We start from the raw sequence: 288,358 nt of genomic DNA on the forward strand, positions 1-288,358 counted from the left end.
AAACATTTCCTGCCTCACCAACTGTTAGAACTTCTGATAAAGACACAGCACTACTTTAACTAGAAGTAAAAAAATGGCTGAGAAAGGGATCTTTTATTTTTTTTTTTTTGGTGAAAGCAACAAAGTTTAGAACTTCCACATTTAAAAAAAAAAAATTAAAACATTTAAAATACTTCTCAGGGAAAGAAAATTAAGTTGCACCAGTTAATAAAAATTACCAACACAGATATCCTTTATCCAGTTGCATTATTACTAGATGCTGGATACACAGCAAGTGTGGACTACTTGTTACTAACAGTGGGTTTGCAAGAAGCAGCCTCTAATACTTAACAGGGCATTTTTATGAGTGCAGGTCTACAGCTCACCTGGGGATCAGTATGTCCTCTGCACTCATCCTTATTTGTGTCATACCGATCTAACCAATAACGAAACACCGCAGAAGCAGCCTGGATGATTCAAACAATGCTTTGAAGCCAGAATAATTGATTTTGCTTTTGAGAACACGTTTTCTAATTAAGCAAAATAAGCTCTTTTCCCCCAAAAGACTCATGTTTCCTTGTGCAATTTCATATCAAGTTATACTCTTCCAAGTCTACCAAATAATCTGTCCTTAAATTCAAGTCAATTAACCAAACACATTTTGTACTTGTTCTATTTACTTGTTCACACAAGAACTGAACCAGACCAAATGAGAAATAAGTTAGAATTAATTTTGAGCAATTTATTCTCAAGTCATTACAGTGTTCAACCAGTTTGATGTATAAAGATGTCAGACATAAAAGTAAACAATGGGAAGCACACATATATTCCCATTCTGAAAGAAGACATGTTATATATACAGAAAAAAATGCAGCAAATATTAAGGTATTCAAAGTAATTCTTTGACAATTCAGATGTGACATATTTACAGGAAAAGTATAAGTTTTAAAATAATTAAATAATTTTCATAGAATTATAAAAGTATTGAGATAAATATTAGGAGACTCTGACAATCACAAGACCATTTCCCTGTGCTATTTTATACAAGGGTAGTTCTATAAAAAGTCCCAAAATAGAGCTAATATTTTGCCACTATGGAATATATCAAATTACCAATACCAAAATATTAACATGAACATGCAATGTAAAAGCTGTACCAAAGAAAACAGCATTAGGCTCCTGAAATAGCCAACTGTCTACACAAGATTTCTTAGGTGTGTTCATGAAAAAAGAGCTTTCTAAAGGAGCTGCTGTAATGGATATATCTGCAGAGAAAGTGATAACTACTTAAAACCTTTTCATTCTATCATTCTCAAATGTAGCTGCAAAAAAGGAAAAATCTAAATACAACTTCTAAAAATATTAGCTTATGAATAAAAATGTTGAGTGGTGCATTCTTGATGCATTCGGATTTTTAAAGTGATGCTATGATAATTCTAGTATAATAGACAGTAACCTCTGGACCCCACGACTGTAATAAGAAATCCACCCTCCCCTCTCTTTCTCAAACAAGAAGTCATCTTAGAAAATGAAAAGGAGAAACAGTGACATTTACGAATTCAAAACAACACAGTACTGTAATACGGCAAAATATCATAAAAATAGCAGCATGTGAAATTCAAGACTATTTTCTTAAAGCAAATGTTTAAGAATGAACCGTAAAAACAGTACTTGGTCAAACTGATCTATTACTCAACACCTGAAACTAACGATCTTTTAGAGAGGTGCTTATACTTATGATATCCCCATGATTAAATGTAAAGTCAAATATGTGTTTTAAAACATATATTGCACAGATAGTAGAATAACAACATTCTGGTATCTCTAACACAAAATCGTATGTTATTTAGTACATTAACCTATGCTACTGAAAATTAATTTTATCCTAATAGTTTAAAACCAATCATGTAGGGGTTTTGAGCACATTAATCTCAAAATATTCCTAAACAAGATGAAAAAACACAGGCACTTGAATACAGGCTATTAGTGACAAAACACAGAGGTTACAATCGCATGACTAAGGGCAGTATGTCTTTACACATAAACTTGAGGTCTTTCACTGATCCAAATATAGAAATAAGAACTATTTTACAAAACTCTGACAAGAAAATCAGATCTCCAAGAAATTTCGTATCAAATAATTTTCACTGAATAAAGCAATGACTGCTGCACGTCTTAAGCTTTTACAAATAAATGTCCGAGATACGGCTGTTTGAATTCTAATTCTCCCCTTCTCTCCATCCCAGTACAACACACGACCCTCACTAACTGTCCAATAATATCCTCTATGCAAAACTCACAGCTCACCTTGAGACCCAGAGCATCAAACATGGCTACCATTTCAGAACTGCCCACACTGCACTGTAAATGTTACAGCACCACAGACGTCGTGAGTTTAGATCCTTTTGTCTGGCAATACTCCATTCAGTAATATTAACCGGTAAGAATGTGTAGAGATTGAACATTTAACTGGAAGTCACAGTAGCATTTTTAAAACAACCAAAATAATTAATAAGCATTTTTCATGTTTTAAATTGTGAAACATTTAAACTGTCAAATTCGCTTGGAAAAAATATCACACACACTTTTATCATCCCAATGAGAACAAAGCTTCAGACAGCTGATACTGAGATACTTCGGGCTTTTCTCTTTCTTTCTTTCTTTTTTTAAAGAAATTGCATTGAGTTTGGCCACACCCTAGCTTCTTGGCTTACCAGCTTATAAAGAGAACATCGATGAGGCAGTATACTATATGCATTAAAGCCCCTTTCCCCTTTATCATCTTTGGCGAGAAGCCTCTTGAAAGGACACTGAGGGCGGATGAGGCGGGTCAGGCTCCACGTGCTTCCATCTCACACATCGCTGACTGGAAGGCTTGCATCATCCAAGTCCACGGGGTCACAATCTTGTTCCTGAGGGCCATTTTCACTTTGAGGTTTTAGCAGAGCTTGTTCAGTCACTTTGGTAGCTGGTTCTCTTGGAGAGACAGTCTGGACCTTGAAGTTCCCTGGCTTGACCTTGGCAAGAGATTCGTAAAATCCTCGCTTCTCCATGGAAAAGCTTGAGACCAGACAGTCGCTGCGAGAGGCTGTGGATCGCGGGGTGGCTGCTGTGGCACCGGCAGAGAGGAGAGCGTGTTTGGGTTCGGAAGGACAGCGGGAATGCTCCTGCAAAGAGGGGTGCTGATCAGACACGGGCAATCATTAACGGCAAGGCTAGTAACTCAGTGTGAGACTTTATTCTCTGAAAAACAAACAGAACAAAACACACACACACAGAGCAGAAGCATGAGCCATGCAGCGTACATGTGCAAGTTCCTTCCCAAAGCAATGCAGTTTTAGGAGTGAGTTTAGAGCGCTGACAGCCAACAACCACGCCCAGTAAGAACAACAGTTCTTTTTTCTGAAGCCAAAGTTCGTAGCTGACACTGAAGACTCAGCCTAAAGGGGAATGCAGTGTGCCAACTGCAACTGAACTGTGTTTAACAGCGGGCCTACCAGCTTTACCATTTTATTTAAGAGTTTATTCTCAATAAACACTAGGAATTATCCCACACATTTTAGAAAGATTAAAAAATGAAAATGCAGAATATAAAAATAAAAGGCCATTATCTCTTTAATAAGCAAAACTCAACATTTTTCAAACCTATTATTTTGTCTGTCAGCCTCACGAACTTAAGTTTTTGGTTCCCTGAATTTCACTGCAACCAATAATATCATAGTCTTTTCACTTCTTATTTAATTGCATTTATTTTTGCATATGGCATACATTCATATGGTTTAAGATTTTAAAGGCAGAGAAGGGTACATATTTAAGCATTTATTAAAACTGTGGTGAAATAATTTCAGTTGTGAATATTAATTTCAATACGCTTCTAACTAAACCAAATCTGAAGACAGCCTGAAATATGACCATTCCAAATGCATTGCCATATAGTTCCTAGTATATTGTGTTCATTTGTGACATTAGTGGCTTTGAAAACAAAGTGCTACAAAACACTCTAGATTCCCATTAGATGGCTAAATTTCACCTGAGATTTAATACACCATGCACACTATACTAATGTAGAGTTTATCCAATGCATGTGCACCTGTGAGTTTGAGCAAACTGTTACCACAAAGGTGCATTTTAAGTGGTGTAGTATAAAAAATTTCAAAATACAGGAAATACAGAAATTGAAACTTGTGGCAATTCAGTAAATTAAGCTTTAGTAGATATGACTTTTTAAATTAGTAAAGTTGTCTCTTTTTTTATTATTTATTTATTAATATCCGTATCCAACCTGATAACTGTAGTGAAATAGTTTGCGTTAGTGTTGACAAAGTCAGTTATGATAACTGCAGAAGGCAGTTTAGTTAACTCAACTTTCCAGAATCAGTTGTTAAGTAGTGAGTAAGTCCAGGCCCTCTAGTAAGAAGGCACGTTTGCGTGAGAGCCCACATACGTGCTGCATTCCCCAGTTCTGGACGTATACCTCTGTATACAAGGATTCGACAGCCTTCTGGCCTGCCGCATCTGGAACACAGTGCAAAGCTAAGATTAGAGTTAACCTGTACTGGAAGGGGGGAAGAGAAAGTTCCGCTGATAGTTACAGCTTAGAGAGTCCAATCTGCCCCCACCACAAAGCACAAAACACAAACGCCCTTCTCCAACTTTTCCTCTTCCCAACAGACATTGTTTTTGCAGAGAGTCTCATACTTGACTGCTGAAAAGGTCACATAAAACACAGGCAGTTACAAAATTAACACCTATGAAAATAATTTCTGAGACATTCCAAACAGGATACAAGAAGAATAACTTTAAAAGTGAGAAAAATGGATTTGTATTTACTGATCTAGAGTCATTTCTAACAAGAAACGATTAAAAGACAATATTACTGCAATACTAGAAATGCAGGAAAATACTGGAAGTGCAGACTATCCAGCATCAATGAGTCTAGATACTAAAGGCTCTCATGCTCCACGTTAGACCACCTTCTGCAGACCAATGTGCTGCACTTCAAGGCGATTGAAAGTTTTTCATTCCTTAGTAGAATTTGTATTTTCAGATCAGAGATCAGTGGCCAAAGTATTCCAAAGCTAAATCTTATTCCTATATGATGAACTTGTACATGATAAATTAAAAAGTAAAGACATTTTCCTTACTGAGAATGTTTAGCTGTTTTAATTTTATTATTATACTACCAAAAAGATAATTAAGATAGTAAAAAGCAGCCTTTTAAATTAACCTAGTAAAAAATGAGAATGAAATGGAAAATACTGACTGAGAACACTAGATTCTATTTAAAGTTCCAGCTGCTCAACTGTCTTCCAGCACTAGTGAGGCAAAAACCTAAACTGAAATCATAGGAAGCAAAAAGGAAATTGAGACCTTCACAAAACTGTGTAATGCTACAACTAAAGGTGCCTCACATGATTAGGCCAAATACCATACTAAGAATTGGTAAAATTATACCAAATCTGGACCTACTGACAAGTAAGAACTCCTAAAACAAAACAAGGAAATGTTCATTCTTTAGTTGCCCTGCTTGTGCATTTAAGACAATACAATGCACAGAAAGTTATGTATACATAACACTACAGGAAGCATTAAATTAGAAATGCATTATTTTTTTTGCAAGTCCAACTGGTATGAAAGTCAACATGCAGATAAATCTCAAAACAGAAAGAAACTGTAAGGATTAGGGGGAGAGGAAGAAAAATAACTTGACAGGATCAGGGGACCCAAGGGAGTATCACCCCAGAGAACAGGAAACATACAGAAGACGCTGATCTGCCAGGTCCCCGCTGTGCTACAATGGCACCAGAGACTGCTTTAATCCAACTGTGCATCTCTTCAGGGCTATCAGCCTAAGGGGAAGGAAGGATTCATTCAATTTTTCCTCAAAATCAGCTCCTATGTCTATAAATCCAATGTATTCATTTTGGTAATTAACAGTGTCAACAACAAAATCATTCTAAGGCAATGGTTTCCAAAAACTTTTAGAAATCACTTTTTTAAACCAGGTTTTGCTGGGTAACTTACAGAGATGTAAGTTGGGCATGTAATGTTTTAAGATGAGACACATCAAAAAGTGTCAATATGAATAATTATGGAGAGAAAACAAGAAGAGGAAGAAGTCAAAGAAAGATCTTCTCATTTCTACTGCTATATTGTTTGAATTTTCAAGATGAATATTTATGTAATTGTGCAGTTAAAAATCCACTGTGACATCATTTTATATGTTATTTTTCTAAAAATAATTTCTAGGGCTTCCCTGGTGGCACAGTGGTTGAGAGTCCACCTGCCGATGCAGGGGACACGGGTTCGTGCCCCGGTCCGGGAAGATCCCACGTGCCGCGGAGCAGCTGGGCCCGTGAGCCATGGCCGCTGAGCCTGCGCGTCCGGAGCCTGTGCTCCGCAACGGGAGAGGCCACAACAGTGAGCGGCCTGTGTACCGCAAAAAATAAATAAATAAATAAATAAAATAATAATTTCTAACAATACCCTAAATCATCATATTCCAAAGCATCATCTTCCTTGATAGGACCATGACTTCCAATGTGAATTAAAAACCTTACTATGACTTTAATCCAATTAAACAAGGCCCTCAGAGGGGTGGAGAGGTACTGCCCTTTACTTCTGGATTCTACTATCTAGTAGTTTAAAAATTTTAAAGATACAAGTAATATTTTTGAACCAATGATATTAACAAAGAGTTTTTAAAAGGAAAAACTCAAAGTAGGCAAAGGCAGAGTATACTTTCATTCACTACAAACAGGAGCACCAGTCTAAAAGTCAATTTGGCAAAATAAAGAGGTTTAAAAAAGCTCACGCTCTGATAGTTATCCTCGATCTAAAAACGTATTGTAAAGAAGTAAGAAATTCAGGCAAATTTATGCACAAAATGTGCACTACCACATTAAATCACAGTAAATGTACAAAAACTATGTAAATGAGTGATCAGTAACAGTACAGTAGAGAAACAGTTTAATTGTGAAACATTCATATAAGAGAGCATAGTTCTAAAAGGTTTTCAGAGAATTGGTTTTTGTGTGTGTGTGTGTGTGGTACGCGGGCCTCTCACTGTTGTGGCCCCTCCCACTGCGGAGCACAGGCTCCGGACGTGCAGGCTCAGCGGCCATGGCTCACGGGCCCAGCTGCTCTGCGGCATGTGGGATCTTCCCGGACCGGGGCACGAACCCGTGTCCCCTGCATCAGCAGGTGGACTCTCAACCACTGCGCCACCAGGGAAGCCCAAGAGAATTTTCGACGTAGAAAAAAATGACTATAATATAGTAAACAAATAGGATATAACACTGTATTGATATCATATAATACCATTTGTTATAAAAAGATATGCTCTAATAAAGGAAAAAAAAAAGAATGGTCGCCTGAATGTGGAATTCTACATGGTTTATAAAACATTTTTTCTTCATATTTCTGTATTTTCTAAATTTTCTGCAATAAGCATATGTAGTAACTTTTATAAAACAAAACCAAATGTTCTTTTAAAAAACTTCTAATCTAAATAAATGTGTTAAGTAAAAAGTGTATTTTAAACTTAAACATAGGATACTATCTACCATTAGTGAAATGATACGATATACTGTGTACTTTTATTATGGATATTTGAGCCCCCCTTCTTATAAAATTACCAAAAGGTGATATAATTAAAATTCCAAAATATGTGCAAAAATAATCCAAATTGAAAGTACACTTAGCATCTAACTTAAATAGCATTTCCCTTCCTCCAAATAAAACTTAATTCCATCAAAGAATACCCCTATTGGCTGAACACATGACCTGCCAATAATCTTACATATAACATTTTTTATTAAATTGGCAATTATATTTGTCATATTTTTTGCTTATTTTTATGAGCAACACATTTATTTATGTTTATTTCACCTCTAAAATTATTTATTTCTCGTTAGGAGGATCTATAATCTCCAAAGAAGTATCCTACCTGCACATAGAAAGTTCGAGACGATGTTACAATTTCAAAGAGGTTGTCTCTCATCATTATGTCACTGTTAACAAAAAAAATTTTCCAATTGTACTTAAATAGCAGTTGTTTGATAGTTTCCTTTTACTTCTTTACCCAGTACCAAATATGTGTCAATGAGAAAATAAATATTAGAGATAAAATACTGATTTAATTGAGAAATACTAAGTGATCATTTTCCAATTTATTTTTGCATTAAATTTTACATATTTTATATAGTTGTATGTATTTTTAGAAAGGTTCATAAAACAACTTTAAAATTCAAAGTTTTCAACTGTGAAGAAATCAGTTTGCTCAAAGAAACAATGGCACAGTTAACATTCTTACAAAGCTCTATTGCAGCAACCCTGAAATACTAGAATTAATAATACATCAATTTGTCAAATACGATAGCTGTTCACTTTAAATTTTGTCCTTTCCATTAATAAGCTTAAGAACTGTTTCCTAATTTGTAGTTTTCAAACAAAAAAATCTCAATATTCTGTTTCATCTGAAGGTTTTGAAAGTTTTAGCATAACCCACTAGCAATAACACAGAAAAATATCATCTGTAAGTACATCAATTAAACTAAGGAATTATATATTGTGTAATAATAAGTTGTGTCAGACACCAAGTCAGAGGTGGTGCTTACCTCTGCTTACATTCCTGGACTTTATGAACCTCTTTAAGTGGTATTACGCGGAGAGGTTCCTTTTCCTGTCAAAAAAAGCAAATAAACAGATACATGACATACATTCTTAAAATGCTTTTAAGCATTAGTTGTTTTATTTAGAGGTCTATGCGAAAATCATGCTTCTTTCCTGAAGCACATCTAAGACATAAATCTACCTTCTTGAACCATCCAGCATCAGAATAGCTCAAATACTGTAACCTGATACACACTGTGATCTGAAACAAGGAAACTGGCATATAACCCATGTTCACATTATTTATGCGCTAAATGACAGTGTAGCTTATTAAAAACCATTAACCACCAGACTTTTCCTTGGTGAACCCCTATATACCCAGTAAGTGGAGTACTTCCTATTTTGGAATGTTATTTTCATACAGAGGGTACCAGAGTAGTGAATACCCAGCTTCTTTGAGTTAAATTTGTCATTTTAGGAATATCACTTTTATATGAACACATCATTTTAACAAGCACAATTTATTAAACATTTACTAAGTGCCGGGACATCTGCTATGTTTTAAATGTGTTATCTCACTTTCCACAACCCTAGAATACATGCACTATTACTCACCTGAGGAAACAGGATTAGCCATATTAAGTACCTCACCTAAGGTTACAAAACTAGATATAAGGTTCACACATAAGATATAACTAGCTCCTAGTTAGCACAGTACTTACAGTAAACATTTCATGAAATACTATACACTGTATTTCACTGAAAACGACACCATGAGTTTAAGACATACCATTACTTTATGCAGTACTAAGAAAATAATTAAACCATGGCTGAACACTTTTTTAAAACCAAAATCTATTTTTTAAGTTTTAGAAAGTAACTCATTTGCAGGTAAGCTCTAGGACGGCCTCTTCATCTGCGTGGCTCTGGCCGCCCACACTGGTTGCCACTCCAGACACTCCTTCCTGCTCCTGCACCACCACCTGGGACACCTGCACTGATGTGCCTCGCCTAGAAAATTTACATCTGAATTGTAAGGAACTGATGGGAGGAAAAGAGGGAAAACAGGGTGACGAAGGATCCCCCAACTTTTAAGGTTCTTTACATATTACAGATATTAATGTTTTATCTGTGATATATGTTATTAAATATTTTCTCCAGTTTTTCTTGTCTGCTGAAATCTTTTATACCTACTGAAAGAAACTTTTAAATTCTTATCTTTCAGAGAAACATACAAAAATATTTACAGATGAAATGATATGCCTAATATTTGCTTCAAAATAGGAAGGGAGAAGTAGGTGGTGGTACAGAAGAAACAAAACTAGTCATGTGTTGATAATTATGAGATCTGGGTGATGGCTATATAGGGGTTCAGAATACTATTCTATCTATTTACTTTATGTTCAAACTTTTCCATGATCAAAAGGTTTTGTAAAAGAGCCCTTTTATACTTTAAACATCAACTTTTATCATATATTATCCTTGAGCATATATAAAAATAGGCAAAATAAATGGGTTAAGGTTTTTTAAAACCTCACATTCAGACCCCAGCTCACTTTCTGACTAGAAGCCATCAATCGCAGTGCTTTTCACTCCATACTATTCTCCGGGCCAGAAAGAGCACTGGTGATACTACAGCATTTCCTAAGAATCTCCCACTGTGTCCCTGAGATTTTCTTCCAGCTGCCAGCACCCTTTTCTGCAGGTTTTGGTGCTGGTGTCTTCTGATCTTACCCAAAGGTGCTGTGCACACACAGGCAATGACAACACAGCACAGCTGCTGCCTGGCTCCCTCACCTTCAGCATCCCTAAGAGACCTGAAGATTTCAGAAATGTTAAAACGGGGGGAGGGGATGTGCATCTTAGTAACTGACAAAGGTCAATAATTATATTTAAAGTGTTCAGCTTTATCTGTGTTTGCTAAATACTTAACATATTCCTGAATACACATAATATAATTTCCCTACCTCCTATGATAGTTCAAGTATTCTTTCATCTCAAACTTTATAGCATAATATCCACATGCAGGTTTTCAAATTATAGTAAATATTTCTATAATAGTTCTTGTCTCATTATAACTACTGTGGATGACAAGGGGACATGTCAATTTCTCTGGTAAAACTGAACTCCTGAAGGCCAGAACATCACTGACTGCCCTCTTTATTCCCAGTTCCCAGTGCACCAGGGCCATGGAGAGCTCAATGAACGTCTGGTGCAGGAAGGACTCCTCCCAGAGGACTGGCATTAACCGAAAGCAACGAATCAACCTGCCAACCAAGCACAAGGGTAGCTTCTGAGACACCAAGGCTGGTAGTTTTTGAACCAAATAACTACTGCTTCCAACTGAGGCTCTTAGGTTTTGAAGTCTAAGAAAGGGTCCCATGCTAAAATGGCTATTCTTGTTATGTTATGTCATTTTTTTATTCATTCAAAAACACTTATTGATTATTTTCTAAGTACCAGCTGCTGTGTTCATAAAAGGGTACAAAAGAGAATCTTTGCTCTCAAGAAGCTCATGCAATTAACTGGTAAAGACAAGTATGCAAACAATTACAAAAGCCAGTGGGAAGTATCATGACAGGTGTGGGCATCAGCTTCCATGTATGTAAAGAGAAGCCGCGAAATCCAGAGTCCAAAAGCCTTCCAGAAGAACAGACACCTGAGATGAATCTTAAATATTCCCTTCCTATTCTCCAGTGCTCTGCTGTCCAATAGAGTAGCCACTAGCTACGTGTAACTACTTGAATTTAAATTAACGAATACCAGATACAACCGGCTTTACTTTTAAAGTTAAATACGGTCAGGCTCCTCAGTCGCACTAGCCATAGTTCCAGTGCTCAAGAGCCACATGTAACCAGCAGACGTGGCCAATGCAGATAATGGAACATTCCCATCAGTGCAGAGTTCAGCTGGACAGTGCTGCTCTGGTACCGTCATTCAAATAAAACGTATGGTTCCCCCTTCAAATGTCCCATAAAAAGAAGAGGTAGGATCGCACTCAATTTATGCAACAATCTATTGCAGAGCTCAGTCACACGACAGGAGTATTTTAAATAAGGATGTTACTCAAACAAGTGAAAGATGGACCTTCAATCTTTGATTCTACCTTCAGATAGGACAAAAATATCTTATATGAAGAAACTTAAAAGTCAATCTGAAATGGAAAAGAAAATATCAAGAGAGGGCAGGGAAGAGAAGGCAGAAGAAATCAGAGGGTCAAATGTTGACTTTCAGAGACTTAATTCTTTCTACCACCTCCTCCAATGCTTTCAGAGGAAATCTGTAGACTGAGGGGTTCTGATATTTTTAATTCTTTCAAGGTAGAATGCCTTTGAAGATACACTCTTTTTATTTAAGATTTAACAAAAATATCATTAACCAAAAGCATCACAACAAAATAAACTGAACTGCATATACCTCTCAAAACCAGATTTTAATTATTTTAAAAATAGAAAACAGGACAAGAAATTATATAATCACCACAGTGTAACACTTGTCAAACATTTTTAAAGCAACATTCATGACTCAGCAACATACCAGTTCAGATTTGAAGTAGCCTATTGTGTTTTCATCCAATTGAAAATATCTTCTCTTCCAGTTTTTCATCTATCAGAGATGAACACAGACATAAAACTTATGTTTCTAAGAATGTCAAATGTTAATAACAACTTAATTATTCTGATATGACCCCACAATCAGAAATGTCAAGCACTGGAAAACCTTACTACCATCCCTTAGCGAGGAGATACAGGAAATTTCATCTCTTTTGCTACTCAGGCCTTGAACTAATTCAACTCTGGTGGCTGGCTTTCAGCTCTTACTGTATGATTTTATAATATGGTCTTATTTTTTTTATGCTCTAAAAGTTAAAAAAAAAAAAAGGCACTTCCCCATCCCCCACAAAGTAAATGCCACCAAGAGTTCAACAGCAAGCACAGGAAATGTTGTTAAACCACATGAAGCTTCTCGTCTGTAAAATGCATGAATCCTTCTACAGGTACTTTATAATACTAAGAAGGAAAGCAACACGTATTTAATAAAGTGAATATGCTTTGTACAAATATCTTCTGTCAATGAAATATAGCTTTTGTGAAAGTACTTCAATATCTCTAAGGGTTAGTTAATATTTTGGATTTAAGAGTAAAACAAAAAGAAAGGAATGTCTCTTTAAAAGCCCTAATTAACACTCGACCTGATGAGAATTCTGATTTTACCCGTAGACATGCTGGAATGAAAAACCTTCAGCCCTTACCTTCATTTCCCTTAGCCTAAAGAAGATCACACAATTAGAGCTGAAAGAACCTTCCTCTGGCTGACCTAAGCTAATCAGACTTGCCAGGAGTGATGTGAGGTCAAGCAGAACCGCCAGTAGACATTTAAGTACTTCTTTACTCACAGAAATTTTTAAAATTTTATTTTTAAACTTTGAAGTTTATTTTCTCATGAAAGTCTATAGATTTAGTTCACATTTTAGAAAGGTATTCTGGATTCATAAACACTGGTAAATTTACTTGCTCTTCCCACAATTCACCATTATGGATCTGGTTGTGTGAGAATATCTGGGCCAAGACGTAATAGCTCTTACTAAGGACCAGGTGCTATGCTAAGTGCTTTCTATTTATATCTTTCAAAAAAGACCTCTGGATGGTAGGTTTTATAATATAAGTTTCCATAAAAAGAAACTGAGAGCCTGAGAGGTTAAGTAAGTAGCCCAAGGTCTCAGTGTTTTCAACTGGGGTCGCCCAACCCCATATCAAGTAAGTGATCCTTCCACACCCTGCTCCCCTGGTCTCCCCTTTCCTGCCAATCTCCCTACTAGAGCTCCCTTTCCCTGACCTATTCCCAAGGGGGGTAAAAAAATCAACAGAAAAACTTTCTGGAATTTAAGCTGTTAGGAAGCTCAGTTAAAATTGAAGGTTAGTGGTAATAAGCATTAACTTATCCAGCCACCCACAGACCAAGAAAATAATAGCACTGAGTTTTGAACACAGAATAACCCCTATTCTATCCGATGACTCCTGGTCAGTAAGCTGGTCTTTCACTTTGGATCTTTCAAAAAACAAAGCAAACCCTAACCCTAACCCATTTTGAGAGTTTGCTAATATATACTCATTTTTCATTACTTCACATATTTTGTTAAACTACTCACCACTGCTCCTTGTTTTACACAATATCCAGCTTTGATAACTGCACTATCTGAAGATGGTTTAGGAGTAAAGTAAGGAAGATGGCTTTGTGACCGCTTCAAATTATTTCTGTCAATACTTTCACCACATTCATTTACTTCTTCTTTCTAAAATGAAGCAAAATAAAGATATTCCTTTTTTGCTTGTTTACCTTCAAAGCATACTTGTAGTTCACGGTGTCATTCTAGTAGAAAAATCTTAAAATCCATCTTAGTTCAGTTAGAAACACGGATCTTGGAGTAAAGAGTTTTCTAATTAATTTGAGATACTTAATCATAACTTTCAATACCACTGATTAAACCACAGATTTCTATTTCTCTTTTTCTGCAAAAGTCCTGCCACCAGTGTTTTTTGGTTTTTGTTTTGCTGGGGGGGGGGGCGCTGGATGGGGGGGTATAACTTTTAATTTTGAAATAATTATAAAGATTCACAGGAAGTTGTAAAAAAACAATGTACAGGAGGTCCTATGTACCCTTCAACCGGTTTCCCTCAACAGGGAAACTGTATAACTATAGCACATTATCAAAACTGACACCGAAACATTTCGCAGACCTTATTCATATCTCACCCATTTTACATGCATTCATTGTCTCTGTATATATCATTCTATGCGATTTTATTGCCAGATCTGTGTAACCACCACCAGCGCCAATGTACAGAGTGTTCACGATAGGATCCCCTGGGCTACCCCTTTAGAGCTTCTATCCCCAGTTCCTTGGCAGCCGCTAATTTGTTCTCCATCTTTATTATTTTGACATTTAGAGAATTTAACATAAATGGAATCATACAGTAGGTGAGCTTTTGAGATGGTCTTTTTTCACTCTGCATTCACTTTGGAGATTCATCCAGGTTGGTCCTTGTACCAACCGTCTGACCCTTCTCATTGAGAGTAGTATTCATGGTTTGGACGTACCACTGGCTAATTCACCCACTGAAATGGCACTTGGGCTGTTACCACATTTGGGCTATTAGGAATAAAGCTGCTGTGAACATTCATGCTGTTTCCGTGTGAACATAAGTCTTCATTTCTTTAGGATAAATGCCTAGGAGTGCAAATCCTCGGTTAATACACTGATTGCAAGTTTACTTTTATAAAGAACTGCTAAACTCTTTTCAGAGTGGCTGTACAATTCTACATTCCCACCAGTTATGTATGAGTGATTCAGTTTCTCCTCATCTTTGTCAGCATTTGTGTTATCAATAATTTTTAGTTGAGTCATTCTGATAGCTATATGGTGATATCTCATTGCGGTCTTAATTTGCATTTCCTTACTGGCTAATGATGGTGAATATCCTTCCTAGCACTTATTTGCCACCTGTGTATCTTTTATCTTTTTTTTTTTTTTTTTTTGCGGTACGCGGGCCTCTCACTGCTGTGGCCTCTCCCGCTGCAGAGCACAGGCTCCGGACGCACAGGCTCAGCGGCCGTGGCTCACGGGCCCAGCCGCTCCGCGGCACGTGGGATCTCTCCAGACCAGGGCATGAACCCATGTCCCCTGCATCGGCAGGCGGACTCCCAACCACTGCGCCACCAGGGAAGCCCGTATCTTTTATCTCTTGATGAAATCTCTGTTCATGAATTTTGCCCATTTTCTAACTGGACTGTTTGGTATTTTTACTATTGAGTTTTGATATAGTTCTTTATATATTCTAGATACAAGTGCTTTGTTGTATATGAGGTTTTACAAATATTTTCCCCCAGCATGGTGCTTTTCTTTTCATCCTCAACAGACAAAACATTTTTAATGTTGATAAGGTTCAATTTATCAATTTTTTCCCTTTATATAGATTGTGCTTTTGATGTCAAGTCTAAAAACTCTTCACCTAGTCCTAGATCCTCAAGATTTTCTCCTTTGCTATTTTCTAAAAGTTTCGCAGTTTTAATTTTTTTTTTAACAGTTCAGTCCAGTGCTTTTAAAAACCTAACTATACACAGGTTTTCATGTTCCCCAAAGCATTGGCCTCCTGTTTATTTATAATGTACAACACAGGTGACAATCTATTCTACAAATCAACCAAAGGTGTATTTTCAAGAACTCCTAAATCTCAAGAGAAAAACTAAGTACTCAAGTCATATCTTAGGGAATTTTCAATCTGTTCTACATTTAGACAGGTCAACAGCACTAATTATGTACTTAACTTTGTAATCCTAGCACTTAACCTGCTAAACCAATAGTTACTGAATAAATTAATCATGCAAATGAGATGTCATTTTGTTACTGTTATCTGAATGCTTTTATAATGAGTAAACACTACTTTAAATAAACTATATTGTAAAATGATAAAGCAATACAATTCTTTGGGATCTTTTTAATATTGCACCTGCCATACGCTCTTAGAACCTACTGAATAATCGATACCAAACTTAAAACACAGATCTTAATTCTATACAAAATTAAGACAGCCACAGGTACAAACAACTACAATATCTTAATACAACTAAAGACAAATTGTCTTAGCTCTTCTATCAACACAAGACATAATACAGGTGAAAGCAGCTTAGTCTAGCTCTATCTTAACCAGAAGTCTTACAGGTTAAAATCATTACTTTTTTAAAAAAGTAAATACACACACACACACACACACAAATTCCTAGTTTATTTTTTATCCAACTTTGGTGAAAAATGTAACCTCCCATTAGGGCAGGGAATTTTTGCTCATTAATACATATATCCTCTGTCTAGCATAAAGAAAGCACTCAATAATTAATGAACTAATAAGTCTTTTAAGTAAAAAAAGGCACACAGGTAATGAAAATGCCTAACATTGGCAATATCAATTAATTACCTTAAAATTCTTAGTTTCTCAACTGCTAGTAATTTAATTTGCATTACAAACTCATTTACTTAAGAGCAACCCAAGAAATTTAAGTGCATACAAGTTTTAATTTCATCAAAAACTTTAAAATAAATTTATATTTTCCATAATACCCAAGAGTAAGAATTAACTCAGCATACCAGTACTTTGGGGATAGAACTGACTTAAAATTCCAGTCTTCTGTTTAGTTCATCTAGGCCAGGTTGTAGAAAAACAGGTTTAAAAAATTACACATATTTACAAACACTTTGACTTGGCAATTTTCTCTCCAGGAGTTTATCCTTTAAAACATATTATCTATGGCTCTAAAGTTTATGCTACAAGCATGTTCATCAAAGCATTTACGAGATAATGGAAAATATCTCATTGCCCCCACCTGCCCCACACTTCCTGGCACAGGGCTCCTAAAACCCTTGTAATTTCCTAAGTGATAAGAGCACTAGAAGCATCTTTTGTGCTAATATTTGGTCTTTGACCCTGCTTCCTGACAGAGTTCATAAATCCCTTGGAATTTCCTGGGTGACAGCATGTCTTTTGTTCTAATAAGGTGACTCTTGGTGGACTCCTGAATGGGGGATAGTCACCAGAAAGACCAAGTCATGATTAAAGGCTTGGAATTTTCAGCCCCATTCCCTACTCTCTAGAGAGGGGAGAGGGCTGGAAACAGAGTGGATGATCAATCATGCCTACGTGATGACGCCTCCATAAAAATCCCTACAATATGGAATTCAGAAAGCTTCTGCGTTAGTGAATTAACGGAGGTACTGGGAGAATGGTGCACCCAAAGAAGGCATGGAAGCTCCACACCCCTTCCCACATACCTTCCCCTACACACCTCTTCTATCTGAATGTTCATCTGTATCCTTTATCATATCCTTTTACAATAAACAGGTATACAGTAATTAAACTGTTTTCCTAAGTTCTGTGAGCTGCTTTAGCAAACTAATTGAACCCAATAAGGGGGCCACAGGAACCTCGAATTTATAGCCCATCAGTCAGAAGCACAGGTAACAACGTGGACTTATGACTGACATCTGAAGGGGGTGGAGGGGCAGTCCTGTGGGACTGAGCCCTTCACCTGTGGGATCCAGATAGGCAGTGTCAGAATTGAGATAAATTGTCGGACACCCAGCTGGTGTCACAGCATTGCTTGTGTAGGGGAAAAAATCCACTCATTTCATGTCAGAAGTGTTGTGAGTGTAGCAGTGTGAGAGTACAGGAGAAACACAGGAGGAAGAGTGGGTTTTTCCTACTTCTGTTAGGGGAGCCACTGACCAAAACCGCCCACTCTGGCCAGGCACAATAGTAACCACTTGCATGAGTTCTTACAACAGGAGGTCCTGGCATGGAACATAGAACTAACAAGCTACCACCAACCAGAAGAATTCGGGAAATGTCAAAAGGACAGAGGAGAAGCCAGTCCGTATACCCTACCAACCTCCCAGAATCCTTCTCACTGGAATTCATCTTGGCTGAGCAATGCACGCGCCACCAGGAAGAACCCTGAGTCAGAGTGATTGTCCAGAGACCACCCCGAAACTAACCCCATCACCATAAACCCTGAGACCGTGAGCCACGTGCAGAGCAGTTCTCCTGGGTTCCCTCACCCTGCCACTCTCCACCTGGGCGCCCCTTCCCAATAAAGTTTCTTGCTTTGTTAGCACGTGTGTCTCCTCAGACAATTCATTTCCGGGTGTCAGACAAGAGCCTACTCTTGGGCCCTGGAAGGGGTTCCCCTTCCTACAACACTTACATTGTTTGTAAAAGAAAAAAGGAAAGAGAAAGGAAAAAGAACTCTCCAACAACAGAGGGTTTGTAATTTATAGTAAATTCATGGCAAAACTACTACACAGTCATGAAAAATGACATGAAATAATTTTTGATGACTTGCAAAATGTTTGAGATGTAAGTGAAAAAAGCTGTTTACAAAGTATCCCCATTTCTAGGGGCAAAAGTACAAAGAAAGGCTCAGAAGAAAACATGAAAAGTGTTAAATGTTGTTTATCTATGCTTTCCAGATATTTTACAATAAAAACATACTTCTGAAATAAGAAATAAATATAAAATTTTTGTATTAATTATTGCATTAATTCAGTAAAGATGTACTGTTTGACTTTTGATAGCAATACAAAAATCAATATGCAGTAGTTAAACCATCACACAATAGAAGAATTAATTTATTACCTGAGTTGGGGTAATGATGGGCACACCACCAACAATGTCAGTTCTGTAAGACACTTGCTTCTTCCCACATTCACCTTGGCGACTTGGGTTATCAGAATGAGGTTGTGAGTCTGACTGCTTTGGTACCTAAAATAGTAAGTCAATGAATCATTTTGCAACAAGCATTATATATGAGACCCTCTTTATCACAGAATTTCCAATTTATATATAATTGGCATATATAAAAATTATTTTTAGTATATGCATATACCCCTTTAAGTTCTCATACTAATTTTTCTTTTACAGTATTACTTTAGGACACAGCCATCATTTACTGAGTGCTTACTTGGGCAGGTACTATTTCATATATTTTCCCATTTAACCCTCCTGTCAACCCCTATGCATAGGGGGAGCATCGCCACCGTAGCAGTAAGAAAACAGGCTCAGGGGCATTAGGGAACATAAGTTTTTGTTTTTAATTAATTAATTTGGTTGTGCTGGGTCTTGGTTGCAGCAGGTGGGCTCCTTTGCGGCTTGCCGGCTCCTTAGCTGCAGGATGTGGGCTCCTTAGCTGCAGGACATGGGCTCCTTAGTTGCGGCACACAGGCTCCTTCGTTGTGGCATGCAAACTCTTATTTGCGGCATGCATGTGGGAATCTAGTTCCCTGACCAGGGATCAAACCCAGGCCCCCTGCATTGGGAGCACAGAGTGTCATCCACTGTGTCACCAGGGAAGTCCCAGGAACATAAGTTTAGATCCTGGCTGTTCCACTTTCTAGCTAAGTTCGTGTAACTCTTTTCCACACTTAACCGCTATACTACATCCCTAGTTTATCAGAGCACTTGACATTGTATTACCTCTCTGTGCTGTTACTTTTCCCTTTCCTCCATTCCTGCCCAAGATTTTGCAACATCCCGAGGACAGGGGATCCTGTCCCTTTAGATGCTTCCCCTAATGACTCTCCCCAGGCCTTAGGCCAACCCTCCACCCTCTCTCCATATTTAAACTACAATACCAGTCGTGGGCAGAAACAAAAGAAAGGGGGCTTCCCTCGTGGCGCAGGGCTAAGAATCCGCCTGCCAATGCAGGGGACATGGGTTCGAGCCCTTGTCCGGGAAGATCCCACGTGCTGCAGAGTGACTAAGCCTGTGTGCCACAACTACTGAGCCTATGCGCCTAGAGCCCATGCTCTGCAACAAGAGAAGCCACCACAATGAGAAGCCTGTGCACCGCAACTAAGAGTAGCCCCCACTCACTGCAACTAGAGAAAGCCCATGGGCAGCAATGAAGACACAACGCAACCAAAAATAAAAAACAAATAAATAAAATCTAAAAATTAAAAAAAACTTTTTTTAAGTTAAAAAAAAAGAAAAGAAAGAAGGAAACAAAGGCAGAGAACAGAAATGAATTCTGGAGGGGAAAGCCTGAATTCTTCTAAGAGTTTTTTTCTAAGAGGTTGCACATTTTGGAGTGCTTTTTTTTTTTTTTTTTTTGGCGGTACGCGGGCCTCTCACTGCTGTGGCCTCTCCCGTCGTGGAGCACAGGCTCCGGACGCGCAGGCTCAGCGGCCAGGGCTCACGGGCCCAGCCGCTCCACGGCATGTGGGATCTTCCCGGACCAGGGCACGAACCCGCATCCCCTGCATCGGCAGGCAGACTCGCAACCACTGCGCCACCAGGGAAGCCCTGGAGTGCTTTTTAAAGGCAATATGATAATGGACAGAATTTTACTTGACGAGATTTGCAAAAATACTTAAGAATGAAAGGGCTATAAAGTTCACTGCACTCAGAAACAATTTGCTAAGGAAGTCCCAGTGTTTTCTAATGAACAGCATCATGTATTTCAATTATTTTGACAATGTGGCCAAGTTATCCTTAAGAACAGAAAACGGCATTAAAAGAATTTGAAACCAGAGACAGAATTATCTATTCAACTTATGTATTAGCTGAAATGTGCTGTTAAAAGGTGACCCATATAAAAAGTGGCTATTCCCTCTCAAGAAGTTGAGGATTTAATCATACATGAGAATATCCTAAAAAATACCTTTAATATCACCCTAAAAATATACTAAAATTTACATTGGTTTTTCCATTTTTCTTCTAGAAATGACAGTATATTAAAAATCCTTGGGCTTCCCTGGTGGCGCAGTGGTTGAGAGTCCGCCTGCCGATGCAGGGGACACGGGTTCGTGCCCCGGTCCGGGAAGACCCCACATGCCGCGGAGCGGCTGGGCCCGTGAGCCATGGCCGCTGAGCCTGCGCTCCGCAACGGGAGAGGTCACAACAGTGAGAGGCCCACGTACCGCAAAAAAAAAAAAAAAAAAAAAAAAAAAAAAAAATCCTTCCCTATGCTTTTAAACCTACTGCTTCTCATTTGTCCTTATAATAAAATAAAATGCTAAGTATAGCGTAATTCCAATGTTACAGTTCAACAATTAACTTAGAATTGCATTTTTTTTTTAAAGTGACCTCCCTAGACAGATGGCAAATGTCAAAGACATTGAACATGCTTGGTTTAATTGCCTATTGCCTTTTTCCCCTCTCCCTTGCTTCCCTATCCTTTATTGTTCGGACTGTTGTTTTGTGAGAGATTTGAATGTATTTTTGGCAAGCATTTGTACATGATCCTAACAGTAGGAAATTCTAATAGTAGAGAAAAGAAGAGGTAAAGATGACTAGAGAACAGATGAACAAAATGGAGAATAATGGCAGGGCTTAAAGACTGAAACCTAAGGCATGCAAGAACAAACTCTTGGGTGTTAGGATCTTTCTGAGGGCTCTACCCATGACCTGCAGGCTTTGGGGCACACACTTCTGTTAGGACTAAAGTCCTGTATTCAGCTTATTCTGTATACTCCCAGTTGTCAATTAAAAAAAAAAAAGTTTAGAATTTTGGCCATAATTTAAAAACATTAATTTTTAGATTAAAATCTAATATTGAGGGCTTCCCTGGTGGTGCAGTGGTTAAGAATCCACCTGCCAATGCAGGGGTCACGGGTTCGAGCCCTGGTCCAGGAAGATCCCACATGCCCCGGAGCAATTAAGCCCGTGTGCCACAACTACTGAACCTGTGCTCTAGAGCCATGAGCTACAACTACTGAGCCCGCGAGCCACAACTACTGAAGCCAGCGCGCCTAGAGCCCGTGCTCTGCAACAAGAGAAGCCACCGCAATGAGGAGCCCGTGCACCGCAACGAAGAGTAGCCCCCACTCGCCGCAACTAGAGAAAGCCCGCGCGCAGCAACAAACACCCAACACAGCCAAAAATAAATAAATAAAATAAATAAATTTATTAAAAAAAATTTTTTTTTGATTTTCCAAACTCTAGTCAATACTTCCTTCAGGGTTGTTCCTCTACTATTGCTCTTCCTCTCTTTTTTTTAAATAGGGGGAAAATTTTTTAATGGTAGCCACCAACACACACTCAAAAAGACTTCATGAAAGTAAGGAAAGCCATAAACTATGGTGTTGGATGATGGTCCATTAAGACGGCATGGTACTATAATTAATAAGTAGATAAATAATCACCATTCCCTTACCCACTGCCCTCTAATCACCTCTATTCTGAAACCACATACGTCCAAAATCTAATTTGGCATTTCCAAAACTTTTAAGTTTACATATTACATTGTACTCAGCAGACTACTAAATTACATAGGTTCACCAAAATGTCATTTGGAGTGACTCCACAGAAAGGTAAACTGCACATATATTAAAATGTAAACTTGAAATATTCAAAGAAATCTATACGTAAATCACCAGCAATTTCCATAGTAAAGTATGACAAATTAAAGATTCTGCACTGAAATGTGTAAAATGCATATGCAATTAAAACTGGTAAGATTTTTTAAAGAATAAAGTTAAAAATATATCTCATTAAAGCATGGGAAATTCTTTCATTGCTATTCTATGAGTTAATGTGTATCTACATAAAACTGATTTTTAGTAAGTGCTATCAATTCTATACTCACTTTAATATAGTTATAATCACTTTGTTGACTGGCTACGGATTTCTATATCTTAAATATATATTCTCTAAATGTGAATTATAAAAACACAAATATCAACAGATTTATCTTAAAAACTATAAAAATTCGACATGTAACAGCTGCAAGACCACAAAAGCTATTTAAAAGTCCACATACTTTGAAACATTACCCAATTCCTAATCAGTTTCTCTTGCATTTGAATAAGCTGAAAGTGTCACTTGTATAAGATGGTTTCACACCATTAATAAATTAGACATAGCAATTCAAGAATCTCCCAAATGGTAAAAAGCCTGAGGCCATTCACTACTTCTTCTCTTAAAGCTCTAAGAAACCAGTGCTGCTTATCACCGCAAATGTAAAAAAAATAGATTAATTCAGTAAAGTTACTACATGTTGTCGTTCTAAAGAAATTTTCCAAATAGGGAATATTTATTTATTAAGAGTCAAAAACAATCAGTTAAAACCTTTTAAGAAAATGAACTTCTGAATCAGTTTAAAATTGCTTTCCTGAAACTGCACAAACCTAAAATAACTGCTGCTCCACGTACAGATCAGATGCAGTGCGTGGCTGTTTTCTGTCATGTGGTAACAAGCTGTTCTGGTGCAAGATAAAAAATCGACTTAACTCTGAGAACAGCTTTAATTATATTAACTCTTTATTGTGTTGTGACATAAATACGGAATCACTTATTTAAATGGAAACGAACATATGCTGTCAGGGCATATGTTTTTAAAGAGTAAGTCATTTAGGGTCAGTAAATAACCTCATTTTAGTAAAAATACACTTCAATTTACACAAATCTCACACAGGACCTCCTTGCCCACACTTCCCATGCGGGCCTGCTGTGTGTGTTTTCTCCACTAGTGTGTAAAGAGGAGAAAGGGAAGGAGAGGCTTCATCAGGGAACAGTTCCTGCCTACTTGCTCATCAGCAGCAGTAGTAAACTCGCCCCGAAGTTTGTTTTCTGCTTCAGGGTCAAAGAGTAAGGAAGGAGGCTCTTTTTTTCAGGAAGCAGTGAGGTGCTGCACTTCAGGGTTAGGTTCCAGACTCAAGCAGATGGGGTGGCTCATGGCTCCACAACTTACCAGCCATTTAACCCATAAAAGTTACTCAATCCTTCTAAGTCTCACTTTTCCAGATACTTTATATAGAACCTTCAGTGCAAGGCCTGGCACACTATAAATAATCAAAACATATTGATTTCATCAGAAAACCAAGAAGAGAAGCCCAGGTTGGAAGCAGGAAGCTACAGCACAGGAGGAAAGTGCCCGGGAACTGGAGGGAAAGAAGCGATGCCTGAGACAAACCCCTCAAGGACCACGCAGGCAGGACCCTCTGGTTGCCACAGCTCTTCTAATCAGTCCCTATTCTATCCCCATATGTCATTTCTAAGCCCTTTGTCTGCCTTGTCCCACTCCTATCTTCAACTCCTACCTACCTAACGCCAGTCCCAGTCACGGCTTAGAGGAGAGACGGAATGCCACTCCTGTTCCCTGGGTAGGTGGCAGGAAGTCTCTTAATCTTCCCTGGGGGTAAAAACATATCCTCAAGGTAAAACTCTACATGCATTTTCCCCTAGAAACACTACTGTAAACAGTGGTTAAAATCTACAGTAAGGGACTTCCCTGGTGGTCCAGTGGTAAAGAATCTGCCTTCCAATGCAGGGGACACAGGTTCGATCCCTGGCCGGGGAACTAAGGTCCCACATGACGCGGGTTAACTAAGTCCAAGCGCCACAACTACTGAACTTGCGCGCCTCAACCAGAGAGCCTGCATGCCGCAAACTACAGAGCCCACGTGCTCTGGAACCCTCACGCCACAACTAGAGAGAAGCCCGTGCGCTGCAAGGAAAGATCCCGCATGCCTAAACGAAGATCCAGCATGCTGCAACTAAGACCCGAAGCAGCCAAAAATAAATTTTTTTAAAAAGTTAAAAAAAAAAGTATCATAAATAATTTTTTAAAAAAATCTACAGTAATATAGACCCTTATTAGGTACACAATGGGTTAAAAAGGCATCTATGGGCTGATTTTAGGGGCCAATAGTTACCATGTACAAGAAAATTCATTCATATTATAACCTGTGTTTTAAACAAACTTTGAGTAACTCTGGGACAAACTGTTGGTAAGCTGAAGACACTCAGTAACTTTACAGTTACAGTTACAGTAACTTTACAGTTACAAACTGTAAAGATCACATCCACACATTAAAATTTTTTCACACAAAAAGTACAAATACTTACTGTAATTTTTATAGCTTTGTTCAACACATTTACCCATTCTACTAGGTCCTGCTGATCATTGGCTTGTAGGAAATATTTCCTCATCCCTGCATTCATAACTGTTGAGAGACAAAACAAACTACAACATATGAAATTTTGCACTTGTTACCTCTAAATTTATGTCTGCAGCAGCTGAAAAACCTTGCAAGCTTCAGTATTGTGACTCTCTCGAATTTGACAAAATGTTAGACCATATATGATACTTCTTTTATCACTCAATAACATAGGTAAAACTCTCATTTTTAATGGCCACGTTTTTCAGTGAATGTAAAAATACCACAGTTTATTTAGCCAATCCTCTGTCAATGGGCATTTAGGCTATTTCTGATTTTTGAAACTATATAAAATATCCCAATGAAACATATACGTATACTTCTCCACACTTGGGATAGCACTAGCATAGGATAAATTTCTTAACATAGGCTTACTGGGTCAAAGAAAATTCACATTTAACATTTTTATAGATATTAGTAAATTGTCTTCTCCAAAGGCTGAATCCATTTACACTCCTACCAGTAGTGTATCCAAAGGCCTATCTTGTCTAATAGTCCTCACCAGTACCTCTTGTTTTCAGCCCCAAGGCTCTGTGACATTATTTCCTAGACTTCCTTGCCAGCACGGGCCATGTTCTGCTGATGGGAGCTCCTGGCGGGAGCCTGGAAGGTGGGAGGGAGATGGCGGAGGGGACTCCCATGCAGAGTCCTGCTCTTGCTGGTCTCCCTCCAGCAGCAGCCAACACACAACGGCCACTGCTCCAGGCTCTTCTGCTGCTCCCTCCCTCCATCAGCCTTGCAGTCCCCTCAGAGAGTCCTAGGTTCTGGTAAGACCATCTCCTCCCTTTCCTCTCTCCAGCCCTGGGGACGGTAGCTGCTTCATGCAGGTTCTAATTTGTGGGTTACTTCAGCATTCCCTTTGTGCTCCTTCAGCCTTTCAACATCTGGTTATCCAATTCCCTGTAACAAATGCCCTGGGTTTGAAATGTCAAGTGTGGTGTGTTTTCCTGACTCTCTGTCAACCTAACTGGTGAAAAATTATACCTTGTTTAAATATGAATTTCTTTGATTACTGAGACAAATTAGCTTTATATGTTTATTGGCCACCCGCATCTGTTTTGTGAGCTGTTTATTTTCTTTACCCATATTTCTACCGAGTTGTTGATTTATTTTTTACTGATTTATAAGCACTTTTGTATTAATCCTTTGTTTTATCTCAAGTACTTTTCCCAGTCTATCATTTGTCTTTTCACTTAGTTCATGGTATCTCTGATCAATCAGAACCAGTCTATCAATCTTCTTCTTTTCCTTTAATGATTCTAGCTTTCACATCATATTAAGAAAGTCTCTCCAACTCAAGATTATAAAAATAAACAGCTTTATTTTTCCAGCACTTATGCATTTTCTTTATGTTTATAATCTTAATACATTTGGAACTTTTTATGCAATTTAATTTACATATACCCCTTTAGTGACTACCGACTTCTATAAAGCAAAGCACACCTGCATATAGTTGTTGACAAACTACGAGTCAATGTTCAAATTAAAGCTTATTAATTATACATCACACGATTTATTTTTAAAAACAAACATTATTCTAGGAGATAAGGCATCTGAATAGCTACAGTGCTGCAATTTTTTTTTTTGGTAAATATACAAATAACTTCCAAAAGTCTCCATCAAAATTTTAAATGGTATACTAACAGTTGAATGTGACTAAGGGAAGCGGGTAATGAAAACCCTCAAGGGAAAAAAGCTTATTTCTCAAATACACAAGATTATGAAATTGAGACTGAGACCAAGACACTAAACAAGAGCTTCCTTGTATTGATATGAGAGTCTTATCTTGTGAAGTGCTATAAAACAATTAGTTTGGACCTAAAGAAATTTAACACACTATAAATCTGTTCTTTTATACCTTACTAGAGATTGGAGAAATTATAAATGCCATAAATATAAATTAAGATAAATTAGTAACTCACTAGGCTATTATATATGTCAATATATAGCTTCTGTTTTTAATTTCTAACAATCAGTAAAGCATCCTTTCATAATCTTTTTCCAGCTCCGGCTAAAGCTGAGCTCTCCTCATAACAGCTATTTTCCTCCTCAATGTTGTTTTGGGCAACTACCTAAAACATCTCAAGAGTTTAAAAATCTAAGCTCTTGGTAATACACTACACCTGCTATAAAGTGCTTAACACACATATTTTTGAATAAATAACGTTTATATAAGGATCTCTTTGAAGGGAAAGAAGAGAGGCAAATACACCTCTAAAAAGACTCTCAGCACACTTTGCAGTCTGAATAAAAAATCATGTGCTTTAAGCATTATTTAATGGCAGGAAGAGGCACAGCGATACGACAGGAGGGAGAATCAGAGCCTGGAGCTGGCAGACCTGACTAGCTCATGCACTTACTAGCAATACCATCTTATGAAATGTATTTAATCTCTGACTCTTGTTTTCCTCATCTATGAAGTGGAATGCCACCCATCCCTGCCTTGGGGGGGTGGAGGTGATCTGTGTAAAGAAACTAGCACAGTGCCTGGGATAGAACAGATATTCTTTTTCACCATCTTCATCACCTTCATCATCATCATCATCACCATCATCATCACTTGGAGGTTTCCAAGTAAAGAAGTATTGTGGAAAATGTAAAGCAAATTACTAAAAACTTATATTAGCAATGCTGGGGGAACAGTGGACAGGGAAAGGAAGGAAAAAACTTTTAATAATAATAATAATAATAAACTGTATGAAACCTGTAACTTCCCATGCTTTTAAAGCAAGGGTTTCATTGTGTATAATGAATGCATAGCAGAGGCTTGTGTGCTTACCATCTTTTCACTTAAGTACTCCCTTATTTCATTTCAAGTCTTTACCATCAAAGTGAATGTACCAAATGGATAAAACCTGAAGCATAAACATTAGCTTGACTCCAAACAAAAATCATTTCACAACCCAGGATCAACTGGTTACGGTTCAAATATGGTTATGGGTCAAACGGTTATGAGACATTTTATTATATTTCTTTGCCAGTTTTCTCCCGTTTTCTCTATCTCTACTCTTTCTCTATCCTTTCCTTCTCTATTAGTCAGACGTTGGCTTTCTTAATGGAAACTCTAATTTTCTTATTTCTCTCCTACTATCTATCTTTGTTTTATTTTTAGCTTTCTTTGACTTCTTCTTTGGAGTTTTGCATTGTCTCATGTTCTCTTTCCTATGTGACAGTTCTTTCTTCTCCAATGTCATGCAATCCTGGACTGGCCAAGACCAGGATTGCATTTTGGTACCATATTTAAAAACGAGGTAACAAAACCCGGATGGGAAGCTCTCTTGAATACATGCAGGGTTTCTGGCTGGCGGGCTGTGCTGTGCAGCGCTCTCCTCTGGTGGAGAGGCCCAGCTGCCAGTGCCTATGGCTCTCTTCTCGGGGGTGTTCAGATTCTTGCCCCACCTCCACCTGGCTGCCTGGTGCTCTGGGCCTGGACACGGGAAACAGTTGCATTCAGCGTGCAGACGTTTTCATTTAATCCTCCCATTTTCTGTTTCATGCCTCATCCCCCCACTTCTCTGAGACTACTGTCCCCACGCACACAGCCTCACTGATTCTATTTCTGGAGATACTACACATGCCATTCCTCGCTGGGATGGGGGAAGGGTGGCTGCCTGCCGGAGCCAGATGGAGGTAGGGACTAGAGGTTGCTTCTACGTAGATATGCAAACAAAGTCCCTGTGTTGGGTCCCTCCTCCCTGTTGCCTCCCCAGACCAAAGCCAACACCTAGTCTATCCAGAGCTGGCGTGGGGGCAGGACATGGAAATAGCTACCTTCCACTGGTCTCTTCTACTCTGTCAAGTCGTTTATTCCTCCTCCACCCACTTTCCATCTTTATACACTGTGGATTACAGAAATCTGCTAGTTTCAGCAGAGATGGTTTGGATGTTTCTTGTTCTCACTGTTTGGGGGCAATCTGAGAGGAAACAGGGAAGGAAAGTCTTTATGTTGCCATTTTGAATGGAAGCTGTAGTTCCATTTTAGAAGCCAGTGCCTCTCTCTGAAGGCAAACATTTTATGAATCTTTACTCCCTCTAATATAAAGGACCAATAAACTGTTGGCAGACCAATAAATAACTGTTAATCTCTGATTTCAACTAAAATCACTCATTCTAAATACCCCAGTAACTGAACAGCAAATCTTTTACTGTCTATTGCTAGCCCTTCAAACTGTATGTTTGAGATTTTACATTAAAGACCTGTCAAGAGTATGCACATGATACACTCCAAAATATAAAGTTCTCTATCACTTGACTTGCCCCCAGTAGCCTTCCATTCAACAAGGTTCTGAGGCATTTTCCTATTTGGCAACCAAAAATTATAAATTTGTAATAAATACATGACTTTTTATTAGTTTCTTAGTGGCAATAAAAGCATTATAGAGGATTCTCTGAACAGCTATACTACATCTTGCTCATATCACATTTCCTTACTGGATATATATGATTGCCATCAGATGCTATCCCTAACATACTGCCTACAGAAGAAACCTGCTCTTTTCAAGCAAAAGAAAACAAAGAAATTTAACATCAATTCTACCCCAAGAAGTATCTTTTTTACTTAATGTAAAATAGTCCCTATTGATGTCTGCTGGAAACTGACATCAATAATTTCATCACTAATGTCCACTAACATACGCTGTAACAGCATATCGATCCTCCCAGCTTCAAGTACACCCACTATTTTAACAGATTCTAAAGTTTTCCATTCTTGATCTTCAAGCTCCATCCAGTCCTCAATTACTGTCACCAGAATATTTCCATTTGGACGTTTCCCCACCATTCAAACTCCTTACCGAACATTTCACCCTATCTAATCTGCTCTCCTGGATCCCTCATTTCTTTCCTTGAAGCAAACCTACTGGACACCTCTCTCTTCCCTTCAACTCCCACATATCCAGTCACCGAGTCCTTGTGCTTTTCCTTTTGATGTTCTTCATACCTCCTCTTTCCCCCAATTCAGGCTCTATGTTAGGAACAGCAGTTCAAAAGCCACTTAACTAATGTACTTGCATCAAGCTCTCCGATCCATAAAAAAAAAAAAAAACTTCCTTCACCCTATATCTACTTTCTAGATGCTCTCTAATTTCTCTTCTCTCGTTTTCCAGAAAATAAAAGAAACAAACAAAAAAAAAATCGCTTGTCGGGCTTCCCTCGTGGCGCAGTGGTTGAGAGTCCGCCTGCCAATGCAGGGGACACGGGTTCGTGCCCCGGTCCGGGAAGATCCCACATGCCGCGGAGCGGCTGGGCCCGTGAGCCATGGCCGCTAAGCCTGCGCATCCGGAGCCTGTACTCCGCAACGGGAGAGGCCACAGCAGTGAGAGGCCTGCGTACCGCAAAAAAAAAAAAAAAATCGCTCGTCAACACGTTACACCCTGACTCCTCTCTTTCTACTTTTCAGTCTCTCACCATTCTCTCCAGCTTTACTGAGTGTTCAGTTCTCTGCTCACACCTTGTTCCTCTCCCCTGCACGCCTCTGTCCTCCCAGCTTTTCTCCCCAGTGATAAAGGATGATCAGGTTAGTCTCATCCAGTGTGGCTCCCTTCACTCCCAAGATCTCCAAAAAGGATCTGAAGCTCTTCCTTGAATAGACTGTACATTGCTTTATCTACCGCCTGTGATAAATGCAACGATAACTCCCTGGTACTGTATCTGTCTGTGAGACAGCCAGCCCGTGAGATTCTTAAGGGCAGCAATTGCTTCTTATTACTCTCATAGCCCCATGGCAAGCACAGTGCATACACCAGACATTCATTAAATGTTCACTGAGCACTTAATCAAATACCCTCAACTACCCTTGCTCCCAAACTGTAAACTTCTCATTACCCATAAGCTGCAAACTAAATCCTTTCTGTTATTTAAGTATTGAATATCAAATAATATCGGGTAGAGCATTTAAAATTAATCTCACTGGACGTGATCACTATAAATGTCTAGATAATGATTACACATGGGCTGAGTGGGAGGAGGTTGTGACTGGGATGGGACACAGGAAAGAGGCTTCAGGGGTTGGGGAGCAGTTTTATTTCTTCACCAGATGATAGTTTCAAGGGAATTTGCCTTAGAATAATTCATTACCCTATAGGATTGTGTTGTGTGGTTTTCTGTGACTGTTTTTTCTTACAATATGATGAAATTATATTAGTCTAACTTAAAATAACTAACGTATAAAATATGGCTACTCACCAAAACAGAACTCAGCCTTTGGCCTTAGCTTAGTTGCATCGCTAACCTAACAAGAAAGAGAGATGAATCACTCACTTCTTCATGTGCTACTATAACCAATCTTAAACACTATGTGAATTCCACATGTATGATTTCCCAGTAATCATACACATTTAGCACACAGATCTAAAATTAAACTTTAAGGCAACTGAAAAAGAACTGTAAATTAAATTTAGAATATGGGTCCCAACTTTAAGATGTTTAAAACAAATGATACTTCCATGCTCTCTTTGAACAAAATTGTTTTTTCTTCAAAGGAAGTGCAAAGAAATTGAAAATAAACCATTAAGTTTTATGTCACACATACACATATTTTTGGTTTAATGTAGTTTTCAAAATACCCTCAATGACTACTCCACAGAAACTATGAATTCTTGCCAAATTGCATATTTCTAAATTAGCTGTGAACTGCATGAGGAAATGGTGGTGGGTAAGGGGGAGATTGTATATTTAATAAAGTCCAAAAATCCAGAAGGCATTAACCTGCAACGAGGAAATCAAAATGGCACTGGATTCCCACTTGTACATTAAAATACCCTAGGATAATAATGGGCCCCTCCTTTACTAAAAGCAGCACATGGTCCCGTTTAGAAGGTGAAGCAACTAGTTGCACCTGGTTGCTGCTAGCCCTTTAAATAAAGTAGCTCACATGGAAGCCCATTCATGACTGTTGCCATGCTGTTGCCCAGTGTTAGAACTTACAACTGTAGCATCTGTTCTGTACCTTCAGAAGGAATTCTAAGTCTGGGGTTCCTGACTGATCTCAACTACAAATTGAGCAGTGAGTCACAATGAAATTTGTTCCAGGAATTAATTCTGGGGAAAAAGTGGCATGTCTAAAGTAGAGTACAAGGTGTACAATTCAAACTTCAGTAAGCTGTGGGACAGAGATGAAACCTAACAGAACTACACAGGGAAGGTTATATTTTAAAAAGGAAGCAATGGAGGAGGGGAATGCAGCTGGCCAGTCAGTCTGCCTGCTTTGCTGAGTTAATACCTTAATTTTTAAAAAGACCAGGCAACAAGCAATTGAAAAGATACAGGCACATGGGCAATTTCTACCTCAAATGCCTATTCCAAGAAAACAGGCCTTTCCACATCACTTCATTAAGAGTCAAAGGTCCCTGGCAGCATATTTACATTGTAGTATACCTTTACTGTAGGCAATCAAGTAAAGGGGAGGTGGGGGCCGGAATTATCTACAATTTATTCTACTATGTAATTCTACACTTGCTTCCTAATGATACTCTCTATAGAATTTAAGCTGTAAGATACCCTGAAGTATTACTAAATGTCTTAAATTTACAGGAACACTTGAGATATACTTCAACAATATTTGTCTTTTGCAAATTTACATAATATGGCTTTAACATAAAATGGTTCCCTTTAAATATGTAATTTTTTTGGTCAATGAGAATGAACAGCTCTATTATGATGCTGATAACAGCTTTTTTTTAATCAAAATATCTTTCTTTTAAATAGAGGCACACTTGTAAATTGTTCTTCTGTTGAAGACCTTTGCTAACAAATCTCAGTGTATGCATAATAGTATGTATATGCATATTAATCATACTGAGTTGCTACTTTTCCTATCTCATCTTAAGTCATCATCAAGCTTATTACTTTGTGTAAAACAAAACTAGTTCCTCAGCATCTCTCTATCTCAGTTCCCAAAACACTAAGAAAAGACAATAAGAGGGCAAAAACTACCTAATACCAAATCTAAATTTCTGAAAAGAAAAGAAAAACAGTATCGCAAAAATTCCAGAAAAATCAACAAACAAGAAAACAAGTTAGTAGAGACAAAGTCAAATGAGGGAAAAAAACCCATCTTTTATCATGAAGATGGTTCATATTTTCCTCAAAGTAAAACATAAAGGAACAAACAAAGGTAATGAGATTAAAAATTACAGTTTAAATAAATAAATACAGACTTAGAAAAATCTTCTCCAGATTTCCCAAAGACAGAACCTAATTGTTAACAGATGAATCTCCCCTTCTGACGTTCATATACCTGATCATAAAAGTTAATGTTAACTTTTCAATTTGCCACATCCTGTAATTGAACTCCATATTCTTCCTAATTTTATCAAAGAACTTCCTAAACATAGTAATCAGGTACTGTTTTCAATGTAATATGAAACAGAACATCATCTTAAATGGCAAAGCGAGGAGATGGCTCCTTTTATTCACACTCTCATTCTAAGGGATTTTAATTCATGCATGAATGTAAGACAATACAAAGAGACTACCTTTGAAATGTAGGTAAGTTTAATGGCTCCAACACGTGATGATCCAGAAGGCAGGTTCTATAAACAGATTATTAATATATAATTATTATCCAACACTACAAATTTATTTCATATAAAATATTCTACACACACCAAAAAAAGTTAAGAAATCAGATTTTTTTAAATGTCACACTTTACAAATTAACTTTCCAGTTCAAGTATTTACTAAGTCTGAAATCAAGTGGACAACATGGATAACAAAACTGAACTCTAGTCTGTTCCACCACAACGCATTTTATAACTAAAAGGCTATTTTGTTAGCACTGTATCTAAACTTTTCTTTTTCATAAACAAGATCAGATTTTACTCCAGAAAGCAATGGGGAAAAATATTTAGACATAAACACAAATGTAAGAAATTTCAAAAGAGTATACATGTAACTTTGTTTTATTAAAATTTTTAAATCAAATATATCTCTTGAAAAAGACTGAATTTTCCCTCATTTAAATTATATTAGTACTTATTACACCATAACTAATCTACATTTATACCATTTTTCCAAAAAATTATTGATACTTTTAAAACCATATTCAAGGAATGTATATATTGGCACTTCCATAAAAAAATATTTTTATTCTTCCCTTAACAAGTTTAAGATGTAGTTTGTGTCTTAAAAGAGCTAAGGGTAAATTAAGAAGGAGAATCATTTCATGCTGAGGCTATCAGGAAAGACTCAGTGAAAGAATGAAGGGCTTTTAAGCTGTACTTTATTAAAGAAAAATTCTGAAACACAAAAAGCAGGAGAGAGAATATTCCAGGCAGAGAAAACAGATGAGCTACAGCAAGCAGATGAGGATGTCCAGAAGCTCTCTACTGAAATGGGAAAAAGGCTGTGTTGGGCCATAATATAGAGTCATATAGGGCTGAAGAAAGAAACAGCAGTTTAGGAACTTGAACTAAGAACCTAATTATACAGGACCTAAATAAGAAACAAACTAGCAAGCAATTTATACTGTTAAAAATTTGAAAACATTAAAGAAGGCTTTGTGAGCAGTTCTGTAATCAAACTGTGTTTTAATTAATATATCTTATAACAAACTGGATGTATTATATAAAGGGGGAAGATGGAGGTGGGAAAATCAGATAAAAGAATCTGGAAAAAAGTAATAAACATAAACGTAAAGACTGACAGATTTCAAAAGTAAAAGTAAAACAATCTTGATTTTGAATGTTTCCTCCACTGTAGATTAAGAATCAACCTTTTGGGACCTTCAAGATGGCAGAGGAGTAAGACATGGAGATCACCTTCCTCCCCACAAATACATCAAAAATACATCTACAGGTGGAACAACTCCTACAGAACACCAACTGAATGCTAGCAGAAGACCTCAGACTTCCCAAAACGCAAGAAACTCCCCATGTACCTGGGAAGGGTAAAAGAAAAAACAGAGACAAAAGAATAGGGATGGGACCTGCACCTCTGGGAGGGAGCTGTGAAGGAGGAAATGTTTCCACACACTAGGAAGCCCCTTCACTGGAAGAGATGGGGGTGGGAGGGGGGTGGGCAGGGGGGAAGCTTCAGAGCCACGGAGGAGAGCACAGCAACAGGGGTGCAGAGGGCAAAGCGGGAAGATTCCCGCACAGAGAGGATCGGTGCCAACCAGCACTCACCAGCCAGAGAGGCTTGTGTACTCACCTGCCGGGGCAGGTCAGGGCTGGGAGCTGAGGCTCGGGCTTTGGAAGTCAGATCCCAGAGACAGGACTGGGGCTGGCTGCGTGAACACGGCCTGAAGGGGGCTAGTGCGCCACAGCTAGCCGGGAGGGAGTCCGGGAAAAAGTCTGTACCTGCCTAAGAGGCAAGAGACTATTGTTTCAGGGTGTGTGAGGAGAGGGGAATCCTTCCCTGTCTGCCCACAGAAGGCAGAGCACTGCCTTAATGAGCTCCAGAGACAGGCGCGAGCCACAGCTATCAGCTCAGACCCCAGAGATGGGCGTGAAACACTAATGCTGCTGCTGCAGCCCCAGGAACCCTGTGTGCAAGCACAGGTCACTATCCACACCCGCGCTCAGGAGCCTTTGCAGCCCGCCACTGCCAGGGGTCCCACGATCCAGGGACAACTTCCCTGGGAGAACACACAGCACGCCTCAGGCTGTTGCAGTGTCACGCCAGCCTCTGCCGCTGCAGGTTCCTCCCACGTTCCAACTCTAACTACCGTACCCCTCCCACCCCCTAGCTTGAATGAGCCAGAGCTCCCTAATCAGCTGCTGCTTTAACCCCGTCCTGTCTGGGTAGGAACAGAAGGCTGAGGGCTACCTACACGCAGAGGTGAGGACAAACCCAAAGCTGAACCCCAGGAGCTGTGCGAAGAACGAAGAGAAAGGGAAATCTCTCCCAGCAGCCTCAGGAGCAGCGGATTAAATCCCCACAATCAACCTGAGGTACCCTGCATCTGTGAAATACCTGAATAGACAACAGATCAAGCCAAAATTGAGGCAGTGGACTTTAGAAGCAACTGTAGACTTGAGGTTTGCTGTCTACGACTGACTTGTTTCTGACTTTTACGTTTATCTTAGTATAGTTTTTAGTGCTTGTTATCATTGGTGGATTTGTTTACTGGTTTGGTTGCTCTCTTTTATTACTTTTTTATTTTAATAATTTTTTTTAATTTTAATTATTTTATTCATTTATTTACTTACTTTTTTTCCCCTCCCTTTTCTTCTGAGCCATGTGGCTGACAGACTCTTGGTGCTCCGGCCTGGTGTCAGGCCTGAACCTCTGAGGCAGGAGAGCCAAGTTCAGGACATTGGACCACCAGAGACCTCCCGGCCCCATGTAATATCAATCAGCGAGAGCTCTCCCAGAGATCTCCATCTCAACACTAAAACCCAGCTCCACCCAATGGCCAGCAAGCTCCAGTGTTGGACGCCCCATGTCAAACAACCAGCAAGACAGGAATACAACCCACCTGTTAGCAGAGAGGCTGCCTAAAATGATACTAAGTTCACAGACACCCCAAAACACACCATTGGACATAGCCCTGCCCACCAGAAAGTCAAGATCCAGCCCCACCCACCAGAACATAGGCACCAGTCCCCTCCACCAGGAAGCCTACACAACCCTGAACCAACCTTACCCACTGGGGGCAGACACTAAAAACAATGGGAACTATGAACCTGCAGCCTGTGAAAAGGAGACCCTAAGCACAGCAAGTTAAGCAAAATTAGAAGACAGAGAAATACGCAGCAGATGAAGGAGCAAGATAAAAACCCACCAGACCAAACAAAGGAAGAGGAAATAGGCAGTCTACCTGAAAAAAGAATTCAGAGTAATGATAGTGAAGATGATCCAAATTCTTGGAAATAGAATGGAGAAAATATAAGAAACGTTTACCAAGGACCTAGAAGAACTAAAGAGCAAACAAACAATGATGAACGACACAATAAATGAAATTAAAAATTCTCTAGAAGGAATCAATAGCAGAATAACTGAGGCAGAAGAACAGATGAGTGACCTGGAAGATAAAATAGTGGAAATAACTACAGCAGAGCAGAATAAAGAAAAAAGAATGAAAAAATTGAGGACAATCTCAGAGACCTCTGGAACAACATTAAACGCACCAACATTTGAATTATAGGGGTCCCAGAAGAAGAGAAAAAGAAACGGACTGAGAAAATATTTGAAGACATTATAGTTGAAAACTTCCTTAACATGGGAAAGGAAACAGTCAATGAAGTCCAGGAAGCACAGAGAGTCCCATACAGGATAAATCCAAGGAGAAACACACCAAGACACATATTAATCAAACTATCAAAAATTAAATACAAAGCAAAAATATTAAAAGCAGCAAGGAAAAAGCAACAAATAACATACAAGGGAATCCCCATAAGGTTAACAGCTGATCTTTCAGCAGAAACTCTGCAAGCCAGAAAGGAGTGGCAGGACGTATTTAAAGCGATGAAAGGGAAAAAGCTACAACCAAGATTACTCTACCCAGCAAGGACCTCATTCAGATTCGATGGAGAAATTAAAACATTTACAGACAAGCAAAAGTTAAGAGAATTCAGCACCACCACACCAGCTTTACAACAAATGCTAAAGAAACTTCTCTAGGCAGGAAACACAAGAGAAGGTAAACACCTACAAAAACAAACCCAAAACAATTGAGAAAATGGTAATAGGAACATACATATCGATAATTACCTTAAATGTAAATGGATTAAATGCTCCAACCAAAAGACACAGACTGGCTGAATGGATACAAAAACAAGACCTGTATATATGCTGTCTACAAGAGACCCACTTCAGACCTAGGGACACATACAGACTGAAAGTGAAGGGATGGAAAAAGGTATTCCATGCAAATGGAAATCAAAAGAAAGCTGGAGTAGCAATTCTCATATCAGATAAAATAGACTTTAAAATAAAGACTATTACAAGAGACAAAAAAGGACACTACATAATGATCAAGGGATCAATCCAAGAAGAAGATATAACAACTGTAAATGTTTATGCACCCAACATAAGAGCACCTCCATACATAAGGCAAATGCTAACAGCCATAAAAGGGGAAATCGACAGTAACACAAGGGTAGGGGACTTTCATACCGCACTTTCACCAATGGACAGATCATCCAAAATGAAAATAAATAAGGAAACACAAGCTTTAAATGACATATTAGACAAGATGGACTTAACTGATATTTATAGGACATTCCATCCAAAAAAAACAGAACACACTTTCTTCTCAAGTGCTCATGGAACACTCTCCAGGATAGATCATATCTTGGGTCACAAATCAAGCCTTGGTAAATTTAAGAAAATTGAAATTGTATCAAGTATCTTTTCCGACCACAACGCTATGAGACTAGATATCAATCACAGGGAAAAAACTGTAAAAAATACAAACACATGGAGACTAAACAATACACTACTAAATAACCAAGAGATCATGGAAGAAATCAAAGAGGAAATCAAAAAATACCTAGAAACAAATGACAATGAAAACACGACGACCCAAAACCTATGGGATGCAGCAAAAGCGGTTCTAAGAGGGAAGTTTACAGCAATACAATCCTACCTCAAGAAAAAAGAAACATCTCAAATAAACTACCTAACCTTACACCTAAAGCAATTACAGAAAGAAGAACAAAAAAACCCTAAAGGTAGCAGAAGGAAAGAAATCATAAAGATCAGTTCAGAAATAAATGAAAAATATGAAGAAAACAATAGCAAGGATCAATAAAACTAAAAGCCGGTTCTTTGAGAAGATAAACAGAATTGAAACCAGTAGCCAGACTCATCAAGAAAAAAAGAGAGAAGACTCAAATCAACAGAATTAGAAAAGAAAAAGGAGAAGTAACAACTGACGCTGCAGAAATACAAAGGATCATGAGCGATTACTACAAACAACTATATGCCCATAAAGCAGACAACCTAGAAGAAATGGACAAATTCTTAGAAAAGCACAACCTTCCGAGACTGAACCAGGAAGAAATAGAAAATATAAACAGACCAGTCACAAGCACTGAAATTGAAACTGTGATTAAAAATCTAACAAACAAAAAGCCCAGGACCAAATGGCTTCACAGGCGAATTCTAGCAAACATTTAGAGCACAGCTAACACCTATCCTTCTCAAACTCTTCCAAAATACAGCAGAGAGAGGAACACTCCCAAACTCACTCTATGAGGCCACCATCACCCTGATACTAAAACCAAAGATGTCACAAAAAAAGAAAACTACAGACCAATATCACTGATGAACATGGATGCAAAAATCCTCAACAGAATACTAGAAAACAGAATCCAACAGCAGATTAAAAGGATCATACACCATGATCAAGTGGGGTTTATCCCAGGAATGCAAGGACTATTCAATACATGCAAATCAATTGATGTCATAAACCATATTAACAAATTGAAGGAGAAAAACCATATGATCATCTCAATAGATGCAGAGAAAGCTTTCGACAAAATTCAACACCCATTTATGATTAAAAACTCTCCAGAAAGTAGGCACAGAGGGAACTTACCTCAACATAATAAAGGCCATATATGACAAACCCACAGCCAACATCATTCTCAATGGTGAAAAACTGAAACCATTTCCTCTAAAATCAGGAACAAGACAAGGATGCCCACCCTCACCACTATTATTCAACACAGTTTTGGAAGTTTTAGCCACAGCATTCAGAAAAGAAAAATAAATAAAAGGAATACAAATTGGAAAAGAAGAAGTAAAAGTGTCACTGTTTGCAGATGACGTGATACTATACATAGAGAATCCTAAAGATGCTACCAGAAAACTACTAGAGCTAATCAATGAATTTGGTAAAGTAGCAGGACACAAAATTAATGCACAGAAATCTCTTGCATTCCTATACACTAATGATGAAAAATCTGAAAGAGAAATTAAGGAAACACTCCCATTTACCACTGCAACAAAAAAAGAAAATACCTAGGAATAAACCTACCTAAGGAGACGAAAGACCTGTATGCAGAAAACTATAAGAAACTGATGAAAGAAATTAAAGATGATACAAACAGATGGAGAGATATACCAAGTTCTTGGACTGGAAGAATCAACACTGTGAAAATGACTATACTACCCAAAGCAATCTACAGATTCAATGCAATCCCTATCAAACTACCAATGACATTTTTCACAGAACTAGAACAAAAAATCACACAATTTGTATGGAAACACAAAGGACCCCGAATAGCCAAAGCAATCTTGAGAAAGAAAAATGGAGCTGGAGGAATCAGGCTCCCTGACTTCAGACTATACTACAAAGCTACAGTAATCAAGACAGTATGGTACTGGCACAAAAACAGAAATATAGATCAATGGAACAGGATACAAAGCCCAGAGATAAACCCACACACATATGGTCACCTTGTCTTTGATAAAGGAGGCAAGAGTATACAATGGAGAAAAGACAGCCTCTTCAATAAGTGGTGCTGGGAAAACTAGACAGCTACATGTAAAAGAATGAAATTAGAACACTCCCTAACACCATACACAAAAAAACTCAAAATGGATTAAAGACCTAAATTTAAGGCCAGACACTATAAAACTCTTAGAGGGTAACATAGGCAGAACACTCTATGACATAAATCACAGCAAGATCCTTTTTGACCCAGCTCCTAGAGAAATGGAAATAAAAACAAAAATAAACAAATGGGACCTAATGAAACTTAAAAGCTTTTGCACAGCAAAGGAAACCATAAACAAGATGAAAAGACAACCCTCAGAATGTGAGAAAATATTTGCAAATGAAGCAAATGACAAAGGATTAATCTCCAAAATATACAAGCAGCACATGCAGCTCAATATCAAAAAAAACAAACAACCCAATCTAAAAATGGGCAGAAGACCTAAATAGACATTTCTACAAAGAAGATATGCAGATTGCCAACAAACACATGAAAGGATGCTCAACATCACTAATCATTAGAGAAATGCAAATCAAAACTACAATGAGGTATCACCTCACACCCGCAGAATGGCCATTATAAAAAAATCTACAAACAATAAGTGCGGGAGAAGGTGTGGAGAAAAGGGAACCCTCCTCTGGAGCCCATGCACCACAGCTGGAGAGAAGCCCAGATGCGGCAACAAAAGATCCCACATGCCGCATCTAAGACCCCGATGCAGCCACATAAATAAATAAATATTTAAAAAAAAAATCTGTGGGCTTGTTCTCAGGAATGATTAGGAGGTACCTTTCTCAAACCTCTATAAGCTTAGCAGAAACATTTAATTCTATGGAAGCCTAGAAATTTAAAAGACTTAAGATTCACAAACATGAACTGATTATTGTTTACAGGGACAGGTCTTTTCAAAACCTGTAGTTTCTATGTAAACTACAACTCTATTATGTTCTGCTTTAAACTACAGACTATGTACAAGCTTCCAAATTTAAATCTCCATAAATATGTATATAAAATAAAATTATAATTTTTAATATATACCTTTAAATGGTTGTGTTTTTATATAAAATGTTTTATGTTTAAAGGTTTTTTAAAAAAATTTGGATAAGAAAACGAAATGTTAAAATATCTTCAAGATCTCCTAACCACTACCAATGTGATTTTTTTTCAAACATTGCTATCCTTCCATTCAAAATCATTATTTTTCTTTTAAGTCCTCCATAAGTCTATTATTTGAACTAGCTGAATACAGCTCTAACCCTGTGTGTGAGGAAGAGAAATGAGCAACTATGTCATCACTGCATGACGTAAAGGGTCACAGATTAAATAGTGGCACAGTAAAAGGAAATATAAGTAGCTGGGAGATAAAATGATATTCAAAATACCTAGTTTCTAAGAACTGGTACGATTACTGCCAAGTTCAATCAGAAAAAATGTGGGTTTCAAAATTTGTTACTTGACAATGAACAAGAAATAATAAACCAATCTGACATTTAAGATAAAAAGGGAAAGAAACCGTTTGTTCTCATGAGTTCCTGTACTCATTTTGCCAAAATACTCTTTCAAGTTTTCTCAAATTCACTTCCTAATAAAGCTACTTAGTTATTTAATTCTCCACCACTTCTCATTCCCTCAATAAAACACAGAAAGCGCCGGGACTTCCCTAGTGGCGCAGTGGTTAAAAATCCACCTGCCAATGCAGGAGACACGGGTTTGAGCCCTGGTCCAGGAAGATCCCACATGCCGCGGAGCAAGTAAGCCTGTGTGCCACAACTACTGAGCCTGTGTTCTAGAGCCCGCAAGCCACAACTACTGAGCCCACGTGCCACAACTACTGAAGCCCGAGTGCCTAGAGCCCATGCTCCACAGCAAGAGAAGCCACCGCGATGAGAAGCCCACTCACCACAACAAAGAGTAGCCCCTGCTCACTGCAACTAGAGAAAGCCTGCGTGCAGCAGCAAAGACCCAACACAGCCATAAATAAATAAATAAATTTATTTATTTTTTAAAAAACAACACAGAAAGCCCCAAATTGATCCCTAGTAATACACTACAATGGATTTTTAAACCAATGGTTAGTGGTAAAGAAAGCAGTGATCAGAGGAAGAACGGCTCCCTAAGGACAGGTGAGCCAAACTAACTTCTTTCATTATCAGGGTTACTATGATCAGTAAAGCAGTCAGTGTTACAGCACTTAACATAGCAACCAGATTGAATCATATGAAATTGCCATTTTTTAGTAGATCAAAATGGTGGTATATTGGCAATTTCATGTGGTTCAACCACAATAATCTTATCAAGACATTTTACTAAAGTTTTCATGAAGAGATGTGCCTTAATACATTTTAAAGTGACACAAAGCTGGTATTGATGGCTAATACACTGGACGGTAGAATGCAGATTGTAAAAGATTCTTATCAGTTGGAATGAAGAGATAAAATTATTAAGAACTGAATAAAAAGACAGATTTAAAATTCTATACTACATTCAAAAACACTAATGGGCTAATTACACCACAGAAATCTGGCTTTAAAAGAGTTCATGTGAAAAAGATCTAGCTGAGTCCAAACTTTAACATATACCCTCCCTGCTATAGCCAAAGTGAACTATTTTCCAAATACACTACAGGGTTTCTTACTTTGATTTCTTGCCCATGCTATTCTTTGAGCACCAGAATACCCACTTCTCCACCTCTTGGCCAAAATCATACCCATTCTTCTAGATCAATTTCAAATGTTACCACATCCATCAAGACTTTCACTCCCTCTGCTAGCTATAATCACACCTTTCCTCTGAAATCCAAGCTTATGGTTCCTTCACTGTAATAAACATATTCTATTTTGTACTTTTCTTCTTTTAGCTCTGTTTAAGTGGGAAGTACCGACAAAAGGAGAAATTCTAAGAAGACTCTATTATATATAAAGACAGAAAAACAATCAAGGAGTTGTAAATAAAATTCAGGAGAAACTATATACGAGTCAGCCAGATCTTATGAAGCCAAATGAGGGAGAGCTCAGAGGCAGGACTGAGCAGTGGTTTGCATGGGGGAGGAAAACCGAAACTGGAATCTAATAAACTGTAATCAGAGGGAGTCAAGGGGGGCTAAGTTACTTTCCACCTTGGGAAAAGGAGTTTGGGAAGGGATTGTGCCACAGATAAAGGGATGGGTAGTAAAAGGGAGGAACTGGATTTATGTTTTTAAAAAAAGGAAAAAGAAGGTAAACATGAACTTTTGATTTCTGCTGACTTGTTCCTTCTCCCAGTGACTCTGGTCAAGTAAATAAAGGTATTAATCATGCAGTTGCATAGACAGGTTACTATCACCCAAGAAAGTTGGTCACACCCAGAGATAAGGGAGTAAAACAGGGTGTCAATAAGCTCAATAAGGATAAGGAGAGAGAAAAGACAGTTCCTAGCAAAGAAAGTCTCATACAAAGTCAGCACTCAAATAATATAAACTGAATTAAAATACAAATTATCTTCCAAAATTTGAAAGGCTGCATGTGGATAAAGGACTAAATTTATAGAGAATCAGAGGGGGAAAGTAGATCAGTAAGTAGAAGATCCAAGGAACCAGATTCTGGTGCACAAAAAAAATAATAATTAAAAACTGCCTCGAATATAATAAACACTTTTTTTTTGTTTTTTTAGTAATATATAGTTCAAACAACAGTTAAAGTGAAGATCAGGGATAGATGGGTTTCTTGCATTAAGGAGGAGGTTGAATTAATACTAAGGACTAAGGTCCCTAACAACTCAAATTCTTTTTTTTTTTTTTTACGTTTATAATTTCTTTTAATTATCAGTAGAAGTGCGAGTTGTCAGTATTATCTGGTGTAGGAAATGATAAATGTATAAACTCCAAATCCAAGATATATGACACTGTATTTTCTAAAACTTCAACTTCTTGTATTGTGTGACCTTGGGTATATTTTAAACCAGATCGCTGGAGGCTGCCCTGATCACCATCTTATTACCTTTTGTATAACAGAAGGAAAAAAAACCTGTCACAGGACTTCCCTGGCGGTCCAGTGGTTAAGACTCTGCGCTTCCAATGCAGGGGGTGCGGGTTTGATCCCTGCTCCAGGAACTGGGATTCCCCATGCCGCATGGCGCGGCCAAAAAATGGAAAAAAGAAAAAACCTGTCAGAAGCCAAGCTCCAATTTATCATCTCTCCTTGGTCTGTCCCCATTACAGGACAGGATGAGGGGATGTTTGCTTCCTGACTGGACTTGCTTTTCACAAAGTCCTGCTGGGGGTTACTCAGTACCCTGTGGCCTTCAAGGGTATTGCCAATTGATTACTTTTTCAATTGTCTAGTATTTATCCTAGTTCTCTTTTTTTTCCTTTTTTATTTTAATTTTTTTACTGAAATATAGTTGATTTACAATTTTGTGTTAATTTCTGCTGCATATATATATGCCATATACACACATATACATACACACTCCTTTTTATATTCTTTCCCATTATGATTTATCTCAGGATATTGAATATAGTTCCTTACATCTCAAATTCTATATAAACAAATATAAATGCATTAGCACATATTTATTTTGTCTAACCTAAAATCAGTACTGGGGAGGAAAGAATACCAGACCAGTTGTTAGGGGATCTGGGTCCTGCTCTGTGACACAGAATGGAACCTCCTACCAGTCCCTGCTCTTCCCCAACTTTTCATTCCTCACCTGCACAAGTCATCCACTAGACCAAATCAGCTTAGAAGTTTGCTAGGGACTCATCTCTTGCTTTGCACATGCTTCCTTGCAACATACTTCTCAATTTGAATAAAGAGTTTCACAGGCAGAGAAAATTTAAAACTACTCAACAGATGATCTCTAATCCAAGGCCACTCACAGATCTTAAAACTGGGATTCTAATTTTTAATATATGACATTTACCTCCAATAATTTGCAAAACAACAATAAAATCAAATTCACGAGTGGCCAACACTCAAGTCTGACACTACAAGATGAAAGACTATACATGTGCAAGAGTATCAGCTCGTTTAAGTAGTTTATTTACCAAAAGATAGTAGTCTCTATCTTAGAGACAGTATCTTAAATTTAAACGATTCAAAAATTTTCTACCAGAGTTAAGAGTTGCCCCTCCCAAGGAAGGGAAAACATAAATACATGCATAAATTTTTATCAAATAAACTTAGTTTCATCTTCTGAAATTTATTTAACACAGTAGGAGTTGGGGGTACAGGGCAAGGAGAATACAGTCAGTAGAAATAAATCTAAACATATTTTGTTTAGGAAGACAAATCCTAACACCTGCATAGTATATCAAATACTTTCATAATTAAAACTCTTGTATGCTTTTGAAGAGGTAACCCTTTGGATTTTACAAACCTGTGGATTATCCATGTACCATACAAAACTATCTTCTCTGGTATCCAGTATGAAGTACCTCCGAAGAAATTTCCCACTGTTTTCATTTTCTTCAATGTCTAGAAAACCACAAATGCGATTCTGACGATCCACATAAGGCATTTCTGTGCTTGAACATTACACTGTAAAATAAAAACATTAACAGTAAGTACTTCTCAGTGGACTTCAAGCATTAAATGTGCTATGGTATGGTTTATTCAACAAAGAGCCCACTTTCCAACATTAGGTGGGGGCTGGTTAATGTGAATACATAAAAGCATGGGCAAAAATCACTTGAAATTAAGCTTATTGTGAGTGGTTACTAAATGCAACTATATAGAACTGATGCGGACAAGGGACAGCTATTCGTGTCAGCTGAATAATTTACTTAACTTTTCACTATGAGTAGGCATCGTCATCCCCATTTCATAGGTAAGAAATATAACACTGAGAAGGGGAAGTGCCTTTCCAAGATTAGTGAACTAGCAGGTAATGAATCAAAACATGAACCCAGATTCTTGGACTCCAGAGCTTATATCTTAACGTTTACATCATCCTGTCACTCTAAAATCCTTGGTATTACTAAAACCAAAATGAATCAAAATAAAGTAAGCTAACATCATGAAAAGAGAGATAAGCAGGTATTATATGCCCCCCGAATGGAAGACACAAACATCACCAATAAAGAACATATAACAAAACAAACAAAAAAAAAAGGTTTGTCTCAATCTGATCAAGTTTCTAGATTTCCCTAAGTCCAGCTTCCAGTTCACAGGAAACAAAGAACACAGAAGAACATATTAAACTTCACCACAGGTATTCAATCAGCAAAAGTGGACCGTGGGAAACATCAGGACCAAAAGCCCAGTTTCTTCAGCAAATAAACTACTACAGGGGGAAAAAAAAAAGGAGAGAGAAAGAGAAGTCACAGATTAAAAGAGACTTCAGAGGCATATCATATTCTGATTCTGAAGTACTGAAATTTTTGTTATGTTCATTAAAGTTAAAAACCATGGCTTGGATAAAAAGCAGTGTTTCCATCCATTTTTCTCTAAAAACTGTAGATATGTGATTCCCTCCTGATGTGATGCAAATCTGCAGACTATTCCTACTCCAAAGGTACTTCTACAGCCAGCGCCAACATCTTTCGGCAGGTTGAATTATTTATGTAACTATTTTTTCGTTTAACTCACAGTGAAAATTCAATTAGAATATGCCCTGATATACTGTTTATCTAAATCACTATTCTGTATACAGCCAGAGAAATGGTGAAACACGCCAAAAAGTTTTCTTTAATTAATTAGTTTATTTATTTTTGGCTGCATTGGTTCTTCATTGCTGCACATGGGCTTTCTCTAGTTGCAGCGTGCAGGGGACGCTCTTCATTGCCGTGTGCGGGCTTCTCACTGTGGTGGCTTCTCATTGCAGAGCACGGCTCTATGTGCGTGGGCTTCAGTAGTTGTGGCATGCGGGCTCAGTAGTTGTGGCTTGCGGGCTCTAGAGCACAGGCTCAGTAGTTGTGGTGCACTGGCTTAGCTGCTCCGTGGAATGTGGGATCTTCCCACACCAGGGATCGAACCCATGTCCCCTGCATTCGCAGTTGGATTCTTAACCACTGCGCCACCAAAAAAGTTCCCCAAAAAGTTTTAAACAAAAGTATAAATTAAGTTTGTATGTGTGTGTTATTACAGACCTGGCACTTGGAGATAATTTTTTAATGAACTTACCCAAAGTTCTAAAAAATTTCTAAAATGTAATCAAAGCTTGGAAAATTAATACACTATACTAACACATACTGCAGGTAAAAACTGTCAACTTGTGTGGTACGCCATGAGAAAAGACACAGGCCAAAGGAACAGAATTGAGAGCACAGAGACAAACCCATACATCTATGGCTAACTGATTTGCAACGACGGTGCCAACATCATGCAATAGGGAAAGAAGCCTCTTTAACAAACGGTGCTGGGACACCTGGAGAGCCACGTGCTGAAGAATTAAACTGGACCGCTATCTTACACAATATACAAAAAATAACTCAAAATGAATTAATCTAAAAATAAGAGCTAGAACTATAAAACTTCAAGAAAACATAGAGGAAAATCTTCATGGCCTTGGAGTTGGCAATGAATTCTTAGATGTGACACTGAAAGCACAAACAACAAAAGAAAAAATAAGACAAATTGGACTTCATGAAAATTAAAAACTTTTTTGCATCAAAGGACATCACGAAAATGAAACTACAACCTACAGAATGGAAGGAAGTATTTGCAAATAAGGGTCTAATATCCAGAATATACAAATAACTCCTACAGCTCAACAACGAAAAAACAAACCCAATTAAAAAATGGACAAAGGACTTGAGAAGACATTTCTCTCAAAGAAGATAAAACAAATGGCCAACCAGAACACAAAAAGTTGCCCAATATTATTTGTCATTAGGGAAATGTAAACCAAAACCACAGTGAGATACCACTTCACACCCACCTGGATGGATATAATTAAAAGAGGAAAATAATAAGAGTATAGGCAAGGATGTATAGAAATTGGAACCCACCTACATTGCTGGTGGGAATGTAAAATGGTACAACAGCTGTGTAAAACGGTTTGGTAGTTCTTCAAAAGTTAAACGTAGAATTACCATATGACTCAGCATTTCCACTCCTAGGTATATAGCCAAAAGAATTGAAAACAGGTACTCAAACACTTATACGTGAACATTCACAGCAGCACTATACACAATAGCCCAAAACTGTAAACAACCCATATGTCCATCAACAGGTAAATGTACATACATACAATGGAATATTACCCAGATACAGAAAGGAATGAACTACTGATACAATACATCCAATCAAAATTCCAAGATATTTTATAAAAACTGACAAGGTGGTTCTATTATATATATTTAAATGCAAATAACCTAGAAAAGCTAAATCTGTTTCCCAAAGAACAGACTGACATTACTTGATTTCAAGACTTACAACAGAGCTACAGCAATAAAGATAGTGTAGGACTGGTGAAAAGATATAATAAATCAATGGAACAGAATACCATCCAGAAACAGACCCATACATATACTGTTAATTGATTTTCAACAAAGATGTCAAAGCAATTCCAAATACAGTCTTTCAACAAATGGTGCTGGAACAATTAACTATGCATGTGGAAAAAAATTAACTTGAAATGGATCAGAAACCTAATGTACAATTAAGCTTCTCCAAAAAAAAAAATACATACACACACACTGATATATTTTTTAAAGACATTTATATATACATATAAATGAAGTCCTCATGATCTTAGGGGTAGACAAAGATTTCTTAGATAAGACACAAAGAGCCTAAACCATATAATGGTTGATATAATGGACTTAATCAAAATTAAAAACTGCTCTTTGAAAGACACCAATAAGAAATCAAAAGATGAGCCACAGAACAGGAGAAAATATTCAGTACACATATATCTATCAAGTAACTGATATCCAAAAACAGGCAAGGAATTATTACAACTCAATAAGACAAACAACCAAGTAAGAAAATAGGCAAAAAAATTTGAACAGACAAGTCAACAAAGAAGATATACAGTTTTTTTTAAATAATAAAAAAGAAAGAAAAAGGAAGACATACAAATAATAAATAAGCACATAAAGATGCTCATCATTAGTAAGATGATACAAATAAAAACTGTGAGATACCACTACATACCTACTAGAATGGCTAAAACAAAAACAAACAAATAAAACCCTGACAATACCAAATGCTGGCAAGGATGTGAAACAGATGACGAGTCTCTCATGTTGCTGGTGGGAATGCGAAATGGCACAGTAGCTTGGGAAGACAGTTTGGCAGTTTCTTAGAAAGTTAAACGTACCCTTAACGATATGACCCAGCAATGCCACTCCTAGGTATTTATCCAACTGAATTGAAAACTTATGTTTATACAAAACCTATATGCAAACATTTAAAACAACATTATTCATAACTGGCAAAAAGCAGAAACAAACTAAATGTCCTTTAACTGGTAAATGAAGAAACTGTGGTACATCCAATACAATGGAATACTACTTAGCAAGATAAAGGAACAAAGTATTGATACACACAATATGGGTATTTTGTTAAGTGAAAAAAGCCAGACCAAAAGGCTATAGGGACAGAGAACAGATCAGTGAGAGGGACTGACTTCAATGGGTAATTTATGGAGTGATGGAACTGTTCTGTATCTTGATTGTAATAGTATACACAACTATGTATTTATCAAAAGTAGGCTCAAATACCACATACAGTGAGCTGTATTGCATACAAATTAAAAAAAAAAACAACTACAGTGATAAAAACCAGATCAGAGTTGCTAGGGCTTGCGATAGAAGAACAAGAGAGAACAAGAACAAAAGAGAGAAAGAACAAGAGAGAAATTTTTTTGGCAACATAGCTGTTGCACATCCTGATTGTGGTAGAGCTTATATAATTACATGCATCCGTCAAAACTCATAGAACTATACACTAAAAGAGGTAAAATTTATTGTATGTAAAATTGTACCTCAATAATGCCGAATTTCTTTTAAAAAAGATGCCATATATACTCACCAGACTGGCTAAAATTAAAACAGATTGACAACACCAAATGTTATTAAAGGTGTGGTGCATCCAGAATTTATGTACTGTTGATGGGAATGTAAGATGGTACAATGACTATGGGAAAAGTTCTGACAATAAAACCAAACATACACCTACCCTATGACCCAGCCATTCTATTCCTAAGTATTTACTCAAGAGAAATGAAAACATATATTCATGCAAAGACTAATTCACAACCATTAGTAGTAGCAGCTTTATTCATAATAGCTACAAACTAGAAACAACCCAAATGTCCATCAAAAGGTGAAAAGATAAATAAAATGTAGTATGTTTATACAATGGAAAAGCAGTCTACAATATAAAGGGACTCCTACTGCATGCAACAATATGGTCAAAACTCATCAAATTGTAAACTTTAAATGGATACAGTTATTGTATGTAATTTAAACTCCAAAAAGTTTTAAAAATCCAGCATAATAAAAAATTCATTAAATAAATTTGACTACAAATAACTTTTTAAAAAATATTTTGCATGGCAAATCCTGATCAGCAAGTCAAACCCAGTAGAAAATACTTGCAGCTTATATTACAAAGGGCTAATCTCCCTAACATTTAAAGAGTCTGCAAAAAATGTCAAGGGAAATATATCAAAACTTCAATAGAAAAGTGGGCAAAAGACATGAACAGACATTCCACAGAAAAAGACATAAAAATGACCCTCAAACATATTAAGAGATGCTCAATCACTCATGATAAGAAAATCCCAAAATGACACACGATACTGTAGGCATTGCTACTGACACCACAAACAAAAAAAGGCAACCAGACTTCATGTGCCTCCTTGTGGAATTTATACCATCTATAAAACACTTATGAAAAAAAAGTACAAATACCTGAATCTAGATCTAACTACCAATTTATAGGAAATAGAGAAGACAGAGAAAGAATACGTTAACCTATATCACAGAGATTCAAACAGCAAAATTCAAACTATAATTAGTTTCTCAGGACAAACAACATGGCTTCTTCAGAAATAAATTCCAAGGGAGTAGGGGGAAAGGAACTGGAGGAAGAACTTATAAGTTAAAAGACCTAAAAAGACATAATCACAACATGTGGGCCTTATTTAAATCTTGTTAACAACAACACTGAGTTATCTAAGGAAACTGGAAATTTGAATACTGCCTCATGATATTAAGGAAACATGTATTTTTTTTTCAGTGTGGTGATGGTATTGTGGTTATGTTACTAAGAAAATGAATTCGCATCATTTAGAGATATTTATTCATACAGAGACAAAACATTATCTGAATACTCTGGAAGGAGGGCTGGATGAAGGAGGGATGGCCTGGGTGGGCAGTTGTCGGGGCTAGATGACTTCTGTGGACGTTCACAATTCTTCATCACAAAAAGAAAGGTTAATAAGAACTTTTTTTCATAAGAAAAGTTCAAAACAAGTCTGTACTACACAGAGATACCATTTCTCATCTATGAGACTGGCAAAAATTCAGAAATCTGACAACCTACAATACTAGTAAGGCTGTAAGAAAACAGTAACTCTCTTATATTGCTGGTGGGAATGCAAAATGGTATGACCCTACTGAGATGAATCTGGCACTATTTAACATGTGCATTTACCCTATGACCAGCAATCCTACTTGCTACTGTAATTCTGAAACAATTTTATGCAAATGATAGTACTTCAGGTGCATCACAGGACAATGTAAACATACTGATGCTATGATTATATGTAAAGTAAAATTAAACAAATTTTGTTATTAGGAACCTAGATTTTCACAGTAAGGGAAAAAACGTACAAATACAAAACAAAAGGAAAAATTCTATACAATGCATCAGAATCAGTTAGTATGAACTCATGATCTTTGAAAATATGATAGTAATAGAAAATTACCACTTTGCAATTCCAATATAATCACTGATTTAAGCAAGAACCTTCAATGAACACCAATACCACGAGAAAACAGGTTGTTAGGGAACAGAATATTCAGTCTCAAAATTTCACCCCAGTGCTCTTACCAATTAAAAAGAGCAAAATGTACGTATATGTATCTTTACAGTGGTGAGATCTTATAGTCCCCACCTTTACCAAATGATTTAGCATCTAATGAATCTAGAAGCCAGGGATTAACGGATATCACTTCTCTCTAAATAGATCACAACACTATATGATTCCACTGATCTGAAATATCCAGAATGAGCAAATCTATGAAGATAGAAAGTAGATTAGTAGTTGCCTAGGAGGATGGGGGATGGGAAGGAATGAAGAGTTGCCTAGAGATGGGAGGGTTCAGGGTTTCTCTTTAAGGTGCTAAAAATACTCTAAAACTGACTGTGATAACAGTTGCACAGTTCTGCAAATATATTAAAACCACTGAATTGCACACTTTGAGTGAATTATTCCTCAACCAAGCTGTTTAAAAAAAAAAGAATTATAATTGTCTTTTATCTTTCATTCCAGAGCACATCAGAAACCTTAAAAAACATTTCGTCTCCTAGACCTCTGAATGTTGTAGTGTCCCAGGGGATGGTCCACGGACCTCTTCTCTATTTACACTCAATCTCTTGGTGAGCTCACTCATTCACATAGGTCTAAATACTGCTATCTCCAGCCCTGGACACTCTGCTGGACTCCAGACTCATGTATACAACTGCCAACTCTATGGATCTACTTACTTACCTAACAGGCCTCTCACACTTAGCAAACTGAGCCCAGATATACCCCCTCAGCAATCTGTTCCCCTCTGTCCTTCCCATCTCAGTAAAGTCACTCCCTTCTTCCAGCTGTTCAGGCAAAATTTGGAGTCACACTTGATCAAGACTTGTTTCTCTCATTCCATGTCCAGTCCATAAGCAAATCCTACTGGCTCCATCTTCTAAGTATATCCAGAATCCCACCATTTGCATTGCTGCCACTCTGGTCCAAGCCACCATCACCTCTTAGCTGGACTACTGCAAGGGCTTCCCTGCCCCCTTCACTCCATTTTCAATACAGCTGTCAGAGTGATCTCATTAAAACATATGTTCGAGTGTTTATTCAATATTTGCCAAGCAAATATTTAAAATTAATTTAATCCTTATAATAATTTTACAGATGAGAAAAACAAAGCACAGAAGATTTTAAAAATAACTTGTACAAGGTCACATGATTAGGAAGTGGCAGAGCCAGGATCCAAACCAGGGGAATCTGGCTCTAAAGCCCATGCTCTTCAGTACTATAAAATGTCACTCTGCTCAAATCTCTTCAACTTTGGCTGCTTATTAAAATTACCTGGGAGTTTTTTTGAAAATCCTGATGCCTAGATTAGAGCATTCAGACCAATTAAATCAGAAACTCTGGAGATGGGATCTAAGCGTCAGTACATTTTTAAAGCTCCCCCAATAATTCCCACATTCAGCCAAGGTTAAGAACCACTGTTTTAATGCAATCCCATCTCATTCAAAGTAAAAACCAAAGCTCTTACAAAGACATACAGGCTTCACCTACCCCCCACCCCAAACTGTCCCAGTTCCCCCGCTTGATTACTCATCTAGTCACTGACGCCTACCTCACTAGACAAGCTCCCCACTCGGAGCCTTTTAACTCAAATGTCACTTTCTCAGGGAAGCCTTCTTGACGCCCCATCTAAAACTGCAAATGCTCCAAACTGTCCTGCCACTTCCCATCTCCCTTCCCCACTTCATTTTTCTCCTTAGTATTTACTGCTAACAAACAATATCATTTACTTATTTCTTGTCTGTTTCCCCACACTGGAATGTAGGCTCCATGAGATCAGGGACTTTTTTTCTATTTACTATTGTTTCTCCAATGCCTAAAACAGTGGCTGGAACATGGAAGGGACTCAATAACAATTTGTTGAATGAAAAATTAAGGAACCCATAATTATTGCATCAAATATTAATGTTTAAGTTTCCAGACAGAAAGCCGCTTTTGCGTCATCTGATGAGAAATCATTTAGCAAACGATTTAATCGACTGGTTTGCTTAGATGATGGAAGGAAAAAGGTTCGATAGTATATTTCTGTTTGGATTCATACTTTCAGTAAAGCTAGTATGAGGTAAGAACAGATAAAACTGTGTAATTAAAACCTCTACAAAATCTATCCTTCAGCTTTACTTGTGCTCTAAGGGCATAGTTAGATCATACAAACATTCATAAATTAACACACACAGTTAACACTTCATCAGTCAGGAACCATGAAGCAAGTCAAAAAAATAAAAACAAAACAAAAATCAAAAAGAGAGAAAGAAAAGAAAAAGAAAAATTAAATTCTGCACAGTGAGACTTCATTAGGCCCACAGGACTTCACTACTGAAGTCCTGATTAGATGCTGAATGAGACTACTCTTGTCCCAAAACTTCTGACAACACAAAGCTTAAGATATACAGACATCAAGGATCAAATACCTGTGGAGTCTGGCCCTGACACCCCACACACACCTCAGGGCTATGGTACTCTAACCAACGTCTTACCGTCATTCCACTCTACACGAGCAGCTGACAGAAGAGAGGGAAAAACACAAGTATTCCAAGTGTTCAGGGAGAAGGAAGGTGATGGTCACCCAAAAGCAGTGGTAGGGGGCCCCAAGAGAATCATTCACCAAGATCAGAAGTGCCTACAAGAAGGACAAATTGTCATCTCTTTCTCCAGTTCAATGTCTGCTTATGAAGTAGACTGAGTGACCCTGTGCCTATTTGAGCAGGGGGACAAAGAGAATTGATGAGAAACGGCAGGGCACAGAAAGGGAGCAGACTTAAGCAGGCTGCAGGCCACCATTTGACATCAAAAGGAAGTAAGTTTCCAGTGTATTAAGTGTAAATTACAGAAGGTAGCTGGACTTGAGCTGTCTTGCTGTTATCAAAAAATCTGGCTGCAGAGAGAAACCCACCTTACCCCCAAACACTCATAAGAACCAGCAAGTAGACTGAGAGGACAGAAATGAGGAAGGAGTGTAGATTGGTAAAGGTTTACCCACAGCAAATTTCATATCCAGGGACTGTGCAGTGGGGACTCTCCCTGCAAGATCTCACCAAAAATTCCAGTTTGGAAGCCTACCACTAGACATTAATGGCTCGCCACTGTTAATCAAGAAAAGGCTTTAATAACACCAGGTAAGAAAGAGTTGCCTTTTTTCATTTTTCTTCTAACTAGTCTCTATTCAAATACATCCACAAAGAGGGAAAAGAAAGAGGTATCCAGGGAGCATATCACAATCCCTCCCCACTCCAAGTGCCTCAGGGAATAAGTGGCCAGATACTGGGTTAAAGGAGGAGTGGAGCTTTAATAGGAGATTGAAGGTTTAAACTGAAATAGATTAGACTGGAGCTTTTAATAGCTGTAAATGATAGAAAAGCTACCATTTGCCCATGAAATCATGAGGAAGCAGGGAGAGGGAAGATCCAACAAAGCATAGTTGAAAGCAGTCAATGTGGAAAAATATAACTGTCTTAAATCTGTTCTCACCAAGCTCAGACCGCTCAATAACCTGACGACATACGGCACAGCATCACTGCCCTCAGTAATGACAGGAACACCTGATGTGGAAATTCCCATGGGGGATTTACGGGACCCAACAAGATGCTACATTAGAAGTCCTCTGAGACCACTTCCAATTCTAAGTGCCTGTGATTGTCCTTTCTTCAAGAAGAGGTTAAACTGAATCCAGAATCCAGATTTCAAGGGTTAAACTATTAAAGGCTAGGCTACCCAAAGGAGTAAAACCACAACTTTCTGAAGAATAAAATTATCAGACTGATAAGTCTGATAAGGGTTCCATGTAGGAAAAAATATTTAAGACTTCAATATTTTTAAGACTCTAAAGACTTAAGCATTAAAATAATATCCTAAATGACTCTGATTTTTCTTTTACATTCAACAGAAATTCCAGTTCAAAGAATGTTTATGATTTAAAATCCTCAAAATACCATCTTCCTAAATCAAAGCAATTCAACTAATCAAAGGCTTACCAAAATAAACAGCAAGCACATGTTTGCTTAAATATCTTCTAGGAATTACAAACTCACGTGTTCTTTATCATACAGCAACCACTGGGAAAAAATATCACTCAGAGTTCAAATGGTTTAATGTCACTCATTAAGCATAACAAAATCCTATTGCTGCAACAAATACCAACAATTTTTATTTTTAAATTAAAAAAAAAATCCACACGTTTATGTTTCTAAAAATAATTAAGCATTGTAGACAAGCATCTAAAGCAACAGAAAGTTTCTACCCTAGGAACTCTTTTCTGATACCAGTCAATAAATTTCCAAATGCTAGGTACTTACAAATGGCTAAAAGAATTAAAACTAAACGTTAACATTTATCTCCTAATAAAGCCATTTTATTGTATCATTGCAGATCTAAATGAGAGAATCACCTTGAAATTTAAAATCAAATTTTAATATTATCAAAAGTAAAATGCTCAAGCATGTGAAAAAGTAATAAAGCTGAGGCAGTTACTGCTACAGAACTTGAAATTTTCTGTCTAATAAAGGCAGAGTGTGAGTAACTACTGTCACATCTGAATAATTACTACATTTTATTCAGAAAACTATTTATCTTCCTTGTTCTTAAATGACAGTTATTTAAACAAGAACAATTATTTAACATCAAACAGTACTTCAATGTCAAAGGCCGACTTAAATTATGCTAATAAATTACTTCATGGATTTCATTCTGGATTACAAATTATCATCGGTAGAAGTAACTATGGGTTTTGCAGTAGGAATGTAAGAACTTTCAGGCTTAAATAAAAGTCTTTATTTTTTAAGCTGCATTAAATGTTTTTTGAGAAAAAGCCCTATAAAAAGATAAAATGTTTCCATCTTTCCCAAGTTATTCTCCTAGGGGTCTTCAATATCACAACCTATATATTAACAACCAACATGTGAGTGTTGCCCACAGTGACTTTTTAAAGAAAATAACTCTATGCTATTCTTAATGTCCTTAAACAATTCTAAAACGGTCCTTCCGGCTTATGAACTCATGGCAGTTTCCTAACAATTGTATACTTATCCTGTTTTACTGTCTCTCCTAGTCTATGACAAACTCACATTTACACACCACCTCTTTCCTATTTTGCTACATTGCTAAAACTAGGGGGGAGGGGGATACAAACCTGCTACTTCCCCCCTTTCTCAAAAGCAACAATAAAAATACTAATTAACAAGATAAAATGAGGTGTGAAGCAGTTTCAATACATATAAATCACATCTCCTTAATGCCACGAAGTTATCCTCTGCTTACCACAAAGGACAAATGCATGGCTATATCCTTTGATACAGGTACACTCTTCAAGAGAATCCTGTCAATGGATACACTATAGGGTTTACAGCACTATAAAATAAATTAATTATTAACTCAAATTCTGCTAACCTTAAATACTCTTGTTTAAATACATAAATATTTTAAAATGTAATTTCCCCTGGGAAGATATGGCCAAGTTAAGGATTTAAACTAACTCTACTTGGGGAAATATCTTTTGCCACAAATGTGTTACTATGAAAATTTGAGTAAGAAACGCAATAGGCTTTTTAGTCAGAATGAATCTTACTATTTTTTAAATAACAATTCTTCAAGTTCTTCTGTGAAAAAAAATTTTAGTTTTACAAAATGATTTTTTCAAGTTTTTCTCTGAATCATATAAAGCTTACCCCAATTTTGCTGTAGAGTTTCAATGGCTTTAAACTAACATAGAAAGTGTGTAAGCTGAGTGCCTGGGGGGAAATAAAGCAGACAGATGAGTAGTTCTCGGATAAAAGACTATGGTATAAACCGCATAGTGCGCTATTGGTTCCAGTCGTTAAGCACACAGGAAATAAGGTTTTCTAGTTAAAAAAACGAATTGACAAACGGCAACGACTCCGTTAAAGCTAAGAAAATCTTATCAAAACCAACAACGATCAATCATAAAATAAGAAAACAAGCATTATAGGATTGTAAGGTGAAATCGGAGGGGGAAAAAAATGGCCCAAATTGCCTTACTATATTATCTTCTATAACCTCCTCTAGGACCTGCCCCCAACAGAGCGATCGAGTTTCATTATTCAGGTGGCCAGCCGCGCGCAGATGCTCTGCTGTTGGGCACAGCATAACTAGAATTCTACCAAAGGCGGTAAACACGACTTTCATTATGACAACACTTTCCCCTCTGATGGTCTATCCAGGAGGGTCAATAGAAAGAATCTGAAATAAACCACAAACCACTCAAGACGGTCCCAAAGCGGTGAGACTGGCAGCTGGCCTCTAAGCTTAAAGACCTGGGTTCTGGTCGCCTCCTTGGTCCTACTTGCGTGACCCTGAACAAGTCACTTCCAACTTTCGCACTGGTCACTGCACCATTAAGGTGCTAGGGTAAAGCACTAATACTGCAGGATGCTACGGCACAGGGCGGAGTCGACTTCTGACTCGGCGAGTCCTAAAGTGAAAGCGCACTAACATAATACAAGACGATGCCCCTAGGCAGCTGAGCCCCCGTGAGCTCTGCCCTTAAGTCTAGCCACTCGACAGGCGTCGCCCGCCGGGAATCCCCCGACAGCTGGCCGGCCGGGCGTCCGGGAGGAGGGCGCGACGGTACTTTTTAGCAGAGCCACCGCACGGCTCCTCGGCGACAGCGACCGCCGCCGGGCTCCCCACCATCCTCGGCCGGACGCCGCCGAGGGTCGAGGTCAGGAAAACAATAAAGGAAGGAGCCGCGGGAAGACGCCGCCGCCGCCCCCTCCCGCCGCCCAGAACTCGGCGCGCGCAGGTGAGCCGGCCCCGCGGCCTCTACCAGGTGCAGCCGCGCGGGCCGACCGGCCAGGAGAGAGGCCTCGGGGCGCAGCCCGGGACCCCGCGCCCCCCACCGCCCGCGGGCCCGCACTTACCAGCGCCCGCCGGTCCCTCGAGCCTCCCAGCTCGCTTCAGCCGGCGCCGCGCTCCCGGAGCCCGGCCCTGCTCACCCCGCCCCGGCGCGGCCGCACTCCTCACGCCGAACTTCACGGCGGCCCTCGCTCGGGAGCACCGGCGCCGCCGCGGCCCCTGGTCCCACAGGCACCGAGCTGCCGGGAGCGGCGCCCACGACGGCCTGCCCGCGCACTGCGCACGCGTGCCCGCGCTACCTCAGACCCCAGACGGCGGCAGAGATTCCAGAGCGGGCACTCCCAGCCCAAGGAGACTACAAGTTCCGGCAGGCCCCGCGCGGGTCCTGGAGGCGTGGCGGGCCGGGTTAGGGGGCGTCTTCCTGGTTCAGGGGCGGCGACCTCGGGCGCGTTGGGGAGGACCGCGCGCGGAGCGCTGGGCCCTTGCGCTGCGGTGCATCCTGGGATTCGTAGTTTTCGAGGACCACGGGGTTTGGCTCGGGGTTGGAACTCAGGGTTCTCTTGTGTCACCGCCTAGAACTTCCAGGCACAGGGATCTTTAAAAATAGGCTTCATTCGTTTGCAGATAGTTTGTTTGCAAGCTGTCCCATAATCAGTCCAGGAAGTATAAATTCACAGGCTGCTGTGTGACCTGGGGAAAAACGCTTTACAGCCCTTCGCGCCAATTCTAACAATTTCTCTCTCCCTAGAACTGTATCTGCACCTCCTACTTAATAGGACACGAGGCTTAGAGAAACTTAAAGAATGATTAGTCGAAATTCGATTAGTCATTCGATTAGTCGATATTCGATTAGTCGAAAGGCTGGAACATAAATATGTATTATCATAAATATTTATTCGTAAATATTTAACCTGTTTATTGAGCACCTACCATGCCAAATCCCGTAAGAGGCATTAGACACACACTTGAGAACAAGATAGATGCCGTCCTGACCTCATGGAGTCTGCAGTCTGTAGCGGGAGCTAGTCCTTAAACTAGCAAGATAAATACAGATTTTAATGCAATGGAGAAACTAAGCAAGTTAAAGAGATAGTGGGGGAGGAGGGGCTCTTTAGAGAGGGTGGTCAGGGAAGGCAGTCTGACGAAGTGATTTTTGAGCTGAAACCTGAAAAAAAGAATCATTCAGATCCGCAAAGAGCTGGGAAAGGACTATATGCCACGGCTTTGACAGTGCATGGCACACGCTAGGCTCGCAATAAATATTTGTTCCGTTTGTGTCCTTCCTTTCCTTCTCCATCAAAATCTTTAGGAACACCTTTCAGAACATCCTTCCTATGCAAACATGTACAGGAGACAAATCAATGTCCAGCAGTAGCACAGGCTGTACGTGTACAGCTGCTAGGACAGAAAACACAAGGTAAATGCCTACGAGCCTGGAACCTTGACTACTTAACGCCTTCTTTATTTGTGAACTGGGTCAAAAGTCTCAGCACTCAGCCTGGCCTCCTGACTCACTTCTGTTTATGAGGTAGAGAATCGGATTTGGAGTTTACCTCCATTAGGATTCTAAAGGAAGCTTAGATATTATCTCATCAACATCAGAGGTGGAGCGAAAAACAGCCCTAGACTTACCTGTGGACACTTACCTTTGTGACCTTAGGCAGAGGGTGACACTTTACCTTTCTGATGCTCAGTGACCTCAACCGCTCACCTTACAGAATGTTCTCAGAGTCTGATAAGCTGATAGAGGGGAAAACCGCTCCCCAGCCTGCGTGGAATGCTCCCGCCCTGTTTCTTTCAGACTGCTCGTCTTCAACATTTCCAGGATGATTGTTCTGTTATCTTTTGAGAAACCTTAGCTGTGTAGCCCTGCTGACAGCTGTCTTCCCGAGGCCTCATTTCCTCATCTTTACAATGCTTGAAAGGATTTGGCCTCATCATAGTTTATAAACTGGCCAGAGCTGTTTCCTTTTGTCCACACAGTGGGTTTTATTTTTAACTGAATGTGTAGCTAACAGTTAAAAATAGGGAGATTTCACATAAAAACCCAGGTGTCACCTGCCTGGTCTCTCTGGATATTTGAGCTTGTTGTCCCTGGCTAGGGGGTCTAGAAGGGTCTCCAGCTCCAGAATCCTAGAAGATTCTAGATGGCATATTTGGGACATATTTAAACTTAAAAAAAAAAAAAGATTCCTTGTTTATCTGAAATTCAAATTCAACCTTAATGTCTTGTGTTTGATCTGAAAACCCTAGCTCAGAGATCAGACCACTGAAGCAGAGAGCTCTCACTCCCTCCAGACGGAACCCAGAGGGAATCTTTCTCCTGAGTGTTATTATTATTAGACATTACTGACTGAGCGGTTTTAAATTATTCCTTTGCTGTTTTTGCCTAACAAGCCCCAAAGGGTGTTTGATTTTGACAGTCACATTTACAGACAATGAGGAAAGCCAGAGAAGTGACTCAAGTTGCCCAAGGACACACACCAAGGTAAGGGCTACTTTGAGGTTGCAGTGTAACCAGAACCTGTTAGCATCCCTCTGTGTGGAAGGCTCTGGATCGGCCAATGAACACAATGAGAAAAAAAACAAATAAACAGAAACAGAAAAAAGAAAAAACAAACAGAACAAAACAAAAAAAACACTCTCTGCTTTTCCTCTGGTCTTTTTTTGGATGGAGAAGTTTATTACATAACAGTACTTTCAGTGTTATTTAACAACAAAAAAAGTATGTGGAATATTCCCTTATTGAAATTACAGTCTGGGAGCAAACCAAGAACGTTCAGGACCCACAGACGGCATTGAGGAATGCTGGAATATTCCATGGATACTTGTCATCTGAAGAAAAGGGAGAGGACTCTGAATTCAAGAATCTGCAGTTTACCTTTCAAACATCCTTGTCATCATCATCATCCTGCCCTGCATGTGCAAAGCACTTGTATGTTTCCAGCAAAAATATTTATTGAGCCCCTTCTGTATGCTTACATGCTGGGCCCTGGATCCTCCAGACAGGCGTTAGCCTCTTTGACAACATAAATTAGAACAGTGAAATCAGGAGGATGATCCAAAGTCACAGAAAGGGACTGAGCACTTGACTTTCCCTCCCCTCACAGGCACTTCCTAGCTCCTTCCCTGCTCTATTTTTCCTTAGCAATGATCACGTTCCCACACATCATATATTTTACTTATTTATCTGGTTTATTTTCTGCGTGTCGCATTAGAATGTCACGTCCACACCCACAGGGATTTTATCTGTTTTGTATCCTCAGTGCCTAGAACAGAAATATTTGTTGAATGATGGATGCCACCAGCCCCCTTTATGAACAGAGTCAGAATCAGAAGTCAACAGAAGGAGCAACTCCAGCAGTAAACTCCTGTTTTTACTAGAAATCAGAACGCAGAGAGAACAAGAATCAAACATGAATCAAACATTCTCTGAACCCAGATTTCTTCCTTTCTTATTCCCTCCAGAAACTGGGTAGCAGAGAGTTAAAGACAGCTCTTTCCTATTTTTCAGGGTAAAAATGAAACTCACACCCTGGGAAGGGAGTTGGTGGGGTTGCTTTTGAGGTTAAGGAATCAGAAGAGTGGCCCTCCCATGTACCTGGCCTTAGCCCAGCCATAGGAAGGGTGATTCTCAGTCATCACCCAGGATGGGGTGGGATTAGGTGACCTGCGCAGAATACAGATCAGGTGACTGATTCTCCTTCTGGAGAATTCTTGTGTCCCAGGGCTGGAACACAATCCTCCTTCAGGGAGGAGCTCTGAGGGACCGTCCATATGCCATGCTTACTGGGATACAAGAACAGGATTTCCAAACAGGTCAGCAACCAATCTCGAATTCCAGGCTCACACAGGAAAAAAAATCGAGGGTCAGGGGAGATGATTGCCTCCAAGACCTTTAGAGAACAGGACCACCTGCCCTAGGTGCACTTTCCTGCCTTAGGACGAACAGGCAACAAAAAAGGGAACCTGGCACTGAATATCGCCTGATACCACAAGACCCCTGAAGGTCCCCAGCAACCCACGTGATCTCTGGGGTCTGGTGAGGTTCCAGCCTCATCAGACACCCCAGTTAGGTCATACATTAATTATCCTGACTACCTGTGGCAGGTCTGGGATTCTGGGAAGCCCTAAAATTGGGGAGCACACAATGCCTGCATCTTCCAAGCACGTGGACTCTTGCTCCAGCGTGGCGAGAAAACTTGAAAAGGAAGATTTTCTGAAGCCAAGGTGCATGTCCAGGGCCACAGCCGGGTAGCTAATTGCCATACTGAAGTGGGGAACACTCATGAGGGTGAAGGGCTCTTTCCAGACAAAGCTGGGGGAGGATCTGGGCATGAGTCCATCTTGGGCTCTGGGAATTCCTCCTCAGACCCCGGCAACTCACCTGTCTAATGCTAGCCAAGTTCCTCCTCAAGTCAGAGGCCAGTGGTTTCTCTCATCCATCTTGCCGTTTGTCAGAAGTGTTTGTTTACGTTCGACAAGAACCAGTGCCTCAAGTGTTCGGGAAAGCTGACGTGTGCCGTGCTGTGACCCCCAGGGGAAGGGAAGCAGAGGTGACAGCTTCCACCAGCTGACCCTATGGACACAAGCAAAAAGCCTGGTCTCCGGAGTCCATCTGAGCTGACTAGCCATGACCTTGGGCTTGTTACCTTGTTTCTCTGAGCCTCAACATTTCCCCATCGGTAAAATGGAGTTGATAACAATTCCTACTTCACAGCCTCTGCATATGTCTTAAATGATATAATGCACGTAAAGCTCTTAGCCAAGTGCCTGGCACACATTACTGGCTCCATCAGTAGTACCTTGTTTAGCCCAATTCCTGAGCCCACCTGAGCAAGGTGGATGACACATTCAGAGTCTCTCACCTGGGCAGTGGGTATGCTGTGGACCACCCACATATCTGGATGACCAGGATAGAAGTACTCATTGTGGTCTAGAACCTTGGGAAATTTGATATGGCTGGGGAGCAGGGCCATGTGGATATGGTGCTGGGGAATAAGGGGCCTGATTTGGAAGGACCCAGGATGCCAGTCTTGGGGGAATGTGATGACTGATTTTATGTTTCAACTTGACTGGGTTAAGGGATGCCCAAATAGCTGGTAAAACGTTATTTCTGGGTGTGTTGATGAAGGTGTCTCTGGAAGAGATGAACATTTGGATCAGTAGACAGAGTAAAGAAGATCACCCTCTCCAATAAGGGGGGGGGGGGGCACCATCCAATCCGTTTAAGGCCTGAGTAGAATGGAAAGGCAGGGGTAGGGTGAATTCACTCTCTCTACTTGAGCTGAGACATCCATCTTTTCCTGCCCTCAAATATTGGACCCCTGATTCTCAGGCCTTTGGACTCATTCTGAATTACACCACTGGTTTCCTGGCTCTCCAGTTTGTAGACAGCAGGTAATGGGACTTCTCTATAACTATGCAAGACACTTCCTATAATAAACATGCTACCATAACTCTACCTATCTATCTACCCATCTCCTATTTGTCTTTTTCTCTGGAGATCCCTGACTAATACAGGGGGACTTCAATTTGCTTTCCCAAGTACCCCCCACCCCCTTCTCCTGGCCACAAAAATGCATAAATATAAATAGATTAGAGCAGGATTGTGAAGACTTCTTCATCATTTTCGATCATCTTCGCTCCTTCAGAAACATTTCACTTTCACCTGGAACCACCTCCCCTGGCCCCTCCCCCATCAGCAGACCTAACAGCAGGGCAGCTCTAAAAATAGCTTGCCTTCCAGACCCCCTGGCAAGTAAATACATCTTTGTTCTCGGCTGGCATTTAATAACTGTACTTTATGGTGAAACAAAAGCTGTAATCAGAGTCCAACAATGGAAGCTGCAGCCAGCGCTGAACAATACTCAGAATTCCCATGGTGATCCCCGCCCCCAATCCGCAGCTGTGAGAACCAGAAGTCTCAAGCATGAATTCCATTCACAATTATTTGCCTGGTCCTAGTCCCACTGCGGCTTATTCGAATCAACAGCTTTCCTGCCTCCTCAGCGGGGGTTTCGGGGCTTTCGAGAAGCTGAAAAGGGATGCCAAGCTTGAGCCCCTGCCAAGTGCAGCCCGTGCAGGTGTGCACGAGGGGGCTGGCCCTGAGAAGTCTGCACGGTTGCTCGGTGACAGGGCCAGACTGCCGCGAGGCTGGAGGCTTCAGCAGCCGTCTCAGAACCAGCAATTCATGCAAGACTTCCTTCAGATTAAAAAGAGCTTTGCACTGATTTTCTTATCCAGCACTGCAGTCTGTGCATTCCAGGATAAGCCCAGCAGCTGGCTTCTCCTGCCAGGTTCAAGTCCTAGAACCTCGGAGAGAGAAGGTCTTCAACAGGGACTATTCCAGTGGGTCTCAAGCCTTGTTGCATGTTAGGATCATTGCGAGTGCTTTAAATAACATTCTTAGGACAAGACCCCATCCCAGACCAATTGAATCAGAATCTCTGGCAATGAGGAATTGACCTTAGTATTATTTTTTTCTTTTTTCTTTTGTTTTGTTTTGAAGTATAACTTAAGAATGTGTCCCCCCAAAATTATATGTTGAAGCCCCCATTCCCAATGTGACTATATTTGGAGATAGGGTTTTTGTAGAGGTAATTAAGATTAAATGAGGTCATAGAAGTGGGGCTCTGATCCAATAGCATTAGTGTCCATACAAGAAGAGACACCAGAGATCCCACCTCCCCAAGATGTGAAGACTCAGCACAAAGGTGGCCATCTGCAAGTCAGGTAGAGAGCCATCACTAGGAATGGAATCAGCCAGCACCTTGATCTTGGACTTGCAGCCTCCAGAACTGAGAGAAATAAACTTCTGTTTAAGCCACCCAGTCTGTGTGGTATTTTGTTACAGCAGCCGGAGCTGACTAAGACACCTAGTAAAGTCTAAGCTCTTAGATATAAAGGCCAATAAACTATGTAAGCACAATCCACAGAGATACATTTCTCACACCCCAAAAGTCTTCCTATGCCAGCCAGAGGAGGCCACTGCTTGATTTCTATCACCATAGATTAGTTTTGCCTGTTCTTGAATTTCATGTAATTGTAATTACACACCATATTGTATACTCTTTGGGGTCTAACGTCTTCTGCTCAACATTGTGTTTGTGAGATTTATCTATGTCATTGGGTGTTGTAACAATTTGTTCTTTTATTGCTGTGTAACATTTCATTTTGCGAATAAAGCACAATTTACCTATTCTATAGGTGGCCAGTTTGGTTGTTTCCCCTCCTGTTTCTCTTTCCATGTTGCTGCCTGTGCCCAGAGTGACTTTTCCCTCCAGCTCCATTCGGCCCCCTGATCTCTTACAAATAAAACCTGCCCACCACTAAGACCCCAGTCGAAACTCATTGTCTCTTAGAATCTTTCTGACCTTTCATAGAGAAATGACCCTCTCTCCTCTGTGACCCCACTGCTCCCTAGGTTGAAATTATAGGGGCATCTCTGTAAGGGACCATGATTTCCTCAAGTGCAGGGACCATGTCTTAATTATCTCTATAGTCTCAGCGCAGTGCCCTGGAGATAGGAGGGGTTCAAGAAATAATGGCTGACTTAACATTGTAAATTAATTAAAAATTAAATTAATTTAAGGAAGAAAGAAAGAAAGAGTGGCTGGTTTCTGGGAGGCAGGCCCCCTACTAGGGACGGTGGGGACACCTGGGGTCAGATCTGGCTTTGGGAAGGGAGGCCGGCAGAAACTAAGCAGGTTCCAGGCCTAGAAATGGCCCAGAGACCACGAAAGACACCTGCCAGGTGGGACACCCAGTGGGACAGACTGGGTGTGAGCACAGCGTGCAGCTGCCCAGGGCTCACACCCAGTAGCAGCCCCAGTGTCCTAATTCCAAGCCCCAGGCTTATCTCCGGATGCTGAGCCCCCTGCGGCACCTGTGGAGATGGGCTCAGGAGGCTGGGAGAATGGAGCCCTTAGGCAGGGTACCAGTGGGCCCAGCCAGCTCCGAGGGACTGGGAGCGCCTAAGTCCTGACATGGCCCGGAACTCTGTCTTACGAACTGCCACGTGGCCCTTGATCCCTCATGATTGCCACTCCCCTTCCAGTGGGACATGTGGAGTTACCCAGGAAGCTGGGTTAGAGGAGCTGAGTTAGTGGGATTCATTGGATTTGCTGCTGCAGGATTCCTTTTTCTGATTTCTCTCTAGTCCTTCATTTAAGTCACTTACATAAGGCCACCGATATAGTTCTCAGTCCAGTATGGCAACCCAACAGCACTACTCAGAAAGCTCAGTCTCTGAACGAACAGCTCTTCAGCAATTCACGCTTTTTGTCACAGAAAGATGGTTAGCATTGTTTAGAAAATCTGCTCTCACAAAGACTTAAATGATTGCATGTCTTAAAATGATTAGCTCACTAATGGTTTATAATTTTATGTCCTTCACATGTCTGTGATCTAAGGTTTTGACCCACGATGCTGTGGCAAAGGGATGCTGTTTGTGCCAGAGAGACCTGAGTTCAAATCTACCACTTGCTGGCTGTGTAACTGAGCCACTCAATTGCATGTTCTGAGCTTCAGTTTCCTGTTTTCCAGATGATTCTTCTGCTGTGTAGCGGTTGTGAGGATGGGGCTTAGTGCATGGCAGGTGCTCAGTAACAGCTACCATGATGGTGTCCACCTGGCCATTGAAGAAGGCTCACGCCCCTCCCCTCCTCAGCCCCATCCCTGGATTCCTCGTCTTTACTTCCTTACAACAAACAAGCTTTGCTCTGGAAGCTTTCCTGGTTATCCTGAAATGCTCTCCCCCATTTCATTCTCCTGCCCACATGCTGCCCGCCAGACTGTTTGTTTTGGATGCAGGAGGCCAGCCAGGGAGTGGCAGGCCTGCCCATGCAGTTCCTTGAAACCAAAGTTGCTCCCTGAGTCATTGCTGGGAGAAGCCAGTACATCCAAGCACCTACACAGGCATGTCAGAGGTAGGATACCCTGTGGGTGCACAGGCAGAGTTACGGGGTACAGAGGGCCTATAAGCCAAGCACATGGTATAGGCTTTATCTTGGGGGGTTCGGAGAAGGGGCAGTGAAAGTTTTTAAATAAGAAAGGGACATGATCAGATTTGTGGGTTAGAGAAGTCCTCCGAACTCTTTGATGGAAACCCCACCTATATTCTAGCATCTTCTTCCTTTGCCCAGTACAGGTTTTCTGCTCTAGCCAACCCCCTACACAGACTCTCTGCACCTCTGCCCCATTGGAGTGCTCTCCACATGGCAACGTTTTCCCTGTACTTCAAGGCCTGGCTTGGTTCTTCCGCCTCCAGAAATCCTTTCCTGTCCCTCAGCACGTGTTCATCGCTCCCTTCCCAGAACCCAGGGTTCTTTCCCACACACCCAGCAGCCAGGGCCACCCAGAACTTGCTACTCCATGTGGCTAATTCTTGGAGCACACAACGCTGTGGAAAGAACAAAACTTTGCAGTCAGAAAATCCAAGTTCAAGTTCAGATTCTGTCCTTAGCAGTTTGTGATCTTCGGCCTCTCACTCAGCTTCCCTGAGCCACACTTTGCTCATTTGCTCGACAGACACCTCCCAGGACTGGGGTAAGTATCAAAAGAACGTAAAAGCACTCTGGGAACAGTGATTTAAAAGAAAGAAAGAAAGAAAGAAAGTGATCTTTATTCCTAGATAACATGATTGTCCACAAAATCCAAAGAAATCTACAAAAAAAGCTAGTAGAATGAATTTAAGGTGGCAGAATACGAGAGCAATACAGAAAACCAATTTTATTTCTATATATTAGCAAGTGAGAGAAGCCAGACCCTATGCAAGGAAAACATAAAGAGGAAAAGAACATTACTCTCCCATGAAAATTCCCTGGCGGCCCAGTGGTTAGGACTCCACACTTCCACTGCCGAGGGCCCAGGTTCAATCTTGGTTGGGGAACTAAGATTCCATAAGCCGCGCAGAGTGGCCGAGAAAAAACAAACAAACAAACAAAACAAACAAACAAAACACTACTCTCCCTCCAAAAAACATACTCCATGATTCCTGTTCTACTGGATAAACTGTAGAAAATGCAAACGAATTTATAGTTACAGAGAAATCAGAGGATGGAAAAGTAAAGAGGGGCAAGAGGGGGGATTACACAGTTTGGGGGACAATTAAAATGTTTACTATTGTGATTGTGTTGTTGTGTAAACAGTGATGTTAAACAAAAAGGGGAAAAGGCATGGGCTGTAGAGCCAGGGAGACCCGGGGTGGGACCTAGGCTCTGTCTCCCACTGGTTGACTGTCTCTAGGCAGGCCATCCAGTGTCTCTGGGCTAACTTTTCTCCTCTGTAGGTGGGAAGCTTAGTACTTGCCTCCGGGATTAATGTGAGGATCCAGTATGTTAAGAGGCTGGCACCTTGCCGGGCACATGGTAGCCTGGCAGTGGATGTTAGCGCCCTGCCCTCCCCTGTCCAGGGCTTTGGACGTGGGAGTACGTATATGTGCACTGACTGCCTAGCTGATTTCATTACCGACCAACCAAATAAAGGGATGGATGTGTTGGTGGATAGATGGGTGGGTAGATGGATAGATGAGTGGACTGGGAGACAAATATCTAACTGAATCAACAAATAAATCCATGGGTGGATGACCAAATGGATAGCTGAAAACATCAAGGAGCAAACGAATGTCTGAATGAATGACTAACGAATGGAGTGAGCACATCCCTAAATGAGTGGCAAGAGGGACATGGCAGTAAATGACCGCCCTCCTTCAGCCCAGAGGCCCACCCTCCCCCCGGCCTTTGTGCTGTGCGTACGGCACCAGTTACCTTGCAGGCTCTCTCTTAGCGGCAGGCGGATGCCCCTGCCAGGTAACCAGGGTAACCTGGTGCCTGAAGAGAAGCAGCATCTGGCTCCTTGGAAGTCCCGTCTCGGCCTATCTTGGCAACAAGGACAAACGTTCTGGGACTGCACAGACTGGAGACAGTGCCGCCTCTGAGCGGCCAGTGGCCAAGCTCAGGCCTTGGGCTGGGGTGGTGTCCTTGGTGGTCACCGACCTCCCGCTGAGGAAGGGGGCGTCACTAGTTCCACTAGAGAAGATGCAATGGCCTGAGCAAGCTAGGGAGGCGGGTTGGACCCCCAGGAAGGGGGGATCTGCAGAGAGCTGGGGCCTGGCCCCACCCTGCTGATGGTGAGCTTGTGGGTCAGGAGACGGCTCCGTCGGTCACAGCATCGCCCTCGGGGCAAGGAGCAAAGACCCATCTGTGAAGGCACCCTGACTGAGAGCCATTCACAGCGCGGGCCTCTTTCTTATAACCTCACTGGGAGGCAGCTGGGCAGTGCTTGCCTCTCCGTCAACCCATTTATAGATAAAGAGGCCCAGATAGGAGAAAAGGCTTGCCCAGGGTGCGAGAGAAACAGCAGAGAATGAAAAAAAATTCCAGTCTCTCGATACCTCCACCCTTCTCTACGGGCTACAGGGGACTCAGTTACAAAGCGGGAGGAAGACACCCTCTGGCCACCCCAAAGAGGTTGCTTTTTGTTGCTGTTCCTCTAAAATTGTACTGAACCTGTTGCCTGGGTCACTTCCCCAACTAGCTGAGAGGAATCTGTCTCTGAAGCCTCAGGTCAGTTTGTTCAGGTCCCTCTTTTCTCCTCCCTGAGTTGCAGTTATTTAAGTCCTGTCTTCTCTGTGCTACTGGGAGTGATCACCTCAGTGGAGAGCCCGGCCTCTTCCCCCTCCCCTGTCCTCCCCCCATGCCTGGCACATGTAACACAGTCTGCAGTAGCCACCAAAGTTTCCACAGCAAGTTAGGGAAAGAGCTGGGTGGCCCAAAGATACGCAGCCCAATAAGACATATTCCGTTTTGTCAGGAGGTGAAAACAGAAGACTTCTAGAAACAACAGTGTCTTAACCCAAAAGTACAGATTTCTTTTCTTTTCTTTTTTTTACTTTTATTTGCATTTATTTTTTGCGGCATTTATTCCCAGGCCATAAGTTTTTGTTTGTTTCTTCTGGGATATCTTTTTCTTCTGGGCAACCTCCACTTCTGGTTTAGGAACCATCTGTTCTTTTTCAGTAAGGAGCATCTCAGTGTGGCAGGGAGAGCTCATGTACGGGTTGACCCGACCATGAGCTCTGTAAGTCCTGCGCGGCATCCTGGGGGCTTTGTTCACCTGGATGTGCTCCATGACCAGAGTATCTACATCTAAGCCCTGAAGTTCAGCATTACTCTCTGCATTTTTGAGCATGTGAAGTAAAAAATTCAGCACTCTTTTTGGGCCACTGACCCTGCGTCCAGCCCCACTGTTTGGCCTGGGCACACCTACGAGCTCCACCATTGCCACAACAGAACGGCACACATTGCCTCTTTAAAGTGACATCCTTCAGATACTTGGTGGCTTTTCGGATGTGCATACCCTTAATGGCCTGGGCAGTTTCACGAGCGATCTTAAAGTGAACATGAAGATTTGAACCTCTTGACTTGCATGATTTTGTGGGGTTTTCTGGGTCAAGTGAATAGCGAACCATTTTTAGAGGTCACCTCAGGCCACTTACCGGGAAAAGCCAGACTTCTAAAGGTGGGATTCTAGGCAGTTGGATGGGCCTGGGGACAGATAATTAGGCCACAGGCTCTTTTCAGAGGTTTCATCACATGGCCATTACTAACTCCGTCCAGGCATAATTCTCCCTCAAGTGTATCACTTTCCATTTTTCTTAGGACAAACGTGCTCTTTTCTGTGCTCTATTGGCTTTTCATTCAGGAAGAGAGGGCAAAAATATCCTTTAATTTACCAAAATTGCTTTTTAAATGCATCAACCAACTCAGGACTATCGGGAAGATAATGGTTCTTTCCCCTCATAATGATGGAGTAAATTTCAGCCAAAATGAATTTAAACATTGTTCGTGGGCTATAGTTTTTTATTAATTTCATCAATCATGAGTAAGCCATTGACCTTCCACAGCTCCAAGCTGTTCTTAGAGCATCTCTTGCCTTGTTCAAAGCCAGCCTGAAACATAGTTTTCAGCTGGATAACAAGAGGTGGGTCTTTTTCTCCAGCAGGGCAGTGGCTGAGAGTTCTGGAGTCTGACAGTCCCAGGCTCATGTCCTGGCTCTGCTGCTTCTTGGCTCTGTGACTTAGAGATTGCTCTGTGCCTCTCTCCTTCCCTTATTTGTCAAGTGAAGATAAAGATGTTATCTGGAACTTTGCAGGGTTGTTTAAAGATTAAATGAAATGACGTATGTGAGGCACTTATCAAGGGGTCTGTCACATAGTAAACTCAATGAACTTTAGTTATTGTTATTATTCTAATACAAACATGGCATTATGTTTATTTTGTTGTCACAAGGTCTCATGGTGTATCTCTCCATCCTTTATCCCTTTATCAAGCCTTTATCTCTTATGGTTTGGCTACTCCCTCCCCACATCTTCCAGTGGTGGTTGGGTTGCTACTGAGGGCAGGAGAACCAGGCAATGTTCCCTGTCGCATGGCATAGGAGGTGCAGCTGGAAGATGGGCTATGGGCCCTGCCTGTGGGCTAAACGGGTGTCCAGCATATCCTGGTGCGTGTGCTTGGAGCTCAATTCCACAGGCGCCCAGTGAGGCCAGATGCACCCAGCTCGGAGATTCTGCAGGAGAATCCTCCAGTCCCAAGCTTCTCCAACCACTAAGTACATCACTTCCCACCAAGGATCCGAGGTGGTATGTTGGGATACAGGAAAAACATACAATAAATTTGGTTGCTTTCCCAGAACACTGATGACTCTTAAAAGCTGGGGGGGGGGGGGGACACAAACGTAATTATTAATATTAAAACAAAGGGGCTTCCCTGGTGGTGCAGTGGTTGAGAGTCTGCCTGCCGATGCAGGGGACACGGGTTCGGGCCCCGGTCTGGGAGGATCCCACATGCCGTGGAGCAGCTGGGCCTGTGAGCCACAACTGCTGAGCCTGTGCGTCTGGAGCCTGTGCTCCGCGGCAGGAGATGCCGCAACAGTGAGGCCCGCACACCGCGATGAACAGTGGCCCCCACTTGCCACAGCTGGAGAGAGCCCTTGCGTGGAAGCGAAGACCCAACACAGACATAAATAGATAAATACATTTAAAAAAAATTTTTTTAAAAAAGAAGACAGCACTTGGACCTATGAGCCTTTGAAAATGATTAAAGCCAGAAAAAAAAAATCTATTAGCTTCAAAATTAAAAAATGGCAATATTGGAATTAATAAACATTTAATTATATGCCCACCCATAATGTAACATGTTGTCAACTTCCTTAACTGCTGAGTTCCTTAATTGAGTGGTCGAACATCTTGACATTTAAAGATAACAGAGATTAGATTTCTTTCACTTCCCAAAACGTTCCCAAACATATATGACTACTAAGAAATCACAGACATTATACACTAAATATTTATCACAGCTAAATAATTTCAAAAGCAAAATGATAAAAACTCTTTCAAAATTTGTAGCAAAACAGCTTAGCTTTGATGTGGAACGGGCTGAGTTTTAATATATTTGATGTGATAAGGAGCAGAGCCTCTGAAAGTAAGATTAGGTCCAAGATGATCTTAAAGTTGTCCTGCACTTGTGGCATGATCCCACAAGAGCAGGTTACGTTTCAGGCTGGTCAGTCAGTTGCCCAGCCACAGGCAGCACGCACCCCCTGCATGCAGGATTGGGATCCAGTGCATTGAGTGACTGAGCTGAGGCAGTGCCGAGCTGACTACCTGATTTTCTTGCATAAAATTTCCATTTCCATATGGAATCTCATTTTCTGACTGCCTTCCTTGTCATCTCTGGGCTGGGTTTGTACATCTCCCAATTCTGAAGATATTTAAAAGGGGATGGGGGAGGAGGAAAGTATTATCGGCTCTTCCTCCCACCTGGGCAATATACTGGAATTCACAGGATTTGCTCATTGGAGGGAATCTACCGGGGCATTTAGCAAACACCTACTAAAGGCTCAGATCAAGAACGTTTGGCATTTTGACGACTGGCTCCCAACTTCCAGAAGGAGATGACCTTGTATAAAGAAAGGAGTCCTCAGGCTCGCTCCCCTCCCCCTGGCCTCTCATGGCTCCACACATTTTGAAATTCTAGAATCGCTCAGGATGCCCTGTTCTGAGAATGGTGTTCAGAGGAAAACTCATAGTGATGTTAAGACCCTTTTGTGAGATCTTCCTAAACACCGAGTGACCAGGAGGAACTTTCCAGAGTCTCCTTAACATTTGACTAGAGGAGGCAGCCCAGCTTGAGAAGAGAGAACAGGCAGAGTGGTGGTGAGGACAGAAAGATGCCATCCGTGACAATGCTACAAAACCAGGCCGCGGAGGAAGTGGGGAGAGAAAGACCCTGAAGGAGACACACTTCCCTCTCCCGCCCCGGTCTCTCCAGCCCCTCGGGGAAGAGGAAACTGTAGTGTGGCAGGAGTACCAGGTCGATTCTTGCAGCATTCCGCTGACCCTGGCTCAGGCCATCCTGATGGAAAATCACTTCCCGGGTTTCCTGTGCCTTTTCCACTTGGCTAGTTTCTGAGATTTTCCAGCCCACTGAGCAGTGGATTTAGATGTGCAATGAGAAGAAAATATGAGAGAGTGATGGGGCAGAGAGAGCCTGGAGGGATTCAGGGAAGCCATCCTGGGGGTGACCCGGAGCTGAGACCTGAGAAGTAGAGGCCAGCTGTGTGAGGATCCGGGGAAGAATGTTCTAGGCAGAGAACAGAAAGTGCAAGGGCTCAGAGCAGGGATTCAATGTTCAAGCAGCAGGAAGAAACATGGGGTGGTGGGAGGTATGGAGAGCAGGTGAGGGCGTAACGTGAATCCACCAGGATGGTGAAGCGGGCCCCCCAGGATCGTGGCGGCCGAGGCAAGGGGTTGAGATCACATTCATCGTATTCGATAAGGGTTGCCAGATAAAATATAGGACACCCAGTTAAATTTGAATTTCAGATAAGTTTTATACTAAACAATTATTCATGTGTTATCTGGAATTCAAATTTAACTGGCATCCTGTATTTTTACTTGGGAAATGTATTTCCAAGTCCTACTTGAAAGGCAGTAGAGGGTTTTAAAGCAATGAAATGACAACCTGATCCAATTTATAGCCTAGTTGGGTTGTTGGACCTGCCATGTGGACCGTGGGCTGTGGTGGGGCAGATGGAGAAGTGGGAATTGCAGACAGGGAGGGAGAAGAGGCTGCCTGAGCAGGCGCCTTGACCCAAGGAACGCAGGTGAGGTGAGTGTACGCTCACAAGGAAGAGGCCCGAGGCCACCCACTTGGGGTTTGTTGACTGAATAATTAAGCAGAAGGGACCCCAATCCTTAGTCCAGCCCCTGGATGGCAGGGCGCCCTTGCCATCAGCTGCAGGGCTGCTGGGTTAACAGAACTGTCCGAGGCACCTGGAGCACGAGAAGCCTGTAACATCCAGCGTCCCGCTCTGCCACCGTGGTTGACGGTTCTCCAAGTGGACTCAGAATGCATGTGGCCAAGAGGAGGAGGAATTCCCAGAGACTCATACATGAGTTCCAGGGAATAAGCCAAGTTATGGCATGTTAGGTGTGGTCACACCTGTGCAGGGAGGGGTGGCCGTGAACCAGGTCAGTGGAGCTTCCAGGGAACAGGTGTCCCGGAGAGAAACTTTGATGGGTGACAGGAAGGCCAGACAGTAGCCTGAGGGTCCTAAGGCCCCATCAGTGGCACCATCGCACGCTGTCCAAATGCCAAGGGCTGGTGTTCACCACCCCTGCAGGGCTCACTTCATTATTTCTTTGAGGAAGTTTCAGGGGAAATTTGTATCTTCTGGCGCAAACCTCTTAGTGATGCCTGCGGCCCGCAAGGCCCCAAGGGGGACGTTTCTCCACTGCCACCTGGACAGTGACCCAGGTCGAGGCTGAGATCAGCCAGCGGTCTTGAGCTGCAGGCTTCAGGCTGCAGGACGTGCCAGGCAGTGTCTCCTGCACTGCAGCCAGGCCGTGGTGCGTCTAGAAGTGGGGCCAATGCTCCCTACTTCCCCTGTGTCCTGCCTTGTCGCTGGGCCTCAGAGCAGCACAGCCGGTCCCATGCAAATAGACACCTGCAGGCTGCCACCCTGCTGGCTTATCAGCCACACCCACTGACATTGGCCTCACCTGCTCTGGCCACATTACAGCAAATCCTTCCATTTGTGGAGGACTTTATATTTACACATCATCCTGTATTCATTTCCTGTGGCTGCTGTAATGAATTACCACAATCTCAGTGACATAAAACAACACACATTTATCCTCTTACAGTTATGATGGCCAGTGTCACTGGGGTAAAGTCAAGGTGTCAGCAGGGCTGGTTCTTCCTGAGGGCTCCTCACCTCCTCTACCTTCTAGAGTCTGCTGGCATTCCCTGGCTTGTGGCCGCATCACTCCAATCTCTTCCTTCCACAGTCTCCTCACCTTCCACCTCTCCGACCTGCTGCCTCCCTCTTATAAAGACCCCGATGCCTACTTCAGACCCACCTGGGTAATCCAGGATAACCTCACCAGCTCAAAATCCTTAATTTAATCACACCTGCGAAGTTCATTTTGCCGTGTAAGGTAACATTCAGAGGTCCTGGGGATTAGGACATGGATATCTTTGAGCCATTATTCTGCCTACCACACACCCCCATTCATCATCTCATCTCATCTTCGCAGTGGCTCTGGGAGGATAAAAAACTGAGGTTCAGAAAGGTTAGGTGAGTTGCTGAAAGTCATACAGCTAGAAAGTTGTAGGAAAGGGGAGGTGGAATCCAGGTCTTTGTGATTCTAACTGAATTTAACAGGTTATGTCATCATGTAAGAGGAAAACAAGGCACTTCAACATGAAAGAGGCCTTCGGCTTTTCCCTCTGAGATTCTGCTCCTCAACGTTCCCCGGGCAGGCCTTTGTCCCTCCTTCTTTTTTCAGGGGTTAAGAGTTGAGTGTCTGTCTGAGCACAAAGGGAACACCTGCAGCCTGTCCTAGTTCAGGGAGTGACCCACATTTGAAGAAAGAGCTCAGCAAGCCACAGCTGGGTCTCTGGTCTTTATGGCAGTTTGAGGGTTTCTCACACGCATGCTCACATGTGGTTTGGTAAATGATTTTCTCAATTAACCCATGAGTTAATAAGCTTCCTGTTAATTAAGGAGATGTCCCAGACCCCAGGGACCTTCAGCCTTGATTCAATGGCCAGGAGAAGGGGGAAAAATAGTGACTCATCTCTTGGGTACTGAACCGGCAGAAAAAAAAGACTCGGGGGCAATATTATTTTGTTTTAAGTAAGGCATTATAGATTCAATATTTAGTTGGTGTTAGAGGGGGGACAGCAAGTATTATTCACTCCTCGGGTATCTCAAGGGCGCATAAAGGAACAGTTGCACCTGCCTGCCAGGAAACATGCTCAGGTCCCAGTAAGACACTGGGTGACTCACGCAGAGCTTGCTGGGGAAGCCAAGCAGTTGGCCATGCTGTTCAGTGATGCAGAGATAAAGAGAAGTTAATCACTGTGTTCGAGACTCGCTGAACCCTTTCTGGTGTTCTGGGTGGACACATGACAGCTCCCCTGCCGCCAGCTGCCATCCCATCCCACGCCCATGGAGCCTGGCTTCCTGCCGGTTTTGTGTGATGCTGGGCCTGATGGGTCCCTCTCCTTAAGGGAGTCCAGGAGCCTATCAGGCCCCTTTGTTCGGGTGAGAAATGGGTCCGGGGAAGATGTCTCTGGGTGGCCAAGAAACCAGGAAATCTTGTTCAGTGAAATAAATGTTAAAGCTATCTTTGCTTTATGTCACATCAGCTCCGAGAATGGACTCACCTGCCTCTCAAACGTGGCTGGCAGGAAGGGACTGGGACACAGAGAAGCAGGAAAGCTCATCGCTGCTGGCAGGAAGAAAACCTGTGGCATCCACTGTAGAGAGCGATTTTATGTGATCGAACTGAAGTTGCACATGCCCTTGGACCCACCGATTTCATATTAAAATATATTTAAAATATGCATATTTTAAGGGGATCATACATGCTTTTAGAATTTTTGTTTTTCCAGTTATTGGTATATTCTGGAAATCTTGCCGCTCGAATGCTTCAACAATAGCTTCTCAATGATTGCATAGTGTACAGTATTCTAATTCCTACTGTTGGACAGCTAAGATCATGCTGACGTTCTGCACTATAAACAATGCTGCAAGGAACACCTTCGTAACTAAATCATTGGCTCTTTTCTGGATTTTGCTTTCACCAGTATAAATGCCTAAAGTGTATTTGTTCAATCAAAAGAGCATGTTTTTCAGTATTATTGCTGGGTAATAAGCTGCCCCAAAACTTAGTGGCTTAAAAGAACAATTACTGGGCTTCCCTGGTGGCACAGTAGTTGAGAGTCCGCCTGCCGATGCAGGGGACACGGGTTCGTGCCCCGGTCCGGGAAGATCCCACATGCCGCGGAGCGGCTGGGCCCATGAGCCATGGCCGCTGAGCCTGCACGTCCGGAGCCTGTGCTCCGCCACGGGAGAGGCCACAACAGTGAGAGGTCCGTGTACCACAAAAAAAAAACAACAAAAAAACCCAATTATTTCTCAAGGGATAGAGTGGGAGGTTGGGGTGAGCAGATGTAAGCTATTATATATGGAATGGATAAACAACAAGGTCCTACTGTATAGCATAGAGAACTATATTCAATATCCTATGATAAACCGTAATGGAAAAGAATAGTTAAGAAAAAGAATGTGTGTGTATATATATATATATATATATATATATATATACATATCTGAATCACTTTGCTGTATAGCAGAAATTAACACAACATTGTAAATCAACTATACTTCAATTTCTTAAAATTGATTAAAAAATTAATTATTTCTCATGATTCTGAGGGTTGGCTGGAGAAGTCCTTTTCGGTGGAATTTCCTTCTGGGGTCACTCACGTGGCTGTGTTCCTCTGGAGGGGGCACTAGGTTCCTTCTGGGGTCACTCACGTGGCTGTGCTCCTCTGGAGGGGGCACTAGGCTGGAAGGTTTCAGGCGGCCTCAGTCACAGGTCTGGCTGTTGGTGCTGGTAGTTGGCTGAAACCTCAGTTCTCCACGTGGCCTCTCAGCCTCCAGCAGGCTAGCCCGGGCTGCAACATGGTGTGGTCCCGGGGCTCCCAGAGGACAAGGGTGGTGGTGCAAGCCCATTATGGTCCAGACTCCTGAACCACAAGGGGTTCATGATGTTACTTCTGCCACATTCTATTGGCCAAAGCAAGGCCCAGGGCCAGCCCAGATTCAAGAGGGTGGAGAAATGGTCTCCATCTCTTGATGAGTGGAGCAGCGAGGCCAAGGGGCACAGACACAGGGAGGTGGGATTCACTGGGGCCGTTATTATAATGATATACCACAGTCGCTTACATCCTAAGCCCTTTTCTAAAGTGTTCCAAATAGGCCTCAGAAAGACAGTACCAATCTATACTGCCACCAGCCAGCGTCCTTCGGGAATATTTATTTTTTAAAAAACTGGGGCAACCACTTCTGGAAGAATGCACACAATCTGTGATAGAAGAGGAGGTTTCTGTCTCCTGAGTGGCCACAGTCATACCCCTGGGTGGTCACCTGGGGACCTGGCAGCACAGCCAACATTCACGCAGGGCAGTTGAGGGATGGTCATTCCCTTTGGGCAGAGCAGGAGCTGAGCTCCGTCTCTCCCCGTCTGTCTGTTTGGCCACCATCTCCACGGCTGTCACTCCTGCCCAAGCCCCCTCACCTCTCCCAGATCACCACAAAAGCCTCTTAAACGTTAAGCCTCATTCCCACTCTGCCAGCCCCCCACTCCTTTGCCATGCATCGTTCAGAATGACTTTTTCAAAACACAGATTTGGTTCGCAAGTCCCCCCGATGTCCAATCCACCACGACTCCAGCTGTTTCTGCCTGCTCCCCTGCCTCTGGCCACTTGGCCTTCTTCCTCGTCTTCTAAAGGAGTCGGCTCCCCAGCCCACGTTCTAGTCTGGACCGAATCTTCTCCTGACCCCCAACTTTTCCTTTTTTAAAAAACAGCTTTGGGACTTCCATGGTGGCACAGTGGTTAAGAATCCACCTGCCAATGCAGAGGACACGGGTTCGAGCCCTGGTCCGGGAAGATCCCACATGCCATGGAGCAACTAAGCCCGTGCGCCACAACTACTGAGACTGCGCTCTAGAGCTCGTGATCCACAACTACTGAGCCCGAGTGCTGCAACTACTGAAGCCCGCATGCCTGGAGCCCGTGCTCCGCAACAAGAGAAGCCACCGTGATGAGAAGCCCACGTACCGCAACGAAGAGTAGCCCCTGCTCGCCGCAACTAGAGAAAGCCCATGTGCAGCAACGAAGACCCAACACAGGCAAAAATAAATAAATAAAGTAAATAAATGAAAAAAAAAGAAAAAAACAGCTTTGCTGAGATATAATTCATGTATCATACACCTCACCCATTTAAATGTCCAGTTCAATAGTTTTTTAGTATATTTACAGTTTTGCAACCATCACCATCAGTCAATTTAGAACATTTTCATCGTCTCAGACGGAAACCCTGTACCCTTTAGCTGTCACCCTCCCTCTCTCCCCAGCCTCTTCCTCCCTCCAGCCCTAAGCAACCACTAATCTACTTTCTGTCTCTGCATATTTTCCTGTTCTGGACATTTCACATGAAAGGGGTCATATAATATGTGGCTTTTTTGTGACTGGTTTCTTTCACTTAACATCATGTTTTCGAGGTTCATCCACCTTATGGCATGTATTGTACTTCATTCCCTTTTACAGCTGAATAATATTCCATCGTATGGATCTACCACATTTTTTTTAACCATTTGTCAGCTGATAGACATTCGGGTTCTTTTCACCTTTTGGCTACTATGAATAGTGAACATTTGTGCCCACGTTTCTGTAGAGACATATGTCTTTGTGCGTCTTGGGTATATACTTGGTGGAATTGCTGGATCATACGGCAACTCTATGTTTAATCATTTGAGGAACTGCCAGACTGTTTTCTGAAGTGGCTGTACCATTTCACAGCATATGAGGGTTCCGATTTCTCCATCCAAACCCATTTTAATTCCACTCATGAGAATTCCCTGGTGGCCCAGTGGTTAGGACTCTGCACTTCCATTGCAGGGGGCGCAGGTACAATCCCTGGTTGAGGAACTAAGATTCCACAAGCCACGTGGCACAGCGAATAAAAAAAAAATCTCACTCATACTTCATGTCTCAGCTTAAGGGCTACTTCCGTGCAAAGACCCCTCCCTGGGCCTCGCATGCCCTCCTGGGCTCTAGGTCAGCTTCTTTGCTTTAAGCTTTCAAGCAACTGGGCTTCCTCGCTTCAGGGTGCTGAAGCATTGCTCAGTGCAATGATTCCATCAACACCTGTCTCTCTCCACACTGTGGGCTCCATGAGGGCAGAGGCTGTCTGTGTTGTTCACCTTTGAAGCCCTAACCCACGCCTGGCCCACAGCAGCCAGCCGCCCATGAGAAATCTGTAGAATGAATGTCAGGGGCTGAAAGCGCAAAGGGCACATAACTCACTCAGAGTCACCATGTGAGCCATGGGAGCCTTGCGTCCTATTCCACCCTGTCCAATACGGTAGCCACCAGCCAAATGTGGCCACCGAACACTTGAGATGTGGCCAATGCCACTGAGAAATTAAGTTGTTGATTTTATTTCACTTTAATAAATTGAAATTTAAATAACTGTCAGTGCAGGTAGGAGTGGGGTAACACTGGGACTCCTGATAGAGAGCTGAGTTCTGCTTCCCTGGCATTAGAACCTTCCTTTCCCCCAACATGCTTCTCCCTGCCCCTGAGGAGGTAGCCTTCGCCCAGCAGTCCAGGCAACTGTTTGTGGTGACTGCAGGCTGAGCCTCAGGCATGGCCACTGATGCTTCCTTCTCCGGGCCTTGGGGAGAGACTAAAAGACTCAGTACTCTGGAGGGTCTCTAGAAATTGGAAGGTCCCAGTCCTGTTCCGTGGCTGGTACCTTTGCTACCCTGTTCCTTCTACTTGCATTTATGGTGATTTAAACGTAAATACGTTAAGATGAAATAAACTTAAAAACTCAATTTCCTAGTCACACTAGCCACATTTCAGTGCTCTGTGGTTACATGGGGCTAGTGGCCACCATACTGGACAGGGTGGATATAGGACATTTCCATCACTGCCGAAAGTTCTACTGGATAGCACTGCCCTAGAGGTTTCCCTACAGAGGGTTCTCTCCTCTCTGTCTCCCACAGGATACTCTGTCCTCACTGCTTCTCAGCTCTCACGGCCTCAGATCCTGTAGGCCAGCCTCCAACACATCCTATGCCATCCTCCTGTGTGCACATGGGGCTGGGACTTCCCCCACCCAGTTCCTGGGGAGCCCGTCTTTCTCCCTAGCAGCTTGGCAGGCCCCAGCACATCCCCTTCTCATCTTAGGCTTACAAGAGCAAAAATGTCCTCTCTCATCTGGTACTCTAGCCTCCAGGATACCAAACCCCCTAAAGAAGAGTGAGGATAAAAGCCCTTCTTGCTCTTCCCGATGAGCTCATAGGAAAATAAGACAGTTCATTTCTTCCCCAGGTCCTACTTTTCCTGGTCATAGGCACAGCCATTCACTTCTGTTCTTCTGCTCTCCTGGAATCACAGGACTCAATGAATGATTGCAGCTGGGAAGGTCTACCAAGAGTGCCTAGCTCGACCTTTCATTTTGCATGAGGGGAAGAAGGCCCAGAAGAGAAAAAGGACTTGCCCAAGATCACAGAGCATCCATCTTGACCTAATAAATACTGAATGACTCCAAATAATGAGGAGGAACAGAGATAAATTGTATCAACCTCCTACTATGTGTTGGGTGCTTTACCAATCACGCATCAACTTATTTAACACCACAGGTCTTATGGCCCACTTCAGATTAGACTCTGAGGTTCAGAGAGGTTAGGTGACTTGCCTAAAGCAACACAGCTAGTAAGGGACAGAGCTAGGACTCAAACCCTTGTCTTGCCACTTCATGACTTAGAAGAGTTGCTGGGCCATCTTTGTTGGAGGGGAGGGTCCGGGGAGGTGAGCCAGATGGTGGGTGATAGGAGAAGCAAACACAGAGAAGGTCATGGACATGGCACATAATATGTTAGGCTGACCAACACTCATGGTCACTGCTTTTGGCCTGGTGACTGTGGACTTTTTAAATTCTAGTCTAAGAAGTTCTCACTTGTAAGGAGGGCTTGTAAGATCATCTTAAGAATTTTTGTCTCAAGACTTCTACTTCCCAGGTTCAGAGATTTTGTGATGTGAACATTGTAGATGTTTGAATGACCACAGTCTCATCTGGGATGTAAAAAAAGTTCACTTTGAACCACTAAGCAAGGAAGACCCTGCAAGATGAGCTTTTAAGTTGCAAATTTCTGCCACTGAAATTCTGGTTCCCAGTTTTGAGGCAGACCTCGCCCCCTAGTGGAAATGGGTGGACTCTGCATTATAGTAAATGGTCCACCCACAGGAGGGTGCCTCCTTGAAGTTCTATATTTCATAATACAGGAAATTTGGTTTTAAAAATAAAATCATCCAGTGTGGTGAAATAGATTCACAGCTTTGTTGTTGTTATTGGATTTTTTTTCACTGGAGAAGAAAGACATTCGGGTATGTGGGGTACGGTGGGGACCCCTGCTATGGAATCAACGTTTTCAGATCGATCTGAGTTGTTTCTGGGAGTGATCCCAGACCTCCCGCATCAGGACTTCCCCAAAGCCTGGGAGTTAAAGTGCAGGTTCCTGGGTGTCTCCTAGGCTGCAAAGTCAGCCTTCACAGCTGGGGGGCCAGGGGTCCATTTGCACCAGCAACCAGGAGATTCTGGTGAAGATTCAGTCCAAGAGTCCTGGACCTGGACATGAGCCTGTTCTCAGCTGTTGCAGCTTCACCTGTACCATTTCCCAGCAACCCTCCACCTGCAAGGACACTGCTCATCCTCCATGGCCCATTTACCTGCCACCTCCTCGGTGAGACCACCCTTGCCCTGTCCCAACGCCCCCAGCGGAATCAAATGTGATTTCCCATGTGACGGCACCCTGCCCAGCACGGCCCAGCATGCCCAGATGCTCCGCACACAGTTCTGTCGGGCATGTAGTAGGTGTTCAATAAATACTTGAATTGAGCACCTTAAAACTTTTCCCCTCGGGACTTCCCTGGTGGCGCAGCGGTTAAGAATCCGCCTGCCAATGCCGGGGACACGGGTTCGAGCCCTGGTCTGGGAAGATCCCACATGCCGCGGAGCAACTAAGCCCGTGCACCACAACTACTGAGCCCGTGCACCTAGAGCCCGTTAGCTGCAACAACTGAGCCCACGAGCCTAGAGCCCGTGCTCCGCAAAGAGAGAAGCCACCGCAATGAGAAGCCTGCGCACCGCAGTGAAGAGTAGCCCCTGCTCGCCACAACTAGAGAAAGCTCGCGCACAGTAACAAAAACCCAATGCAGCCAAATAAATAAATAAATAAGTAAACTTTTCCCCTCTTCTCAGTGGCCTGTGGAGGGAAATGGAAACAGGTGAGCCCTGTGGCCAGGCCCGTGGTGGCCCCGGCTCTGCCACTCTGAGGAACCTGGATGTACAACTTCCTCATTCTCTGAAGCTCAGCTGCCACTCTTTTTAAAAATTTAATTACTTACTTAATTAATTAATTATTTTTGGCTGCGTTGGGTCTTTGTTGCTGTGCGCAGGCTTTCTCTAGTTGCGGCGAGCGGGGGCTACTCTTCGTTGTGGTGCTCGGGCTTCTCATTGCGGTGGCTTCTCTTGTTGTGGAGCACGGGCTCCAGGCGCGTGGGCTTCCTTCGTTGTGGCACATGGGCTCAGTAGTTGTGGCTCACAGGCTTAGTTGCTCTGCGGCATGTGGGATCTTCCTGGACCAGGGCTTGAACCCATGTCCTCTGCATTGGCTGGCGGATTCTTAACCACTGCACCAGCAGGGAAGCCCTCAGCTGCCACTCTTACTGACGTGGAAAATACACCTACATCACGGGGAGGGGGGGCAGTTGGGAGGATTCAGTGAGAGGGTGGGCGTCAAGTGTAACATCTTTAAACCAGAACTGTCACTCCAGCTCCCTGGGCCTGATTCCCCGCTCTTACAGTGAGGAGGTAGAAATGACATCATCTCCTGTCCCTGACGCCCCGAGTCCTTCTGCCTCAGGTGCCTCCATTCTCTGGCCCTTGAGGCAGGGGACGCAGCCCGGCCCGTCAGGCCCTTACTCCATCCTTTCTGGGGTTGCCTTTCTCCTACATCCCTGCCTTTTGGACCCTCACAGTGTGACTGGTCACCTTAGGGAGGCCTTTTTGGAATTGCTGTTCCGCGAGGTTTTCCCAATCCTGCAGACTCCGGGAGCTTGACATTGCATATTCCAAATAGCTGAGCCAGGACAGTGGTTTCCCATAGAAAGTGGACAGTCATTCATGTTTCAGCAGCGCTTCCAAACAGCCTCTTCTCTCTTGGACATCTACGGACTTGCTTTTCAGAAGTTTTCCATTCTTATCCTCCCCATTATCCCCCAGGACCCTGGTGAAATGCCACAAGGCTGCTCTTTCTCCAGAGCCAGTGAGTCGAGCCGCACCCCGACATCTGCCCAGGGGCTGCTTACCGAGGGGCTGTTACACAAGTCGTGGCCGCAGGGATCATAGCCCCGAGGGAGGCCGAGGGGCTGCCTTATCCCCTTTTTATAGACAAGGAAGCACAGTTCACAGAGGGGAAATGACAAGTGACTTTTCCGACTTAGCGCCATTAGTTTGGAGGCAAGGCAAATTCATCACCGCCTTCTTCTCCCAAGGCTGTGCTTCTCTGTTAAAGAAATCATCTATCTGGAGAGAGAAAAAAAAATCAGCTTCTAAGGAAAAACACATTGCATAATCCCATTTTGAATGGGAAGAAAACTCCAAGTGCATCTAAAGGTAATTCGGGAAGGTCACCTGCCAAACTTCTGAATGATGGGAGTCCCACTGGATTTTATTGTCTTCTTTGAATTTTCTCATTTTTCTTCAACAAGCTTGTTATTATATAGAAGTAACATTTCGTGTTATAAAAGGGGAAACGATCCTTATTTGAAAACAAACTACTGCTCCCTACGAAGACGTGGATGAATCTCTTAAACGTGATGTTGAACCAAAGGATGCAGGCATGGAAGAGAACAGGCTGCACGACTCTCTTCATTCAATATTCAAACTAAATGGCCGTTGTAACGAATGTGATAGTCAGATAGCGTTTACCTTCGAGGAACAGTGACTGGGAGGAAGTACAAGGAGGGGGGGGGGCATCTGGGGTGGTGATCGTGCACTTTCTGGTTTTGATCTGGGCGCTGGAATATGGGGGTGTTCATCTGTGGTAATTCATCAACCTATGTCACAAATTTTTGGCATTGATTTTGATTTTTTTAAGATAGTCCACTGAAATACTATTAATCTGAATGACGGTGTATTTTGACACAAGGAGAGTGTCTCACTTGCCTTGCCCTGACCCGGCCCTGCAGGGGTGGGAGGAATAATCGAGGCTGTTTTCCAACAGCCTATGCACTGGGTCACACCTGCCAACCCCTCAGAACCCTTTATATCAGGGACTTGTCTGGAAAGCCTAAAATACTCCAGGGATTTCAAACAGAATAAATATAATAGAGAACAGATCACACAGATGAAGGAAGACCTGAGAAGGCAAACAACGGGAGAATGAGGCACCCAGAGACCGGCAGGAAGTCTTCACCGGCCTGGAGCTGCAGGGGTACACAGATGAGGAGGCGTCACCAGAACAGAAGCAGAAGCAGAAGCTGGGCCATCTGATGGATCTGGAACCACGACAGGAGGTTGCCAGGTAGGAGCTGGGACAGCAGAGCAGAGCTGGAGCCATAGGGGGGAGACAGCCACTGCTGGAAAATGCCCTCTGCAGCCGAGAGGGTGAGAAGTCCCCTGGGTTCCCTCAGTCTCTTATTCTCCAAGCTCCCATCACCATTTCCTGTTGGCTGGGCCTGGCCAGATGCAAGCTAGGGAACAGAACTTGCAGGATGGGGGCTAGGACAGACCCAACTCCCAGTTCGTTTGTCCAATTCTTCCACTGGTTCCCCTTCTCACCTTCCCACCAGCCTTCCTCTCTGCCAGCTCACTCTGCCCAGGGCATCAGTCCTCTGCTGGGAAGGCGGCTCCCTTAGCCCATGTCTGATTCTACGGTGATCATCAGACTAAATTTACCCACATTGTTGTCTATACGGCATCAGCTGATGCTCCATCACTTTCCCAAAGACACCGGTTAACAGGCTGTGGTGGACACACCCTAAATCATCACACACCTTGTATAATCCTCTCCCCTTGAGTGTGGGTAGAACACATGACTTACTTCTAGCCCCGAGAACATGGCCAAGGTGATGTTATGTCACTCCCAAGACTACCTTGCGGTACGCACGGCTCTGTCTTAGCAGTCGACAGTGAGAGAGACTCTCCTGCTGGCCTTGAAGGACAAACAGCCATGCTCTGAAATGTCTGTAGAGAGCACCATGTGGCAGGGAAGTACAGGGGCCTGTAGAACCTGGGTGGTCTTCTCTCGACAGCCGGTAAGCAGTCAGGCCCTCAGTCATACAGCTGCAAGGAAATGAATCTGCCAGCAACCTCATGAGCTTGGACGTGGGTTCTCCCCACTTGTGTCTTCAGATGAGAACACAGCCAGCTGCCACTGGATTGTAGACTTGACCCTGGGCAGGGGACCCAGCAAGGCTGCTTGGACTCCTGACCCACAACAACTGTGAAATAAGTATGTGTTGTTTAAGCCACTAAACTTTTGGTACTCTGCTACACTGCAACAGAAAACTAATCCACAAGGTGGGAAAAAAGACTCTCTTGCCTTGCTTTTTCCAAAACCTAAAGTTCCATTCAAAAAGGTGGGACAGTAAATAAGTCATGCCGTACCTTATAACTGTTTACTTCCCTTCCTACCTCTTGTTCTGGCTGAGCCAAAACTGCCAGGGACAATGGCAAGGTGTGTTGTTCTGTGTGGCAAGCAGAGATGTATCACAAAAAGGGGAAGCTTGGCGCTTCCAGTTGGAGTATGTTGTTACTGTTGATGCCCCCATAGGAGTGCTTCTGAGAGTGCATCAAGTTACGGCTGGACTCAGGGAGCTTTGGGGTCAATGATGGCAATGGACTCATGGCTCTGATACTTTCCATCCTCCAACGATATAAATGGGAGTGCTATGGTCTGAATGTGTCTCCCCAGACTTCATATGTTGAATTCTAACCCCCAAAGGTAATGTCATTAGGAGGTGGGGCCTTTGGGAGGTGATTAGGTCATGAGGGAAAGGCAGGGCCTTCGTAAAATGGATTAGTGCCCTTATTAAAAGAGGCCCCAGGGAGCTCCCTGCCCCCTCCGCCATGTGAGGACACAGCGAGAAGAAGCCGTCTATGAACCAGAAAGCAGGTTCTCATCAGACACCACGTGGAATCTGCTGGCACCTTGATCTTGGACTTCCAGCCTCCAGAACTGTGAGTAACAAATTTCTGTTGTTTATAAGCGCCCAGTCTGTGGTGTTTTGTTATAGCAGCCCAACAGACCAAGACAGTGGGCCAAAGTTCTGAGACCATTACTAACTCGGAGAGTCAGCTGAATATTTGAGCAGTCCCTTTCACGTCGTTTTATTTCCTTTTACATGGACCAGTGGAAGAAAAAAAATCCCATAGATTCTTCTGAAAACCGTTAAGATAATGAGAAGATGAATGAAAAACTTGCATAGATTGGGATGCCCACAGTTTGGATTTTCAAGGCCTAAAAGACGAAACAAAACAAAGCAAACGGGACTTTCAGGATAAACGCAATCATCCTCTAGAAGGGGAAAGAGGAAGGCCTAGCAATTGTATAAGATGCTGCTTCTCAACTCTGGATGTCCATTAAGAATCATGTAGGGAAGGTTTTTAAAATAAACCTTAAAAAAATTAAATACAACTTAAATACAATGAAGTGCCCCAATCTTAAGGATACAGCTTGATGGATTTTCACAAGTAAGCACTCCTGTGTGACCACCACCCTGATCATGATAAAGAACATTTCAGGTACCTCTGAAATCTCCTTCCCATCCCCTCCTGGTCAATATCGCAGCCTCCCCCACTCCCACCTCCACAAGGAAATTGCTATTCTGATTTCTAACACCATAGAGAATAACTAGAGGAGCTTTAAAAAATACTGATGCCTGGGTCCCACCACGGAATATCTGGTCTTATCTGGGTGGCTCTCGGGCCTGGGGAGTTTGCAAAGGGCCAGGTGATTCTGATGTGCAGACAGGACTGAGAATTACTCACTGGTTTAAGGTCAAGTCCCATTTCCTGCAGGGCAGCGAGGGCTTAAATTCACAGACCAAAGAGCTCCTCCCAGCACTGCAGACAGGCTCTCTAGCAATTTCTGGATTGCAGCCGTCAGGAGCCAAGCCAGGTACTGAATCTACCGGGATGCTGCGGTGGCCCACTGAGGCAGATGACCTCAGTTCTCCTTGGACGAGCCAGGGGCGGGTGGGCTGGGCCATGGATTTTGGTGGAAGGTGATGTCCCGGCAAGAAAGGTGGTGTTGGCAGCAAATACGCTCCACCAGACATTCCACCTCTCCCTAAAAGTCCCCTTCGATGTTTATAAAATGATTTGGGTGTGACCCAAATCAGGCAGTCTGGTTTGGCTTATCGTTTTCAGTATGCCCAGATTTCATCCTACAAGGTTTTTCTTTAGCATTATTTGGGGCTGTGAAAATCCTTAAGAAACTGAGCAAACTTCCCCCCGTAGATCGCTGGAGCTACAAAGTCAGTGATCCCCAAAAATGTGTGGAGGAGAGAACGAGCAAAAGAGCAATCAGAGAGAAAAGAAAAGATAAGCACTCACGTGGCTTTTGCAGGACGACTTGACCAACCCAAACTTTTGCTTGATCTGGTTCGTCGTGAACTCTTGCCACTTGCCGTCCACCAGGGTCTGGGCTCTGATCTCGTACATCACCAAGCGCTCTGCTCTCAGGCTGATGGGGCTGTGCTCATAGACGGAGGAGGCAAATTCCAAGTTGGTGTGCCTTATTCTCTGCAAGGAGGGTGACCCACCTTAGGTGGAACTGAAACCAGGGTGACCCGGAGTTGGCGAAACGTGGTCCCTGCCACATCGGCCCTCCTGTCTGATGTGTACAGGGCGGGAGGGTTTCCTCATGGCCCCATTTCCTACATGCAGCTGCTGCTGAATCAGTTGGCATTTGAACCCTCACCATGAGCAAACCACTGGCCAACGGACTGGGGTTTGGCCAACTCAGGAAAGCACCATGAAGTCAATCTATATTGAACGGGAAGGTCTTCACATCGCTTTGCCAAAGTTTAAAAAACCAACATAGTATTCATATGAGCACTTCGACTCCTGTTGTTACATAATTCATCTCTTCCATCCAGTAAAATCCATTATGTAGGGAAACGCGTGAGTCACTGAAGGCCAAGGACTGGCCTAAAGAAGAGATGTGACTCGCTCAAGGACACATAAAGAGGTAGTGGCCAAGCTGGACGAAACCCCAGGTTTCCCATTCATGCATTCATTCATTTATCCACTCATAATACAAACATACCGCCCCTACGTTCCTCTTCTGTGATTGGCAGTGGTAATAAAAAGATACGGTGATATTAAAGATATGGTTTCTCAAGGAGCTTAAAGTTTTGGAGACTTACAATGAAACCCTAAGTGGAAGGTAGGCGTCCACCATCATAGCTGTCACCATCATCATCAGGGCCCTGTTCCAAGCCCTTTGCACAAGTTAACACATTTAATACTCACAGCAACCTAGGAAGGTAGGTCTTATTACCTTGTCCAACTTAAAGGTCAGAAAGTGGACACAGGGAGGCTCCTGGGATCACCAAGATCAAACGGCTCACCAGGTGGTTTGAATTCAGACTCTACTCTGAAACCCAGCTCTCCTGCCTCTCCTGAAAGTCCAGCAGGAGCATGGAGGTGAAGGCATCCACCCTCCTGACTCTTCCAGCGTCCTGTTCACAGCCTCCGCTTTGCCCCCCTAGAGAACACCATTCCCTCTGCCTTTACGGGCATGTGCGTTACCTCCACAGAAGAATGGCCATCTGTGAAGCATCCCCCAGCATGTACAAACTGAAAATGAATTGAGCCCCACACGTGGCTCCAGAGGACTATCATTTGACCTTGGCCTTACAGCAGAGGCCATACAAACACGAAGACACTCCGTTTTGAGATCCTCGTCTATTGAATGGGTTAAGAGCAGCCTCACAACGTGGCTGCAAAAGTCAAATGACATCACGACCATGAGGAGGATCAGCACGAGGCTTACAACACACTTTACAAATGAATTCGTGACTCATGTCTAATCAATTATTATTAATTCCATATGAATTGATTCTGAATCTAAGAGGCTGTTTCAGAGACATAGCTCTCCTGTGCTCTCTGTCCTTCTTACCTGCATATGAAAACTATATGAAGTAGTATCATGTTTGATTCCCTTTATCTCAAAGAAGAATCCATACATGGCAATCACTTTTGAATGTGTAGTATACTCCTAAATGGGGAAAGACAAGCAACAAAGTGACAGGGGTAAAAACCTTCAGTAGTCAAAGGCAAGAAAACAAGACAACAAGACCGATTCTAGTTACAACTACTAAAATGACTAATTTGTGATTTAAAACATAACAGCAATGTTAGCCTGGGAACAAAAGAAGAGACAAACTGTAGCGACTTTACAAATCCTGATAGGTTGGCACTCAGTGGCAATACTATTTGCTCTGCATGCCCCCCTTAGTGGGGAGAAGAATGAGTTAGGCATATTCTTAGATGACCCGTGGTCTGCAGACCTTTGAAACAAAGCATTTTGCTCCAATCTGATGGGCCTAAGAGACCCGCCATGCCCACGGTATTGCAGGGTGTCCCGGCCACTGTGGTCTGCAATCTGTCCACTTGGGCAGGTCCCTGCAAGCACAGCCCATCCAGGCCTGACCCAGAGGGGAGTCTCTGATGATAGACTCAGGGCCCCAAACCCGTAAAACATGAATTCTTTTGAGATCACTACTGGGGTGGCTTTAGTGATGTTGGAGGATCGCAGCCATTGCTTGGAGAATTGTACCTATCGAGGGAGCCCAAGACAGAGGGCAGCCACCAGCCGCTCAGGCTCCCCTGGTGACTGAGCGCCCAGAGGCTTTGCAGCCGAGCTCCCTAACTCACTGCCGCTTTGATTCTGGGCTCCATCTAAAGAGCTGCTCAGAACAGTCGCCCTTGCAACCTTAACCACGGGCTCAGAGTGGAATCTCTTCTTGGGCAGTTGGCAGCTCACCATGTTTGTGGGGAGGAGGATGACCAACTCATCCCAGTTTGCCCAGGCCTTTCCTGGTTTTAGAACAGAAAGGTCCTGCATCCCCAGGAAACACCTCCAACCCTGGAAAGCTGAGACATTTGGGTACCCTCATGGGAATCGTAGATGTGCCCATCAAGTGACTGAATGGCCTGTCCCAGGGCCCCGTCTGTGCATTTTCCCTTCTAAGGGGGTGGCAAGTGTGCAGGAGAGACCCCTATGATTCCCTCTTCTGCCCCGGCCTTCCTACCAGAGGGTGGAAGTGAGCACGGCCATTGTACAAAGGTCTCTCACCAAGCACGGGAAGGGATGTTTCTTCCCCTGGCTCAGGCCCAGTGGTCAGTACCTGGTTAAAGAGCAGCCCGAATCTCACCCCCTGGGTGGTAAGATCTTTCGCGTGGGCCATGTCGCCCCCATTCTCCAGCTGAAAGGAAAACACACGCCACTTACCAGCAGCCCGACCCCCCAACATCACCTCCACTACATTGATCCCTACAACCCCCACTGTGCTCGAAAGAGTTCTGTCTCTGGAGCCTATGCTCACCCATGAATCCAGTCCACAGTATTTACTGAAGACCTACTAGCCAGGTACCATGCTCAATGCTCTCAGAAGATGCAAAGATGAGAACCAGAAAAATGCCCCAGCATTTTTTTCTTACTTGAGAAATGAAATGTGTACATCAGGAGCCCGATTACAAGGCAGAGAATATTCATGGCTGTCAAGTCAAGAGCAAGTACGGCCCCATAGGGCAGGCTCCACGTGAGGGTGGGGGCCTGGAGGGAGCAAATTTCAGGAGGATGACATTGGTGGCGGGGGGCAAAAGGAAGGAGGTGGGCAAGGCCAGAGGGACATGAAAAGGGAGGTGGGGGACTTCCTGAGGTGTCCAGCCCCAGCCCCGAGACTGTCCCCTCTCTCTCTGTTGCCCCTCCCACCCTCTGCTCTGTTAGAACACAATTTTGAGTTATGTCCCAGAGAAGCACAGTTCCACGGAGCGGTTATCTACTGCGTACGGGGCACCGAGCCCTGTGGTTTGCACATTACAATAGGTATTTGTTGAGCTGAATTTAATTTCAACCAGTGACTCATAAATCTTCAGAATTCAAACACTGCCCCACTTCATCTCTGAAAATGCATGATTGGAAACACATAAGAAGCACAACCGTTTGCACAGACAATTCACAAAGGGGGGAATGCCACGTGGACAAATATTCATATTTACTAGTAATAAAGGGAATGCATATCCAAAAATGAGACGCCATTGTTCACTTCACAATTGACACAAGTGATCTGAAAGGAAAATGCTCTATGTTGCTGAGCTTGTTCAAAGAAAGGCACCTCGTTTATCACTGGGGAAGGAGTAATTTGGTTCAAATTTTGCTAATATGTATCAAGAACAAAAGTGCACATTCCTTTTGGGGCCAGTATTTTCTACTCTTCAGATTCTCCTATAAGAAAATAATTCTAAGTATAGTAAAATAAACCATTACGTGCAAATGCATTCACCATGCAGCCTACTTATAATAGAGAGCAGTTAGAAACACCACGACTTTTCTACAATAAAGGAAAGGCCAAGTAGCACTGTTTGTAGCATATCCTCTTGGTGGAAGAGTTTGCAGCCAGTAAAAATGGTGATAAGAAACACATTTCATTGAGTGTATTTTTTTAAAAAAGACCTGAAGGCAATAAAATGCAATAAGATGTTTGCGATGGTTGTTTGGGGAGTGATGGGTCTGAGACTATGTGTCTTCTTTCTTTCAGTTTCTCTGAATTTTGAAAAATTTCAATAATAAGCACCTGACATTTGTATCTGTGAGGGGACTCTGTTTGCAGGGCCGTGTGGCCAATCGTCCCCGACTCTCCGGGTCAACAGGACAGATGTTCTAAACACCTGGGCTCCAAGGCGGGGCCTCCTCTCTCCTCCCCTCCAGGCTTGGCTCTTCCCACTTCCCCTGGGGAAGGATCCAGATACTTCCCCACTTCAGAGGCCCAGAGGTTCCAAATGCAAAACACATCTCCAGAAAAAGCAAAGGCAATAAATTTCGATAACTGTTTCCGCGCTGAGCTGGCGACTCACCGCGAGGTAATGGTTGGCTATAACCCTGACGAGCCAGGATTCAGGGAAGAAGTTAATGTGCCTTAGCTCCTCCAGATCCTTGCCTGGAAGAAGCACAAAGGGGACATTCTTACGGATTTATTCATAAGAGAACTGCAAAAACCTCATTTACGGAGGGACAAAGGAGGAAGTTGGGAGCTGAGGACTGGCGGGCATTCCCGGGCCCCAGGAATCGTTAGATGTGTGGAACCCAAGTGAGACGTCCCATGGCCCTTTCCCCCAAAGGGTCCACAGCCCCCGGCCACAATCCTGCCCAAGGAGGGAGGGTTGAGATCTGATAAACAGTGTCTTTGGAGTGTCTAGAAGCAATTTGGACAAACTCTCTGGGCTCCATCAACCATTTGTGGGTTTTGGAGCTACTCATTCTATCTGGATAACTGGAAATGGCTTTGAAAAAGTTCTCAAATATCTTTTCAGATGCAAAGCTCTCACTGGTGGCCACCTGGGCTGCCCCAAACACACTCCCCAAGAGTTCCCTCTCTTTCCTAGTCACAGCTGCCTTGTTCTGGGCTCAGAGCACGAGGAAACTCAAGCCTGGAGCACAGACCCACAGTTTTCTCCCAGACTGCTGAGTACGCGAGCGACCCAGAGGGGACGCCACTCTAGGAGGCAGGGCGTGTGGTTAGATGGCGACACGCAGCCCTGGGCGCTGAGTGCACTTTCACCATCGGTAAGCCCCTTCCATTCATCATCATGTTTTACAGGAGCTCTGATTATCCCCATTTTACAGACAAGGAAACTGAGACCGGGCAGCCAACTGACTTTCCTGAAGTCACACGCCTTGGAAATGACAAAGCCAGATCTCAGCTGATTCCTTTGGAAACGTCTGGTGGGGCTTCCTCAGGAGTGGCTGAGGGGTGTGGCAGGTCCCCAACAGCCTCCCCTGGATGCGCTCCCACGGGCTGGGGCTTACCTTTGGCGATGCCGTGCAGACGCAGGCAAAGGAAGAGCGGCATCCAGTTCTGTCCCACATCCCGGTCCAGAAAGCAACACTTCTTGGGGAAGCTTAGCAGAGGTGCAAAGAGGAATAAAAGGCCTTCAGAACCCTCCTTTCTGGAATTGGCCGGGGCTCGTGAAAGTCATGTCAGAGACCAGCAGTTTCACCAGCCAGGGGTAGATGGAGCCTGGTTCTCTCTGGATGGGTGGGGAGTGTGGAAGCAGAGGGGGGCTGCCCCCCGAGATTGTAATGAGACAAAGGGTTATCTTCCCCTTGCATCTACCGCATAGTAGGTGCCCGACAAATACTCATTAAATGATGATGGGAACGCATAACTGTACAGAGGATTTCAGGATACGTTTTCTCACTGAGTCTCACAAACCTCTCAAGGGGCAGACAGGACAAGTACCATCGGCTCCATTTTACAGATGGAAAAACAACGGCTCAGCCAGGACTTGAACCCAGGGTTTCTGATTCCCCCTCTACACATGCTGCCCTTTGAGTAAGTGGCCAGTGTAGGCACTTCCAAAGCACTTTCTGGTAGAATCAAGAAGAAAGAAAGGTCGGATGAGTGCGTAACTCGTTTTAGCAGCTGGTTCCAGGATCAGTTCTGGACAGTGTTAATACTAAACTCTGGTTAATTTCCACACGTGGCTGAGGTCAGGGCTGGGTTGAAATCACATTCCCCTTGAGAAGACATGTACACACAGGCACACATCCAGTCTTGTTTTGAAACAACTTGCATAAAATGGTCACTTTTGACAAATGGGGACGACAGGGGATAACTTTTCCAGTGACTTTGGAAACACAAAGTCATTCCCTCAAGTCAGATCCTGTATGAGACCGGCCAAAGGCACTTTTAGAATATTTTTCCATGAATCAAGAGTGATGTCCAAATCACACCCTGTCCCAGCCAGACTGAACACTCCATTGGCCCCGTGTCCCGCCTCTGCTGGGGGTGCCCACCAACCTGCCTGGGGGCCATTCGTTTCCACAAGATCTGGGAATTCCTGAGACGCTCCAACTCTTCCTCGTGGCACCGGTCCCAGGAGAGAAGTTTAAGGATTCTGAGGCGTTGTGAGGGGGGAGGGGCGCGAAGACAAATGAGCGAATTCAGAGTCGATGATTATTAGAATCCACTGGGGAGCTGCCTCTGGGGGTGGACGGACCAGGCGTAAATAAAGGAGGGCCGATACTTCCAGGAGTGCAGGGCTATTGACCCTGGATCCAGCCCTCCATTACCCAGGGCAGGTGGAGCTGGGCTAGTGTGGGCCGTGCCGGTGCCCTGAGAAACACGGATCTCTTAGCTGGACAAATAACGCTCGCTTGACTCCTTTCCCAGACGTGAATGCCTCCTCCTTCCCTGCCTCTCTCTCACCATTTAACGGAAGAATCGGCTAGGTGGCATCATGGCGGGCGCCGGCGTCAAGGAAGAAAGAAGGGGCTGAGCTGACGCAGAACCCCCAGCCCAGCTGCATGCTCTGGGGAACGAGCCCGGACCCTCGGCAAGGGCTCCCACAGCCCGGAGTGGCCCCTGAGGAGACAGAACTTGCTGGAGCTGCAGGTTAATACAATTTCAGCCCAGGAGGGAAAGGACCATCTAGAGGACAGATTTCCCCTCCAGCTCAGAAGCCCCCAGGCGCCAACTCCACAGCTTTGTGGGAAGGATGCTGGGAGAGTAGGAGGGACCCAAGGCCCCCGAGTCTCCCTATGAGAGGCACTCAGCCAGATGACCGTCAGCCAGGACCTCTCCAGACAGACATTCTCCCCGAGAAGATTCTGAATGAGCTTTGCTGAGACAGGTGATTGGACTTTATGACCCCTTTGGACCACAGGAAGTGGCACTGATGATGGCTGATTTGGACAGGTCACAAGTCAGCTCATGCATCGCCCAACCATGCTTGGGGTCCCTGAGCTTGGGCCCTGGAGTCAGACAGACCAGGTTCCAGTCCTGGGCCAGCTGGCCGTCAGCCGTGTGACCCAGCCTCCCCAAGCTTCCTTTTCTGTCCGGGGGCACAACAGCCACACGTGCTTCCCTGGGTAGTCGGGAGAAGTAAAGGTGACAGAGCTTCTGATATGTCGGGCACAGCTGCTGGTCCTAGTGGTACTCCAGGCTTCATGATTGCCACCGTTGTCCCCTCACCCCAAGGAAAGTGACCTGAACTTGAGCCGGTCAAGTGCATGGCCGTGTTCTTGCTGGCGTTATCACTGCCACCCTCTAACTCGCCGGAGCCATGGGCCACCTCAAAGGAAGTAAACGGTGGCCTCAGCCGCTGATTTTCTAAAATCCCAAAGCATCTGAGCAGTGTGGTCCAGCGCCTTGAACCAATGGGCGTAACCCTGCCCCTGGAGCCGGGCGGGTGGATGGCTGCAGAGCTGGGACGCTGCCCGGGCCTCCAGAGAACAGCCCACGTGTTTCCATCTAACCCGGCTCAACTCCGCTGCTGGGTCGTGGCATCTGGATTCTCTGGGCCAAGGATGAGCACGCTCACCTGATGTAACATAAAGTGAGGGAAGCTGGCTGCTGCGTCGGGACCTCTTTGCATGGCTGTTTGGTGGAAACAAAGGCTGGCATGGCTTCCCCGGGCGCTGAGCTCTGTCTCTGCAAAGACTTTGGGTTTAGCACTGACTATTATGGGACAAGCTTCCGGTCATGGTGTCTGCCTCCTAAAGTTCATGGGAAACCCTTGGGGCATGACCCCCTTAGGGAGGACAGTTCATAGGTCCTTGATACTGAAAGATACACCCAGGTCGGCTCTGGGTTCTGCTTGCAAGACCCTGGGGACAAATCCTCCCTTCTGACCTCCTGAAAGGCAGTGCCAGGAACAAGTCTCTGTCAGACTGGCACAGGTTGGCATTTTAGAGCTGCCATCAGCCACGACCTTCTTGCCTCCTCCAGCCTGTCATCGGTCAGAGTCATTTACCCTTTCAGACGCAGAGACCCATCAGCCCAGCACTTCAAATTTTTGCCTTTTAAATGCATACTCTAGAATTCTGACATGTGCCACAGCACAGATGAACCTTGAAGACATTGTGCTAAGTGAATTAAGCCAGACACAAAAGGACAAATACTGTACGATTCCACTTACGTGAGGTTCCTAGAAGAGTCAAATTCACAGAGGTGGAGGTAGAGTGGTGGTTGCCGGGGCGGCGGGGACGGGCAGAGGGGAAAGGGGACTCATTGTTTAGTTTGCGTGGAGTTTCAGTTTAGGAAGATGAACAAGTTCTGGACATGGATGATGGTGACTGTTGCACAACAGCGTGAATGTACTTAAAGCCCCTGAGCTGTCCACATAAAAATGGTTAAAATGGTCATTTTTATGTTATGTATATTTTACCGCAATAAAAAAATTAGAGTTAAAAATTACTTAGTTTCTATGAAAAATATCTGAAAGAATAGTTTATATTTTAAAGTGAAGTTTGAAAAAAATTACACACTTGGGGGAAGGGAACAAGGCTTTTTTCAAAAGGTAACTCGGTGTGGAAGACCTGGACGCCTTCTGAAACCCAAGAAGCAGGAAATGGTCCTCTTGGCTCCTGACACCAAAGTGTGGTAAGGAAACAACAATTCTGAATGTCGCTGCCACCACCATCACCTAGCGAATGTCACTGCCATTCAGGACGTCCTGCCAAGGGCTGTGCCGGGCCTTTTCTTTGAGTCAGAACGAACATACATCAGACCCGACGAGGGGGTATTGTTAACCTCTGCAGCCAGTAAATGGCAGTAGTGGGACTCAGACTCAGGGCCGCTACCTGCTAACACACACCTCATTTACTGAATATGTTGTTTGTCTCTGCTTCCTAGATTGTAAACTCTGTGAAGATGGAGATCTTTGTCTGTTCTGTCTACTCTTGTATTCACAGCACCCTTTGCAGTGCCTGGTTCTCAGGCAAGTCAGCCTGCAATAATGTTAAGTGAATTAATTGGATGAATGAGCTGGTCCCTGCCAACTCACCAGGCTCAATCCTACCATCCCATCCCTCTGCTCAACCATACTTCACCTTCTAGGAATGCAGTTCCAGCCCAGTGCATGTGTGGGCACGCATACACACACACACACACCACACACACACACATGCACAGACCAGGCTATTCTATGCCAATTTTCCTATGCTCACAGGGTCCTGTCTGTTGTTACCACGATTATTTGTCAGGCCAAGTCCTCTGGGTCATTTGTCGAGACCCAGTCAATGTCATCTTGACTATGAAGATGAAGATGGTCCTGACCTTTGCCCAAAGGCAGAACTGCGTCTAGAAACTCTGTGTAACGATGATGCTACCTGCCCTCTGCAAGAGCCTCCCGCAACCAGACGCTTATATTCCTTGTGTTCCTCCAAAGTCTCCACTCTCACCACTGAAGAAGACGTCTTGGGGCCACCCAGTTTGGGTGAAAGGCCAAGAAGCCACACATGAGGGAAGTGCAGAAGTAGTAAGGAATTGGGACCTTGAAGAGAGGGAGATTCAGCTTCCAGGGAGCCAAGCTAAGGCGGATAAGAGCACTGCTGGTCAGAGACACAGAAGAAATGAAAACGGCAACGAACACAAAAGAAATATATCAACCTCCCTGCACAGGGCTTGGTGGAGAGATTCTGACAGAGAACAACTGAACCACCCTCATGTCCATGACTCATGGACTACTTCAAAATGAATGTTCTGGTAAAGAGATCAGAGTTGTCACACCAGGGGTGCCCAGTTTCATGATGACTCCGTGGTTATATCTGCAAATGCCATCCATTAATCACAAGAGACACATGGCTGTGTGCCCGCCCTGGCACACAGCATCACAGTTCATTTCCTTCAGACACCTGTGGGCTGCGATGCTCGGAGTGCAGGGCATGGCTGGGCCGCTCTCCTCGGAGGCTCCCCTCCTTTTATATATGGGAAGGTGGTGCTGGGTTTGTCGGGGTGGTGCTCACCCACACAGCCGGCACATGCTCTCGTTCTCTCTCCAAGAAGCTCAGAGAAGGAATCTGACCAGTGCACAGGTGAGATCCAGGAAGGCTTCCTGGAGGAGTCTTTGGCCAGCTCCATAAAAGCTGGGTCAGATTTGGACAGGGCATAGGAGGGAGGAGACTCTGCTGCAGAGGTCAGGGAAATCTAATATTTGGGATGGTGTGGAAATTGGATTCACTGACTGCTTTCAATGACCTCCTTCTGGTGAGGTTGCCGGAATCCACCCTTGCAGTGTCTGAAAGGGACCCATTTAGGGATTAACAAATCAACTAAGGACTAGAACTACAGGTCCGTTCATGACTTGCCCTTAACTCGAAGTCCTCAAAGTAAAAGGATGTGTCTGATGATCTAGGAGCCCCAGGTCCACCCAGCTCCACCACCAATTTGCAAAAGGCGCCCTTGTAAGCCCCTTACCATCCCTGCATGGATTTTACAGACACACTGTTGAGTGAAAAAAATCCAGACCTTTAAAAGTCTACGCTATAAGATTCTATTTAAAATTCAGAAACAGCCAAGACATCGCCATAGTAAAAGAAGCCAGGATACCCGTTCACCATGGTGTGCGAGAGGTAGTGACCGAAATAAGGCACATTAGGGGGCTGGTCAGGTTCTGTTTTTTGGTCTGGGTGCTGGTTATACAGGTGTGTGCACTTTGTGGAAATTCATTGAGCTGTTCACTTAAGGTTTGTGCACTTTGCTGTATGTATTTTATATTTTGATGAAAAATGTACTTAAAAAAAAATGTGCCGGAACTTCCCTGGTGGTCCAGTGGGTAAGACTCCGCCTTCCAATGCAGGGGGTGCAGGTTCGATCCCTGGTCGGGGAGCTAAGATCCCACATGCCTCGGGGCCAAAAAAACAAAACATAAAAAACAAGCAATATTGTACCAAATTCAATAAAGACTTTTAAATGGTCCACATAAAAAAAAAACTTTACAAAAAAGTAGAAAATTTGCCTGTCTCTGGCTCTTCTCCAATTGATGAATTTTTACAGCCCCCCTGGACTTCTCAGACTGCTAAGTGGAACAAAATGATGACTTCCTCTGTGGACGAATGAAGGCAATGGTTTTGCTTACAGTTTTTGTTTTTCTTACAAGGAAATGTTAAATTAAATTCTGGACAGCCTATTTGTATTTCTAAATTAACCACTGCCAGGAAAACAGCTCTGTGTGTGTGTGTGTGTGTGTGTGTGTGTGTGTGTGTGTGTGTGTATACACACATGCATGTTCCCTTTCTATATTGATGTATTTAGACAACAATGAAAATAAGCTTTGAAGATGTTCTTAAACATGGAGCTAGGCAGAGAAACTGCCCCTTTCACTGTCCATCGGTGCCCCTGGCATAGAGCACATGTTCAATAACTATTTGTTGAATGAATGAAAAAAAATCAATGAATAAAAGAATACAGATGAGTAGAAAAGGCTTGGACCTATGTCTTTATTTGCAGGTACAGCGGTGCTGAAGGAGTTAACTATTCAAATACCTTCCCTCCTAGCTCAAGACGTTGCTAAGACAGCTGAGAAAAGGAGTATTTGATCTATTTCACTCAACTGCTGCTCTAAACCCTCCTTTCTGGCTACTGGGCCAGCCAAGGCCACACCCAGAGTTGCAGCTCTGCCTCATTCCTGGTCGGTCTAACATTCGGGCAGCTTGTCCCGCTGCTGCCACATTATGAAAGCACAATCCCATTTTGGAGGTCCCCATATTGTGACGGTCCACTCTGACCTCTGCTCCCCCACCTGGGAGATACCTTATAAACCACTCTGTCATTTCAATTATTTCATCAACAGATGAAACTTTAAAAATTGGGCCAAACAGCCAACTTCCTTGGCTCTCATACACAAGCCTGTGTACTGTCTCCCAGGGTCTGCTCATCTGCCCCACCTCCTAATGCTCCTGGAATGTCCCTGTCAGTGGCTGTGGAAACTTCCTTGACTAGCTGTTCCCTCTGTCTTCACTGAACTGTGGAGCTCAGCTCCTCTGGTGACTCAGTTCCGGCCCAGGCTGACCGTGACTTCCCACACTTCCACCACTTCCACCCCTTCCACCACTGGAGCAGAGGTGCCTTCCTGCAGCCCAAGCCCTCAGGCCAGCAGCTCTGAGGCTCAGCCCCAGGGATCCTCAGGCCAGCACAGAGCCTGGGCACCACCGCTGCCCCCTCCCATGTCTAGGGTAGGCATCACCAAACTATCGAGACATTATTTCTCACTGAGCCTCGAGAAAGCCTTAGAACTCTTCCTAGTCTCGTCCACCGAACAGGCCCTACCCATCAGTAAAAATGGAAACTTGTCTGCCAGCCCTCCTATTTCGAGCTGCCGCAGACATGGTGTTCTCTGAATTTGGCGTTAGCATGGTCAGACCCATTTCTCAGCTGGGGCAACCCAGCTCTGTAGAAATGTTCAATGGAATTTCATCATTCCATAAGCTGTTATATGCGCGGTGCCAGGTGAGCTGAGGATGCAATAAAGGATTGTAAACCCTTCCTACAAGCTGCTCACAACCTACCCAGGGAGACAGGACGTATGCACCCACCAAGGTGTTCATAAGGGCCTGGCTGGCAAGCCTCCTAGGGAGGCCCCGCCGGGATGGACTCAGAAGAGGAAGCAGAGCAGGCTGGGGTCAGGGGAGCCGGGGCAGCAAGTGCTGACCCCTCGGCTAAGGAGTCCCTCGGGGACTCAGGGGACAAGCACTTGGGAGGTGGAGGCCATTGACCATAGAGCACCTTATGGGCAGAAGAGTGAGCTGGGACGGGAGGCGAACCACCCGCAGTCCTAAAAATGGACCACGGTCCTCTAAGTCGGAGGTAAGCCTGGGTGACCACGGAGCTCCAGAGAGTTCCAGACTGTCTCATCTTTTCTCCCAAGGGGACACCAAGCCTGCTGGAGGGAGGGAGAGGGAGTGAGGGAAGAAGGGATGTAGGGTAGGAGTCTGAGAACATGGCTCCAGGTAGAGGACAGCATCCCAGCTTGGGCAGCGAGACCATTTGGAGACACACGAATGGTTTCCAACAAGGGAAACCTTGCAGGCTCAGGGGGCCTTGGGGAAATGCGTGTGGAGGGCTGAGGTCTGGGGTCAAAATGGAATCGATGTCGATTCAGGAGTAATGCAGAAGCTATGCTGGTAAGGAACACCCGAGGACGGGGGGAGCCTTGGAGACCCGAGCTCAGGCAGGCCACGTGCCTTCGCTCTCTCACTCCCACTTGTTTCTCTCACAGTAAAAACACAGTTCCAATGAATCACCCACATTCTAGCTCATTTCCTATCTCCCAGTTCTAGACATTTCCAGTAGGAGAGCTAACCTGGTGCCAAACAGCGACTTTTCCTGGTGTGCATGACTCATCAGAAAAAGTGTCTCCTGGGCTATTAAAAGAGTGGGAGAGGGTGTATCTAAGACACTTGGGTTCAAAGCAAATTATATAGAAACTAAGCAAGGACATGTCATTCTGGCAATGAACATTGCTTTCCCCAAATAACGAGACAGGAAAAAGGGGCTCTTTACTTGACATGGTGCACAGATGTTCCAGAAAAGGATTAACTGCTTCAGAACAATGCAAGCAAAACTTGGCTTAAACAGGTTGATGTGCTGACGAACACATGGAAGATGTGTTTATCCGCTAAACTCATATGTGCAAAAGAAAAGGAATCTCTTGACTCCCCTGAATGCACCTTATCTTGCTTGGAAGCCCCCGTCCCTGCCGATATGGGGAACAGAATGTAAACCTGATCGTGAAGGTAAGCCTGCCCGTCTAGGGCGGATCCTCCTGGCGCTGTCTTTGGCTACGGGGCCATCACACTCTGCAACCAGCCTGGATGATGCGAGTGTATTTACAAAGTTTTAACAGAAGCTAAAGAGACACCAGATGGATTACTGCTTTCACCCTCACCCCCACCCTGTCCCCCTGTCCCATGCTGCCACAGCTGACGTTGCCAGTGGGGTTGAACAGACAGAAAACACAGGCAGAGGAGGACACAGGGAGGGGAAGAAGAGGCACTGCCAGGCAATTTTAGAAGTAATTGGCTGACAACAACACTGAGCCTAGAGGCAGCCTCAGGATCTTTCTAGACACCATGCCCAGGGATTCACGACTGAACCAGCTGCAGCGGGCACAAGAGAGAAACCCTCCCTGCCATCCTAGGAATGGGCAGCAAAATGTCTTGGGATTTGGCAAGTCTGGGTTCAAGTCAGGCTCCGTCCCTTATCACTTGTATGATCTCTGACAAGGTATTCATCTCTACTTCAATTTCCTCATCTGTAACATGGGGATAATAAAACCAGCCCCTGAGTACTAGGTAGATTAAATGAGATTACAAATAGAAAGTGTTTATCAGAATTATTGCATTTAGTAAGCATAATGAAATGGTGCCCATTCTTACACGATAATTGTTATTTTTCACTTGAATGTTGAGATATATAACTTTTAGAATTTATAAATTTAGAGACTCTAAGAGACTAGATTAATGCTATGAAATCTTTGTACATTCAAATGCTTTTTCATTTGTCCAGAAAATTCAGAATGTTGTAGGCTAACTAGTGAAATATAAATGAGAACGATCTGGTCTGATTTAGGTACGTTTTAAGTATGAAATTTTTAAGGCCAGTACGGTATGGTAACTTTCCTGAATAAAAAGTGTACCGTTTGCATCATGTCTTTTACTGGACACAGAACATGTGCTCAAAGGCACAGGACTATCTCATATTATAACACCTATTATTCACTTTTTCAAGTAATCTAGTGGTTCAAAGTTATCCCATAATCTTAGACCCCATAAGAAAACTGCATGCTATGCACTCTGAATGATGCTATGAAAAATAATATCACTGATGCTTTCCCCCATGATATGATGAGCAAACAAAACAGTGTATGTACCATTCATCAATCAACAGTAAGTCACGTTACCTGCTAAAAAACGAGAGCACAGTTTCGTACGTCGGCATCGTCTGAGTTTTGCTGTTTAGTTGCAAGTAGACCCACAAAAGAAGTGTTTTCAGAAGGCGAAACTCGCTGAAAGTAAACAACCTGGCCAAAAGAAAAGGTTGAGAAGTAATTTTAGGCACAGCCAAAGCCACACTGTGTGTAAGACACTGAAAAATTATAAGTGAGTTTAGGAAGGAGGCAATACCGCCCTGAGTCTGTAGGTGGACTCACATATCGAGTTATTTGCTCAGGGTCACTCAGCTGGTAACCTGCATGGCTGGACCCTGAACCTCAAGTCACCTGTCACCACCAGAGTCTGTGTTTTCACCCACTGGCTGTGCTGCTGTTAAACAATGGCTATCACTGAATGAGCTCCTACCAGGAGACAGTGTTCCCAAGGTGCTTCCGTACTTTTTAAATTTAATTCCACACAGCAACCCTGCAGAGCTGGGATATATTCCTTACTTTTATAGATGTGGAAATTGGACTGACCCTACGTTTATTTAAAAATTTAATGTTTTCTTCATCATGGGGTTTTTTTGGCATTAATTCTCACTGTAAAATATTGCATTAAAATACATTTTATCTCAATGACTGAGGTTTTTACGTGCCCCTTAAATTTTGCACCTGAGCTGAGTGCCTCACTGGTCATATTCCAGTCCCGGCCCTGACTGAGGGCTGAAATGTGAATAACTTATCCAAAGTCACACAATTCTGAGGTCAGACCTGGGCAGGGGTCAGTTCTGCCCCAGACTGGCTGTGGAACCTCCTGCAGGCTAACTGGCCCTGCAGCTGCAATTCCCTCATCTGTAACGCAGTGATTATAGCAGTTGCTCAGAGGATACTTGTGACGGCCATGTGAGGCGACACGTCATATGAGTTTCCTATTGCTGCTGTAACAAATTGCCGCAGAGCGAGTGGCTTAAAACAACACGAATTTATTATCTTATCGCTCCAGAAGCCCTAAGAACAAAATGGATCTCACTGGGCTAACATCAAGGTGTGGGCAGGGCCCTGCTCCTTCCTGACGGTCCAGGGGAGAATCATTGCTTTGCCTATTCCAGCTTCTAGAAGCCACTGGCACCCCTTGGCTTGTGTCCCCTTCCTTCGTCTTTGAGTCAGCGGCACAGCATCTTCAAATCTCTCTCTGGTTCTGACTCTTCCTCCTGCCTCTCCCACGTTGAAGAATCCTGTGATTACATTGGGCCCATCCGGATTATCCAAGATAACTTCCCCATGCCAAGCTCATTCAATTAGCAACCTTAGTTCCATCTGAAAACTCAATTCCTCTTTGCCGCACAACCTAACATATTCGCAGGTTCCAGGGCTTGGGATGTCGACATCTTTGGGGGACCATTATTGAGCTGACCACACATAGAGCAGTGCCTGGGCACAGTAATGGGCTCAGCGGGCAGCAGCTCTGACTCCTGGGTGGCAGGGCTCCGAGTGGCCCACCGAGAGGTTTGGGTCCTGGCTCCAGAGCCCACACTGTGCCTGCAGCCGCACGAGGCATCTCATCAGGAAGAAGGGAGAAGGAGAACTGGGTGCTGCTCTCCATGGAATCAGCTCTGTAAAGGATGTTTCCCAAATGGCTCCTCTAAGAGCTGCCGCCGACTTGCTTCTCTGAATCATTTCAATGTTTCTTAAACCCACTGATATTTTCTGTCTCTGACCACGGAGATGCATCCTGGCTTCAAAATATACCATAGCCTCTTCAACCACCACTTTAGTGGTCATGGTGGGTGGAAACCAAGCTAAACCGTGACTCTAAAGAGCAATGGGAATGTCACTCTCCCGCCCCTCTCGCTATTTCTGGACACAGTAGAACGGTCTCTTTCCTCTTATTTTTTTTAGGCACCTACAATGCGTGGGCTTTGACTCTGGCCAGACAGTGACCAAATTTGTCACTGTCTGGGCAATAACGGTGAGCCAAGAGGGGAGACATCACAGAATCACTTGGTATGATGTCCCCGCAAGGAACTCTTCCACCACTGCTGGGCTGGGGAGCTACGTATCTTCTGGTGCAGAACCCACGCTTGAGGTCCTCAAGCCCAGAAAGTTCTTTGAGATCTTACCAAAGAGGAGCTTACCAACACAAGGGGAGTAATTGGGAGCTCCATGAATCAAGACCCTGGTTTTACTTTTATGATGAAGGGTAATTATTGAAATAAAGCCCTCTGTCTTTAGGCCAAGTATTAGTACTCTAAAGTATTAGTTCCTACAGGAAATAATCACGCTGAGGACATTCAAACATATTGCCATTTACCTAAGAGCTCTGATGATCTGAATCAAGACGGAACTCAGAGAGATCCTAAACTTCCCCCCGACACAGGCGAACATCTGGGCTGTTCTACATGTTCTTATTGGGGCTCACAAGTAGCCATTGGGATGTAACTGGTGTAAAAATGCCTTTAACAAGACATTGTCCTCTATTTTTATTGAGAAAACTGTGTATAAACAATAAAGATCTCCTTCTGAACACAGACCATAGAGAAAGCCGTGCCCAAGTGAACAAGAAAATATGAACAAGGATGTCCACTGCAGCTCTGACTGTCATCACAAAAATGAAGCAAAATAAAACAAAAGGCCAGTAGGAAGGGAATGAAAATACTGCTGTCTATTCATTCATCAGAGCCCTGTACAACAATTAAAATTTAAAATGCTAATTAGGTACATACATATCAATACGGCGAGAACACGTCGCGTGATGTTAGTGAAAAGAGTAAGCTGCAGGAGGTCACAATCAGTGCAATCACTATGAGGAAGTTGATTTGAAATTTAAACCTTTGCAAAACCATACTGTGCATTATTTTCGCATGTACATATATGTAACAAGAATATAATCTCATGGACTGGATTCACACAAATCCTCCACTTTTGGGAGGGAGGGAGGCCAAGAGGAAGGAAGGGGAATAGGGCTGGGCGGGGAGTTGGGCGAAGCACACAGCAGACTTCTGCTTTCCTGGTCATGTTTTATTTCTTAACTTACGACAAAATGCTACCATCTGTTCATTTGGGGAGGTGGGTCCAATTGTGTTTTGCATTATCCTCCTACCTCTGTAACTTTTTTTATAATCAAAAATATGACCTTCCATGTCCTTATTGATCTTGACCATCAATAAGGAATAAGAAAGCCTGGAGCAGAGCACACCAGTGGGCTGGTAATGACCACGGGCATTGAGGCCACTCAGACCTGGGTTCAATTCCCAACCCTCTTGCTGCATGGCAGGAGCAATCCTTTCATGTCCTATAATCTCCATTCCGCAGGGGAAAACACGAGGAATACCTCCCTGGGTTGCCGTAAGAATTAGACCTGAAAACCCACTCTGCGTGTTCTGTATACCCCAAGTGCTTCATAATTGATAGGTATTGTTGTTATTAGCCAGAGAAGCATTAGCTGCAGGAAATACTGTTTGAGAGGGCTGCCCAGTGGTGTTCCAAATGCCGTGGAGGACACGGTGGCTTTTCTCAGGGAATTCCTGAGCCCTCAAGACTCTTTGCATCACAGACAGGAAGTCTGGGGGTGGTGGGACACGTGCCTCCCTGGTTGCAGGGCAGCCTTTCGTGCAGGTAGAACTAGACAGCCCTCTGAGTCCTCCATTCTCCTAAGTCTACAAGGAGCTTGGCTTCCAGAAAAACAGAATTCAGAATGAAGTTTTCATAATATTAGAGTGAGTGAAACAGGGTCACCGAGTGGTGACCTTTAAGGAGAAAACTGACTGAAAACCAGAGGCCCAGGAGGTCAGGGAAACTGTGTGTTTTACCACAGGTCATTTACAAGATGGAAAGAAAACTCAAAGGAAGATGAGGTCAAAGGGACTTCGGATGGGGAAGGTGAATGGCCTTGAAGTTGAAGCACCTGCTGAGACAGATGTTGTTCCCAAAAGGCTTAGAGACCCAAGCACCACGCCCACAAGCAAGGGATGGGTCACAGTCTACGCTAAGTGGGGCTGAGGGACTCTCCATACCTGACCCCCGGCTGGCCTTTCTGCACAGATGCCCTGGGGCCATGTGACTTCCCAGGACAACCCAGTGCTCGCTGAGTTCTGTCTGCTGGGAAACCTGGCCTCTGTTACAAATGAGGAGATGGTGCAGCAGTGAGGGTGGGACCTGGACTTTGGGAACTGGAGCCCTGAGCTCGAGCCTAGCCCTGTCTTTTATCATCCCTCTTATCTTAGGGACAATAATTGTACCTACCGCACAGCGCTGTGGGGATTAAAAGGGACAGTGCACACAGCACAGCACACACCCAGAAGTGCTCAGTAAAAGTTAATTCACCCGAAGCTCCTTTCTTAAGCAGGTGTGGTCCGTGGTGTCAGGCCCACCAGCCACTAAGATGAGAAGCCTGCTAAATTTCTAACCATCTCCCCGGGCGCTGGGCGCTGGGTGTGGCCCAAGGCCCCTCTTTCCATGCCCTCTGTTCCCCACCTCCCTCAGCTTCAAGGCAGCTGGATGTCAACCAGGCGAGGAGAGTTCACCTCGGAAGATAAGACGGCAGCATAAGGTCCAGGAGCTGAGGGCCTGGTCCCTCCGGGGCACACATGCTGACGACATGCCTGAGGCCTCCCAGGCTCTTCCCTCCCTCCAGGTAGCCCGGCACTGTCTGTGAAGACAGACAGCTCCTGGGGTGAAGCCAGAGGAGCAGGACCCAGTGTCCACATCAGTCATGTCTCCCCAAACTTGTGAGTCTAGACGCCTGACACGTAATGTTCTTGACCTCTTTTCCTGCCCAGCCAGCCTTTTCTAGGGCGTATCCCATCGCTAACATTCTGGTTGTGGTCAGACATTCTTTTTCCCTTCCTTGGTTAAATGTTACCGGGGTGAGACAGCTCAGGCTTTCCAAGGGAGGGACAGTGTCATGAAAAGTCTAAGGGCCGTCATGTTTATCTTTTCTTCAAGGGTTGCACAACCTTTGCTCCATGGAGGGTGGGGAGAAAGCGCTTGTGGAAAAGCCATGGAGAGCAGGGCAAAATGACCCTGGGAGCCCCTGGCTCCCCCCTGGCAGGGCCTGGCATTGCTCTTGGGGCCCGAGTTCCTGAGGTCTTCTTAGATAATACAGAGATTAGAGGTCTCCCTCAACACCAGAACCCAGAACGTTGTTCTATCAACCTCATTTCCCTGTAAGTCTGAGGGCACTGCCAGCTACTGAGTCAATTCAAACCAACAGGAGAACAAATCCTTCCAGGTCTAATTCCTGAAATCGGAACGCTTTCCACCACACATGCATGAGGAAACATTTATTTTCTAATATACCATCATAATTTTTCGTAGAATTTTGTCTTCAGTTTTGTAATTCACCCAAAGGGAATACCATCTTGGTAACTTGGCAGTGGGTATCAAGAACCTTTTAAAAAGTCCCCCAAAGACACAACAACTAAATGCAATACATGTTCCTGACCTGATCCTGCATTGGAGGAAAAAAGATGCTATAAAGGACAGTGTTGAGTCAATGTGTCACATTGTGTAAGGTATCACATCAATGTCAAATTTCCTGAAGTTGTTAACTGCACTGGGATTATAACAGAAGAATTCTCTTTATTAGAAAATATACATTGAAGCATTCAGGGGTAAGGGAACATGATATATGCAACTTTCCCTCGAAGGGTTAAAAAATGTGTGTTAATAGATACACACACAGATGCAAATGATAAAGCAAACAGGACAGAGATTGAACGAAGCAGGGTAAGGGGTACTGAGATAGTCTTTGTACTTTTCTTGTTATCTAATTTGTTTGAAATTATTTTCAAATAAAATATTTTTTTAAATACTAATAAAAACAAAGTCCTTTTGGCTTGGTAATTTCACTTTTAGGAATTCTCTGTGGGAAAATAACATGAGATGAAAATAAATGTACGTTGAACGATGTCACGAAGGTACTATTTATATCAGTGAAACACTGCAAATAACCTAAAAGGCCAGGCACTGGCCGGAGTCTAAGGAAAGCCCTGTGGTTGCCACATGGGTAACACAGAGCAGCCGGATAGGCAGAGCCAAAGCCCCCTGGGTTAAAGATGCGACTGGAAGGGGGTAAGGAGCAGACCAAGACCCTGAGGTAGAGGTCCCTGTGCTGGTCCAGATGAGAGACCTGGAAGGTTGGCCTCCAGCTGGTGCCCACGCAGAGGCCCACAGAGATGGGTTGCACTTGTGCGGGAGGATGAAGTGGTCTCCCAGGAGCTTGAGCAGCTCGTCAAGGAACACTGGGCGGGGGGTGCAGTAAAGGGCAGGGCACCAAGAGTTGGGTTTTAGCCTCAATTGTCAGAGAGCTCATACCGGCAGTGGTATGTCTGAGTCTAGAGCTGTTCAGGGTTGGAGATAGAAACTGATTTCGGGGTGTGAGCTTTTTCCTTTTTCCCTTTTCCCTGGTTTCCAAAGTTTCCACAATGAATGTGTCTTAATATTGACAGAGTTTTAAAAAATTATTTAGGCAATTAATTAATTACCAGGTGGGTAATGAGACAGCGGGCACCCCGAGGGTCCCTACTCTGATGAAGAGCACCCCTCCCCGTGACCGAGTACAGTACCCACGTTTGGGCCCCCCCCCGAGGCCAGGCTGTCCAAGAGGGAGGGACGTTTGGGATGGAGAAGGCACTGCACACTGGGCATGTCCAGCAGGGGTGTGGACGCAGGCCCCCCTAACACCTCCCTCCCCCCATCCCAGGGGCAGCTCGCCGGGAGCCAGCTCTCACCTGGGGGACCTCAGCACTTTGTGGAGCAGCTCCTGCGGGATTTTCCGGAGGTGGATCTGTGTCCCCACCAGAGGGACCAAGTTCATCTCCATCCACTTCTCGCAGGCAGTGGTGAGCGGCTCTTCCTTGTACTGCGAAGGCAAGAAAAGCGCACGGAGAAAGGAATCCCTGAACTTGCAGCGCCCTCTGCTGGAAGGCGACGATGCTACACGCGTGCTCTCGGGAAGGCTGCGCTGCAGCCCTGCTCAAAGCGCTTCTTCAAAACATAAATGGCAGCAGGTAACCCACGTTATCTGAGTGTTTGCTATGCTCAAGGCACTGCACTAGGTTGATTCAAATCAATCCTCAGTGCTACCCTATGAGGTCGGTTCATTATTATTCCTATTTTACCGAGGGAAAAACTGAGGCTCCAAAATTCCTGCTCTTGCCTGAGGTCACACAGCTAGGTAAGTGGTTTGACCACAGGGCTTGCAAGCTGAAATCTCTGAGCTGAGGTCTGTGACTGAACACAGACGCCGCTCCCCGCGCACCTCCGCCACCCCTTGGGTCTCAGTTTTCTCCTCTGATAATCAGAGTGTTAGATTACATCATTTACCGCCAACCCTGACACCCTGACTGAGCCCAGGGGGTGACAAATTTCCCTCAACCCCACCAAGAATGTCCTGGAATGTTGTCTGCTGTTTTGGCAAGAAACGCTGGCTTTCCCCTCCCCACCCCCTCACCCCGCAGATTAAAGCTTTTCTACTTTTTGGAGTGTTAAAATATTCTTTGAAACATAAAATGATTTTTAAAGATTGTTCACTTGGCACTGTTAGGTTGGTGCTATCAGATTCTTTGGAGCTGGGCCTGGTGCGTGAAATCCCAGAGTCTGGGAGCTCCTGAGGGCCCCCCAGGTGCCGCGTGCCCTGTCCAGGTTGCTCTCACCTTGCAGCCGGCCAGGTAGAAGTCCTTGATGGTGCTCGGCGTGAGTCCGTTCATCATCATGGTCACACACCTGCAGAGAGACAACTGCTGTTCCTGGAGGCCCCCAGGCTGCTTTTAGGGAAGTGGGCAGCCCCAGAGGTTTTACCTCAACTCCGCACCGGCAGCAGAGACCTTTCAGGGAAGGGAAGGAAAAGAGCCTTATTTTAGGCATGTGGACATTTGGCTGGAGGACAAGACCAGCAAGGCTTGTTGCAAAGAGCTCTGGGCTGAGGGAGGTGAGGCCTAAGGTCAAATCCTTCTGAAGGAAACAACGTAGCCTTGGCACCAGGGAGAAGTATTACTGTTTAGAGATTAAGCACCTAAAGGTGCCTTACTGAGTTTTAATTTTAGCCAGGGTGACCATCTGTTTGTCCCCCTGCTGGAGGTATTTTCTTCCTGTACAGACCATCGCGGAGCTGTAGAGGGGCTTCCGGTCCTATTCCTCTCTGTATAAGAGTAGATTCAAAAAGCAAGTTTCTGATGAAAATCTCTGTCCTTTTCATGACTAGGCCTCATTTACTCGCTTCACTTACTCATCAAAGATCTATTTACTGAGCAGGTACTATGTGCCAGGCACCCTGCGAGGCCCTTGGGTTACAAAGAATAAAGCCAATGGGCCCAACACACGTTAAATAAACATTTAGACATGTAACCACATTATTACAGTTGTGTTAAGGGTTAAAAAGTCAAAGAACAAGGTGCCATAGGAATGTGAAAAAGGGGGAATCTGACCTGGTGGGGGGATGATCAGAAAAGTGACATTTAAACCTTGAAGGAGGAGAACAAAGAACTGTTCAGACCAGGAATTGGGAGACCAGCATTCCAAGAAGAGGAAACAGGATGTGCAAAGGCCCTGAGGCAGGGACAGGGGCCCTACTTTGAAGGAACATCAAGGAGATCCCAGATGCAGTGCAGTGAGGGGAGTAAGACTAGGAGATGGGCTGGGGTGGGCAGGGTGTGTGGTGGGGTGGATATGCTGGGCGAGAGTTTCAGTGACTCACCTGTCACAGCTGAGACTAGTCTCCAGCACAATTTTCTTAAGACATGTTCGTGTCATCAAACAGGGAACCAGAGAATAGCTACTGAGCTCTCATACAGAAGCAAAATCTTGAACACATTATTATTCAATGGTTATCCTAAACTCAGTTGAGATACATGTTGCTCTTGGACAAAGGCTTAAAGGATATCTGGTAAGTCTTGCACATATTCTGAAATGTATTCTTCAATTAAGCCAGGTCAGCAGAGAGCTGGGGAGCTCATTACCACCAACAACCACACCCCTGAAGAATAGCTTTTACTCAGTTGCATTTTGAAGTGAAGACTTTGCCAATATTAAGAAAGAACATTATTAAATTTATCGTTGCTTTTACTCTGTGGATATAGTTGAGGACATTGACCATCACATCACTCAATGTCATCTGATGAAGACACCCAGGGTTCTACCTCCCAAGTCAGTTTTTGGTTTCTTTGTTTTATCTAATGTCATTGATCAGGTTTCCCTTTTCATATTAGCTGCTAGGGAGCTCACAGTCAAAAGTATGGTCCACTTGTAGAGTGTAGGTTTGGTTATGTAATTTTAGCTTCTCCAGCCTTGTTTTCCTTTCTCCTTTTTCTTTTCTTTTTGAACAATTTGTGCCCTGTTATTTTATGTATTCTTTTAAGCCACCAAAAACTTTTACTAGAACAAGGCAAGAAATACTGAATGAAAAACAATTTGGTCATGGTTAAGGCACTTTACGCCCCACCCTCCTTGGATCCTAGGATGGCCCCTTCACCAGTGAGACTGATCATACCCATTATAAGGAATTGTCCTGAGTATTGGAAAAATCTGTGCTGGGTAAACACCAGACTCTGCTGTCATCGTTCAGGCACGCTGGCAGGTGAGATTGCTGAGTCCCGTCAATTCTACATCTTCACCGTCTCCTGGAAGACCTGCCCCCTCCCCTCCCTTCCCACTTCCCCTGCCTAGTTCAGACCCTCCTCTCTCTCACCCGGGCATCTGCACAGGTCTCCCTGCCCACACCAGCCTCCCGCGTCCCCACCGCATCCTGAAGGTCTCAGCCAAAAACACAGAGGGGCTCTGGTCACTCTCCCCGCCCAAGCTTCAGGCTCTCCTCTGCTGGCAGAACCAGGCAGAACCTGCTCACATGACCTTTGAGGTCTGCATGACCTGGACTCCAGCTAACTTCCCCACCCACCTTTCCCTTCATCTTTCCACACCCCTCCCCAACTCCAGCTGCATTGGGTCTTAGTGGCCAAGCACATTCCAGTTTCCATGCTCTCCTCTGCCTGAAGTCCTCTTCTCTCTCACTCTTTGACAACTGGCATCCTTTCAGGCTCAGCTCAAGTGCCACCTCCTCTTGGAAATCTCCCTGATTGCTTCTCCTCACATGCTCCCTCTGCTTTGATTTCCATGACCTCCTTCTGCCTGGTACCTCTGCCTCCTCCCAACACTCTCCCCTTGAAACTAGAGACTGCCAGGAAGCAGCCCTCCCAGCATAAACCCATTCCCTGAGTGTCTCCTCTGTGCCAGCTTCTGTGGCTGTTTCTGGAAATACCTGCTATGTACAGACAAAACTCCTCTCCTCCTGGGGCTCCTGGCCTCACTGTGAGCCGAGCTCACCAATCAGCAAGGGGCAAACCAGGTGTGAAAGGGGCTGTGTGCGAGGTTCAGGTCCTGTATCTCACCAGGCACAGTGTTCTTCAGGAGTGGGTTTTTGCCAGTAGAGATGCACGGGCAGAATTAGCTGGGTTTGAAGTTGGGATACAGAAATCAGTGCTCCAGGAAGCTGACACCTTCACCTGTGCTCCCCCCTTCTCACTGTGAGACTCACTGGCTGGGCTTCCCAGACTGGAGGACACAAAGCAAGCCCTGGGGCCACCCAGGCCACTTGCTTCTGGGCTCAGGGAGGGTAGGAATTTCCACTTGCAGAAGTTCTAAGGGCACCAAGCAGTTGCCCACAGATGGAGTTCAGCCCTACCTGGAAGGAAATGCCCTTTCAGCCCTGTGAGCCTGGAGGGACCCAAGTGACCCTCAGGGAGGGTGTGTGCGTGTGTGTGTGTGTGTGTGTGTGTGTGTGTGTGTGCAGGCAACAACCAACAACCATGATCCCAGCTGTGCCAGAGCAGACACTGATGCATGAGTCTCACAAACAGCACCCTGTGTAACCCGCACGCACACACTGCATCCCCTAGAGATGGGCGGCCTCGAGTGTGCGTGATTCAGACTCAAGCAGCCATCTGGGTGATTCTGCACTGGCTGGAGGTTCAGCCCAGATGACCTTTGGGATCCCATCCAGCACCTGGATTTGTGATGCTATCAGAGTGACCTGGGGTGCGCACGCACGCGCACACACACACACACTGAGGCTTGCGCTGCCACACCCCTGCCAACAGTACCATCAGCCTCTCAAAGGCAGGCGACCCAGCCCAGCTGTGTGCCAGACCCGCCTGGCTCCGGCCGCCTCGGATTCCAGCCCCACCACAGTTATCTGCAGAATCTCGGGCAGGGCCCATCAGCCCCAGGCAGCCTAGGTTTGCTCATCAGTGGAATGATAGGCTTGGCTCGGTACCCAGAGCCCTCCCTGCTCCGGCATTCAAGACAAGGCATGTGAAGGAGGAAGGAAATGAATCCGCCATTCTCGGTTCCACCCCAGATAAGCCAGGGCTACGGTTCCGGAAGGAAGATGGGGCTTTGAATCTGGGCCTCCCGTAGGGCAGCTGAGGCTCACAGACAGAAGGTGGCCAGATGCCCCACTCCAAGAGGGAAGCTGGCCTTCCAGGTCTGGGGCCAGAGTTATCTTCCTGCACAGCACCAGGAAACAGCCGCTCAGAAGTGCATGCGCGCAGAAGCTGTGATTTAGTAGCGATTATCAGTCACAAGGTTATGTGGAGCTGAAGGCATGTGACACACAATGGAAGGGCAGTGGGGATTCTCAGGAGAACCCAGACTTTACCCCATCACCTGCAGGGTCAAGGCCAGACTGCTGGGTTCTCCCCGAGACGCTACACGACCTGTCCCTGCCTGTGACGGCGGGCCTCCCGTCTCTCACAGCCAGCCACCCACCCCATAGTCTGGCCAGGCCGACACACTGGAGCGCCTTTGCAAGACTGGTCCCCTCCGCGCGTCTTCTGTGGCCACGTCCAGGCCTCTGAAAGCCTGCGTCCCTGGGTTCACGGGGCATCTGCATCCCCAACGAGGCTTCGAGATGCTCCAGGCTGAGGAGCTGGCCCGAGTCATTTCAGGTGCCCCCAGGAATGAGGCTCCAACTCAAAGTCATCTCTGGGATTGAATGTGGCTGTATGGATGCTATAGAAAGTGAGTTGAAACCTGCAAGGTCCCTGGAAGACATCCTGCCCCTGCCTTTTACAGAGCATCTGCTGTCCTCTCTGGGCTAAGATGGGATGTTCGTTCATTCATTTATTCAGTCATTCATTCCCTCAGATGAAGAAACTGAGGCTTAGGGTGGTGAAACAAGCCAGGCAGGGCATCCCTGCCCTAAATCTCTCTGTTGAACTGCGTCAGGAGTTTGGAACTCGCGATAAGATACCACCTCTGTGCTCAGGACGTGAGTGCAGTAAGCACACATCCCTGAAAAACCCTAAGAGAAGGGACAGAATACTCTAGAAAAATGAATCCCATCAGTGCTTTTCCATTTGCTTCATTGACCTTCCATCAGCATTAATGGCCGACTCAAACTTGTGTTCTATGCAAAGAAACCCCAGATGTCCCAGCCCGCGGAAGAGGCATGCTCCATGAGCTGGGCCGGGAGGGCCCCTTTGGATCCCACCTGGGGCTGGCCCTGGCCGCGCCTTGCCACGGTTCCTTACCTTTGGAACAGGCTGTTGAACTGAAGAATGTGGGCTGCAGCCAGCACGCCCAGCACGTCGTCCATGCTCACCCTTACCTCGCGCAGGTAGAGATTCTGCAGGGCCACGGCGAAGGCTGGGGAGGCAGCATCGAGGGCCAGCCGTCAGCGTGGGGCTCTGCAGCCCCGCATCCCTCACGCACAGGCGCCCTCCCGCTGGATGAGGGTCCCTGAGCTGGGGGTCAGGGACGCATTAGACAAAACGCAACGGCTCTGACCTGGGCGCAGATGCTGCCTGGGCTCCCAGCCCCCCAAAGGAGTTGAGGATGAAACTAAAAAACATGGAGCTCCTGTGAAAGAACCTTCTGTGAGCCTGTCCCGAGCCTGTGCCTCAGGGGTTCTGTCCTAACTGGGGGTCTGTGGCCTGTGCCGGGAGCTGGCCACCCCATGGTGTGCACAGTGCTGTGTGCATGAGGTGTGTTTTGTGTTCTCTGGAGATGACATCATCACAGCGGGTTTTCCCCAGAGTCTGGGATCTTCAACAAGGTTAAGGACTCCTGGGACGAGCCGGGATCAATTTGCCAGTCCGTGGACTCAGCTTATTCCGAGTTCTACCTGACCCCAGCCGCGCTGTAGTGCAGTCCCATGGGCTCCGAGGACAGCTGGTGTGGATAATTATTATGTGGATAATTTCCTGATGACACATGACAGCACGGTGCGTTCACACCTGTTAACAGGTGTGTCTAGGTGGCCGGGATGGGATGGGGAGGGGCTGAGCCCAAGGGAGGCCCCTGGGGGAGGTCTCTGCTGCCAGCAGCCAGCCAGGGAGGGGCCCTGGTGGGAAGGGGCGGGTCAGTGTTGCCTACGGAAAAGGGGGGGCCTGAGGGCTTCCCTGGGCATCTGCGCCCAGAGGAGCAGCGACATCTTCCCTGGGTCTGTCTGGGTACCTGCCTCTTCCTCCCTCCTCTGCATTCCTCACCCCTCTTTACAAGGACGGGGACCTCTCTTTCGCAGAAGTCCCCCTTCTTTTACTTCCCCACATTGTGCCGGCCTCCTTCCCCTCCGCCCTGCGCTGCTCAGCTATTTTTAATAAGGAAGCACTGAACACTGTGTGCCTCCGCTTTGGGGTGTTTTGTTTGTTTTTCAAATCTGAGAGGCAGTTTGTTCAACGACACTCTCAGAATACGAGGACAGGTGCACGTTACCAGCTTCGGTGACCAGAGGGTCATTGATCTTCAAGGAAACGATCATCTTCTTTACAGGGCGTTGTTCTTTAATCTTCCTGGGCAGCTGAGCTAGAGAAGGGAACAGGACGAGGACGCACAGGTGTGACAGGCACAGTGACCCGTGCAGGTACAGCGTGAGCCCCACAACTGCTCGCGCAGCCTTGATCTTGGCATGGATCACGCTGTATTTTGTTCATTTTTGTTTGCTTGTCAGTTTAGTGGATGCATTGATGAAATGATTATTTATTTTGAAATAGTTGAAGACTCACAAGAAGTTGCAAAAATAGTACAGAGAGTTCCCGTGTCCCCCTGGGCCAGCTTCCCCGACGATCTGACACAACCACTGTGACTGCAAGACCGGGACACTGATGCTCACACTGATACAGACCCCCCTCCCCCTCCTCTCCCTCCCTCCCCCCTTCCTCTCCTTAGGCTGTGAGCAGCGAGAGGACCCGGGGCGGGCCTCCATCACCTCTGCGTCCTGAGCACCTAGCTCAGACCTGGCGCCAGGCAGGTGCCAGGACCATTAGCTGAAGGATGAGTGTGGGACCAAGACGTCCTCCCAGCGGCTCCTGAGACTTTGCCCCACGGAGCTCCAAACAAAGGACCCCCGCCACGGAGGGCTTCCAGGGGCAAGCAAAGGGGCAGCCCGCATCACCGCCAGCCTCCACAATCCACTCAGAGTTACTCTGAAATGTGAGTTACGACACACGGTGCCCTCAGGGCTCCAGCGGCGTCCCGTGCCTTTGGCACGAAGTCAGAGCCCCTCCAGCAGCCCCAAGACCCTCCCACTAGTCTCCAGCTCACCAGGTCCCAAACCTGCCTCTTCATGGTTTGTTGCCCAGGAGATTTGTGGCGCTCCCTCTCTTCCCCATCAGGGGCCCGCCTGACCCTCTGCTATGGAAGGGAGCTCCACACCACCACCTCCCCCGAAACTGGCTTTATGTTCCCTCCTGGACCAACCACCTGCCAACACACCGGGTATCTGTTGGTTTACGATCGGCCGGGCAGGCACACTGGACGGTGAGCCTGCCATCCCGCCCCAGGCCCCGCACAGTCTTGCACACACTGGTGCTCAATAAGTATTGGCCGAATCGATGGATGAATGGATTCCATGGCCAGTGAGCTCAGGGTGCCAGGTCACGCGAGTGACATGAGTCAGGAGCCCAAAGTATGTCACAATTTGCAGCTACAAAGAATGCAGAAAAAAGAGAACAAAGGTCCACTTCCCTCAGGCAAACAAGGCCGTCGAGCCTTCCCTCACCACGTTCTCGGCACCTGGCTCTGTTCAGGCTCGCATTCGGCCAGTGTTTATTGAGCACCTACTAAGTGCCAGGCCCTGTTCCTGGCTCTGGCTCACTTTCCTCCCCTGGATCTCTGCACAGCCTCCCCTCTGCCCGCTCCATCCTGTCACTCACCCCCGCTGGGGGCAGTAAACAAGAGGATGCTGGCAAGTGCCTGACACGTAGCGGGTGTTCACGGGGCACCGTTAGGATCATCACGTATCACACGACTTCTCATGCTTTATCATCACTTCAGGCGGGCTCGTCTGCCCCCCACCCCCCGACATTAAGTTCCTAGCACAATGCCTGGCACAAGTTAAGTACTGAACATCTCTTGAAGGGAGGAAGGAACCTTATGGGCTAGGTCAGAGTATGTGGAAGACAGTTTCTGTAAGTAAAACTTCACAATCCGATAGGAAAGTGATAATTTGATCATACGCTTCTGAGGTGCCCCCAAACCAAAGTGGTTTGTTTTTAGTAAAAGAGGGTCGTTTGCGTTTGGATCCTCCTAGAGCATAAACACACGCTGCTATGGTACAGCCGATCCTGGACTCCGGGTGGAATGAACATGAACGTGAGTGGCTGGGACAGCCCCGTGTGGCCAGCACAGGGCTGCTCCAGGGGAGCTGTGTCTCCCCAGCACCCACCACTCCAGGGCTTGGTCAGAAACCTCCTCTGCTGCTAACTCCAGGAGAACAATGCTCACGCTCTCAGGAACAGAAAAGCAGTAACTGTGAGATGCGTATAGAGACCATCATCGAAGGCACGTGAAGGGCTGGGACTGTACCCACTGAAAGTCTTGGAGACACGAGTCCCAGGGTCTGACGCAGTTGGTGGTGCTTGCAGGGGAGACCCCGGGACAGCCCAGGCACTGAGGTTTCACTCCTGCACGTGACCTGATGTCCCCCAGCCGGGCCCAGCCTCTAGCAGGGGGCTTGGATTACAGCAGCTGTTTTAGTAGGGCCAAATCTAAGTGGGACCATTCTAGATTTACTAAAAACATGACAACTCCATTCGTCCCTTCCATATTCTCTGGATTTTCATGTACTCACTGTCTGAACCCCAGTGGCCTTCCACTGGTTGCCCAGGAAGGGCTGTGATCTGGGCACAGGGGCCATGGGAGAAAGAGCTCGGTCCCACGTTTGAAGACACTGGGACAAAGGCTCAGGAAGATCGTAAGTGTGAAGCCTGTGACAGTTCTATGGGGACGCCACGGCCTGCTCTTGGCTCCCAGCTTGGCCGGGAAGGGCTGAGTCAGAGGCTTTGTGGCCGGGAAGATGCCGGCAGGCAGCCAGGCTCCGTCTCCCGACTGGGGGCTCCGGCAGCCCGTCTGGCTCCAGAATGTCAGAGCTTTACTGCCACGTCCTGGAAATGCAATCCCATCCCGACTGGCATGCTGGCTGCCTGGGAGACCTTGAATTTTCCACGGCACCTGCTTATGAGCTGTCTGGAGGCGATGCCAACTATATTACCTGAGAAGAAGTTGGCAAGGCTGCAGGAGAGGAACTTATGGGACAGATAAGGGGCAGCTGGGGATTATTAGGATTCAAAAAAGAGAAAAAGAAAGACGTGACCTAAATACTTTTGGGTATGAGGTGGCGTTAAGAAAAGAGAAAAAGGAAAAGAAAAAATGAAATTGATGTACACTTGTAAACCTCCAACCAGCACTTAGAGCCAAACAAGCCACAGATGTGAGAACTATGCCTTCTTTCTAGAAAGCCCATCAGAGGCCTCAACACAACCCACTTGCTCTTCTCAAAGAAGTAGGGAGGGCTTCCCTCTTAGCTGGTGGACAAGAATGGGTTATTACGAGAACAAAACTGACATTTACTGACTACTCACTATGTGCCAGGCGTTGTTCTAGAACTTCACACCTGTTACCTCCTCCACAATGAAACACAATAAGAACGATTATCCCATTTTAGAGCCGAGGAGACTGAGGTTAATCCTGTAATGAGATCACACCATGAGCCTTGGTCTTAACTGCCAGAGTGGCTGTGGTCTCCAAACAGATAACTGAATGCCAAGCTGGGGCCTCTCTAACCAGAGAGCCCTTGGGGGTCCTGCTCTGGGTGAGAACATACCTTGCAGAAGCTTCTCCAGCTCCTTCTCAGGGTTTGCGTTGCCCCGGGCCAGGGCCATCATGTAAAGCTTGGTCAGGGTCTCGGACTGAAAAAGCTGGGGCTGATGGAGTTCCCACCTGAAGCCAAGGCATTCGAGAATCACACCTGAGGAGAGGAAAGGATGCTGAGCAAACATTTTAACGACCCCCCGACCTGAAGATTCTTTCACTCTTTCTCCCACGTACTCTCTGTCCATCCCGTTATCGAGCAAACGAGTGGGCAGGCGGCTTCGCTAGGAACAAAGTTCCAGCCACGGGGAGCTTCCTGGCTCCCAAGCGGATACGATGGGCACAAGGTAACTTAGAAAGCGGTAAACGTCCACCAGAGCTGCCGACCAACAGAGGCACACAAGCTGCCCTCCAACTTGGGGGCTGGAAAAAGCTTCGTGGGGCAGGGACGCTGGCCGCGACACTCTTGGAGGGGCCTCACCTTGCCTCCCCCGTTGCAGTGTATCTTAGCCTTGGTGCTGTTCATATCTGGAGCCAGATAATTCTCTGTGGACGGGTCTGTCCTGTGCTGTAGGATGTTTAGCAGCATCCCTGGCCTCCACCCACTGGATGCCAGTATCACCCGCCCCACCCAGGAGTTGTGACAACCCAAAATGTCTCCAGACATTGCCAAATGTCCTCTGGGGAGCAAAATTGCTACCTGGGCTGTTAGTGTCTAATTATTACCCACCTGAATGTCATAGAAAAAACCCCATCACCAGGGAGCAGGGTTCTCATCAGCATTGCTTTTCTCGAGGCAATGGAGATCATCAGAAAGCCCAGCTCACAGGCATGAAATGGGATTACAGTGCGAGGAGGGTTCCTTGCAAACTGTAAAGGACTTTATGCTGGGGAGTCTCACCCGGGGGGGCATAGATGATAAGAACAAAAGAAGAGACTTGAATAGGAAGGTAGATGGAGGATCCAGGTGAGACATGAGAGGCTATGGACACTCCCTGCTCCAGCCCTTTTCAACAGCCTGAACCATCACCTCTTGCTTCCAATCTCTTGGACACGCACCTCCCTCACCTTTTCACTGGATGACCTCCTACGCATCCTTCCAGATAAGCTTAGTTGTTGTTTCCTCTGGGGAGGCTGGGCTGGCGGCCCTCCCCAGCCCGCCCTGGGATTGCCCCTGTTAAAACTCCTTCCCCAGCATCTTCTGGTCGCCTGTTTCCTCACGGGCCCTCTGCACCAGCCTCTGCAGGCTGGACCCCTGAATTAGCACAGAGCTGGGAGGAAGGGAGCCATGCTCGGGGTGATTCCCCCCGAACCCTAAATCCCAGCGCTGGACAGAACCTTGAGGTTCACTAGCCCCATCTACGTTATTTCTTGGCTTTGCTATTATTTTGACCACATGACTTTGGGTACCTGTTTCCTCTCCTGTTATTATTATTGTTATTCACCCGCTTTATGATATTGTTTGGTGCTGGGAGTTGAGAACCTGGGTTTTCATCTCAAATCTCCGGTCACCTCAGGTGACAGTCTGGCTATGCCAGATTAAAAGGAATCTTGCCCTGTAATGGTGATTTTAAGCAAGGGCAGAATTGCGGATAAAGTGTGTCCCCTGCGCCCCCTTCCACTTTCAGGATGGCAGTGCAGGGCAGACATCACAACCAATGTGGAACTCTTTCTCCTGAGCCCGGAGGCAGCCTCACACTACTTCTCACCCCCTGCTCCCACCATCAACCAGCGTTGACGGGTGAGAAGAAATCGATTAGCCTCCACCGGGGAAGGAGGCTGGCTCTGACCTCAGACAGCCACACCGTGGGGTGGGGTTTATCCAAAAAAGCACCATCAAGAAGCTGACCTGTCCAGGCTCCTCGTGGGGCTCAGTGAGCCTTTCCCAGCTGGAAGGACCCGCTCTGACTCCTCACCCTACCTCAGATAAGTCTTCTTGGACGAGTGCAGATGTGGACATCCAAGTCACGACTGATTAAAGCCCAGAGGGACACAGAACAGCTGCCCCGGGCCTGACGGGCTTCTGCTTAGTCTTCCAATCCAACCTATTGATTAACATCGGCAGGTCTGTATTTATCATGGCCATTAGCATATGAAAATGTGTTTGCCAAGCGGCTTCATTCATTGTGCATTTGGGAAATATTTACAGTCACACCTATTACACGAGGGACACTGTGCAGTGGGCAGGAACAGAACTCACAGACTGGTGACCAGGCCTCTGGTCTGGTTTTCCTTCCATAGAGACCATAAGCTACCCCTGAGGTCAGCAACATTCTGACGAATCCATTGGTGACATGAACTCACCTGCCTCCGCGCTTTGGATGGCCTTGTTCTTCAAAGTCTCAGGGAAGTTTTCCTGAATTTGTGAAATGCATAACCTCAAGAAAAAATACAAACAAAAAATCCAGGCGTTCATACTGACATTTTTTTCTTCTTCATCTGCAACATGTATGATTCCAGTGTAAGCGTCCCTAAAGCATAAATGAATCAGTCTTATCATATCTCTCCCTTTGGGACAGTTTCCTCAGGTCAGTATGTGTCTGCCAATTTGACAAACTGTAAGCTCTGTCTGATGACCGGCTCAGAACATTAATTCCTGTTTTCAGTTTGCGGGTAGATCTTGCCAAGGAGGTATTTGAGGCTACATCTGGCTGCCTAAATGACACCTCTTTGGGTGAGTGTCTAAAACAGTGCCTAGCATATAGTAGGTACTCAATACATAACTGCTAGAGAAAGGGAGAGAGAGTCCTGGCATGTCTGGAAAGTTAACTCAGCAAAACTTCTGGTTAGGGTCATGCATGCCCCAGTCTCAGTGTGCCCACAGTCTAAACACAGAATCTACTCTGAGGGAGTTTCCTGGTGGTCTAGTGGCTAGGAGTCTGGGCTTTCACTGCCGTGGCCCTGGGTTGAATCCCTGGTCAGGGAACTGAGATCCGCCCCAATCCTCTGCCAGGAAATGGCATCACCAGCCTCCAGCTGCCCAGGCCAGCATCCTGAATGCTGCCTCACCTGATCGCTTGCCCAGATCTAATGAAATGCCTTTTGAATGCGTCCATCTCTCCTTGGGTGAATCCTTGCCCTCACTGCTGTCACCTTCATCCAAGCCACCATTTTCTGCCCCCGTCACTGCCAGCCTCCGGGCCTCCATGTCGTCCCCTCTGATGCACACCTCACACTGCAGCCTGAGGAGCCACCTGAAATGCAAATCTGGTCTTGCCTCTCCCCTGCGGAGAATCCTTCCTTGTCTCCCCAGTGCTCCTGGGGGAAAGCCAACCTCCTTCACACGGCTAGCAGGCTTCTGCCTGTCTCTGCAATTTCATCCCTCTACACTCCCTGCTCCAGCCCTTTTCAACAGCCTGAACCATCACCTCTTGCTTCCAATCTCTTGGACACGCACCTCCCTCACCTTTTCACTGGATGACCTCCTACGCATCCTTCCAGATAAGCTTAGTTGTTGTTTCCTCTGGGGAGGCTGGGCTGGCGGCCCTCCCCAGCCCGCCCTGGGATTGCCCCTGTTAAAACTCCTTCCCCAGCGTCTTCTGGTCACCTGTTTCCTCACGGGCCCTCTGCACCAGGCTCTGCACCCCACAGTGTCGGCATTTGTTTACCCCGGCAGCCCTAGCACAGCCATCATGCAAGTGCTCAATAAATATCAATGCTTGGATGATGACAAAGATAAGACGCTTTTCCATAAACACTATATTCACCCTGCTAAGCAAGGAACTGAAACAAAACTGGAGTCACATATTCACAGCTTGAAGACAGTCATCCCAAGAAAGCCAACCAGCCAGGGGACACTTGACCACACCAGCCACTGTCACATTTGCCATGCTGTTTTCCAGTGATGCCAGAAATCCTTATGGGCCACAGTGTATGCAGGAGGGCTTGGGTCGGAGAGCCTGTGTCCAGAATAATATTGACCACATGCTGCCCTTTCCGAACAGAGATGGTGATTACAAGTGACTCAGCCTCAGGAAGGCTGTGGGCGCTTGAGTTGTTTATCCCACAGGAGCAGTGGACCTGACCCAAGCCAGACTCAATCCCCCTGGTGGCTTGGGTCACACATCTGGGCAGAGCCGGCTAAGGTCAGGAGTTCAGACTGTGACCTTAAAATGGAACGACAGACTCTGTCCCGCTGGGGCAACAGCCATGACCTCAACTACCCTCACAAACCTCACTGTCATCAGTTGGGCCAGGAGATGCCGGGCGACAAAAGTAACCACATTGCCTCCTCCTGGTGTATTGGCTGCTTGCCAAGATATACCATGTATCCTGTGGACTCTGTAGCTCCCAAAGCGGAGGCTCATTTCAGGACCATTGGAAAAGCTAATGGAACACATGGCATCTGGGAGCTGTCCTCTTCACCCTGTGGGACCAAGTGGCCTGGGATAAAGTGGGGATGCTGGGAACATGCCGTTAGTCTGGGGCTCACTACCTTGATGGGGAAACAGAGGGTAAAAGGGAAAGTCCATAAGCTTCTCGTGGACATATGGCCTTCCTGCAGCAGACCATCGAAACAAAGGGCTTTCAACTTGATACCTTCAACATGCAAAGCTCCAATGTGGTTTACCGGGAAGAGTCATGCAGACCTTGGGCCTGCCTCTGGGTCTTGGTTCTTTCCTCTGTAGGAGGGAAATGAGGACCACGTGGAAGTCACTGGGGGAGTAAAAGAGCTAATGCTCGGGATGCCTGGCACTGAGCAGACACTCTGTTCTCCTATCGGCTCTACACCGTGGATCATGGGTCTCCGGTCCCAGCTCTCCTGAAACTGCTCTCTGATAAAAATCTAGGGGTCCCTTCTTCGCATCCTTGCCTCTTAGCATGACCTCCTTCCAACCTCAGAGTGGACTTGGCACTGCCGTCACAATGGGAAAAAACATGAGGCAGGGTCACCTTTTCCTAGGGCCCAAGCCCCCTAGATCAGCGGTCCCCAACCTTTTTGGCACCAGGGACAGGTTTCGTGGAAGACAATTTTTCCATGGACCAGGGCTGGGGGGATGGTTTCAGGATGATCCAAGTGCATTACATTTATTGTGCACTTTATTTCTATTATTATTACATTCTAATATATAATGAAATAATTATACAATCCACCATAATGCAGAATCAGTGGGAGCCCTGAGCCTGTTTTCCTGCAACTAGACGGTTCCACCTGGGGGTGATGGGAGACAGTGACACCTGAAGTGTGTGGCTTGCGTCCAGTCTACTCCGTAAAATGCAGCTTGTCACTTGCTGCTCACTGATGGGGTTTTGATGTGTCGGCAAGCCATTGATCTGTTATGGTCTCCGTGCAGTCAAACGTCTCTGCTAATGATGATCTGTATGTGCAGCCGCTCCCCAGCGCTAGCATCACCGCCTCAGCTCCACCTCAGATCATCAGGCGTTAGATTCTCCTAAGGAGCGCGCAACCTAGATCCCTCGCATGCGCAGTTCACAGCAGGGTTCGCGCTCCTATGAGAATCTAATGCCTCCGCTGATCTGACAGGAGGCGGAGCTCAGGCGGTAACGTGAGCGATGGAGAGCGGCTGTAAATACAGATGAAGCTCCGCTCACTCACCCGCAGCTCACCTCCTGCTGTGCAGCCCGGGGGGCGGGGGGGGGGGGTGGTCCTAACAGGCCATGGACCTATGGCCCGGGGGGTGGGGACCTCTGCCCTAGAGCCTCCTTCCTCAGCCACACTCCTCCATCCTGGATCTTTGGGTTCATATGTTAGCTGTGTCCACACGTACCAGAGAACTCCAGGGACACTGAATGACACGTGTTAATTGGGTATTTATTTGCCAGATACCGTTCTAAGCTCTCAATGAATTATGTCATATAATTCTCATGGCAACTCTGTAAGACAGCATCCCCAGTTTGCAGATAAAGAAACTTAAGGCACGAAAAGGTTAGGTTGTTTGCAAGGTGGTTAGCATTTCCTCATCTCTCAGGCCCCTTCTCCCCGTACTCCACACCTCAGTCCCAGTGGAAGGAAGCATGACGAAGACCAGGAACCTTAGGTTCCTGTATAGCATCTCCGAGTTCTGGAGCCAAAAGCTCACGGCGTCATGGAGACCCACAGACACAACCAGAAGTACTGGCTAGCTGGGCAGAACCTGGGGCATTGACATATGAGAAGCACAATTACGTATCTGAAATAAATGGGAAGCTCAGAGCTAGTTAACTCAGCTTTCCACGGCCAGTGACGCTTTACAGAACTAGTAAAATATAGATGGGTCCAGCTCCCATCAAAGTCAACAGCGCTCCCAAGTGGAAGAAGCAACAATAACAGCGTCAACGGCAAGAACAGGTTTGCTGGTTGGGCAGCCAGAGAGCTACGGGGAAGGTGCCCGTGTGTGAGTCGCAGGTACAATTCCAGACACCCCCACCCCTACCATCGACCTTGTTAGCTGACAAGTCTGAAAGTACAGAAGGGTTACCAGGAATAAGCCCTTTATTTTATTACGTAAATTAAATAAAACTTTTGTTATGCTTTCCAAGTTTATGTTTCTCACAATCACATGGAATAAATCCCCATTGTGAAAATAAAGAAAATAAAATTTTGTGTTTATTAAAGAAAATCAGCTCCTCCCGCACTGTAGTAGACTGCATCCATGGCCCCAATTACACACCCTTGTCCTGCAGGACTCCAGAGTTTCTCCCAAGAGAGCTGGTGTGTATTTCCTGCCCCTTGACTTTGACTTTGGCCATGTGACTTGCCTTGGCCGAGTGGACATAGTGAGCAACTGGGCCCGCCCTCTTGCCCTCTGCCGGCACCAAGACAAGGACATGCCCAGGCTAGCCCGCTGTCTCAGGAAGAGGACAAGAGGCTTGTGGAGCACCAAACTGCCCAGATGAGCTAAGCCTGGGTCGGCTGATGGCTGATACACGAGTGATCGGCCGTCCTGAGCGCCTACCTGCCCTCAGCCTGCCTCCCGACCCCCAGCTCCCCAGCATCACCAAGGAGAGAGGCAGATCTGCAAAGCTTCTCCTGGGAAGAGAGCGCCCAGACCAGTCCCTGCATCTGCTGTGTTTGAGGCAAGATGTTTTGATTTGGAGAAAGTGCTAAGAGGCAGAGTGACATATGGAGTCATTGGCTGGCACAGCACAGGGCTGACACTCCCCCGAATGGAACCACCAGGATCAATAACTAAGACTGCTGCTTAGGCTAGAAAGATAATAGCTGTGTTTACTGAGTACCTACTATTTGCCAGGAACAGCACTAATCATTTTTAATGTACTGTCTGATTGAAGGTCACTCTTCAGGGGAGATGCTATTGTCACCATTTCACAGATGAGGAAACTGAGGCTCAGAGAGATTAAGCCACTGGCTGAAGGTCACAGAACTAGTAAATGGAGGAGAAGGAATTCCAACCCTGTCAAATAGACTACGTTTAATGGCCCAAAAGCCCAGCACCAATGGCCATCACCCCTCAGGCCACCACCCCCAGCCTAGCTCAGCGAAGATGTCTGCCCCTGCAAGCCCAGCCTCCCTCCTCAGGTTTCTGGATCAGTTTGCCTATATTCCCAGGCCCAGCTCCTGCGCCTGCTTGCCCAGCCTGGCCCTGATGCCAAGGAGCACAACGAACTCTAAGACTTCTTCAGGGCTCTAACCAAACAAAATATAAAATAAGTTCAAAGTTGTTTAAGGCTATGAGTAACCAATGCCAAAAACTGCAACTCACAGCACTCAATTTTTTCTAAGCGGGGGTCATCAGAGAATTTAGAGACCAAACCCAGATGGGCTTTGGTTTATTCCCACGTGTGTGGTATAGTCATCTGTGGGGTGGGAGGCAACCGAGCAGGGCTGGCCGGTGGGCCTGGAAAGGGAAGATGTGGCTCCTCGCTCAGCAAACATGGAGCCAGGAGCTCTTCCGTGCCAGGTGCTGCCCAGGGCACAGCCCACACTCAGGCAGATGCTCAGACAGGTCAGACGGAGTGCTCATAAGGCAGACATGCCAGTGCATGGAGGCAGAAGCATCCAGGCAGATCCAAAAGGCCAGGGCCTGGTGGGGCAGTGGTTGGGAGTCCGCCTGCCGATGCAGGGGACGTGGGTTCGTGCCCCGGTCCGGGAAGATCCCACATGCCGCGGAGCGGCTGGGCCCGTGAGCCATGGCCGCTGAGCCTGCGCGTCCGGAGCCTGTGCTCTGCAACGGGAGAGGCCGCAGCAGTGAGAGGCCCGCGTACCGCAAAAAAAAAAAAAAAAAAAAAAAGAGGGCAAAAGGCCAGGGAAGTGAAGTGTTCCTTCTGCAACGGGATCCAGCTCTGTGTCCCCAGGAGAGGCAAATAAAAACTCATAACCCGAAGAAGTGATGCTCTAAGCCAGCGGCTCGGAACACTTTGCGGGTGAGCGGAAGCCTGCTTCTCCCCTTGCTGGGTGGACATGCGCATTCGTGGGACGGGTTCAAACTCTGAGCCGGGCCATCTCACTTTGTTTGTCAACAAATCAGTTGATAAACTTAGAATCCTGTTAGGGTCCAAAGTTCCCAGTACAAAGGAAAATCTAGAAAAAAAATTCTCAATCTCTCTGGACTTTAATCACCACCCACAGACATTCTCAGAGGAAGCTGTCACCCTGATCCTGTCCATCCCTAAGGGATGGTCCCAAAGGCAGCCTTCCTTGCAAATACCCAGGACAGCCCACCTGCCCAATCAGAGTTGCCCAACCATGGGGCACTTCCCAGAAGGGTGGCTCACCCCGCCATGGGCCTTTGGTCTTCCTACCTGTCTGGGTTCTTCAGAACTTCATCAAAGTCTACGTTGACAGCCTTGCACATCTGGGAAAGCGCCAGCAGGTCCCCCAAAAAAGGCTCTCTGAGGAAACGCCACCGGCTGGTTGAGCCAACGATCCGGCGTTCCAGCTGGGGTTTGTGCTGCTTGGAAAGAAAGAACGTCTTTTTTTAACCACACATAAATACCAGGTTTTCCAAATTGTACAGCAGAAAGGAAATCAAGACAAATTTTAAAAGGCTGGTTAATTTTCAAAGATGGCCAATATTTTTCCAGAGCCATCTTCTCAAGACAAATACATTGTATTCAGGAGACTGAGGACTTCAAGCCACAAAGTAATTTGGAATTTAGCACCTGGGACAGGCGGTGCCAGAGGTGAAATGTCAGGGAGAAAGATATCAAACTGAGGAGATCTGGCGCAGGGACTGTTTTTTTTTTAATTGCGGTAAAATATACAAAACATAAAACTCACCATTTAATCCATTTTGTAGGTACAATTAGTAGCACTTAGTACATTTACAGTGTTGTACAACCATTACAACTATCTAGTTCAGAACCTTTGCATTACTCCAAAAGGAAACTGTCGGCTCATTAAGCCATCACTCCCAATTTCCCCCTTCCCCACTTCCTGGAAACCACTCATCTGCGTTCTGTCTCTACGGATTTGCCTATTCTGGAAATTTCATGTAAATGGAATCCTACAATAGTGGCCTTTTAAGTCTGGCTTCTTTCACTTTGCATGTTTTCAAGGTTCATCCACGTTGTAGCCTGTGTCAGAATTTCATTCCTTTTTAGGGCTGAATGACATTCCATTGTGGGGAGAGACCATCTTTTGTTTATCCATTCACCAGCTGATAGCTATTGGGGTTGTTACAAACTTTTGGCTACTGTGAAGAGTGCTGCTATGAATATTCGTGTATGAGTTTCTGTTTGAACACCTGTTTTCAGTTCTTTTGGTATAAACCCAGGACTGGAACAGGTGGGCCACTGGGTGGGGACTTTTCCTTAGACATTTTCTTAAGGTCCTGGGCTTCAGCAATTTCCTTAAGGGAGCGGTACAAAACCCAGCATGGATGTAAACCTCAGATGTGGTGGCTCAAGGAAACCTACCCAGGACAAGTGCACGAGGAGGGACCCATAGGAATGGGTGAAACGGATCCTAAGCCACACCAGGCACCAACAGGGTGGTGGGGAGACCACAGGCCATGGAATGGAGGATCTGAGTTCAAATCTTGTTTTTGCCACTGACTGGTTGTGTGACCTTGGGCAAAAAATTTACTCTTTTGAGCCTCTTGGACCTCATATATAAAATGGGAATAATGACGACGATAATGAGGATGAATATGAGGATGAGGATGAGGATGAGGATGAGGATGTGGATGTGGATGAGGATGAGGATGAGGATGTGGATGAGGGTGAGGGTGAGGGTGAGGGTGAGGATGTGGATGAGGATGAGGATGAGGATGAGGATGAGGATGAGGATGCGGATGCGGATGCGGATGCGGATGAGGATGAGGATGTGGATGAGGATGTGGATGAGGATGAGGATGAGGATGAGGATGAGGATGAGGATGAGGATGCGGATGAGGATGCGGATGAGGATGAGGATGAGGATGAGGATTGGATGTGGATGTGGATGAGGATGAGGATGAGGACGAGGACGTGGACGAGGACGTGTACGTGGACGAGGACGTGGACGTGGACGTGGACGAGGACGTGGACGAGGACGAGGGTGTGGATGAGGACCAGGACGAGGATGTGGATGAGGACGTGGACAAGGACGTGGATGAGGATGAGGATGAGGATGAGGATGTGGATGTGGATGAGGATGAGGACGTGGACGAGGACGTGGACGAGGACGTGGACGAGGACGTGGACGTGGATGAGGACGAGGACGTGGACAAGGACGTGGACGAGGACGAGGATGTGGATGAGGACCAGGACGAGGATGTGGACGAGGACGTGGATGAGGATGTGGATGAGGATGAGGATGAGGATGAGGATGAGGATGAGGATGTGGATGAGGATGTGGATGAGGATGAGGATGAGGACGAGGACGAGGACGTGGACGAGGACGTGGACGAGGACATAGACGAGGACGTGGACGAGGATGTGGACGAGGACGTGGATGAGGATGAGGATGAGGATGTGGATGAGGATAAGGATGCTGTTGAAATGATAAAATAAAGTTTGGGAACTATGCTTTAGTATAGTGCCTGGAATATGGTGGGTGATTGAAAACTGTAGAATCTGAACCTAGATACAGCCCTGCTGAAGTGTGACACAAAAATGATGGGCTCTGACAGCAGGCCTCCAACACACTCTTCCCAGCTGAGTCAGCCAATAAAGCTTGAGGTCCTCAGGGGTGCTGGACCCATCCCCTTGTGGAAACCCAGCAATACAACTGTCACCAGGTGCTTCTGTTCCTCACCATTGCCTGCCCTCTTGTGAAACTGATCTACTTACCGGATTCAGCATTTTCATGAAGGACCATGGAGATTACACAAAGGGAAGAAGCACCTGGAAGATGAAAGAGGTAAATTTTAAATTTCAAAAAATTTCCAAAGGGTCTTTTCAAAATATTATGGAGGGGATTGGACCAAAGAATCTATATTTTGCCACAAAAGTAATAATGAGTAAGCCTCAAGTGTCGGTTATTTACCAAATTAAGTGAAAAATCTAACTTTTGAAAGCACGTTAGTAGAAAGACGATTCTCTGCTCTTGTGCTGGGAAAAGTGTCTCAGATCAAGCAAAATAGGAGATAATCCACGATCCTCTGATTCTCCACCCTTTACCAAGGTGATGGGGACCAAAGGAGGCCTATGAGTAGGCTGACCATGTAATTTGTCATTCAGACCAGGAAGCTAAAAGGGGTGATATTAATAATTAGGCCTAGACAGCTAGTGTCGACCAGGGCTGTCCTGGAGCACAGTGGACTCATCTCACCTTAGTTTTGAGGGACATGAAAGGGGCTGAGTGGCAGAACTTCCCAGCTGTCTCTGATCATTTTTAGGGTAGTTTGGTTGCAAGCAACAGAAAGTAACTCTGTTAATGATACGGCAAAAAAAAAATCTGGGGGTTAAGGGAGGTTGGGATTTGTTGAAAGGATGGTAAGGGAAAGAGGGAACTCAGAATCAAAGGGAAAACGGAGACTCTTTTGGGGGATGGCCAGGAAGCAGCTCCAGGGATATGGTGCAAGCACCAGTGTCCACCTGGGTCAGACGCTGTGTCTAGGCTGCCTCTAGCAGTTCCCCGTCTCACCCCCCCACCCACCCGCCCCAGTCAGTCTTGGGTGGTCCTGCTCCACTGAAATTCTCAGGAAAAGAACACAACTGGCTTGGCTTAGGTCTCAGGCGGGCAGACAGCTTGATTAACTCTCCCAACGAGACTGCAGTGGGGACTGGGTGGTTCCCCAGAACAAGCCTGGGGAGAAGGGTAGTGGCCGAGCAGGCAAAGCCAGCAGGAACTAGGTCACCTGGTGACCAAGCATCCCACCTGACTCTGTGCATCACTCCCCAGATAGCATTTCACCTGCACGATAGCCGTGGTGCTGAGAAGGGGTTCACTTGTCCATTTAACAAGTATATTCTGTGCAGCTGCCATATGCAAGGAAAGTGTTGTTTTTGGGATATGGCAGTGAGCAAAGTGGACAGGATCTCTGCCTCGTGGAACTTCTATTCCACCTGGGCAGACAGGCTTTTCTTTTCCTTTTAATTACCTTAGATTTCTTACATTGCCGAAGTGATACAGGTTCATTGCAACAAGTGAGCTAATACAAAGACAAGTAAAGAAAAATTTAACAAGAGCCACATAATATTTCATACTGTGGATATATCATAATTTATTAGACTATTCACCTGTTGATGATCATTCAGTTTGTTTCCTGTGTTTTTACTCCCAAAAACAATGCTGCAATAAACATACATACATATATGTATGTGTGTATATGTGTATATATATATATTTTTTTAATTTTATTTATTTATTTTTGGATGCATTGGGTCTTCGTTGCTGCACGCGGGCTTTCTCTAGTTGCGGTGAGCGGGGGCTACTCTTCATTGCCGTGCGCGAGCTTCTCGTTGCGTTGTCTTCTCTTGTTGTGGAGCACGGGCCCTAGGCACGTGGGCTTCAGTAGTTGTGGCACTTGGGCTCAGTAGTTGTGGCTCGCGGGCTTAGCTGCTCTGCGGCATGTGGGATCCTCCCGGACCAGGGGTTGAACCCGTGTCCCCTGCATTGGTAGGCAGCTCCTTAACCACTGAGCCACCAGGGAAGCCATATATATATGTTTTTAAACACAGGTATTTATATCTATAGCTGTTAACTATATCTCTATCCATCTATCTATCATCTATCTTTCTATATCTATATATATCTTTGTGTGTTATTGCTTTTACTTCTAAGAAACAGATCCTTCAAAGTGGGATTATGCTAAAGAAGACAGGTATCTTTAATTGATGATGCCAACTCACTTTCCCAAAAGTTATAGTAATTTGCATTCCCATCCAATTTGTAAGTGCTTTTCCCCCCACACCATCTCCAGTACTCGGTATTATCAATATTTATTTTTGCCAGTCTGGTGGGTGATAGTTTCAGATTGTTATTTTAATTTGAACTTCCCTGGCCACTATTAAGATTCGTTTATATATGTATCAGCCTTATAACTTTTTATTCCTGAGAAGTGCCTAATCATAGGCTTTCCTCATTTTGCCACTGGATTGATACAGTTTCCTTAGCATTTCTCGAAGCTCTCTGTATACTACAGACGTTAATCTTTTGTCTACCTTACATATTGCAGAAATTTTCTCCAGTGTATCACTTGTCTTTTCACTTTGTGAATATTATACAAAGTATTTAATTAGGTATGGAAAATATGTCAATTACATATGTATGCCTATACGTATATCTCTCTGTATGTATATGTACATATCTATCCTTTGACTATCCCTAACTTAAAAACTGGATATCAAATTGATGTGTTTCCTTTATGGCTGGGTTTCCATCTTGCATAAGGAGGTTTTTCCTACCCCCAGGTAACACATATATGCTTCTCTGATCCATTTTCCACGCAGGCGTCAGAAAGACCCTCAACTCCGCAATGTCAAATCTTTCACCAGCTTCCACAGTCCTTACTATAAACTCCTGAACCCTCAGTGGAGCCACTTTGAGGTTAGAGTTACATTCTAAAGCAAGCCTGGTCAGCACAGAATGAACCACAGCCAGACAGAAGTTTCCCCATACCTAAGCAGAACTCAGCATCGGCTTAAGAGGGGGAGGCTGGGGTTTGCACTGAGGTACCCAAGCTCCGGCTTGGTATCCCAGAGCCTTTTTAGCTGATCTTGAAATCCAGGGCTATCTCAATGGCCTGGACATGTTATTTTTCCTTTTTTCATCACACCAGGCAAAATGTCCTTTAAAGGGTTTTGAGGGTTGGTTCCTGGGTCACTCTGATTGGCATGAGTTACTTAAGATGGTACCTCAGCTCCCAGACCCCTCCTGCCTCCCAGCCCAGAACTCCCGAAGCCCCTCTCTGCCAACTGACCATATGGAATCAAGTCCAAGCAGTGCCCTACGGATGCCCTCTGTGTCTCTAACGTGGATGAAAGTACCAGCCATACTTACTACTTTGAAGCCCCCTTGCCCACCGCAGGTGTGCTTACAGGGGGAGCTAGTGGAACGAAGGCACTCTCATTACATCGGTCTCTGAATTACAGGAGAGCTGAGAGCCATTCGCCTTCTGAGCCTGAATCCTCAGAGCGCTCATGACACGTGGGGCTCACCTTTTTCTTCCTGTGGGCAAGGTGCTACGGCAGGGGAGCTCACCTTTGGTTTCCTCGGGTCTTTGTGGGCACCATGGCAACATCAGGGAAGGTTCCGAGCACTCCCTGTTCCAGGCTCAGTCTCAGCACAGGCTGGGGGCTGCGGGAGGGATAGAGTCTTACAGAGACCAACTGCGGTGCCACGCATGTCCTCCTCCACTTCCCTCCTTAGGGAAACAGTGTCATTCCTGTTTCCATGTAGCGCCATGCTTCCTTACAGCGCCTGGGGTAACTAGAGTCTCTAAAAGGGCCTCAGTGGGAACCAACCCCTAAATCCTCAGTCCTCATCTGTAAAATAAGATTGGACTAGAAGGTTCTCAGATCCCTCCCAGCTTTGGCATTCTGGGGAGCTCCTTTTCTAGATCTAGTATCCAGAAATGTTTAGACAAAATTGTTTAAATAAAAATTGGAGCATTTTTTATTATTGAAAGCTATGCCTGATGCTTATTTTGTTGGTAGATGATTTTTAATCTGCTCTCTCCGGGAACTGATAACTGTCTACAAGTTGGGGACAAGGCCGAGACCCTTCATAACACGGGCTAAGGTGGGATCTTGCAGTGTCCTCAGTGCCTTGGTCTGCGAAGCCTGTGAGGTAGGCAGGTGGGACCTCGTCCACTGAAGTCCTGGACCCCACCCCAGGGCTCACAGAAACGCCAGCTACTGTAAAAGGAGCCTGGGGTCGGTGCAGCTTGTTAAGACCTGAGGGCCTTCAGGCGCAGCCTCTCCTGAGTCAAGTAAATTATAAAGCAAAACAGGAAAGTAGCTACTCTGCCTACGGGTAATTGTGTTGTCGAATCTGTAAAACCCTTGATAAAAAGGAGGCACCCCCAAATGTACCTCCCTCCTCATTCTCGGACCTGTGATCCTCCTGACACCCACATTCTGCTTTGCAGGGTAGTTGGCTACTGTGACGTGTCCAATGGCGGCTTACCCATCCCTGTGCGCCCCCAGAGCCCAGCAGCAAACGCAGCCCCTGGGACCTGCTCAACAAATGTCTCAACTTGGATAACTGGATCTATCAGTCCCTACCCACCACTCTGTCTTTGCACATGGATGAGCACTGTGTGTGTGTGTGTGTGTGTGTGTGTGTGTGCGCGCATGTGCGTGTATCTGCTTCTGTGTGGGTCATGGTCCCATCTCAGCAGAAGTCTGTGTACAAATGGGCAGATTCACTCCCTCTTTGTGGCTCCCTTCCATCCACTCCAAATTTTCCCAGCCCCTGTCTCTGGAATGTAGGACCCCACATAAGATTTCAATTAAAAAGTTTGAAACACGTTGTCCTGGACCATCTGGCAATTCCACTCGCTCCATTATGGGCCACATCCCAGGATGCCCTCAGGTACCACTTTCTGGGGCACAGAAGGCAGGCCCTGGGGCGCCCCCTAGTGTCCACTCTAGGGAAGCATCCCAGGGTGGTACCCTCCTCTCTGTCCGTAAGCAGAACCCCTGGCCTTGGCTGGATCCATCACTTCCTACAGAGTCTGAGCTCAGGGATCCCGGGCCTTCAGCCTACCCCAAAGCCCTCTATCCACATATCTCCCCACAAATCTTGGGAGCTGAGCTATTGGCCAAAGTCAAAGACAGCAAATACAAATAAATAGAAATGGCTCCCATCATGCTTCCCTAAAGTCCTTTCCTGGTGGCCTCCAGTGTTCCGGGATGTGCAGTGATCCAGCCCCACGGGCCCAGACAAGTCAGAAGTCCCAAGATCCTTCAGTGGCCGAGACATCAAACCTCACTGAGCACAGCTCTCAGCTAGAACCATCTTGTACCAAAATCTCCCGTGACACGGTTACAGGAGGATTCCAGCGCGATGCCCATCTTCTTCTTGAACACTCCAGGGATGAGGAACTCACTACCTTCCCAGACTGCCCATTTCAGCCACTCCATCTGGTACCCCATATGGAGAGGCAGTGGAGTACAGGGGAAAGAACACCTGATTTTGACCCTGGTTCTAGCACTGATTAGTTGTGTGACCCCGGACATGACCTTATCCTCCCTTGGTGGAAAGTGTAGACTCAGAGCCCCTGGGGCCTGGCAGTTTGGAGCATCTAGGTCTTAGAGCCGAGCGTTGGCTCTAAAGCAGCAGTCCCCAACCTTTTAGGCACCAGGGACCGGTTTCAGGGAAGACGATTTTTCCACGGACGGGGTGGGAGGCATGGTTTCGGGATGATTCAAGCGCATTACATTTATTGTGCACTTTATTTCTATTATTATTATGTCAGCTCCACCTCAGATCATCATGCATTAGATCCCGGAGGCTGGGGACCCCTGCTCCAAAGTCTCTGGTTCTAAAAGAACCAGGGCCCTGACACGGTGTGCGTGCAGTGGGAGACACCATGGGTATCGGGATCAGCTGGCTCCCAAGGTATGGGGGGCTGTCTGTGCAACCTGGCTCCAGGCCAAGCCTCCGGGGGAGGCAGTGCACGAGCTGGAAGACAGGCAGGGGCTTCACCAAGGAGAAGCAAGGGACCGGGCGTGCCCTTGAGTTGAGTCCTATATGGCAAGGGGGTGGTCTCAGCGATAAGAAATGAGAGCTGCATCGGTCAGACCCTGGCCACTGACTTGCTTTGGGACCCTGAGAGAGTCTTACTCTGGCTCAGGACTTCAGTGTTCTCATCTGCAAAACGAAGTTCTGACAGAACAACTCAGCTCCACCCACCGCTGAAGTTCAGACAAAACAACTCAGCTCCGTCCACCGCTGACCCTATTCTTCCAAGACCTCTGGTTGGTGCAGCCGGGACTGCGAGGGCTGATGACAATGTGCTGCCCCAGGGATTACTTCACTTGCTCATTTCAACAAAGTCTGATGGTCAAGTTTGTGCTGGGTGTTGGGGTGCAGTGGCGGCGAGCCGACAGATGAGACCACCCCTGCAATTCCGTGACCTCACACGGCCTGCAGCATTGTTTAGGCAAAAGCTTTCTTTAAGGACGGGCTTACTATTTTACTTACAATTTTTTGTTACAATGTTTTTAAAGGAAATTTATTTTATGGATGAAATAACATATTTGGTATACCGGTTGATTTCTAATATACATTAAAATTAACTACATAACTATTTTTTAAAAGTCATTTATGAGCTGCTCTTAAAAATCATCCTTTGTGCCCAAGCACCTCACTTTTGGCAGTTTAAACTCTGCCCCTGTGAGGCTCACGGCGTACAGGGTGATGGGTTGGTGAGTTGCAGGAACTCATAGGCAAGGCAACTGACTGTATGAAGCCTGTCTCTTATTCTCATGCTTTGACATCTTGGGGCCTTGCTGACCCTAGAGGGACTGTCTCTCCCAGGACTGGACAATTCCTACAGAGAGTAAAGGACTCATCTCCAGGTGAGCCCTTCATATGCAAACTAGCCAATCCAGAGCCCATATCCCAACCACCTGTGACACTCAGGGCCACTGTTCCCCTGCCCTAACCATCCCAGGTACCAGACAGCTACAGAAAGCCCCTATGCCCAGAGTCAGCTGAAACGATTCAAACTAGCCAATCCTAAGCCTGCTCACCCTGTCTCACCTGTTCCTTCCCTCGGGAACCACAACAAAGGCTCTTGCCCACATTTTCCCCCTTCTCCCTCTGGCTCCTGCTGAACCCTACAGTGCTTCCCCATGTGGCCCTGCTCCCCTCCCCTTGGGAACTGTGAGTAGCAAACTATGTTTTCCGTGGCAATTGTCTCCTCATCTGTTGGCCTTATCCTACCCGAATTATAATAAAACCTACATTTTAAAACACCGACCCAGTCCTGGGGCTTCAGGGAGAGTTCTCTGTAGGAAGTGATATCAAGGATGAGCGCCAAGGGGGTATGAATTAGCTGAGAGATACGATGATGGGCCAGGGGTGGGTGTCCCAGGTGGAGGGAACAGCATATGCTGGGCTGCAGTGAAGAATGCCCATGCAGTCTGCACGACAGGGTGGGAACCTGGGACAGGAGGCCAGAAGGGGAGCAGGGAACAGATCCCCCGGGGCTCGGAGGGGCTGAGGAGTCGGGGTTTTGTCTAGTCCTACCAGTTTTGATCTCCAGCTTGCTTTTCCCAGCTCCTAAAAAGCTCAAAAGAAAAACTTGTGAATTCTCCAGATTCTGCCATTGCTGTTCCAGGGAACCCAGAAGCCTGGCCACCAGCCTGGGGAGGTGCCACGGGTCCACCCACTGCTGAGGGAAACACACAAAGGCCAGGAAGAGCAAAGCCACTCACGACAGCCTAACAGAGCACACCTGGGGCAGCCCCATCACCCTTCCCATCCATTGAACAAAGAGCAGGGTTTTCATACTCCGTAAAAACAATAGTGAAGCCAGCCCAGACTCAAGGCAGAGACACCAATCAGATGAATTAAAGAATGGACCTGAGGACCACGGCAGGCAGCAGAGAGCATTCCCTCCCCTGTGCCTCCTCCCCCCACCACGGTCTGCTCCGACCTTCTTGGGAAGGAATCTGTTAGCCTGGGGAAAGCAAAGGATCTTGCAGTCACTGAAGAAACCAGGATCCAATCTCCTGGCTGAGTGATTCAGCCAAGTCCCTGGGGTTAACCTCTCTGAGCCTCTGTTTCCCTCTTGTAAAATGGAAATAGAAAATAGTTCCCGGGCTTCCCTGGTGGCGCAGTGGTTGAGAGTCCGCCTGCCGATGCAGGGGACGTGGGTTCGTGCCCCGGTCCGGGAAGATCCCACAGGCCGCGGAGCGGCTGGGCCCGTGAGCCACGGCCACTGAGCCTGCGCGTCCGGAGCCTGTGCTCCGAAACGGGAGAGGCCACAACAGTGAGAGGCCCACGTACGGCAAAAAAAAAAAAAGAAAAAGAAAAGTTCCCATTCACCAGAATATTTCAAGGATAAAATGAGCTAGAGAGGGGCTTACCTGGTGGCGCAGTGGTTGAGAGTCCACGTGCCGATGCAGGGAACGCGGGTTCGTGCCTCGGTCCGGGAAGATCTCCCATGCCGCGGAGCGGCTGGGCCCGTGAGCCATGGCCGCTGAGCCTGCGCGTCCGGAGCCTGTGCTCCACAACGGGAGAGGCCACAACAGTGAGAGGCCCGTGTACCAGCAAAAAAAAAAAAAAAAAAAAAAAGAGCTAGAGAACACTGACCCCAATGGAGACCCCGCGGGTGCTCACGTGTAAACATCCTTCCTCCTGCCCACATGGCCTGCGCATGCGCACATCTCCACCCCCGCCCCCATCGGAACACTGCCTGTCCCGCTCAATTTTTCACGTGGAATGTCCTGGAAAGCACAGAGGCTTTGCTGAGCAAGGATTACGTGAAAAGAGCTGCTCAGGGAGCCAGGCATCCCTCCCTCTGGGCCTGTCACCTCCAATACGGAGCAAAGCCCTGCTTCCGTAAGCCTTCCCCAGACTCACCTCACCCAAGTCCAAATCCTATGCTGCGTATCTACAGGCCTCCTAAGACCCACTTACTGAGATGCCCCACAGCTCCCCCTGGCGGGCATCCTTCGTCACTGCAACTAGCTATAAACCTGACTTGTTCAACCACTGTGGTGTTCATGGTGGCCTTTGGCTGGAAGACAGTGACAGCATTTACCCAGGTTATCCGCTTTAGGAATTTAACCTAAGGAAAGACTCACATTCATAAACATATGTGCATAAAGAAAGTCACTGCAGCTGCGTGCATAATGATAGCAAAACACTGGACACGATATAAATGTCCATCAGTGGGCAGTTGGTTAAATACATTTTGGTTCCATGGAAGACATGGAGCCATTCAAAATGATGACAAACAGCGATATTTATTTATATAAGAGTTACCATAGCGTGATAGCCACACTATAGTATTAGGTGAAAAACAAGTTTACAAAACGTTATGCAGGGGCCCTGCAGATGGCTGTGTCGGTGTGACACCACATAACTCCAAATAATCCACTTTCATAAAAATAAGTCTTTCATACACTGAGGGAAAAAGGCATAGAAATATAAGCATAAAGACATTAATAGGGCTTCCCTGGTGGTGCAGTGGTTAAGAATCCACCTGCCAATGCAGGGGACACGGGTTCAAGCCCTGGTCTGGGAAGATGCCACATGCCGCAGAGCAACTAAGCCCGTGCGCCACAACTACTGGGCCTGCGCTCTAGAGCCCGCGAGCCTCAACTACTGAGCCGGCGTGCCACAACTACTGAAGCCCGTGCGCCTAGAGCCCGTGCTCCACAACAGGAGAAGCCACCGCCACAGGAGGCCCGCGCACCGCAACGAAGAGTAGCCCCCGCTCACCGCAACTAGAGAAAGGCCGCGCGCAGCAACAAAGACCCAATGCAGCCAAAAATAAATAAATTAATTTTAAAAAACATTAATAGCATCTCTTGGTTTGGGGATTATGAGGGTTTTTTCTTACCTGCACTTCTAGATTTTTAGCGATGGAAATGTTTTACTTAATAAAAAACGTTAAAGCTTTCAAGCGATAGGAATGAGAAGGTAACTGAGGTCAGAATCTGGGGGCGGGGTGGAAGGGGGGTTTGGTCTGGATGAGCAAGCATGGGGGGCAGGGGGCCGCGGCTGAGCCCTGGGAGGTGTACCCAGAGGCTGGACCAAGCAGAGGTTGCTGGGCAGTGGCAGGAGGCACAGCCCTGCCCTGGTTAGGGTCCCTGCCCAGTGTCCAGTGAGGGTGACAGCGGGACGAGAGGCAGGTATTTTCTCCCAGAAAGGGTGCCTCTCTCTCCTGCGTGGTACAGCTGAGCTTCATCTACCTTGTACGTTATAGAAGAGACTCTCCCACCCCACCCCGTTGCCACCCAGCTGAGGCTGCACAGGGCCTGCCCTGCTAGGGGTGGGGTGGGCCTGTGGGAGGGGAGCATCCCTTAGCCACTGTGGCTGGGCAGGAGAGGGGCATTCAAGCCCAGGGCCATCAGGCGCTTGGGGCTGCTTTCCAAGCCAATACCCCACACCACAGGTGTCCTCCCCAAAAGATACATCCACATCCCACTACCTGTGAATGTGACCTTATTTGGAAATAGGGTATTTGCAGTTGTAATTGAGAATCCTGAGATGAGCTCATCCTGGATACAGCATGAGCCCTAAAGCCAAAGAGTGGTGTCCTTATAAGAGAACGGAGAGGCAGATGTGAGACAGAAGAGAAGCCCACGTGAAGACGGAGACAGAGATTGTCATGATGCAGCTACAAGCCAGGGAACATCAAGGATTGCCGGCCACGGCCAGGTGCCGGGGGAGGCACGGAACAGACCCTCAGAGCCTCCAGAGGGAACAAACCCCACCTACGCTTTGATTTTGGACTTCTGGCCTCCAGAACTACGAGGGGGTAAATTTCTGTTGTTTAAGCTGCGAAGTTTGTGGTGGTTTGTTACGGCCATCCTGGGAAACTGGGACACCTCCCCTACCCCTTCACTGCCCTTATACACCCACCCTTCAAGCTGGGGTCCCTGGGAAAGTTAGGAACAGTTAGGGACTCTAAGGCAGACATATCCCTAACCTCCAAAGTGGCTTAATTACCTGAATAGCCACCATTTCCTATTCCTTTGGAGAGGAATGGACATTTCAGGGTTGATCTGCACAGACTAAAGGAATGAACAGGAAGAGTGACAGCCTGCTACCTCTTTGAGCCAATAAAGGGAAGTAGATTTTGCCCCCCTAAAGTCCAAGAGAATTTGTAAAAACAAAATTTAAGTTAATTTAACACACTCAATTATTTAAGTAGCAAGTCAATATTTCTCAATTGCTTCATCTTACAAACACAGCCACGATAAACAAAGGAAATGTTATTTAAATCTGTGGACAAAAAAATGAGCCCAGACAGAGGAGAGTGAAAGGCCAAATCTGATATGATTTAACAAAGGTGAGAAAAGACCCAACCTTTCCCAGAAAATAAATCACAGCCACACTTATTGCCAAGATCCAAAGAAAAAAATTTATTTACAATAGAGAATTTTATTTGAAACATGCATTTTCTTTTTTTTTTAAACAAATCAGCAAATGCAGATCAAGTTTACACTCCTTAAGGCAAGAGTCCCTTTGCAAGCTGTACATGATCATATTAAATCCAAAAGCCGCTCACCCTGGAAACTCATGTACAAAGGGCAAGGCCAAGGTCAGCGATTTGTCTTTTATTAGAGAATCAGACAATCTCCCTGATACAGGAACTCTGAGGTCAACTTGCTATGAATTATACTAGGAAAATGCAAACCAATAGCAAGAAATTCTGATAGTCTCCTTAGTACTGCATATAATCAAATCAACTTTATTTAGAAAGGAAATACAGTAGTGCATACGAAAAAGTGAAAACAGAACCTGTCCACATAACCAGAGGGACAGCAGTGTGCCGACGGTCATATTGCACGCAATGGTCAAAGTCCAAACATTTGGTTCAAAGTTAGCTTTTCCCCATTTTGGCAATCAGTTCATCACAAATCTTGGTGAGTTCTTCTATCTCTTTATTCTGCAAATGAAGACAAAAAAAGAGGTTGTTTGAAATCAAGTCAATCAGAATGGTCACTGGGCTTTTTAAGAGGAAGGGGTCCTTTGGGCCACCTGGTCCCCCTGAACTTATCTAAAGGAGCAAAAGAAATGACCTGGAGCCAAACAATCTGTACATCCCAGCACTAGCTGTGTGACCCTGGGCAAGTTGCACAACCTCTCTGAGCCTCAATTTTCCTTATCTCAAATGTGTGGTTAATAACATCTGTCTCTCTTAGAATTAAATGAGGTAAGAAATATAAAGTTCCCTGCACAGCACATAGTAAAGGCTTAACTAGTATTGGTTCTCTTCCATTTATTTGTCTCCATGGATGTGGGCACAGAAGGATGGTGGCTTTTTTTGAGAAATGCCACCAGAGGGGATAAGCAATTCTACCTGGATGGGATCCCTAGCATTATTCAGAGGATGCCAGGTGAGGAGGTGCTGTGGATACAGGGCCCGAGGAGAGAGGTGAGGGCAGATGCAAGACGTCTTCAGGGGCTCCTCAAGTCACACCTTGCCCGTCCTCGGAAGCCCCGTCAAGAGGAGTCAACTACGTGTCATCTCGCACCAGTGATCCGACAACACTGTCCATTCTCCAGGGACGGGGATCAACGGGGGCGATGCCTCCATCTGGACAGCAGCGGCTCTGCTCTCAGATGGACTAAATGTCGGGCCTGATGCTCATCTGGCTCAGCAGCCAATCCTGAAGGGGCCTCTCCAAGGGGGCGAGATCTTTCCAGTATCCCCAGAACATTGTGCAGCCAGCTTTTCCTCGAGGTCCCCATGGAAGGCGAGTCAATCACAAGCCTGTGCCCTGAGGCTGTACTGAGGCCCTTCCCCGGAAACCCTGGGGCCTAAGACACCTTCCAGCCCGGAGCCACGTGCCCTGTGTCCCAGCTGGGCTCCGGGTGCCGCTCATCACTGAGCCGGTGCCTGGGAGGAATCAGCCCTCCTTAGCAGGGGAGAGGTTCGGTCCTGGCTGCAGCCCTGCCACCAGCCCCGCCGGGAGAGAGCCCCACCTGGAACATCCCCTTGGCCTCGGCCCTGGCCCGTCTAGAGTTTTCGGCTCCCTGAGGCACTGAAATGCCGGTTGGAAGATGGGGCTCTGCATGGGCTGCAGGACCAGCCACTAATCCTGAAATTACTATCATCGCCACTACTGCCACTGCTGGGGCTGCTAACAGTGATTTTTCATCTTATTGGAGCACTTACCACATGCCGGGCACCATGCAAACCCAGCCTAGGCCCTGTGGTCGCACTCTGTGCTCATTGCAGTCCCTTAAAGGTAGCCATTATTATCCCCCCACTTTTCAGTGAGGAAACTGAGGCTCAGAGAGGTTAAGCATTGTGCGTAAGGTCACACAGTTGGTCAGACGTAGCAAACCTGGAATGCAAATTCAGGTCAGCCTGGCTCCTATACAGCTTGGCTATTTTATGCATTAGGCATGCTGAGAGGTACTAGCAGACCCACTAGCTATCAGTTCTTGGAGGTTCTCCAAGCTCTGTCCTGGCACCATCAGCCCACCGCCCAGGAAACTGCCCCATCGAGGAGCTCAGCGCACTGGGCAAAAGTCCCAGCTCGCTTTATCAAGTCCCGACTGGGTGAACTGCCCAACGCCGTCACCTGAGAGCTGCCCTGGGGGGAAATCATGCTTCTGGATCTCTTGAAAACAGAGACCACCGTCTCCACATCACTTAGAGCCATTTAGCGAAGAACTCATGGGCTTAACCCCTTCTTCCTGAGTCTTAGTTTAAGACAAAACTACGTCTGCAGATATATTTGTATTTTTTCTGTGATCCAAAACAATGCAAATCCAACTTGCTTTCTCCTTGTCTTTTAGCTTGCCAGAAAACCTAGCATCAATCACCTCCACTTTGCGACCGTAACCATCTGAACAGGCCGGGTGCCTTGAAAAGCATGTCTCCTGACCCTGGTTTTAGCTCTACTGATTTAGCCAACATCAGGATGCAATTTAAACACCATCATACCCTGATGGAAACAAGAGGGAACAATCTCAAACCTTCAAGATCTACTGGTTCAGTCCTCCGACATTACAAACCTAGAAACCGAGGTGAAGGGCCAGGCCTGCTGAGGGTCAGGATGGATGGCAGGGAAAGGCAGGGACCTGAATCTCTCCCTGACACCATGCAGGTGACGTGGGAGGTGGTACCTGCCCACTGCAGAGGTTAGCACTGCTTGGCCCAGAACCCCTGGGGACCCCAGCCAGCCGTGCTGGAACCTGGATGGGTGCTTCTAGGGGAGCAGAGGCCATTTGGGAGACACCCTGGGCTCCTGCTGCTACCTGCCTATAAAGTATCCTCACCGACGCCCATCAGGACCCCAATGCATGTGAAGTGCTGCTGCCCCCGGCCACTGGGCCCTCAGATGACCCCATCCTGGGGAATCCTAAGGCTCAGTAAATCAACCAGAATGGGGGTGCATGTCTGCAAACACACCCAGGGAGGAAGCCTGCCTGGCGCACACTCACTCAGAATCAGATTCACAGCACCCCTGCGTGGAAGGGGCTTCTCATCTGGACACCCAGGGAGACGGTGTTTAAGGTGGTCCAAGCGCTTGACTGGAAATCGGGAAATCTGGGGACAAGCTGAGGGACCTCAGGAGGATCCCACCCTCCGCAAAAATGAGAGGACACCTGGGGGCCCTTCTGACCCTGACGCTGCCCATGTTCTGCAGCAGGGGGCTGCCTGGTGGGTACCATCCACTTACTGGTAAGCTCGCTGGATGCAGGGATTAAAGTACTATGCCTGGCACACTGCAAGTGCTGAGCAAATATCTGACGAATGAACGGTGAAAAGGAATGAAACATGGCAATTCCCAGAAAGGCAGAAAAGAGGCCAGCCTCAGGGCTGCGGTAACCTGGATCTTCCAGACGGAGAGCGAGGCCATGCTCATGAAGCATGAACTTGTCCCGGGAGTGCCTGACATGCGGGCTGTCCTGGAGCTGCCATGGGCACAGGGAAGCCTAGCCTCTGTGTGTCTCAGTGTCTGGCCAGCCCGGCCCGCCTGGGCCTGTTACCTTCTGCTCCAGCGTTCTTTCCAGAGCGTCCACTCGAAGCTGCTCCTTCCGCAGGCTTGCCTGGTACGCAGCCTGTTCCTGCTGGGCCTTGCCCCGGACCTGGGCGATCTCAGCGTTGGCCCTGCAGGAACGGCATGGGGATGGGGTCCAGAAATGACCACCCTTCCTCGTAGATGCCTCCCGCTTTCCTCCTCCCAAATCTGGGTAGGGGGAACCCCATCACCTGGCTCCAGCTCTTTCTAACGGGGGCTGGAGCACAGGAGCCCATGAGAATCCCCATGCTCGTGATGCCGAGGTACTTCCAGTGGGTACCCCGGAAATTACAACTCGCATCCCTTATTTATCAAGATGGATGCGAATGGAGAGTGCACTCTCATCCTGAACTGTATTGAAAACACAGCTGCAATAACCACCCTGCCCAAGCCGACGGCAGGGGTGCCGGGAGCTCCCAGCCTGCCTCGGCCGGGGCTGCTGGGGGGCCCTTGGGAGCAGACCCGGGGTGGGGGCATCACCTGTCCAGCTTCTCCTCCGCGTGGACCTTCAGCGCCTGGTACCTCTGCTCTTCCTTCTTTACTCGGGACAGGTACTCCTGCGCACATTTCTTCAGCACCTCTTCATTCTGACTCGACAGAGGACAGGGGTCGAGGCCACAGAAGAAATGCCGAGGAGGGGTGGGAACCCCAAGCGCCCTGGGACGCGGGTGTAACCCCGGACAGCCAAGTCCGAGCGCCCCGGCCTGCAGGGACGGCTTCCCGAGCGGCCCACAATCCTCCCAGCCCGCCCCACCTCCTCTGCCACACGCGTCCCTCCCGCTCTGCCCGCGAACATCAACACACCTTGCGGAAGCCCTCCAGGACCTCCTTCATCTTCTCGTATCTCCTGAAGAGATCGGCCAGAGATTTCTCCACCGAGTTCAGGTCGGCTAGGGCTTGCTCCTTCTCCAGGACCAGCTGCTGGACCGTCTGGTGGGAAACTGACTTCTCCCTCTGTTCATCCTCTGGCAGGAGACACGGGAACAAAATGATGGGGCCCATGGGCTCCGGACCTGGTCTCTGGGGCTGGCTGAGTCCTCAGATGCAACTCAGCCTGACTAGCGAGCAGTCTCAGACCTTGGCTTTTGGTTGAGACAGACCCACTCCCCCGAGCCCATCCAGCTCTAAAGGAACAAAACCCACAGGCACAGCACCCCAGACCTGGGCCTGGGCAACACTAGATGGGATGGAAATGAACCAGCATTCTTTAACCTGATCAACGCCACCTTGGAGACCCTGGTGATTCTATTTGATTGTCCACAGCACACAGACCGATCCATAAGGTAAAAAAGAAAACGTTGCTACTGAATTTTGTGTTGGTCCAGATTAAAAGGTGCCGTAGGTTGAGCTGTGAGGGAGGGAATCTCCCTTCTTAAGTGTTATTATGAAGCTTAAGCTTAAGTGTTATTATTAACCGTTTTAAGAAAAACGGTTTCCTCGTCCTTAAAACATCCCATGAACCCAAAGCCCACATAATCATGGCCCTGAAATTCTACTCCACACAAAAATGGACATTTCCTTTGATCCAGCAAGTATCTTAACTCCCAGGAAAAGGGAGCTATTTCTGTCAAAGTGAGTTTCCCAGTTATGCACAAAAGAATTAAATTCTGGCCCAGTTCAGAGTGGCTGATCCTGGTGAAATGGACTGCTTGGTGGGCCACTGCAAGCGAGTATGCCTGGAACCCCGTGAAAACCCCTCATATGGATGGGAACGGCTTTCTCTGGCCACTCTATAGAAAAGCCCCGCGACCGCACAGCGCTCTCTATGCTTTGTATGCCAATCCATCATTGGTCTGGGTGGGCAAGGAACCACTTGCTCTGAACCGTCTGGAACTTTGCTGACAGCAGAGAGTGGCGGGGGTGAGGGGAAGCCCCACTCCGAGCTCCTGTCCTTCCTTGGCCCCAGGTCAGCTGGGAGGGGTGCCTGGGCCGCAGGATGGACAGCAGCTGTAAATGATGACACAGCCATGGTAAGAGCAGCGGCCAGTGTACCGGGCTCTTGCACGTGTTGGGCGCTGGACCAACCGTTATCTTGATTCAATGCTCCTAAGCCACTTCCAGGAAGTCCAAACCAGGTCACCCCACCCCAGGGGCTTCCCTCTGCCCTGGAATAAAATCCAAACCCCTGCCCACATGCTCTGCTCTCAGCACTGCTGCGCCTCTGCTGGGAACGCCAGCCTGGAGCTTCCCGCCTCGTTCAGAGGCACCATCCCTGAGCCCGTTTGGGAAACGCCTCCTCTGAGGGGTCCAGGGGTGGCCACTCCGTATCGTGAAATCAGACGTGTGGGTGTGCACGTGTGTGTGTGTAGAAGGCACACTCCCTGGGAGCAGGGTCCTGAGTCTGTTCTGTCCGCTGCTCTGTCCCAGAACTAGGACAGTGCCGGCCTCACAGCACCTCAACACGCGCTGTGCAGCCGGGCAGTGAATGAATGAGCACAGCCTTGCGGCAGATTTCTAGTATCCCTCCGACAGGAGAAGCCGAGTCACTTGTTCACTGAGGACGCAGCAGATCCGGATCCAAACCCAAGGCTGTGCTCATAACTGCATCTCCACGTGAGCCCCTTAGGGATGGACCTGGAAGGATGTAGCTCCCTTAAAAGTGGGGAGAGGGCACTTCCCTGGTGGCGCAGAGGTTGAGAGTCCGCCTGCCGATGCAGGGGACGCGGGTTCGTGCCCCGGTCCGGGAACATCCCACGTGCCGCGGAGCGGCTGGGCCCGTGAGCCATGGCCGCTGGGCCTGCGCGTCCGGAGTCTGTGCTCCGCAACGGGAGGGGCCACAACAGTGAGAGGCCCGCGTACCGCAAAAAAAGAAAAAAAAAAAAAAAAAGTGGGGAGATGTTGCTTTGGGTTCTTTTCCCTTAGATTCCCGATAGACGGGCATCTTTCTGTACCCTGACGTCAGGCATGTTCTCAGGTGGGGGAGGAGGGAAGAGCACGGAACAGGGGGCCACATTCTGGTTTCGGCTCCAGCCGTGACCATAAACTTGCTCATAAGTCCTCCCTCGAGGTCCCAGGGCCTCATTTCCAAAACAAGGGGCTTCTCACACACAGATAGCTGTGCCCACCCAGCAGGGTCTGATTCAGTCAGTCTGGGGTGGGGCCGAGGATCTGCATCTGTGACAAGGTCCCCAGCGATGCTGAGGCAGCTGGTCCAGGGACCACGTTTGGAGAACCACAGGCCCGGAAGATGCCTGAGGTCCTCATACCCTGCCTCTCAGAGATCCCGCTACCAGGGCAGAGGTGAAGACCCAGGAGCCAGAGTCTGAGAGCCCACATTCCAGACCTGGCTCTGAGACTTCCCAGCTGTGTGACCTTGGGCAGAGGTTTTCAGCTCTGTCCTCCACACCTGAAACAGGGGATCCCAGTATTTCTCTTATGGCATTTGGGAGAAGATTAAACATAAAGCCCTCAACACATAGAACCCAGCATCAGTGACCCGTTATCAGCAGCGTAATTGCCTCCCCCCAGCTGGTAAGATGTCAAGTCCCAGTGACCCATGAAGGGGGAGCTTTTTAACATATGGCAAGAACAGAACCGCCAGCAATCTGTTTGCTACATCTAGACTCCTAAAAGAAAGGGCGTTACAAAGTTCCACCAGTAACCAAATGCTTGTTTTTATTCTTTGAATTTTAGCTGCCTCCTTAGTTCTCGGCAAGCTGTACGATGCACATTCTGGGCTGGTTCTACGCCATGTATACATTTCACTTGGCTTGGTAAAGGAGCCATTTATCAAACGGAGTCCATCTGATTTCCTGGATCTGAGATTAGGCCGCCTCAGCTTCCTTTCCTCCCCCCATAACCCTTGTAAAAATAGAATTTCCCTGTTCCCGGGGAGAGACGGAGGAGGAGAGAATGCTGGAGGAGGAGAGAATGCTTCACACATTTTGTTTTTGTAACTTACAAATGCTGCTAGGTGCTTCAAAGCAGGAAATCAGCTCAAGACCCAAGATGCTCTATAGACACAACAATCAAACAACGGCCCTGGAGATGTTCTGGCTTTTTCAGGCGGAAACACTATTAAACCATGTGGGGAATGCAGCCAAAACACAAAAGCAAAAGTAACAAAAATAGAAAAACAAACAAACAAATAAGGGTTGCAGTGGGCGGGTGTCAAATTAGGTGAAAAAGCATTTACTTACCAGGCTTGCCTGTTTGTTTTGCAAGCAAAGGGCAAGAAGCAACGGAAAATGGAAGCAAAACAGATAATCAGGGCAGTTGTTAGGAAAGCAGGAAAAAAAAAATCAATCGCAACAACCTGGAATGCAGAAAGCACAGAAATCCCTTTTTGTTCTGAATTCTCAATAGTCAATATTTGAACTTAATGAAACATATTCTCTTTAGTAACATATGGTGAGAACGGACTGTGATGACAAGACAGATGTCACACCAACATGGAGCATGTGTGAAGGTTAAACAGAGGTCAGGGAGCCAGGCTGGAGTCAAGGCTAGTGGAAGTTGGGTAGAAGCTGGTTTTAACTTCAAAATGCTATTACATTCACTCTGGGCCCTGAACTGCAAGCTCTCTGGGCCTGAGTTTCCCTTTCCATGAGGAATGGTGGGTGGGTGAGCGGAAATGAGAAGAAAAATACGGGATCCAGATGAGACATATGGGTGTGTTTCCTGCCTCAAAAGAAGGCAGGTCCCGCCCAGAGCTACAGTGAGCTCCAGCCGTGCCGCAGCCCCACACCATCCTCGGCAAGGACACAAGGACCCTGAAACTGACAGTGGCCCTAATCGGTGACCTACAAGTGACTGATGGATGACACCCACAGACATGCCACCTCTCGGATGGGAACAGCTCTGGGAAGGTGGGTGATGAACGGGACAGGAAGTGAGGATGGGGAGGGGGCAATGAGGAACAGACACACCATGAGGCGCCACCCCAAGTGACAGCACTGCTTCCAGCCAGGGACACTGGGGAGGGGGTCTCGCAGAGCCACCCGCAGAGTGCTTAAACACCCCCAAAACAGGAAAACGCTGAGGGAAAATTTCACAGCTCTTGAAGAGAGGGGCTCTCAGGCCAAACACGCCAGGTCTCCTGGAGGGGGTGGGGATAGGGGGGTGGCATGTGTGGCCTTAATCCCTGGAGTCAGGGTTCCACACGCTCCTCAGACTGTGTCTGAATTGAAAGCACTGTTCTAACTACTGTCACCTGCAGCGTGGAAAGCATCAAAGTCCAATACTCTTTCTGTCACCACAAGGACAGGCCACTATGTCAACTAGAGACTCTGGCTCTGTCAGTTTTCAAGAGGGAATGCCTGCTTCTATCAAACCGCCAGCCGAGCCAGAACATCTGGTTGCTCTGGGCGGCCTGCCGTCAGGACAAAGGCTCTTCAACACTGGCCTAAACGTCATCGTCAAAAGTAAAAAATAAAAATGGATGACTGAGACGCAGAAGGATGTTTCCAGATGAGCCATGTAGGTTTGAGTGACATTTTCACGTCCCAAGACTCCAGGATGCGGAAAGGTTGCCAAACAATGTGTATTGGAAGATATAAATCCTTCCTTCTGACCATTTTCAGCAGCAGTTTCAGTTCCAAGGTTTTTTTTTTTTATCTCATCCATATGTGTCCATATGTTATACCAATTTAACAAAGAGGTTTCATTTGATAGAAAGCATACACCATGAGGCTCATCCTTAAAAAAACCCCAATGGGCTTCCCCTTGAGCTCTGGGAGAAATGGTCTTTATTATAATAAACCAAAATTAAAGTTTTTTTGAATGGAAGCTTCTTCACTGGTCCCAAGGCTGTGGTCATATTTACCTTGGGGCAAAAGCTAGAGGCGTGGTGTGACATATCCAAACGTTTGAGATGACGAGGGGTCACCTGCTAAAACAGCATGAAGCTGTGGTTTGCAGTAAGCTTATGTCCTTTGGAGTAAAAGGTTTTTTAAAAAACTGCTATCACGGACCTAAGCAAATAAATAAATAAACAAAGATCCCACACCTCGCACCCAGAGTTATAACAGCAGTTTTCAATGATGATCATCAGTGAAAAGACCTGGGCTTGGAACTTCTGCAAAAGGCCTTTTCTCACTTTTTCTTTAAAAAAAAAAAAGAGGGCTTCCCTGGTGGCGCAGTGGTTGAGAGTCCGCCTGCCGATGCAGGGGACACGGGTTCATGCCCCGGTCCGGGAAGATCCCACATGCCGTGGAGAGACTGGGCCCGTGAGCCATGGCCGCTGAGCCTGCGCGTCTGGAGCCTGTGCTCCGCAACGGGAGAGGCCACGACAGTGAGAGGCCCGCGTACCGCAAAAAAAAAAAAAAAAAAAAGAGCCAGGTGTGTATAACTTGTAACATGAGGCCTTCTTTTATTGTAGGCCAAAGTAATCTATCAGTACTGGCTGCCAGGGATGCTGTGTTAAGAGGGATTCTGAGGCAGTGTCCAACCTCAGTGAGAAATAGTGTTGTGACCAGTTAATAGGGACAGGCAGCTGGACTGCCACGTGTTCTACTGTCCTTGTTCTAGACCTCTGTGTAAAGGCCGAGTCAGGTATTTCTTCACTTGTGTCTAAACTAAATTAGGGTTTAGAGATTTCATTATAGAGATCTGATTCTCTCCCATGAGCAAAAAAATCACCCAAATATCCTAGTAACCAACCCAAATCTCTTTCCCCATGAGGTGGGCCATCCCGGCTGGGTCAAATGGTGGCCATTGAAGTGACAGCCACGGCTTCCCACAGGCATGAATAATTCATGCTAAGGGACACACACGCTGACAGGTGTTTCCAGGAGGTCCCCAGACTCACTGATCTGGGGCAGAGCCACCTTCTGGGATGCTCTGGTCCCTCCCTAAGGGCTTCATGCTCTAAGAGGAGCCTGAGAGGAACACACTCTGAGTCTCTACTTTCAAAGCCCTCCCCATAGTTCAGAAATCTCAGGGCAGGCCTGAGCCCCCCACCAGTGAGGATACCCACCTATCATCTGGGCGATGGTCTTCTCATACTCGGCCACTATTTTCCTGTAAGAGAAGTGAAAATAGGTTGGAACTGTGACCACAGAATAGTTTTTAATTTCACGCGGGAGCCCATGTGCTGGATATCAACAGCCTGACCACCGTCTAAGAGGACAAGTCTTATGGGTCACAGGTGGCTCAGACTACTAGGGACCCCTCCAACCTCAGCCCTCTTCTTGTACACCCAAATAGGTTCATTTTCCTAGTGCAAGACTCTGATCAAATCACTCCCTTATACAAAACCTTCTGTGTCTCCCCTCTGCCCACTGAGAAAAAAAATAAGGCCAAACCTTCAGCCTGACAGTCGAAGCCTTCTGTCACCTGGGCCTGATCTTCATCAGTCTTACCTCCTTCCATGCCATCTCGTGAACACAGTGGTTCAGTGAGAACAAATGATTTCTTGTCTGCCCTGAGCTTTCTCACCTCTATGGCCTTGCCCATGTTGTTCACTTCCCCTCTCTCTTTCCACCTGTCATAGTCTGTTTCTCAAGGGCCAATTCAAAAGCTACCTCCTCCAGGAAGCCTTCCCTGATTTCTCCTTAGAACCCCATAACATTTTATCTGACTCTTCTTCCAAAACATACGTCATAGTGTTGAGTGGAAGCTCCTCAAGGTCCAGGGACCACTTCTTAGTCACCTGTGTTGTTGAGTGGGGGAGTGGCAGGAAATGAAACAGTAGCACTTCTTGGGTAGGCTCAATGAAGAGAAGCTGCACAAAAGCACTAAGATCCCTTGTTTATAAGATTAAAGGAAACTCTCAAAAAAGACTTGAGGGTTTCACCTACATTATCCAATCCACAAGAGAACCAAGAGCTACTAACCTCCAACAGATCTAGGACCTGATTGTAGCTGACCCTGCCTCTCCGAGCTGTGTGATTTGGCCAAGTCAGTACTGGACGCTGAGGGTTCAGCTTACTCCCTGGTCCAGTGAGGATTACCTTAGACCTTGACTTTCGGGACTGGGGGGTGGGAATTAAATGAAGCTAAAAGCGACAGTGACAGCAGAACACACTCTTGCAAAGGCTAAAGGCCTTGCAGCTGCTGGGTGTCTGTCCCTGGCTTCTTGACCTTGGCCCCAAGGTCACTGCCTCACCCAAGGGCAGACCCACAAGAAAGGCAGCCACAACATGAGTGCACTTGCATTCTCTCTCTGAATCCTACACAGAGACACTTCATGTTTTCTGTGCTTAAACAACCCCTCCTGGCACCCCTGAATCACAAAACAGTGATGGATCTCTGAGGCTGCCCCATCTAAACCCACCACCACTGAGGGCAGAGGCGGGACCACAGCAAGTAAGGGACGTGTCCTTTCAGAAGTGCTAGGAGACTGGGGGCCAAAGAAGTGGTCTCCCTAGAATTGCTATACAGGGTCATTCAGGAACCTTTCCAGGATCCCAGGGCTACAAAGTGGCAGAGCTAGGATTCAAACCCAGGTATCAACTCTGGAGTCTTCGTTATAACCCTTCGGCTCCACTGCCTCCAGGCATTGTGACTTACCCCCATTTTACAGATGAGGAAAGCTAGACACAGAGTTAAGAAACAGATTCAGAGAACCTGCTGTGTAGCACAGGGAACTCTACTTGACTCCGCTGGACAGTAGAAACTAACACAACATTGTAAAACAACTGTATCACAATTTAAAAAGAAAGAAAGAAAAAGAAACAGACTCAGAAGCAGCTACAAAGCAGAGCCTGACTTCTACCTGGTCTGGCTCCAGAAGCTGACGTTTAGGGCACCAAAAACTAGTGCCTCTGTGCCAGCCGGAGACACTTGAAATCCCACCACACCAGTTACCAAACAGCACTCCCTGGAGCCCCCAGAGGTACAACTTCTCCCAGGAAAGCAAAAGGAATCAGAGACAAGAACTTCCAGCCTCCCCGTATGTCCTGCCTCCACCTTGAGTGCAGGCAAAAAACCAAAGCCACCCAGTTCCCTCCCCAACTTCCCCTTAGCCGGAAAAAAAAAAAAAAAAAGATAAAAGAGATTTTAAAATAATGCAACCACAGGGCCTCAGTTTGAATGTGAAATAGCGCTAAGATTAAGCTCCAGAAGAGATCACAAAAACTGTCAGCAGAAAGATGGAACTAACAGAAGAATTTTCAGGAAGATACTATTTGACCTAGAAAATGGGATATGATCACCTAAACATTTGCTTATTACTTAAAACGGTAGCCAGGAATATGATTTTGATCATTAGCTCACAGCACTACTGCAAGGAAGTGTACTAAAAATGTACAAATTCTTCGACCAATGTTTAGAAATGCGTTCATTCTCTTATTCCCACACTTTGAGACTTTAAAATGAAGCCGATTATGTATTCTGGGCACAGTGCCAGACCTTCTGTCTTGTTAAAATGCTTGTGGTCGAATCCATATCTTCTCTTGCAATTGCCTCAGCTCATGCTGAAGAAAGGCAGGTGTGTGGAGAATGAACTATGCCCCCTCCACCCCGCCACGCGCAGTTCTTAGACCCGCAGCATCTAGAACCTGGACAAGATGTGCTAACCCAGGACGGTCAGAGCAGAGGTTTGGGCCAAAATTGCTTTAAAAATGCCACTTACAATATAGATTTACAAGTCACATCCCAAGGGTAAATTCTAGCCCCAGATATGGTTTCTTAGTTTCTAAGAAGATGATGAATTGAGAAAGGAAATAAAGGGGAAAAGGCACGTGAGGAGTGAAAGCAAGAGGCAGGCTGCTGGGTACAGTGGAAAGAGCTTGGCTTTCAGAGTCAGAGAGGTGGATTCAAATCCATGTTCTTGTTAACTAGAAGCTCCAGGGCCTCCGTCAAGTCACCTAACCTCTCTGCGCCTTCAAGCGGGGCTGACCATCCCCTCGACAGCTGTGGGGAGAAACAGGCTGTGTGTCTCCAGGCAAAGGCACAGTGCTTGGCACACGGCAGGTACTTACCGTGTGGTAGCTGTCATACTTCTATGACAATAGGCAGCAAATGAAAATAAATCACTCAGGCGACATTTGGGAGACACCCTCAATGTTTATCAATTGAGACTGGTGAAATTAATTATGTTAGACCCTTAAAAGGACTGTCAAGCACCTGTTGAACAATAAGGTCAAGATGTATAAAAATCTGTCCAAGTTACGCTAAGTTAAAAAAGAGTATAGGGTAATGTACGTTTCTACACTCCACTTCTGAAGAAAAATGGAGGCTACATAGATACCTTAACACATTTGGGATCAGAAATGGAAAATTCTGGGAAGGATACACCAGAAATGGTGCATAGTAGGTACCTGAAGGGTGTGGAACCAGAGGCTGAGTGGGAAGCAGATGTGTTTTTCCTTGTACATATATTTATTTGATTGCATTATGTGACTCGTGGTATTTTAATAACAGTAATACACTAAGAATACTTCTGTGAAAATACAAACCTTGTGGAATAACGGGTAACTTCTATAGAGGACACTGTTCATGGGCCACACCAGCTCCAGCTGTTATCAAACCACAGGTAAGCATCCCCCAGGTACCAGGAAGCCCGAGCATCACAACTGACCTCATTTCCATCACTTCCCGCCTGCTTTCTTCATATTTATCTTTCCAGTCCGAGACCTCTCTCTCCTTGGTTATGATCTAGTATCAGGGAGAAGAAGAGGAAGGAGGTTAGTCCCAGCTGAGTCAATTCAGATCTGAGCAATTCATACACCAAGACAAGGAAACACTAAATAAATATGGAATTAAAACCTGCTACACCAAATAATTGTATTTAGAGAATTTCCCCGAGCATGAGATAGAAATAAGCCAAACGTGAGACTTTCACAATGTCCACAGAGAGCAACTAAAAGGCATGTGCTTTTTTGTTATAACTCGAACGAGGCCCTAAAAGCTCATTAAACAATAGTGTCGGGCTTCCCTGGTGGCGCAGTGGTTGAGAGTCCGCCTGCCGATGCAGGGGACACGGGTTCGTGCCCCGGTCCGGGAAGATCCCACATGCAGCGGAGTGGCTAGGCCCGTGAGCCATGGCCGCTGAGCCTGTGCGTCCGGAGCCTGTGCTCCGCAACGGGAGAGGCCACAACAGTGAGAGGCCCGTGTACCACACACAAAAAAAAACAAAATAAACCCAAAAAAACCCCAATAGTGTCCAAGATCAAAACCCACGGTTTGCCGTCTGTCTCTGCCTGCAGTGGTCAGAGAAGAAAGTCTGTGTCCAGAGATGCTGGCTTTGTGGGACGTGGGTACATACATTTATTTACAAATGGCAGAACCCGGAGCTTTTCCCAGGGCACCCAGAGCTGGCCTTGCCTTCTCTGAGCCACACACACGCCACAGTACCTCTGCCCTGGCGATCTGGAGGGCGGAGTCCAGGTCAGGCTGCTGGAACAGAAGGCCTGTGGGTTTCTCTACCTCGGCCGTCCCGATGCGGGAATACAAGGCTGTTTTGGATATGGTGACGTCTGTTGGGTGAGCAGCTTCTCTCTGTGGAATGGTTTTTAATTTTAAAAAGTTAACATTAATCTTATGACAAAGAGAATTGCACTCATCCTCTCATGAACGGGTCAGTTGTATGGTTTTGAAACAAAGAACACCAAAAGTATGAGAAAATGCTAAGACTAATGAATGGGGAAATGCCGGATACAATCTACGGAAATCTATCATTCTGCACCTGCACCGGCTGACAAAGGGTCTAATGGCGGACGCCTCCCCAGCTCCCAGGCCCCGGAGTCAAGCACGTCTGGTGCCCGTTTATCACTGCCATTTATCAGCCGCAGAGGCATTTAGGCACAGCGCATAAGAACCAAGGTCATCTTCCAGCAGGTTCCACTTCCAAAATAAAAGCCTGACGGTGAACAATGTTGAATTCTACTCTATGTTTTCCCAGTTTTGAGTAACCACAGATCTGATCATTTTTGTAAGACGTTCCACATTTCAACTTAGGGGACATTGGTTAGCTGTGTTTGAAAGGATATAATTCACACAGAGCTTAAGGCCTACCATAGCTCTCAACCAACATCACCTTCAACGAGCTAGTTTCTGGGTGCCAAAAGGTAAGCGGTACGTTGGAGTTACAGCGTCAGCGGGAAAATCGAAAACTGGATCACTGACGACATCCACCTGTGCCGATAAGCCCCTCGGTGAGTGGTGCGATTCCCTGCCCCCACGACCGACACTGGACAGTCACAAGCCTCCTGGGAGGGAGGAGAGGTCTGTGCTGACTCTTCCTCCCTTTGCACAAGTGCTCAGCCATTTCCAACACACCCAAAGCGCAGCATTAAGAGCGTCGCCAACCAGTGCAGCGGGTTGTCAATCTAGTTCTACTGCAAAAGGAATGTCAAACCAATCACACTCTCAGTCCTATTCATTAACCTCCTGGCCCGTCGTGGTTGCCAAGGCAAACCTCCACCCTGGTTACTAGAGTCCAACTGGACGTGAAGCAATGGGGGTGTAATGGGCGGAGGGCAACTGCTTTTCCTTTGGGAAATTTATGAGAAGAGATGGAGCCGTGAACAGAACACCACAGTGTAGAAGAAAGAGAGAGATGTGGGAAAGGATCGGTGAGGACTTATCTTGTAGATGGAAGCAGAGGAGATGAAAGAACCAATGATAACTGGGAAGGGGGTGACCCGAAGGTGCTTGAGCAGAATTTCTCTCCTCAATCACGGGAACAGGCATGCTTACCCTACTGTGGCCTCAGAGGCAATGAACTTGTGACAGCTTAGAAAACGCAGGTGGAAGCTTAATGGATAGGACTGGAGGTCACCGAGTTAGGACCAGTTAGTTGTACACATGCACGATGAACTAAGTGGTTTAGGCTGTCCTGGAAGCGAGCGTCTGCTGCGTGGGTGTCACTACCCCTGCCTGGCCTTGAGTATCTGGGCTAACTCTCACATGGGACCCAGAATGACCACTGCTGGTCAGAGGGGAGTACCAGACCCCAGGGACACGCCCACCTGTCAAGTGGGATGCCAGGATCTTCGGTGACAGGACATTTGAGCAGAACACAAGTTTAAAGCCCTCAGGAGCAGGCAGGCTGACCTCTCAGAAGAGGGCCTCCAGACCACAGGGCAGAGCCTCTCCCACGTAGGTGTTAATCTCTGATGTCTGAGATGTTTTCAAGGTTCTACTTGTCAAATGGGAAACTTCTCAGGAAGTAAATAGAAAATTATACCTAGACACCAAGACTCAGTATTTACATTTATCGAGAAAGTTCAAAAACACAAAATTCTGAAGAGGATTTTTAAGAAACCTGTTCCTGTCACAGTTAAGTAAAATAATGTATTCTTTGAAAAAAATCAGAATAACGTTTCAAAATGGAAAGAACCTTAGACACCGTCCAACTCATCCTGGTCCCTCTGATGATGAAAAAACTGAGGATCTAAATAAGAGTTGGCCAAATCGTTTCCCAGAATGAGATTCAATTCTGACCCAAGATAAACCAACTCTCTGAAGTGCAAGAGAAAATGAATTAAAACTAACTTCATCATACTGGGCAGAAACAAAATATGACCAGTGCAGGAATTAATGATCTTTAAGCTGCCTAATGTCCTTTGTAAAACAAGGAAGGGGATGAAAAATAAACAAAATAAGGAGCTTTCTAAGGAAATGCAAATGGTTACTACCAGATACTATCTCCGGTCATCCTGGCCACCTGGTGTTTTCAATAAAGAAACATGATGACTTAAGAATCCATTTGAATTACTACCAGAGTATCTGCATGTTAATGCAATTCAAGGTACACACCCTGGTTTTCTCTCACAACCAAGAATTGTTTTTAACTGAAATTAATAGGTTTGTCTCTTGATGATATTTTAAGATCAGACTTAGATTAAGCTTTGTTTCTCCCACATAACCTCCCACTTGCTACTTTAGAGGAACCAAAAAGCCACCAGAATCACAAATTAAGATGTGAAGCGGCCACGACTCAGACAGCACGGGACCAACGTCCAGCCTCTCGATCCACTCCCTCAAATCTTGGTCCCTGCGGGGACCTCTGGGGCACTGTCGCCTGGATCAGGCCTGCAGACCTCATGCCTGGGGTCCTTCTGGCCTTGCAGCCAGGGGCTGGGGGTCTTGTCGCTCAGCCAGGCTCACAATCCTCCTGGTGTCCAACCCGCTGTTGCCAGGCTCAGGGGAAGCTGCTATGTCTTGGACCAAAGCAGGATCGCTTTGGTCCCCGGAAACCAGGTGGGAAGCAGTGAGAAGGCGCAGGGGTAGGGCCCAAAAGCCGAGATCAGGTCATGGACCAAGGTCATGGAGCGTGGACACAGGCTGGGTGCTTGGGGGGTGACGGGGCCACGTGGCGCCAGGTGGGGCAGAGAGCAGCCTCAGCCCGGTGCCGCCCCATCCAAATCTGACAAGGGGCGGGCCTCAAGTTCAGGATGGCAAACAAAAGGAAGGCACTTGATACGTGCCCTTACTCCACTCCCCACAGGAGGCGTCACCAGCACTGACCGGCCTCTCCTTCTCCCTGGGTCAAGACATGGCCTCAGACCTCAACACAGGCTGCAGACGAAAACCACGAATTCTTGAAACTGGCAAATAAGCTGAAACCCACGTGCCAGCCCTTTGTCACTGCCCTTCAGACTGTTCTTGCGGGTTTCGGGTATCACCTGGTTAAATGGCCGGGGTGGGTGGTTTCCGGACACAGAAGGAGAAAAGGCAGCTATGCTATCAGGCCGTTCACCAACCATACAGTTGCCCCAGACCTGATTCCTTCTCCCACTGATGCTGCGACAACCCAGGCATCTTCCTTTATGGGCCAGGACTCCTGGAGGAATCACACACTGAAGATTAACACCCTTTCCCTCCCAGGGGAGCCTGTTTCTAGGACCTCCTCCGGTCCCAAAGCTTGCCATTTGTATGATCCTTGTTCCCATGTTACCCAGACACATCCTTCCTTCTTTACATAGGGTCCCCCTAATCCCACAAGGCCAGATACTGGACCATACCCAGTATCTGTTATACACACAAATTAAATCCATCCCTGTGCCCTGCAGCCCTTGGAAAGCCATACAGATGGAACGCTTAGGTTCTATCCACCCTGGTTTAGTGGTGAATCCAGGGCTGCTGCACCTCACAGCCAGTGACCTGGTCAGATCCCCCCGCCAGGAGGACACAACCGAATTCAGTTCCACCAGAAGTGTGTGGAAGGAAAACAATAAGGGGTCTGACACCCCAGCCCCTGTGGAGTTTCCCTCGTTTCTAACGTTTTCTGACTAATGAGACAGGAAACCGCACAGCAGTGCCTGGAAGGCTGGCTTTGCCGGCCCTCAGTCTGAAGGGAAACGTCGAGTGAAGCTGCTCACAGGAGCGACCAGAAATCACCCCCATCATATTTCATGACGTTTTTCATCCTCTCAGTGTGAGTTTTTTTCATTCCAAGTGATTTCATTTTGTGTTAGCAACAGTTCAAGACCATGCTGCCAGAAACACTGGGCTAGGTCACCTGCAGCTGAAACATATGAGCAGAAAAAAGAACAAATTGGATACACAGCTGCTGTCTTCTCTTTCTATATATCAGCAGTTTCCAATGCGCTAAGGGCCAATCAAGCATCTCACCAGCAAGAAACCCACAGAAACCTAACTGGGTACAGGTAAATGGACCACCCTCGGTCTGGTGAGCTACAGAAAAGAGCATCTGTTTTCCATGGGCCAACGTCACTAGATTAATATATACTTCTTACAAAAGTGGTCCAAGTTCCTATGGTAGAGAAAAATGTTCCTCATACTCCAAGACACTTCTATCCCTATGGAATAATTCTTTTAACACGCCCTTCTGGAATACATAAGGAGGGAGCGGGCGCTGTCTCTCCAAACCACACTCAGTAGACTCAGGTGACAGTATTTTCTCAATCAAAATCGGGACACATGGTCTGAGAACAGGCTTTAACTGACGGGAAGTCAACAGCTGGCCGTCTCTGAGAAGTAGGCACGGGTATCAGGCAGTCCTGAACACTTTATACTCAACTGGAACCACTGAGAACATGCTCAATTCTGCCTCAGACTTCTGGACACGAATAAACTGTATTTATAGTGACCAAACGTCAAGCAATTCATTCTGTGTTTAAGCCACTACCCAAGGACATCAAGAAGTAAATCAAAAAAAAAAAAAAAAGAAGTAAATCTAATGGGGAAAAAATCCTTACTGCTTAATGCATTCTAAAAATCTCATTTTTACGGAAATTAAACCCAAGTGTATGGGTTGGCCACAAGAACAAAGACATCAGCAATTGGTGTTTACATTCCTGTAAACACGCGATGTCCCCAGTCTGGACACCCATGGGATGACCTTCTATCACTGAGAGATGTCTCTGGAAAGGGGTCCGCATTTGGTTCCAGGGAAACCACATGTGGGGGACCCACAGGGCAGGGCCAGCAGATGAACTCCTGATCCTGTCCCAAGGACAAGTGACGGGAGAGAGCACGGGCCCCTCTGCCAAGTAAGCTGTTACTTGAGATGTACAGGCAATGAACTCCCAGGCTCCCAGATGTACAGGCAACTCTCCCAGCTTCCCAGGCTCCGTTTTCCACATCTGTAGAATGGGACCTGGACCCGCTGTCTGAAGAGAGATGTTGGGAGAGTCTCATCAGGTAACAAGAGGCACAAGTGAAGGTTACCTCCCAGCAGCTTTCATTGATCGCACACCTACTGTGTGCTAGGCTCTCTGCACGGCACTTACTGTCCTCACAGCAACGTGCAAACTCGCTGCTATTAGCCTCTTGTCACAGACGGAAAAACTGAGGCTCAGAGAGGCTCACCAACTGGTTCAGGGCCACAGAGCGCACTGGGGCCCAGTCCTGGTCTGACAACCCAGGTTCACCGGGCTGCCAACTGGGGGTGGGGTGTGGGAGAGGGAATGAGGCGGATCCTCAGAGGCCAGGCGCACCCGTCAGCCCTGGGGGTGGGCTGAACCTCCCTGGACCACGCTCCATCGTGCGTGTCATCAGCGACACATTCCAGTTGTTAAGAAAAATGACTCCAAACTTGGAAGCCAGCCAAACAATTTCTGCAGGTCTTGTCAATATCACACTCTGCCCTAGAGAAGGGTTGGCAGATTACGGCGATGGCTCAAATGGCCTGTTGCCCTTTTCTGTAAAAAGGGTTTTCCCGGAACCCGCCACACCCGTTCATCCACGTGTGGTCCGGTGCTGCTTTAGCAGAGCTTGGTGCTAGAGCTGAGTTAGTTGTTACAGAGATCAATAGATGCCTACAAAACCTGAAATATTTACTCTCTCCCGTTGCAGAAAAAGACTGCTTTTCTGTAATCCTTTTGACCCTGGCCTAAGGGTCATCTGACATCTCAGGAAGGTCTTGTTTTCACCTATTCACTATTGACTGGGATCCAGTCTCAGTATAATTAGATGTTAACTTGTAGAAAATAGAAAAAGTGCAAATTATTTTTTATTAGTAGCGAAGCAAATGATTTCTATAGGAAGAAAAAAGAACCTCAAAGGTTATGAATTATCTGTCCTGTTTAACTAGTATTAACCTGTTTTATATCTATTTTATATCTAACTTTGCAATCTTATTCCAGCCTCCTTACCCCACTGACTGGACATCGGTTTCTCGTATTTTCCTCCATTCAACAAGCTTTACCATCCTGCTGGTGTGTTCAGTGTGTACTTATGCACAAATTACACTTTTAGCTTTTTGAAAAATCATACTTTGTCGAACACCTGCCTGGCCATGGTTAGCAAAGAAGCTTCTGGACCACACAACATTCTCAAGAGGCAGCACACGGCAGCAGCAAACCGGTACCTTGGTGTCCTGGCGGCTACGGGAAGCCAGGGTGATCTGCCTGGCCAGCTTCAGGGCTTCTATCCGCATGATGGCAAACTCTAACTCCTCCTGCCGGAGGGGTGGGAAATGAGCAAACCGCAGGGGAAATGCACCGAGACAGGACGGAAATGTTTTCCACATCCAAGAAACGAATGTGCCACGTGAATGTGTCACGACAGGTACTCGGGGAAACACACGCGCTGGCTTTCTTTCACAATTAACACCTCAGCAGATCATGAAATAAGTGTCTCATTTCCTTTTTTTTTTTGTTTTAAATCACCCTTTGGGATGTCTGGCGGGAAGTATGATGCAAATACGAAATAATTTTTAAAATGGGATCAGAATTTCTAGTGCACTGTTCTTTCAATTTCTCTCCTTTTGTTCATTTCATGTCAAGTCGGCCAACAATTTCCACGAGCGGATTTACATATCTCAAATGACTATTAACAATCTCTCTTAAGTTTTTGCTCTGAACATCCCAGTCTAGAGGGTATCAAATTGAGCTGTCAAATTTAAAGCACAGACTGTAGACAATTGTTTTGGTGCCAGATACAAGACCTGAGTCCAGATGTTATCTCAACAGGGGTCTGAGATAACCTTGCATACATAAACAGCCTGGCTCCATGGTGAGCTAATACCCTTGGTTCCATGAATAAATCAGAGAAACTGCTTTTGGGGCTATCAAAACTTCTAAAAAATGACTGCTTCGGTCCATTTTCCAAATTGAAATACAAATGGTTTGTTCCACATGTAATGGCACGATTTATAGCACTCTGGCGTCCTGGGTAAAGAACACCACATATATCTGTCTTTGAGGGGAAGCTATTCCATCTGGAACATTCTCAGCAATGCTCCATTAAATCCTGCCTCATTGCATTTGGAGTTCGGAGGTTCATTCTCTACTGAGGTTTTGACAAACTCCCCAAAGGTCACACGTGGGCTACAAACCTGAAGTTTCTGAGCAAATACTGGGGGGTTCTTTTCTGCTAAGTCGGGTTCCAGATAGTCAAGCGCACCACAGAGAGAGGCTGGATGAGCTAGCCTGCTGAGGAGGGCATCAGCAGAGGCAAAGGAGCCCTCAGGAGCTGTCTGAAGGCCGGCAGAGGAGGACACAGAGGAAAAATAGAGGAGAGCAGAGTGATATCGGTTCCAAGCAAGGACCACCCATCTATTGGCTGGACATCTCTGCCTTAAGGCTGAAGAGAGTATCAGTTAGGTGCCAATACTTTCCTTTTCATCTGGACTAATTCCCACATGCTGATCATGGGCATCGTGAGATGGGCAGGCCCAACCCGCTCCCCAAAAGCACAGCCTTAGGTGCCCTCTCCACCCCCATGTCACCCTCACTCCATAACCAGTTGCTAGGAGGAAAGCTACCCTTTACTTATTCACTTGAGAACCTCAGTGGGTAGGAGACAAGGTAGTTCATCACGAACATACTTTCCATTGTAAACATCCAAAGGAAGGTTTGGTAAAGGTCATTTTCTAAATAATAGAAAGATGACCTCAAACTGGTAGATCAGAAAGACTTCAAAATCAGAAGGCAAAGGTTGCAGAAGTTGAATCACGCATGAGTCCTTCATAGCATCTATTTGAGAGACAGCCTAGGTCCCGTCTGGACTCTCTTTTGCTCACTATTATTTTCCCAGTATCCACCTGCCAGACATACAGTAGGTGCTAAATAAATACTTGATGCGTGAGATAAATGAATGTCTACTAATCTGGAGCAATAAAGCAACACGCCAAGTCAATGGCCTCATACCCTCTTGGGGATTGCTAGGGGGAAGTAAAAATAGAAAAACAGAATTGGCCAGAAGGGTGATCGATTTTAGACGTGTGGGGCGCGTGGGTGAGGCCTTCAGCTCAGGTCTATTCGCTCTGCAGGTCCCACAGGGGTTGGGAGGGAAGAGGTATAAGTCCTGGTCTATAAACAGGAGGGACTTCCCATCACCAAAGCCCAGGAGAACCAACTGTTCCTCAAAAGGAGAGTGTTTCCTGATCTACCATACTCTGCCCTCTGCCAAAGAGGACAGAGAAGCAGGGTACAGACTGATGGCAGCTCAAAAACCAACAGTCCAGCCTGAAGGGTCTAGAAGTGGAAAATGAATAACCCTGAAGGCAAATAAAGCACTTAGGTGAGAACTGCAAAACCACATTGGAGAGGACGGAGAGACCTTCTCTCATCATTATGGGGTGGGGTCTCCTAGGCTGGCTTCTCTGGCGGGATAGGGGGATAGGGACCCACATCAGGTCCCAGGGGAGTGTTGCTCTGAAGGCCTGGCCCGAGTGGTGATAGAACCCAGCTGACCCAGGGCTCACCCGCAGTGATCTCGGGCCCCTCCAACCCCACTTACAATTTCGATCACTTCTGATGCGGTGCCCAAGGCCATGGCCTCCAGCTCTTTCTGGGAGGACTTCTCTGGCACCTGCAAGTGTGGCTCCTGGCTGGGGGCCAGCCCTCGTGCAACGGGATGCTGGCTCTTTGCCCCGGCGTTCACAAGGGCTTCAGTCTCCTCAAAACTGGAGCTAAGGAAGCAAAGCACATCTTTAGAGGTTGCACTGGAAACCCCACTGAAATCAGCCAGGATGCCCCAATTGACATAGCAAGCGATCCCAGACTCCCAAGGTTATATTCCCCGAGGAAAACGGGCAGGGCTTAGGTGACCAAGGGGTCCGTTGGCTGGATAGAGGGTGGTCCAGCCCCACGTAAGAGCCTGCTGACAACGGACAGCCAGAAGCACAGATGCCATTGGCTAAGGGTACGAGCTCTGGAGGTAAGCAGACTGCCAACCCCTTGGCTGTGCACCTTGGCGGGAGGGATTAGGTACTGTAACTCTGTGAAGATCGAGTGAGATGCTGCCTGCGCCTGAAGCGCTCGACACAGTGCCAGTCATAAGGCGCCATTACTGCTGTTACAATAACATCCTCATCTCGTTCCCACCACCCTGAGCAGATTCCGGAGTAGGTATGGGAAGTCATAGCAAGAGCGTTCACTCCTACTCAGTGAAAGCGGCAGGTAGGAGAGGACAGGAAGGTCCCAGTGTTAGCATGATACCCCCCCACCCAATCCAGCACCACACAGCTCAGAACAGGAGCCTGACAAATGCTTACATTCACACCCATATGAGTAATAAACGTTTATCAGAACTTCATTTGTGCCAGGCCCTGCGACAAGTGCTTTCCTTACAGCATCTCAGTTTACTCCTCCTTTTGGCTATTTGAACAGGTACCCCTACCCCTATCCCAAGGGGCACCTCAATTCATCTTCAAAAAATCCCTACAGGATCAATTTTATTATTACTCTCACTTTACACGTGAGGAAACTGCAGCCCAGGAGGGTCAAGTAACTCACATCAGGTCATACAACCAGCAGGGGTTGGGAGTGGGATTCGGGCGCTGAAGCCTCCCCACGGGACAACTTACACAAAAAAGTGGCGTGCACCGGCAGGTGATGGGAGGGGCTCCCGCTCTCAGCTGTTAAAGGGTGCTACCTTAGTCCAAGGGGCAGCCCATGACAAACCCACTGCATCTGTGCCCGTGTGGACACAGGGAGACGGGATTGTGGGCTGCCTGAGTGTGTGCAAATGAATGGCGTTCAGAAGAGCAGGGCAGGTGCTCTGAGGCCTGGGGACCTCCGCCCCGGGGTGTAACTCTCTCAACATGGAAGTCGTACCCTGAACACGGCGTCGGGGACTCCGACATCCGGACGGGGGGAGACTTGACCGGGCTCTCCTGAGAAGTGTCAAACATAAGGTACAAGGCCTGCTTCTTCGGGGCGTCGTCGTCCTGCTGCAGGGATCAAAGTCACACGTCAGCTCGGATGCAGTGGCCTAAACACGCTACAGAGACGAAAACCAGAGCGCTCTTCAATGGGGACAGATAACTCATCAGGGAGAAGCCTTCATTTCTCTCCAGCCACCCGGAAGAGAGGAGAGAGCGGCGCTGGCTAAGAGAGAGGAGAGGAGGACCGGAGGGAAGAGGAAGGTGTAGGAAGAAAGTGGGACCGCCTGCAGTTGGGAACATTTCCGGGGGGGACTGCAATGGTGTTGGTGTGCTCCATGCTGCTCAGCCCATCGGCATTTAGGGGCCATCCTCTCTGGATGGGCAACCATGCTGGCCACGGAGGATAAACAGAGGGGTAGGCGAGACCCCCGTCCGGGCGTGGCCCACAGTTGAATGGGGGAGATGGGCATGACGCCCCATTGTGATGAACGCCACCATCAAGGTTCACTGACTTACAGCAGATGTGGTTTAGAAACAGCAACACCCCATCTATGAATGATGCAAAGAAAGAGAGATAAGAGCAACGTGTCCGGGCTGCTGAGTGTCGCACAAGCCCTCCTGGGCATCTCCACACCTCTGGGGGCATCTCTGGACAACAGCAGTACAAGAGGTCATGTCCAGGACCAAATGCCGCAGCAGCAGCACATGTTAAGCCAGGGAAGACGGGTGCCCATCATGACAACTCAAAACGAAAAAGAGATGGGGGAAAGGCTTACTGCCCAAAGGGACAATTTTCAGTTCTAGGAAGCAATTAATCTGAAGAAACCAGATAACGGCACACCTTAGACACCACCAAACCACTCCCTCCACCTGTTTTAAAAGAAATCTCTTGACGAGTTCCTTCTCAGTCTAGGAAGTAATTCTGCAGGGAGCCTAACAGCATCCTATCATTCTTCTCCCTGAAAATGGCATCTGAAGTGGATTGAGACAAACCTCAACTCCCCCAGTCCCAGTTCACCAAACTGACAGGGTGGGAGAGCAAGTTCCCTGCTGGCTGAAGGCAGAAGAACTTACAGGTAAGGAGGAACCAATTTTCTCCATATATTCGATTTCATAGGAGTTTCTGTAATCCAACTCTGCAAAAGAAACAGAAGGAGAGGTGAGTGCCAGAGGGGGGAGGGGGAGTGAAAAGTTTGGGGCTGGGCAGGTGGGGTCCGGAACAAGGCTTTAAGCTTTCTGAGAATGTCCACTGACTGAGATTTCTGATATGGTCAAAAGGGGAGGCTCGACTCAGCTATTTTCAGACAACTGGTAAACCCCTTACCGTAAAGGGGCTTCTGCCATTTGGGAGCCTGAGAGAGTTCCAAGAGAATTAAATGTCATGACCAAGCACGGATTTGACTGGGGAAAGATCTGAGCATTTTGCACAGAGTTTTCAGATCAGACAGTGTGTACACTGTGGGTGTTGCTTTTCTCAGTAAGTCTCACGTGCGATACACGGAACCTTCCCAAGTCCTGGTGACATTTCGGAACTGGACCCACAGTTGCCCATCCAGTTGTCGGAAGCAAGGGAAGAACAGTGCTGCTGTAAGAGAAGCTTTGCGAGTTGTCTAGAATGCTTCCCAAAATTCTTCCAGTGCCAACAGGGCCGGTCCAAATCAAATGTTCAGCTGCAAAGACTATTAAAGTCCAATTTGATGGAAAGATGACCTATTTCAAATTGACCGGAGACTTTAGGCTGCAAAGAAAACTCCAGATACTCTCACTGGATACCTGATCACAGGAATGGAGACAGTTTTGTGGATTAACGACCAGAAGGACCTCGTGCCTCCTTAAGGCCCTGACTTGTGCATCACTTGGGAAGAATGGAGACTAAGCCAAACCATATGCTGGGCAGGAACTCAGAGTGTCTGTAACCGTCGTGTGAATCTGTCCCTAGGGTCTGCCTCAACCGAAGACGAAGAAGCATTCGTTTACTAAGACTTACTATCTTTCAAAGGCAGGGGACAGTGAAGGACAAAGTGATTTCTAGGCCCACTTCTAGACCTGTCACTTTCCGGGTGCAGGACCCCAGAACTATCATTTTATTGCTCTACTAAAGACCGTCTAAATGGAAAAGATGATAGTGAATCAGCTGCTTCCTCCTCCAAGGTATTACTATTGCCAAGGCATGATTTAACCCTAAATTATTTCACAGAAACCACACCCCCGCACACCCCACAATGCCACAGAGCACCTGGGATGCACGGAATAAGCTGAGGCCACCGTGGAGGTTTTCTAGGCCCTGGGGCCCCGCGTCAGTGCCGGCTCTGGTTACCAGCTCTCCTCACTGTCCCACCTGGAATCTGAGCTCGTTTCCGGGCAGCAGATCTGGGGGAGTTTCAGATCACTGAGCTCATTCATCTGCCTTCTTTCCTACCTGCCAAGAGGGTCTCAGACCTTTTGAGAAAACATCTTACTGAACTTGGTTTTCAAAATCCCATTCCCCTGCCTTAAATTCTAACCCTTGGAGGGGAGGCTTGGAGAGGGGAGCCACGTCCAATTTTAGCCCCATTTTTCAACTACGCCACACGCAGCAGGCAGGCCAGGAAGGGTAACGCCAGTTATACCAAATGGCTCAACATCTTTACAAATGAGAGAAGAGGCCGCTCACTAAAGCACGTGCTGCCCCGAGCTGAAGAGGCCAGAAGTTTTGTTTTATTTTGGTTTTCTGGCTGCACCGTGCGGCTTGCGGGATCTTAGTTCCCCGGCCAGGGATCGAACCCGGGCCCACTGCAGTGAAAGCGAGGAGTCCTAACCACTGGACCGCCAGGAAATTCCCCCGAAGTTATTTTTAATGGGTCCTGTCGTTCTGAAGGCAAGGGGCCTGTGTTTCCATCTGACTCTCATGGCTGGAGTTTTGCTGGGGGACCGAAGGAGCCTGGGTAGAAGCCGGAAGGATGCAACCGAGGCCCGATTGCCACTGCCAGGATCAGGGAAGCCAACTCCCTGACTCCTCTAGGCCCATCGACTTATCCATAAATGGAGCTCAAAGCGCATACATCTTGCAGGGTAAAATGATTGGATGTAAGATGAAAAGCCCCACAGCTGGTCACACAAAGGTAAGGGACTGTGACCAGGTCTGTTACTGCTCTTTGCTAATATTTCTGAAACTTTTAACATAAGTGATGAGAGGAGACGAGCCTTTTGGAAGGGGACAAAGACACTGCTCCAACTTCCTTGGGTGGCCCTTCTACATGCCTGTAGTGTGACAACAACGGTGCCCACCACTGAAGACCAGGTTAGGCTCCTGAGAAGGACACCCCTTCTCTATTGTATGCAAGAGGAGGTGCTGGTGCAGCTGTGTGTAGAGGGAGACAGGGTGACCAGCAATGGCCACCCAGACCTTCGAATCTAAAGCAAATACTCCCTCAGGGTCTCAGACCAGAGCTAAGAGGTTTCGGAGGCTCTGTCGTCCAGTGGTTCCTAAACTTTCCATCTCTGGGGATCACATGCACAAGGTTTTCTCTCACAGCACCATGTTTCAATAGATTGCTCCAGAAAAGGGCATTTGCTAAGCAAGCATTCACAGAAAAATGTTTATAATTTTGCCAATCTGAGGTTTAAATCAATGAGAGAGTATCAGTGACACCACAGTGAGTTGATATGATTACAGCCCCCAAGCATGCGGTTTTAAACTAGCTGGGCATCTTTCTAACCCAGCTCCACAGGTTTTCTGAAATATTAAGACAACTTGAATCTCTTGTGAACCCAGGTAGGGAAGCACCGATCAGCTCAACATCCTCACTCTACACTGAACGAAAGGAAGTCTGTAGGATGCCCATGTAAAGAGCATGGCGGAAAAGAAGAGGCCCTTCGAGTCAGGCAGACCTGGTCCTACGAGAACTAGCCCCTCAACACTCAGCAAATCTTAACAGCTCAAAGCCTCTGCTCCCTCGCTCTTACGTGAGGAAGTGCAGAAATCCACCATCTAGAGCTGGGAGGGTGAAATGAAATCAAGTATGAAAAGGCGCAGCAGGGCTACTCCACCAATGACAGCTCCTCCTTTTCTTTTTTTTTTTTTTTTGCGGTACGCGGGCCTCTCACTGTTGTGGCCCCTCCCGTTGCGGAGCACAGGCTCCGGATGCGCAGGCTCAGCGGCCATGGCTCACGGGCCCAGCCGCTCCGCGGCATGTGGGATCTTCCCGGACCAGGGCACGAACCCGTGTCCCCTGCATCGGCAGGCGGACTCTCAACCACTGCGCCACCAGGGAAGCCCGACAGCTCCTCCTTATTACTGTTACTTGGAGAATTCATATTGCAGTGAATACCTGTCCAAGTGGCAAATATTATTTCTAACCCAACATTTCATTTTCCTGTGATTTATGACTTCAGTGTAAGAAAGCCTCAATCGCGGCTGCACCACTGGGCAGGCTCTTTCTGGGGAGTACATCTGCACCCCAACCAGGTTCGTGTCTGGTATGGCCGGACGTGGCTCAGTAACAGGAGGACAATCTGAGAACAGGGCTCTGCATCCAGTTTCTACATCCAGTTGCTGGAGGGAACCAGGTACATTAGAGAGGTGAATGCAGGCCACACCTCTTGAAACTGAGGCTGTTCTGAATTCACATAGACAATGGATTTCCCATCGCCCACCAGCTATAACTATGATCAGGACTTCCCACATATTCACATTTTCTTTTTCTTTTTCATTCATTCATTCATTTATGGCTGCATTGGGTCTTTGTTGCTGCACGTGGGCTTTTCTCTAGTTGCGGCCAGCGGGGTCTACTCTTCGTAGCGGTGCGTGGGCTTCTCATTGCAGTGTCTTCTATTGTTGCGGAGCATGGGCTCTAGGGGCGCGGGCTTCAGTAGTTGTGGCACACGGGCTCAGGAGTTATGGCTCGCAGGCTCTAGCGTGCAGGCTGAGTTGTGGCTCACGGGCTTAGCCACTCTGCGGCATGTGGGATCTTCCCAGACCAGGGCTCGAACCCGTGTCCTCTGCATTGGCAGGTGGATTCTTAACCTTGTGCCACCAGGGAAGCCCCACAGTCATTTTCTAAGGAGGCAGGTTTACTAGAGTTTTGTTCCAAACTTACAGATTTCCCTATTTGTGGAACTTTTGCAGAAAACAAACAATTCTCAAATATGCCACTAAGCTAGTGAGTGGACTGCTTTAGTTCTAAGTTAAAGATGAAGAAATAGATGTTACCACTGAATGAGGCACCTATTACCTTGTAAGGTATTATGAAAATAATGCATGTAGGGAATTCCCTGGTGGTCCAGTGGTTAGGACTCCCCGCTTTCACCGCCGTGGACCCGGGTTCAATCCCTGGTCAGGGAACTAAGATCCCGCAAGCCATGTGGCGCGGCCAAAAAAAAAAAAAAAAAAGCATGTATTTATTTGGTTCCTGATGGTACAACCACACACACATAGCCCAAAACACACACCTTTTGATTCTTATCTATAATGGCGAGCTCAGGTTGGTTTCTATGACATTTAAAAGTTTCTTATTAAGCCTCAAGAGAGGTAAGCCAGCAGGAAACCACAGGTGCTACAAACTGGCCAGGCCCCTGCTAGTCTTCAGCCACCCCCTGCTGCTTCCGGGCTGTCAACACGCCCTCCCCTCCTCCCCCGCCCCGTCTCCCTCACACAGGTGCTGACTGATGCAAAGATCAAACTGTGGACACTAAGCTGTCTACCTGCCTAGGCTTCTATTTTCTTTTCCTCACAAAGCTGTCTTTAGCCCTTACGGTGTTCATGGTGCTGTAAGGAAAACAAAGCTGGCTCAGATGGGCTTCCTGTCTTTAAGAAACACACAGTCTAGTAGGGAAGCAAGAGATGCACCTGCATCATCCTTACCGCGTTATGTAACCTCAGAGCGAGTTCAGACCAAGCACTGATAGCAGACGGCAGAGGGGCCATGTCCAGGGAAAGGCTGGGAGGGGGCAGGACAAGCCTGGGAGACAGGGAAGCAGGGGGCATCCTGCAGCAGCCACTGCAGGGGAGCTGAGCAGGGGCGTCCCTGGGGGAAAGTGGTTCCCTCCGGTACAGTCATGGCCCAGGGGTGTGTGCACAGAGGAGAAGGAGGACTGAAAAAAGGTGAGGCCAGGCCTGGGCCCCAGGGGTCAGGTTGGAGTGACATGGTCACTCTTAAGCCTCCCAAACCCGCAGCCAGAGGGCCAACAAGACAACCAACCAAAGACTCCATTATGCAGAAAATACAATGCCCGAAAGTCCAAATACTTGTAATCTGGATTGTCTTTTCATCATCAAACTAGAGAAAGGCATTACAATAAGATAAGCACCCCCAATCCCCCCAAAACCTGACATGGATCTCACTGGTACCATTCAGAGACCTCATGGGCACAAAGCAAGCTGCCAACAAGCCTGATCATACAGAACCTCCAGAGGCAGCATTCCTACTTACAACTAAAAGTCACCTCGGTTACAGCCCTGCCCTGCCCAGGCGGGGGCAGGAGGCTGTCTGATGGAGATCATGGCTTCTTCTTAGCAGCAAAGAAGCGGAGATAAGGTTTCCCTGTAGGACTGTCCTCATATTGAATTCTACTCAGTTTTTAGAAATTGCTAGAAATCAAGATCTTGGAAAGGGAAACTTAGAACCATCACAACAGCCCCCAGCGCTGGAATGACGGTCCAGTACTAGGCCCACAAGCCCCACATGGTGGCGGGTGGAGGAAAGGCCCCAGGAGGACTAGGGAGGACTACCATCACTCCTGGAAATGGACTAATCCTTCGCAGGAAGGTTCTAGTTGCCGACTTAAGATACATGAATTTTTCAAGCCGAAGAATCAGGCAGAAAGCTGAAAGTGGGTCTACGTAAGGGGAAGGAAGATACTAATGAGATAAGTGACTTGCCCGGGGCCTATTCAGAAGGACTCAGTTCCTCTTGTTGGCAAGCCTGGGGGGACTCTCTGGTTTGGGGCTTGAGCAGGTGTCGGTCACACTGGGACGTCCCGTAGGGCCGATGAACAGTGGACTAAGAGACCCCACAGGCAGGTTGACGTACCCTGAGCACTTGACTCAAAATCCTCAAGGGATGTAAGCCAGACAGCCGAGAAGGTGCAAAGCTCAGGTGAGCTCAGGACCCAGAGGTAGAGAGCTCTCTGCAGGCTCTCAGCAGGTGCCCCGGGGTCACCGTTCAGCGGGTTTCAAGCCTCAGGCTGTTTCAAAAGGCAGCCTGAGCTCGGGGTGCACCGGGAGATGGTCCCCAACAGCACGGTTACCTGGCTCAGAAGTTCCTTTCCTGGCCTTTTGCTCCCTAGGGGCAGTGGTCTCCGAGGCAGAGTGGCGGTCCAGCGGCCACCGAGTTGCTTACCCTCCGTGGGCGAATTGAACTTGGTCTCGTTGACGAAGGTGGACAGGTCCGAGGGCTGCGGGTAGTCCTGCTTGTCGGCCTCCAGGTCCACCGTCATGCACGTCCACTTCTGGTTGGTGACCGCCAGCTTCTCCTCGTCGGTTGCGTGGACCACCGCGGAGATGACGGGCGGCGTTTCTGGCGTGGTCACGGGGGTGGGGTCCTACCAGGAGAAGGGAAGCTGTCTCTTCTCTCGTCCAGCCTCCGCGCCCACCCACAGGGGTCTGGGCCCCCCTCACCAGGACCGGTCCCTGTCAAATTCCTCTGCTCAAAATAGTCCCAAGGACACAAAGTCTTTCCGCTATGAATTTCTTTTTCTGATGGTTTGTTTCAGGGGGTGATGACCGTGGGTTTTAAAAGAATCAGGATTTTGTGTCTTGGTTATTTGAGATACTCCTGCCCATTCACTTTGAGAAAAATAAGGAAACTTTTACTACGGGCACGTTTATGAAGGCAACTACAGTGTTACGCCCACACAGTGTTTCAGGCTTGTACATCAACATCATCAACATTGCCTGACACGGGAGGTAGAGAGAGGGGGGTCTCATCTCCATCTCCACAGAGGGTGTGCAGCTGAGCAGGGCAGGGTGGGAGCCCAGAAATGTTACAGCAGAGGTGGCATTGGACCCAAGACCCCTCTCGTGGGGCTGGGCGCCTCTCTGCAGCCTCGCCCTGCCCAGAGTTGGCTGGCCAGGGCTTTGCTTGTTTTATGACCTTGAATGGCCTGGCACACACTTCAGGATACCCTTCTTGGTCTGTAAACAGGGTAGAAGAAATGGCGTATATTTGGTAGAGGAACTATAGGAAGAGGGAGACAGGGACTCGTATGAAGAAAGAGCCCAAGCCGCCACTTCTGCAGGGGATAAAAGCCCTTTATCTCCCCATCCTGACCCTGGTTACATAATCCAGGGTTCCTGACACATATTCATTTCTTTCTCACTATATATGCGTTTATCTCAACAGTCTTCCGCAACTTGATATTCAAGTTAAGTTCTCAACAGATTAACTGGCCAAAATGGACCAGCACGACTCCCACAGAATCCAACTGACATTTTTCCTGAATATCTGCCTATTCTTGGGACATACTCTGATGTTTCCCCAAGGAAAGGGATCAAAACAATGTCTTGCAAACACTGAGGGACCCTCCATGTAGGAGGCAAGGAGAGGGGCATGATGAGTAGAAAAGAAAACTCTATTGACTAATGGGGAATAAAAACACATCAGCCTTATCTTCCCGAGTGAGGGATAAAATCACAAGTATCAAGGGAACATTATACCTGAGAAGGTGGATCAGAGAGAGGAGACCGTTTTGGCGACTTTTTCACCCTAAATGTGTCACTGGAAACAAAATGGAAAATGTAAACACAACAGACAGAGGCACAGAACATTCCAGAGCCGACTGAGGCCCAGAGCGTCTGACTGCTGAGTATCTGACCCAGACCACCCTCCAGTCTACACCACTCCAACACCAACTGAAAGACGTCCACACCGACAATCCATTCCGACTTTTTAACAGATATTATTATTGCCCCCGAGGGAAAGAGTCATCAAGCTGGAAATCTCGGAAAAGATGCCATTTTGGAGAGCTGACCCAGAAAATGAAGCTAAATTTACCCAGATGTTCTTATTTCAAAAGGCAGATTCTGGTGAGCAGATTAATAGATCTGGATCCATCCAGGAATGTCTGAACCAACTAAGGTGGGGGAGGGGATGTCAGCTCGTGACACCAATTAACAGGATCCAGTTCACGGAAGACCAAGCCGACACAGCACTCAAACAACTGAAGGAGCCGTGCAGAAACAGGAAGGAAAGTCCCGGGTCTTCAGCGAGAACTGGCAGATTCCCTCCTACGTGTGGGAACTCTGAGCTTGATGGATTCCCGCACCTCTGAACTTCTGGGTGGGATTCTGACTAAAGGCAGGGCGAGGGGTGAGATCATTTTTTTTTTAAATTATGGTAGAATACACATAACAGAAAATTTACCATCTTCAACGCTTTTAAGTGTACAGTTCAGTAGCGTAAAGTACATTCACATTGTTGTGCAACCAATCTCCGGAACTGTTTTTCGGAGATGAAACAATTTTTTAAAAAATGTCTTTCCTAACCACGACTAACAACTCTGGTCTCTCTTTTTTCCCCCCTCGTATAAATAACTGGGGGCTGAGGGGGAGGGGAGGAGAGGGGAGGACCTAGGCAAAGGAAGCATCAGCTCAGACTCCAGAGGAGTCAGAAGGGCCTTTTAGCACAGACGGCTCCCTTAAGTCTACTGGGTGGTCAGGGGTTCATCTCCACTATCAGAATGGAGGCTTCTCCACCTGCAGATCGGCCCCTGCCCCCTGGTCTCAGGCCCCTCCGTGGTCTGGTCCTGCCCCCAGCAAGGCAAGGGCTTGTGCAGGGGTCCCCCTCACCTTAGACCACCCCCCTCCCCTCCCCTGCTCTAAACGTTAACTGGGTGGACAGAGCAAATTGGCACCAAGTTCCTCCTCGTGTTCTGTGGAATGAAACGCCCCAACAATGGCTTTCAGTCATGAAAGAAATACCATAAATGGTTATTTACAGCATTTATGACATTTGCCATGTGAACAGTGCAATCACAGCTTGAAGCATATATTTATCCATGCATATAAATATACAACTGTGTATTTTACAGTTGCTAAATGGCTCTAAAATACCAAAGAAATCCCTTGGGCAGAAGAGAGCCTGAGAGACTCCACCCTATCCCGGGGCTGCTGGATGTCTGGGGCCAGGCCAGCTCCTCGTGGGATAATGGAGAGGCAGAGAAAGTGCCTGTCCTTGGGCCCCCCGGGGAGCAGCCCACAAGATCTCTCCTGGCCAGGGAGGCAAAGCAGTCCAGGCACAGCGGTGGTCTGCTCTGTTGCTCTGTCTCCCTCAACAAGGCGACCCCCAGATGGCATGCTGATACCTAGCCCGGTCCTGCTGACCCAGAGCAGCCTGGCGATGGCTCTCACAGCTGTGTGCTCCACTGAGCTGACCCTGCGTTTCAGGGGGCTCCCATCAGTCTCAATTTGAAACAGCTCAAACATTTCTGCTTCACGTGTAGCCAGAACAAGTGGTAGCGGTTGCTGCCTGAGGTTGGACTGGGTGGTTATTTTAATGTGAAGCCACGATACTTTGAAAGCAATCGCCCAATTTCAAATGAAAGAATGGGATGAGAGTGAAAAAAAAAAAAAGTATGGGTTTCAGATGAAGACGTCCAATAAGCAAGGGGAAAAAGAAACTTCCATTCCTGACAAGCAGGCAGATGTTGGATAATCACGTTTTCACAGCCAAGCAGTTTCATTTATGCTAATCACGATGAAACAGATAAATAACCTCTACTACTGGGAAGCCCCATGCCCCATCATTCCCAGGCCCGCCACAGAAATACGTAAGGAGCAGCCATGGAAAGGAAATGAAAAGAGCTTAGAAGCAAAAACAAAGGCAGAAAAAAGCACATTTAGTGTGAGAGGCAGATTCCGTTTAATTTACTTACAACAGAGAACATACAGACATCACGTCTTCAACCATCCTAAGACAAGAAGACAAAGAAAAAGAGAGACAGACAGAAGGAACTGACAAAAAAGGTAAATCTGCAGACAACTGGTTATTAATCGGTTAGAGGCTACAACAGCCATCCGCTGCTCTGCTTGGGAGTGTGGGCCACATCCCCGCTTTCTGGAGAGGGGCTGTCAGAGAACGCCTTCCTCTCCTGGTTCCAGCTATCCCATAAAATGTTGGTGGCTCAAAGAGCTTTGTCACCCCAGTGTAGGATTCCAAGCCATCTGCCCTAGAGGTAAGACCCGGAGACGGGTTAGCGTCCCCAACCTCGGTTAGCTACCTCTGATGACGGAACAGAAGAGAACCAAGCTACCTGCAGGGAAGGAGGAGGTAGTGGCTACAAACTGGCTCTCATCCCCAAAGTGAGAGATTAGCTTTGAGATCTGGGCCTTTCAGATTTCTCCGGTCTGCGGCTTAAAACAAAGCTTCCAACAAAGATGCTGCGGAGCCTTTAAGGAGGGCCTGGTGTGGCAGCCGGTCTAAGAAAAGTCCCATTTTGGGCCAGGACTGTTTCCTCTATCCAACACCGGACAGAGGTAAGGCGATCCAAGGCCAAAGCCTGCTTAGAGACCTTCTTCTCAGGAAGCCTTGGGTTCTTCTCAAATGTTAAATGCTTGGGGGAGCCCAGAACGAGAGGTAAACAGGTCACCATCTATCTCCATTTGTGCCAGGCAGACTCGGAGGGGCCAGCAGCCATGGTCTGTGCTGCTGAGTTGCCGCCAGAAGCCCGGTCTCCTTGGCCTTGTTAAATTATTGACGCTACTACATGAGTGGAGAAAAGCTCCAAGCACCAAACCACCTACACTTGGACCAAAGTCCTGAGGATGGACCGGTAGCCATCCGAGCTGGAGCTGGGTCTCGGGATGGATTCCAGAGGCGTGGACACGTAGTGTTATGCTCAGTCTACTTGGCCAGTGTTTGGATAGCAGACCTGATTATTAACGGCCTCCTGGGGACCGTGGGGACTGCTTCTCCCTTTCAGGTTCCATTGACCTTTTCTGGACCTACAGGGCCTGTGGACGCTCGTCTATGAAGATGACTACACAGGGGTGAAGACAAACCGGCGTGCTTCTTACACGTTAGCTGGGGTACAGGAAGGGGCCCAGACCAGACCTCTCTCTCTCTCAAGGGCTTCCCAAGCCTACTGTGTTTGCCTCCTGGGCTAATGTCTCCTTAATGGGCAGAAACAAACACTACAAATTTTAATAATATAAGGGCAGATCTCTTAGTTTTGAGGCCACTCCAAAAAGCAATTCATGTGTTAAACAGAAAATGCCAAGTCACCAACAGGGAGGCTGACCAGACCTCCACTGGGCTGCTCCCTTTCCATGGTTCCCACACTCTCCTGAAGTTGAAAGTCAGGTCTTCAGCTACAAGTAAAGCTTTAGACCACTGACTAATTGAGGCAAAGGATCAATGACTCTAGACCCAATGGGATATGTGGATGGGAAAAGCCACCACCGTGGGCGCAGAGAGGAATGAAAACAGGTATCCTGCCGCAAACATGGTGGCACTGCAGCCAATGGGGGACGGGTCATCCAGGCACGTGAGCGACAATCACAGCCAATGCTCAGCCCCGACTCCGATCTTACCACCTGCACCCCTGAACTTACGTCTTGAGGGGCGTCTTCTTCTTCTTGGCGGGCTTGTTCAGCCCATCCCCGTCCACTCCATTGGCTTCGACGGTACTGGCTGGGATCTCAAAGGAGGCTGGGGATTTAGAAGGTGAGCTGGGGGTCTTAGAGCATGTCTTAAAGGGCTCAGTGGACTCGTCACAGGCGTCCGGGTCAAAGCTGTATGACTGTTGGGGCAGTTTGGGAGACTCCTGCATTTTTGAGGTGGAAGAAAAAGGGTTAAAATTGGGGTCATCCCACTTGTCAATATCAAAGGTGTAGGTACCTTTAGCGATAGGGATGTCATTGGGTTCAGCAGGGGATCTGGTAGGCGAGGCAGGAGTGTTGTCGAGTTTTTCGGGTGTTTTTTTCATCTTTGGCCTCCTTAGGGGCATTTTGGCAACCGGCTTTTTGCCTATCTTTTTGGTGGGAGGGGGGTTTTCCTGCTGGGTGTCCCAACTACCCTTGTCCTCAGAATAGTCAAACTCCAGCCTCACTGAGAGGCCTTTGGCTGGGGAGTCCTCTTGCCCCCCAGTATCCAATGGGGACACCTCCACCTCTGGGGCCGTGGCAGGAGACAATGCTTTCCTTCCAGCGGGGGGTGAGTTCTGCACTCTGCCACCCCCAGAAGCTGGGGGGATGGCCCCTTCTGCACCCTCGGAGTCCAGAAGGCAGGCAGCCTTGGGCACAGCAGCAGGTTCTACGGGTGCCTCCTCCGATAAGGCTGGTCCAGAACCTTCCGTCTTGGCCGATTCCGTTTTCGTCTCGGCGATTCGATTCTCCTCGCTGGGGTCGGGACTCTCTTCGGCTGGCTCTTGCTGTGTCTCTTTCACTGGGGGGGTTTCAGGGGGTTTCTTAGTGGTCTGTTTCTTTTTTAAGGAAGGTGGCCTCGGTTTCTTAGTTCGCTTAAGGGTACTGGAAGCACTGCTCGAACCCGTGCTATGTGCATCCGGGGCCGGGGCCGCGGCCTCGGGGTTGCCTGAGCGAGAAGCACCATCAAAGTCACCGGCTTGCAGGCTGAGCGAGCGGGATAACGTCGACTTAGAGATGGGGACAGAGTCCGTGGACTTCCTCCGCGAGCTCACCTTGCAATCCTGATTCTTAGAGTCTGAGGAGCGAGGCTCCAAGGTCTGAAAATTATCCACCAGCTCGATGTTGTCAAAGTCCAAGTTGTAAGTCCCGCTGCTGGCTATCGGCTTGTCTTCATCGAAGACGGAGGAGAAGGAGTGTGTCGGAGGACGGAAAGGACTTCCTTCCACCGAGCTGCTGCGGGGGCCATCGGGGACACAGACCGGCTCAGAGCCACATCCTGAGGAAACGGAGACACAGCCGTCACTGAAGGACACAGGACACTTCGGACAGTCTCCCATCCCATGCCAGACTACAACCCTCTAATACCAGAGCCCCAGGTCAACCCACCCACCACTGGACAGGCACGCTGCTTGGGTACAAATCCTGCTCTCACCCATTGGCTCCAGGGTCTGGACAAGCTGACCCTCAGCTCTCTCATCTGTAAAGTGGGAGCAATAATGGCTGTTTAAGGAATAGCTCAAATCCTTGTCATTCAAAACACGTTTACCAAGTGCCTGATCAAACAAAGCACCTGTTCTGGGCGCTGGGTATTCAACAATGAACGAAATCTTTGCCCTTCTGGAAGTTACATTCTTCAGGGAGAAGACAGTCAAGGAACAATAAACAAGTAAAACGTATGGACTGTCGGACGGTGACGAGTGCTATGGAGAAAAAGAAAGCCCGGGGAGGGGTGTTGCAATTTTAAAATAAGGCAGCTGGGCAAAGCCCTCCAAGGAGGAAACACTGAAGCCAAGATCAGAAACGAGGTAAAGGCGTGAACCAGGGGGATACCTGCGGGGGGAAGCATCCTAGGCAACGGGAACAGCAAGTGCAAAGGCCCTGGGGTAGGCGCACACCTGGTGTGTTGCAGAAATATCAGAGGCCAGTGTGGCTAAAGTAAAGGAGAGGAGCAGGAAAGGAAGACAGAGAAATAATGCAAGTAAAGCATAGTGAGCCTTTGGGAAATACTAGTTGCTATCATCATCCAGCCTGCTCTTGACTCGTCAGAGCCTTTATCTGGAGGCCCCGGGCAACTGCAGCAGGACTGAGCTCGCCTCGTCTGCCACCTGTCCCGACTCCAGGGATCCCCGTGATCTCTCCCTCCAACCCTGCCTGCCATGCTCCTCTTCTTGGCCTTCCCCCTCATCCATCCTCTCTCCATTTTTCTAGAGCTTCTTCCCCGTTTCTCCTCCTCCCTCAGCCACTACCAGCCAAGGAGGCGGATCCTTATTTTAAATCATGCTGCGGGCGCTCCAGATGCTGGCCAAGATATTCCATCATCTCATGACCCCACTGCTCTGCTGGGATGCAGCCAGCCTGGCCTCGGCTACTCTGGGCTCTGCCTGCACCAGGCGGCACCTTGCATGCATTTCTGGCTTCACAGCTGTCCTGGGCAGTCAAGATGCCAGAAAACGATTGGCCAGAAAACTGAAAACGTGTCCCTAGACAAAGGGGAGAAAATGTTGCAAAGTGGCCTGCAGAAGAAGGAATTCAAGAGCTGGCACAGGGACTTCCCCGGCGGTCCAGTGGGTAGGACTCCGGGCTTCCACCGTAGGGGGCGCAGTTTCGATCCCTGGTCGGGGAACTAAAATCCCGCATGCTGTGTGCAGCGGCCAAAAAAAGAAAAAAAAAAAAAAAAGCTGGCACGTATATGACTTGGGACGGCATTCCACTACAGGAGTTATATCCTGCAGTACCCACCCCGCCCCTTGCCGTGGGTTGCCAGATAAAATATAGGATGTTCAGTGAAATTTGCATTTAGAATAAAAGAATACATTTTTTAGTATAAATATGTCCCAGTCACTCACTGTGTATCTGCGATTCTAATTTAATTGGACGCTCTGTATTTTTGTTTGCTAAATCTGGCAGCCCTAATCCCTCATTCCAACAAACCAACAAGGTTTGAGAAATGCTCACTCACCCCCAAACTGGCTTCCTACTGTAGATTTTTGTCAGAGCGGTTCATGCTCACGGCAGCACACCCGAGGTGGTGAGCACTTAGCAGGAGATGAAGACAACACGAGGAAACTGCCGGCCTCCTGAGTTCAGGAACTGGTCTCATTTATCTTCGTTTTCCCTGGACCTGCCACACTTTCTCTTGCCAGCTCAATAAATGCCTCTGGCATTGAGATCACTTCCTGGAAGCAGGTCTATTCGCCAGCCATGGTTTCAAACCTTCCCTTCTCTCCTGCATCCAAAGCCACCCCAGGCCCTACTTGGAGCAGATGTCCTAGAAGATGGGAGCACTTGCTTGAAGGCTCTCAACCCTTTTTGCCAAAAGATTCCTCCGTGTCTCGAAAACACTCCTGCTTCATTCTCATCTCAAAAGATGTCCCCTCCCTTCTTTCTACAACCGTCTCCCTCCCTATTTCCTCCAGAGACTGGCACCCTCCGGCACCCCATCCTCGCATCAGCAGTTGCCCCCCCTTCCTGCCCTGGACACACAGTACAGTGGGCACCGAAGGACCAGGGGACTCAGAGGACCAGGTGTTTCAAGTGGGCCTTGCAGGAGAGAGAAAGGGCCTCAGTCCAGCCCATCATTTCCAAAGCAAGGCCCACAACTGCTGACCTGTGTTCTCTCAGGCTGCTACGCATACCCCAGCAGCCTGAAGAAGGAAGCCTTTCGAGGCCCTTCAGATGTCAGGAGTTCTCCCCAGACCGTGCAACAGTCAGCAGATATGCAGCTCAACCATCTGCTAACTGTTTTCCCCAGAAGAAAAGCTCTCTGACGGCTTAATGTGGCTTTCCTCTTTAGAACTGACACACCCTAATTAAATCATCATGGACCAGGAAATCGAGTCTCGACATAGGGCTTCTTAGCCTCGGCACTGTGGCCATCTCAGGATGGTTAGTACTTTGTCGCAGCGGGCCCAGCTAGGATGTCTAGCAGAATCCTTAGCTTCTGCCCACTAGATGCCATTAGCATCCCCCCACCCCAAGCTGCGACAACAAAAATGTGTCTAGAAATTACCAAATGTTCCCTGGGGGGTGCAATAATCCCTGGTTGAGAACCACTGTTTTATTGTCTGTTGACTGGAGCAGGGCTGGGAGGGCCCTTCGATGCTCTTCAGAGAAAACTTTAGACCAGAGAAATGGGTCACTGCCACGTGCAGGCCTTGATTTTCCAAAGCAAGTGTGGTCCAACTGGATTCCCGGTCCCCCCCACTGGATTTCTAAATGTCCATACATCGTATCTGCATGAAGACAACTTATTCATTCATTCCTATATGTCAAACAATCTGGCTGCCTCCTATAGGTCAACCACTGTGGGGCATGCTGTGGACACAGAGGTAGGGAAGGATCCATCCACGTGCTCACGTCCTCTGCCTGCTGCATCCCAACAGTGCAGACCTGGGCAACGCTTGCCCTGGAGACCAACGCCTTGTCCTGGCTCCAGGTTCTGGCTCAGTCTGAGGACAAAATCAGCATCTTTGGTTCATGATACCCAAAGGATTACTAGGTGGTGCCCGACATATCAGTCAGCTCAGGCCACCAGAACAAAGTCCACAGACCAAAGGGCTTAAACAACACAGCTCTGGAGGCTGGAAGTCCGAGGTCAAGGGGTCCACAGGTTTGGTTTCTCCTTGACTTGCTGATGGCCATCTTCTCCCTGTGTCCTCACACGGCCTTCGCTCTGTGTGAGCTCATCCCTAACGTCTCCTCCTCTTCTTACAGGGACGCCAGCCCTAATAGATTAGCGCCTTACAACCTCATTTAACCTTCGTCACCTCCTTAAAGGTCCTATCTTCAAATACGGTCACTTTGGGGGGTCAGGGCTTCAACATATGAACTTGAGGGCACACAGTGCAGTCCCTAACTGTGCTAGGCAATACAATCCCCGAGCTAAGGAAAAAAGAAATGTGTTTGGAAACAAGAGGGGATTCCCAGGAAAGGGAGAAAGCCAACAAGGGGCAACCGATGTCACCCAACGCTCACACTACTGTCTTCAAAGGCCACATCCCTTAGCCTTGCTGACTGCTTCTAACTGGAGCACGTACTGCCAGCTGTGTTGTGCTGCTCCCTCCGCCTCCCCCCACCCCACCCCCAGCCAGCTCACCCTGGGCAGGAACCCACGGGCCCAGAGGCCTAAAGGTGCCAACACAAGGCACCCCTGCACTCAGACGCTTAGCCTCACCCAGTGTATCAAGCGTAAATGGTCTTGTAAACGGGGAGCCTAGCTCTACATCCTTCCAAGTATGTGAATAATAATTGATTGCAATCAATAATGTTTATTCTGGAAAAGGCCTCCGTTTTTGTTTTTTTCTTTTTTTTGCGGTACGCGGGCCTCTCACTGCTGTGGCCTCTCCCGTGGCGGAGCCCAGGCTCTGGAAGCGCAGGCTCAGCGGCCATGACTCACGGGCCCAGCCGCTCCGCGGCACGTGGGATCTTCCCGGACCGGGGCACAAACCCGCGTCCCCTGCATCGGCAGGCGGACTCCCAACCACTGCGCCACCAGGGAGGCCCAAGGCCTCCGTTTTAAGAAGGCTAATGAGCGATAAATAGAGCCTGACTCAGTCCTCATGCAGCATTTTGCCTGAGACGCTCACTGAAAGCCCTGACTTGTGGCTCCTCCCTGGCGAAGCAGCTCAGCACGGCTGGGATCAGGGCTCGGAACGCCCATTTTCACAGGTGCCACAGGGGGCTCCCAGAGCAGGCAAGTCGGGCCCGGCCTAGCTCATGTCACCTGCTTCCTATCAGGACACAGTCTAGTTCTTCACATCTCCGGGGGCAATGTTTTCACATGTGGCCACAGATGTGGCTTGGAGGATCAGCCTGGATGGCTTGGACTGATCTTTGAGGTGAGTTCTGATTGCTTATGGGGACTCAGCGGTGTGAGACGTCAGGGCGGGTGGAAGTGACAGGCAGATGTGGTCCCTGTGTGTCCACTCTCTGATGTGGTCACTAAACCCAGAACGGACCAGCAAGAGAGGCAGGCAGCCCATGCAAAACCGGCTTCTCTCCCAGACCTGGGAGGCTTCCGGACTCTCACGCAGACCCTGCTGGGTCCCGAGGACCTCCACACCTGGCAGGTCTGTGCTCGCTTCTTCCTGGACACCTGCACTGCTCTCCCACGTCTATGCTCTCCAACCTGCCTTCAGCTCCCAAAGGCTGAGGAGCAGCCCTGCTCGAGGCTCTGTGGGTCACGACAGCTATCGACCGGGGTGACTGTTTGCAGATGGAGAAATTCTCTGTGAAAACAGGTTGGATCCACCTGCTGGACGTTGAGTGCAGTCAAGATCGTCCAGCGAGGTCATTAAGGGCAGACAATGTGAGTCCAGAGGCTCAGGGCCCTGCCAGGTTCTTGGTGTGCCCACCCAAGTGCCCAGGGCCACCCCTGGCAGGTTATTCAACTCCTCTGAGCCTCAACCATAAATCAAGCATTCTTGTGAGGATGAAACAGGAGGAGCACGTAAGCACCTAGTCCCGGGTACAGCAGTGCCAGGAAACAGCAGCCGTGGGCCCCAACTCTTACACACGCCACCATGACCCCACTCCCTGTGCCCCTGCCCCAGGACGGGAAGGGCCCTCGCCTGGCCGAGCTCTCAGATGCCTCGCCTGATACCAGGAGGCTTCCTGTCTCTCTGCGGAGGGCACCCTGCACTTCAACCTCAGAGGAGATGAAAGCAAGTGGCAATATGTATGGAGACTGAGTCCTGAGACGTGAAAACAGAAGCCCCTGGGTGCAGTAAGCTCCCTTCTGGGTCAATCTGCAGACAGCAGTCCACACACGGCCACGTGGAGCACAACTGGAGCCTCAACGAGGCCACCCTCCCCGTGGAGCAGTGAGGAAAGGTCGAGGCCAAGTAGGGCACGGGCGGCTCCGGTCACCTCCAAGGCCCCCCACACCGGCCTTCCCCGTGCTGGGCATCCTCCCAGCGACAATGAGCAAACAGCGCTTCCCCCACGGGGAACTGCGTCTCCAGAGGGAGGGCAACTGTAGGATGGAAACCCGCCCCTGGTCTCATAGATGGGCTTTCCTCACTGACCATCTACTTGCCACCCACCTGGCAACCGCATGGCCTACCCTCTGCCTCGGATGTACCAGCTCATCTCGCCTGCACAGAGAGCAACTTGATTTCCAAATGCAAGGGAGTCGAGAAGCAGGGATTCTGATCCCACAGCCCCTCACTTGTTTTGAGACCAAGGGCAAGGTCCAGAAGCCCCACATCTCACTGGCAAGCAGGTGATGAGATGCCCAGTACCGGGATGCTGTGAGCACTGGGGTTCCTCCCCTTGCCTGAGATGGGATGAAACTTGCTAAGAACCTGGCACAGGACTGGCACATGGCAGACATGAAATGGAGCTATTATTTAATTATGTGACGTTTAATTATGTCCTTCAGTGGTCAATTTTGAGTTCTAATAATGCAGCCACGCGTCCTGATCACAGAACCATGAAAAGTCGGAGTGGGAAGGATCTCAGAGGACTCACGGGTCACCTGCTTCATTTTACAGATAAGAAAATGGCTCAGAAAGTGATTCAGTTATATATATATATTTTTTTTCTTCTTTTTCAGATTCTTTTCCATTATAGGTTATTGCAAGACACTGAAAATAGTTCCCTGTGCTCTACAGTAGGTCCCTGTTTAACTATTTTGCACTCAGTAGAGTGTTTATGCTAATCCCAAACTCCTAATTTACCTCCCACTCCCCCACTATCCCCTCTGGTAACCGTAGGTTTGTTTCTTATGTCTGTGGGTCTATTTCTGTTTTGTAAATAAGTTCATTTGTATCATTTTTTTTGGATTCCACATATAAGTGATATTATATGATGTTTGTCTTTCTCTGTCTGGCTTACGTCACTTAATATGATGGTCTCTGGGTGCGTCCGTGTTGCTGCAAATGGCATTATTTCGTTCTTTTTTAATGGCTGGGTGGTATTGCACTGTGTATATATATGCACTGCATCTTCTCCGTCCATTCATCTGTCGATGGACACTTGGTTTGCTTCCATGTCTTGGCTATTTTAAGTAATGCTGCTATGAACAATGGGGTGCACGTAACTTTTCAAATTAATTTTCTCCCGTTTCTTTTCAATTAAAGAGGTTAATTTCACTTTTATTTTTTAGTTAATCTGTCTATAACGTAGCAACCTAAGGTAAAATCATGTCCTCGCTGAAAATAAGGTTTAATGACTAATCCACATAGGCAATTACATGTTTTTGTATCATGAGCTAAACCATCAGTTTTAACCAACTATGCAAGAATTATAAAGCCATTGAAATAAAAGCCATAAAGGCTTGAGTGACCATCCCTAGTTAGACTATGTTAATCAATGGTAAATGCTAAGAGCCTCTGGAATGTATATTTACCTAAGAACTAGTAAAATCATACAATCATTAAAAAATCTTAGGTCAGTTATTAAAAAACAAAAGAAAAGAAAAAAGAAAAAAAACTGGGCTCAGATAAGGCACAGCCCAGACGAGCGGCAGACACATGGTGGCCAGCCACATCTCACCCATTATCCTGTCCTGTGCAGCACAATCATGCTGGCAGCACCCAAGGTAAGGTGACAGATTATTTTGTAAAATTAAGTTTCCAGGAGGAAAAATCATGTCTTTATTCACAGCCAAAGGTCTCGTCTATTATTTCCTGGGGTTCTTTTGGCACCTTTAGCAACATCGCAGGCGCTCTGCAGAGGCAAAAACCAAACGGTAGATTTTCCTCTCTTGCCCTCTCTCTCCCTCGGTTCCCAGAAGGAAGCTTTCTCTCCTCTAGCCACCTCCACAAGCAAGCACAGCGCCCCTTTAATCTGTACCGTCCCATGCGGTCCACAGAAGGGACCAGCAGACTTTTCTAATGAGTGCGACAAATCAGCTGGATCTTTGTACAGCCCAAGACGGGGGGCTTTAGGCAGACACAATCCCGACCGTAAGTGTCCTTATTGTATAATCCGCATACGTGTAGCTTCACTGTCATTTTCCAAGGAGGAGAAGCATAAAGTCAGACTCCAGCCAGGGTAATCAAAAGTTCCATGGGGCTGTGACTCATGGCAATTCACGGCTCCAACCCCTTCCACTGGGGCTTCTCTCTTAATCCTCCATAGTGTTCATTCTTTCAAAAACTACCATCCGAGCAAGAGGTGAGTGTTGTGCATGCGTGTGGGTGCGTGTTTAAGAATGGAGATGGTTCTTTGCTTTGTTGAAAGAGAAGTCAGGAAGAAGGAACAAAGACAGGCTGAAGAAAAGAACAGAGGTGGCAAACCAACCCCAGAAGCGCTATGTGACTGGAAATCCCACAGGACGCACACGTGCCCACAGCAATGACCGTCCTCTGGACGCTGCGTGGCGCTTGGGGGTGGACCACACACTGTCCTCGGCCTTCATTCTTCTTCTGACATCTTTCCTAAGATATCCCACACATGTATAGGCATGAACTTATTATACCCATAAGAAAGGATAATTTATTCTTAATTGCACATTTGACCTAAGGATTAAAATGTGTTTGTCATTCAGCCACTTTCCATTAAAACCTTGGGGCGAATTTTTTTACAATATTATAGGAAATGGAATTTTTACGTTCTTTATTATATGAAAGAAAGAAAGTTGGGGTGCAAACGACTCCCTGAGAAATGTAAGCAGTCCTTCCTGCTTCTTCCCCACCTTAAAATCAAATAAATTCCAATAATTACCCTCTCAGAGCTCAGTGCCTAAACGAACTTTGCAGCATCAGGTACTACTAACTGATAAGCTGTCAAAAGGGGAGAATATGAAAACTGCATTTATCAGACACCAGCAAAGGTATCTCTCCTCTTCCCCCAGCACCATGGAGCACATTTGCTTAGGAACAAAGCTCCAGGAGTATGTGCCCTAAAACTATGGCCAGCTTGAAGCCAGAGCAGCTAGAAAGAATCCCATCCATTTCTTTCTAAAACCAACATTAAGGTCAAAATCATTTTTTATTTTGCAGTTCACCTGGCTCCTGGCCAGGGCGAGAGTACAAATGGAGGCCGGGCCCCTGGCCTGTTCCTTCTCTCCCCAACCTCCATCCCTCACCAGGGGCAGCCTCGAGCACAGGTGTGTGGACAACCCACCTGTAAGTCACAGCCCCATCCTTGGCATCTCCTTGGCTGAAGGGTGCAAACGTGGGCACAGTCAGCCTTGGGAAGACAGGCCAGGAGATGGGGACGGGGTGGGCCCAGGAAGTGGCTGCCCCCAGGTGTCCAGAACACGGACCAGGAGGAGTTTGGCTCTGCAGACTTATCTCGCTGAGAGGGCTGTGGCCCCAGGAAGGTCAGAATGGGGCTCTCTGAAGTTCAGGGTCCAGCTGAGGCTGTCCGGCTCTGAAGACGGTACTACCTGGCCCCCTGATTGGCCTGTACGGCCATTTCTGAGACCACCTGGCCCCCTGACCAGCTTGTGAGGCCATTCCTAGCAATCCCCATCTCCTTCCAGGCCTCATGTTAAACTTTAATGCTTGAGGTGGTCCCACCCCTGCTGGTGTAACTGAAGGCAGCACACAGAGGACTCCAGCCAGCTGGGCAGGCTGGGGGCTGGGACAGGAGGTCTGTCCTATCCTTCCCCATCCTCCCAATCGCAGTAGTCACCACATCTGAAAGGTACATAAAGGTCTTTGTTCTAAGTCACACTAGGGGGTGTGGGAAAGTGATAAGAAATCTGGATAATTTGAAGTTAATGAGGAATAAAGGAGTCATCCCTGCACAGACTCAGTCATCCATCATTTTCTCTTCTCGCCCATTTACTAATTATCATCCCCAAGCCCACAGGGGCAACGTTTTTAATAAAAATGCAGGTTCACATGGGCGATCCAGAACCAGTACTCTTATGGGAGCCAGGGGCCAAATGTCAGAATCTAAGATTGCACCAGAGAATTCCATGACCCCCACAAACCCAGTTCTGGACGTCAGCTGAAAGGCACCCAGAGTTAAATGCATGGTTTCCCCAGAGGCCTCCCCTAAACTTCTGCAAAGCGGACACAAAATAGCCCACTGTATCTCCGCACCCTTAGTTTACACCACATCAAATCAAGCCCGGAGCTGAGAGGCCCCAGAGGCTGGTGACAATCTAAGGAGCTCCAGCCCCCCGGGGTGTGTGCCCTCCTCCAGCCGGGTCCCCTGCGGAGCCGCTGTTGAGTCTTCCTGGGACTCAGCCGCAGGGCTGTCCCCAGGCCTCCCCCAGGGGCACCTGATCCTTGGTTACCTGGTTCTTCTGGGGGAGGCGGAGCGCTGACCTCGGGTTCTGGAATGACTTCAGAGGGTGGCGGAGGTGGGGCCGGTGGAGCTTTGACGGGGGTCGTTGACTCCGGGGTCTCAAATGCTTCTTCAGAGTCAGAACTCCTGATGGAGAGAGAGGGGGTGGAGAGCAGGTTAGACAGTGGCCGGGGCTGCGTTGGCTCCGAGGGGCCAGTGCTGGGGAGCCGTGCACGGGCTAATGACCCCTCCCAGGACCGGTGCAACCAGTCTCACTGCCCAATTAAATGGTCCGAGGCCAGCCGTGAGCAAAGTCACTTCTCAGCGTGATTCCCAGGAGTGAAACTCGTTATCACCAGCTTTGCGCCCAAATGATGGAGTCTTTGAACTCAGCTCTACATGAAATACGTATTTCTGGCCTTAGTGGCAAATACAAACAGTGGAATCTTTTGATCAACGTTGGCTCGCGTTATTTTGGCAACAATTCAGGCAAAATGATATGGAAGCATTCCCAGGGACACTCTGTGATTCCAACACACCCATAGGACCCTCACTCCACAAGACAAAATCTCATTAGGTCTCTCTCCCCCTCACCCCATCATTCTCTCCCACTGCCTTTCTTTCGTAGCACAAAACCTGTTATTATAGATTTAGTCACTTTCTAATCATGTTAATGATCTTTCCCTTCTATTGAGCTGAAAGGCCAAGAGGACAGCCTGTTTTGTTTTGTTTTGTGTTTTTTTTTGTTTATCACTGCATCCCCAGCCTAAACATCCGGTAAGTGAATACATGAATGAATGAGAGCTGGCAGGTCAGGTGGAGGACGTGTCAGACTAAAACACAAAGCACGGCCCCCCTGCTGATCCCAAGAGTGTGAAAATGGCCCTCGCTGGTCTGCAGCAAAGTCTCCTCTCAAGGAAGATTCTTCAGCCAGAGAGATGAGCTGAAACTCCACCCAGAGGACGCCCCCCCACCGAGGAACAAGGGGATGCCACTCACCGAACTAAAGCCTTAACCTGGGCTCGAGAAAATCCAGAGCAGACAGTCCTCCTCCATCACCCTGCTTCCACCGAGGACTCAATTTCAAGCCAGAAAGGATGAGGCACCCCCAAATCACTGAGCCAGGCATGTGTCCTCAGGCTGGAGGGCAGCTCCTTACATGCTCAGGATGCACAGGGGTCCATGGTCCCAGCCCCACCACACTCTGAGGATGCCGGCGTGCAAGAAGCAGCAGCATCACGTGGGCTAATTTCCGTCTCGGGATACTTTAAATAGATCAAGATGCCACTCACTTACTTGCAACAAGGTAGGTAATTATCAAGAGGGTGGATACTTAGGATGGCTGCTGGCACGAGCGACCCAGCCGGCGATTTGGCAGAAGATGTATAATCAGAGGGTGACGCATCAGGTGTGTATGGAACGTGAAACGCTCACAGCGCAGAGCACCAAGATATCAAAGGACCAGTGTCCTCTGCAGAAGTCAGCATCTTCTAAAGACCATCTGCCAGCCCGCAGAGAACACCACGACAAACCAATCCCTCCACAGTCAGGCAGGACAGGAAAAAAGGGCCATTTGGTGAGTTCTCCTTCAGGAAATCTACATCGATGTTTTTACAACTTGTTTGTCAGAGACTCACTTTGTCAGAGCCAAAGATTCCCCCACCCCCATCCTTTCAAGGACCCTGGCTCCTCCAACCTGCCACACAGCCCTCCAGGGACAAAGAGACGAACAGACACATCAGAGCTGCTTTTGATGGGATCCAATGAGCCGAAGCCTGCATACTATTAAATTTCATTAGTAAAGACTGAATTCATGCAAACACGACAGAGGCCATGCTGACTTTTACAAACACACGTTAATATTAACAGACTTAGCCTTTGTCTAGGGGGGAAATTTAAGATCCACGCCCGGACAACAACAGATCTAGGTGCCTGACGTTTTGCAGAATCTGTTTACCGGTATGAAAAACACAAGGAAGTTATGCAACCGAGCATCAAAGAGAAAGAGGAGCTTGGATCTGCGTGGTGGGCCCCGGGTGTCGCCCTGGCCCCCAGCTTCACACACGTCAGGGGCAATGCTGAAGAGATACACGGAGACAACTTGCCTCTCTCCTGAGTTTCCTTGAAGGACCTGCAGACTGGAGTCCCCACTGCCCGTCACCGTTGTCCACATCCACCGGGCCCATTCCACCGGGGGCCATGTCCACCAGGAGGCAAAAGCCATCTCCGCTGAAGAACAGCTTCTGTCGCCCCAATTCCCACCCCTAATTCCTTTGCTGGTATCTCTGGGATCTGAATCTCTTTAAGATGTCACGAAAAGGTTAGCTGCACCGCCAGCCACAAATGTTGTGAGAGCTTCCCCAGCCTCCAGCAGAGATACTGAGGGAGAGACTCTGTGCTCTTCCCATGGCTTCTACATCCCCGGGCCCTGGCGATGTGTGGCTTTAGAGCACAAAGGGCCCCTGATCTTTCCCAAGAGCACAAGCAAGCGACAGGGAGGGCCGGACGCTTGTGGATTCAAGCTGCTGAATTCCAATGAGGTCTCCCCTGCTTGCAGCTGCCCAGCTGGCACACCTGCTCGGAAGGGACCACCGTTCCCCACGGCCCCGTGCAGGACGCAGTGCGTGGGAAGGGCAAGGGTACACCAAGCCCCTGTGTGGTTCCTTGCCTTGTTTACCGTGAACTTTTGTGCATCAAAGCATCAGAGGCTACCACGGACCCCTAGAATGCCATTCACTTCCAGCACTTCCTGCATTGTTTTCATATTTTCACTCCCTCTCCCAGGAGCGGAGAGCAAGCTAATTAGAGGAGGCGGATAGCAGCTTTTTAAGTTAGCTCTTTTCTCCCTATTCAGTTTCTCAGGGGGCTCAAAAACATTCCCAAGAGCAGGGATTTCTGCAGTCCCCCCACAGAGCCTGGACATAAAAATAAAGCAGCATTTCAGAGTCCCAATGCATTAAAGCAGTTCCCATCGGCTGCTTGATTATTTTTTCCTACCAAGAGAACCTAAAGCACAGGAAATTATTCTGCAAAGGCTCCACACTTTTAAGATGAAAAAGTAACTGATTTAATTTGCCAAGAAGCTGTATTAGAAAGAGAAATGTGCCATTACAGTGTGCCAAAACGACTCTAAATTGTAGGGAAATATATTCAGCAGGATATGCATATCTAGGTTCTCCATATAAGGAAATATGTAAATACATGCAAATACGGTAAGGTATATGCACTTCCATAGTGTAAAGACATACCTCTTAATGGCCAGGCATGAACTATAACGACTTTAATTCCTAGCATGAAGAGCGTTCTACTAACTATCATATGCTGAACTCTTTGTTATGTGTCAGGCACTGGACTAGGCCATCTGTACATTTCTCTATAATCTGCAAAAACATCCTGCTGCTGGAGAGCAGGCCCATTTTACAGAAGACACAACTATGGTTTAGAGAGGCAAATTACTTCGCGCGAGGCCACCCAGTTAGTAAGCCAGGGAAAGCAGGGCTCATATCTAGAACTGTCTGCCTCTAAGATCTGTGCTGTCTTACTACATCAGTGGCTTCCAAACCTTTCCAGCAACAGAACTATTTTTCCAAATGAATCTTCCATGAAATTCCTATGCATAGAGACAAGTAGTATTTCACTTATTTTGTAAGCTCAAGGTATAATATATTCTCATTATAAAGTCTGTTATTGAGAACAATTAAGCTATTTTGATGAACTTGAAAATCTGACACTGAGGGTCGGGGATGCCAACTGCAGCCTTAGATCTGTTGATTCCTCTCCTGGCTGCACATTATTAAGAAGAGTCCCGGGGACTTCCCTGGAGGGCCCGTGGTTAGGACTCCGTGCTTCCACTGCAGGGGGCCCGGGTGCGAGCCCTGGCCGGGGAACTAGGATCCTGCAAAAGCTGCACAGTGCAGCCAGAAAAAAAAAGAGAAGAAAAGTCTCGATACTTACCGATGAGTTAACCACAAACAACACCTGTTTTTAACAGCTTGTCCTGTGACCATGGAACATGCTTTAATAAGGCAGACAAGACAGGAGAGCTACCTCACCGGGCAAAACCAAATTAATCTATCAGCACAGGGCCATATGCTGGTGGCATCCAACTCCACACAGTGCGTGTGCACAGAGAAAGGAAGATGGAAATGTGCAACCGAGTGCGGACACGCCGTGCTGGCTGCTGAGACCTGAACTCTACCAAGCTCCCCAGCGCGCTGGTAAAGTTTCTAAATATCTTTTCAAATACTTTTCTCAGATTTTGGAGAATCTCTATAGAGTGCTGAAGCCCACAGAGCACAGCTTGGAAACTTCTCCTCTGCACAACAACGAATACGGTCCCTCTATAGACGGCACACTGTGTCAAAACAGTATTTTATGGCAGCTGTCCCCAAAGCAAGACAGCCGGCAGAATGTAGAACCCCGAGGCCTATTCACCTATGTTTTTGATTTGGTTTAAATATGTTTGTGTTTACTTCTATAAACGACAACAACAAAGTAGTATAAGATCACTCACATAATATAATGATAATATAACATAGTATAATATTAGTATAATATATAAGTAGTATAATATAATTAACATAATATATACACATACATACATATATATACAAATACATGTGTGAATGCGTATCTATAAATAAAACGTCAGAACCTTTTAATAGAGAAGAACTATGAACGCAGTTTTCCAGCACATCATTAAACGGTTACATCTTGCTTAAGTTTTACTAGAGCTAATTCAAGGGCTTGGGAGAATACATTTTAGAGACCACAGAATCTTCCAACTTTGAAGCTGGTAGAAAACTTAGAGACTCCTTCCTGCTCCAACACTCTTATCACGTCTTTTTAAACAGGTGAGGAAACTGAGCCCTGGAGAGCTAAAGTGATTCCCAAGGCCACCAGCCCATTCGTGGCAGGCGTTCTATAGAACTGGGCTTGCCTGCAGGAAACACTGACTCCAAATAACAGCTTTCTTTTCTAAATATAATGTCCCTCCCACCCTGGAAATCTAAAGTTACCTATACTTACAGGTTACCTGATTATCAAGACACACTGTGTGATTAAGCATTGCTAAAGTGGAAGGGACGTTTCCACGTGCGTATCAATTTCCAGATCAATTCCTCAGAATTCCAGTATACAGTTCCCACTGTGAAAGTGATTCGGGGGACATAGGTTCTTGTCACCACCCACCAAGAGTGAAAGGACACAGTGCAGGCACTTGAGAGGTGGGGGGCTTCCCAGGACACGAGCCCCAGCCTCTGAGCTCCTCGTGGAGGGACCACCTGAGCGAGAAGTGAGCCCCTTCTCCTCCTACCCACCCCCTCCTTGAAGACAAACCAAGGGAAAGGCAGAGCGCTGGCCCAAAGCCCCGACTCAGGGAGGACGGCTCGAATCCTCCAGGTCAGAAGACCACCGTCCCGCCCGAAGACGGAGGCAGACCTTCCGGGAACGAACCTGAGCTCTCGAGAGATCAGACGTCTTGTTCATCTCTGCAGCTCACGTAAGAGTCTGATGGAGTCTTGTAAGCAAGCAGATACCTTTGAAACTGATGTGCACTCAGTTCTACTCATCAGAACATTCTGCTGCGAGAGCCGTCAAGAAAAGCTGTCTCTGCCCCAAACACACACACACATGCTTCCCTCCTGCCTAAAACAACTTGGCCGGACTGCTCATTTTTTCGGGCCGACTGAAAAGGGTCTTTCACTTTAATTTGCCCATCCCGGACACAGAAAAGGGATTTGCTCAGCCACCGCTCCTCAGTACATAGGTAAAGGGAGAACGTGATTTCAACACAACCAAAGGCTGGCTGGGATGCTTCTTGGACTGTCAGGTGACTGAGGGGCCCACGGTCAGGTGCTGTCTCTCATGAACACAGAGCCAGCTCTGGCAAGCCAGGCAGCTAGGATTTTCAGCCTGACACTCTAGGGAAAATCAACATAGATGCTAACACACGTATCCCAAGATTCTTGGCACCTAGCATCTGTCGGGCTATAAGCCAGGTCCATTTTCAGATTCAAGTAGCTTTCACTTGGTGGCTACGTTGAGACGTCAGCAGGGTTCAAAAGACACTGGCCATCAACTCACTGGCCACCTCTGGGTTAGGCTGCTGCCCCAGCAAGAGAAATGCAATCACAAAGGGAAAGACTATACATACACAGAGGAGTCCCGCAGACCTGGTGATGGCCAGTTGTAAATTGACTATAGTTGCAAGAAACAGGAACCGACACAATAACTAAAAAATGGAATTTATACAGAAATGCTATGGTGGCTGAGGAGTCAGATTTGAAGAGATAGGGAGGAGTGTCCAATTGGCCCACCTTGGATCGCATGCCCATCATTTAGCTAGAAGAGGGTAGGGAACCCTGATAAATAAGCAACCCATCCAGACCCAATGGAATGGGGGAGACAGAATGTCCCCCAAAGAAATCAGAAGTTGGAATGGATGGTATGCAGTCCATCAGCTCTCACGACACCATAACTACGTCACTCACTGTAACTGTGTGACCTTAGGCAAGTCACTCGACCTCCCAGGCCCTTGGATTGTTTGTCCAGTAAGTGGGGAAATAACTGGAAGGATAATACTTCCTCCATATTATTACGGCTCCAAGTCTGCCCTTGGCTTCTAAGCATTAGAAATTTGGGGGAATGTGATTTGCTAGCAAGTTAAGTCTTCTATTTTATTTGGTCTTGCCTACGGAGCTGGGCATGAAAGAGAATCTGGAGGCCACACACAGAACGGGATGGCTGTCCTGCCAGGTGGTCCGTGGACACAAGTGCATCCATGAGAATGTGGACACTCTCAGAGTCACACTGAGCTGGCCCTCATCCTTCCCTCAAGGTGCACACAACCCCCGTCTGCCAGGGACAGGGGTGAGGGCGCGGTGTGGCACTACACACGTGTGTGTACGCATGTGCCCGATGAACCCCACCACACACACACACACACACACACACACAGTTAGCTCTGAAATTGACTTAACTGCAATGACACCAGAAACTTCACAAAAGAGAAGTGACTCTACTGGCTGCGGGCCTCATTGCAGGCAGTGAAGAATCAACGCTGAATGGGCTCCGGACTCGTGATTCCACAGATTTGTAACCGCATCGTGTTATGCCTTCCTGGAGAGAGGCCAGACTGAATCAAGTCTCAGGAGAAATAAAGAGAGAAGGGACCCAGATGGCCCTTTTATGTCCTGACCTTCACGCTGATACTCCTGAAATCTCATCTTTGTAGCCTAACGGCTTGCTTGAGTAACTTACATTGGAATCTTTCAACTCAGATTCTTAAAAATCTAACTGTATATTTATGGATGCTAGCAAGAAAAAGATAGGCAGATAAATAGCACCTATAAAGCCTAAGTGGTAAAAGAGACAGAAAAACAAAAGGAGAGGATGCAAAAACTCAAAACAGAGCAGTAATGTTTGGCCACAACCACCGGGGCTTTTTCTAGCACCTGGCAGGTAACAAACCCTCCCTCAGAACCGCATACTGTTAATGAGGGTGGGTGGGTTTGCAAGTACAGTCAGGAGGGTTCCAAGCTAAGTGGTAAGTAGAAAAACAGCAAATCAGGGACTTCCCTGGTGGTGAGGTGGCTAAGAATCCGCCTGCCAGTGTAGGGGACACGGGTTTGAGCCCTGGTCCGGAAAGATACCACATGCCACGGAGCAACTAAGCCCGTGAGCCACAACTACTGAGCCTACGCTCTATAGAGCCCACGAGCCGCAACTGCTGAGACCGTGTGCCACAACTACTGAAGCCCGTGCGCCTGGAGCCCGTGCTCCGCAACAAGAGAAGCCACCGCAATGGAAAGTCCGCGTGCCGCAACAAAGAGTAGCCCCCCCTCGCCGCAACTCGAGAAAGCCCGCGCGTAGCAATGAAGACCCAACGCAGCCAAAAATAAATAAATAAAATAAATAAATTTATAAAAATACCTCAGCAAATTAAGGAATATAGTATGAGCTTATTTGGGGTATAATAATTGCATATAAACGTAAACAAATACACATAAACACATGTATATTTACATACACATATATACCTATGTAGCTAGAATGCAGCCAATCCCCTCTGCACAGTTCAGGGCAGACACGCCCACGTGGGCCAGCCCCCACCAGGCTCTACTCGCAGGGGTGCAGCGGGGCCACCCTCCAGGTGCTGTCACAGCCTGCAAGAAGTATCCGTCCTGCATCCAGGGCTCACCTTCCACACTCAGCGAGCATTCTTCTGATTTCAAGGTGGTTTTCCAGGCAGGCACCTGGGTACCAGGATGGGGGTGCCCCAAGCAGGGGCCAACGTTTCACAATTAGTACCTCAGAGCTTCCTCATCCAGCCTCTCCCGTGATCCTCACAACAAGGGAGGCACGTGGATTTCACTCCATGACAATTTCAGCAGGACCTGTCAGGTGCTGGGCACCTGGGCAGCTGAGTCAGACAGATCGGCTCCCCATCTCGAGAAGCTTGCGTCCTCCTGGGTGCCCAGGAGGAGAGTCCATAGCCACGTGGCTCAGCGACTTGCTGAGGGCTCGGAGCCAATACCAGAACACGTGTCTTCCGTCTCTTGTCCTAACCCAAGTACCGTCCTCCAAGTCCTAGAGGCTCCTGGACGTTGACAGGCTAGACTCCTCATTTGCAGATCAGTCTCTGGTACATTTGGGTGCTGTCAGTTTCCCAGAGCATCCTCACCTCCAAGGCAACAGATCAAATGGAGTTTCTGCATCTGGGTCCACGATTGCCCGATGGGGGGTATCCAGCCAGGCCAGCCTGGGTCTCCTGCCCTACTCATTCCCTCTCCCCTTCCTTATGGCCACACCTTAACCCCCTCCCCCTCATTCAACCAGTGTATGTCTAGGCACCCTGGCCCTGGGATCCTGACTACAGTGGTTTGAGGTTCTTAGAACCTACAGGGAGTGATGAGGAGAGGTCATGGGCCACCCAGACCTCTGGGGTCAAGAAAGTGGCCTCTGTTGGGGGTCAGGTCAGCCCCTGAAGTCTGTTACCCTCATCAATCACATCCTGGGCAAAGGGTAATATCATCACAGAGTCAAGGGAGACTGAAGTGCTGACATCCTAGGACAGACTCTTTCAGGAGGCCACAGGATTTCCGCTTAGCAGAGAGCAGGGGCGGCTCTGGCCTTAGATTCCTGGTTCACAAGTCTTTAGATCCAAAGTGTCCTCACCTGAGTGTCTGTCTCTCTCTGTGGGTCTATCTCTCTGTGTCTCCATTTCTATTTGCCTCCCTCCCCTCCTGTGCGTGCGTGCGTGTGCGCACGTGTAAGTGTGTCCCCTCCCTTGCCTAGCTCCCCCGCCATGCCATCCCCCTCTCTAGCCAAAACAAGAAAAGGAGCAGGGGAGGCTGCCCTGCTAATTTAATTCCTGCACTTTCCATCAATAATTTAAAGCTCATGCATTTTGACTTTATAAAATTCTTCATTTATAATCTTACCTTTAAAGTGGTCCTTTAAGGCTTTGCAAATTATTGTTAATAATGGCCACTGGAGAAAGGACTTGAGGGCTCTTACTGCATCAGGCATTAACATCCCTATACTCACCCCTTGTAATGTTTCACTCAGTATAAATACATTACTGAGTCACGCTGAGAAATCCTTGTCCTTAACAAATACATATACACCTTCCATGTAGATTTCAACCAGCGTGTTAAAACCTGAGCATCCCAGAAAGCACGGCGAGTTCCTTGTGCGACCCAAGCAGCTGGGATTATTAACGGAGCAGGGACCTACAGATTCTTGTTTGTAGAAAAAGGTTTTTGTCTCCTTGGCCTTCCCTGGGTTCCAAAGAGCAGATTCAAGCAGTTACTAATTAGGAAGTGAGGGAATGCAGAAACAAAGGAAAAGCAGTAAAGAGACAATAGTTCAGTGATAAAACAGAGTCCTAGTTCCTCCTGAAGGTATCAATATATACAGAAAAAGTGGACACATGTTTTGCAGGAACCAAGACCCTCCCGGGTGGAGGATGGTGACTACACGCTGACCACAAGTATGCAGACCCCAGACTGGTTGGAACCAGAAGGTTGATGATTGAGATTCCCTAAATGTCATCCTGTCACCTCACCACCAACCAATCAAAAGAAAGTTATCCACCCTGCAGCCCTCACCCCAAATGTTGCCTTTAAAAATCCTTCCCAGACTTCCCTGGTGGCGCAGTGGTTAAGAATCTGCCTGCCAATGCAAGGGACACGGGTTTGATCCCTGGTCCGGGAAGATCCCACACGCCGCGGAGTAACTAAGCCCGTGCTCCACAACTACTGAGCCTGCGCTCTAGAGCCCGTGAGCCACAACTACTGAGCCCGTGTGCCACAACTACTGAGCCTGAGCTCTAGAGCCTGCGAACCACAACTACTGAGCCTGCGTGCCACAACTACTGAAGCCCGCATACCTAGGGCCAGTGCTCCGCAAAAAGAGAAGCCACCGCATGAGAAGCCCGTGCACCGAAACGAAGAGTAGCTCCCACTCGCCACAACTAGAGAAAGCCCGTGTGCAGCAATGAAGACCCAACGCAGCCAAAAATAAATAAATTTTAAAAAAAGAAAAAGTACCTTCTTTTAAAAAAAAGAAAAAAAATCCTTCCCTGCAAACCTTTGAGGAGTTCAGGTCTTTTGAGCATGAGTTGACCATTCTCCTTGCCTGTCGCGCTGCAAATAAAATGCTGTACTTTCTTTTACCGCAATCCAGTGTCAGTAGATTGGCTTTGCTGCATAGCAGGCGAGCGGACCCAAGTTCAGTTCAGAAACAACACCCTCCTGGGGAAGAGAACAGTGACCTTCAGCGACGCATCTGGAGACCCTGATGCTTTGACAACTGAGAACATGCTTCCAGAGTGGGTTTAGATTTTGCTATATTTCACTTATCTGAACCAATACGTCCCACAGCCTCTCTCTGCTAATCAGAAAGATGAATTCTCCAGAAAACCTCTTTCCCAGCTCTGCTAAGTGAATGACAACCTGCGGTCCACTGTGGGTGTCAATGAGCCTCCATCGCGATGCTGCACACAGACAAGATGTACAAACCTGAACTCAGGATGGGTGGCCAGAATACTTTTGTAAAAAAAAGTCTGACATTTAGAAAGTTGAAAAGCTCATTTTCTACCACTGTCTGCAAACAGCGCTTCTGTATAATAAAGAAGGAGGAGGATGCCAATCTTTTGTCCCTTTCTTTCCCATCTCTTTACATGATAAAAAGGGAAAGAACAGCTTGTAAACAGGAGGCCAGTTGCAGAGAATAAGTATTGTTCAACGCCTCGAAAACATGCTTTTCCCTGAGGGCACTGCCTGCCTCAGTGTGTTATGCCCTCTCTCATACAAGATGCAGCGACATCAACCCAGTCTTTGACCTACTTATTAAAAATTCTGAACTGATAAAATCTAAGTGAAAGCACTTTCTTTGTGCATAAGATAGGAATTTATGATTCTGATCATTCTGTAGATGAACAGAGCACAACATTCACCAAATATAAAAAATGAGATCAACAGATCTGGTTCTAAAAGTCCTGTTCTGCCACCTGTGAGGTGAGCCACTTGGGACAGTTTCTGTAACATCCCTGGGCAGTTTCCCCGTCTATGCAGTGCGCATAGTAGCGAGTAACAGGTGGTGGTACCACCAGCCATATGGGGTTACTTTGAGGAGTGAGTTTATACCTGGGAAATGCTGCGCCCAAGCCCAGGCAGTTCGAAGGCATTTACTCTCTCCAGTCCTTCAAGTGTTAAAATTCTACAACCAAGATTATTGTATCCATCACCTAAACATAATCAGAGAAACACTAAGCATAGTCATCTTTTCTTTAAAGCCCCCTGTAGTCAGATGACAGCTGTACCAATGATTCCTGAGTTTTCTACAGAGCGATGAGAAAAGAGTGTGATTTTCTTGTTCTTCCCACACACCTAACACCGACCCCCGCCCCCAGACACATACGGCTAAAAGGGCTGTGGGCGAGGAATTGTAAAATTAAGCAAGAAACTTCACTCTACTATTTACTGAATTAATTCACAGCCACTAAGAAAGAAACTATAATCAACAAAACAGAAGTTATAGCCCCTGATCTACGTTTTTAAAAGGTCTTTCTGGCTGCTCAGAGAACAGCAGCAGGAGCAGGAGTGGGAGGCGGGGGGCGGCGGTGAGGAGATGATCAGATCAGCAAGGAGATAGGAGAATCCAGAAGGGAGAAGATGGGGCTCAGACTAGCGGAGGGGCATGGACCAAGGTGGTGAGAAGCGGCCAGATGTGAGGTGTTAACATGTGAGAATTAAGGAGCCAGCTGGAACTGAGATTCCAAGAGCGTTTTCAAAAAGTTTTGGCTAGGGGCTTCCCTGGTGGCGCAGTGGTTGAGAGTCCGCCTGCCGATGCAGGGGACACGGGTTCGTGCCCCGGTCCGGGAAGATCCCACATGCCGCGGAGCGGCTGGGCCCGTGAGCCGTGGTCACTGAGCCTGCGCGTCCGGAGCCTGTGCTCCGCAACGGGAGAGGCCACAGCGGTGAGAGGCCCGCATACTGCAAAAAAAAAAAGTTTTGGCTAAATATAAGCATTTATTTTTACTTGCACTATAATTGATACAAGGAAAAAAATAGTTTTTCTCAACTCCAAGAGACTCTGAATCATCTTTAACACTGGTTGATTTAATAATAACAAAAATATCGGAGTCGTCATCACTGGTTTAAATATGACAAGGCTGATAAGTAACCTCATATTTCAGTTACGTATAACAAAGCTCCAACGAACAGATAAATTACCCACATCAAACAGACACACTGTCTCAAGGTTAAGGGATTTGTGACAAGAAGCCAACTGGGTTAAAATAGACTCTCAGAGCTGACCTTCTTGACAACAAACAACTCAATTTTATGATAAAAGGAACAGAACATGGTACAAATCTGACCATAGTCACCTGGCTATTTCTCTTCATCTTGCCTGCAAGCCCAGTTACTTATAAGCATGCTCCAGCCTCCATCCTCACTGATTTTTAGGGCAAGATGTTAAAGGCCAGCTTTGTGCTTGGTTTCTCAAATCTCTTGCATCAAAGGCTCAAAGTTCTCCAATTATCTCAAGGTTCCTGCCATTTAAAAGTCATGCTTCTGGTTTCAGCTGAAAACCTTAATGTAAGATGAATTAAATAATTAGGGGCTTATCTCTTCTTGTCTTTATTCGTCACAGGACATGGGAATGGATTAAGCATAAGAGATAAGAAAAGGAAAGAATCAGGAACTTTACCTAAGTCTTTGCTCACAAAACCGGGGCAAGCATGAATGGAGAATACGATACATTTTGCCCAAAATTAAGATGGAGAAGCTCTGACTCTTGACATTCCGCCCCGCACTTCCTTCAACAACCAACACCAGAGGGTCTCACGGGCTTGGTTCAGGTAATGATCATCATGACCACTGAGAGAACTGGCCAGCTCGAGATCAGACTCCTGGAGGAACCCCCATCCACCAGCTCCTCATTCCACAGCCTCTCAATTCAAGTAAATAGAAATCTTGCAGCAAAGACATCAGGGATGGAAAATGAGCATCTCCGCCAAAGAATGCAAAGTACTCAGATATGGAGAAAGTATGAGACACTTCCTAAGCGCCACTTCAAGGCGGAGGCCCCACAGACCCCAGGCCTTGGAAGCAATGCCTCAGAATGAGCCAGAGGGAGAGCGGGAAGGGGAGGGTATGTGTCACTCAGAACAAGGGACTCCACGGGCACAAACACTGGATTCTGAGCCCTTAACAGACGCCTGTCTGAGGGATGCCCAGAGGCGAGCTCACCCATCTTATCACAGTATGTCCAGTGCTCTCCGCCTTAGATTTTTTCCCAGGTCCCAGAGGAGAGAAGATGCAGACTCACTTCCTGACACGTGGACACACTGTCAACGCGCAGCTTGGGGACCTCGCAAAGACACGGAATGCTGCTCGGTCATTTCCTCACCCCCTCTGCACACTGAGGTCTCCAGCCCAGTGCCTAGGATGCCCACGTGCACGGCTTGGGGGTGTGGCATCGGCCTCCCCAGCAGACGTGGGCTCCCTGCAGGCCGAGTGTGGCCGCTGCATCACCTTGGCCCCCAGTTCTTCATGTGTAGCCATCATTCTATTATTCTGTTCCCTTCTATCTTACAACGTGACTGCTCCAATGTCACGGATTTTCATCCCCAATTTAATTTTTTACCAATAAAAGGTTACATCTGGGTATGGGGAAGACACTTCCCAGGGTCCCTGAGATTTAGGCAATCCGTATCATCTCCTGGCAAGCCTGTACCCAAACACCCCCGCACCTCTGGTCCCTTCCACCCACCACCAGAGGCATCGAAACCCTGACTTTTAGAAGGAGTGGTCACATTTGGAGAAGTGGGAGAAAATCAGTACCCAGGAAATTACAAATATCATGTCATGTCATGCATGTCATAGTATATATTTTGAGCACAGATGGGGAAATATAATATGTAAACCTAAGAGAGTGAGCTTAGAGAACCGAACAGCAGTATTAAAGCACCCCCTTCCCAGCAGGTTGGTTCTGAGGTTTAGCATGTTCTTTTCCACCTTCACAAGCACGAAGGGGTTTTCTTGTTGTTATCAACAGTTCAGACAAGTGATATTAATGTAGCCTACTACACAACGTATTGGCATTGCAGGGTTTTCTTCAGTAGATTACACAGGAATTATGCTATGTTCACACAAACAAAAAACCAGAAACATTTCATATATCATTTCTTTTTTTTGTTGTTTTTGTTTGTTTTGTTTATACTGGGTTTTTTTTATTAAGACGTTACTTTTTAAGAGCAGTTTAAGGTTCACAGCAAAACTGAGGAAAAGATAGAGATTTTTCATATACTTACTATTCCCTGCCTCCACACATGTATAGACTCTCCTATTACTAATATCCTCACGTAGAGTGGGACATTTGCTACAACTGATCAACATAAAATTGACACATCATAGTCACTCCAAATCCATAGTCTACATTACCGTTCCCTCTTGGTGTTTTACATTCTCTGGGTTTGGACAAATGTATAATGACATGGATCCATCATTATGTCATATATCATTTCTTTACATATATTCTCTTAGGTGGAGAATTCTTCTGCAACGAGGAGGGGGATGGGGCGTTAACCCCATTTCATGGATGTCATCACTGAGGCTCTGAAAGCTGACGGTCCTGAGGGCACAGACTGAGCCGGCAACGCCTCGTGCCCAGGAACCTAGGACAGGTCTGCATTGTGTGCGGTGGTCCACCAATTGTTTAAGGTGGTGTTTATTAACTTTGCACTGTTCTTGAGAGTGGAGATGGGCTGCTTAGCACTGATCTGGGCACACTCACCCCGCTTTATCTCGGGAGCGGCTGGGTCACTACATCAGCACCCCCTCCCACCCACCCCACCCCCGCAGTGTCAATGTCACCTGACTCTCTGGTCTATGTAAAATAAGCAGGTCACAGATATGGACCCATTTCACCAGCCAGAAAGACAGAGAGGAAACGGAGGACTTGCAGTCAGGAGAAAGAACCCTCAGACAGTCCACTGAATCCACGGGCAGGGCCAGGTGACAGGGACAGACTCACACAGAGAGGGCAGACAGGAGAGAGAGACAGAGAGACAGAGACAGAGAAAGGAAGCGGGGGGAAGAGTTCTGCCAGCACAGCCTCCTCCTACTGTCCTGTCTCTGGGAGCAGGTGGCTAGTGACCTCGGGGCCGTGACTAAATCCCGAGGCGGCCTTGAAGGCTGGGCAGCCCCGGTTCTGGGCAGTCAGGTGGGTGGAAAGAGCCACTTCCTGGAGCGGGGCCAGCGTTCATGATGTGTGGTCCACAGCGCTCTTCCCTCATCTGTTACTAGAACAGTTGGGCATGAGGGACACGAGAACGAACACCTCTCCACTTCTGAAGTCCTGCTTCCTCATCCTCACAGGCAGCACCTTGGGCACCAGTCCCACCAGACTCCACCTCGCCATTCTTACCCGGCACTCCTTCCCACTGACCCCACCTCTGTGTAGCGCCCTGACCACCAGCAGCGAGACTCCGAGGCGAACACTGATGGAAGCTTCCAGCCACGCATGACCACACTCCACCTGCTCCTTACTTCTCCCTTTGCCTTGGGTCATGCTTCCAGGCCTGACCCTGGGACCTAAACATACTCACTACAGGTGCCAAAACACCCGGGAGTTTTCCCAGGAGCAGGCTCGCCTCCCATGACACCCCCGTTAGGGTCCGAGACACAGGCTGAGCTGCTGAAGGTCAGTTCATCGGCCAAACAAGGACCAGGGCCCAGAGGACCGCCCCTCCCCTCGGTCTCCTCATCTCCCAGCCTGGTCCCTGAAGGCAGCACCAGAGGCTGCACAAAACCCCAGCTGCTGGAAGCCCCTTAGAGGCATCCAGAGGTTAGAGGGGCAGCCCCAGGAGGAACTCACCTACTGTAGGTCAAAGAAGGGGAGTCTAAAAGCCACAAACTCTGATGCTTTAGGTTTTTCAGGTTTTTGTCCAGTTTTTTGGACAAAATAGGAGGAGATCCATTTCTCTAAGCCATCCTGAAAATTACCACCTGTCAGTTATAGGAAAACATTTTCCCTCTTTTTTTTTCTTTTTTTTTTTTCCTTTGCTCTGGACCTTTTTTATTTTTTCAATTGAAGTATAGTTAATTTACAATGTTGTGTTAGTTTCAGGTGTACACCAAAGTGATTCAGTCAGTTATACATATATATACATTCTTTTTCAGATTCTTTTCCCTTACAGGTTATTACAAGATATTGAATATAGTTCCCTGTGCTATACAGTAGGTCCTTGTTGTTTATTTTGTATATAGTCATGTGTAACTGTTAATCCCAAACTCCTAATTTCTCTCTCCCCAGCTCCCTCTTTTCTTTAAATCAGTTTGAAGTTTTGGTTTTTCACGTGCCAACGAAGGTGCCTAGCTGAGGCCACAGGCAAAGCCCTTCCGAGGAAGAGACACTGAGGCTGGAATACCAAAGGGTCCAGCCTGACCCCGGCGCCCCACTCCCACCCCCAGCAGCTGCCTCCCGAACACCCTCTGGGCACTTCAGCCTTTTCCTTCTCCCCCAGGAGAGGAGTTCCTCGGAGACTGATGTTCTGAGTGATGACCTCACTCCCCCAGCAGCACTGTCCTCCAGGAAAGTGTCTTCAGGGTCAGTCTTTCTCCCCTGGAGCATTAAAGGAAATGAACACAGTGACAAGATCCTCTCTGAACAAAGTCGGGCCAGGAAATTCCACGCAAGACCTACGTGTTTGCAGATGTTTTCCCTAAAGTAAAGCCAGCCTCTCCCGCCTTCTTCCTGGAGGGAAAATACTTCCAGACTGCTTTAGGCATGTCCCTTTAAAGCAGATCAAAGAACGATTAGCAAGTTCCACCAGGGCCTTGACAAAGAAAAGTAACTCTCAGAAGCTGGAGCCCCCTTTGATCCAGACTGCTTCTGAAGTCCCAGAGACCCAGATCTGATCCCCATTAAAGGCGAGCTTGTGCAGGGTAGGGGGAAGGGGGCGGAGCTGCAGAAAGCATGGCTGCTCCTGGGCGGGCAGCCACTGACGGGTTGCTGGCAAATCTCTGTGTGATTTTCTCCCCCAGCATCAATAAAGAGCGGCTGGGTGTTTAATAAATGTTAAGCTCAACCTAGACGAACTTCAGCTACCTCCCACTCAGATAAACAGGGTAAACCCCCACTTCCCTTAGAAATTGACCTCTAGAACATCCCTGAGATGATGGAAGGAATCAGAAAATTAAAAGACACTTCAGGGCAAAGACACAGGCTAAGACTCAAGGGAGGGCCTGGACCAAGGGCCCTGTCAGTCATTTTTATCCCCAAATAAACTATCCACTACATTTCCTCAGCAGGGAGAGAATCTGCAGTCTAAGCTATTTCACTGCCCTGGGAGGACACCTCTGGTTTAAGCTTGCCAAATGACATATCTAAATATATTTTTTAGGAAATTGAAAGTTAAAGGGAAACGATTAAAATGACTACCAAGGGCTTCCCTGGTGGCGCAGTGGTTGAGAGTCCACCTGCCGATGCAGGGGACACGGGTTCCTGCCCCGGTCTGGGAAGATCCCACATGCCGCGGAGCGGCTGGGCCCATGAGCCATGGCCGCTGAGCCTGCACGTCCGGAGCCTGTGCTCCGCAACGGGAGAGGCCACATCAGTGAGAGGCCCGCATACCGCCAAAACAACAACAACAACAACAAAAATGACTACCAGACTCAGTTTGAATAATAAGTAGCAGGAAAGGCCCGAGTGATAGTTCACAAATGATGTGCTCATGGGATTTAAAACTAACTTTCTGTCAGGAAAAAGCCCCCTGTGATATCTAAAATCCTGATGTTTCCAGCTCTAAAATTCTCAGACTCTGCAACTCCACAAACACCTTGAAGGAAATGAAGCTGGGCTGTTGACCGCAAACTGGGCCCAGCAGTTGGCCTTAGCTGTCAGTCCCATAAGGACAAAGAGCTGCTGGATCTGCCAGTTAGCAGGGCTGGAGCAAACCCTGGACAGAAGGGCCACCTCCACCCCTGCCTCCACCCCACCATCCCCGGCCCAGAGCCAGGAGCTGCTGCTGCTTCCATTTCAGGAGAAAGCAAAGAAAACAGTGAAAGCAGCTAACGCAGAGAAAACAATGCTTCTAAATAAGGAGGGTTGGCAAGTACAAAACCTGCAGGAAGTCCACCTCTCCAACAGGTAATTTATCACACAGAAATGGGATGCACTGTGCAGAAGGCCCTAGGAGCCGCTTTCTTTTGCTATAGGGCAAAGAATGAGAGAACAAAGGGAATTCGCGGCTCACACAGTCCTGCCCCAGCCTCATAAGCCTCTGCACTGCCTGCGGCCGCTGCCTCATCTACCCAGTAATGAAGGCGGGGAAGAGACCAGCTGAGAGACGGACAGAGACACCCTCAGGTGCACAGAAGTTTGGGAGAAAACAGACGTCTGAGAGGAGGAGCAAGCCATCCAGGAAGGGAAGGAGGAGGCTGCGGTGCGTGTCCAGCTGTTACCTGAGTAACCTGTAGCCTGCAATGCATCCTGGGATATTCTGCGGGAGCCTTTAGGCAGGGATGTGCTTCCTTTAATCCGGGACTCTGGCAGGATCCTGTGATGCTACATGGTGGTGACTGGCAGGCCAAGGGTTGAACCAGCTGTCTTCCTGGGTCAAGTACCACAGAACCTTAGTGCCTGGGGCCCACTGGAGCCTGTTCCGGCCCCATCAAGTCCCCGACGGCAGGGTCCCTTGGCATAGCTCAGTGTGGAGCCGATGTGCCTAGGATTCTTTTTGCTAGTAAGACATTCATTCATCTGTTCATGCATTCATTCATTCAACAAATGATTTACTGAGCACCTACTATGTGCCAGGCACTGTACTAGGTATGGGGGACACAGGCATAAAAAGTAAAATTGTAAGAGACTGTAATGGAAAAGAATATGAAAAAGACTATATGTATGTATAACTGAATCACTTTGCTGTACAGCAGAAATTAAACACAACATTGTCAATCAACTATACTTGAATAAAATTTAAATAAGTAAATAAGTAAATAAAAAGCAGCAAAAAAAAAAAGAAAACCAAGGAGAATGCCCTCATGCTGCTCACATTCTGATAACAGTTAAAGGGACAAATCAAATAACTCCACATTGTGCTGAGTTTTACAAAGAACTCAAACAAAAGAATGATATACTGAGCTACAATGTCCAATACAACAGCCGCTTACCATACGTGGCTATTTTAATTTAAATAAAATTAAAGATTCAGTTTCTTGGGTGTACTACCCACATTTTGAGTGCTCAGTAGCCACTAGTGGCTAGCGGCTACCATATGGGACAACACAAATTATAGGACCTTTCCATCGTCACAGGTTCCACCGGACAGCACTGGAGAGTAAAGGCAGGAAAACCTGCCGAGAATCAAAGCTGGAGAAGGAGGCGGCCACGCCAGCGTGGGGCAGAAGGCCTTCTAGACGGCTTACAGCATGTGCAAAGGCTCTGGGGCAGGTGGGTATTGCATGCTCAAAGAACTGACAGGTGACCGGTGTGTTTGTAGGCCCCAACAGGAGGTCTGGATGTTAGACTAAAAGCAATGGGAAGCAGGTACAGGGAACTGTTTAGAAAGAAGGGAGGTGAGGGAAAAGGAGAAACAGGGCTTGACTACCAGGTTTCTGGTCAGAGCAGCTGGGCGGTGAGGTGTCACGTGCTGGGATGGGGAGCTGGCGTGGAGGCTCGGTTACTTCATATGCACTTTTTTTGTTTTTGAGATAAGGAAGGTCATCAGTTCTATTCTGGACAAGTTAGGCCTCACCGCCCCCTGAGAGATCCAAGAGGAGATATAAAGTAAGCAGCTGGATAAGTATGGTGCTCAGACGAGAAGGAAGGATATAAATGGGGGCATTCTCGGTACATAATAGTATTAAATCCATGAGCATGGATGAGGTGTCTTAGAACAGAGAAGGTGGCCCAGACCGAAGACTTGAGGACCCTTGTGTTGATAAATGGCCATGAGGTAATGAGAGGAGGGGACACGGGTCCAAGCCCTGTATGATCAGGTACCAGCAAAGTACAACTCACTGCCTGTTTCTGTAACTAAAGTTTAACTGGGACATCGATGTACTCACTAACTGTCCGTGGCTGCTTTCACACTCTCACAGAAGAGTTGTTGCAACAGAGACCACACAGCCTGCAAAGCCTAACATGTTTATTGTCTGGCCCTTTACAGAAAAAGCTTGCCAACCCCTTAATTTAAGCCATGCAGTGAGTTCAGTCTCCTTACCTGTAAAATGGGGGTGGAAGTACTTGCCTCATCATAGGAGCAATGATATAATGTGTCTATAATGGGAAACACCTGAGTCTACTCAACAAGACCAAGAAGAAGAGCTTTTCACGCTTGGCTTTGACACTGCAGCATCCAGCTCTGTTTCCATGTTCGGCAAAAGCAAACACCACCCACCTGCTCTCTAGAAACAACCGCTAAAGTGAAGTTGTAAACATAAACAGAACCAGTGTCACCAAAGCTACCACTTCCAAAGCAGAATGGATACACACGAGCAGTTCTAAGTCAGTTCTTTATGGCCAACCAGTCTCCCGCAGACTCCCGTCAACCTGAAGCAAAAGCATGAGTCCATCAACAATTGGCTTTCATGGAACAACTGTTTACAATGCCTAAGTCCTCATCATTAATCTTAGGGAGAGAGAATGGAATTGTTCAACATCCTTTGCCTACACCCGAACGCTGCCCCAGCTCAGGCAATCCATCTGGCAAGAGCAGCCAATCATATTTCAGGCTACAGTGGTTCCTAGGCAACCAAAACTATAGCCACTGAAACAGGCTGCAGATGACAGAAAGAAACATGAAGATGAGGACAGAGCGTCGATGGGGAGAGTGCCCCGAATCCACTGACCTGGATGTAACACCTGCCATGGTCACTGCATCTCCCAGTCGTAGCTGCTCACCCTACCATAAGCAGGTGCCCTGTCCCAGTGCCCAGCAGAAAGGGGTGGCATGACCCCTTGGACAGTTGGCAGCTACCTGGAAGGCCTTGGAATGTTCTTGCCTTCTGCTTACCTTAGAGAAAGCCAGCAGATAAGCCCTACAGAGAAGGTAGTGAAGGGCCATGGACCCAGGTACCTGGCCACAGAGCCCACGCTGGAGATATTCAGAAATGATAACCAAGGAAGAGCATCTGCTATGGACTCAGTGCTTGTGTCTCCCCAAAATCTGTACACAGAAACTCTAACTCCCAACGTGATGGCATGAGGAGGTAGGGCCTTTGGGAGGTGATTAGGTCATGAGGGTGGAGTCTTGTAAGGGCATTAGTGCCCTTATAAGAAGAGATACTTGAGAGCTTGCTTTTCTCTCTCTTTCTCCGTCTCTCTCTTTCACTGCCTTGTCATGCGAGGACAAGAAGACAGCCGTCTGTAAACCAGGAAGGAGGCCCTCACCACACACTGGCTCTGCCGACACACTAACCTTGGACTTCCCAGCCTCCAGAACTATGAGAAATAAGTATCTGTTGTTTAGGCCACCCCATCTGTGGTACTTCTGTTATAGCAACCTGAACTAAGATAGCACCCTTGGGACTCAGGCAACTCCCACTCTACAGACAACTTTACAGCTTATTCGGTTTCAGGGGGAAAAAAACTACTCATCATTTTGTCAAACGATAATATCCAAAAGTGAAATCTGCTTCTAGGAACCGAGAAGCCCACATTCAAGATGCTGTCATTTAAGCTAAATGACTTAGCCAAGGGTTGCCTTAAGAAACAAGGCTTTGAAAGAGATCCGATGAGAAAGGTCCTGCCAGGAGCCCCAGCAGCCCTTTCGGGACTTCTGCGCAGTTGGCATGCTGGCCGTTTTCAGGCACAGAGCTCCTGCTTTGCCACTGTCTGGTGCTTTCGCCTTCTCAGAGTCTACACAGGTGGAACCTCACCTCTGAGAAGCCCTAAGAGGCAGGTGGGCAAGGTCAGAGTCACTGGACCCTCTAAGCAGCTCCCAGATCGAGAGACAGGATGGGGAGCCAGCCACACGAGGATGGAAGAGACCAAAACTCGACTTTCCCGTCTGCGAACACAGCTGCACGAAGAGGTGCAACCCCTGTCCTGGAACCGCTGAACCTGGTGCAGGTGGTGCCCAAGGCCTCTCTGGTCCTGGCCACTGTCTTGGCTCTCTCTCTATATATATGCCTTTTTTTAATTGTTTTTTTTTTTTTTTTTCATTTTTTTGGCCATGCTGCGCGGCATGCGGGATCTTAGTTCCCTGACCAGGGATCGAACCCGTGCCCCCTGCAGTGGAAGCTCGGAGTCCTAACGACTAGACCCCCAGGGAATTCCCTCTCAGCTATACTTCTGATCCCATCTGCATCTCAAATCCCAGCCCAAACTCATCAACCTTCCCCCAAACGCACTCCCAATCCCGTTTCCTTGTTTTGGCAAACGCCACATCCTTTTCTTGGTCATCTGAGTATAAACCCTGCACTTGTATTCCCCACTGTCTTTAACCTTCCCTCCCCTGTCTCATCAATCACCAGGGCCGTCATCACTTCTCTCCATCCATCCTGGCCCTCCTATTTTGATCCTCACGGGTCTACACAGGCATGGGTTTCCCTGTTTGTGATGTTTTTAGAGCCCAGGTCATGAGTGGCGCCACAGACGAAGCAGGCTGAACTTCCCCACAGAACAATCACTTTCACTCTCAGATGCTAATGGCCCCTGGCTGTCCCTCGGTGGCCAGGGTGTGGGAATTTGCAGGAAGCCGAGGGGAGCCCCCGGAATGAGGGTCTCCAGCTACACAAAGGACAAAGTACTTAATGCTGCAGCGGAAGAAGGGCACAGACAGCAGGTCTAATCAATACACTCAGACCACATTTACTCAAGTACTTCCCGTCCCTTTCCTGTATGTGTTTCCCAACCGTCAGTGCTGAGAAGTAAGTGTTTTCTGTGGCAGAATTCTCCTCTCCCTGCTACCCCTCTTCTATTCGGAAACAACGGCTACTGTCGCTACCAGAACTTCTTTCCCAGACAAGAAAGCAGCAGCTAGAGAAGTGGCCAACGGTTTCTGAGGGACCAGGATGGAGAGACTCACCTAGCTCAGGGCTTCCCCAACTTTTCTGCCTAAAAATCATCTGGGCATATTTACAAATCACTGGTTAAAATGGAGATTCTGATGGAGCCAATCTGGGGTGGGGCTTAAGATTCTGCCTTTCTAACAAGCCAGGGGAAGCTGATGCTGCCGTTTGTGGACCATCCCGGGAATAGCAAGGGACTGCAACACTTGAACCTCAGTCCCCCTGCCTCACCTCCCAATCCCATGTGCCACCCTCCAGTCTGCTGCTACACCCCCAGAGGGGAGACACAAGACTCGCCATCTTCCTCCTCCTTCCTTACCCCACTGCACTCCTGTACAGAATGAAGCTATCAGCTGGGGCCACAAAAGTTGCCCAAAGGCACCCCAACCTGCAACCAGAAAGAGAAATCCTGAAACTAAAAAAAAAATGTCCTGCAGGGATTTCCAAATCATCCCTGTCTTCCTCTGTCTTTTGGTTTCACTCTTACACACGGGCCTCCCTTAATTTGATCTTTCACAGGGAACCACCAGAAAAAAAAGAGATATAGATGTTCGGTTTAGATACCAGTTGTCATGGGCTGTACCTCGCGGCAGGCGTGCACCAAGTTCATCTCCGTCCCTGCAGCCCTGACAGCATTATCTTACAGTGGAAGTGTCTTTTCTGCCATGGACCATATGTTACGCTGTCTTGCGTATTATTCATGTGCATGTGATTTTATGTGCATGGAAACGCATACTATTGTGAAAGACACGAACCTGTGCAAAAAGGGGGTACTCTCTTAATATACTTTTTTAAATCTCTAGACTGGAAATAAGCGAATCTGTAGTAGAAAAACAAGCCCCAGTTATTCAGACAGCAGAGATGCGATTTTAGAGAAGAGTTGCCAGGTATAGCACCAGCCCCAAGCATTTCCACTCTCTCCATTTTTTCAAAACAAAAATGTTAGGGGATGGAGGGTGGGATTCTGTTTAGGAGTAAATATACCATCTTAAAGATCTCGATTTAGAGACATTTCAGAAGTCGCACTTCCAGGGAAAGAAGACTCAGCCTGGCACATACGGACCAGCTCACGCATGCAATATTTGAGAAGCAGCTTCCATCACGATGTGGCTGTTTGGCCTGGAGTTTTACTTAAACACCACTTATTCCCATAGGGTAGACTTAGGGGACCTTATCCAAAAAGGCGGCTTCTACCTAACAGAATCTCTCCCAACTCAGCCCTCAACCAGCAGAATCCTGGTCATTTATTAACGTAACTGGGAAAGAGGGAGGGGATGCCAGGGACGGGGAAGCTGAATTCCCAATGGCTGAGGAGTGTATTTTCCCAAACATACGGTCACATTATCTTTTCCAAGTCTCTAAAGCTTTTAGACAGGTTTGAGCCCTGACAGCTCACTAGCCAGTTACTGCCCTTTAACTAAACATAGGCTGAAACCGTTCTTTTAGGCTTAGGCTCAAATCCTGTGTGGTAGTACGTGATCTCCACGCATCTAACAATACGACACATGAACGAAAAACAGGGCAGGCAAAGCGCGAGGCTCAGGGCACTTAAAATCCTCCAACACGACGCGCCTCCATTGTAAGATGATGCTTTCTCGAGCTACGGGGAGCAAGACAAATGATCGGTGCACACCTGCTCCTTCTCGTGGTTCGCTGCTGAAGAGCCAGAGCCTGGAAAACCATGAGGCTCACTCAGCTTAGCATTACATCACCGCGCTGAGCCAGCTCCTCATTGAAACCCAGGAGCGGGGACGAGTGAGGAAGCCCCACATGGCACCCCATCCCTACTACAACACACAGACCAATCCCTGCAACCCTTTAATCTACACATCAGTGGCTCCCGTGACCACTGGACCGTCCCCACCCCTGCATCCCCACCAAATACTCCTCTCTGAAACACATTCTTCTCTTTGGGAAAGGAGAGCAGGCAAGGCTGGGATGTGGAGGCCCGCAAGCCTGACCTGCTGAAATACAGCTCGGCAGCCAGATCTATTCAATAAGCCCCGTCCTCCAGGCATGCCCGGGTAGGCAATGGAGACGACCGTACAGAAATGGCAATCCTAATAAACACCCAGCCAGGATAAAGGCCACTTCTGAGCACATGAGCTCTGCGGTTTAGAGAAACGATCGGATTCCTGGATGGGTGCACAGTCAAATGCTGCCTCGACCGACGGACCAACGACAGGACCCTTCAGCTGCCTTTACTAATAATAGCAAGAGGCCTTGTCATCGACAGCGTTCACCAGCGAGTGAGTGCACGGACGCTTAGGCTAACGGGACTGAACGTATACCAGCGATGCTCCACTCCATCCGCCGAGCCACGTGAGTGGCTGCCCCTAAACTGGTCTGTCTCCATGGGCACAGCACTGCCACACTCAAGGATTCTTCCCATGAGGCCCCTGTTGAGGCCCGGCTGTTCCCTTGCAGGAAATACCACTGTGCCGGGGGTGCAGAGTGAAGGCACACAAGAAGCCCCCAGTCATGCACTGGGCTGCTCAACAACCGTAAAATTCCAGGGGGTCACTTCTGCCCCCGGCAGTATCCTGGGGCTGCCAGATGCCCGTTCCAGAGGGGGAACTAAATGCTAGAAGGGGGAGCCACCAGGTAAAACCATGCAAGGCTGCCTGGAGAGAACGGCGGGGCCAGCCCCAGCTCCGGGCTGCCCGGGCATCAGGAGAGGGGACACTAACAAAGCCCTGGTAGCCTCTCCTCCTGGGGGGACGGGGGGGGGGCCTCCAGGGCGGCCCGGCGGAGCACTTACATAGCCTCGGAAGCCTCCAGGTTCAGGTCGCTGGCTGGGACTGGCTGCAGAGACTGCGACCCTCCCATCCTCGCTGCGCCCTGGCGAGCAGGCTAGCCGCGAGTAGGGCCAGCGTCCTGGCACGATTCCTCCAGCGGGAGCCCGGGGTGGGCCGGCCGGCGGCCGGGGCTGCTGCACTGCAGATGGGAGCAGCTGCTGGCATCCGGGGCGGCGGCGGCGGGGAGCTGCGGATCGGGGCCCGAGCCGGAGCCCGGGGAGCGAGCGCCGCGGAAGTGTGCGCGCGAGGGTGGCCGGCGCGCGCCTCAGTGTGTGCGCGAGTGTGGACGGCGCGCGCGGCTCTGCCGGGGCGCGCGAGTGTGAGCGTGAGCGCCGGTGGGGTCCGAATGGATCTGCTCTCAAACCCCCCGGCAGCCCGGCTCCTGTGTACGACACGGTGATGTCATCATCACCGAGCAGCCCCCGACGCCTGGATCTTCACAAAGCTCCACCGCTGGCTCCGGAAACGGGGCGAAGACCCTCCCTCTACACCCAAGTCGCCTCCCCCAGCTTCCCGCAGCCTCGCCCAGACCGCCGGCATTGTGTGGCTTTGAAATGCAAATGCACTGCGGGCTGGGGAGCGCGGGGCCCCAGGAGGGAGGGGCGTGGTGGTCTCGGTCAGGCTGACCACAGAGGGAGTGAGGGTATTCTCATTCCAGCTGGCTCATCCCTCCAAGGAAGGAAGTGGACTCTCCCGATGGCTGGGAGAGCAGGTAAACAGGCTGCAGCGGGAAATGTGCAAGACGTGTGCAGTATCCTGGCGGCTTCTGCCTCCTTCAGGCCCGGTGGCCAGGCTGGCGCTGGCTGAGGCCTGTACCAGGGAGATGCGAGGGCCTGGCTCCCCGCCTCCCCACCCCTCGTGAACCTAGGCCCGGCCTCCAAGGACACCTTTTGGGGGTGGGGGGATTGGGGGAAGAAAGAAACACAGCGGCTACAGAGTCTGCAGCCCCATCTTTGGCCACCAGATGAGGGCTCCACAGAGAAGCCCCGTGCCAGGGCTCGTCCTAAACCATCAGAGGCCAGGCAGGCTGCGAGCAGCATCAAAAGCCCCTTAAGGCTAAGGTTGCACAGGGAAAAGGCAGCCCTCCCCGACACACAATCAAGACATCCATCTCTGTGCTTCTAAACACAGGCTGGGCCTGCAGGAGGGTCGGTGACACCCCCTCCAGTGCCCACAGCACCCACCCCCATCCCCCTGCTGGGGCAACCATGCCCAGCTCGCCAGGTCCCGCCACCTGGCTCTGGCTGGCTCCAAAACCCTCAAGTCTTGCTTGGGCTCCTGGGCGGCGTCATTGAAGGCTACTAGAGAAGGATTTCATCTCCTTTTGGTTCAGGAGGTTTGGGGGCCCACCTGGGAACTGACCATCCGTCCCATTCTGAGCTCCAAACACAGACCCACGACTGAATTAAGGTGGAACCTCTGATGCGTAAATTGAAAACTCTTCCCCAGGTTCCCAGCATTTCTTTACCCCACAGCGCCGTCAGCCTAAAATGCATCTAAATCATGGCCAAAAGAAAAATTAAATGGAAACAAAACTCAAAGCGTTTTGAAACGTCCTCCAACACACTGAGTGTTTTCTAAAACTGTGGCCAGGGGTGTCTGGACGGGTACTTTTGAGGCTGTGGCTCCTGAGCAGTTCTAGAGCTTCATGGTGGGCTGACTTTCCTCTGCTGACAGTTAAGATCAGTGTCAAACAAAGAGCCAGAAAGTCAAAATCGTTTCCCGGGATGCAGCAACATGAAATTTCCAGGAAACGCTGAGAAGGTTTACTTTCTCGAATTTATATGAAAATAGCTAATGATGTGTCAGTCTCGCAGGGAAGGCGACTGTCAGGGGCTGGCCTGGTGAGGCTTGCTCTAGAAAGCACCTCCCAGGAAGCTGTCACTCACTGTCGTGCGGCGCGTCATCTGGTGGCAGGGATTCTCAGACTTGTTCATCCTGTCATTCTCGGCACCCCGAGGGTTTGTTTCTTTGTCAGAAAACAGACCTCTTGGGCCACATACGCAGCTGGGATTCCAAAGAACCTGACCACGTGGAGCTGAAAACTTCATAAGCACTAACTTAGACTTCATCTTTTGAGGAAAGTGACCCCTTCCCTGGGCACTGAGGGTATGTATGGCCTTCAGCCAAACTCAGCACTAGGAAAATACATGGGAAAAAAATGAGAAACCACAATTAGAACTCATCTGCTAACTTTTATTTTTCATGACACGTAAAAGCACAGACCCTTCCAAGTGTCCAGATCCTTAACCAGCAGGGATTTGCTGCAATAACAAGAGAGGGCTTTGAAATGAGAAGGGAGTTCAACTCCTGACTTCTCCCTCCTTTGCTGTGTGGCCTTGAGGCAATCGCTTGACCATGCTGAACCACTGCTTCCTCAGCTGGCAAAAGTGAGGAAGCATCTATTTTGCAGGGTATTGGGAATATTAAATTATATGTATGAAAGCCTGGGACTAGGACTGTAATTGCTGCTTGAGTGGTGTTAATTTTCTTTCCTTCTTTATAAGAAACGTTTTCCCCTAAGTATAGCACCACGTGGGAAATGAGGAGGCATTACAGTGAAGTGCTTTTATTTAGAACCCCAACAATCATAAACTTATGACCTAGTGACACTTCACAATCATAAACTTATGACCTAGTGACACTTCACTTAGTAGGCTGACACCATCTCAGTGATGTTAAAAACATGACCAAAAACCAGGGGGAAAGCAAATACAACCTGGAAGCCCTTGAGGTCGATGCAGCTGAAATCCGTGCATTACTAGTTTCTGTGATGAACTTCCGGAAGAACTTCTCAGACCCTCATTTAAGACAGTTGATGCTTACTTTACACACAATTTAAAACAAGCTTGGGAACTTCTCTGGTGGTCCAGTGGTTAAGACTTCACGCTTCCACTGCAGGGGGCACGGGTTTGATCCCTGATCAGGGAACTAGAATCCCACATGCTGCGCAGCATGGCCAAAAAAATAAATAAAAAATAAATAAAATAAAACAAGCTTGGTTAGCTAGTAATTCTGCCTACAGAAAAAAAGGAAAACTTAAAAAAAATGGGGAGGGAGACTGATTAGAGAGGAAAAGGGCTGCTCTCCCTAAGAACCCGACCATGCCTGTACCCTCATCTCAGACTTCCAGCCTCCAGAACTGTGGGAAATCAATGTTTTTGTGTAAGCCACCTGGCCCAAGTTATTTTTATTATAGCAGCCCAAGCTGACCAACCAAGATGGACTGCTTAAGATACACTTCTAGGACTAAGAACGACTAACAAAAAGGGAAAAGATTAAAAGACAAAACAAAACAAAAAAAACTACCCAAGTTAGACCAAGGAAATTCGAAAAGACAGCAGTCCAGGGCCATTTAAGCCCGCTTAAATGCTCCGTAGACCCCGGGCTCTGGTTATCCACAGGAACTGCTGATGACACAGACACCACCTGCTATGCCGCACGCCTGCCTGCTTACTCCCTCCCCTTCCTCCCTTCCTTCCTCAGCCACTCCACCCCAAATCATGCCCAGGAGGTAAAATCATGAGTTGATACAATAAGAAAGCACAGATTCCATCCAAAATTATTACAATGCAAGCAATTAGCATTGCGATCACACATTCCCTAGTGTAGTCAAACCTGCACTGAGCACCCACTTGGGCCAGACCTTTGGCTGAAGCCGAGGCTCCATCAGTCCCAACAGTCCCATCAGTCCCCTCTGCTTAGTCCCAGCCTTCCTTCCCGGAAGTGCTGCCTTCAAACGGCCCGGCTGCCCCTACCGCCTCTTCACACCCACCCCACACTCCAGACTCTACCTGCCTGCACCTGGCCACTCCGTGAGATGCAGAGGCTGCTACAGCAGAGCACTTCCTCTCTCCACCAAACCAGTGATGCCCAATGTTTCTAACCATGGCCCTCATGAGACCTGAACTCCTCCCCCTCTGCTCTGGATCAGAGCACGCATATTCTAGAACGCTAAAGGTCGGCTAAGCCCACTCAGATGGGCTCCACTGCCAACCCTCCTACTGATGTCCCCAAGACATCCTAGAAACCTGGATAAATCAAGGAATGCACCCATCATCTCTAGATCAATTAGCAATTCCACATATATCAGTGCATTGAGCATGTGCCTGATGAGTCTATTCTCAAGTTACTTACTGACACATACAGAAAGATCAGCAAACCTGCTAAATCCCTGTAATTGAGGGATAAGATACATGGTACAGACTCTTAAATCCCATTAGGGTCCAAGGGACCGAGCCACAGTCAGAAAGGGCGAGTAGTTTGAAGCACCTCTGACACCCCAAGAAAAACATACTTGAGCGGCTTCATTTTTGCCTCCAGCCTCGGGGAAGCCTCCAGTTGCCATAGCAACAACACTCTCCAAACAAGACCAGTGGACCCCTGCACTGCTAATTAGCCCAAGCACACTGGCTAAAGGAAACCAGGTCAGATCACAGAAAAATCCATCTGGCGAGCACGAATAATGTCAATACAGACGGAGAATGGGCCTGGGCAAGATCCTGTTTCTTCAAGTCTCTGGCCTTCACCGTCACCGTGGGGACCAGAGCGAGGCTGCACGAAAGCATGTGGACCGCCCACCTTTAGGCAGGGTCCCGGCTCTGCAGTGCCATCACCACCCGCTTGCACCTTGTTCCTTCATCTCAAGGCCGGAAGGTCCTGCCCCACAATCCGCAGCTCCAGCCAGCCTGTCGCTCACTGCCTTTCCTAAGACTCTAAGAGCTGGGAGCCGTTTGATTTCAGGCCCACGTTCAGCAGCCATAGGTGAATAGGAGCCTGAGACCATCAAAGCCGACCGGCGTACAGGACCAGGCTGCAGGTCACGACCGGCGTGCGGGACCGGGCCGCGGGTCGCGACCGCCGTGCGGGACCGGGCCGCGGGTCGCGACCGGCGTGCTGCCGATGCTTCCCCACCAGGCTTTACAGAGCAGGGGTCCATTTTCCTGGGCTTCTGGAGACACAGCTTTACCGTCCCACAGCCTCGCTCCATAAGTTGTCCACTGCCTTCGGGAAAGAGTCCCAGTTCTATATTCCGGCCCTGATCCTGACGCTGGCTCCACCCTGCATTCGAGCAGGGCCAGGGTCCCCGCTGTGACCTCAAGCCGAGGAGACGCTCCTCCCCAACCTCTCCAGCTCCCCCAGTTCCTCCTGTGCGTCAGGGCCCATCTCCCGGCCAGCTTGTAGGAGGGGTGAGTCTCCTCCAGCCCACAGACTTCTTCCTCCCCATTCTCTACCGCGGGCAGATTTGCGCCTGGCACTTTCTCGCCTCATCAGAGTCTCGCTTTATCCGTGTGTCTGTGTTTGGTGTCCACGCTCTCCAGCCTGCCGTGTGCCCCACGCTCAGCGAGAGCTTCATAAACATACACGGTGTGAAACCTCAGAGGATGTGGGAACAGGTCCTGGCAAAGTCTTCAGTCTTACGGTAAATAGAGAAAAGGTAGAAGATGGTGGGGTTCCTTCATCTCCAGGGCCACAGGGATTCTGGTCATCTTCTATACTCCAACATTAGATCTCACATGCTCGCCCTGCAGAGTCTCGAGTGGTTTACTTGGGCTGAAGAGTGGGCTCAGGTAAAACCTCGCCTTTCCCAAGGCTCCCTCGCTCTCTCTTTGGAAAGGGCTGATCTTCTAGGCCTTTCTCACCGCCTTCACCACAGGCACACCTGAGATCGTTCAAAGTTCCTTGCAAGCAAGGACCACCCCAAAGGCTACTCTTCATGGGGAGAAAAATTCCTTTCAATTCTTTTAGGATAGAAGGTGAAGGTTGAGGATTTTACTGTTAGACCCAGGAAGGCGAGCCAAAATGTACCAGAAAAGGAATCAGTAAAGCGAGATAAGGGGGACTTCCCTGGTGGTCCCGTCTTGCAATGCAGGGGACGCCCGTTCAATCCCTGGTCCGGTAACTGAGATCCCACATGCTCCAGGGCAAATAAGCCCGAGTACCGCAACTACTGATCCCGCACGCCACAACCACAGAGCCCATGTGCTCTGGAGCCCGCGCACCACAACTAGAGAGAAGCCCGCACACCGCAACTAAGACCCGACACAGCTCAAAAATAAATAAATATTAAAAAAAAGAGAGAGCGATAAGACTCACTTTTATTTCAAAATTAAGGATTCAGGATACATTTTTAATCTTGGATTCCTACAAGAAGGAAGGAAAGCAGGCTAACCCTAAAACCCAGGGCTATGCAAAAATGAGGATAGCATTGAGTTGAGAAGTCTCATCACGTGTGCAAAGGAAATCAGTAACACGAACACCACATCCCAGAAGACTAAACAAGATCCTTAAAATCCCTCTTTCTTTACCAAATAAATTCAGCTCTTTTGAGATGGAAATGGTAGAAGACACTCTTGAGATAACATTTTAGAAAATATATCCTACCTAATCTCAAAAAGGACTCAAGCTTGCAATTCAAGACAGCAAAAAAATTTTGAAAGAAATGATGGCTAAAAGCCTGAGGGACTGAGGTTATCCCGAAAGTACTTACCTAAACCCTGGTTGGAGTAAGCTGCAAGTTTGGCTCTACGTTTCCCAGCAGCCAAAGCAAAAAGGGAAACAATCATTTTCAGTTACACAATTCATAAAACCCAGCAGATTTTTTTTTAAAAAAGGCCATTCCACGGATAAGCAGCTTTTTGCGTGACTGACATTCTCAACATGTTCTTTCCTATGGGTTCTCCATCAGGAAACAGGGTATATGGTGGATAATGCCTTCAACAATATCCTTCCACCAACACAACATTCAATTTCATATGGCAACTTCAGCAAACATATCAGCCCCTACTTAGCTCCTCTAGCAATCAATAAAATCAGAAGTTCCTGGAGGATATATTTCCAGTTGCCCCATCCTGCAGAGAGGGTCCCCCCCATCCACGCTCCCACAGTAACAAGGTTACAATAAGGCGAAGCAAAGGTCAGCCTTGGAAGACGTTCATCAACAAAGCAACCACTTCCGGACTCAGTTGTCCCTCAAATACTCCTCCTGGCTTCACAAGTTCTTGCCAGTTGTCTCTCGTTGATTGTGGGGAAATATACAACACCACCAACTGCAAAGGAAACTGCAAACCTAGCAGAAGCTGCAGGACACCATGAAGTGAATGACTCTGATCCTGAGGAACGGCTCAAAAGCCACCCAAACCTGTTGAGATAATGGTGATCTGTGAACAACTGAAGAGGAGAAACTCACAAAGATGAGGAAGAAGGTAGCTTCGAGGAGAGGACATCAAAGAAGGGAGAGAGCCCTTCAGAAAACAGTTGAAGCATTTATGTTAAAGTGACTGTGTAGTTGAGCTGCAGGAGTCAAGTGTGAAGTGAAGAATACGCAAGTCTGAAAATCTGCCAGAAAAACGTAGCCAAAATTCTTTGTTCATGCTAAGCACAAACATATGGTTATCATTAAAGTCCACATTTTGTTAAATATTAATCATTCTCATAATTTTTCATTTCTTTTTTCAAGATCAAGTCCCAATTAAACATTTTTCCCACTATTACCGTAAAAGTTTGATTCAACAAGTGGATTCATTTCAAGTGGCCTTTCTCAAGGAACAATTTTCTTTAGATAATCTGCACCCCTTACCGTAACTACTTTAACAACTAGGTTTAAGATCACAGGCAAAACCAAACACGGAGACATTTGGCCAAATAAAACACCGACCTCCAGAGTTCAAGCTTCTTCTAAGAAATGGTCAAGTTTCATTCAAACCTGGGAAGAGAGAACCGACTGACTGGGGTCAAAAACATAACCAGTGAAATCCATCTTTCCTCTCGGAGAACTGTTTCCAAGAAGAACAGAAAATTGCAAAAGCACTATGAAAACATTTCAGTCCTTGTTAAAAGAGCTAAAATATTGTATTTGATTTGACTGTTGTGTTAATCTATTGAGTTCCTCTAGAGCTTAAGCCTACTGGTTTTAGAGGTTACCAGGAATAAGAGACCTTTTAAAGACAACATTCAAGTGTAAACAGAGATGGAATCTCCCAGCTGTCAAAATGGACAGTGAAGCTGGTTTCTGAAGCCAGATTGGAGAAACAGGTTGAGAACTGCAGGTTCCACCCATCTGGACTGAGAGAGGGTTCTCCGTAGTGGCCCCGAAGTGGCCGTTCAGTGTGGAAATGCTTCCAAGATGAAAATGCAAAAGAGCACGTGCAGAAGCTCTAAAACTCGTGGCCCTTCCTTCGTTGGGTCCTTGTGACGTCCGCTGCCCCAGAGCAGAGGCCAGTTCAGGAAGGTGGCCGGTTGTCAGCTGGTCTGGAGTAAATGTCTTCCCATGCCTGACTAGCAGTGACACAGAGCCTGACACAGGGTTGTCCTACTTATGAGCGGAGCGGTGAAAACCAGGCGCTGAGTCCCAGAACTGCTGACTCAAGGCTCTGTGATAGAACAGAAATCCAGAACAGCTGGGCCAGAAATAGCAACCATGCGCATCTACTGATAGCTAATTAGCATAACATCTGAGGGCAGTGACTGAATGAGTGTGAGTGTGAGGGGGGGGCATGTGTGTGCGCACATGTGTGCTACCAAACCCTAAATATACTTCCTTCTTTTCATAACCATCCCATAGACCCTATCTATGTAACCCACTAGGCACCCTGCCTAACTGTCACTGGATGCAATTACCTTATAACTTAGTGCCTGAGGAAAAGGGATTATTTTTCCCAAATACCCGGATTTTTTAGGAATTGATCTGTCCATGGGAAGACAATCTTGCCGTGACAGCAGACTGACCCAATTCCTGCCCCATCCCTCTGACCCTAAGAAAATGTGCGAGAGGCATCATCAGGTCTCGTGACAGCTTTCAGAGGCTGGTGGCTTATAAAAGTTCAGTGCAGAATACGTGTATGGTATATTCACATTTTTTTGCATCTCTTTAAGCCATTAATGCAGAAAAAGATGAAGGGGTCCTGCTTTATGTCAACATTTCCCTGGGGCAGTAATTGTCCAGCCTGGGAACATGCCTCTGGTCCCCTAGCATTGGGGACAGCAAGGTGTGGCTCCCTGGTTTCTGGGAGGTCCACATCGCCCTCCAGAGGGGTCTGCTCTGATCCTTTCAAACTAGGGTAGCTGCCCCCCACTACCCCCAGCATCCAGTTTCTCCTTACAAAGCAGAGGTTTGGGCCAGGTCGGCTCCTGGAGGGCTGAGGCCATGCCCCCCATATGCCCCACGAAATGCCCAATGCCGGGGACACAGAGACCCTCCTGAAATGCAAAAATCTAAAATTATAAAGTGGCAGCCAACCTAACATGGGGTCTGGGGCACCACTGGGAATGGAAGGCAGGCTCCCGGGCCTCACGCTGCCCTGACACCTCCCACGCCCCCAGAGCTGGGCTGGGGACTTCCATCCAGGCCTTCACTGGCCCCTCAAAGCTCCATGCACACCCTGCTCCTCGCTGGTCCCCAAATCAGGTCAGAATCCCTTCCAGCTTTGGAGGAGTCTCCCAACTGCACCCCAATAAGCAGGGCCAGGGGAGCCCTGCCTGGCGGCCCACTCTCCTTCTGTCTCCCCCCAGAAATGGGAAAAAGAGTTTGAGGGCTGGGACTTCCCTGGTGGCGCAGTGGTTAAGAATCCGCCTGCCAATGCAGGAGACATGGGTTCGAGCCCTGGTCTGGGAAGGTCCCACATGTCGCAGAGCAACTAAGCCTGTGCGCCACAACTACTGAGCCCCTGAGCCTCTGCTCTGGAGCCCGTGAGCCACAACTACTGATGCCCGCGCGCCTGGAGCCCATGCCCTGCAACAAGAGAAGCTACCACAATGAGAAGCCCGCGCACCACAACGAAGAGTAGCCCCCGCTCACCGCAAATAGAGAAAGCTCGCGCACAGCAATGAAGACCCAACGCAGCCAAAAATAAAAAATAATAAATAAATTAAAATTAAAAAAAAGAATTTGAGAGCTGGGATCATGGGTCCCGCCTGCTCCGTGCTGGCTCCGCCCAGACTGAGGAGGCCACCATTTACTGAACTGTGTTTGGAGAACAGAGTGACGGGCTTCCTCGCTGTGCTCCTGGGGCTGAAGCCAGCCAGGTGGAGCTTCCAGACACGCCTGCCTGCAAACACTGGGAAGCTCAGCAGCCCCCAGACACTGGTGCCTGTTCATGAGACTGGCCGAGAGCCGGAGGCCCAGGTCAGACTGCCTCTGCTCGTCCCGCCAGGACGGTGATGCTCAGCAACACATCCACGCCCAGGGCTGCCCTGCAAGAGGTGGGTCTGACAGGCAGGAGAGGGAGTGAAATGAAACGTGTTCACATAAACGGATGAACGAGGCCAGATGAGACCCCAGTCTGCTCAGTGCAGCATCTCATCACCAGAGGGTCTCAGCATCAGCAACCCCAAGGATGGTCCTGACCCCACCCACGAAATTAACCACTGAGCTGTGAGTGGGCAAACGGCCTGGCTCTGTGCGCGAGGATGTGCGGTATTTCTCGACGGGTTCACTCCTCTGAGCTGTGCGCGAGGATGCGTGGTATTTCTCGAGGGGTTCACTTCTCTGAGCTGGCAGGAGAAGCGTACCACCCTAGAGGCCAGGGAGAAGGTCTCCTCATTCCCTCTCCTGCCAGGAAAAGCTCTCAAGTCTGGGAGAGGTGCTGACAGAGAGACAGGAGCATTTGAGGGCTGCCCACGGTGGGCCGAACATCCCACCAGAAACCGTGGTGAGCCCAGGCCACCTGCCTCTCCCCAGACCCCAGGCTGCATTCAGGGTGGTGTGTCTCAGGGTTCTTGTCCCCTGGCCTTCCTGCACCAGCACGGAACCAGCTCCTCCTTGCAAGAAGTTCAGCTGCTTCCCCCCGTCTCATTCCTTCTGGGTCGTCCAGGCAGCCGCTGGCCAGGTTTCCAAGTTACTGATTCCTTAGGGACCGCCATTCCCAGCAGGCAGAGTGGGAGGTCAGCTCTGATGTTTGCTGAGGTTCACGTCTGCCTGCCCCACATGCCAACACAGCAGGCTCTTTGCCATGAGCCCCCCGAGGTCCAAAACCCCTGGTCAGCTGTGGCTGCCTTTGCAAGAGTGAGGGCTTTCGACTTGCATTCCTGGAAATTCTTTATCTTCAGATTCCCTGTCTGGCTCCAGCCTCTTAAAGCTCAGTTAATCGCCACATAATGCTCTCCAAACAGCTTTAGTAGGTCAGGGTGTCTGCTGAGCACAAACGCCACAGACCGGCAGGGCTGAAGGAACGAGGAAGGCCTGTCGGAGCTCTGCCACCTTGGTGGACAGTGTCCCTCCCAGAACACCCCCTTTGCTGCGGCCAGGGTTGGGAAGCAGAGAAACGAAGCCCCCTCTCCTCCCCACGGACTCTCTCAAAGTCACATCTGTTCTCCCCAAGGCTTGTGGCCTAATGATTACCAGTGGACATGGGGGAGGGGTGAGGGTGGGAAAACTCCGGGAGAAAAGCCATTTGCACTGGAAATGTGGGATTATGTCATCATTTCCACAGCAGCCATCAGAAGCAGGGGGAGGCTGCAGGAAGTCACCCAGCATGCTTGCAAGAACAGAACATCTGTCGAATCTGTAATAAGATGTGCCCTGGGCTTTCTTTGCTAAGACACCAGGTCTCACTGCCCCACTGCTCTCCCCTCCAAGCCCAAAGAGGGGAAGACAAGGCCATAGATGTCAGGGGCACTGCAGTCGCCTGGGCATGGTGAAAACACAGAGGGCATAACTGCTCCAACAAGAGAGGCCTGGCTGGAGATGGGCACTGATGGAGGATGCATCTCCAAATCATGAGACCAACAGGGACCTCAGACTCTGGCCCAGACCTGGCGAATAACAACCTCCATTTCAGTGAAATGAAATTTTCATTTGTACATTTTTGAAACTTGCTTCGCAAACTTCCAAGGACCTGCCAGAGGGAAGAAGACAGGACTTATTTGGATCCCTGGATCCAGGCCACAGCCCCGTTGAAAAGAGCAGCCATGGAGAGACACTGGAGCTGGCCAACACCCTGAAGCCACAGCTGAGGGTGTACTTAGGGCGATGGGACCACAGCTGTCCCTGGTCCTGTCCAGTCCGCTGGGCCAGGACAGGGAGCCTCAAGGTCTGGGGCCCCTGATCAGTCCTGAAACCACTCCTGCCCTGCCAAGCAGCTGGAGACATCTTTAAAAATGCAAATCTGCTCAGATCTCTGCCTGCCTCAGGGCTTCTGGACTTCCTTAAAATAAAGCCCTAGGAGCCAATGGCCCAATGGCCGAAAAGCTGGAACAATCTGAGCGACCAAATAAAGTAGTATTGTATTATAACTCAAAGTATAAAATCGATACCCGCGAGTCCATACGGATATAAATAAATGACTGAATAAGTTAATAAATGGAGGAGAAGAGAGAAATCTCCCATGCAGAAGAATTCCAAAAAATTTATGTAGATACTCCCCCTAAAAGAGGGGACACAACTCCCTAGTCCTGAGATGTGCCCATAGTGACTTCCTTCCAAAGAGGACAGTATGGAAAAGGGGACAAAAGAGAAACCTGACAGTGGAGAAATCTGACAAACACGACCCCAGCCAAGCGATCAAGGTCAACGGGAACAGTCATAAAACACATTGACGGTAAGTAGCCTTGATAGGATGTGATGAAAACGGCACTTTACCTCTGTGATCTTCCTCCCCAAACCCGTAACTCTACTCCAATCATGAGGAAAACATCAGACGAACCCCAGCTAAGGGACATTCGACAAAGTACCTGACAGTCCTCCTCAGAACTGTCAAGGTCATCAAGAACAAGAGAGTCTGAGGAACAGTCACAGCCAAGAAGCGCTAAGGAGACGTAAAGACTAAATGCCATGTCGCATCTTGGATGGGGTCCTGGGACAGAAAAAGGACCTTAGGGAAAAGGTAAGGAAATCGGAATAAACTGTGGACTTTAGTTAATAACAATGTGTCAATATTGGTTCATGAATTGCATCAAATGAACCACGCTACTGTTGAGAGGTTAATAATAGGGCAACTGTGTGCTTGGGTAAATGGGTACTCTTGATACTACTGTCTCGATTTTTTTTGGTAAGTCTAAAACTATTCTTAAAAGAAATCTATTAATCGAAAAAAATTCTACCGAGAAAAAAAAATAAAGCCCCCAATCCTTAACATGAGCCACGGTGTGCCAACCACCGGCCCCTGACCACTGTGCTACCCCTTCCCTTCTCTGCCTGCCCAGCCTCAACGGGACCTCTTCAGTTTTGCTCCCTTCTCTTTCCTCAAGGTTTCTGCAGATGCTGTTCCCTCCCCTGCCCGTGTGTAGTTAAGTCCACTGAGCCTTCAGTTCTCAGCTTAGAAGTTGCCTCCCCCGGGAAGCCCTCGGGGACAAGGGACCAACAGAGAGGCAGGTAGACCTCAAGAGATAATGGGCAAGGAAGAGCGTCTGCTCCATGGAGTATCATCCAGATAAGAGAGATTCAGGTCCAGCTCCATCCCCAGCTCCTCATCACTGCGTGTTCTAGAACCACATCTGCACACACGAGCCTCCTCTCCCCTGATTCCTCTGTTACTTCTGGACACTGGCTTGGCAGGTGATCATCAATGCGTTGGCCACCCCTTGTACTCTCACTCTCTCCTTCAGCTTAGCTTTGGGCACCTCTGTGCCTCCCCAGTAGCAGGACTCTCTGAGGCCACGGGCTTCCCCTTCTCAACACACCCAGGCGTGTTTAGCCCTCCACAAGAAAAGACTATCCGAAAATGCCCTTTAGAGGACTGAATAGCTAAGCAGAATAGTTTCTAATCAGAACCAGCCGTTTGCATAGAAACAGGGGTTCTGAATACTTGCTGTGATGATTAATTTTAAGTGCTGTCTTGGCCATTGTACTCAGATATCTGGTCAGTGTAGATGTTGCTGTGAAGGTATTTTTTTAGATGAGAGTAACATTTAAATCAGTAGACTTTAAGTAAAGCAGATTACCCCCCATAATGTGGGTGAGCCTCGCCCAATCAGTTGAAGGCTTTAAGAGACAAAGACTGAGGTCCCCCAAGGAAGAGGGAGTTCTGCCAGCAGACGGCCTTTGGACTCCAGCTACAACATCAATTCGTCCCCAGGCCTCCAGCCTGTTGGCCTGCCTTGCAGTTTTTGGATTTGCCAGTCTCCACATTTTCATGAGCCAACTCCTTAAAATAAATTTCTCTCTGAACAGGCAGACCTCCGAGGTAATACAAGTATGGTTGCAGACCACCACAATAAAGCGAATATCACAATAAAGTGAGTCACACGAAGTTTTTGGTTTCCCAATGCGTATAAAAGTTACTTTTACACTATACTGTAGACTATTGTGTGCAATAGTATTATGTCTAAAGAAACCATTGTACATACCTTAATTAAAAAATACTTTATTGCTAACAAATGCTAACCGTCATCTGAGCCTTCAGTGAGTCATAATCTTTTTGCAATAGTAACATCAAAGATCACCGATCACAGATCACCGTGACAAATATACTAATGAGAAAGTCTGAAATATTGCGAGAATTCTCAAAATGTGACACAGAGACACGAAGGGAGCAAATGTCGGGAAAATGGAGCCCACAGACTTGCTCAATTCAGGGTTGCCACAAGCCTTCAATTTGTAAAAAACTCAACATCTGCAAAGTGCAATAAAACAAATTATGCCTGTATATGTGTATATATATCCCACTGGTTCTGTTTCTCTGGAGAACGCCAAGTAATACACCAATACTCACACAGGACGTCCCCTTTGTTACATGGAGAGCTTGCTAGCATGGATAAACTTCAGATCAACTACAGCCCAAACAATCACACATGGCATCACGGGTCCAAACTGTCAACGCCTTCTTGGCGCCATCCTAAATGCAGCTCCCCAGGGCCTAAGGGACAGAGACCACCAGGCCCCTCCTCTCTGGGGCCAGCGGCTTGGAAGGAGAGCTTTGTACAATACCTGCTTAAGTCCTTGGCTAGACCTTGGCAGGAGGGAATGGAAGCTTCGACTCCATCACCAGCTGGAGTGGAAGGCAAAGATGCGTGTCCATCACCAGCTGGGGCGGAAGGCAGAGATGTGTGTTCTGAGGCCGGGGGAGCGAGATCCGCACGGGCAGCAGCTGGGTGGGTGCTGGGGACACAAAGGGAGAATTATTCCCAGCGGAACTCGGCTCCTTTATGGCACATTCATCAGGCCCGCTCACCCCTCCCAACCCAGTCACACACATGGCGTTGGGTATTTAAAGACCCAGCACACTGCTGCCCCAGGCTCCCCCCCGGGTTCCCCAGGCCTCTGCTTAGACACAGTCGGGGTGCACTTTCCAGTGCAGCAGCCCCCAGGCCAGGCTGTGAATTCCACCCCCCCCTTAGGCTACAGCAGAACCCAGGCTGCAGGCAGCTCGGGTGTCAGAGCACTCTGAGTTGTCTTGTTTGAGTTTTGTTTGGGGGAAGGGAATTTCATATGATCGTTTCTCATCACTTTTTTAATAAGCAGTGAAACTCTGGGAGTTGAAAACTAAAATACAATTTTGCAAACTCCCCAGAATTTGGCCTAAAACTCTGAGGCTGAGAAAAGTCAAGGTGAAGAGGCTGATGTGTAACCAAGGAACCTGCACCAGGAACTTGCCGGGATCCCTCTTCCCTGGGGAAGGATTCCCAGAGCACAGCCCTGTCCCTGGTTTAATGGGTGAGTGCCCCCTGCTGGACATCCAGGGAAAGGCTGGGAGTGCAGGGAGGCCCCCAGCAGGAGGGAAGGTAGCAGGGGCTTCCCTGGTGGCTCCGTGGTTTGGAGTCCGCCTGCCGATGCAGGGGACGCGGGTTCGTACCCCGGTCCGGGAGGATCCTGCGTGCTGCGGAGCTGCTGGGCCCGTGAGCCATGGCCGCTGAGCCTGCGCGTCTGGAGCCTGTGCTCGGCAACGGGAGAGACCACAACAGTGAGGGGCTAGCGTACCGCAAAAAAAAAAAAAAGAGGAGGGAAGGCAGGAAGGACGGCCACCTGCAGACACACCCTTGGAGCCAAAAGGCACCAGGCTTGGAGCTCAAAAGAGGTTCTGATCTTCCCCTTTGGCAAAAGCAAGACTAGCGATGCCGTCCACAGACTTCCAGGGCGGGTTAGCCCTCCCAGCCTCTCCGGCTGTCCGCACTGCTGTCCACACTGTGTGACTCAGTACCGAGAGCCTGAAACCCAGCCAGAGGTCGAATCTGGGGTTACGAGTTTCACAGCCTCATGCTGGGGACTCATTGCTTCCCTGTGGGCGTGAGCTCCTGCTGGCAGCTCCCGCACTGCAGGAAGGCAGGACGTTAGGGTTTCCAGGTTTCCGTGTCAAGGGTGTCCTGCTAATCTCCACCTCCTCCACGTCCCCTGCGAGGCTGGCTTCCCGGCCTGGAGGACGGCTGCCACGGGCACCGCACACCCAGTACAGCGAAAGAACTCTCAGTCTAGCCCCAAATCCCTGTCGCAGCTCTCAGCAGGTCTTGCAGGGCCGGGCTTCTGCCCCGCGCCTCGCCCCACGGTCCTCACCCTCACCTGCTCTGCTCTGACCAGCCGGGCCCCCCTCCCCGGGTTCCCACAGCACTGGCTGCCCCTGCTGTCTCCTGGCCTTGGAAGCCCCCCTCCTCCCCGGGCCAGCAATTCCTCCGCTGCCCACGTCCTGGCTTGGCCTTCACTATTCCGCAGCTACGAAAACAGCAGTAGCTCGCCCCTGCTGGTGCAAATGTCCGGGTTGGCTCTGTCCTAGGTGCCTGAGCCTGTGAGCCCGGGCCTGTGTTAAATGCTTCACATACGTGACCTCGGGAAGCGCCACAACAGCCTTTGAGTCAGATGTCACCACCCTCACTTTAGAGATCAAAGCCGAGGCTCGGAGAGGCGAGGTCACAGAGCAAGTAGGCGGGGGAGCCAGGATGGGAACCCAGGCTCTGAATCCTTAACACTACGTGACTCAGCACTGAGAGCCTGAAACCCAGCCAGAGGTCGAAGCTGGGGTCCAGCTCCATGCCCACTTTCTAACGGACCCCCTAGCACATACCCGAAGCCCCCAGCTCCTCCTCGGTGACTCCCATCACCTGGGACTTGAAGACCACGAGGGAGACCGAACTCCCAGAGGACAGGGGCTTTATCTCTCAGATTCACCCCAGCAGCCCAACATCCAGCCGGGCCACCCACAGTGGGCACTCGGACAGGCAGAGGGAGAGCCGGGGACGGGGCGGGGGGAGTCCCGAATGGCTACGACCAAACCGGGTTCAGGGAGCAGAGACAGAGCTGGAACCACATGACCTTCTCCCCTGGGCCTCATGGAAACTAGGAGCAAAACAGAGCAGAGAGTAATGATCCTGGCTAAGCCCAGAGCAAGGCAATCCACACGTGAACAAAAATTACAATGAGCTCGTGGGCAGAACCGGCAAAAGTGCGAAGTGGGTTTACAGACGGCACGATGCCTTGGCTGTTCAAACTGCTGTTTGTCACAACATGGACAGTGGCTGAAATAACATTTTTCGTAAAGAGATGACTCAAACGAACAATGAAAACTATGGGGGGCTGTTAAGCTCCTTAAGAAAGCCATTTTCACACTCTGGAAAGCTACATTTATTCTTATCCATAAGCAGTGAACAGGCCACTTACAAACTCAAGCCTTTAGTCTGAAATTTGCTTTCGAAAGAAATGACACTGGCCGAGTCCCTTCCTCTGCACACCCACTGAAGATTTTATTTAATTTAATGCAAACAGAATAGGTGACACAGTTCGTGGTTCTGTACTTTACAACGCCATCAAAGTGCAAGGAAAGGTTTCTGTCTTTGAAAACCCTGGCAGAGGGGAGGAGCTGTGGCCTCAGAACAAGGCCAACCCCACGGGGAAGCACAGTGACAGTCACACTGTGATGAGGATGCCTCGAGGCTGACCGCATCCCTCCACCCCTGAGAACACCCTGTGGTCCCCTCAGCTCTTCAGCCTGGAGACCGGATGCCTGCCCCCTCCACCCTTCACTTGGTTGGCACCCAGACCACCAGGGCCGCACCCTTCCGGCGCTGGCCTGTTCCCATCAGCTAAAGGCACCAAACAAATGACTCAACAGCTCTTTTAAGAATGATGGCGCCCCTCCCTCCTGGTCTGCAGGCTGCCCTTGGTCCAACCCCAGAGGAGGGGAGGTCAGGCCCCAACAGGGAAAGCTTCAGTGACTCACGACCGAAGCTCTGACACACGGGCACCTACAGATGCTTCCCGGCCCCACAGAACTCCCGCTGTCCCCTCCTAACCCTCCTCCTCCCCCAAATTTCTCCCCAGCTTGGCTAGTGGCCCCACCAGCTGTCCAGGCCCTGGACCAGAAGTTGAGACTGTCCTTGACTCTCCTTGTTCTCTCGCCCCATCATCGCCCCTCCATGCTGAGTCACATCCCTTGTCCTTCCAGAATCTGTCCCCTTTGTCCTGCTGGTCCAGGCCTGCAGCCTCTCTGAGCAGGGCTCCTGCACATCCACCCCCCAACACACACACAGACACCAGGATGTCCCAACTCGAGTTCTGATCAGGTCCTTTCTTTTTTTTTTTTTTTTTTTTTGCGGTACGTGGGCCTCTCACTGTTGTGGCCTCTCCCGTCGTGGAGCACAGGCTCCGGACGCACAGGCTCAGCGGCCATGGCTCACGGGCCCAGCTGCTCCGTAGCATGTGGGATCCTCCCGGACCGGAGCACAAACCCGTGTCCCCTGCATCGGCAGGCGGACTCTCAACCACTGTGCCACCAGGGAAGTCCTGATCAGGTCCTTTCACTGCCTGAAGCCCTCCCCCACTTTCCACGCCTTACACCTGATGGAATACAGGTGAAACTCCCAGACCTCGCAAGCTGGGGCTCCCGCAACCCAGCTCTGTCCCCTCCCAGGTTTGTCCTCCTGTTGCCCTGACCCCACCAAGCCAGTCTCCAGGGGCTCCTGGCAGTTTTTTGCCTCTGTGTCTTTGCTCAAGCAGACCCTGACCCTGAATCCCCGCCTACCTCTCTCAGGCCCCCTCCTAGCCCACCCCATAATCATCCTGCAGTGTCACCCGAACAAGGAAGCTCCCCCCGTCCCCGGCAGGGGTAACAATGCCCACCCTGCACTGCCAGGCTGAACTGGGCCTGGCTTCTGCATATGCTGTTGTTTTCTGCTAACATGTCCTCTTCTCCTACTAGAGACTCAGCCACCGTGGTCTCTCCAGCCCCCAGCACGGGGCCTGGCCCGGAACAAGTGTGCAACACATGGCAGCTCCTTCCCTCCCGCCCCCTGGCCTCCCAAACATGCAGGCCACCGACAATGGGACAACTGTCCTATCTTCTTGGAATCTCAGAGTCCAACCGTCTTGAGGTGGGACCAGCAACATAAGCTGCAGGAATGCAAATGAAAGCAAAGTGGAAACGCAAGGTCCAGTGTGCCTAAAATATAAGAATTTCAGGAGGGTGACGACAGCAGCGTGCTGAACCGAGCACGGGGCCCTTCTGAGCACGGGGCCCTGGGCGACTGCCCAGGTCACATGCCCATGAAGTCAGCCCTCGTTCCAGACCCCGAGGGGAAGCTTCCATAGAGCCCCTCCAAGGCCCCCTGAGCTGCCAGAGGGCCTTGTTGCTGGAGCAGATAACCAGGTCGGCCTCCCTTGCCAGCTCCTGTCCACTCAAGTCTCCCGTGAGCAGCAGTGACTTGTCTTAGAGACGTTATTCTCAGGGAGTCGGGCCCTTTCCAATGCCCAGTACCACTCCCAGCCCTCAGTGGGAACCCGTGGGCAGCTGTCAAGCCCAGCACAGAGCGGGGCAGAGGTCTGAGATGGGGTCCACATCTGCATTCTCAGTTGTCTTCTTTTTTTTCTTTTTGGCCATGCCACGTGGCATGTGGGATCTTAGTTTCCCGACCAGAGTTCGAACCCGTGCCCCCGGCACTGGAAGCGCGGAGTCCTGACCCCTGGACCGCCAAGGAATTCCCCTCAGTTGGCTTCTGCAAGGCACTTACATTCACTTGCCCTTGATCTCCTCCCCTATAAAATGGGCCAGGAATAGGGCTGCAAAGACCCTTCTAGTTGTAAAAGTCCACTAATCCCTTTTCCCATGTAAGGAGTTAATCAATGTCTCTTATGGAATAACAAAGAAGCTGAATTCAAATTCATGTAAAGTATTTGTATTTTTGGAAGATGAAGGAAATGTTGATTTAATTTAAGCCTTTTATTTTTTAAGGGAAGAGCTGACAAAAAAAAAAGGGCAAATAAACTCACCATACTTTCAGCAGACAGAAATGGCATGTCGATCAAGGCATTCTTTCCTGCGAGGCCCAGCTGGACAAGACCTCTGAATCCTTCTCAACACAGATCCCTAAGGAACCACTACTAACGGGTCAGAGTTTGCCATCCCTGATTCAGTACCTCACCAAGGTCGTCACTAACAACAACTGGTCCCATTAACCGTTTGGATGCAGTCGCCACCCACACGAGACCTGAGAAACACAGAGCATGCTGCTTCAGGGCTGGCACTGAGCCCGACAGTCCTCCAAGCCCAGCTGTAGTGAGATGCCGTCACCAGCTGTTGTCTCTTGACACCCTGTTCAGGGCTTTTGAGTCCTTCTTGGCGGATCCCCCACTGAACTGATAGCAGGTTTCATTTCAGAGATCGGAGAGAGTTGCCAAATTAAGCCCCTGTCTAAGGACAAACACCAGAGTGACCCTGGCTGTCACGGGAGTGTGATAACGGCCCCCAAGATACAAGCCGAGCATATCACGTCCTGTCGGGCCAGATGGGCGAGAGCATCTTATCTCCTATTTCACATCACCATCTGGAAGGTATTAACACAATAGCCCTTCCTCGCAGGCCCCCTTGATTTTTTTTCTTCCTGAATCCCCAAGTGAGCACGATCACGTAATAGGGCAAGAGCTAAGGCCAAAGACTCAGCTCAGGCTGAAAGTGAGACGCAAGCCAGAGAAAGAAAAGCGCTTTGAAATTGCTGGTTTGGAGAGCTACGTTCGGTCGACAGGAGCACCGACAATCAGTCCCACCGAGGCCTGGGGTTTGATAAGAGGAGTCTCCGAGATGGGAGATCCTGCATCACCCTCCTCCGAGATGCAGCCGCTGAGAAGCAACAAAGCCCGAATCAGAAAGCGCCCAGAGAGGCTGGCAAACTGGCTGGCAACTCAAGACAGGCACATCAAGTGATCTCTAGTCGCGACGGAGATATTCCAGCCTGTGAAGAGCAGCCCCCATGAGAGTATAAATGCCATCGACCTTCAGATGTCTGGCCGTAGGCTGGCTCTGCACAGTTAACCCTGAACAGGCTTGTCGGTTCCTTCCCAGCACACTCATACCCTTTTCACAGAGCGAGTCTGTGCTCAGAGGACAGAGATGACTTTTAAGCTTGGCAGAAGCAAAACTTAATCAGAAAGGAAAATATTAACTAAAGGAAAAGTCATAAATACCATCCCAAAACTACACGAGGCTTTGATCTGGGTTGGGTCATCCAGCACATTGATTCCCACCACTGTCTCTCCCAGTTCCTTGCATCCTCTTCCCAGGTGCAAGATTCCTTGCGTGCCTTGACGGTCCTTGGTAACAGAGAATGCAGAGCTGAGGATACCGAGGACAAAAGGAAACTGATCTCAGATATCCAAGATTTAACTATTTATTCAGAAAGTCAAACCTACCTACTATAAGGTACAACCTACATAAAGGTATAACCTACATAAAGCAACTCCAGAACCATGAAAAACCAAGCCACGAACAAAATCCTGTGCTAGTTTGAACCCTACGAAGCTGTCAATATTTTGTCAATCGCCAATGTGGCGACTCCTGTGCTTCAACCTAACAGTAGCCAGCTGGACGCTGGAAACGCAAAGGTTCTGAACAGATATATAGGTGCATCCCAACTGGCTCAGCCTGCCAGGTACTGGTTATGTAACTCTATCTCATGAGCACGTACCTTCATTCAACATGTGCCTTTCAAATGGTACAAAGGAATTCGGTTATTCAGAGACGACTTTCAGGTGATCCCTTTTCTAAGTTAAAACAACAGCGCCCCCACTTTATCCCTCGGTTTTTAACAAGGCGCTTGCTTAAATAAAGGTTCAGCTAACCTTTCTGAAGCAGTTGAACCCACCCACGCACACCCATAGCAGAAAGACAAAAAAAACTTATTGTGCAAACAGATGAAACCAATAGAAACCACAGGATTTGGAGCAAGAGGAAAAACAGAAGCTGTAAGTCAGTATGAATTCCCTGTGCTTTCAACTCTGGAAAATTCTGAATTTGGAAACTCTAGTGAGATGGTCGCGCTGAGCAGGGGCCATCCCCTACTCCTGGCGCTTTGGTCAGAAAGTTCAGCCGCCAGCTGCTGGGTCAGGCGTTTCCTACCCTGAGGAGCCATTAACAGCCAGACAGGTGAGGAGAAGAGCATCTGGACACGTTGCTTTACCCAGTGGTTCTCCGATTGTGGACTCCAGACCAGCAGTAGCAGCGGCATCTGGGAACTTGTTAAAAAGGCAAAACCCTGGGTGCCTCCTCAGACCTCCTGAATCAGACACTCTGGGCATGGGGCAGCAATCTGGGCTGGAAGTGGGTTATTTTGAGGCATGCTAACGTTTGCACCCCATGGACATGAGTCAGGTGAGTAGTTTTCCAGCTGTGTCCACGGGAGACCTCAAGGTCTAAAGAGACCCCTCACCCTGGATTCCTGACTACGGGAAAAGCACCGAAGGTTCCCAGATGTAACCAGGGTGCCCCATTTTACTCTGTTTAACAAATGGTAGTAGAGCTGGAAGGTTCCAATTGAAAAACAATTCTGCTGCTTTATAAAAAAAAATAGAAAATATTGAACAGATGGGAGTACAAGTGGCCACGGGCAATCTAGTCATTTGTAGAATGTTCTGGAGGGTCTGGGCTCGGCTTTCTGTGCCATCTGGGGATGTCAAAAGCCAAAGGGAAGCTCAACCATTTACAGGGGGTTCAGGGGCTGTTTCCCGAAGAGGGAGCAAGTTTGATGTCGTCCAGTGGCTTTAACTGGACAGAAGGGGAGCGTCAAAATCCCTTTCATTTTATTTGAGAATTGCTGCAGGGACGGGGGTAGCTTCTCTCTTTGTTCTTGTTCAGAAAGAAGAGTTGAAAGGGAAGGATCAGTACCAAGGAATTAGTAGCGGCAGAAAGGAGGGAGAGAGGCCTGCTCTGCTTTCTCTCTGGTGGCTTAAAGAAAATGCTCCAGCCCCACGTTTCTTGTTTTAATAATTTTTTAACATATTTTTATTTTAATTTAAATTAATTTTTAAATGTAAGGTACCAACCCTGCTTCTGCGGGGCAGCAAACCTCTAGAGGATGTTGCAGGCTGCCCTCTGCCCAGGTTTGTTCCTTCCCCGTCTCTCCTCACCTCTCCCCCTGCCTCTCCTGTCCCTGCTCTGAACAGGAAGTGGAGGGGGGGATCCTTGGGTGATGCTATGATCTGAATGTTTGTGTCCCCCCAAATTCCTATGTGGAAGTCCCAGTGCCCAAGGCGATGGTATTAGGAGGTGGGGCCTTTAGCAGGTGATTAGATCATGCGGCTGGAGCCCTCATGATGGGACTACTGACTTTATAAAAGAGACCCTGCAGAGCTCCCCAGACCTTTCCATTACGTAAGAGCACAAGAAGAGGTGTGCAACCAGGAAGAGGGCCTTCACTCAACCATGCTGGCACCCTGATCATGGATTTCCAGCCTCCAGAGCTGTGAGCAATAATTTCTGCTGTGTATAAGCCACCCAGCCTGTGGTATTTTGTTATAGCAGCAGGAACAGACTAAGACAGATGGGGTGGGGAGGCAGGGTCATTTCTGAGGTCTAAAAAGCCACCAGCACACACCCAGAATGCCCTTCTTAGTCACTCCCACAGAGCAGCAAGGTTAAGTACAGTTGATTCTCTTTATTCACAGTAACTATGTTCTATAAAGTCAGCCTGGACACTGAATTAGCAGACACTAAACCACTGCTCCTAGAGGAAATCTAGGGTTAGGTTCCTGCAAGCCACTGGTCCCAATAATTTTGTCAACCGATCAAAACATAATCTTGCTTTATGTGAGTTTCTATTTAAAAACATCTTATTTAATATATAATTGATTCCTTAACACCGAATTTACAGTAGACAGCACTATAACTCACACCCAAACGAAGCTTATCTAACAAGTATTTTCTACATCAGGTACATCACAGCCTTCTTGCACTTTGAAACACTGGACAGCACTGTGCTTGGGGGCTATTTTAAACAGCAAAATCATCAACAAAATCACAAAAAGCACGGCACTAACTATACTGTGAAAGGACACTTTTCATAATACGAGAGCTGTGCCAAGAAGCCAGAGGTCGCCTTGCTCCACTTCTGCTGGGAGCACGCTCGTCAGGTGACTGAAATTTTTTGCTGCTCTGCATGTGTTCACAAATGACCATGAAAGAGCCATGAGTATCAATCTTGGGGTTACAAATAAATCTCAGCGAGGAAGCAAACTCACAAACACGGAATCTGCAAATAACTCGGATCGAGCGTATTTTGTAGACAGAGTTGGTAACCAAAGCCAGACCAATCTCTGCTCCTACCAGAACTACCTCCTTCCCACCAATTTCCAGTAAAAATAGGACAATACAACTCCGGACAAAGGTCCAATCACACTGGCAAGGCACCAAAATTGCTCAGTCGGCACTGAGATCTACTGAGTCTTTCCACTGGAAAAATAAAGCCAGAGAGCTGGCCAAGCTCTCAGCACTGATGAACTCAGTACTCAGCCACCGGTCCCTTCCTGCATCCTGTGATCACTCTTGGTCATGGTCACAGGTGACACAACTTCTTTACTCATGTCTTTCTCGGACTTGAGAGGCCAGTGATGTAGGCGGGACCCCGTGGCGTGGGGGGAAGGGGGAACCCGGCTCTCTGCAGCCAGTGGAGAAGCTCAGAACCAGGTTCGGTAGCCAAGCTGGACCTGCTTCAAACCCCAGCTCTGCCACTCACTAGCCACGTGTCTCTGAGCCTCTGTCTGCTCACCTGTAACACAGCAGTCATAACAGAACCCCCTACCTGCTGCGGCTGTTGTGAGGATTTACGGAGATACACCCCGCATGGTGCCTGGAGCACAGGAAGTGCCCTAGTGGGAGCTTAAAGAGCAGGCATCACGGGACTACTGTGGGGCCTGGGACAGGTCATTCAAAATACACAGTCTCGGGTTGAGGCGCTAACTTCAGAAGCGTCAGTAACACCCCCCGGTGGACATTAGTTCTCCTGAGTCACCCAGCCACGTCCTCCTGTATCCTCTGCTCCCACGGCCCCTTGGCGTCCCTCGAGCACTGGATGAGGATGATCTCAGCCCCACTCCTTTCCCTAAGGGAGGCTGAGCCTCTCTGGCTGCAGCTGGAGGTCCCTTGGCCTTGCTACAACGGTGGGGGTCAGGGAAGGGCCATGGGGGAGGGGAGGAGGCCGAGCACAAGGACGGAAAGGGATGCCCGACTTCACCCTGGAAGCTTCTGCACGCTCCTTGTGTGCTGAGGGCCTTGTTGCCCAGCTAGGATGCCTCTTTTAAGAAGTTAAACTCATACGTAAGAACTATGGTTGACTCCCACCTGTAACAGAAACACTCGGAATTCGACGTCAACGTGCAGCTGCCTTAGAGCATCTGTTTCTGGCCTGGAGCTTCCTGCTGTGTCAGCCCTGCCCTCACACTTCTCCTCCACCAGGCAAACCTCCTCCCAGTTTATGAAGAGGCCTCTCGACGCTGTCCCAGCAGGACAGCGGGGACGGGGCAGGAATGGATCGCCTGTCCCCCAAGAGGGCCGACTTCAGGGGTGGTTAGCGCACACTGGCCCCCAAGCAGGCAAACAAGGAGACTCACCCCCGTCTTCCCTCTAACCCCGTTCAAGTGTACTGCCCTTCCCCAAGGACCAGCCCGGGTCAGGCTGGGTCCTGTGATTCCAGAGGTCGCAGCAGATTCAGTTCCTCCCTGCGAGGGCATTCGAGACAGGTAATTCGTAGGGATCTGTGAAGGGCAGTGACACAGGGGGAGAGGGGCGGCTGCAGGAGTTCAGAGGGAGGCTCCTGTCTCAGCCTGGGGAGAAGGGACCCAGTGTCTGTCCCGTTCACTATGGTTCCCCAGTGCCATGCACCATCCGGCAAAAAGCAGCTGTTTCACTAATACAAATACAATTAAAATGTGTGTGTGTGTGTGTTATATAAATAGAGAGAGAGACACATAGACGTGTGTAGAGAAAGAGACTGTGTGTGTGTATGTTATATAAATATAGAGAGACTCATACAGACGTGTAGAGAAAGAGACTGTGTGTGTGTTATATAAATATAGAGAGACAAATATAGACGTGTGTAGAGAAAGAGACTGTGCGTGTGTGTGTGTGTATGTTATATAAATAGAGACGCATATAGACATGTGTAGAGAGAGAGCTTGCGTGTGTGTGTTATATAAATATAGAGAGACTCATATAGACACGTGTAGAGAAAGAGACTGTGTGTGTGTGTATGTTATATAGAGACATTATAGATGTGTGTAGAGAGAGAGATTGTGTGTGTGTGTGTATGTACATGTTATATAAATATAGAGAGACACATATAGACGTGTGTAGAGAAAGAGACTGTGTGTGTGTGTATGTTATATAAATATAGAGAGACTCATATAGATGTGTAGAGAAAGAGACTGTGTGTGTGTATGTTATATAAATATAGACATATATAGATGTGTATAGAGAGAGAGATTGTGTGTGTGTGTATGTACATATGTTATATATAGAGAGAGACACATACAGACGTGTGTAGAGAAAGAGACTGTGTGTGTGTGTGTGTATGTTATATAAATATACACATATACAGACGTGGGTAGAGAGACTGTGTATGTGTGTGTGTGTATGTACACGTTAAATAAATACAGAGACATATAGACGTGTGTAGAGAGAGAGATTGCGTGTGTGTGTATATATATGTTATATAAATATAGAGACATATATAGACATGTGTAGCGAGATTGTGTGTGTGTATATATATACGTTATATAAATATACAGAGAGACACATATAGATGTATGTAGAGAGAGAAATTGTGTGTGTATATATGTTATATAAATATAGAGAGACATATAGACGTGTAGAGAGAGAGAGCTTGTGTGTGTGTGTGTATGTTATATAAATATGGAGACAGACATATGTAGACGTGTGCAGAGAGCTTGTGTGTGTGTGTACATATGTTATATAAATATAGAGAGACACATATAAACGTGTGTAGAGAAAGAGACTGTGTATATGTGTGTGTGTATATGTTATATAGAGAGACACATATAGACGTGTGTAGAGAGAGAGCTTGTGTGTGTGTGTGTATGTTATATAAATATAGAGACATATATAGACGTGTGCAGAGAGAGAGCTTGCGTGTGTGTGCGTGTGTGTGTGTGCGCGTGCGCACAGGCGTGTGAGCCGAGTCCCGAGGCTGGCTGTGAGCAAGCCTGGTTTAAATAAACCACGGGTCAAATCCGCACCCTCTGAGTCCGGGGCGAAGCCCGATGTACACGCCGCACATGGAGAGCAGCGATGGGTGTGCGGGGTTCGGGGCACGCAGGGCAGGGGGAGGGCGCACGGGCAGAACATGAGGCAGGATAAAGCCCCTCCCCCACCATCCAGGCCGGTCTGCGGAGCAAGGCGCGGCACCTGGTCCCCTTCCCCGTGTGCTGATGCCTCTTCCCTTCCCCAAGGACAGAGAAAACAAGTGGCTGACCCAGCGCGTGTCCCGGGAAGCCAGAGGCGGCTAAGTCATTCCCTGGAAACGTATAAAGAGCACAATATCGCTCCTGGAGGACTGCTATTTTAAATAGAGCAGAGGGGCGGGGGGTGTCTTTCTGGTGCCCCCTCAGGTAATTCCTGCGGCCCTAAGAAGAGGCCCAGCCCCGTGCAGGAGAGTGAGTACACCTGTGTGTGTGTTGGGTCTGGGGGGGAACTGCGGGACAGAAGATGGGACGGAGGACAGGAAGCAGCCTCAGGGGCCGGGCCCGGGGGGTCCCGCCATCCGCCGTGGGCACCACCGCCACCATACCTCTGGGCTGTCAAATCCGGGGACACCCAGCCGCTGACATCACCGTGGGGGGAGAAGGCAGCTAAGAGAGGGTTTTCCAGGTCTTCAAGGGCAGCTGGTTCGATGACATCATCCACTACAGGTGAACTGAGGGAAGGAAAAAATCCAAGGCTCAGAAATGTTCCTGAATGTCTTAAATATGTTTCAACAGCACATTTTATCTGGGCCCTAAGCAGGGCCTCAGTTTCCCTTTTCATAGAGGAAGGGGCCGGTGTTGCTCCAGGTGTAGCCCACGGAGGGGGCTGGTCCAGGAGGGGCTGTTTACTGCTCCACGATGAGACAGCACAGACACCTGGGGTTAGGGTTTACAAACCTTTAGAGCAACACGATAGAGTCATTTTGTCTGTTGACGCTAATAATGTAAGTCACGGCTTGTGTTTTGTAGGTCTTGATGGGTGGTTCTCAAGCAGGGGTGATTTTTGCCCCCGGGGGACATTTGGCAATATCTAAAGACATTTTTGGTTGTCACAGCTGGAGGGGGCGGGTGCTACTGGCATCTAGTAGGTAGAGGCCAGGGATGGTGCTAAACATCCTACAGTGCACAGGACAGACTCACAACAAAGAATTATCTGGCCCCAAATGTCAGTAGTGCCAAGGTCGAGAAACCCTGGCCTTGAGTTTTGTTTCATTCTCTGGTAATTCACTTAACTATATTTTCAGAAGTTTTGATCTACAGTGAGATAGAAATTAAAAACTACACTGGTCCTTCATCCACTGGGAAAGTCAGCATTTGACAACCTCCAAGAGCAGGCTGGATTTGAAAGTTTGGAGGGACACAGGTCACCAGACACTGTCTCTGGTCACACACATCTGCTTACTCTGCTGGGAAACCCCTTTCATGATCAGTTATGTCTCAGTTTATCGGGGAGAGTCAAGAGTTCTTCCTTCTGATGAACTCAGCTCTGGGGCAGTCAGTAATGAGACAGTTATCTTCATTCCTTGAGCAGATATTGATTGAACAACAACTCTATGTGGTGAGCAGGAAAGAGGTGGTCCCTGCCCTCATGGAGCTTACAGTCTCAGGAAACAGTCAAACATTTTTTAAAAAATGCTTATTTATCCAGTAATAACTGTTGTAACTGCTAAGAAGGAAAGGTACAGATGGCTAAGAAAGCATAAACTAGGAGGTCCCAGAGGGAGTGGGGGTCAGGAAAAATGTCTTCGTATAATTGTAAGCTGAGGCCAGTCACCAGCTCAGTGATAGCGAATATGTGCTGACACTTGCTGTGTGCCAGGATCTCAGCACTTACAGATATCACCATATGGTGATCCTCACAACAGCCCTGTGAGGTCGGTGCTATCATTATTCCCATTTTACAGATGAGTAAACTAAGGCACAAAGAAGTTGGGGAATTTGTCCAAGGTTGCACAGCCGGTAAGAGGATACAAACCCAAGCCAGACCCCAGAAGCCATGTTCTTAACCACCCCACTAGGCTATGTCCCAAAGGTTGAAGAGTAAGGCAAGGAAGAGTGCCCCCAGCACAGGGAACCACACATCTGAAAGCCCCAGATCAGGAAGGAGACTGGCATTCTGGAGGAATGCAGAAAGGCCACTGTAGCTGGAACGCAGATCAAAACAACCAGGAAGGGGACAGGTGGACAGGAACCAGATCACAAGGCCAGGTCGAGGGACTGGGACTTGATCCTAAGCTGAAGAATCAGCCCAAAGCCTCTATCAAATACTCAGCCACAAAGTACTGCCCTGGGCATCGAGACGAAAGACAGGCAGGGAGGCCCAGGGCGAACTTCCCAAAACTGTGTTCTAAACATGACCGGACTAGCACACAGTTGTGCCCACACCTTTCTATTTATTCCCATGGGTCTTGTGATCCTTCCTTTTTCCTCCATGGTTCCCACCCACTAACCCAAATCCCCCAGAACGTGACCCTGGAGCCCTGTAACGACCACACCCAAGGAGCCAGAGAGAAATGGGCACAGCGTGAAGTGAAGCAAGGCGCGAGCCTGGAGGAGGGGGCCGGCAGGGACTCCGGGTGTCTCTGCTGGATCACGATTTGGAGAATCCTAAACCACAGGCAATATCGACTTTCTAAAGTCATAAAACCTGAGCGGAAAAATGTGGCCCAGGAGTTCTGGCAACACAGATCGAAAGCCGTAAAAGACTTTGTTTTCTTTGACACAGCCATTCTACTTCCAAGAATTTATTCTAAGGAGATGATTAAGGGTGTGAGCAAAGATGCTGACCATAGCTGTGACCACAATAGCAAAAAAAAAATGGAAACAACCAAAATGTCCAACACTAGGGGACAGTTAATCAAGTTAAAGTATGTCCACAGAATGGACTCATTTGCAACCATTTTAAAAAAAGAAGGTAAAAAACATAAATAATTAAAAAGTAAAAAAAAGAAAGTAGCTCTCCATGTATCCAGAGGTAAAGGATCCGTTATTAACTGAAACTAGGTTAAAAAACTATCGGCAACATGATCCAGACTTTATGTGCATGTGTGTATCGATATATACGCATGTGTGTGTATATGTGTACACATGCATGTATGTGTAAACACCCACATAGGAAGCGAGCAACAGAGTGAATGAACGCCAAGGTATCAATGGTAATTCTTCCAGTAGTAAAGTTATGAGTGTTTTTTTCTTCTTCGTTGAATTTATCTCTATTTTCTAGTTCTATTCTGAACACATACTGCTTTTATAAGCAAAAGAAATAAGAAAGCATTTTTAAGGAAAATTCTGAGCGCCAAGGAGCAACTTCAATTCATAGTTCAGGGAAAGTTTCAAGAGACGGGACACGCAGAGCAACGCCGTCTTTCCCCCACTTTTACACTCACACGTTCCCCCAGGGAGGACCCAGGCTTGTCAGCCCCATCTCAGGACAGAAACCCAGCCATGTCTCACTCAACAGGCACCCGTGGGGAAAATAAGGTCCTGGTGGAGAATTTTTTAGATAACCAGTATCTGCTCGCATATTCTACAGGATGGCATTTTAATTTTAACTCTTTGGGATGGAATTAATTTTCAAAGCATATTAGACACTTCCTTGATTTTTTTTGAACAGAGAATCCTGAACATAACTAAACACTTTGTCAATGACACATGATCAGCATCTTGAGTGACTATGATATAAGTGAGGAGGTATGCTACGGCACTAAAACAACAATTGTACACGAAGTCAAGAGGGCTGGATTCTAGACCAGCCCCACCTTGGGATCTCAGCCAGGTGACTCCTCTGAGCTCAACTTTTCCGTCTTTAAAAGGGAAGGCCCTGGACGGCACAATCTCAAGGACTCTGCAAACTCAGTCTGGTCTCTCCCTCGCAGGCTGTGAGCCAGTACGTCTGCTTCCAACTCACCTGACTCTTTTTTACTTTATGCCTTCCAGTTCTCTGCTTCTAATGTACTACAGACTACGGGTGTTAGAATAGCGTGTAAATCAAGAGTTAATAGGCTGGATAAGCCTCCCATATTATGTCATATGGGAGGTTTATAAACCTCCCATATGACATAATTTTAATAATTTTTACATATACATATATGTGTGTATACACATATATTAAATGGAACTATGTGAAATCGTTAAAAGAAAAAAACTGTCAAATTCACACTGTACCATCAGCCTCAAGATCTTTCTGTCTTACTTCGCAGGGGTCTGGTCGTGCTCCAGATGGCTAAGGATAGGGGACAGCCGACTTCTGGGGACACAGGGGAATTCTTCTCAGACCAGCTGTAAGAGGCTATAAATGGCTTCCAAATTCTGTGGTGCTGGGACTAGGGTGACTGAAATATTTTTCAGAGAGGAAAAAAAAAAATCTGTCAGAGATTTTAACCACCAGCTGCTTCCACCAGCTGCTGGGGCCAACCCACTATAAATTTAGTCAGGCCAGCAAAGGGTTGATTTTCCACTGGAATGTCAGGGAGGGAAGCTTGTATCAACAAGTGCTTCTCCAAAGGGCCATGAGTCACCTTCCTTCAGAGGCCGAGGCAGAGAGGGCTCTGCTTCAAAGAGGAAGATATTCACATTCTAGTCTAAAAAGCCAACACCTTCAGTTCTACACATAAGACCCGTGCACAGCAAGAGCTCTGTGGCCAGCACCAAGATAAATTAAATCAGGATCAAATTAATAATAACAATAACAGTAATAGTAATGGGGTGGGAGGAAACTTTGGGAGGTGATGGATATGTTTATGGCCTTGACGGTGGTGCTGGTTTCACAGACGTATACTTATCCCCAAACTCATCGAATTGTATACATTAAATATGTACAGCTTTTTATATGTCAATCACACCTCAATAAAGTAGTTTTAAAAAGATGGGGATCCCACGCTTCAGGGTGGACAGGCTGCTGGAGAGCAAGGCAAGTTGAAAGTCTAACTCAAGGAAAACTGTGAAGGGCGGTAATAGCAAAACAAGCTGCCGCAGAAAAATGGGCTCCTTTCAGGCCGGGGTGATCTGGGAAGGGCCTGTGAGGGGATGAAGCAAATCAAGTGCTTCAACAGACAGACATGTGCAAAGGGCTTTCTCGGTGAAAAATGCTTCTCCCTCCCTCTCTCCCTGATGGTTTGGGTGGAAAGCCACTAGGCTTCGCTTCCCTTCCCTTGGACAGGGCAAGGAAGGAAGGGGTACCGGAGAAGGGACAGGGGCCACACTGGCACAGAGGAGGAGACTGGTGTCTTAAGGAAACTGTTACCCACCGGGAGATTAGCAGAAAAATAAACTCATCAGGGATAAAGGGAGCAGGTTCTCACAGTCAGGGAAGACTTGCATAGAATATACAGAGGTGACGAGGCTTGAAAGAGCTCTCAGGGCTGGGCTGCAATCAGACAAACACTAGCTGTAGATAGAGAGGGGTGTGTGTGTGTACACATTACACACACCTATTTCCCAGCCATGTCTGCTGAACGGGGTCACGTCAAAAGGACATCAGAACTACTTAAAGAGGCTGCCACTGGTCACATCTGGGACTATTTGGACATCAAAAAAAAGAAAATACAGATAGTAATAGATTAAAATCCATTGAGTAAAGTAATAATCCACAAGTCCATATAGATATAAAAACACCAACAAATACATAAATGCGGGGGAGGGAAAGTTCCTCTTTACAGTACAATGTCAACTGGTAAATAAATGCAGAAGAAGCGATGAAAACTGAAAATCCGCCATTTAAAAACCATCAGAGTGGTGGTGAATTCCGGCAGGAGCCGTCGAAGGACACTAAGGGAGGTGGATGGAGGTTTAAAGAAGTGAAGGGCAGTGGTGTGGTCTTGGAGTACCTTCCCATCAGATACTGACAGATTACAAAGGGGGAAATGGTGACTTAAAGGTGGAGAAACCCGGTGGGCACCGACGTGGCCAGGTGCTGACCGGGATTACGTCCCTGGCGGTGGGTGGTCCTCACCCTATGTCACTTCTATGGGATCCCTGCCCCAAACGACAGCCAGAGTCTGGTCATGAGGTGACACGGGTTGAGGGATCTTCCCAGAATGAAAGAGCTGTACTCTGAAAGGTCATGAAAGACAGCAAGAGACGGAGGAGTTCTTCCAGACTGAAGGAGAGTCTGCGGGCATACTTAGGGTGTGACACGTGCCTTTGGGCTGGACCCTGGATCTGTAGGAAAAGGGACGGTGTGGATGAATTCGAATGGGTTCTGAAGACTGGCTGATGCCGTGACATATCCTATTGATTTCCCAACTGGATGGCTGTATCGCGTTGTGCTGGAGAGGGACCTTGCTTGGGGGAAATGATCACTGGAGTGTTTGTCTGGATGGGGACACCTTCGTGTTTGCTCTCAAATGATTCAGAAAAAGAGCGATGATAATGGATATATATCTGTATCTCCATCCATATGTACACATATAAAGAGGGGATGACAGCACTTGAGGTAAAATGGCGATAATTCAGGAACTTGGGCAAAGGGAGTAGGGAAGTCTTTGTACGACTCTCGCAACTTTTCTGTAAGTTGGAAATCATTTCAGGAAGAAAACAACAAAACCATTCCTGAGTGAAGGCATGCAGGCAGCCTCTCCCCAGCACCCGCAGAGTTCGGTCTGGGTTCTGGAGGACAGAGTGTGGTCGAGACGGGAGCAGCATTGAATAGGGGCCTGTGGGCCATTCACCGGGGCAGCCGGTGGCCTGTGGGCCATTCACTCGGTCCCAAGCCAGCTAGCAGAAGGCCTCGAACGTCAGGCCAAGAACTGGCTGTTTTCCAAGGCATGGGGAGCATCAGAGATTTAAGAGCAGGGGAGCAGCAGAATATCTGGGAGACAGCCCTTATGCGGAGTAGAGAATGACGACAGGGGAGAGGAAATGCAGACGAGGGAGCCGGAGCCGGAGCCGTGGAGCAGGGCCAGGTGATGCGGGACGGAATCCCAGCAGCTGGAGCCAGGGCCAGTCGTGCATCGAGCTTCACGATGTCCCCCCAACACATCGTGAAGACGGAGGAAAGCGAAACGGGGAACAATCAAAGATGATTTGGATTTTAAGCATCTGATTGGTTGGAAAGTCGCGTTAATGACTGCATGTTTCACGTATAGTACCTTAGACCCTCTGTACTATTATTTACTTTATACTTAACTTTCAATGAAGTCAGTTGTTCCAATTAAATAAAGGTAATCATTCCAGGGAATAACCCCGGTGAGTCTGCGGTTTTGATGTGCTGCTTGCACTTTTTTCTAACAGAATGAGTAACAGATAACTCACCACGACCAGGCAGCCCCCAGGCTCAGGCCAGGCCGCCGGGAGCTGGGCACCACACTTGGGAAAGTGCTGGTGAAGCTCTCACCAACACAGCTGAAAGACAGCCCAGCGCTGCTCACACTGGCTCAGTCCTCTTTTTTTTTTTTTTAAGAAAAGCAAAACCTGTCATAAATGACCAAAACGGCATACTCTGAGATCTCCATCTTGGGAGCTGTTGGCCGGTTAGGAGCTGGGCACGACCCAGCTGGCAAACGTTAGAAGCCAGGGCCAAGGCACGGGAGCACGTGGGGCACATATGCGCATCCCTTCCAGGTGCCCCCTCAGCGTTCTGAGACAGAACCTGCATCCCCACCGCACTCTCCCCAGAGAGGCAGGATGGAGCCGGTGACAGGAGGCCAGGGTCTCAACACCACTCCTGCAATAAAGAGCTGTGTAACCTTGTGGAAGATTTCCTCAGAGCCCAGCTTCCCCATCTGTCAGAGAGGGCAAGGGCCACCCTGTCTGGAAAGGGCCTGGGGAGGGTTCGCTGAGACCAGTCATGTCGACTGGCAAAGGGCCCGGCACACGGAAGTGCTTCACAAGTGATGGCGTCAGTGACACAAAACACAACAGGGTGTGGTGTTTTCCCCAACGGAACACACTGAACGTGCTTCTTCAAAGTACCCGTGCCCCTCCTCCCGCCGCCCCTGCCCAGGTGTGCTCCCTCAGGTGTGCACGCCGTCTGGGGTCATAGAACAAGGATGAGTACAGGTGGCAACAGCAACGGGAACCAAGGTTTAGGAGCACCTACTGTGTGCCGGGCACCGTGCAGGGCCTTTGTCACTGTGAGCAATGTGACAGCCCGTTTCAGGAAGAGCAAATGGAGCCCCTGGATGGAGAAAGTCACCACACACGGCCACGCTGAGCTCAGCTCCATCCGGCTGCTCCGACCGCAAACCTCACGCCAACAGGACCCTGGTCTCAAGCGGCGTCTCTCTCAAGCATGCAGAATGCAGAGAGTGACGTGCAAAGCAGCCCAGCGGGGTCTGCCTCCCCACGGAAAGCATGTGAGCAGTCCACGGGGGCGCTGGCACGGCTCTAACCCGGGGTAGCCAGGCAAAACCCTTCCCCACCCAGGCTGCAGGCACGTCCTCCATAAAATGAGGGTTTGGACTGTTGGGTCTCCAGGGTCCCTTCCAGGCCACTGACTTTCTGATCTGAAAACCCCGAGGCTCTAGAGGCGCAGCCCCCTGGGATGGCTGGAAAAGGACATCTTGGAGGAGGCTCTGGGTCGTGTCCACTGTGGCCCAGCCCCAGCTGGCCTGGCACCTTGTCCAGGGGCCAGGTTCCTGGTTAGGACTTACAGATGGGAGGCGGGGGTGACCAGCTCCCTGGGAGACCTGGTGACGGGGAGGGGGCGCAGAGGGGGAACCCCCCTCTCATCCACAACTTACGCACTCCTTAAAATCGGACTGCTGCCCCCGTACCTCTCAGGGTTAACGAACTCAAGGACTGGGGTTTATGCAAAGCTCAAAGGGGAGGAAGTTATTCTAGGAGGACAAGGCAGGGAGACAGTAGTCACTGTTCTTTTCAAAAGACAAAGAAATAAACCCATCCAGGTGCTGGGAGAAGCTACATGGTCAGGTAAGTGATGACGTAGTCGCTCCCCTGATCAGAGGGCACAAAGCCAAGGGGTGTGCCTGATGAACAGGCCAGCGCCTGGGGGCCAAGGCCTCGGCCAAGGCTGCCCACCCCTCCCGAGAGCCCGTGCAAGTAGCCAACAGGTGCCTCGACTTCACCAGAACCCTGGGCACAGAAATCCAACTGAGCCATCCACTGGGTGCGTGCGCAGGGCAGTGAGTATAGTACAGAGAGCACAGCTCCGGAGACGGGCAGATGTGAGCTTGAAGCCAGCTTTGCCATTTCCTAGCTTTTTGTAGTCCTAGGCAAGTTCATTAACCTCTTTGAGCCTCAGTTTCTGAACCTATAAAATGGGGACAAATTGAATAACTTGGAAAGATTATTAAAAGAAATAAGAGCAAAACATAGATGTCAAGCATAGCGTCAATCTCACAATGGGTCCTCAACAAACAGTAGGTGTCCGATAAATATTAGTTGAACGTATGGATGCAAGGAAAGTAGCAAGGGCAGAAAGATGTTAACTGCTGCTGCCACCAGAGCTGTCTAGCTGCCACTTAATGCAGGCCAGAGCCAGCTTCTCTAACTTCTCTGAACTGAGAGCAGGCAACTCAGCTCGTAATCAAGCTGAGGCCTGAACAAATGCCTTAAGTACAGACGAGGCAAAATTTGAGTGTTCTTTTTTAAAAAAAACCTCTTGGAGTTCTCCATCTCTTATAACAGTCACAGATTTTCCCTGATTCCAAAACTACACAAGTAGCAAAATTACCTCTGTAAGCTCTCCCTACCCACGGACTGCAACGAGAAGTCTAGACATCATGCATGGAACAAAGCCTTGTACCCGCCGTTTCCAGAGAGAAGCCAAAGCAGACAGTCACTGACCCAAGAAGGAACCGCTGGACAGGTGTCCTACTCAGTACGACACTAGGCACAAGGATGCCGGGGAAATGAGGCAGGGTCTTGTCGGCACTGGAAGAGAGAGACCCTAGCACCTGGCTGAGCACAAGACAACCTGGGAGCTGGAAGCAGGGAGCTGTGGAACACAGGTTCCTGGGCCAGGTAACTCACAAGGTGAGCGAGCCTCGGTCAAGGTTTGCAAGGGAACACTGGACCTTCTACTGTTTCCTGTGAAGCAGGCGCTGGAGAGCAGGCAGCCAGGGGAAGCCTGAGGGCTGGAGGGAGGGGCATCCTGACCATAAAAGAAGGAGGGAAAAGATGCTCCTCACGTGGACATGACCCATCTTCTTATCGCCTCTTTGGAATGGGCCCGCACTGGGGAAACGTCATGATAGGAAACCAACCCTGTGCCCTCAGGAGCTTAAACCGGAGGATGCTGGCCAGGAACCGTAAGCTCTCGATGACACAGAACACCCACCCGGAGAGCTCTGGGCCTCAGAGGACCCACTGGACGCAACCAGGCAGCGAGAGGAATTAGGACTCTAAACAGCCAGTCCTGCATAGGAGCCAGTGAAGCGACTGCTTTCTCTTTCCAGTTTTTCACCAGATTTGCTCTCTGTAAGAGGAACTGACGTGCATTTCCTATTCTTTCATTTTTACTTGTTTTCTGGGGAAAGTATAAGTAAGCAATTAAAAGGGAGGGTGACAAAGCAAGGGAAGATGGATAGAAAGGAAACCTAGATAACCAGCTTCCAAATAAGAGAGCTCTGCATCGACTAGCACACCTCTTTGTTTCCAATTAAAAATAATAACAACAAAAATAAGCTACAGGAGGTGTTAGGAAATCTACCTCCTCTAATTAAATCCTTTTTAATCATAACAGTGAAAAATATTAGCATGACTTTCCATTTGCACCGCACTTCACAGTTTGCCAAGTATTTTCATGCACATGATTTCACTTGCCCCTACAGCTCTGTGAGCCAGGCGGGCACCGTGACTACCCCCACTGTTAATGAGATGGAAATCATGATTCACAGACACGGTTAGTGACTTGTTCAAGGTCACAGAGCTGGTTAAGAGTGCGGCAGGGATTCTAATACAAAATCTCTGTCTCTGAATTTGGAGCTCTCTCCAGACCGCCTTTCTCTAAGCCATGGAAAAACAGTCTTGGGAACTTTGCTTTCTTTTAAGTGGTAGCCTGAATACATTTGCTAAATGACAGACTGAAACCATACACCAGAGTGGACCAGACAGGAAAGGGAGGGGGACGCAGCTGATACCCAATGTATCTGAAACGAAAGCCCCGTCACAGGTCATGGCTCTGTAGTCCCCCGAGAATTCTGCCTGCCCTCTACTCTATTTTTAGAGGCAATTCCCTACAAACTTGTTTCCCCAGCTCTTCTTTTTCATGGCTTCCTTTCTCTGGAATGATTTCATAATCCTTGGCCTGTTTTGTCATCACGGTGAGTGGCTGTGGAAATGGTTATTGAGGTTGTGAACAAAGGACTGTGACCTCAGCGAGGGCAAGGGAGACAAAGCCCAGCCTTCAGGACAGATTTCGCGCGCCGTGGCCACAGGTCACAGCGGGAGAGATCAGGGCACCCAGTTCTCCTCCTTAGACTTGCTTCTCCCACCAGGACTAGTCAGGGACACCACCACCAGCTTCCTAAACCTTCTCCTGGTTATGCAAAAGGTGTCAGGGCTTGCTCGACTCAAACCATAGTTAATTCAAGAACCATCTGCTTTTGGCTGTGGAACTGAGTACCAGGAGAACACACACACACACACACACACACACACACGGCTCTTGACCTCACCCTCAGTCTCTCCCAGCCTCATTCAAACCTGAAGCCTGGGGTCTAGTGAGCCCATAGATCCCCATCTCTCATCTTCCCAATTAGAACTGGTCTCTCCCAACTCCTCAAACCCTTGCAGTGTCCTCTACAGGGAGCGCTATTGGCATTTAGGGTGAAGCGGTTCCTGGTTGGACAGGACTGTCCCATGCATAGCATCCCTGGCCCTTACTAGGTATTGCCCGCTCCAGTCCCTGGGACAACCAAACATCCTCATGCATATGCACACATCCCCTCCTGGGGCACTATCCTCACCATAAAGTTTGCCCAGTGTGTGTCCGTTCAGGTATCTCACACACACACACACACACCCCCCCCTCCCTGAGAGCAGGGGTGGCCTTACTGACTTCAACTACCATTTACCCCGACCCCCGGCCCCTCGTCACACTTGTGGAGTGGTACCGTAAACTAGACAAGCCTTCCGGGAAGCACTGTCTGTCTCCATAGAAACGACAAATGTAAATAACCACGGTACACGGCGTGAAACCAAAGAGGCCGCAGGACTTAGCTGCCAGGCCAGGTGTCTGGGGTCCTGGGTTTGAGTCCCACCTTCACATGTGACCCTGAGCAAGACCCCGGACTTCTCTGAGTCTCCCTTTTCACATCTGTAAAATGAAATCTTGATTTTTAAAGTTTCCTTCCAGCTAAAATATTCTAAGTGCCCAAGCTCAGAGAGACAAAAGGGATGCATGTGAACAGAGGGACCAGAGGCCAGTTCTGTCTAGCTCTCCCAGAGGGGACCAGGAGGGGTGCGTTGGCTCCATGAGGAGTACTGCCTATGTATGGGTTGTACTCTATGGTGCTGGCCTCCCTGAGACTTGGGAAGTTAACTTTTGATGAGGGGCCAGTGACAATGTAAGAACCAAAGAAGAGGCTCTGGGTAGCTGAGAGTTGGCTGTGGTGTCTGCACAAGGAGGGCAGTCCCTGACCTATTTCCTGCAACTCTCCTCTGAAGAGAATGCCCAAGCCCCAGGCACAGCCTATGAGAAGCCCCGTGGGAATCCACTCCCTTCCACTCACGTGCCCAGCACAACTGGCCCCATTCTCTGGAGGAGCTCCCAGCTCGACCTCAGAACAGGAAAACCGAACATTCTAAGAGGTAACTCACTCCACAATTCCCAACCAAATCCTTCCTCTGAGTTCCATCACTTGTCCAAATGGACCCCCTAAAAACACTAGTGAAGACTAACTTTGAAATATATAAGTGAATCTGGATGGATGAAAACCACAGATGAAACCCAGTCTCGGGACAAGGCCCCAGGCAAAGTCATTTCTAAATACAATGGAAACAGTCTTTGAAATGTGGCCTCAATAGGGAATCCTAGAGAAATAAGAAGTTCTCCACCTAATAACAGAGCTGAACCTTCCTCTGGCATAAAACAGATAGGAAATTGCACTAGGACCCCTGCTATTCCATGTACTGTGATAGAAAAGGCTTGGGACAGACGTGTGTACACATGCACGCACATATATGAAGACGTGCGCAGGCACACACACACTCCCGCACCAACCAAACACCCTGGCTACCCTTCCCTAGGCTCAGCTTCTATTTCCATCCCCCCAGTACACCTTGGAGACACATTTTTCTCACAATGTCTATTTCACTTGTATCTCAACCCACTCCCACATTTTCCTGTCCTAGCATTTGACGGAAGCAAAAGATAACAACAATAATAATATCACGCTGATGACGATGCCATTTAAGAAAAGACAAGCACCGAGGAGGACAATAAACGTCGCAGGAACACCATGCAACAGCTTGCAGCAGAAAGCGCTCGGAGGTCGTGGGGAAGACACGGCCCGAGGCCGCGGGAGCCAAGGACGCCAAGGAGAAAGAGAAAAAAGAAAAAAAAAAAAAAAAAAAATCAAGGACTGGTCACGTGGTGCGTCCGAGCCCTGAAGTGCACTAGCCCCGCTGACGTAACTATTCGAGAATTTAAAAGTCCCAAACTCGGAAGAAGTCCAGTGCAGAGTTTTAGGGCTAATCCACGCGCCGCTGTGGCCCGCCGGGGGAGCCCCCACGCTACCGGGTGGGACCACACCAGCCCTCAAGGACCCCAGCGGGGATGGCGCGGAGCCGGGAGGCGGGCGGGGACCCGGGCCACCGGCACGAACCCCAACCGCGGGCGGGGACCTCCACCGTGAGCGGGATCCCAGCCTCGGGCATGCGCCCCGACCTCGGGCGCGGATCCCGACCCGCCTCACCCGACGGAACGAGCTTCCCGGGCAGAAGCCGCGGGCCCCGCCGGCTCCCCCGCAGACACACTCCTCTGCCAGCAAGTGACACACATGTGTGTTCAGCCAGTTTCCTCCCCTTAGCCAGTCCCCGTTGGGGAAAGATAAAATGAGCTTCGGCTACTTCTAGCACGCCTTTGTCTGGCGGCCAAGGTCCTGGGGACGCGGGTCTCCTCCCCGACTCCGGGCGCTCGCCCTCCCGCCCGCCCTTGCCCGCGGCGCACTTACCACGGATCCGCCTTCCTTCAGGGACGCAGCTGTCCAAGAGCCCCTGAGAGGCTGAGGTTTCCGAGCCCGGCGGCGGCGCGGCGCGCGGAGTCTCACGGCCCGGCCCGGCCGGGGACGCAAACTTTCCCGGGGCAACTGCGCGGGGCGGGCGCGGGGCGGCGCGGCTCCCCGAAGGGCTCGGGCAAAGTTGCAGCACAAAAGGCCAATGAGTGGGAGAGCGGCGGCCGCCGGGCCAGGCTCCTCCCCCAGCTCTCGGCGCTCCCGGCCGGCCAGCGCGCAGCCAGCTGCTCGCGCTGGGCGCCCGCCGCGCTCTCCTCACGGGCCAGGAATGCGCGGGGCCGGTCGCGGCGCGCCCAGGCCACCGAGGGGCCCACGCGGCGGCGCGCCCACTCGCCCCGCGGCCGCCGAGCGCGCAGGGGACAGAGAGACAGTCGGACAGACGGACGCGCGGCTCGGGCGCTGCTCGCGAATGCGCTGCAGACTTCCTCCAGGAGTCTCTGAGTCATGACAACTTGCTACAGCTCTTAGTTTTTACACGGCGCTTTCCACTACTCATGACAACGCGGGGAAGGCACCGGCGTGTGAACCACTGAGAAGGCCAAGTACAGGCCGGCGCCCCAACTCTGCGGTCCACGCGCGCTTCCTCCGCCTCCGCCGAGCCCGGGGCGGGGGGAGGTGTGGAGACGGAGGGGAGGAGGGGGATGCCGGCCCGCTGGCCTCCGGAGCCTCAGAAAGAAGCTGGGACTGATGTCGTGGCTCGTTGGTTCCGGGAGCCAAATTTTGGCCCTTCTTTCTTCACCTGCCTGGTCCTAACGCTGCTTAACCACGGAGCCTTAGAGCGCACTGCGCTCTACAGTTTGCAAAACCTGTTGCCTATGCCTTGTCCTGGGCTGATGTGCCCTCCAAATTGGGCAGAGGCTAAATCCAAACCCCTTCCCGCGGCCGTATTTCCGGGAAGCATTTGAGTTTCTATTTGTGCGTTGTGGATTTCCGTTTTTTGTTTTTCTCATAGGACCCCAGATCAACTCCTTCGCTAACATAGACCTCACCCCCAGAGTGGCGCTTACCTGCCTGCACCAGTGAAACGTATCACCTTTTCTCTGGAAATTTCTGCATCTAGGCCGCAACGGAGAAGAGCCTGTGGCTATATGTGGGCGCCAGGCTTCCTATTTTAAGTTTAGTGTCAAGAAAACATTGCTGTGTTTTATATCCTCTGGGACCAAAGGGTAAGAGACTCACAAATGACTCAAGGCTTCATTTCCTCCTCTTAAAGAAACAGATGCCCAAGGCTCGATGTCCCCAAATGGGAATTCTCTGTAGAATAAAGAAGTAGACTTTTATTGCCTTCCACTAAAATACTGTTTTTTTAAAAACACCATGCTTCTAAGAATCACATTTCTGACGGAAATTTAAATAGATTCCTCCTTCACATGCTTATCATGGGCTCAGGGGTTTAGTATTAAAGTGCCTATTTCACTAATGTGATAACTGACACTCAAATAGGCTAATTTGTTCAAATGTATACCATCAGCTGTTCATGACATGAGAATTGGAATGCCCAGTCTTCTGTGCCCTTGTGCCCTGATCCGAGGTCATACCCACTCACGGTAAAAAAAAAAAAAAAAAAAAATGCTCCACTCACCACCTCCTAAGCTTGAGCATTCCAATTAGGCAAAGAGCTAACATGATTTTGAGATAACATCCCTTTCCAGTGAAATAGCCCCTCCCCAGCTGCCGGAGGCATATCCTTCATGACACAGGAAGGTACCACTATGCTTTGAAACCTACTGGTGTGTGGCCAGGAGAATGATGCCCTCCTCAAGGATGTCCACAAAGATGTCCGTGAGTATATTAATTTATAGGGCAAAGGAGAATTAAGGTTGCTAATCATCTGACCATAAAATAGGGAGATTATCCTGGATTATCCAGGTGGGCCCAGTATAATCGCAAGGGTCCTTATAAGTGGAAGAGGGAGGAAGAAGAGAGTCAGAGAAAAAAAGAACTGATAGTGGAAGCAGAGTCAGAGAGAGATTTGAAGATGCTGTGTTGCTGTCTTTGAAGATGGAGGATGGACATCACAAGACAATAAATGTGGGCAGACTCTAGAAGCTGGAAAAGCAAGGAGATAGGTTTTTCCCTAGGGCTTCCAGAAAGGAGCACAGCCCTACTGATTTTAGCCCACTGAGACCAATTTTAGCCCACTGAGACCAATGTGAGATGTTTTACCTACAGAACTGTAGGAAATTTTTTTTTTTTTTTTGCGGCACGCGGGCCTCTCACTGCTGTGGCCTCTCCCGTTGCGGAGCACAGGCTCCGGACGTGCAGGCTCAGCGGCCATGGCTCACGGGCCCAGCTACTCCGCGGCATGTGGGATCTTTCCAGACTGGGGCACGAACCCGCGTCCCCTGCATCGGCAGGCGGACTCTCAACCACTGCGCCACCAGGGAAGCCCAGAAAATAAATCTGTATTGTCTTAAGCCATGAATTTTGTGGCCATGTATCATAGCAGCAATAGGAAACTAATGCAGTAGGTATCTGGTTACTACTGTGATTTAATCTCCTCCTTGAAGAATTTTATGAAAGTATCCAGAGTCTAAGACCATTCATTGCAGGAGAAACACTCTGGCTGAGAAAGACCTGACCCCAGCACCTCTCCAAGGTATCATCAGGATCAGAACAGTGCAATGATGTTCAGTAGCTAGCTTTCCGACAGAGCCGTGGTCCAGTGTAGGACACACTCATTGCAAGATGAAATAAAGGGCTCTCAACATCACGAGGGATTGATATCTAAATCCCGACATCTGACAAAGATACATCCGTACCAGAAAGTCTCAGCCACCCACACAGCCCTGGTCCTGGCCGCAGCTGGAAAAGTTGCCCTGATGATAAACTTGAAGCAATAGTAAATGTGCATTGCCTGTCTCCTCCGGCTCCGGGTCAAGGGTAACAATACGACACAGCAGGCCCCCCACATCTGCGTCTTCTGCATCTGCAACCAACTGTGGATCGAAAATATTCAGGAAAAAAATTCCAGACAAAAGCAGAACTTAAATTTTGCTATGCACAGGCGACTATTTACATAACATTTATGTTGTATTAGGTATTATAAGTAATCTAGAGATGATTTAAAATATATGGGAGAATGTGTGTAGGTTATATGCAAATACTACACCATTTCATATAAGGGACTTGAGCATCCTCGGATTTGCCTATCCACGGGGGTCCTGGAATCATTCTCCAGGTATGCAGAGGATGACTGCACTGGTACAGAGTAGGATAGACACGTGCTTATGCCCTTCGTCTTGGGATACCTGGACTCTATAGAAGACTGAATCACAGGCAGCATGGATGTGCCTTAGTAATTGCATCCATGACAGAATCTTTACATCCTAAGGATTTCTTGGTTCTGAGTACAAGGTCAAGGCCCCTGCAGAAATGTGGTCAGTGTGTTCAGCAATGCCCCAGTGCAGTAGCTGTTCAACGATCTTCTCCAGAGTCCTAGGTTTCAGGAGTTATCTTAAAGGCTACTTGGGATGCCCCTGTAACCAGAGCTGTTTCACTGAAATCTGTCATATCTTTGGGTTCCACAAAAGATTTTGTGCACGAAAAGCTTCATTTGGAGGGAAAAGGAGAAAAAGAAAACATGAATACACTGCTTTATAGAAAAGAACTTGTGCTGTTGGAATCCTGGAATCCAATCTGAGACCCAGAGAAGGAGATTGACACACCCAAGGTCAAAGGCTACATAGTGACAGAGCAGGTATCAGGAAGGGAGTTTTTTTTTTTTTTTTTTTTTTTTGCGGTACGCGGGCCTCTCACTGTTGTGGCCTCTCCCGTTGCAGAGCACAGGCTTCGGACGCGCAGGCTCAGTGGCCACGGCTCACGGGCCCAGCCGCTCCGTGGCATGTGGGATCTTCCTGGACCGGGGCACGAACTCGTGTCCCCTGCATCGGCAGGCGGACTCTCAACCACTGTGCCACCAGGGAAGCCCAGGAAGGGAGATTTTTTTAAACTTAAGTGAAGAGAACAGTATAATGAACTCTATTATATCAAACAGTTTCAATATTATCAAATCATGGCTAACTCTGTTGTATTCACATGCTCACTTCTCACTTGTTACTCAGATTATTTTAAACCAAATCCCAGATATCATCACTGTATCAGTTAATATTCCTGTTTGAATCTCCAAAAGGCAAGGACTGGGAAGGGAATTTTGAAGGCTGACTCTGTATTCTCTTCGCTCCCTCAGCCTCCCCTCAAGAGGGTCAGCACAGCTGAAGGATGATCTACAACCTGTAAATATTAGTAGGTAACAACCACAAGCACCATGGGTCCAGAACTTGGTGCATGTCAGACTCCCTGGGTTATTTTTAAAATGTTCCCAGCGATTCGGATTCAGGAAGTCAGGAAGGGGCTCAGGAATGAGCATTTTAGCAAGCATATTCTGGATAATTCTGGTGGAGATGCTTTCCAAACCACACTGGGAGAAACTCTGAATCTGAACTTATGTGGCAGGAGTCATTGGTTGCCTCCAAAAGTGATGTTCCCTCTCCTGTTTACTTACTTACTAATGTTCAAATAATTAGTTTAGGTATGGTCATGTGACACACCCTTGGCCAATGAAACAGAAAGGAAAGTCTGTTGTATTTCTGGAGACATTCTCCTCACTCTTCAGAGGAGATACAAGACTGCAAATCTTGTGTCTTCAGGTGTCTTCCTGCCTCTCGACATTGTCATAAGCTCTGATGCCTAGAGCTTCTGCAGCCAGTTTGAAACAATGAAGGGGAACATTAACCAGCACACTAAATTCAGGTAGAGAGGAAGATGAAAAGGGCTAATGAATTACTCAACCTTGGAAGTGCCCTGCCTCTGGATTTCCTGCCAGGAGAAATGATGGACCTAGTATTGTTGTTTTCTTGTATTGGGTTGTCTGTTACTTGCAACCAAAAGCATCGTGAAAAGGCTGTCAACTGTGACGTTGAGAAGCTTTCATTTGGTCCATACTAGACCTAAGGCTCTAAAACCACAAAGCAAATCAAAGATTCTTTGCCAGTGGAGTCTCCTGGAAAACAAAAGGCAAATCAGTGCCTAGGAAACACCCCCAGCTCTGTCCACCGAGTACTGCTCTGTTCTGTGTTTGCAGCTTCCTTTACACGCTGTTGTGGCAATGATATTTTTCTTTGGCTGAGAGGTGGCAAGCCACATGAAAATGGGAAGCCAAACGAGAAACCCGTGTCCAAATTTGCCTGATACATAAATAACCATGAACTAATCAAATATTCACTGACCACTATTCCAAGTGCCCATGCGGGTGTAAGAGTGCATAAGACAGGACCCTGCCTGGGCAGACAGACTCATGCTGGAGGGGCAAGAAGCAGGAGGATGGGACCAAGAACACCAGCAGACACCAGGTGCTGTTGGCCTTCGGAGTGGGAAGAACCGAGGGTACAGCAGGTGTATTAGGAGAAGTTATTCAGGAGACTGAAAGGAACCTTCATTCTATCCAATTCTATTCATTCTAACTATGTGACCTGCTTCTGCCCCACTGGACCATGGGCACCCCCCTGAACTGCCAATGCCATAACTTCATACGTGAAGAAACCTGGGAAACAAGGCCAGAGACTGGAAACATGCAAGGCTGGCTGGTTAACTGGTAGGGAGTATGTGATGCTGAAGGACAGAGGTCAAACTCTCCCTAAACAAAGAACACACTAGCTCCCTGCCGGAAGTGAGTCTACATGGAAGTTCACATATCTGCCTTGTTTATGGGCGCCCAAATGGAAGGTTGGTTACAGCACATTGTCTTCAGAGAATCCTAGGGCGTCCGCCCAGGACACCCATACGTGGCCAGACAGCACAAACTCTCCTGGACTCAAGAGGTTTCATTCAGTCTTTCAAAATCACGTGTTGAGTATCTACTGCATTCCTGGCCCTGTGCAATGTCAGATGCCTTGTGGTCCCTTGCCCACTTCTACAGATGGTTCATGGAATGGCCACCACATGACAGAAACATAAAAGCAATATTTCAATCAGCCTCGAAAGAGGCATGGGGAGATTTTCCAGAAGAGGGAATACTTAAGCTGACTTTTATAGGGTAAGGAGGTGTTACCATAGTAAGGTTTCTCATATGAGGGTATTTTAAATAGTTATACATTTGAAGCATATGAGGAAGAAATTCTAATTAGCACATCAAACCCATAACTTCACAGACATTACCTAAAACAAAAGTAATCTATTGAAATAAAAATGAATCGATGTAAAGAAAAATAATAAGTAGATAATAATACAGTGGTATACAGATATGGTAAAACTCTTGAAAGTGGTTACAGGGTGGTACACATTGATGAAACACTGAGCCAAAAAAAGAGGGGAAATGGACGTGGAGAAGAGAAACAGAATGTTCTGGGGAGTGGGAATGAAATCTCTTCTTGAGTATAACCAGTAGCTGGTTGTGATAAGGAAGCGTATGGCTAAGCCATTCAACAAGTATTTCTTGGGCACCTGCAATGTGTTAGCTACTTCCGGGTGCTGGGAGATAGGGGTGAACAGAAGAGACAAAATGTCTGCCCTCGAGGAGAATACTTTCTAGGTAAGTATTGACGCCGCCTACCTTAATTACCCAACGGGAGGCGAGGACAATTAGGGCTGTGAGCTGTTTTAACTCTTTAGTGCTCGCGTGCTGCCTCTTGAGCCAGACTGTCAGCTCAAGGGCAGGACAGCAAGCCTTCCCCGTGCCCACCTGACAGCTGTGCTGACTCTCAGCCCAGTGCTCATCGCTCTCCTGGCAGGAGTCTCTCCTCCGGGGCCCGCCTTCCCCAGCCCTCCCTACCTCCCTGTTCCCTGAAGCCCTTCTTCTCCAATGTGGCGGCATCTCGGGGCTTCACCCAACCCCCAGAAACCCGAGCCGATAGGGCATTTTTGCCTAGAAGTTTATCCTGTCAGCTGCCAGCTATGAAGGGTGACAAAATACCACCCATAAGACAGCCTGCACTCTGCTGTCCCCACTTAATTATCAGATCAGGAAAACCAAAAGGCAATTTAAAAACTTTTTTAGGGCTTCCCTGGTGGCGCAGTGGTTGAGAGTCCGCCTGCCGATGCAGGGGACATGGGTTCGTGCCCCGGTCTGGGAAGATCCCACATGCCGCGGAGCGGCTGGGCCCGTGAGCCATGGCCGCTGAGCCTGCGCGTCCGGAGCCTGTGCTCCGCAACGGGAGAGGCCACAACAGTGAGAGGCCCACGTACCGCAAAAAAAACCAAAAAACAAAGAACTTTTTTAAATGACCACTCTAATATTAGCTAACATTTGTGAGCATTTGCTGCAGAGCCAGCACTCTGCTAAGTGGCTTCCATCCCTCCTCTGACTTAATCCTCACATGAGCCTATGCGGTGGGCACTGCTGTTGTCCTTAGCAGACAAAGGAGAAAACAGACTTGGAGTGGTGAAACCCCTTACCCAGGGTCCCACCAACCAAGCAGAGGCAGGTGCACACACAGGCTGCGTATCTACGAACCCAAACTCCTAACCGGTCCACAGTGACAAAGGGCTAACTTCAGCTTATTTTTATATACTCTGAACACATCAGCAGAAGAATATGCCATGAGGAACCCAGGACCAGTGCCCGCCTCTAGCATGTGCGTTCAGCTCTCACACTAATAAGATCCACTTCGCTAGTGACTTCTGGGGAATTTTTTTTTTTTTTAGAAGGAATCACTGCTTTGGGCTTCTGAGCTAAGTTCTCACATTCCATGAATGGCTGTCCAAGCAGGGAGGTACGTTCCTGAATTGCAACCCAGCAAAATGTAGTTGTAAGGGCAAAGAGAAATACTGGTAGGCGGGGTTCAGGCCTTCAAAATATTCAGCCATTGCCTCCACCCACGCTAAGATGAAATGTCAGCCTGAACCCAAAATATACACAGAAAATGCGTGGGGCAGTTCCCGTGACTCTGGAGTCTCCTCCAGGATTTCTAGCCGCGGCCTTGGAATTTTCCTTGAGTGCACACAAAGCCCTCTTCACACAAGGGCCCGCCTCGCTTGAACGTGTACTCGGCTGAACCTGTATTTGATCTTGACCTCGTCCTAATTTTAAGTAAGTCTGACCAAATACAAAGCAAGCTCCGCCGGCTGTACCCTCTTCCTGAACAGAAAAACAGTGTTCTCGAGGAGTCAGAGTCAGATGTCTGTGTCCCATCTGACACGATGGTGGAAAATAAAGTACTTGATGAAACAACCACAGTCTAACAGGCTCCCAGGTGATGCCAAGGCTGCTGGTCTAGAGAACCACACCTTGAGTAGCACAGCCCTAGAGCAGTGGCTCTCCAGGGGCAGTTGTGCCCACCAGGGGACATTTGGCAGTATCTGGGGGCATTTTTGATTGTCATGACTTGGGGGATGCTACTGGCATCCATCCTACTATGTGCGGGACAGCCGTCCCCAAGAATTACCCAGCCCAAAATGCCAATAGTGTTGAGGATCGGAAACCCTGCCTAGAACACCTAGCTTGACCTTTATGTAGGAGGCCCTCAGTCTGAGTGAATATTCATTCATGAATGAATGAATGTATATGTATATTCATGAATGAATGTATGACGTACAACTACAATGATTTTGTTATTGTGTTATTGAACTAACCTGGCCAGTAGATTTGTATTTCTCTTTTGAGGGAAGCACCAAACAGACCCACCCTCTATCCGCTGGACAACGCACAATCAACCTACAAACATTTGTTGAGGACCTACTATGTGTAGCCCATTGTGCTGAAGACTAGGACCAGCGCAGACCCTGCCGTCAGAGGCCTCGCCCTCAAACGGAGACAGACGTATTTTGGTTGCTTGCCTGTGCCAGCCCCGAGCTAGCACTTCCCTCACACTATCACACAGTCCTCCGGAGGTAGGTGCTGACTTCATACACACTTTACAGAGGAGGAAACTGAGGCCTCAAGCAAGTAAGTAACTGGACCAATGTCCTACAGTGAATAAGTGACAAATTTGAACCCAGATCTGTCCAGCTGAAAACACCCAACCTCTTCTGCAAAGTGTGAAATCCTATACGAACTATAATACATTTGCTTCTGTCTTAAAATTGTGGTCAGGTAACAGAAAGAACTCTCAATTCTTGGGCAGGGCCGGGGGCGGGGGTACTCCTGGGGAGTTGGAGGGTTGAGAAGGCTTCACAGTCACTACATTCGCCTGAGCCTCTATGGTCTCATGAACCAGAGTGCGGTTCCCCAGAGGGTGGAGAAGTAGGGGGCGCGGTAAGGCAGGCAGAGGGGTCACCCAAGGACAAGGGTGTCTGAGTCTGGCCAGCATCTCTCAGCCATGCTAGAGTTCCTTCTGCTCATGCCTTTAAAGTCTGGGCCTGCCTCTGCGTTTACACGTTTCTCCAGTTCTTATACCAGAGGAAAAGGAATTTAGAAGAGAAGACCTAGAATGCCCTTCGTTAGACTTGTGAGCCAGTGGCTTTTCAGGACTCCCAGGAAGAAGCAGGGAATTGCAACACTGTCCCATTGGGGTCAGTCATAGTTCCTGAGTGCAAAATGCAAAGGGGGTTTCTGAAAAGCAAAAATGCCGCCGCTCCCGGGTGAGGCCATTTCTACAGAATAATTTCTCTCCACCGAAGATCAAATATGAACCACAGAACAGGTACAAACAGCGACTCAACAGGGAGCCTGGTGGTTTCTAACATAAGCTTCCCATCTTCGTGCAAAAGCAAAACTAGACCCTGCAGTGATCATCAAGAGTGTTTTATCTCCCAAGGATTCACGGCCCAGCTGTTTGTAAAGCAACCTGAAACAGACTGCAGCATCGTCTGAGTTTCCTCAGCAAACTGCTCACATAGACACACTGGGCTGGAAGGAGGTGAACTCAAGTTTCAGCAGAACCTTCTCCTGAGATAACTCTAATCAGACTTCCCTCCCCACCAGTATCTGCACACTCCCCAAATCCTGGTGAATTAGAGAATCTGCAGCTCTTGTCCAACCAGCCCCTCATGATGGTTTTCCTGCAATCCTACTGCAAATGGTACTGGCCACAATCAAAGGAAAGCCAGGGTCAGCAGAGTGCAGAGGCTGCAGTTTAACTCATTTCGCAAAATAGCTGGGGGAAGCCTGCATATACAACTTTCTTGGATACAACCCAAGGACAAGATTACTTTAGACCACTACCACCACCTCCAGAAAACAATCTATAACGCCAGTTCATACCAGGCCCACCTGGGGTGCTTGCTGTGTACAGGAAAGGTGATGCCTGCTCACTAGAACGGCAGCGGATTTGTTGGAAAGAGCACTGGTCTCGAGACCAGAAGGACTTCATTCAATACGAGTCAGACCAGTGGCCCCCTGACAAGCTGTGTGGCCTTCCGGGGGTCACACACCCTCTCGAGGTCTCAAGTTTCTCACCTGTAAAATGAGGAGCCTGAAGATCCTTCTGGTTCAGTTGTTTCAGGACTACGAATGCCTGAGCCAGGCATGGGTGGTACCTGTCTCAAAGGATGAGCATCCCCGCAGCCAGGCCTCAGGAGCCAGGGACTCTGCCCCAGACATCCTTCAGAGGTGGTCCTGAAAGGCAGTCTGGCCTAAACTGAGACCTCAAGCCCAAGCTTGGCACTCTCCCCTCATCCAGATCCTCACTTTCTGACAACTCTGGCCACGCCCACTGAAATACCAGCCGCTTGGTCACCTGCCAGGAGGGGGTCTCCTTCACCAGCTCCTGTGCTGCAGCATCTGGAAGTCAGGCGGCCAGACAACTTTCATCCCCGCCCCTTCCTCGAGGAGTCTGGGATGGGCTAGCAGCTCAAAACGTCTTACTAAGGAGTCGGACAGTTTGACCCATAAGACACACTCAGAGCTTGCGTTCCGCTGGTGCAGCCTCCGCTGGGCTCACCCACACAGGCGCTCCATCCCTGCCACAAATGTTAGGTTTCAGCCTCTTTGCAGCCATTCTTGGCAAGAGGTTAACCACAAAGCCCTAGCTTCCCCTAGGGAGAGAAGGCATTCCCCATGTGTGCCTGATGGCTTGACCTTGCATCAAATACAATGTTGCAACACTGAGGGCCACTCCAGTGGGGAGGATGTCAGCCACAGTTCGAGAGGTAGCTTTAATGGGTAATGACACCTTCCAAAGAATCCAGGGGAGATGCAAATGAACTTCAGCAAATTTCAACGAGTCCTTGTGTCAAAGCACAAATGTTTACCCTTCCCCCTCCCCATATCCTCAAGTCCATTCTTTAGTAGGTCTGTGTCTAGCTGTGACAAAGTGAGAGAGTGGCATGGACATATATACACTACCAAACGTAAAATAGATAGCTAGTGGGAAGCAGCCGCATAGCACAGGGGGATCAGTTCGGTGCTTTGTGACCACCTAGAGGGGTGGGATAAGGAGGGTGGGAGGGAGGGAGATGCAAGAGGGAAGAGATATGGGAACATATGTATATGTATAGCTGATTCACTTTGTTATAAAGCAGAAACTAACACACCATTGTAAAGCAATTATACTCCAATAAAGATGTTTAAAAAAAAAAGCACAAATGTTTACCAGTAACTTGCCTGAATCATAGCATTATTATCATTCAAATGATGATAGTAGTAGAAACAGCAGTAATAACAAAAATTACCCCGATTAAGTCCTTACTGCATGCCAGACAGGCACTCGGCTAAGCTTTTAACACACATTATTTTTATGTGATCTCCCTAATATCTGTCTGTAGTGTAGCATTATACACATTTTACAGGTGAGGAAACTGAGGCTTAGAGTAGCTAAGGAATTTGCTCGAGGTTGGAGAGTCTAATGGCAGATGCAGAACTTACACCTGGCCATCTCCCTCCTGGAGTACCACCTGATCTGGTTTTCCCAGACAGAAAGCCTCCAACAGATAGTGAGTTGAGATGAATTATTCAGCAAAGGCTCACGGAGCGCCCACTGTGTGCCACGCAGAGTATCGGGTGCTGGGTAACCGAGAGCCGCATCTGCAAGTCTGACCTTCCCAAAGAAACAAGATCCTGACTTCTCTTGGCCAGAGGCCGACACCCACTTTCTATAGAGGTGACCATCACCATGTGTCCCACCAAACATTTCTAGACGGGGAATTCATGCTCATGACACCCACCTCCTGATCTAGCGTCAGAGGACACTGCGGCGCAGGGAGGGGAAGGAAGTGCAGTCGCTTGGCAAAGGCGTGAAGGCGCACAGTGAGTGGCGGGAACCGGTGAACCACCTGATCCCTCCGGAGGGAGGGTGCTGAGCACCGGGCTGGGAGTCAGCAAACCGCACGCGTCACTCCCCCGCAGTGACTGCCCACCGACTGCCCACCTGCCAATTCACCCCAACCCTCTATCCAAGGGAGGAGGGGTGCCCAGTGTCCTAGCTCCTCCCTAAGGGGGAGACCTTGGCTTGCCTTCTAAGCACCTGGCCTGGCTGCACACCTGCTGGGGGCCTGAGCCCGCTATGGGGATGGAGCTGCCTTCAGGAGCCCCCGCAGCTCAGGGACCTTGTCTACAGGTCTGCCGTCACAGCTCCTGGCTATGGAAAGCTGGCTTGTGCAGGGTACTCTGTATCTTGCCTCCTCTAATCACCTTTAACCTTCCTTTAAGCCCCAGGAGACATCATTGGCCATCTATCCGTGAAGAAGCTGAGGCTTGGAGAAGTGACCCAATCACCCAACAAGGCCCAAGAGCGAGCGATCAGGATTTGAACTCCAGGACCTAACGCTCCCCTCCCTCCAGCCTGATTTCACCCTCAGCCTCACGTCTGGTGCCTCCTCCCCCCGTCCTCCATGCCCATGTCTCGGGGCCCTGCTTCCCTCCACCTACGGGTGCTCCTGGCCTGAGGACTCAGTGCTGACCATGTCCGCTGCACACTGCGGTCCTCTCTCTGCACACCCCGCCCACTCCCAGGGCACAGGTGCACCCCTCCCCTGAGGTTTTTCTTCCCAGACACCCTCTGACCACCTTACAAAAGGAAAAGGCATTAAAAGTCTCAGTAATCAGACCCCTTACAGTGCCTTCCCTGGAAACAAAGAAACACTTGCACGGTCTACCTCTGATTCAGCAGGCTGCTAAAATATTTAACACCTGACGACTTAACATGCTTGAGAAGAAAGGGGAGGCCGAGATGCAGTTAGCTGTGGCCTCTGACCTTGCACACCTCACAGTAAGCTTCTTTCCCACCCTGCCAGTTTCTTGGGACAAGATCGGTACAGAGACGGCAACTGGCAAACACTTCTCTGCTGTGGACCCATGTCAGCTCCCTCCCAGCCCAGATGGGCACCCTTGCAGGTGCGGCCAGTGGGGATGGGTAGGCACAGAGAGCTCTAGATTAAGTGTTTGGAGCCAGTTGACCAGGTTACCCGGGCCTCCTTACCAGGCCTGTGTGTGAGGTTGCACTGGCTTAGCCAAGGCCTCCGGTCGGCCCGGTGGTGAACATCCTTGGTTCAGGTGCCAGAGACGCCTTCTGCTGATCCGTGTCGCCAGGCGCTTGTGCCACAAATACAGCCCAGACTCTGCTCTGCAGGCACAGCTGCCTGACTTGCCCACTGGCAGAGTCAAGGGGTGGCCAGGAGGAACCCAGCGCTCACTGAGCACCACCAGGCATCTGAGCTCTGCAAGGGCTTCACACAGAACCTCTCGGAATCCATGCTGCTGACGGGCACGGTTCACCTCTTATGTACACATGAAGGAACTATGTCTTCAGGTTGGGCTGTCCCATGCAGAGCCCGCTACCCCACGTGGCTATTCCATTTTCAGTTTTAATGAATCAACGTTAAATAAAATTCACAGTTCAGTTCCTCCCTAACCCTAAACCACATCACCCTGAAACCGGCCCCAGATTTTCGAGTGGCCTCATTTCAGGTGTGTAGTAGCCACACGTGGCTAGTGGCTGCCATACTGGATAGCGGAGATATAGAACATTTCCATCATCGTAGAAAGCTCCAGTGGACAGAATGTCTTAGAGGATAACCTCCCCAAGATTCCTTCTGGCTAATAAGTGACTGATCAGGGATCCAAACATGGATTTGATGTCTGAAGAATTCTCCAGAAGAGAGGTTCCAGCCCTAGCCCTAACTCTCATTAAACCACTGGTCTTGAGCAAGCCATGTCACCTGTCCCAGCCTCCCCTTCCTCCTTTGCACAAGGGGCACACAAGTGGTACCTACTAAGGGTTAAGGTGAGGTGGAAATAAGATGCTAGATGTGGGCGTACTTTGGCCCAGAAGGAGGAATAAGTGAAAGGGAACTTACACTGAGGACTTACTTTGTGTTGGGCACTCTAAATAAAGTGGCTCATTTAATCCTAGGTAGTATATACCCCCACTTTACAGGTGGGCAAACAGTTTCATCAAAGGTGATGCCCCCAAGGTCACACAGAACTAGAACTCGGCCTGGAACTTATCTGTAGACCTCCAGGCCTATGCTGGTCTCACACAATAGAACTCAATTCTACAGTCTTCTCTCTAAAGCCCAGAAGCAGGTTTGGGGCGGTGTGGCTGGGAAGAATGGCTCCATGCCCTGGGGCAGGTCCTCCGTTCAGCTCAGGCATCAAGGGGAAGCATATCGTCAGGGGCCAGATTCTGATTCTGGTTCTGCTGTCAGGTAGCTCCCTCGTCCCATTCCTATTCCGAGTCTCGACAAGAATGCTCCCAAGTTTCCTTCCAGATATCCAGCTAGAGTCTAAAATACCCATTTCTCAGTCACACCTACTGAAACGAACCTGCATCCTGGTCTAAAACAGTGGCGGTAATGAGAGGTTCCAGGAAGAGAAGCGGATGAGTTTGGACACATTCATTTGGAAAATCACCACCTTGCCCTGAAACTGGCCTGGGATTCTTAAGTGGCTCTTCCTGCATCAGATCCAGATGTGGCATAGCAGAGGCCTCGGGGCTGAGGGGCTCAGAAACCCAGAAGGGCTAGACCAAAGTAGTGGCATTCCCGTCACAGGCACCTGGAGGGAGGGACCCAGCCCCTTGCCTTCAGGGCGGCTGCCACCTTTGGTGTGGCTGCCTCATCATCCAGCTTTCCAAAGTGACTTGGCATTATTCCCAAGGACAGATTCACCTCTAAAAAAATGTGTTTTAATTGTGGAACACAAAAGCTTCAGAACATAAAGCCCACATTTTTAAAGGTCCTTTGACTTTTACAATACGGTGGTTCACAACGATTGAAGCTGTGGATCGTAATGTAAATCCGCGTCATCTGTAGAGTCGTTAGTCCTGAGGTACTTTTGAACCACGTAACAAGCTCCTGTGAGCCGAGCAGGGTTAGCGGAGCTCGCGTGTGACGGAAGCAGAGGCATAGAGAGGTCAACCGGCTGGAGAAAGACTCATCCAGCCTCATGTCTCCCATTCCTGTGGGGTCTGTTACTATATCATTTGGAGACCTTGGGTATTTTCTTTGTTTGCTTAATTCCCAGGATGTTTTTGAATAAAGACGTTTAAAATGATAATAGTGGTTACCATTTGTATTTTACACTTACCATATATCGGGCATTATACTAGGTGGCTTTGGAAACATTCCATTTTAATCTTAATTCCAACCCTAACAGGGAAGTATTATTTTTCCCATTTTATAGATATGGAAACAGGATTGAAAAGTTAAGCAGCTTCTCCAAGGCATCACCCAGCCAGTAAGAGGTCTCTGGGATATAAACCCTCCATCTTACTCCACTGTCTTCCTTTTGGGAAGAAAATTGCTCCGAGGGAAAGAAGTGTCAGCATTGTAGCTCTGTAATAGCCCTGTAATAGCCCAATACTTCTCAAAAGGAAGTTTAAAATAATCCAAGCAACGTAACCGAAAATCAAACCCAGAAGGATGGGGGTGGGGACGGAGATCTGTCATCCTGGCTTTATCTGCTAAGAGACCTAGGCTTGGTAGCTTCTTTTCTTTTCCTTAATTCATACAGCTGTAGCCCTCCTCAAAACTTTATTCTGAAACTCAAAAACATGGTGTCACAGCTGGTAATTTTAGAAGGAGGAGGAGAGAGAAGGAAGAAACAGACCTAGTGGGAGGAAGGGCAGGAAGTCGCTCCAGCCCCGCCTTTAAGTCCAGCTGGGGCTTCCTGGACAAGATGCCGGCTGCCCCTCACTGCTTCCTCCTTCTACCCCTCAACGCCTCAACCCAACTGCCCTTCGTGGTTTAGCCTAGGTGTACGCAAAGACCCAAAGCACCTGGGAATAATTTAATTCTCTCAAATGCACTAGTAATTGAAAACGATACCTTTCCAACCATTTCCCCAAATGGAAAAATAAAGAGACTCCTTTAAATAAATATTCAGCAAAAACAAGCTTCGTGATGTCCACGACGGATTCAGAACTACACATCTGACCATCAGTGGTGTGACAGCAAAATGCCAAATTCTAGACTTTCCATCCACTGAAGACAGTCGTTGTATATAGAAATCCACAGCCAAGCCATCTGTCAACAGACTCCTATTTCTTAGAGTTGGGTGTACATGTACCCCTTGGGTGGAGGTGAGCAAAGCCACAAGATACCCACAGCACATCCACCAGCAGGGCCAATTTGACGTCAAAAGATGGGAAACTAAGCAGCAAAATATTTGTGCTCCCGGCATCTACCTGGATATGAGATTGGGTTATTGAACTATCCTGTCACCAAGACAGAAGAGAGACATTTCTTAGATATTGAATCTGATCTGTGATATCAGCCCCATGCAAGTTAGCAGAATCTCAAAATTCAATAGATTCAACAGAAGCACGTCACCTGATAACCAAGAGAGTAGAAAATATGGTGTTGACTTGCTTTGCTCTTCTCGTGGCAACTCAAAGCATTATTTTTATGTTGAAATACAATACGATATGGTATACAATAAAAGATACACATAAAGTTTTACAATAAAACAAGATCTCAAAATTTTTTAACTTGAAGCAGATCGCTGTGGGCTACCCAGGAGGGGGTAAGAAAGAGTTCGCTCTCTTCAGCCGTGAAGACATTTTAGCAGGTAAGGAAGTCAGCCCTGGAAAAGAAAGATGGCTGGGCTGGAACCTCAACCTCAAGAAGACGAACAGTTACTGCTCAGTTCACTGCAGGAGAAAAGCCCGTGCCACAGAACTGTAATAGGAAACCTAACCCCTGCCAGGGGTTGGAATGCACTGGAATTGCATTTGATCAGTTATCTCAGCCCTCACTGCAACTCAGCGAGGCAAGTACAGTTGTGATCTCCCCATTCTACAGATTGGCAAACCGAGGTTAGGTATGTAACCTGTAAGGTGCACAGCTGGGTGTGAATCCAAACTTCACCACCACCTTAGCTTCTAGCAGTGTCTGCCTCAGTGTGGCCACCCAACCTCCCCCAGACCGCTGCCAAAATTCACCTTCACGTGCAACACCTCCTGTTCCCAGGACGTGCACTTCTGACCTTGGCCGGACTTTCTCTGAGGCCTGCCCAGGTCCACGGCACAGCTCCCTCCTGGTGAAAGGTCCACTGGAGCTACTGAGCCTACCCCCAAGGCAAAGAAGCGTTCCCTACGTTTGTGTTACAGTAGGAATGAAGTTGCCAGGCTGAGACATGAGGGTCACCGTGGGAAGTCTTGGCCTTCTGGATCATTCGATAGCTGTGAGAGCTCTGTGAGGAGCTGGGTGCTCCAGGGGGCAGCTACTCACCATGTGAGACTGTTGAGGGCTTGGAGTGTGGCCGGTCCAAACTGAGATGCACTGTGGGTACAAAATACAGCCCAGCTTGCAAAGACTTCATATGAAAGCAAGAATGTAGAATATCAGATTAATAATTTATATATTGATTGCATGTTGAAATGATAATATTTGTGTTATATTGGGTTACATAAAATGTATTATTGAAATTAATTTTACCTGTTTCTATTTAGTTTTGAATGTGGCTACTAGAAAATTTAGGATTACATTTATGGCTTACGTTCTATTTCTTTTTTTTTTAACATCTTTATTGGAGTATAATTGCTTTACAATGGTGTGTTAGTTTCTGCTGTATAACAAAGTGAATCAGCTATACATAAACATATATCCCCATATCTCCTCCCTCTTGCGCCCCCCTCCCACCCTCCCTATCCCACCCCTCTAGGTGGTCACAAAGCACCAAGCTGATCTCCCCGTGCTATGTTATGTTCTGTTTCTATTGGACAGAGCTGGTCTATACCTTCCAGAGACCTTTGACTGTCTACTAAGAGACAGAGGTCACCCCGCCTGGCAAGCTGGAGGGGAGGGTCCATTCAGAATTCTTTCTGGAAATCCTCAGCCAATGGGAGAGTGGCAGCCCTTTTTCCTAAGAACCCAAAGCACAGGAAAGGTCAGCCCTTTTCCATCCTCATTTCCTTCAAGGACCAGGGCAAAGCAGGTTCTGGAGCCCAGTGATCTAAATAGAAGTAGACCATGGGCCACAAATGCAAGCCCGGAATGCAAAAGCTACGTAGGTAATTTTAAAAGGTTGATAGCCGCATTAAAAACAAGAAAAAAAGGTGAAATTAATTTCAGCAACATATTCTAACCAAGTACATCCTAAATATTATCATTTTAACATAGAACAATATAAAAATTATTAACGATGTATTTTGTATTCTTTTTTTTTGGCCGCACTGCACGGCTTGTGGGATCCGAGTTCAAAGCGCAGAGTCCTAACCGCTGGACCGCCAGGGAATTCCCTGTGTTCTTTTCTTCACACTAAATCTTCAACCTCTGGGGTGTGTTCTACCCTTACAGCACACCTCCATTCACATGTGACCAGTGGCTGCCAAACTGGACAGCACAACTCAAGAATCTAAAAGTCTACCACCCAACAAATCCTCCACCAGAGCGAAGCGCACAGAACACCCATTATCATGTAAATGGCTACTGCTCTGTAAACTGTGATAAGTCACACAACTTCAGCCACTAAGATTTATGTTTGCAAAGAGTTCTGATGGCAGCAGAGAAAAAGGACTCAGAATGTAAACAGGAGAAGACAGTGGATGACGCGACACTAACATAATGAACACCAGTCATCGTTAGTTGGTGTGGTTGTGGATTCTTCTCTATTTCTTTATACTTTTCTATACCTTACGAAGTTTCTAATATTAATGTAGAAATTATAATTTTAAAATTTAAAGTGATTAAAACAAAGAGCCATGAAATACTTACTGAACTACTACTATATGCCTGGTCCTGAGATCTTGTTCTCCAAGAAGGTGATAAAACATCTAGGGACTGAAGAAGGAGCTAATATGACATTTATGGGGAGGGGAGGGGAGGGGAGGGGAGGATTTTCCAGTCAGACATTTTTTCCTACGCTTTAACTGGGAATGTCAAAAATACATACAAGCAGGGGCTGCAGGGAATTTTGTGCTAAGTCAGCAGTGGAGACAAGTGTCGAATGCAGATTAAAACTGCATCTGTCTCGGCAGCAGCGTCCGTATCTCACTGGCCCAGAGTTATGAGAGTCGCTCTCGAAGGGCAGGAAAGGCAGCTGGGTGTCGGTGGAAGTGCTCAGACTCAAAAAACAGGTGATCATGCATTCTTTCAGCATGTGTAGAATATGCAATAAATCATTTACAAAATGCCTGCAGCTGTTTGGTAGGCTACACTGGCCAGCCACAGGTACTAATTTAAAGTCCAACCCCGCTCTGCTTCACACAAGCGTGTGCCTGCACACACATACACATACACGCACACATACCCACGGAGAGCTCTGGAATAGCCAAAGATCGAAGGATGCTGCACAGCTTGGTCAGAATGTGTCTTTGCCACAGTATCTCCCTCTCCCCCAGAGGATGAAATCTCCCAGAAGCTGCTGTTGACAACAGGGTGGCATTTCACTTAGGAAAAGAACAGGCAGGTATGCTGCAAAGTGTGAAGGTCTGGGATTCGCAGTTGCATCTATCATTTGTCCTCCTCTAATCTTTTTTTTTTTTTTTAACATCTTTATTGGGGTATAATTGCTTTACAATGGTGTGTTAGTTTCTGCTTTATAACAAAGTGAATCAGTCATACATAAACATATGTTCCCATGTCTTCCCTCTTGCGTCTCCCTCCCTCCCACCCTCCCTATCCCATCCCTCCAGGCTGTCACAAAGCACCCTGTGCCATGCGGCTGCTTCCCACTAGCTATCTACCTTACTACGTTTGTTACTGTGTATGTGTCCATGACTCTCTCTCGCCCTGTCACAGCTCACCCTTCCCCCTCCCCATAACCTCAAGTCCGTTCTCTAGGAGGTCTGCATCTTTATTCCTGCCTTACCCCTAGGTACTCAGCCATAAAAAGAAACGAAATTGAGCTATTTGTAATGAGGTGGAGAGACCTAGAGTCTGTCATACAGAGTGAAGTAAGTCAGAAAGAAAAAGACAAATACCGTATGCTAACACATGTATATGGAATTTAAGAAAAAAAAATGTCATGAAGAACCTCCTCTAATCTTGAGAGGGGTGTGACTGCTGCTGGTGATTAGACATTCCTGCTTGAGATTAAGCAAAGTTGAGCCCATTTGCCTCAAAAGGTAATGAACTAGATTAGGAGGTGTCGGGCTCAGGGGGTTGGGAGTCGTGAGGTGTGCTGTCTAAGGGGTGCAGGGTTTCTTTGGCGGGGTGGGGGATGACCATGTTCTAAAACTGACTGTAGGGATAATTGCACAACTCTGTGAATATATTAAAAGCCACTGAATCGTACACCTTAAATAAGCAAATTATATGCTTTGTGAATTACATCTCAATAAAGCTGTTAAGGAAAACAAAGATAAGCTCAGATATGAAAGCAACTCACTCAATTCCTTTCACAACAATGGAGCTTGTAGTTATCTTAGCCACTGCTTTACCTGTATAAAGAACGGGAGTGACTAGGTGTTTCTTTCTTAGATAAAGACTCATATATTAGCAGTACGCTCCTTTGCAAAACATCCAGCATGTCTCTGCCAAAGGCACGTGTCATGGTTCTCCAAAGGCTGCTACCTTTTCACTGACCTTTCTGCTCCGCCCGCACTTCGGGTCTCGTCTGAAGTGACCTCGCCTATGACACTTGGACCATCCTCCTCAGGAACCGAAGGTAAGGGGGATGGGCCGGGCCCAGAGCTCTTTCTGGGATAAAGTAAAAGAAGCAATAAATATTTAAAAAGGCATTTTTCTCCATGTCCTACTGAAAAGCCCATTTCCCAATTAAAGCTTTAAGTGTCTACTTCACCAAAATCTCAGGAAAAAATTAGCTTCAGGCAGCAAATGGCTTTGAGATGCCTTGGGATCAGTTAGGTCTCTCTGCATAACTCTGCATAAATAAATCCAGATTCAAAAGCAGATGTATTTGGACGCCAGAAAAACTTCTGATTGACCATAACCTGTGACCTTATAGTGCACTGCCAGCCTGTAAACATTTCATGCTTTGCGAACAGTTTCAGTTAGAAGAATTAAAAGAACGCAAGGCAAGGAATAAGACACGTTAAACAGACACAGCTCCCATGCCTCCAAAGCACTTCTCACGTTTTTCAGAATCACAGCACATCCAGAGATTGTGAGCAGGTAAATTTCAACAATTAGATATGGAAAATTTACCTTCTTCTAACCACCCATCTCTTTGATTGACTTTTTAAAACCAAGTGGGAACCACTTTTGAGGCTGACCCCGTATTCCCGTAGGAATTTATTCTTGTAAATACCTCTCGGCGTCGAGCGCTTCTGGATCCAGGCTTTGCAGCTTCAGGTCCCGAATCTCGTCAGGTTCTGCAGGTGAGGAGACAGGCACCTTCCCATCGCCAGCAGGAGTGGAGGGCTCAGGCCCGGGCTGCCCCGCAGCCTGCGGGTACCCGGCCGGGCTGTCCCCACTCGGGGCGGCTGCAGCCTCCATCCTCAGAGCCCCTTCACAGCAGCTGGGGTCCCCAAGGCTTCCTGGCAGAGCCGAGGCACAAGCCGCACCAGAGAACATTCTCGTAGTACCTGCTTCAGGCAGGTGGGCAGACACACGTGCCCCGGTCTCAGCTGTGCTCAAAGTGACGTCATCCTCTGCTTCCCTAGCAGCTTCTGCTCCCAAGCCGGGCTCCAGGGGAGTATCCACCACTTCCCCAGCTGGTGGCTCCAGGGTGCTCTGGGTGCCCAGGGCGTTCTGTGTTTCCGAGATCCCAGCAGCACCCTCATGCCTCCTCTCACCCCTAAGTGTGTCTGGGGTACAGGCCTCACTGATGGCCTCGGCCACAGTCAGAACAATCCCATGGGGAGAAGATGCTCCCTGGGCAGAGGTGGGCACCGACATGTCACCCAGAGCCCCTGGGTGAGAAAAGCCCTGGGCACCATCTTCTCTGGGTTGACTGTCTCGGCTAGATATCTCCTGGTGCTGTTTTCCAGGAGGAATTCTGTCGTCTTGAACTGCGTCCCCTTCTCCACGGCTCTGGGGAGCCACCTGCAAGTCAGCATCAGGAATCTCTGGAGAAGTCACCTGTGAAGACAGACCCGAAGCTGCTTCCTGCCGGCCGCTTTCCTGCTGGGAGAGGGCCTGGCTCCCAAGCCCCGGCCAGCCTTCCCCAGACCCCTCTGGCTTCTTGCTTTCTGTCAGCATCTGTGGAGGCCCACTCGTTTCCTTCCCCACGCTGGCACCTGGCAGGCTCTGCTCTGCAGCTGGCCGTGCCGGCCCCGGCAGCTTCTCTGGAGCTGGATCCTGGGGACCCAGACGAGAAATCTCAGCCTCTACAGTCAGCTCTTGCTTCTCCTCCTTTGACTGTATCCAGAGTCCGGCAGGAGTGGTGGGGAGAGGGGCGATGGCCACTCCTTGAGTCCCATCTGGAAGCTTCTCTGGGCTTGGCGTGGCGAGGTCCTTGCCCATCACACTCTTCCCAGCTCCTGCCTTTTCTCCCAGTGTGCTCTGGGGCCGATCGGCGGTCAGGGCTCCAAGCACAGACTTCTCAAAGATCTTGGTGATGTGCTCTCTGAAGTCAGGGAGCCCAGCGATCATACTGGTCTGCCTGGAGCTTGCGTCTACACCAGCTGATGCTCCCTTCCTGGGATCCTTGGAAGGGCCTACCATCCTCTCCCCACTGCGCTCTCTCTCCCCTGCTGCATCACCTGCTGTGCTCTCCTCACTGGCAAGGTGTGCCAAAAGTTCACTGGGCTTGGCACTTGCCCCGGGAGCTCTTGAGCCTTTCTGTTCCTCTGCAGTCTGCTTCCGCTTGGCCAGAAGTGGCACCCTGTCCAGGTAGGGTATGGAGTCCACAGGTCCCTCAAAGGTCCCAGCTTGGGGGCTTCCGCTGCTGGCTGGCACGGCAGAGATTTCCTCACCTGCAGCTCCCGGTTGCCAGAGGGAGGCAGGGGAGCCACACGGTACCTTCGTGGAGGAGGCATTTTCCAAGACAAGCAGGGGCTCCCGTGTGGGACAAGGGCTTTCGCCAGGAGCTCTGAGGCCTTGAGGTGAAACAGCTTCCACGCCACTGTCTTCTGCCCCTTTCCTGGCAGCACCCTCCATATGCAGGTAAGGAGTGTCAGGGGCAGCCTCTTCTGGTGGCCTGGACGACAGGAGCCTCTTTGAGTCAGGGACAGCCTCGGCTGCAGAAATATCCACCTCGCTCCTGGGACTCCCACCCAGCTCCCTGGCTGGCAGCAAGGCATCCTGGCAGCTGGCAGAGGGCTGCCCAGCTTGGCAGGGCTCGCCTAGGGCACAGGTAGAAGCTTCCTCCCCAGGGGAGGGGCACTGCTCTGTTGGGAGGAAGCCCCCACTCCGAGCAGCTTCTCCTGGCTCCCCCGGAGCCCGTTGTGTCCCCAGGTCTCCTCCGTCAGCGTTCCCGCCAATCCCAGCAGTCCCACCACCCGCACCTTGATCCTCGGCTGATGGGAAACTTTCAAGAAGCTTCTGGGGCTCTGCATCCGTGGCAGTGGGATGCTCCATTTCCTTGTGTGGGGCTAACCCCGACTGCCGCCTGCCCTCCTGGGTTTCATCACCGGCCTCTCTCTCTGGGGCCTCCTGGGTGGGTGTGACTCTGGGGCCGGCAGGTGCTGGAGCTGGTGGGCAGCGAGTTGCCTTCAGGAGAGCTACTGAATCAGGCCGACAAGGCGGGGCCCCCACTGTGTTCCCACTTGCCTTCTCTGTCTCACCCAAGTCCTGGAGCGGGGGCCAAGCGTCAGCTGCTTCCGAAATGCCTGCATCCCCGAGACATGCCTCTTCATGCTGGCTGCCAGCTTTCCGCCCATCAACCAGCTCCTGCTGGGACTTGTTTGGCCCCTGTCCAGCACAGCAACTTTCCTTTCTGCTCAAGCTACATGCAAGAGAAGAGTCTTGTAAGGTGTCTGCGGCAGGAGGTGGGCCCCCGGACAGCTGACTGCCACTGCATTCCCCCTCTTGCCCGTTCCCCCCTAGTGCAGGCAACTCCGGTCTCTTTGGTGCTGACAACTCCAGCGGCTCTGTCGTACGATTCTCCGGAACCGTGTACCCGGGAGGTGAACTTGGAGCAGCAGATGGACTGCCCTTGGGGAGCTCGCTCTGAAGTTCTGATTCAGAAGCCTGTTCCTTTGCTCCATGAGAGGGCAAGCTCACATCTTCCCGAGGTTCCACAGGTATGTGGATTTGGGGAGAATCCGCACCCAGGTTCTTAAACTCTGCATCACCTGGGTAAGTCTCTTTCTCGCTTTCGCACCGTTGGGACTTCTCCCTGAGCGTTTCGGAGGTGGATGCTTCTGGGTCCGTTTGGGACTGCTGGAGACGGTTCTCAGAACACAGTGAGGGCCTCTCGGTTGCAGCCACTCGTATCCCGCTGTCCCCCGGGCAGGACAGGGTTTCCTGCTGATCTAGCTCCAGGCTGAGGGTCGTGAGCCCACAGTCCACTGCCAAGTTCTCCTCCTCAGGGGGAGGTGGCCCATCGGTGTGGACTTCCTGTCCAGCTGCATCACGCCCCAGCCCATGGGCGTGGGGTGGTGTCACCGAGCCCTCCGCATCACAGCTGCCCGGCCTCTGCGCGGATGGGTGGCTCCTCGTCTTTATTTCAGATTTGCCCTCCGCCTCCTGGGCTTTGGGGACGACCTCTGTAGCAGGAGTCGACAGGAAATCCGATTTCTCTGATTCTAAAGCAGGAAGAGGGTCCATTCTTCCCAATGCCCCCACATCCTGAAAGGTGTCAGGATACTTGGTCTGCAGTCCTGGCCCCTCCCAGACAGCTCCCTCGGGAAAAACATGTTTACCGGCTCCATCCGGCCCAGAGGGGGGGATGGGATCCTGCTCGTGGAGCTGGTTCAGTGAAGCAGATGCATGGACCACTTGGGCTTCTCCCATCATCCCACAGGCTGCCGAGCTCCAAGCTGCATCTTCTGATGGAGAGCCGGGCCTGTCCACGTGCCCGGGGGCCTCCTTTCTGAGTGGCTGTGCTGAGGCCATGCTGGGAAGGCTGTTGCTCTCCACATCGCCAGTTAGCTGTGAAACCTCGTCCTGTTCCCCCTTTGGGTCAGGCTTGCAGCCACAGGCTTCGGGTTGCTCTCCCTGAAGGTTCCCAGGATCTGCACCCTCGGGGGGCTCTGGGGCTGCTTCCTGTCCTCTAGGGTCGGCCCCAGGTTGTCTGCTTTCCGTAGCCACAGCTGGACCCTCGGGGGCTTTGCCTTCATCCTTTGGCCCCAGTGACCTTCTGGCATTTTCATCTGATGCGCCGGGAAGGGGAAGAGGCAGAAGCCCTTGCTGGACCTCGTGGCTTTGCTCCCTATTCCAGAGCTCTTCCCTCTCCTCCGGGGGTGAAGGTGTAGGAACCTCTCCGGGGACACCTTCGGGACCCGCTCCCTCTCTTCCGAGGTCTGATGCGTGCTTCTCCTGTCCTGCCAACCCTGCTTCTGCCCGCTCTGTAGGAACGGGCCTCTCAGCATCGGAAATCATCTCTCTGGGCTGTTCTGCAGCAGCAGAGGCCCGAACAGCTGGCTGTGAAGTGAGGCTTGAAGCTGGGTCCGTTTCCTCAGTCGCCGCGTGTGGGGCGGGCTCGGGGCTCACAAGCAGGCCCCCCTCGGGCTGGTCACCTGCCGTCACACAGACGGCCCGACGGGGCTCAGCTCCTTGCCTCCCCGTCTGCGAGTGACCCCGAGCATCAGGGCCATCCAGAGTCTCCTCCCAAGAGTCCTTGGCCCCCGGTGCCAGGGCAGGACCCAGCGACTCCCAGGGCAGCTCTGTGGGCGGCGGACGCGCTCCCACTTGCCGCGGGCAGCTTTCCCGGGCAGCGACCTTCGCTCCTGCTCCTTGGGTCGCCCCTGGAGCACTCCCGCTGGGAGGGCAGGCCCTGAGCGCTCCCGAGTCATCGGTGAAGTCCTGAGGCGGCCCCTCCACTTGGCATTTAGGGGCTGGGTCTCGCGGGGTCGGGTTCTCGGGTTCTGGGGGGGACTCTTCCCGGCCGGCTGAGCTCTCTTGGCCTGGTCGGGCTGCAGCAGGGGCCATGGGGGCTCCCCGCGCAGACTCTGGCAGGGAAAAGCCACCTGCAGCCTCTTTCCCTTGGGACTCAAAACCACCAGTCCAGCCATCCTCTCCACACAGCTGCACCGTCATCGGCTCTCGAGGAGCAGCTGCTGAAATTCCCGGCACCTGGCCAATGGAACTGGAGGAAGACAGTTTCTGCCCCTCCTCTTCCTTCGGTCCTCTCTCTCTTCCGGCGCTGGGGACGATTGCAACCACCCTGCGCTGAGTAGAGCTGTCCATCCCAGGGACAAAGGCTGCTGGGGCGTATCCTGGGGCATTTGGGGAAGGTTCCCTCTGGGGGTGTTGAGCCAGGGGACAATCTTCAGGTTCCGCTGCTGGGCTTGCCAAGCAACCTTCCGGGGCGCCCTGAGCAAAGGGCACGGAGGCCAAGGGACTCCCCTGCTCCCAGGGCTCCGGTGGGCTGGGCAGTGGAGAATCTTCTTGGCCCATGGCTTCCCGTGGGTGCTTCCTTGGCTCAGTCACCTCTGGGGACATGATGCAGGGATACTGGCTGGCAGCACCTTCAGAAGTGGAGCAGGAACCTCCGTGCCCGACACTGCCAACAATGAAAACATTTATTGTTTTATCAGTTCTCATGGATGCCAAGGACAGAGCCACAGCCCAGGCAGAATCACTGCACACCTCTCCCCACCAAAGGCCA

General features: G+C 47.6%; 3 protein-coding genes and 1 pseudogene across 5 annotated transcripts in view; all 4 read right to left on the reverse strand.

The window, feature by feature from the left end:
• Positions 1 to 734: 734 nt before the first annotated feature.
• PLEKHA1 (pleckstrin homology domain containing A1) lies at positions 735 to 59,515 on the reverse strand. 2 transcript variants are annotated; one of them, XM_082853895.1, is made up of 13 exons: positions 59,304 to 59,515; positions 45,826 to 45,986; positions 33,556 to 33,612; positions 31,265 to 31,310; positions 24,990 to 25,087; positions 18,780 to 18,905; positions 13,742 to 13,885; positions 12,130 to 12,198; positions 8,598 to 8,662; positions 7,928 to 7,991; positions 5,739 to 5,828; positions 4,454 to 4,494; positions 735 to 3,146 (listed from the first exon to the last, which is right to left on the reverse strand). In XM_082853895.1, the coding sequence occupies exons 2-13, from the start codon at positions 45,964 to 45,966 to the stop codon at positions 2,936 to 2,938; spliced, it is 1,152 nt and encodes a 383-aa protein (XP_082710021.1). In that variant the 5' UTR covers positions 45,967 to 45,986; positions 59,304 to 59,515; the 3' UTR covers positions 735 to 2,935. The 2 variants fall into 2 exon arrangements, with proteins under 2 accessions (XP_082710021.1, XP_082710020.1); XM_082853894.1 differs by lacking the exon at positions 4,454 to 4,494.
• Positions 59,516 to 71,004: 11,489 nt separating this feature from the next.
• LOC309971072 (large ribosomal subunit protein uL22-like) lies at positions 71,005 to 71,710 on the reverse strand (annotated as a pseudogene). The gene has a single exon. The product of its transcript is annotated as a large ribosomal subunit protein uL22-like (transcript).
• Positions 71,711 to 88,846: 17,136 nt separating this feature from the next.
• Positions 88,847 to 133,655, reverse strand: BTBD16 (BTB domain containing 16; the record flags this gene model as incomplete). The annotated part of the gene is made up of 15 exons (XM_082854170.1): positions 133,600 to 133,655; positions 131,128 to 131,276; positions 124,729 to 124,802; positions 122,438 to 122,581; positions 119,050 to 119,139; positions 117,867 to 117,981; positions 112,998 to 113,067; positions 112,074 to 112,204; positions 105,370 to 105,489; positions 95,495 to 95,586; positions 94,543 to 94,625; positions 92,814 to 92,891; positions 91,583 to 91,681; positions 90,013 to 90,201; positions 88,847 to 88,915 (listed from the first exon to the last, which is right to left on the reverse strand). Exons 1-15 carry the CDS (start codon positions 133,615 to 133,617, stop codon positions 88,847 to 88,849), a joined length of 1,521 nt encoding a protein of 506 aa, XP_082710296.1. The 5' UTR covers positions 133,618 to 133,655.
• Positions 133,656 to 145,005: 11,350 nt separating this feature from the next.
• TACC2 (transforming acidic coiled-coil containing protein 2) overlaps positions 145,006 to 288,358 on the reverse strand; it is a gene marked incomplete at its 5' end in the record, with an annotated part of 182,220 nt that continues 38,867 nt past the window's right edge. The window contains 20 exons of the mRNA XM_082854641.1: positions 145,006 to 145,331; positions 148,391 to 148,511; positions 148,903 to 149,009; positions 149,227 to 149,387; positions 155,339 to 155,382; positions 158,885 to 158,961; positions 159,661 to 159,804; positions 168,460 to 168,631; positions 169,779 to 169,894; positions 170,903 to 170,964; positions 177,148 to 177,349; positions 178,464 to 178,524; positions 180,680 to 180,715; positions 182,358 to 183,666; positions 193,588 to 193,724; positions 234,770 to 234,940; positions 247,834 to 247,959; positions 262,606 to 262,680; positions 282,268 to 282,381; positions 282,953 to 288,253. Of these exons, the coding sequence (XP_082710767.1) occupies positions 145,266 to 145,331; positions 148,391 to 148,511; positions 148,903 to 149,009; positions 149,227 to 149,387; positions 155,339 to 155,382; positions 158,885 to 158,961; positions 159,661 to 159,804; positions 168,460 to 168,631; positions 169,779 to 169,894; positions 170,903 to 170,964; positions 177,148 to 177,349; positions 178,464 to 178,524; positions 180,680 to 180,715; positions 182,358 to 183,666; positions 193,588 to 193,724; positions 234,770 to 234,940; positions 247,834 to 247,959; positions 262,606 to 262,680; positions 282,268 to 282,381; positions 282,953 to 288,253 (8,602 nt within the window). The 3' untranslated portion in view covers positions 145,006 to 145,265. The remainder of the gene's footprint in view (positions 145,332 to 148,390; positions 148,512 to 148,902; positions 149,010 to 149,226; positions 149,388 to 155,338; positions 155,383 to 158,884; positions 158,962 to 159,660; positions 159,805 to 168,459; positions 168,632 to 169,778; positions 169,895 to 170,902; positions 170,965 to 177,147; positions 177,350 to 178,463; positions 178,525 to 180,679; positions 180,716 to 182,357; positions 183,667 to 193,587; positions 193,725 to 234,769; positions 234,941 to 247,833; positions 247,960 to 262,605; positions 262,681 to 282,267; positions 282,382 to 282,952; positions 288,254 to 288,358) is intronic.

Source organism: Leucopleurus acutus, assembly GCF_964270905.1.
Source record: "Leucopleurus acutus genome assembly, chromosome: 14".
NCBI classification, from domain to species: Eukaryota; Metazoa; Chordata; class Mammalia; order Artiodactyla; family Delphinidae; genus Leucopleurus; species Leucopleurus acutus.

What these genes read in the sequence shown, in the direction of transcription:
- PLEKHA1 (XM_082853894.1), bottom strand. Translation starts at nt 45,966, where the DNA reads ATGCCTTATGTGGATCGTCAGAATCGCATTTGTGGTTTTCTAGACATT. An exon ending in AAAGGCTGAGTTCTGTTTTG is followed by an intron (nt 25,088 to 31,264) that starts GTGAGTAGCCAT and finishes GTCTCTCAACAG; the next exon opens with TTATGAATGCAGGGATGAGG. An exon ending in ACAAAGCTATAAAAATTACA is followed by an intron (nt 18,906 to 24,989) that starts GTAAGTATTTGT and finishes TTACTATTTTAG; the next exon opens with GTACCAAAGCAGTCAGACTC.